This window comes from Stenella coeruleoalba, assembly GCF_951394435.1.
Source record: "Stenella coeruleoalba genome assembly, chromosome: 8".
Taxonomy (NCBI): Eukaryota; Metazoa; Chordata; class Mammalia; order Artiodactyla; family Delphinidae; genus Stenella; species Stenella coeruleoalba.
This window is the reverse complement of record NC_137154.1, coordinates 12615182-12847288: the sequence shown is the minus strand read 5'-3', so window position 1 is coordinate 12847288 and position 232107 is coordinate 12615182. Positions and strand designations below refer to the sequence as shown.

General features: G+C 42.2%; 9 protein-coding genes and 1 pseudogene across 28 annotated transcripts; 4 read left to right on the top strand and 6 right to left on the bottom strand.

The window, feature by feature from the left end:
* Positions 1-3085: 3085 nt before the first annotated feature.
* On the top strand, positions 3086-7312 carry PTPMT1 (protein tyrosine phosphatase mitochondrial 1; the record flags this gene model as incomplete). 2 transcript variants are annotated; one of them, XM_079929169.1, is made up of 4 exons in its annotated part: positions 3086-3537; positions 3639-3719; positions 5665-5856; positions 7154-7312. In XM_079929169.1, exons 1-4 carry the CDS (start codon positions 3364-3366, stop codon positions 7310-7312), a joined length of 606 nt encoding a protein of 201 aa, XP_079785295.1. In that variant the 5' UTR covers positions 3086-3363. The 2 variants fall into 2 exon arrangements, with proteins under 2 accessions (XP_079785295.1, XP_079785296.1); XM_079929170.1 differs by having other exon boundaries at positions 3087-3537; positions 5665-5803; positions 7154-7308.
* A 1268-nt stretch (positions 7313-8580) lies between these two features.
* KBTBD4 (kelch repeat and BTB domain containing 4) lies at positions 8581-12780 on the bottom strand. Of its 2 annotated transcripts, none has more exons than XM_079929166.1 (4): positions 12619-12780; positions 11077-11697; positions 9901-10007; positions 8581-9454 (listed from the first exon to the last, which is right to left on the bottom strand). In XM_079929166.1, exons 1-4 carry the CDS (start codon positions 12635-12637, stop codon positions 8594-8596), a joined length of 1608 nt encoding a protein of 535 aa, XP_079785292.1. In that variant the 5' UTR covers positions 12638-12780; the 3' UTR covers positions 8581-8593. The 2 variants fall into 2 exon arrangements, with proteins under 2 accessions (XP_079785292.1, XP_079785293.1); XM_079929167.1 differs by having other exon boundaries at positions 12515-12667.
* NDUFS3 (NADH:ubiquinone oxidoreductase core subunit S3) lies at positions 12745-17555 on the top strand. Its single transcript, XM_079929168.1, has 7 exons — positions 12745-12871; positions 12980-13045; positions 14186-14283; positions 14622-14771; positions 15668-15793; positions 15926-16045; positions 17310-17555. Exons 1-7 carry the CDS (start codon positions 12799-12801, stop codon positions 17475-17477), a joined length of 801 nt encoding a protein of 266 aa, XP_079785294.1. The 5' UTR covers positions 12745-12798; the 3' UTR covers positions 17478-17555.
* Positions 17556-19134: 1579 nt separating this feature from the next.
* FAM180B (family with sequence similarity 180 member B) lies at positions 19135-20778 on the top strand. Of its 2 annotated transcripts, XM_079929968.1 has the most exons (3): positions 19149-19248; positions 20080-20150; positions 20345-20778. In XM_079929968.1, the coding sequence occupies exons 1-3, from the start codon at positions 19164-19166 to the stop codon at positions 20738-20740; spliced, it is 552 nt and encodes a 183-aa protein (XP_079786094.1). In that variant the 5' UTR covers positions 19149-19163; the 3' UTR covers positions 20741-20778. The 2 variants fall into 2 exon arrangements, with proteins under 2 accessions (XP_079786093.1, XP_079786094.1); XM_079929967.1 differs by lacking the exon at positions 20080-20150 and having other exon boundaries at positions 19135-19248.
* A 1295-nt stretch (positions 20779-22073) lies between these two features.
* C1QTNF4 (C1q and TNF related 4) lies at positions 22074-26250 on the bottom strand (the record flags this gene model as incomplete). Its single annotated transcript, XM_079929832.1, has 2 exons — positions 26036-26250; positions 22074-23053 (listed from the first exon to the last, which is right to left on the bottom strand). The coding sequence occupies exon 2, from the start codon at positions 23046-23048 to the stop codon at positions 22074-22076; it is 975 nt and encodes a 324-aa protein (XP_079785958.1). The 5' UTR covers positions 23049-23053; positions 26036-26250.
* A 14555-nt stretch (positions 26251-40805) lies between these two features.
* On the bottom strand, positions 40806-63489 carry MTCH2 (mitochondrial carrier 2). The gene is made up of 13 exons (XM_079928413.1): positions 63202-63489; positions 60610-60694; positions 60359-60465; positions 53344-53370; positions 53083-53145; positions 51168-51225; positions 50856-50907; positions 50358-50417; positions 48870-48963; positions 47824-47871; positions 46830-46897; positions 44558-44633; positions 40806-42638 (listed from the first exon to the last, which is right to left on the bottom strand). Exons 1-13 carry the CDS (start codon positions 63286-63288, stop codon positions 42552-42554), a joined length of 912 nt encoding a protein of 303 aa, XP_079784539.1. The 5' UTR covers positions 63289-63489; the 3' UTR covers positions 40806-42551.
* Positions 63490-77298: 13809 nt separating this feature from the next.
* Positions 77299-120522, bottom strand: AGBL2 (AGBL carboxypeptidase 2). Of its 4 annotated transcripts, XM_079930902.1 has the most exons (17): positions 120417-120522; positions 120108-120243; positions 119755-119818; positions 115096-115188; positions 114175-114360; positions 101249-101356; positions 96048-96201; positions 93440-94222; positions 91513-91669; positions 89343-89469; positions 88701-88801; positions 87525-87655; positions 84170-84236; positions 82334-82459; positions 81719-81826; positions 79586-79669; positions 77299-78041 (listed from the first exon to the last, which is right to left on the bottom strand). In XM_079930902.1, the coding sequence occupies exons 2-17, from the start codon at positions 120141-120143 to the stop codon at positions 77868-77870; spliced, it is 2499 nt and encodes an 832-aa protein (XP_079787028.1). In that variant the 5' UTR covers positions 120144-120243; positions 120417-120522; the 3' UTR covers positions 77299-77867. The 4 variants fall into 4 exon arrangements, with proteins under 4 accessions (XP_079787028.1, XP_079787030.1, XP_079787029.1 ...); XM_079930904.1 differs by lacking the exon at positions 79586-79669; XM_079930903.1 differs by lacking the exon at positions 120108-120243 and having other exon boundaries at positions 120417-120517.
* Positions 120523-121560: 1038 nt separating this feature from the next.
* On the bottom strand, positions 121561-160702 carry FNBP4 (formin binding protein 4). 7 transcript variants are annotated; one of them, XM_079929738.1, is made up of 17 exons: positions 160414-160702; positions 159333-159422; positions 153395-153531; positions 152688-152871; positions 151928-152075; positions 151702-151822; positions 149902-150237; positions 148633-148843; positions 145003-145127; positions 144006-144110; positions 142966-143099; positions 141791-141978; positions 136599-136909; positions 135911-136055; positions 134841-135175; positions 126117-126274; positions 121561-123524 (listed from the first exon to the last, which is right to left on the bottom strand). In XM_079929738.1, the coding sequence occupies exons 1-17, from the start codon at positions 160643-160645 to the stop codon at positions 123434-123436; spliced, it is 3051 nt and encodes a 1016-aa protein (XP_079785864.1). In that variant the 5' UTR covers positions 160646-160702; the 3' UTR covers positions 121561-123433. The 7 variants fall into 7 exon arrangements, 3 of the variants coding, with proteins under 3 accessions (XP_079785864.1, XP_079785865.1, XP_079785866.1); XR_013829486.1 differs by lacking the exon at positions 121561-123524 and adding an exon at positions 128127-128379 and having other exon boundaries at positions 126138-126274; XM_079929739.1 differs by lacking the exons at positions 121561-123524; positions 126117-126274; positions 134841-135175; positions 135911-136055 and adding an exon at positions 137772-137871 and having other exon boundaries at positions 136750-136909; positions 160414-160701.
* A 6541-nt stretch (positions 160703-167243) lies between these two features.
* On the bottom strand, positions 167244-222289 carry NUP160 (nucleoporin 160). 7 transcript variants are annotated; one of them, XM_079928215.1, is made up of 36 exons: positions 222144-222275; positions 221763-221874; positions 218174-218384; positions 217313-217535; positions 215903-215981; positions 214901-215015; positions 213997-214155; positions 208414-208491; positions 208032-208129; positions 205761-205845; positions 203879-203947; positions 201787-201870; positions 201356-201526; positions 200491-200590; positions 200054-200219; positions 199233-199360; positions 198986-199146; positions 196707-196840; positions 195975-196045; positions 195132-195291; positions 193546-193615; positions 192863-192961; positions 191472-191591; positions 180388-180483; positions 180194-180288; positions 180003-180099; positions 179809-179914; positions 175773-175933; positions 174350-174410; positions 173450-173560; positions 173150-173273; positions 172075-172176; positions 171309-171450; positions 169528-169653; positions 168990-169094; positions 167244-168526 (listed from the first exon to the last, which is right to left on the bottom strand). In XM_079928215.1, exons 1-36 carry the CDS (start codon positions 222241-222243, stop codon positions 168437-168439), a joined length of 4209 nt encoding a protein of 1402 aa, XP_079784341.1. In that variant the 5' UTR covers positions 222244-222275; the 3' UTR covers positions 167244-168436. The 7 variants fall into 7 exon arrangements, 6 of the variants coding, with proteins under 6 accessions (XP_079784341.1, XP_079784340.1, XP_079784342.1 ...); XM_079928214.1 differs by lacking the exons at positions 218174-218384; positions 222144-222275 and having other exon boundaries at positions 221763-221855; XM_079928216.1 differs by lacking the exons at positions 208032-208129; positions 213997-214155; positions 214901-215015; ... (3 more) ...; positions 221763-221874; positions 222144-222275 and having other exon boundaries at positions 208414-208486.
* LOC307189778 (large ribosomal subunit protein eL30-like) lies at positions 205863-208011 on the top strand (annotated as a pseudogene). Its single transcript has one exon. The product of its transcript is annotated as a large ribosomal subunit protein eL30-like (transcript).
* Positions 222290-232107: the final 9818 nt, after the last annotated feature.

The following is a 232107-nucleotide window of genomic DNA, read 5'->3' as shown; positions in this document are numbered from 1 at the left end:
GGTCTTGACTTAAATGTCACCTTCTCAGTTGGGCCTTCCCTGACCACCCTATTTAAAGTTACACACACATACACCTGTGTTTCCAGTCCCTCTTTGCCACTTTGTTTCTATCCAAAGCACTTATCACCATCTAACATAGTATATTTTGTACTTCATATTTTACATATTTTATTTGTAGTCTTCTCACACCAGAAGGTAAACTCTATGGGGATAGGGATCTTGTCTGTTTTATATTCTCCGGGCCTAAAATAATACCATGTAGGTGCTCAATAAATACTGGGGTTTTTTTGAATTTGATTTCCATATATTGCGAAATGATTACCACAATAAGTTTAATTAACATCCATTATCTCATACAGATACTTTTTTCCCTTGTGATGAGAATCTCAAGATCTACTCTGTTAACAACTTTCAAATATATTGTAAAGCTATGTTAACTATTGTCATCATGTCGTACATTACATCCCTAGTATTTATTTATCTTATAACAATAAGTTTGTACCTTTTGACTACCTTCATCCAACTCCCCAATTCATCAATAAATATTGTTGAATTAATGAATAGACATATCTTGGTGCTGAGTATGAAAAAAGATAATGAATTGTTTAGCATCTAGAAACTTCCTGCAACCTACCATGAGCTAAATGAGAGTGGGGACCACACCTGTCTTCTTATCCTCTTGTCTCTCCAATGCTTTTCACAGTGTCCAGCTCAACAGATATTTCTCAAAGGGCGACCAGTAACCTTCCTGATTTTACCTGCCCCTTGACTTAGGGCCACTCCTTGCAGGGCGCTAGTGTCATTCTTGCATCTAGTTACCAAGGAAGGCCAGAGTCCATTACCCCAGAATCGGGTGGAAGAACAATTACATGAAGAACACAGATTCTTCTAACTTCAAAGGGCTTCCCAATATAGACAAAACACTAAACAGTCCAAATACAAAAAAGCCTGATGTGAGATATAAACGCGTATGAAAAGCTTCCTGCTTCATTTTTTGCCTTCCAAATTGATTAAGATTTGTTTTTAAAAATGTTAACAAGGGTTCAGAGAAGCAAGCCTTTTCCAAGTGCTGGTGGGAGTAAAATTCAGATAGTCTGTTTGGAGGAATTTGAAAGTTTACATATCTTTCTAGGAGCTTTTCTTAAGAAAATAATCAGGATAAGAGCAGGGATGTACTAGTACTTCCCTGGTGGTCCAGTGGTTAAGACTTGGACGCTCCCAATGCAGGGGCATGGGTTCCAAGCCTGATCAGGGAACTAAGATCCCACACACCACACCATGCAACAACAACAAAAAAAAAAGCAGAGATGTACTGATATATTATGGATCATAACATTGTTGGAATAGCATAAAATCTGATAAAAAAGTATATACTTGATATACTTTATCAAGTATATCAAACACTTGATAAAGTATATGATATAGCCATAGCCTAGAATATTATATATTTTTTCAAATAATGATACAGAAAAATATTTAATTGTGGGCAAATATTCATGACACATGCTTAGTGAATAAAGCAGGTAACAAATTAACAGGTACAGAACAATCCCATTTTTGTTAGAGAATGTGTTCGTTGAAAGAGACAAAACCCAGAAAGAATATTAAAATATTAATAGTGCATCCTCATCATCACTCGGTATTATCAGTCCTTTAATTTTAGTCATTCTGGTAGAAGTGGAGTGAAACTTTACTGTGGTTTAAATTTCTCTTTCCAGACTTCCCTGGTGGTGCAGTGGTTAAGAATCCGCCTGCCAATGCAGGGGACACGGGTTTGAGCCCAGATCCGGGAAAATCCCACATGCCACGCCGCAACTAAGCCCATGCGCCACAACTACTGAGCCTGCGCTCTAGAGCCCGCGAGCCACAACTACTGAAGTTCATGCACCTAGAGCTCCTGCTCCACAACAAGAGAAGCCACCGCAATGAGAAGCCTGTGCACCGCATTGAAGAGTAGCCCCCGCTCACTGCAACTACAGAAAGCCGGAGTGCAGCAACAAAGACCCAAAGCAGCCAAAAATAAATAAATAAATAAACTTATATAAAAAAATTGTAGGGGCTTCCCTGGTGGCGCAGTGGTTGAGAGTCCGCCTGCCGATGCAGGGGACGCGGGTTCGCGCCCCGGTCTGGGAAGATCTCACATGCTGCGGAGCGGCTGGGCCCGTGAGCCATGGCCGCTGAGCCTGCGCGTCCAGAGCCTGTGCTCCGCAACGGGAGAGGCCACAACAGTGAGAGGCCCGCGTACAGCAAAAAAAAAAAAAAAAAATTTAATGGAAAAGAAAACTGGAAGAAAAAACAAATGTATTTGTGGTGGTAGGATTATGCTACTTTCCTGTATTTTCCAGTTGTTATGAATATTACTTTTATAAGGAGATAAACCTTTTTAAAAAGCACAAGATGCACGTTTCAGAGTACTATTTAAATATAAATAATCAGCATTACAACTATTTCTCTCGCCTATTTGCACGTTGTGGGTTTTATATTTAAGTTTATCATAATATGTTTAATATTAATATATTTTCATAAATAGTGTAGATAACATTGATATATTTCACTCCACGCACACACACACACACACACACACACACACACACACATATACTGATTGCAGTTTGTGCAGGAGGAGGCAGCCATGAATTCAGGCAGATGGGGGATAGGTTGGGAAGGAAGGGCCAGATGAACCCAGGTCCCCTGTTTGTCCAGGATCAGGGCCTCTCCAACAAGCCTCTCTACTTAAAAGCTCAAAGTCCCTTCCAGTCTCTCCTTCAGGGCTCCCCCTACCAGAGAGTCTCCTTGTCATGTCTCCCCTTTGGTGGGCACACCCTCACCTGGGATAACAGTTCCCTCCCTCTGGCCGGTAGTTGGGGAAGGTGTCACAGACCCACTGGCCATTGGCCAGGGCCCCGCCTCCCTCGGTCGGGGTCATAGTTTCACACGCAGGGGTCAGAGACTCCCTCACCTGGAGTCACAGCCCCCTCCCTCGGGAGGGGGGGTCAATGGCACAGGCAGCGTTCACAGTTTCACACGCCGCAAACTCACAACCTTGGACCGAGGACGCGCCCTCCCTCGTCAGGGGTCCCAGTTTCCCGCCCGGGAAGCCCTGGTCCCTCCCCCGAGGCCGGCGGCCCCTCCTCCCGAGACATGGTGCCGGTCCCACGGGGCCCAGGCTCTCCCGAAGTGTCCCTGGGGGCCGGGCCCGAGGTCTCGGTGCTCAAGAGGCCCGCGCCGGCCGTGTCGCCTTCGCTGGAGGCCGCGGACGACTCGCAGTCCTCGGCCTCGTCGCTCTTCTGGCCCTCCTCGCGGCCGCCCCCCGCGAGCCCGGGAGTGGGCAGGTCGTCGCTGCGCCGGGCCGGGTAGGGCAGGATGGCGGCCGGCACGTTGCTGGAGGCCGGCCTGGCCCGGGTGCTCTTCTACCCGACGCTGCTGTACACACTGTTCCGCGGGAAGATGCCGGGCCCGGCGCACCGCGACTGGTACAACCGTATCGACAACACGGTGCTGCTGGGCGCGCTGCCGCTGCGGAACATGACTCGTCGGGTGAGCCGGGCCGGGAGGCCGGGCCGCGCCGGGGCTGGGAGCCAGGCGAGCGCCGCCCGGGCCTCGGCGGCCCTTTCTGAGCCCCCTCTTTGCCTCGGCAGCTGGTACAGGACGAGAACGTGCGAGGGCTGATCACCATGAACGAGGAGTATGAGACGAGGTTCCTGTGCAACTCCCCAAAGGTGAGGCGCCGGGGCCCGTGGGCAGAACTGGGGCCGAGGCGCCCCGCCGGCCTCGCCCACCACACAGGGCCTGGCGAGCCGGAGGAGGTTGGGGGAGGGGGTGCTGTAGGTGACCTTGCCGCAGAGACAGGCGTCCCAGGCTTTTTTGCCTCCTCAGGGAGGATCTGGCCCTCTAAGCTTAAATGGCTGCGGCTGGGGGTAGAAATTAATTGTGAAATAAAAACTGATGTGAAAGGCATTTAAAAGTAGAGTTGACAAACTTTGATTATTCCTTTGTGCACAAATGTATTCTTAATGTCGGTAACTCAAATCAGTAACCAGAACTGAAAGGCAACTTTTCTATGGCTTGCTTTCATTCATTTGACACTTACTCAGCACTAAGTATGGATCAGACACTGTTAGATATTCAAGATGAAGGTCCTATAAACTGTAAAAAGAAAAGCTATGGCCAGTCCCTGGTAAATTTATCATAAAACAACCCATTGCAAAAACTGCATAGGGTTCATTTGGTTTTGATTTGAGGGAATTTTATATATATGTTAGAGATGATAGTGGAACTCCAAAGCACTGTCATAAATAAAGTTCAGGCCTAAATCATAATTTTCATTAGATGTGAATGCTTATTTGTGGAACTGTTCATAATGGTTATTAGATGTTGCCCTATCTTTACAGTGTTTGCCTTCTATTAGCACTGCACAATTATTTTCTTGTTTACTGTACTGATAGAGCCTAATGAACATGCCGTTATTTCAACTGTAGATTTTTTTGAAATCTTAAAAAAATTGTGACTCACATTTAAAATATATTGATCAGTGATGGCATACATTTTTAAAGAATGGGTAACAAACAGTTCCTTGGATTTCCCACAGTATTTTGCCACAAGACCTCAGGAGTTATTAGCCAAAATGGTGAATGTTCCTTAACGTGGTCCATCCTGCGAAGCAAGTCACAGAAAGTGCTCGTCTCTGGGTGTGAGGCAATTGACATTTGTGAGCAGCTATCTTATCCCACTAGCCTAATCTCCAAGGCAGTGGTTCTCACATTTTAATATGCCTAAGAATTACCTGGCAGTCTTGTTAAACTAGCAGATTCCTAGGTACAACCCCCAGAGATTCTGACTCAGGAACTTTAGGGTGGGGTCCCAGGAATCTGAACATTTAGCAAGCTCCCTAGGTGTTTCTGACATAATTGATGTATAAGCCCCATGCTGCCAGATTTTGCTGTTTTTTGTTAATTTCATGAGCTGTATAAAATATTGACCCTCGTTCGGAGTCATAAGTTTCTGGTTTGCTAAAGTGATTAATATCAAGAGTAGCTGGAGCCTACCTGAAGTCTTAAGGCAAAATAAAAAATAAAGTTGCCCAGTTTGCCAGAGGCCTTATTTCTCCTGTTTATTCTTTTCTTCCTCCTAAGTGATAATATTGCACTAACAAAAGTAGGTGCATTATTTTAATTTTAAAATAACTCTGTTTCCTACCACATACCCTCTCAAAAAAAGTGGTAAAAAAGAGGAGGCTTATGGACAGAGAAACAGAAAGTTCTTGCAAAACGTAGTAGTCCAGCCTTGCAGCTGGATCATGCGAAAATAGTTACACAGCTTTTGTAGATGAATTTTATACAGCTCGTATTTTGTAGCTAAAGATTCAAATACTTTAGCTTTGGTACTAAAGCTCCTAATGGTACTTTAAGAACACTTTAAATCTTGGACATAATCCTAACTCAGCAGCATTGCTGTTGTGTGATGAAAGACCAGCCATGTAGGTCAGCCATTTTAAAGACATTTCTGAAAGAAGTTTCTTTTTAGGCAAACAGTAAACAGTATATTCACATTGTAGTAAACCGTGAAGCTTCCTTGTTGTTTTGCTGCCTCTTGGGAGCCCATCTTCCTACCATTCACATCAGGCTTTTTTCATTTTATTTTCTATGCTGGTGGACCTCGTTCCAGGAGTGGAAGAATGCAGGAGTCGAGCAGCTGCGGCTCAGCACGATAGACATGACCGGAGTCCCAACCTTGGCTAACCTCCAGAAAGGAGTCCAGTTTGCTCTCAAGTACCAGTCGCTAGGCCAGTCTGTCTACGTACATTGTAAGGCTGGGCGTTCCAGAAGTGCCACTATGGTGGCAGCATATCTGATTCAGGTAGAAAAGGTCTTTCTGGACCGGTCCCCTTTCCAGCAGATCTCCAGTCTACTGGCAGACCTTGCTAGGAGCCATGTTCCCAATTTCAGGCTGTTTGGGAGGTGGAAAGCACCTGAACTTTGCAGACAGGCTGACCTTTGGCTTTCTCACCGGCCAGCTGCGTGACCTTAGGCAAAAGTGGCTTCCCCTCTCCATTGCTCAATTTCCTCAATTTGTGAAGCTTGAATGAGAATGTATGTCAAGCACTGACCTAGAATGAGCACTCAGAAAATGGAGTTACAAAGGATGCTAATACCAGCAAAAGGCTAGAAACACTTGTTATAAACATGTCAGGAAGTCTAGTTCTGTAGATAATAGTGCTGATCACTTGCAGCTCTATAGGACTCACGTTTCTTTAAGTATTTCAGAGTAAAGTTCTGGACATTAATTTCTAGAAACAGTGGCTCCAACAGAATTTTGCCTATCAGTTTGTTATGATCGGCAGGTGGGATGCTTTTAAAAACATTTAGAAGCCAGTACTCTAGTCCATCCTTTCCTGTTACAAACCCCCGGCTCATTTTTGTTACCTGTGAGGCCCCTGCAGAGCATTTACTAAGTAATGTAGATAGTTTAAGGAAAAAGGAAATGTAAAGATAAACAGCCTGGCCTTGTGTTACTGTGGACTGGTGAATATATGATTTAACAATACTAAAGCTTTAGTCATTAGGACTCTGTTTTGCTGGAAACTGGGTGTCAGGAGATATTTTGGGCAAAGTGAGAACTGAACCAGCAGGCTAAAGATCTATACTTTCTTGGTTCTATTGATTTCTAAACCAGTAAGTATCCTGAGGACACAAAGATAGCCCTCCTAGTTAGATTTTAAAAGTACTCTTTTCTAGACATGGTGACAAGTTGCATAGAAACACCAACTGTGTAGTCTTTCCAGGAAACTCTTGTAACCAACAGCCTAGCTCAGAGAGGACATCTAGTAGGCCTATGCCCGCTTGAATTTAGGATCTCAGCTTCATGTGTTCAACCTTCTATTTCCAGGGTTTGGCAGAATAAAAATTAGATAGAAAGACTGATTTGGGTCCCCCCCTTTACCTCCCCCAGCCTATTGCATATAATTGTGGGACTTTGACTGAAGGGGTTAAAGTGCTCTCCCACTTATAATATGTGGGGCATAGCGTTTAACTCCCTGCAAAGTGGAATTTTTAAAAAAATGAAATTCTGAGAGCCCTTTAGCACTTGTTATTGGGTCAAGGACACCTTAACACCTGGTCCTTTCTTTGTCTGATTTCCCAACCCTGCACTTCAGGTGTACAACTGGACTCCAGAGGAGGCCGTAAGAGCCATCACCAAAATCCGGTCACACATCTACATCAGACCTGGCCAGCTGGAAGTTCTCAGAGAGTTCCACAGGGTGATCACTGCAGGAGCAGCAAAGAATGAGACTTGTCACACATCGCAGATATGAAGTACATGGATTAGAAAGAACTCAGGACAACCCTGGCTTGCTACAGAATGAGAATGTTTAACAGGACCAAAGGGCCTTAAGCCCAAACTTGACGTAATAGAAATGTGCTAAGTAATGGTTAATTTCACTCCCTGTGTCTTGTTTCGTTTTCTTGAAATAACACTGTTGTGTGACTAGGCAGATTTAGTGTGGCTTCTATTCATGGGGCCTGGGGATATGGGACAGGGATAAGGGTTTATTTCCAAAGGTCAAAGAAATCTGTCGTGCACCTGATGTTGTGCCTAATGATATTTACCCCCATAACTCAAAGACGTTTAACACTAGGAAAAGAGAAGAGAAATACTCAGCTATGGCTCTTTGCCACTGTCAGAATCCTAATTCACTGGCCCTATGGGGCTCTCCTCACTTGGAGCAGTCATCCTGTATGCAGACAAGGAAGTATGGGATTCAATCAGTATTGTGACTGACTTAGAAATGTGTGGGTATGTAATTAGTTTCCCTTAGGAAGTCACCCCTTCAGAATTCAAAACAGACACACATATCGCTTCAAAAACTTTTATTTGTATGAACAGTTCCTAGCTCTTGGCTTAGCTTAGAGCTTTTAAAAGAATAGAGACCTTATATATTTGAGTTTGAAAAAAGTTTCTGCGATTAATCAGAAATAATCCTTTCTACTTCTTTCTGGCTTACTCCTTGGAATAAGCCAAAAATAAAACCAAAGTATACATTTCTTGACAGACAGATGAAAAACAACAGACAAACGTCCTAAATTCTAGGGTAGACTCTTGCTGGTGAAGGACACCTTCAGCTTAGTCCATTCTCCCAACCAAAGCCTGAAGGAGAACTCTAACACCTAATTCTTCGTGGAAAAATGACCAATTAGCCACTTGACAGGCTATGGAAAAAAAGGAAGACTGGGCATCTTTCCTTCTGTCCCGGGATCAGGGGTGCTTCTATGTAACACTGATCAGGTAAAGAGGGGAGGCAGTGCCTAAGGGCGGAGAAGAGGCTTGCTCTACGTGCTCTGTAGGGAGGCACAGGATTACAAGGGGATGGCGAACAGGCTGGCCTACTCTCAGTTCAACCAGCCAGCTGAGAAGCAGCAGTCTAAAAAGCCCCAAACGGAACACCCTTATGAGTTCAAGGGTTGAGGCGCTGCCTTTCTAACATGTGCCAAAAAATAACATAGTACCTGAATGGGGGCCTCCGGGACTTTGAGTTTGGATGGGTAGGTGCTGGAGAAAGGGAGGGCAAAAGTCAGCCGCTCTTTCCCTCACAGCCTTAGGCCAACACAAACTGCAAATTGGTAAGCAGCACCTTAATGCCTCTAGTGACAGTTACAGCCGAAGTGGCAGGATCAAGCTTGTAGGTGTTGGCATCCCCCTTTTTATATCGGTCCCGAAAAACATAGATGCTCCCATTACAGCTGGCAATCTTCCAGAGGGATGGGGCAGAGCTCCAGGCCTCAGGAAGGCAAAGCCGGGTGAAGCTGTCTAGCAGGGGATTGTAGCACACCAGGGAGTCCCCTTCAGCCACGATGAACACCAGATCCTTATGCACAGCTGCGTGCATGCGGCCAGCGAAGGGCAGCACATAGGGTTTCACGTGACACTTGTCTGTCTCTGTGTCAAAGCACTGGATGAGTCGGGATGGTTTGGTAAAGAAGTCCAGGTCATTCTCCTCCCCCCCTAGTAAGTAGATGATCCCGTTGAGGTTGGCACCAGCGGCCCCTGACACAGCCACCTCTAACTGGGTTGTCTCAGTCCAGACGTTATCACCTACCCGATAATAGATAACTGCATTGGAGAGGGTATCCTGCAGCGTCTTGCCACCCAGTGAATATATGGCATCTTTCCCGGGCACAGACACCAGGGTGTGCTGGAGTCGGTCACGGGGCAAAGGCGCACACCATTCCCAGTCCACAGTGGCATTGTTGCACTTCCACATGCGCCGTGGGATGGACCCTCCCACCACATACAAGTCTCCGCCATGCTTGCAGGCTGCAGTGATCTGGTGGCACAAGCTGTTTTGGCCACTTACACTGATGGAGTCATCTTCTGCACAATGTAAGGACACAGCCAACGAGTGGGTACGAGATGACTCTTTCCCGATCAGGTAAATGTGTACATTCTCCCCAATTTCCTATTGGTGAAATTAAAGGTATAAATGGTATCTATCAGTTCTAGGCTAAGGCTCACTTGAGATACATATCCTTAAGGTCCTAGACCACACACTTGTACCTTGCTCTAACCTACTCTGCTCTAGTTACTGTGTGTCATCCTGACTCTCCTCTAATCACTTTCAGGCATCTTATGCTGAAAGAGAAAACCTGTTACACTCATTCCAGCCTTTTTTATAATTATCATGATCTGCTACTTCGGATTATTAATGTAATGATGAGAGTAGTTCTCTCAAGGAGCTTTGGAGCCCAGAGGCTGGTGGCTTCTGGTCTCACACACACATCCTCCTCCCCAGCTCTTATCAGTTTCAAGCCAGAGACTTATTTACCAGCATCAAAGAGGCCAGGCCAATAAATGGCTGGAATGCATGGATATCATGGTGCCCAACCCTAAAGATATCTGCCTTACCTTCAAGCTAGTCCTGAGTGACTCTGAAAAAGCCTCTCTTTCTTCTTTATTAAAATTGATCCAGGCTTCTATTGCCTCTGTTGGGTTCTGGGAACATGGAACTCCATCTGTAAAAACCAGAGGAAAGGTATGGTCAATGGCAATCTGACAATCCAAAAGGGAAATTTAGAACAAGTGGCTTTAAAAACGTGAACATCTTTGTCAGACTACCACCATGTATGTATATGTACGTGTATGAGAAATTAACATAAAATTGCCTTGTTTCTTTTTTTAAAATAAATTTATTTATTTATTTATTTTTGGCTGCATTGGGTCTTCGTTGCTGCGCGTGGGCTTTCTCTAGTTGCGGCGAGCAGGGGCTACTCTTTGTTGCAGTGTGCAGGCTTCTCATTGCAGTGGCTTCTCTTTTGCAGAGCACGGCCTCTAGGCACACAGGCTTCAGTAGTTGTGGCACGCGGGCTCTAGAGCGCAGGCTAAGTAGTTGTGGAGCACGGGCTTAGTTGCTCCACAGCATGTAGGATCTTCCCGGACCAGGGCTCGAACCTGTCTCCCCTGCACTGGCAGGCAGATTCTTAACCACTGCACCACTAGGGAAGTCCCTGCCTTGTTTCTTTTAATCAAAATGGATGATTTGATATTCTCCTACTTGCCATGGAAGCAATTTACTAGGCTACAAAACTCACACTTGAAGTATGGTTATACCTCACTTGTGGAGTCAGGATTGTTACCTAAAAATTGGCACATCACTTGAGAAGCTTCTTATTTAGGTATCTTGACTCACTGTCAATTTACTTATGTAACTAGTCCCACAAATACATGCAAAGTACAGAATGGATGAGACCACTTACGCACAAGAGAGATTAGAATATAAATGCAGATAGCTCCTCACTACCTTTTGTGGCTAAGTGCTGCTGTTTTTCTTTTCAATCCAAGATTTGTATATACTGTGAAATGTTGCTTTGTTTTCCTAGCCTCTCCGTCTGGAAGGGACTCTGTCTCTGATATCAGCTACTAAATCTCAACTTACTCTCTCTCAGAAGGTATCTAAATTCTTATCAAGAATAATAATGTAAACTAACACCAGGAAGCCTGAGGGTACCCTTCTCCTAAACTAGAACATTCACTGAACATCATACCGGTGTAGCTGGGTATGATGTTCCCCCTCTCTCAACTTACCAGAGATGATATCAGTGAGTAGACGGTGGGGCAAGTGGAGAAATTCCTCTGTGCTCTGCAGCTGGGCCAGGTGGGCCTTGGCACAGTGCTTGGCAGCAGTGTAGAGCTCAGGATCACTGTGTCGATCTGCCAGCCACATCACCTGAAGACAGTTGCCCACCTGCACTGTGCGGGCCAAAAACCGAGAACACTCCTCAAAGAGAGATGTCAGCTGATACATGTCTGACACCTCATATATTTCCTGCAGCTCCTCAGCTCGAAGTTTCACAGTCCCATGGTAGATATAATCAACCAGGAGCTGGAAAACAGACTCGCTCACATCCTGCAGCACAATTACCCGGTTGTGGGCCTCCTTCAGGTTGGAAGTGAACATGGACCGGAAGAAGCAACTCTGAGCTGAGAGGACCAATCGGTGGAGCTGAAACTCCCGGCCTTCCACTGAAATGGTGACATCAGCAAAGAGCTCTTCCTCCAAACACAGTTTCATGATGCCTTGAGCCACACGGCCTGAGTGTGACCTATCTTTGAAAGTGTAGTTCACAAAGTAGTTCTCATCCATGGCTGCTCCAGGCTCCTCTGGTGATTCCATGGTAGTAGCCAACTTCTCTCTCTGCCAGTTGTCTGCAAAACACCATCACCCTGAATAACTGAAGTAGTCCATAGCCACAGCCTATGAATCCAATTGTCCAATGCAGGGAGGGAGAAGGGAAAAGTGAGGGCACAGTCGGCCCAGATTAGCCTTAGTCCTGGCCCTGTTAATGACATCTCTGATGTTCTCCTTCAACCAAAGCTGGACTCACGCTCTTGCAATGACATCACATTCCTAATGAAATAAAAATTTCGTACTCTGGGTGTTTCCCTGAGAAAACACGGAATACTCCTTTCCTTTATGTAACAAAAGGCCTGGTATTTAGGTCAACACATGAAAGCGAGGGATTGGAGAAAGCCTATGATTTTAAAAGCCTGGGAAAAAGCCTTACTAACCAAATAATTATTAGCATAAAACTTGTGAGGCTCGGGGCAGCAGAACCTGACAAAAAGATCCCCATGTCCTTGTGGCCAAGCCCCTCTTTCCCCGCGCAGGGAATCCAGACCTTACAATCTGAGGTTTGTCCTAGGACATCTCTCAGATCCACGTTTGCTCTTTTCTGAGCCTCTCCCCGGCACTTCCCCGCTCGTCCTAATGACTCCCCAAGGCTTCCTCCCAGAACTCGAGACGGAGCCCAGCCGTCCCTAGCACGGGGCCCGAGGTAGCCCATCGCCACGTGCAGGATTCCCGCTCCACCTGGAGTCGCCTGGGAAACGGCCGCTAGGGAAACCGTTCTTCTCTCCCCCTCCCCCTAGCCTTGCCCAACGGCCCTCATCAAAAGCTTAGCTCAGGGAGCGGGGGAGGGGTGTGGAATGTGGAACCCAGACTTCTCGCCCCTTCTTCTCTCACCAGTCTGGTTCCTTAGGATCCTTGCCTTCTCTCCAGCCTCTGTCACACCAAGCTAGGGCACGTTCACGTCACGGTTTCCCCACCCGCTGGCTTCGCTTTCTCACCTGCCTTCCCTCCTTTCATTCCGAAGCCCGGAACCCGGAACCCGGAACCCGGAACCTCTGCTTCCGACCCCGCGTCCGCCCGGAAGAAGATCTGTTGCACACTTCCGTTTCCGGTCCGTGCCCTTGGGGCTCCGTGTCCTATGGATCTGCCCTCGGCTACCTGGAGTGTATCCGGGGAACATGGCGGCGGCGGCGGCAGCAGCGGCTCGGAGCTGTTGGCTGGGGCTCGTGGGGTCCGCTGCGCTGGCCAGAGGTGAGCAGTGGACAGCTGGCTGAGGCCCGGGGCAGGAACGGCTACACGCCCAGCGCAGGGAGTTCCTCAGGCCTCACCCTGCGCTTCGGTGTCTATCTTCCCATGCAGTGGCCTGGAGACCCTTGGTGCTGTTGCTGCCTGTGAGGAGGGAAAGCGCCGCGGCAGACACGCGCCGTGAGTATGTGCGGGTCCGGCCCTTCTCGGGACTACAGGCGGGGCCCCGTTCATTCCCTTTGTCAGATGTTTGCCCTTGTCCTGGGCTGCCCTCCCCTGCGTTTCCTCGCAAGTCTCTGTTTGTCCTTAGAGAGCTGACTCCAATGGTCCTCACCCTGCAGGCAGAATCGGGCCCTCCCTGTGCCCTTAGGCCTCTCTGTTATGGTCCTGTTGCCCCTTGTCCATTTCCATGATTCCCTTTTTCTCTGATTAAACTGGCATCTCTTTGAAAGCAGGAAACATAAACTTTGGGCTTCTGAGTCTTGTTATAATAGTAGCCCACGTTACTTGAATGCTTATTGTGTGCCAGGCACCTTGCTAAGCGATTCATGAACGATTATAGTTTCCACAACAATCTTATGAGATAGATAGTATTATGCTCTTCTACTGTAGAGCAGGAAATAGTCCAGAGAAGTAACTTGCCCGGGATCACAGCACTAGTAAGTGACAAAGTAGGCCTGCCTGCTGCCAAAGACAGAGAAAACAGTTACTCTGCGGCCTATGATGTGTGGTTGCTCAGTGATTTAGTGTTGTACGAATGAGTGTACGGAGATAAGTTACAGTCAATATAAGCCGAGTGGGAGTCAGGAAACCTGACATTTCCCCCTTTCTGGGCCTCAGTTTCCTCATTTATGTCACAAAAAAAAAAAGGTTTCAACTACATAATCTGTGATGGCTCTTCAGCCCTGAAGTTCTTAGCTGGAGAACCTGCTATGAGCCAGATGCTAAGGAGATAAAGAGAAGCAAAAGTTCTGATTCTCACACTTAAAGAGCTTCTAGTGTGGTAAGAGAGCTGAGACATATGCTGCTTTTAGCAGAAATGCAGGCATTGTGAAGGAAGAACCATGGAGTAGTTTTGAAAAGGGTCAAACACCCCAGCTGCAGTAATAAGGTGAGTCTTTGTGGACTGTGTAGATGGCATTTTCCTTATGTTTTCATCACTTTCTGTTCCATGGAAGAGGAAGCTTCCACTTCACCTTTCTCAAGGTTCTGCAGGGAGTCCTGACTGGGAAACGGCACCCCTTACAAGCTCAAGAGACTGAATGCAGGGCTGGCTGCTGCCTTCTACTTTCCTTACTTAAATATGCCTTCTCCTTCCAGCCACTGTCAGACCACAGAATGATGTGGCCCACAAGCAGCTCTCAGCTTTTGGAGAGTATGTGGCTGAAATCCTGCCCAAGTATGTCCAACAAGTTCAGGTAATATTCACTACTGTTGTTCGGGTTTGGGTCAAGAAAGAACCATGTTGAGACTTCCCTGTCAGTCCAGTGGTTGGGACTCCGCACTTTCGATCCCTGGTTGGGGAACTAAGATCCCACGTGCCACGTGGCACGGCCAAAAAAAAAAACCCCAAAAAACACTGAAAGAAAGAACTGTGTTCTTAGGGCATGTGGGAGTGGGCAGCCTGGAATCAAACCACAGACTCCTCCATCCCAACTTGGTCTTTTTTCTCTGCCTTTAATCGGGAGACTCCAGCTGAAGTTAGCTGCTCCCTCCGTAGCTTTGTTCCTTCTCCTCTCCTGTTCCATGTCTGCAGGTGTCCTGCTTCAATGAGTTAGAGATCTGTATCCATCCTGATGGAGTCATCCCAGTGCTGACTTTCCTCAGGGATCACACCAATGCACAATTCAAATCCTTGGCTGACTTGACAGCGGTGGATATCCCCACCCGGCAGAACCGTTTTGAGGTCAGTCAGGAGACTTGAGGTTTGGAGAGTAAAGGAGGGAAAGGGGACAAAACAGTTTTAGGGTGATAGCTACCTTTGGGAACCATAGCCTCCTTAGTTTCTGTTCAGGTCAAACAATACAACACAGCAGTTAAACCAGGGCCTCAGAATCAGGCAGACTGAGTTTGAATTGTAGCTTTGCCATTAGTAGGCTGTGTGGCTTCAAACATTTTGTTTGATTTTTCTGAATTTAGTTTTCTTATGTGCAAAGTAAGTACAAACAAAGCATAAAACCACCCTATCTGATAGGGTGGTTGTGAGGATTAAATGAGATAGTACAGGTAGACTGCTAGCACACAATAAGTTCTCAATACATATAGTTATTGTTATTGTTAGTATGGTCATCTACTTTCTGCCAGATCCTGGGATTGAGAGAGAAATAACACCCAGTACCTGCCCTCCAGGAGTCCCCCACACTCTAGTGAGGAAGAAGGACACATAAAACAGTTTACTGTAATAACATAATTCATGGGATATTATAAGAACACAGGAGAGGCACTTAGCCCTGTCTAGGAGGCTTTTATGAAGGGAGAGAGAAAGTTTGTGCTGAATCTTAATGGATAACTAGGAGACCAGGAATTAGCCCAGTGAGGGAGGGCAGGTCGGGAGGCATCCAGTAGCATGAGCAAAGACAAGCATGCTGACAGGCTGAGCTGTAGGGTGGCTTAGGCCTTTGGAAGTAGTTGCAAGGATAAGAGCATCTTGAGGTTTTGAAGTTCGGGACAGAAGGCAGGTTCACAGGGTGGAACTTTAACCCACCCTGTATCCTCATTATTATGCTCCCACTCAGGGACTTCTGTCCCAGACCCCTCAGCCTGTGGTCCTCTTGGTCCTCCAGCTCCCTCCATTCTCCCTAGATTGTTTACAACTTGCTCTCTCTGCGTTTCAACTCCCGGATCCGTGTGAAGACCTATACAGATGAGCTGACACCCATTGAGTCTTCTGTGTCTGTGTACAAGGCAGCCAACTGGTATGAGAGGGAGGTGAGTTACTGGACGTGGTGGACCCACCTCTGGGCCGGAGTTGCAGAACTGATTGAAATTACTGGATACAGTGCAGCCCCTCACCCTGTGTTGGCTGTGATGGCTGATTGCCTGAGTGCCTCTTTTTTCTAGATTTGGGACATGTTTGGAGTCTTCTTTGCTAACCACCCTGACCTAAGAAGGATCCTAACAGACTATGGTTTTGAGGGACATCCTTTCCGGAAAGATTTCCCCCTGTCTGGCTATGTTGAGGTAGGAGCCTTGGAACTGGGCAGCAGTCTGGGCAGGGAGGACCTGGTAGAGATCCTGGGCAGGAATTATGGCCATTGGATTGTGGTGGCTTAAGAGCATCAGTACTGGATTCCATCCTAGCTCCACTCTGACACAGTTTTGTCATCTGCAAAATAGGAACAATAATAGTACTTAACGATAGTAGATTTGCAGAAAACTAATTGATGTATGTTTAAAAGGGGAGTATTGTAAATGTTCAGTTGATGTTAGCCATTATTTTAATGGTCATTTTAATGACCAAGGCAGACTTAAGGACACAGCTTGTCACCAAGATCTAAAGTGGAGTATCTTTTTACCCTGCCCTGGATCTCTGAGAAGGCAAGACACTACATGTTCAGCCCTTGAGAATGGCCAGAGGCAAGACCAGTAACAATTGCCTGTAAGAGCCTTATAAGGCATTTCAGTGCTTTACTTTACGATTGCAACATGTTGCAGGTTATTAGCAGGAAGATGGCTTATTATATACACACACACATGATTTTGTAGCAAAGTAACTTTTTAGAAATGTTGGGATAGTGGCAATCCAGCCCATCACTTCATACCCAAATGCTCCTGTTTTCTTAGTGTTTAGTTTAGCATGGTCCCATTCCCAGCACCCAGTTGTCTTTACCTTATCCAACTGATCTTCCAATAACAAGAAAAGCCATGCCACATGTATTGCCTTGCATCTTGGCAGTGATAATGCCAAGGTCACAGGGCCTGAACTTGAGTGCTTGCCAGCTTAGGTTTGTTGTTTCCAGCCACTGACTTGCTCCCTCATCATGGGCAAACGCTTACCGTCAATTTATAAGAGTGTGTTGAGGGAATTCCCTGGCGGTCCAGTGGTTAGGACTCCACGCTTTCACTGCCATGGGCCCACGTTCATTCCCTGGTTGGGGAACTAAGATCCTGTAAGCCGCACAGTGCAGCAAAAAAGAAAAAAAAAGAGTATGTGGATGGGTGAGCAAAGTCAATTCTGGTGGAAAAGGAGCTCAGAGCTCCTGATGTGGGGATGGTGGGCAGGGGGGCCTGCCTGGGTGATGGCAGGGCATGAGATAGAGGCCATTTTAGACTGTTTGGGTTGTGGTCTGATGGGTAACACAGATGAGGATGGAGACTTACAGAGGCTGGGACAGGAGTCAAGGACAGAGAAGTAAAGGGGCTGAGGAAGGCTTTGGGAAAGTGGGCCTTTAGTGGCTGTAGCAAGGTCTTCCTTAGTGCTCAAGCCTGCCTTTTTCTTCTGCAGTTACGCTATGACGATGAGGTGAAGCGGGTGGTGGCCGAGCCGGTGGAGTTGGCCCAAGAGTTCCGCAGGTTTGATCTGAACAGCCCCTGGGAGACTTTCCCTGCTTATCGCCAGCCCCCTGAGAGTCTCAGGCTTGAAGCTGGAGACAAGAACCCCGAAACCAAGTAGTTTCAGGGAAGGCATGTGTATCCTAGAAAGCGCCATATCTATCATTGAGCGTCCCTGTAAATAAAATCCTACTTAGATTCACCACTTCTGTGTGCTTTTTGTGATACGCGGGCCGCTCACTGTTTTGGCCTCTCCCGTTGCGGAGCACAGGCTCTGGACGCGCAGGCTCAGCGGCCATGGCTCACGGGCCCAGCCGCTTTGCGGCATGTGGGATCTTCCCAGACCGGGGCACGAACCCGCGTCCCCTGCATCGGCAGGCGGACTCTCAACCACTGTGCCACCAGGGAAGCCCTGGATATACTTCTGAGAGAGATTCTGGAGCTGAAATTGAAAGTTCTCACAGTCCACAGGGCTCAGGATGGGTGTGGCAGGGCCTCTCCTGAGAATTGGAGGGGTCTCAACGACTGCTAGAGAAAGCCCCTTGTCACAGCATACTGTCTGGCGGCAGCTGATGGATCCAGGGGCCTGGGTGGAAATAGGGCACCCTCCACCCACCCTCATCCTCATCCTATGCAAACAATCACAGGGTTCCATGGGCCAACAGTCAGAGCCAAGAAGAGCTTCAGCTCATTTTGAACCCTGTGTCCTGCTCCCTGCAAGCTGACAGCCCATCATGCTTGGGCTAAGGGAATCTTCCTGCACTCTGGCCTGAGCTGAGAATGCTGTAAGCAAGCAAAGGGGGTCCCAGTCTGGGGCAAAAGACAATCAGGAGCTGCAGGTCTGTCTGCCAGGAAGCAGCACTCCGCACCTGGCCAGTGTGCAGTCTCTTCAGCCCCTGGCCGCGTGCCTGAGGTGGGAGTGTTTCTCTGCCTGTCGGTGGGCCGCTCAGCCAGCACACCAGGCAGTTGGAAGATCAGGCTTTGTAGCTGTTGCTCTTGGCTACTGAGGGGCTCCCTGGAGGCTGGGCTGGACTGGGTGTCAGGGGCTGGACTCAACTGCAGAATGTTTTGGGGGTGACGACAGATAGTAGTGTAACCGCCTGGGCTCTTGCCTACCTTTTTTTTTTTTTAAATTAAAAAAAAATTATTTATTTTTGGCTGTGTTGGGTCTTCGTTGCTGTGCGCGGGCCTTCTGTAGTTGCGACGCGCGGGCTTTCTCTAGTGGTGGCGAGCGGGGGCTACTCTTTGTTGCGGTGCGCAGGCTTATTGCAGTGGCTTCTCTTGTTGCGGAGCACGGGCTCTAGGTGTGCAGGCTTCGGTAGTTGTGGCACGTGGGCTCAGTAGTTGTGGTGCACGGGCTTAGTTGCTCCGTGGCATGTGGGATTTTCCCAGACCAGGGCCCAAACCTGTGTCCCCTGCATTGGCAGGCGGGTTCTTAACCACTGCACCACCAGGGAAGCCCCCCTCTTGCCTACCTTTTTGGAGGGCTAAGTCAGAGCTGTTTGCTACCAAACACCTTCTTCCTATTAACTAAGCATCCCGCCCATCTGGGCAGGAATAAGCTAAGGGCCTGACAAGCCAGGAGCCAGGCTCTTCCTGCCAACAACCACAGATTCCACATTTCTGTGGGATGGAAAGAGCCCCTAGGAAGCCAGAGCCAGCCCCTCCCTGTTAAGCACGGAAGAATGACACGCCAAGCAGGGAACGGCTGGAGCCTGCAGTGGAAGGTTGGAGCCCTGGTGTGTGGGAGGCGGACAGAGGTGCAGAGAGCAGCCGGGGAGAATAAGACTCAGAGGACGTGTGGGCCATGGCTGGGACGATGCAGTTCCTGGCTTGGTTAATGGTAGCCATTTGCCTCCTCCCTGGAGTGACTACAACCCAGCACCGTGCAGGTACCGGGGCCTTAGGGTGGGGTGGACAGGAGCCAAGGAAGGCTGCTGGCTGACAGCAGTTACACTTGGTCCTATCTGAGCCTAGCAGGGCTTAGGAACTGAGGGCATGACGGGTAGCAGGCTGACCTGCGCTGTGGGGTGGGGGAGGGAAAGGTGTGGGCCCCACCCAGAACCAGAAAGGTCGGGGTGAAGTGAGGGGAGATAGCCCTAGGTGCTCTCAATGGGCCTGGGGCTTATTCTGGCTGGTGTGCAAAGGAGGACCTCTTAACCTGCCCTGGGCTTAGGACAATCATTCCAAGGTTTAGGCAGCACCCCAGAAGAGGGGTGAAGGAAGCTGCAACAGACATCCTGCCTTGCCTGGCCTCCCTGCCTTGCACACGGTCACTTACCGAGAAGCAGGAAAGAAAGAGGTTCTTCTCAAAGGGGTCCTTGACCTTTGGGGAGGGTCACTGGCAGTTTCAGGTCACGCTGTCCCTAGATGATTATATAGGAAGGAGAAATGGGAAGTGAAGTGTCTTGTGACCCGTTGGCCTGGAGCTCCTGGCCAAGTGAACTGTAGAAGTTCCAGGAGGAGTCCTGGACGTTTGCCAAGACCGTATCTGGGTTTGGGATGATGCTTTTGGGATCACAAGACTATGCCTTGTGAATGAGAGAGTGAATGTCAATGTGCGTATGTGTGTGGGGGAGGTGGGCATGGGATGGCATTCCTGCTCCTTTGTAGATAGAAGAACCTCTAGGCACCCCTACCAGGCAGCTTGAAGGGACTCGTGGGAGGCTGGGGTGTTCAGGGTGGAGCTTGGCAGGGCCCTGACCTCCTCTCTGCTGCCCCAGGGCAGCCCATGGACAGCACCAACGTGGGAGGTGGCCTGCAGGAGCCAGAGGCCCCGGAAGTGATGTTTGAGGTCTTTCCTCCAGCCTGGGACATGGGGGTGGGAGTGTCCAGATGTCCCTAAGCTCAGGGTTGGGAAGGGGGATGCCTCAAGCTGGGGCTGCTGGGGGAGGGGAGCCAACCCAGCATGGGTCCTGCTGCCTGCTTATGCCCCCCCGGCCCCGCTCCCTAGGCCCCAGCCCACCCCTTACATGGCTCCCCTTGCAGCTGCTCTGGTCTGGGCTGGAGCTGGATATCATGGGGCAGCTGCACATCCAGGACGAGGAACTGGCATCCACACGTCCAGGCCGCCGGCTCAGTCTCCTCCTGCAGCACCATGTGCCCAGGGACTTGGAGGGTGCTGAGCAGCGGCTGCAGCAGTTCCAGGACCTGCGGAAGGGACCCCCTCTTAGCCCTTGGGACTTCGAACATCTGCTCCTCACAGGCCTGTCCTGTGTCTACCGGCTCCCTGTGGCTAGTGAGGCTCAGGAGAGAGGTCGCTGGGCCCAGGTCTTCGCCCTCCTGGCACAGGAAACACTCTGGGACCTGTGCAAGGGCTTCTGCCCCCAGGGCCAGCCCCCTTCTCTGGGGCCCTCGGCCTCTACCCTTGACCCCTTCCCCTAACCCTCCCCTTTTGCCTGTCATTCCCACCCCAGCCCCCTCCACCCCGCCCCCTACCTGAGCCAGACCCATCTTGGCCAGGGGCCTCCATCTGGCACCTGGTTTTTCCCACTGTGTTCGGGCCTCTGGGCTCGGCTTGTACCCCAGACCCCAGCTTACCCCTCCCCCATCTTCTTCCCTGGGCCCAGGCTCTGGGTCCCAGGCAGCAGGCACAGACCTAAGGGCAGGACTTGGAGGCAGTGTGTGTGGCGGGGTGGGGGTGGGGGGCAGGGGGTGTAGGGGTCAGGGTTGAGAAGTGTGTTTAAGGGATGCTGAAAGGGAAGCTCCCAAGTAAGGCCAGGTCAGACCCTCCAGCTCCTACCTAGGCAGTCCCATGACAGGCAGAATCTACAGGAAACTCGTAAGTGCTCAGTGCCCAGTCCTAATGTAGACACCTCTTTTAAACCCAACCAAGGCTCTGGGGGTCCCTAAGCCTCCAAGTACCCCATGTGGGCTAGGAGAATAGGCTGGACATTTTTAGGTCAGTCTGTTGGAGGAATGGAGGGAAGCAGGTTGAGGAACATTATCTTCTGGGGGGCAGGGAAGTGAGAAGTGTTTTTTGGTCCATATCGACAAGGCTCAGAGGAGGGAGTAAGGCTGGAAGGGGACTGAGGCTGGCTGGTGTAGTCCTGATCCTGTGTAGCTCATCCCATAAAATGTTCTGTTCTAGCCTCCTGCAGCCCTGTGTCCTTCTGTTGTCAGAGTAAGCTGTTTAACCAGTGCCTTGAGCAAACCACCCTCCTCATCCCGGGAGGGCAGGAATCAGGGCAACCAGATATCAACTGCTTGTCCCATGCGCACGCCCTACTGGGAAAAGGAATGTACCGTTTCCTTGAATCCCATAGCCCCAGTGAGGCAGCGGGGTGAAGTCCCTTGTCACAAAAAAGAACCAGATGGGCCCTAAAAGTAACGTCGTAGGTCAACGGGGAGGAATTACAGGGACTGACTGGAATGGGACATGAAGGGGAGGCCCAAATCGGGGTTAGGCAAGTAGGGTTCAATCAAATTCCCACCTCCTCGCCCTCCCAAGGCCTGACTGAATGCTGCCCTCTGCCCTCCGACCCCCACCCGGGGCCAGCTGTAGTCAGTCCCTCCCGCCCCGCCCGAGACAAAAGCGTCGCAGTCAAGACAAAGCGCAGGACCCCGGCAGACAGGCGCCGGCGCAGGCCCACTTTATTCGCAGAGTCCAGCCACGCTGGGCGGGCCGTCATGCTCGCGCCGGCGGGACATTTCGGGCCGCGGTCCCGTCTTGGCATGCACGCCCCAGGCTGCCCGGGGCTCCTCTCCGGGTCGTGGCTCAGAGCTCCGGAGGCCCGAGGCCGGGCGGGCCGGCGGGGATAAGGTCGGGGTACACCAGGAAGCCAGAGAAGGTGATGTACTTGCCATGGTTGCTGTAGGCGCCGTAGCCGTCGTGGTCGTGGCTGAGCAGCCAGACGGCGTCGCCGCGCCGTAGCGCCAGCATCACGCTCTGGCTCTGCATCTCGCGACGCCGCGATGTGCCGTCGTCGTAAATCATGGCCTGCACCTCGTCGCGGTTCTTCATCAGCTTCACCGACAGCGTCTTGCGCGGCAGCTTGCCCAGCGTGAAGGAGAAGAAGTAGGCGCCGGGCAGGCGGCAGCGGAACACGCCAGCCGCCGCGTCGAAGTCGCCGCCGATGTTGACGAGCTCAGTGTCGAAGGCTAGGGGCCGGTGCCGCGGCCCCGGGCCCGCGTCCGAGCCCACCAGGCTGCGCGTGCGCGCCGCCGAGAAGGCCGAGCGCGGCTCCGGGGGCGCGGGCGGCCCGCGCGCAGGCGCGTCGGCGTCGGCGTACACCAGGTAGCCGCTGAAGGTGGCGCCGGGTGCCCCGAGCGCGTACTGCTGGGCGCCGTGCAGCCGCAGCCACACCGTGTCGCCGTAGTCGAGCTGCAGCATGGCGCTCTGGCTGGCGGCGTGCCGCGTGGCGGGCCGCCGCTGCTCGTCGAAGGCCAGTGCCTGCACCTCGTCGCGGTTACGCACCAGCATCACCGACAGGCTCTTGTGCGGGGCCTTGCCAGCCGTGAAGGAGAAGAAGTAGGCACCGGGCACGCGGCAGCGGAACTGACCGGTGGCCGCGTCGAAGTCGCCCCCGATGTTCACGTACACCTTGTCGAAGGTCACCGCCATCTCCGACGTGCCCTCCAGGGGGGTGATGCGTGCTGCCGAGAAGGCTGAGCGCAGCTCTGTCGAGCCCAGAGCCGGGCCCAGGGCCCAGCAGGCGGCCGGGCCTAGCAGGCCCAGCAGGAGCGGCAGCATGGCGCCTGGGAGGGGAGGCACGAAGGAAAGGAGACAAGGGTTGGGCAGGGGCGGCCTGGAGACGGGTTCCCTTCACAGACCCGCCCTTGACCCACAACTAGGACTCCTAGTTTCCTATACACTTGGACTAGGTCAGTGGTTCTTAAAACGTCATGGGGCCTCAGTGTCACCTGGAGACCCTGTTAAAACACACATTGTTGGCTCCCACCCCCACCTTATCTAGTATGAGGCCCAAGAATTTGCATTTCTAACAGGTTCCCAGGTAATGCAGAGATGTTGCTAGTCTAGGGACCACACTTTGGGGACCATTGGATTAGGCCAGTTTTGGTTTTTTTTTTTTTTCTCTCTTCTTTTTTTGTAACCCCCGAACTCCTTTTTCAAGTGAAAGATCACAGACATATACCATAGATGCAAGCAGAAATGCTCTGGTCAGAGGGTCCTATAGCCCTGTCTGCTGGGCTTACACATCCCCTCCTCCTTGACACCCAGGGGCCCTGGAAATGCAGAAGGTGGTCAGGGGGTCTCTGAGTTTCCTTCAGCCTCCGATTTGCTGCATTTTCCTGTGTCTGTTCTATGGTCCTTACTTAGCCTGCCCCTCTCTCAGGCACTGGCTCTCTATACTGATATCCTCCATGATGGCTGCTGGTTAAGCCCCCATTTTGGCAGGAAAGGAAATAGCCACTCCCTGACCCATTTCCTGGCCTCTGACCCAGTCAAGGGTCAGCTCCCACGCTGGACCTCTGGACTCTCCAGGGGCCCTTCTTGCACTAAAGAGGCCAGAACAGATGGGCTTTGAGGTAGCTCCCTCCCCCTGTAAAATCAGAGTAAGAGAAAGAGACGCCTTCCTCTGGGCTTGGGGGCTGGTCACTGAGAGGAAAGAGAGAGCCAGGGGCTACTGGGGATAGAGTGGGAGAGCAACAATTCCAGCACGGCTTTGGCAAGTCTGTGAGGTCAGCAGCTTAGTTCCTCAGTAGTAGTGGTGGAGTGGAGAGGACTGACAGCTAAACCTGGGCCCAGGTCCTGGCTCTACCCGTTACAGGCTGTGCAACCTTAGGCAAGTTCCTTCATTTCTCTGGGCATGGCTGCCGCTGTGTAACTGGGGAGGAGACCTGCCTCACAAGCTTACTGTGAGTATGCTCTGAGAAGGCAGGTGTGAACACCTTCGTTGGATGGCACTGCAGTCAATTTTTTGAGAAAATCGATCTGATCAAGTTTTTTTTAATTAATTTTTTAATTTTATATTGGAGTATAGTTGATGATCAAGTTCTTGACATAAGGGGTTAGGGTTCAGTAACTCCTACCCTTGGAAACTTGGTAAAGGCACTGCTTAACTCAGAGGACTAACTCTCCAAGGGTAGAATTACGTAATGCTTCCTAGTAGGGCATAGGCTTTGGGGATTGAATACCCTGAGGGCCTGAAGTGGAGGCAAAGCAGAAAAGAAAATGAGCTGGTTAACAGTCTAGGCCGTGGGCCTCTATGGGAAATGCCCAGGGAGTGTGTGTATCTTTGTGTCTCTTAGAGACACCGGGGACCTGTCAAGAAGGGTAGCCAGGTGCAGCTGTGATGTGCTGCACACAAGGACGTTCGTCTGAGGTTAGGTGGGTGCTGGAGTCCAACCCACATTCTACTTGCCCAAGTGTGTGGAATTTCTGCCCCTGGGGGAAAGTGTGCGTTTTTCTAATTCTCATAGTAAGACCCCCAAGTCCCTAGCCCAGCTGAACACTCTCTCCTTACACAGGAAGTACCTTTTCTCATTCTTACAAAGGTGCCCCAGGGGCTAGCCAGTACCCTTGGTGAGGGCAGGGGCAGGGAGGGGGGGGCCTGTGCAGTAGTGAAGATTGCACCTCACAGTATTCAGTGCAGTCCCTTTCACAGAGCTCTTTGGACACGTCTGGTGTCACAGCCAACCTGCGAGACAGGTGGGCCCTCTCCTGTTTTATAGGGGAGAAAGCCAAGGCCCAAAAAGGGGAAGCGTTTCGGCCCAAGGCCACTCATGGAGCACTGAGGCAAGCCTTGAGGTCTGTTGATTCCAAATTCAGCGTGCTTTCCTCTCCACCACCTTTCCATTCTAAACACAGCTATTTCCAGCCAACCTGTCATCTGCCTCAGTTTCACTTTTCACAAAAATTGAAGTGGAATGAGTCTTGGGATCTAGGGTGAAAGGGAAAGAAAGCAAAACCAACCAAAAAAATATCCTTAACATTTTTGTCTTCTGGGAACATCTCAACTCTTCCTGACACTGCTGCTCTCCTAGCAGGTCTTGCCCCAGGAGCACCTACCCACTCGACCCTCAGTAATCTTCCTGCCAAGCCTTCCTGCCAGTGCCAGAGGGTCCTTCTGTGTGTCCAGTACCCAGCCTCCATTTCACCTACCACTGCCCATTTCTCAGATCTGTGGGTCCCCATCCTTCCCTAAACCCCCTTCCCAGAGCAGGTCAGAGGTAGCGGGTGTCAGGTGGGCATCACAGCTCCAGGGAAGGAAATGGCTGTTCCTAGCTCCATCCAGGTGAGGCTGAAAATAATCATCCTCAAAGAGAAAAAACTAGGACACAGTGCGCTGGACAGACCCAGAACCCTGGAACCGAGGGTGGAGGTACAGCCATGTCAGGCTAAGGGGATTCTAGAGACCCCTCCCTTCCAAACCTCAATTCCCAGTCACCCCCTCCCTCAAGCTCTGCCCAAACCTCCTTCCCCACCTACCTTGAAAACCCCTCAGGCTCCCAAGAAGATAAGTCCCCCTTTCACAGAGGAAGCCAATTAATCCTTTCTCATGAAAAAAAAAAAAAAAAACCCTCGGAAAACGGTACCCCAGACCCTCTCTCCCCCAGACCTTCCTTTATCCATCCCTTCAGAGTAAAAGCCCTTGAGCCTCTTTCATGAAAAAAAGCTCCCAGGTCCTCCTTTCAGGGAAAAAGGACCCAATTCCCCGGCCCCCGCTTCCAGTCAAGGAGAAAGCCTGGCTCCCCGCGCCCCAGAGTAGCCCTCACCTGGCTGGGGGCGGCGGTCGGTCGGCTTCCCTCCGAGCCCGCGATCCGGCTCCGGGCTCCGGGCTCTGGGCTCCGGGCGGGCGCCGGGCTGCGCACTGACCGCCCGCGCTGCGGCGGGGCCGGGCCTGGCGGGGCCGGCGGCGGCGGCGGCGGCGGCGGCGGGCGGGGCGCTGGGACCCCGGGGTGGTCTCGGGGTGGCGGGGCAGCGAGGGAAAAAGGGCTGCTGAAGAGCTACGCTCCGGGACAGCGCGAGGAGAGGCAGGGTAGGGGCGGGCAGGGGGAGAAGCGGGAGGGGAAGCGAGAGGGAGGGGCGCGCCGAGGCCGGGGAGCCGAGCCGCAGGGCCCAGGGGCACCGCAAGAAGAAGGCCCCCCGCGCAGGCAGCGCGAGCACCGGGCTCTTCTTCCGTGACCTCCCTAAAGCTTCCTCCTCTGGGTCTGGAGAGCAGGCATCATTAATCCAAGTTAGCAGATGGGGAAACTGAGGCAGAGGTCAACCTAGCGGTGGCTCAGGGCACTCTACAGACCAGCCTTCTCCCTGGTTTGAGGAGAGGGGACTGGAGCAGGGCGCAGAGACTGGACTAGCCTCTGGACTGCAAGGACAGTGGAAGGTGAGAGTTTGGCTGGGACAGATGTCCAAGCTGAGTGGCACCGGGGGAGGGGGTCTGAGGGAAGAGAAGGATAAATGAATCAATGCTGCCAGTAAAGGAAGGGCTTACAGTGACCTGACATTTCACCTCCAAATCGGAAAATGTCTGTGGTTGGTAACGAAGGAAGGAGGAAGAGAAAACCCGCAGACATCAGAGGGTCAGCCTGTGCCCCCTGGGTAGTGGTTGAGGAAGGAGGGGAGTCCTTGGGGCAGAATTGAGTGTTGGCAGAAAGGCTGCTTCCACAGCGTCCGCAAGGAGGGAGAGGGTTGAGAAGGGCGATGGGAGGGCTCCAAGGGCCTGTTTGCAGAGGGACACTGACACCCTGCCTAGCTGGGCCGGGGTGGCAGGACCCAGCAGGACACCAGGGCTGGAACAGCTGTCTTCGCACCACAGCACTCGCCGAGGCCCCTCCATGGCTTCCACTCTGGACTCTGGCACCCACCTCAGGGGGTCTGCGGTCCTGACAGCTGTGCAGGGGACGACCTGCCTGGCTCTCAGTAGATGCTGACCAAATGGATGGCTTTTGAAGAGCCCCACTCTTCAGCTGCCAGAGCAGGACCCCTCTGCCTACCCCCCCGATTGACTCAGGGGGCCTGAGCTCTAGTCCTGGCTCTGCCACAGACCCTCTGTGTGGATTCTGAGAAGCCTGGCGCCCCGTGAAATCCCCTGTCCTCTGGAGCTCTCCTTCTGGAACTATCAAAACTTACACAACCCCAGTTAATCCAACATGGGTTAGTCCTCCTGAAGGTGTTGACGGTGATGATGAACTCATTAAGTGTTCTCCAGGGTGCTGAGGGAACGATAAAATGAATCGATATGTGCCTCAATAGAAAGGGATGGATGGAGGCGTTTCGGCCTGGGCATGGGGGCATTTGGGGACAGAGGGTGAAGCACCTGTCTAGCCTTTCAGGACCATCTTTTGCCTCCTTCACCAGCCTGAAAAGGCCTAGGTGGGGTGTGGGGGGAGGTCTAGGAGGGCTGGGGAAGGCAGGAAGCCAATCTGCGGCAGCCACAAGCCTTCTTCTGGACAAGGAGGTCGGGGTTGCCATCTTGAAGGTGCATTTTGAAGGTGTGATTCCAACAGTGGGAGGAATGGGAAGAAGGCAGGACTCTCAGGGCAGAACAGTTAAACCACTGGGGGTCTGTCTCAGGCTGAAAGCCATCTGACACTTTCCCTGGGTCCACAAAAGCATTTCAGCAGAGAAATGAACTGTTCATTTCATTTCTCTGGAGACAGGTGGTGGAGGCAGATGACAGCAGGGTTTTTGCTTCAAGGGATGGGACAAGGTGGAGGCCACTGGCAAAGGGATACAGAGCAGCAGCACGCCATGTACTGGTGGGCATCTAGGCAGGCTGGGCAGGCTGGGGGTGCACCCGAATGAAGTTAGGAGGCAGCAGGGTTCAGAGAAGAGCCCTAGGGCTAGGCTCTAGCTCCTGTCTGCTCCTACCACAACACAGTGATCATTGTCATAGCAAGTTCCTTTCATTGGGTGTAGCACATGCTACCAGTGCCCCCAGTCAAGCCCCCAGGCCTACTTGGAGGTCACCTGTAGACAGTTTCTGAACTTGCTCCCTGTGTCTCTCCTGTGGCATTCCCAGCTTTGGACGTGAGTGTGGGGCAGGCTGGACGTGGGGAATTAACGCCCCCAGGGTAACCCTCCACCAAGGAGGGCCCAGAGTTAGTGGATAAATCCTCTAGCTTTCAGTCCCTCTGAAAGTGGGGCAATTTCCGATTCCCAGGCCTGTTCCAGTCTCAGAAAGACTCCAGCAGAATGGAACCTAAGCTGTCCATGGGGACAGCTTGCTTACCCGGGATGCTTTGCTTGCTTTCCTCTCTTGCTTGTCTCACTCCCCCACTCTCTCACCCTGCTTCTGGGATCACCTCCTAAATAAACTACTTGTATCCAAATCTGCCTCAGGGTCGGCTTTTGGGGGGAAACCGAACTGAGACAATGAACGATAACTGTGTTAAGTGCTTTTTCATTTCGCCCATTATCTTATTTAGTTTCTATTATTTGTTTATTTTTTAATTTATTTTTGGCTGTGCTGTGAGGCATGCGGGATCTTAGTTCCCAGGGATCGAACCTGTCCCCCTGCAATGGAAGCATGGAGTCTTAACCACTGGACTGCCAGGGAAGTCCCCTTATTTAATTTCTTAACATCCCCTGAAGTAGATGTCACTAACCCAATTTTACAAACGAGGAATAAAGAGGTTAATGCAGAGGTAGGATTCAAAGCCAGGTCTGTCTGGCTCCAAAACCCCGTCCTTAGCCACTGTGCTCTGTGGCCTCCTGAATTCTTTGATCCTCTATGGGCCTTAATTTTTTTTTTTTTTTTTTTTTTTTTTTCTGTACGCGGGCCTCTCACTGTTGTGGCCTCTCCCGTGCGGAGCACAGGCTCCGGACGCGCAGGCTCAGCGGCCACGGCTCACGAGCCCAGTCGCTCCGCGGCATGTGGGATCTTCTCAGACCGGGGCACGAACCCGTGTCCCCTGCATCGGCAGGTGGACTCTCAACCACTGCGCCATCAGGGAAGCCCCGGGGCCTTAATTTTTCATCTGTAAAATGAGGAATGGGCTCTTGAGTTTGAAGGGAGGCAATGTACCCATTGTCTCCGGCAGCTAGGCCTGGTCAATGAGATGTATGCAGAAGTTATTAGGAGGGACTTCCCTGGCGGTCCAGTGGTTAAGACTCTGCGCATCCATGCAGGGGGCATGGGTTCAATCCCTGGTTGGGGACCTAAGATCCCACATGCTGTGCAGCATGGCCAAAGAAAAAAAAAAACTAAAAAAAAAAAAAAAAAAGGATGGTGAGGATTTTACATAGTGCTGATAGAGGAGTAGGGGAATGGGATCCAGTCTAAGGTAAGAGTGTGAGCAAAGGTGTGGAGGTAGCATAGATCGGCCTGTATGTGGCTCAGTTGAAGAGGGAAGGGTTTGTGAAGGAGGCCTGGCAGGTGAGGTGTTGTAGGGCTTAAATGCTGAGCTAAGGAAATTGGTTTATCCTGCCACAGGGGGTTAGGGCTCAGAGCAGTATTTAAGATTACTCCTACCACAGAGTGAAAGGCAGCATTAAACCATGCACAGAGCCCTTCTAAGTGCGGGACAGAAGAGGTGAGGAGAGGCAGGGAGATCTCTAAGGAAGATAAAGGGAAGAGACAGGTGGAAGAGAAACTAAGAAGAGCTGCAGAGACTGACAGAGAGAGCGCGCGCGCACAAGCTCACAATTTAATTAGCTTCCTGGCTTGCCAGTGGCTTACAGGGGAATTAGCAGAGCTCAGAGTCTAGGGACCTTGCTGGGAGTTGAAGGGAAGCTAATAAGAAAGACAACAACAAGCCCCAGGGAGAAATGAAAGAGGAGGAATCGTCAGCCAAGCAGAGATGCTGGCAGGAGAAGCAGATGTCAGGGCGCTGAGTCCCTGCCTTCCTTAGAGGTTTCAGCTTTCCAGGGGAGTAGACATTTAGAGCTCCTGGGCTGGGCTCCTGGCCCCACTGCCCCTGGTTCCAATGCCTCTGAGCACCTGGTAAACAACGCAGAATGGAGGCAGTTGGGAGCGGCTGTGAGGGTCAAGTTCCCCTCTGTTGGCCTTTTTCCCAGAAGGGAACCCCCAGGTCCCTTCTGCAGACGGGGAGGTTGAGGCCAGAAATGCGGAGGTGGCCTGCTCCTGACCAGATGTGGCAAAGTGCATCTTCCAAAGACAGCGTGATAGCATCTCCCAGCCCACCCTGCTCTTCTTACACCATGCCACTCCCCTCTAAGAGGAAGACCTAGGTTGGGCGTGAAAGGTGATGCTGCTTCTGCCTGGCGCTCTCTCTTGAAACTCACACTTGGAATCCAGCCATCATGATGTGAGAAAGCCCAGGCCACATGGAAAGGCCATGTGCAGATGTTGTGGCCAACAGCCCCAGTCAGGACCAGTTATCTAATTTTCAAGGTTCAGTGCAAAATGAAAAGGTAGGGTCCCTTGTTCAAAAATTAAGAACTTAGAGGGTCACAACATCATTAAACCATGCATAGAGACCTTCTAAGTGTGGGACCTTGTGTAGCTGTACACGTTGCAGCCTGTGAAGCTGGCCCTGACCGCAGCTGAGGTTCCAGCATCCACTGTTTGCAGTATGAGCGAGGAAGCCTTCAAGTTGACTCTGGGCCCAGTCACTGTCCGACTGCAACTGTACGAAGGACTCCGAACGAGAACTACCTGGCTGAACCCAGTGTATATCCAGACCCACTAGGGACAGAATTGATTGTTATTGTTTTAAACCAGAAACTTTTGGGTTACTGCAGCAATAAATAGTTGGAATACTGGGGGAAACAGAACGTGTCAAAATTGGACTGAAGATACAGTACAGTTACTGAGTTTCTCCCCAAACCCAGGCTCATTACCTGAGCTACCGTTGCTGGTCCTCCTTGACCCATGTTGGCAGAGGAGGCAACAGGTAACTCCAGACCCTACCTATGGACCTCTCACTATGGAAGATGGTGGAGCCATTTTGAGTCCTCTGTTTCTTGCAGTTAAAAGCACTCCAACTTTTACAAGTTATTTCCCCTCTCTGGGTCCTGGTTTCTTTGGATGTGTATTGAGAGGACTTCATAATCTAGGGCCTGTGAGTCTCTGGAGGGAAAATACAGAGGACTTGGTGACTAGAATGAGAGGGGGGAGTGAAGGAATTTTAAGAGTCAGAAGGGGTTTATTCCACCTCTTGTACTGGGATCTGGGGGGGACGGGGAAGGGAGAATGTTCAGTCTGGGTCAGATGATGACTGGTTCCACTTTGGGCATTTAGATCACACTAGATTTGGGGGATGGAAAACTGGGGGGGGACTTACATAGTGTTATCAATTAGGTAGAGAATATAATTATGCAGGAAAAGATTGGATAAACACCAAAATGCAGGAAAAGACTGGATAAACAAAAATATTGTTATTTATGCTAGGTTCAGGGATGATATTTATTTTCTCTGTAAAATGTTTTCTATTTCCCAAACTTTCTACAATGAATATTTATTCCTTTCATTTGAAAAGTAATTTGAAATATCAATAAAAACTTTAATTTATTTCAAATGTATCTAAATACATATTGGAATTAGAATATTATAAAAGTGGGAGCTTAAATTAGAGGAGAAAAGATACGACTGAATAAACTGTATGGCAACAACTAGGTAGCCATCTAGAAAACTTTAAGTTGGATCCGTACATCACACCTGATACCAAAACAAATTCCAAATGGATCACATATATTTTTTTTTTTTTGCGGTACGCGGGCCTCTCACTGTTGTGGCCTCTCCCGTTGTAGAGCACAGGCTCCGGATGTGCAGGCTCAGCAGCCATGGCTCATGGGCCTAGCCGCTCCGCGGCATCTTCCCAGACCGGGGCACGAACCCGTGTCCCCTGCATCAGCAGGCAGACTCCCAACCACTGCGCCACCAGGGAAGACCCTAGCCCCTACCATTTCTTTTTTTAAAAAAAGTATGCATTTGCTTTTATGTGCATGGAATACCTCTGAGAGAATCTTCTAGAAACTGTTAACAGCAGTTGCCTCCTGGGAAGAGGAATGATTATGGGAGAAAGACATACTTTCCACTGTTTTACCCTTTTGCACCTAAAATTAAAAAAGGCAGGAAGGGACTTCCCCGGTGGTGCAGTGGTTAAGAATCTGCCTGCCAATGTAGGGGACACGGGTTCGAGCCCTGGTCCGGGAAGGTCCCACATGCCATGGAGCAACTACACTCATGTGCCATAACTACTAAGCCTGTGCTCTAGAGCCCGTGAGTCAAAACTACTGAAGCCCGCGTGCCCTAGAGCCTGTGCTCCGCAACAAGAGAAGCCATCGCAATGAGAAGCCTGCTCGCTGCAACTAGAGAAAGCCCGCATGCAGCAACAAAGACCCAACACAGCCAAAAATAAAATAAATAAATAAATTTATTTTAAAGAGGCAGGGAGAACCAGTATCTTTTTGAGCAGCTGCTTGGTTCCTGCTGGCTTCTATACAACCTGAGGTCGGCTGAAAGCCCTCAGCCTTTTTCACAAGCACCGTCAGGCCAAACTTCCTTCATCCTGTGCTGGTGCAGCTGATGTTTTAAAATACATATAAATGCAGGTCTTTCCACTTCTTTTAAATTCATCCTGTGGGTTTCAGCTCACTGTTTCAGGATATTTTAGAATCTTGATTCTGACATCCAAATATTAGCTTTTCCTTCCAATAGTGGTACCACCTGCACTGTGAGTGTGGCAGACACGATTAACTACTGAGCTGACCAAATGCAGAATCTAGAAGCATGAAATTTAAGACTTGTCCCCGGATTCACATCAACCGAATAACCAACTTGGGGGGAGGGGCACAGTGGTTAAATGGGCTAGAGATCCACCCGACTGGGCAATCTTGGAGGTCACTGTTTTCCTGGCTGTCTCCTCAGTTGGGAGGCACCTGATGTCTAACTGGAAACGGGGTACGCTATGTCCAAGGAAATTTTCCTAGTGGCCTTCCAAATAAATAATAACAAACTATATTATTGTTTACATTATTATTTACTCTATCTTGTTTTTAGTGAAGGTACCAATTCTTTTTCTAGGTGTTCTCAAACCCACAGTTTAATATGATATTCTAGAATAAATTTGGGAATTCACCGGAAGTATACCCACCTAGAGTTTCCAGAATCTACCTCTTCCTCTTTTCTAGCACCGGGACATTTGCAGCCATCGGGCACTGGAGCCCCTTTCCTTTTGTCCACAGCTTTATCAGCTACGTTGGCAAGGGTTCCAGAATCTTCTCTGCAAAGGTTTAACACCTCGGGATTTGCAACTCATTTAAATGGCTGGGTGCTTAGGTTTACTTCTCTTCTCTCCCTTTGGAGTTTCAACTTCCTCTATCTGAAGCTTTGCTTGACTCATTCCAGTTTAGAAATGCTTTTCTTCGATGGAGAGTGAGGAGAATCGGGGTTGAGTATTCTGCTTTCCGACAACTGCTAACCTGGCACCTTTTCCCCAAGTGGAACCCTATCCTGTCTTTATTCCTCTTGCTCTGAACATAACCAACAACGTCTTTTACTGTCCGCACTTTTTCCGAGTCTCATTTTATCAAGGACTTCAGCCTTCTTCTCTTATACCTGCCTTTTCATTTGTGAGCCTGTCAGGGAGCTCTCCATACAGCCACGCTGGTTTCTTCAGCTCTGCCCCTTTTCCTGTCCAAGGATTTTCTGCAAATGGGCTACCCTCATTTTCTATTTCAGAGCCTCCTGTCTCATGTGCCACATTCCCATCTAAGTCTCTAAACGTGAGATAGTAACTCTAATCTCTTCAAGTTATTGTTCTAGGACTATTTATTTATTTGCTCACCCACTCATTCCATGGCCAACATGCCCTTCCTTCTTGATTCGACTTTGCCCTGTGGTTCCTGTGCCACTGACAGCTCCAGGCAGTTCTTCCCCACGGTCAGAGCTAAGGTCGGGGGAGCTGCTCCCTGGCAGTCATGTCTGTCCACTGAGAGAGGAACCGGTCGCGGATGCATGTGAAGCTGTGTGGGACTGTGGCTGCCAGGGCAGGGTGGGGGCAGTCCCCCAGCCTGGGGCCGTCCCGCCCTCAGAGCTCGGCTGGGCAGGTGGAAGTGGATTCCCGCGGGGCCGTGGCTTCCAAGTGCTCACCCGGCTCACCTGTCAGTTTCACCCAAAGGCTTCCCCCCACCCCCCCCACCCCGTGCTGGCAATGCGCCAGGGCAGAGCAGAAAGCACACAGGATTCGGAGTCAAGCCTATCCAGGTCTGAATTCTAGCTCTGCCCCTTCCCGGCAAGTTGTTTAAATCTGTGCTTCCATTTTCCTCACTTGAAAAATGGGGATATTATGTGGTTGATGGGGTGATTGTGCATAGGTTTCAGTACCCATCAACCCCTGTGCTCATCTCAGGTTCACGATTCTCACAGGTTATGTCCTTGGCGGACTGTGCTGCTTTCTTTCCCTTTCTGGTCAAGCTGTTTCTTTTGGACATGCTGCAGTATATGTCTATGCCTGGTGAACCTTCCTTTGATGAGCCAGGCCCCTGCAGCCCCAAGTAGAGTAGACCCTTGAATCTGTTTGGTTGAATCTGCAGATACGGAGGGCCAACCGTATATGGTTCCAGTGGAGCTGACCCTGGATCCTGACACCTTCAGGCTGGACCTGACTTAGGTCTGGCCAGTAGAGTACTCCATCCCCCAGACACACCAAATGGAATGGTTTACAGATGGATGTGTGTCAAGCCAGAGTCCTCCAGGGGATTCTTCCTGGAACTTCCCTAAGAGACATTTACTCATTCTCTGAAATGACAAGCTCTAAAAAGCCATTGAGTGAAGATGCCATTTGTCATCTTGTTGCCAAGTGGAGTGAGCCTGTCTGAGAGGGCAACCGGGCAGAGGTGGGCCCAAGGGGTGGGGCGAGTGGGAGTCCTGATGCCTTTGTTTGAACCACCAGATTACCAACTGACCATTTCTGTTGCTTGAGCCAATAAATTCCTTTTCTTAATTAAGCCAGTCTGTTGGGTTTCTGAGTATGCAACCATGATATACAACTTGACCCTTTCCTTGTTATAAAATCAAATTCTCTCTCATCAAGTTGCATTTTTACCTCCTTGTTTAAATCTGTTCCCCTATTTTTATGTAGAAAAACAGAACTCAGTACGTGTGCATGACGTATTAGAAATTCCCCAGACTTGCACACCCAGCTCTGAATCCTGGCTCTGTCATTTATCAGTCTTGAGCAAATCGCTTAACCCTTCTGAACTTCACTTTTCTATCAAAAAAATGGGATTATATTTTGTTTATATGGCTATTTTATGGGTTGGAGCTAATGGATATATGGGCAGGTCATGTAGGAGGCCACTAATAAATATTCTATTATTAGGTGGTAAGTACATTTATGTTATCTCAATAGCTTTCATTCTGTACAGATGTCTATAGATGCACCACTTTCCAGGTGACATCTCTTTTTTTTTTTTTTTTTTTTTTGTGGTACGCAGGCCTCTCACTGTTGTGGCCTCTCCCGTTGCAGAGCACAGGCTCCAGACGCGCAGGCTCAGCGGCCATGGCTCACGGGCCCAGCCGCTCCGCGGCATGTGGGATCCTCCCGGACCGGGGCACGAACCCGCGTCCCCTGCATCGGCAGCCAGACCCTCAATCACTGCGCCACCAGGGAAGCCCAGGTGACATCTCTTAACCACCAGGGTTTCCAGGTTTATCATGGCCGGGACCAAGGAGAGGGTAAGGACTTTTGGTAAAAGATGGAAGATGAGGAGGTGGACAGGAATTTCAAAGCTCAAATGGAGGAGAGATGGAATTAGCCTTTTAAAAAACATTTGCAACTGCAGAACTTTACACCCACTTTCTATTTATAAATATCCTTGTCTCTCAGCTTGGCTCCTTCTGCACAAGGCTCCAGCAGAAGATAACAAACACAAAGAGCAGCTGCTAATGAGGTACAAATATGCAGAGCAGAGGAGGTTGTAGGAGGAGAATTGGGGCTGCATGACTTGGGCTTAAGGTGCATGGATTTAAGGATGCTAGAGCAAGAAGTCTTAAGAAACTTAGGTCAGAAAGTATTTTATCCCCTGTAGGAAGCTTGTATAGGCAGAGAAAAGTTGTAGCCATCCTCCATAACCAGATCATACCATACAGCTCCAGCTTTATCTACTGCCTGCTGTCTTGCGCTGGTGGCAGGAAGACAAGATAGAAGCCTGCTGCAACAGCTGAGCAGAGATGATGCACCAGGGCACTGGGGACGGAGGGAGGATGACAAATTCAAGAGGCATTTCTGAGAATCTAGCAGTGACTTCTTAGAATAGTGAAGGGTGGAGAGGTTTCAGTCATCTCCAGGGTTTTAGCTTGGGAAACAGGGTGATCATGAAGTGTTTAAACAAATTTGAGAATGCAAGCACCACTGCAGGCTTGGGGAGAAGGGTTGTGATGTAATTGAATTTGAGGATCCTGAACAAACATTTATTGAGAACTATGTGTTAGGTATTGTTCCAGGTGCTCATTATATGGCAGAAATACAGCTTTGAAGAAATGTTAGGGGGGCTTCCCTGGTGGCGCAGTGGTTGAGAGTCCGCCTGCCGATGCAGGAGACACGGGTTCGTGCCCCGGTCCGGGAAGATCCCACATGCCGCGGAGCGGCTAGGCTCGGAAGCCATGGCCGCTGAGCCTGCGCATCCGGAGCCTGTGCTCCACAACGGGAGAGGCCACAACAGTGAGAGGCCGGCGTACGGCAAAAAAAAAAAAAAAAAAAAGAAAAAAAGAAATGTTAGGACTGTCATTAGAGATGCAATTCCACTTTCCCTCAACTCTTGGCCTTTACTAGTTCCATGACTTTGCCCATATTATCTATATTTATAAAGTATTCCCTTACCTTCTAATTTTTTTTTTTCCAGTACGCAGGCCTCTCACTGTTGTGGCCTCTCCCGTTGCGGAGCACAGGCTCCGGACGAGCAGGCTCAGTGGCCATGGCTCACCGGCCCAGCCACTCCGTGCCACGTGGGATCTTCCCGGACCGCGGCACGAACTCGTGTCCCCCTGCATCGGCAGGCGGACTCTCAACCACTGCGCCACCAGGGAAGCCCCCTAATTCTTAAATAACCATAACGGCTACCACATTCCAAATATTTGCTGTGACACTGTACTCAATTTAATGCCCCAGTAAGAGAAGTATTATCCTCACTTTAGAGATGAGGAGCCTGAGGCTTAATACGATCAAATAACTAGTCCAAGGTCGCATGGCTGCTAAGTGACAGGGCTGGAAATTGTTCCCATTCCACCATCCTGCCTCCCAGTACCCTGTCCTTAGAAAACCGGGTCAAGTGCTACTCCTTCACGAAGTCTTCCCTGAGTTCCCCTAACTGGATGTCAGCTTTTCCTCTTGTGGATCCCAGGGAGCTTGGTTTCAACTTCTGGCACATCCTGCCTGTCCAACACCCATCACAGCAAGTGTTCGGGAGACTCGGTGAGAACCCTTTCAGTGTACCAGGCTTTGCTTTCTTACACATGGTTCCATTTAATCCTCCCAACATTCTTAGTTTTTATGTTCTCGCCAGACTGCGTCCCTTCCTCAGCTCCCAGTAATGCCATGGAGGAGGCAGAGATTTATTACATCCTCCACTGCCCACAACCCAGGGCTTTGCACTCAGTAACTGAGGGTTGTATTTATAAACTCTAAATGTGGGCCCCTCAGGGAAGGAAGGGCATGAAATGCTGAATTCCAGGAGGGGGTGAGCAGTCTGAAGTGAGGTACGGCTCTGTTGTTTCCCTTTTCACCCTCCTTTTTTGTTTCCAGCCAAAGGACACTCTCACCAGTCTCTGGGATGCCAGGAGGGCAGGGGTGCAGACGGGATAGAAAGCGACTAGGCGCACTTCTGTTTCCTGTCCTTATCTCACCTCTGGCTCCTCAGTTTGGAAATAAACTGCAAAGCCTGATAGATTTTTCCATGGAAATGTGGCATTACCAGGGAACAGTCCATTCTTCTGGCTGCCTTAGTGAGGCAAAAACTGGTGCTAGAAAAGGTTCTCTCACCAATGGTGTCATCTTGGGTTTGGGAGGGGGCAGGGTTTGTATCATTATTTGCTCTCCCTCTTGGGAAGTTGGCGAGTCTTCAAGAGCTCCTCCAGGGCACATTTTTGTTTCTCCCCCTTTTCCTTGACACGCTCCAAAGCACTGTTCTCCAGCCATATTTTGGTGTGGTGCTAATCTGAATCTATTTGAAAACACTCTTTTTCAGGGTGGCAGTAAATTGGTGCTGGAACAACTGTGGTTTTAATACAAATGCTGGCTAATTGGTCCCAGACAGATTTGGGGTCCCGACTGCAGAGGAATCCACTTACGAAAGTGAGGCAACTGGGCTTTTCAACATTTCATCTCACGGCCATGGAATTATGGCCGTGAGTGTGGAAGACCTGCCTCCCAGGACAGCAAACAGATGAGGCTGACTCATATGCACAAAACTGGTCGGAGGGGAAACACTTTTAGTTGCTTTAGAAAACTGATTGCTGTTACCCTCTAAGACAGTCTCCTGAAAAAAAGGTTTTTTTTTTTTTTTTTAGTTGGTGGCAAAAGAACCTTTCATTTGCAACTTTCCCTCTAGGACAAAAATCAGAGTTCAAGATTCTAATTCTCTCAAGTCTGAAGAGATAAGACGAGGGATCAATGGAGGTGGAAAACATAAAATGTGACATCCTTAAATAAGCCTAAAAAAAATCTCTCCATGGGAGATAAAACACACAACTTTGTATTTAAAACCAAAAAAAACTCCATGGGAATTCCCTGGCAGTCCAGTGGTTAGGACTTCACACTTCCACTGCAGGGGGCACGGGTTTGATCCCTAGTCAGAGAACTAAGATCCTGCAAGCCACATGGCATGGCCAAAAAAACCAACCCCCCCCCCCAAAAACAAAACAAAAAATCTCCAAAGATACAAATTACCATGGCACTTAGGGCAGCATCCTGAATGAACCCATCCAATATGCAAGGATGTTCTAGAAGAATCCACCGAGGGAATTTCCAGGTGGTCCAGTGGTTATGCTTTCAACTGCCGACAGTTCAGGTTCAACCCCTGATTGGGGAACTAAGGTCCCACAAGTCACAGGGCATGGCCATAAGAAAAGAATCCATTGAGGAGTTGACATGTAAATCACTTTCAAAAAATGTTAACCTTCAAACATAGTAGGAGTTCCAATACATTGGACTAATGGTATTTCTGGGAAAAAATCCTTCCTGTACAGTAACTTAGCTTTCCATCCGCATAAATCATGATAGTATAGAAAAGTAATGGTGATCATCTCTATTTTCAGTTGCTTCACCTACTTATTCCGCAGAGGCAAAAAGTGTATCTTTCCTGATTGAAGACCATTCTACTCTATTCTGTGGGAGGCTTGTTCTCTGGTTCACTGATCTGACTAAAAGGCAGGGCCTTTGTCCTCAGACGGATCACTTATCATTTGGTTCACTGGCTACTTTATTCTCAGCATTTCATTGCTTCTATGAAACAGTAAACATGCCTTGGAATTTGAAAGAGTCAGGTTTGAACTCTCCTCTAAAACTTACTAGCTGTATAATTTTGAATGAGTTACTTAATCTGAGTCTCATTTTCTTTATTTCTAAAGTGGACATACCTACTCTACCAAAGCTTATGAGAACTAAAGCTTATGGCTTGGCAGTCATTACTCCCTACTGTTCTCTCTTCTTGCTTCCCCTTACCTGCCACAGTACCTTCAACTGACCCGACTTCATGCACTGCTACTTCACCAGCTAGTTTTCCTATAAAGCCCAGTGAGGTTGTTTTGGTGCGCCTGTTTTAAAGGGCCAAATATAATTTTTTTTCACATATTTTCAGATCAGAGAGAAGTAATGCCACTGCTGTGTCAGCCTTGAACTTGGTGTTGGATGTAGTTTGTTTTGTCAGTTTAGTTTGCAGTATAATTACGAGACTTAGGGGAGAAGTTTGAAGGCAAAGATCTCATCTGGTTGGGAGGACTAAGAGAGACTTCACAAGGAGATGGCACTAGAGCTGAACTTTACCATATAAGAAAAATTTCAATGGGGAGGGGGAAAGGAAGACATTTCTTAAGTAGGAAATCATAGCAAAGCTAGGGTATGTTTAGCTGGGATATAGGACCATATTTAAAGTTTCTTTCATCCTAAGGTTGCTTGTATACCCTGGTACTTTTACAAGCACCCCAAAGTTCCAGGAAACCCCACATTCTTTTCTTCAGTCAAGCTTCAATGACCAGCAGGAGTCCCCAGAGGGAATATTTCCTGGCAACTTAGCTCAGTACTGCCAAAGCAAACCACTTGCCCAGTTTCACAAGTGCAGCTTACTAGATAATCCTTATCTAGGTTTACATGATTTACATATATAATGAGTCAGTTCGGTATTTTTTGCATGTGTATCTTTTTTTTTTTTTTTTTTGCGGTACGTGGGCCTCTCACTGTTGTGGCCTCTCCCGTTGCGGAGCACAGGCTCCGGACGTTCAGGCTCAGCGGCCATGGCTCACGGGCCCAGCCGCTCTGCGGCATGTGGGATCTTCCCGGACCGGGGCACGAACCCATGTCCCCTGCATCAGCAGGCGGACTCTCAACCACTGCGCCACCAGGGAAGCCCTTGCATGCGTATCTTAAGAGTACCTACCTACCTGCATTTACTAGCCCCTGAATAAATTTCAGACTCTGAGTATGTTAACAGCTTATAAAATTTTATGGAGGACCACGGGTATAGCACTCTTATGGGACTTATAGCTTGGACGCAGTTAGATTGATCAGCCAGTACTCTGAATAATGCCAGGCCTTGGTGAAATTTTTCCACAGCCCGACTTTCATAGGCAAAACCAAAGCCTTGGCGCCCACTGGTGGTGGACTGGTTCTCACAGTCAGACAAGCTTCTCAACTAGGCAGGCGTAGTAGCATGTATGAGAACAGAAGCCACAGGATAATAAACATGGCACATTTTCCTAGATCATCTTTACTTGAAGATTTTTTTGGGGAAAAAAAGTAGGTAATGCAAAACATTTTTATATTAAAACAAATGCAGATACTATTGAATAGAATATAAAATTTACATTCCTTTTTGAGACAAAGAGACATCAAAGACATTTCAAGGTAAGCTACTTGGGAGCTTCAGGCTACATTCCTAAACCCCGGGGGAGGGAGAAGACCCTGCACGCCCACTCTAATATTGTGGGTGCTGCAGCTTTGATAGGGAAGTAGCAAATTCTTCTGAGAAAGAGCAAATTCAATGCTTATTCATTTGGCAACAACCCAGTGGATTTAAGTAAGTGAAACCAAATGCTTTCTCATTTTAGAGCATTTTAACCCGCTTCTAAAAGGCCTGAGTAAATAAGATCTTTATGTTTCAGTGGAAATTTATGCCCTTCTAAAATGATTTTTTCCCCCCTCTTCTGAACGCTACCATGCCTAACTGAGGGTATGACATGCAAGGTGGTGGACTTACGTCTGCATTACCAGACGTGAAGTTACAAGTATACCTTCCAAGTGTGTCATTAGGAATGAAAAACAAACTACTCACCTTCTGCAACAACAAAAAGCAAACAAAATAACAAACAGAAGCACAAAAGATTATATACAATTAGAACTGTATAATGATGTAATTTAGGGATTGGCAAAGACTTAGCTCTTAGAGAAGGGGACCAATGCCGCAGTATTTGCTTTTCATATTTTATATAATAAGAATTTCTTTTGGGAAAAAAAAGCCATTATGCTTCCTTTCCAAATCTTGCTTATATTCTAATTGTCCTTTTTTGTTGTTGTTGGCAACACAATTTATTGCTTTGCAATAACAGACTGAAGGCATGGATGCCTCACGCAGAGATTTTTCTAGGGTAGATTAGCAGTGTTGTCCTTTCTTTGAAGTATGAGAGACAGGGTTAATTAAATGTGCTTAGAAGAATATACCGGGAGACAGACTGGTGGACGCTGCTGAGTTTTTAAGGTCTACTAAAAAAACGGCAACTTATAACCTCCCATATCATTTGCCTTATTCATTTTCTTACGTTTCAAACAATTACTTCTCTTTCTTCACAGGATTGTACTCTTCACTTTACAAAGCCTTAAATTAAGACTCAAATTGCATGACAACCTGCCTGTACCTTTAGGTAAATGCAACTTCTTTCTTTTAAGTAAAATAATCTGGAGTAAAAATGTTTCAGGATAACTAAAGGGGGAATATCAGTGGTAAATTATGTTGTGCTGGAAAAAGAACAAAAAAAGGCAGACACCAAACACCTCCATTTTCCCAAGATTAAATGATTATTAAAAAAGCGTGCCACACTGTATAGAAATCAACATTCTCTCCCATAATTCTGTGCATCTGGGACTATAGAAATGTCACTGTCCCTGCCCCACATCTTCAAATTAACATTCTCAGGTCACAACAATAAGTCTTCCCAAAGGGGACCTTCCGGAAAAACAAGCTATTTCCTCGGCTCATATTTCCCTGGAAAAAAAAAAAACACAAACAAATAAAGTCTAGTGTGAAAATGAGGTCAGCCAGTCCAAATCAGCAGAGACAACTGGACAGACTTCTGAGAAACATGACTAAAATGACCAGGATAAAACCGAGACCATCACTACAGAGTAGCAGTTTGTATTCTCTCACTTAAGCTGAGCTTCTGTGGAATTAACTACAATTCTGACACACCGATAAAGGCAAGTATTTCTTACTTATTTAGACAGAATTCCCAGCTTGGATTCTGGCTCTGCCACTTGCTAGCTAGCTGGATTATCAAGTCAATTCATATCAAGTGTTGAGAACAGTCCTATCACGCAGTCAAGTGCCAGCTTTTGTTTTTTTGTTTCTTTGACCGCGTGGCACATAGGATCTTAGTTCCCTGACCAGGGATTGAACCTGCGCCCCCTGCAGTGGAAGCGTGGAGTCTTAACCACTGGACCGCCAGGGAAGTCCCTGTGCCAGCTTTTATTTGTTTTGAATGGAATGGTAGATCTCTAGGGAGTACTTAGAAAATCTTATAACTAAAGTAGTAATGTTGTGAGTTTAAATGAGTAGACTCTGAAGTTAGACAGCCTGCATGTAGATCCTGCTCTCCCAAACACTGGCCGTGTGACCTTGGGTTACATAATTGGCATTATTTAACCGTTCAAAGTCCCCGTTCTTCATATGTGAGGTGGGATGATAAAGAACGGTACCTATCCTCACACGGCTGTTTTGACGGTTACGTGAGCTGATACATGAAAAACTCTTAGCATAATGCCTCATATACAGTAAGTGCTCAGTTAAGATTTGCTGTTGTCTTAAGCATTTAAAGGACTAACCGTTCCCTAGGTAAGGTGTCTGATACCCTACTAATTTTCTATTTGCTTCCTTCGTATAGCCGGGGGCTGGTTAGGAAGTGGGGAAAGAAGGGCCACCTTTCCTTGTAAACGGGGACCACAAAAGGACACTGTAACACCGAGAATGTAAAACTCAGAATGAAACCCAGATGTTCACGTGAGGTCTGCCTGGCAACCACCCAAGTGTCCTGGCCTGGGTTCACAGCAGGGCTTGTTGGGCTCGCTGAGCAAAAGCCCCCCCAGCAGCACCTAGGCCTTTGCGTTCAGAGTGCAGGCTGGGAACCCTGCGCCCTGTGAACAAAGGTCCTTCTCGTATGTGTCACCGGTGCTATCATATAATGCAACGAAGAGTCTCCTCATACAACTTCTTCTACAACCCTTTAAAGAGCGCTTCCCAGTCAAAAACAGCTTTCAACTGACGGCCATTCTAGTGAGTCCATGTTAAGTTTAGCCCAAGCCATTTATCATTTTGGTTCCTAATAAAGCTCTGCCTAGATTCGTCAAGAACTTTTGGTTGGAGATGACCTACACCTCACAACTGGAGTCTGGACAAAATCATCCACTAACATGACTCTAGAAGTAAGAGATCAGCCCTTTCAACAACATTGTGACAAATAATGTCATAGGTAAATAACTTTTTATTTCTCAGCTTCTCTAAATACTGTAGGAAAACACCTGAACATATTAGGAGATTCTGAAAAGTTACAAAAAGGTGAGGTTGGAAAAAATAATCTGAAATCAAGGGCGTCATTTTAACAACCAGGATAACTGTCTACCCAGACCTTATTTGTAATTTGAATGTGATCACTCAAATGGCTTCCAGATCACATCTAGGAATTCTTAATTCTCCACTACCTCTCCTGATTTCCAAGCAGTACATTTTATTACTATGCCAGAGTGACATATGGAACATTGAAAAGGGTACATTAATTGGTAACTAAAGGATAACCTACAAGAATTAACCTGGGATTCCAGAGACATTTAAGAAAAAAAACAAAAACAAAACAAAATAAAATACGAGGAGGGGAGAGGGAGGGAGGGAGACAGAGAATGAGAGAGAAGTACCTCTTTTTGTAGCATGCACCAGCAATCTATCCAAGAAGAATATACTGGGGAGTAGGGAGGACATCCACCAGCAAGCCTGAAACAGAATAACAGGTTAGCTACTGAAGTCAACATTTATAAAACATTCTCTCAAGAGCACAGTAAATCTTTGTCAAAATATTCTTCCTGGAAAGTTCCCTGAGAAGCAATTTTAGTTCTGAAGAAACAAATTCTATTGGAGCAGGGGAAACACTGAGCATCCAAAACGGATCGCCCTCCCTTACATTTAGGTTTTGAATCAACATAACAGAAACAGAAACTTGAACCAGTTATGTACTTTCTAAAACATCTAGGTTTAAATTTTGTGGACAAATGAAATCCTAGAACATAGTAATTATATGATTAAAAAGCAGGGAAAGGGAATTTTAAAACTAAGTAGTATTCAAAAGACTCCAAACTTGACAATGGACAGTGGTGTGAAATGGTGGTGGCTACATGCTCTTACTCAGGTATAACCCCTTATCACTTCCTCTCTCAAAAACTGCAAATAATAATAGTAACAACAACAAAGACAACAACAACACACTTAACTAATCCTTCAAGCCTGCTCTGGGCCGAAATGTGGCAGCCGCTCCACAAATCACAAAACAAACTCCACACAGCTATCAATTTGATATCTTGTTTGAAAACAATGACATGTATAATGGCATATTGTGGCAGGTACTCCAGAGGAACAGAGTTTTGAAATAAATCAAGAGGCAAAACTTCTGGGACTTCCCTGGCGGTCCAGTGGTTAAGAATCCGTGCTTCCGGGCTTCCCCAGTGGCGCGGTGGTTAAGAATCCACCTGCCAGTGCAGGGGTCATGGGTTTGAGCCCTGGTCCAGGAAGATTCCACATGCTGTGGAGCAACTAAGCCCGTGCATCACAACTACTGAGCCTGCACTCTAGAGCCCCACGAGCCACAACTACTGAGCCCGCGTGCTGCAACTACTGAAGCCCGTGCACCTACAGCCCGTGTTCTGCAACAAGAGAAGCCACCGCAATGAGAAGCCCACGCACTGCAATGAAGAGTAGCCACCGCTCACCACAACTAGAGAAAGCCCGCACACAGCAACAAAGACCCAACACACCCGAAAATAAAATAAATTAAAAAAAACCCAAAAACCACCGTTCACTTTATAGCAGTACACCATATATACTCAATAAATATTTGTTAATCAATAAATATTAAAAAAAAAAAAAAAGAATCCGTGCTTCCACTGCAGGGGTTTGATCCCTGGTTGGGGAATTGAGATCCTGCAAGCCGTGCAGCGTGGCTAAAAAAAAATTTTTTTAATTAAAAAAAAAGAGGCAAAACTTCTGTCCAACCTGGTAGAGTCAGATGGCACCTAGAAGCTGGAAATCAGTGGTGTCCAACACCACACCCACCCCTTCCCCAGCCAGTATATGAAAGGTCAAGAAACTTTCCATTTTCAACCAAATTTCCTACTTTTCTTACTTGAAAACTCACTTTCTCCGTGAAGCCCTGAGGAAAAACAGGTACAGGTTGTCATTCAATCCCTGACATACCTTTTGTAACTTCGAAAGAGAGGATAAGGACTTAAAATAAAGGAGGGGGCTTCCCTGGTGGCACAGTGGTTGAGAGTCCACCTGCCGATGCAGAGGATACAGGTTCTTCCCCAGTCCGGGAAGATCCCACATGCCGTGGAGTGGCTAGGCCCGTGAGCCATGGCCGCTGAGCCTGCGTGTCCAGAGCCTGTGCTCCGCAACGGGAGAGGCCACAACAGTGAGAGGCCACGTACCGCAAAAAAAATAAATAAATAAATAAAGGAGGGACTTCCCTGGCGGTCCGGTGGTTAAGACTCTGCGCTACCAATCCAGGAAGCATGGGTTCGATCCCTGGTCAGGGAGCTAAGATCCTGCATGCCGCACCTCGTGGCAAAAAACAAATAAAAAAGTTCTTTTTTTTTTTTAAATGTGAAAGTAGAGTAATTTGGTAATTTTCCCACCCTTTTCAGAAAAGAACCTAGACTACTGGCAAGTGCATATTATTTATAAATGCTTGAGAAATATTATTTGTGCCCTTCTCTGTTCCAAAAAAGGATATGAAGTGGCTGCTTATAATACAAATTGATGGGACTGCTGGTACATGGGGCAGACAGAGAAAAATTTGGGAAATCTATTAACAGCAACAACTGTACTATCCTCCCCAAATTTCTCCCAGGACTGCCCTACCTGTCAGGCATACAGGCAGCCAACTACTAAGATAAGAAACGCAAGGCACTTACTTACCCACAGTTGTTGACAGCCATAAGATTAGAGACAAGCACAAAGGGATACGTCAACATACTGGCAAAAAACTGTAAAAGAGTAAAAAGACAGCTAAGTTACTAAGTCATTCCTAGTCTCCTTTATTCTCCTCCCTTAGTCTTAGTGCCACTGTGGTCAAATACTCCAACATTGGTTTTGCTTTCTCAGTAACCCAGGAGAGACTAAATTACACGTTTTTGAGCCTGCAGATGTTTCCTCCTCTTACCATACCACTACATGCAACCTTTTAACCAAAGACCAGAAGGCTTCTCTTATTCTGTGATTGAGCCCACATTCAAATAAAACTGAACTTCATCATTTAAAAGTAAATACAACTAAATACAATAAGCATTTCAAAATAGCCCTGAAGAAAACAAGACAACATGAATATCCTTCCAAAGACAATGGAAACTACTTCAAAAGTCAACTACTGGAAGACTCCACATGATTGAAGAGCGTGAAGTTTCCAATACAGGTTCAGCACGATACAGTGAGAAGCAGGGGCAGATCTGTGATGAGAAGTGCCCACTTACCCCTCTGAAAGCTGAACAGCACCACACTATGTAGGCTTGTTATTACTGTTACTGTGATGCAGGGATTCTGGGTTATTCTTACCTCTGAAAAATATTAATAAATTTGAGAGACTTTCCTGTGAGACAGCTGGTTGCTTTAAAGCAGTGACGACAAAGAAATTGAAAAGAAAAGAAAAGAGAAGGGAAGAGAAGAAAAGAAAACTACTCCTAAAAAGGGACTTCCCTGGTGGTCCAGTGGCTAAGACTCCACGCTCCCAATACAAGGGGCCTGGATTTGATCCCTGGTTAGGGAACTAGATCCCACATGCCGCAACTAAAGATCCTGCATGCCGCAACGAAGATCCCACGTGCCACAAATAAGCCTCGGCACAGCCAAATAAATAAATATTAAACAAACAAACAAACCTACTCCTAAAAGGCTAAAAGGATTTTTAAAAACTTACTCCTGTGACAGCTTGGGAATAACTCTTCATTTCATTCATGGTGGAAACCTAGAACAGGAAGAAAGCCTTTATTAGAACGAGTAAGAAAATTAAGCTGATATAACACTTAATTATCCCCAACCATATCAATATATTCTATCTCTGCATTATTAGTTTCTTTGACAACTTGAAAATTAATTTAGAGGATGAAAACATAAAACATTATGAGCATAAAAAGGCAGTGATCAAAATGATCAACTTGGTTCAACATTAACAGACAAGTTCATATTAGGCTAGGATGGCTTGGAACAAATATAATAGCCTCAGGATTTCAAAAACAACAGAAATGAGATTGGTAACCGATTTCAAAAACAACAGAAATGAGATTGGTAACCTTTTCCGATGTCCTAGAAATATTGATACAATCCCTGGAAACAACACTGACGGTATACTGAGGGACAAGTCACTCCCTCCGTATACACCTAGCTGTGTACCAGATGCTGTGGGGAAGATCAGTCTCAGTACTCAAGAAACCAAGCACGTGGATTTTTAGTCCTACCCCTGGCCTGGGGGTGTCCTAGTTCCCACCATGCTTTGGGGCTAACTGTGTTCAAAGAGGTATACAACTGCTGAGACTGGAGAAACACTGCTTTTAGGGAAGGCTGATTCTCACCCCCCACCCCGCCCCCAGGCTAAGGTTTCTAGAAAGCCCAATACAGGAGTCCCCTTAACACTTCAGATTAGATGAAACACCTGCATATACTATAAAACTATCCTGCTTCATGGTGTCCTCTAACATTAGGCATCAATAAAGAAGTGATCTCCTTGCAGCATGGAGAAAGGTAGACTCTTAGGCTCACTCTGCCCCACCCTAGGGACTTTCTAGGTGCATCTCTCTATAGTAAACACTATAGGGCACTACATTAGCCTTTAAAATTTTGACTATTAATATATAGCTATATAATGATGAGTCTGGCACACCAACTGCCATCTTACTTTAAAGCTAACCTAGCTGCCAGGTGGATACAATGAAGTCCGCACCAGCACATCTCAAGGGCACAACCTACCCCACTGTCCAGTGCATAAGTATTGACGAGGTAGGCCAGTGAGTTACAGAGCCACAAAGAAATGATGTCACCTAGGAGGCGAGGAATAAGACCCCTACATGAAGAAAAAATAAAAGTAAGCACCAAGAAATGTGATCAGCAATAAGATAATTCACTCAATATAAACACTTCTCAAAGAATTAATTTCAAAACATTCTAGAGAACTGAAAAGACACTGAATACGAGAACTTAACCAATTCATTCTAGTTAATATAACTGTTCTTGAGGCTAATCTCTAATGACTTTTATTCTCATTTAAAAAATGCAGGTCAGCTGTACCCCTCTAAGATATGGCCAATGATTCAGCTTACTATTAATAACTATAAGCAAGGAGGCAAAAAATGTGCCTATTTCGGAGAAGAGACTTAAATATGATTATTGCTAAACTACTTGATATTCAAATTTGGCAGGGCAAAAGATGAGAAAAATTACAAAATGAGAATGGCCCAAACACAGATACAGGTGAAGGGCATCAAAAAACATGTTTCCAGGGCTTCCCTGGTGGCACAGTGGTTGAGAGTCTGCCTGCTGATGCAGGGGACACGGGTTCGTGCCCCGGTCTGAGAAGATCCCACATGCCGCGGAGTGGCTGGGCCCGTGAGCCATGGCCGCTGAGCCTGCGCGTCCAGAGCCTGTGCTCCGCAACGGGAGAGACCACAACAGTGAGAGGCCCACGTACCGCAAAAAGAAAAAAAAAAAAAAAAAAAAAAATGCACACACAAAAAAAACATGTTTCCAGGGCCTAGTTAACCAAGGTGAGGCAGTGTGGAAGAGTGGGACACACATTACCTCACAGACTGAAGACCAGCGTTTAAATGCCACTTCTACCACTTATCAGCTATGTGATGGGCAGCAAATGAACTTCCCAGAGCATCAGTTTTTTTTAAATCTCTAAAATGAGAATAATAATAGCTGTCTTGCCTATTTCCCAGAGTATTTATGATACTCAAACATAAAATCAAGTATGTGGAAACACTGAAAATTAAAAAGGACCATTTAGTTAATAATGCGGTTTTTGTTGTTAACAGAAGAACAAGGGTAGTAGCCTAAGTTCTTCCAAAGTAAATTCAAGGGAATGAATATAGTGCAAAAACGTATTCCCTCAGGATAAAGAAGATACATGTTAGATAATTTTCCATTTTTCAAAAACTAACTTTCCTCATTTTATCAACTATATAGTAATTGAGAACTCACTGTAGGGGTAGAAACTTCAATGAATTTATTTAAAAAAAAAACAAAACCCTCATTTCACACATTTTAGATGTGCAGAGCAAAAGTTTGGGATCTTTACAAGAGAATTTAAGTCAGATGGGCCTAAATGGAGTTTAACATGAATTAAACCCAGAGAGTACATTTTCTCTGAGGTTTAAACAAGGAGTTATGTCCTCGTTCTCATCAAAGCTTTCTACTCACACAAAAATCACATGCACAAATCAGTAATTTACTCACGCAAAAAATCCTAGGATGCCCTCTTCCCGATAGATAGTTGCTATGGAGTCACAAAGTCCACTAGGTTCAGAAGAAAGAAACATAAAATACATTAAGATTATTTTGGAGCTATTAAAAAAAATATTCAGTTACCACTTCTGACAAGGTGAAACTTATACCTCCACCCCTGCTCCCTTTTCTACCACCCTCACTCTGCAAAGACGGTTGCATTTAGAGATAGAAGTGGAGATATTAATACCTAAGGGTGTGGTCACAGGCAGTCAGGGTGAATTCTGGCTTCAGTGGTCCTGCAACTTACCCTGAGGTCCTGGGAGGCTCCTAAACCTGTCTGGGCCTTTTTCTTCGATTTTACTGTTTTTTTTGTGTGTAGATCAAATGATATAAGATACATGAATTTGTTTTATAAGCTCTAAGGCATCATAAAAGTGTAAAGTATTATTATTCTAATACTTTGGCTTCAACAGATCTCCCTGAATACTTGAAAACAGAAACACTTACCAGTACTTGGATTCTCTGCCGATGAATTGTACCATAGATCTCAGAGTGATCACTATAGAACACAGAGAAAAGATTTTTAGGCTACATCGAGATAAATTTTAATAGCCCTGGGGGAAAAAAAAAAAAGGTTTTCCCACCTAAAGACACTTTGCTATCTGGATAAATTGGATAAAAGCCAAAACAAGCAAACAGAAAACACACAGGCAAGGTACTTTAGTGAACTCCCATGTCAACCTATCTAAGTAGTCAGGAGAGACGGTGATATAAAAGAAAGATAAAAATTCAGATTTCAGTTATCAACTGCAAACATACCATGGAAGGGATGTGTGATGAGAGTAGCAGCAGAACGAGCCATCATCTCTCGAGTTGTCTAGAAAGAATCAACACACACTTGTGAAATCTAAATAAATGACCCTCAAATTCCTGAGAGAAGTCATGTGGGTGGACACTGTAGAATAAGAGAGTGAGTGACAGAGCACTCCTGCCCTTCCTGGAGTCAGGAAGAGTAGCCTGAATGGGATGCAATATAATACACTATCATTCTAGCACAGCTTTCACTCATGGATTTCAATACTGTTATAGTTACATCTCAAAATTTCTCTGCAAAGCACGTTTCTGTTATCTTCTCAAATTTACAGATGAGAAAAACAAAAGCAAAGAAACAGGGAAAAGGACTTCCCTGGAGGTCCAGTGGTTAAGACTCCGCGCTTCCAATGCATGGGGTGCAGGTTCGATCCCTGGTCGGGAACTAAGATCCCACATGCTGCATGGTGTGGCCAAAAAAAAGAAACAGGGAAAGTCACCAGCAAACAGTAACCTAGCTGGAATAAAACTAAGAGGCTTGGGGCTTCCCTGGTGGCGCAGTGGTTAAGAATCCACCTGCCAATGCAGGGGACACGGGTTCGAGCCCTGGTCTGGGAAGATCCCACATGCTGTGGAGCAACTAAACCCATGCACCACAACTACTGAGCCTGCGCTCTACAGCCTGCAAGCCACAACTACAGAGCCCACATGCCACAACTACTGAAGCCTGAGCGCCTAGAGCCCGTGCTCCACAACAAGAGAAGCCACTGCAATGAGAAGCCTGTGCACAACGAAGAGTAGCCCCTGCTCGCTGCAACTAGAGAAAGCCCACGCGCAGCAACGAAGACCCAACGCAGCCAAAAATAAATAAATAAAAATATAAATTCAAACAAACAAACAAACAAACAACTATGAGGCCGGTATTTAGACTATTAAGTTGCTCTCTCATTGTGAGTGATTTTAGAGACTCTGATACTCTGATATCTACACTTGACAAATGTCAGGCTCTATTTAATCTATACCAACGTCTCAAGAACACAACGACATTCATCTGTTTTTCGACCACAGCCCCGTAACTGTGCAGTATCTTAGAGCTCTATATTTACCCTAGCTTATCTTTCTTGTCTAGGACTCTGTAAAGAGGTTAGTAAAAAATTCAATCACAATACTTGGAGGTAGGCTGTAAATATAGCAGGTCCGTCGTTCGTTTTTGCATTTAAACATTACCTTCATTTAGTTAAGAGATCTCACCCCTACTCTAATGGTAGTTCTAAGAGCCTTACGATGAACTAAATAAAGTTAAGAAAATATAAAACACATAGTAATACATGCATCTCTACTTTTAAATAAAATCACTTCACGAAAATTTACAAAAAACAAAGTTGACTCATCTGACATCTTGGCCTATAGCGATGTTTGTTCAGTGATATATACTTTAGAAGGCAGTTTTCAATGAAAAATTGTGACGTCTCTATAGACAATTAGATAATGTAAAGACTAGAAATAAAAGAGTATTATTAAGTCAGGCATGCAACAAACTCCAATGGCAGAAGACAGGAGTGGGAAATGGACGATAAGGACATCTCAAAGTCAGAATAATGTTGTAAAAGCATTTCTGGATATATAATATCCAACACACAAAGGCCCTGGCCACTATTTTAATACTTTTGGGCCAGAGATTTCCAACTCTATTATAAGAGGTTTCAGTACCTCTTCAATTTTAAAGATGAGTGGGCAAATTGTTTCCTTGAAATTCCAAACAGCAAGCAATGCTTTTTTCTCTCTTTATGTTCTACATGCAGTAAGTCCATATTAAATTGAAAGTTTAATTTTGTTTGGAACAGACACTGAACATACAGGCCTGATGATCCTGATTCCACAACTGCCAGCTCGCTCTGATTTAGAGAAATCATGATCACCTTACCTCCTTGATAACTCGGTCAAAGGAAGATGAAACTTCTTTCAGTACATTTCCAGATCCTGACTCCTGGAAATCAAAATGAAAGTAGATAGATATGTTGATGGTTTTAAATAGAACTGTTCACACTGGTGGCCATCCTGTATACCAACACTCTCTATGATGAAAGGAAAGCTGACTGCTTGTCCCTTTTCCTAAAGAGGACCAGAGAGCAACAGTAGCTTGCAGGGAAAATGGACTCATGCATAGAAACTGGCTCCAACATACCTCAGCCTTGTCACACTCCTGGTAATGCTACAAAGGAAGAGAAAAGAAAAGAAAGGATGATTAGGGCTATCATAGTGTTATTGAGACAGAACATAAAATGAAAACTCTACTGATTGGCAGAAATTAAAATAGTTGATTTTTTTGGCTGTAAATCTCCAATTAATTTCTACTTCTAATTAACACTTGGAAATAAGTGTCTCTAAGATGATCTTGTTGCTAAATTTAACATACTGATTGGTCAGCTCATAAAAGTGCTTATCTAAAAGAAGAAAAAGGAAAACAAAGCAAAGCAAAAATCCAAGAACATTATTTTTATTTATTTATTTGAATTTCTGAATTTCATTTATTTATTTTTATACAGCAGGTTCTTTAGCTATCCATTTTATACATACTAGTATATATATATGTCAATCCCAATCTCCCAATTCATCACACCACCACACCCCCGGCCCCGCCTCATTTCCTCCTTGGTGTCCATAAGTTTGTTCTCTACATCTGTGTCTCAAATTCTGCCCTGCAAACCGGTTCATCTGTACCATTTTTCTAGGTTCCACATTTACGTGTTAATGTATGATATTTGTTTTCCTTTCTGGCTTCACTCTATATGACAGTTTCTAGATTCGTCCATGTCTCTAAAAATGACCCAATTTCGTTCCTTTTTATGGCTGAGTAATATTCCATTGTATATATGTACCACATCATCTTTATCCATTCGTCTATCGATGGGCATTTAGGTTTCTTCCATGACCTGGCTATTGTAAATAGTGCTGCAATGAACATTGGGGTGCATGTGTCTTTTTGAATTATGGTTTTCTCTGGGTATACGCCCAGTACTGGGATTGCTGGGTCATATGGTAATTCTATTTTTAGTTTTTTTTAAGGAAGCTCCATACTGTTCTCCCTAGTGGCTGTATCACTTTACATTCCCACCAACAGTGCAAGAGGGTTCCCTTTTCTCCACACCCTCTCCAGCATTTGTTCTTCGTAGATTTTTCTCATGATGCCCATTCTAACCGGTGTGAGGTGATACCTCATTGTAGTTTTGATTTGCATTTCTCTAATAATTAGTGATGTTGAGCAGTTTTTCCTGTGCTTCTTGGCCATCTGTATGTCTTCTTTGGAGAAATGCCTATTGAGGTCTTCTGCCAATTTTTGGATTGGGTTTTTTTTTTAATATTGAGCTGCATGAGCTGTTTATATATTTTGGAGGGTAATCCCTTGTACGTTGCTTCGTTTGCAAATATTTTCTCCCATTCTGAGGGTTGTCTTTTCGTTGTTTGTAGTTTCCTTTGCTTTGCAAAAGATTTTAAGTTTCATTAGGTCCCATCTGTTTATTTCTGTTTTTATTTCCATTACTCCAGGAGGTGGATCAAAAAAGATCTTGCTGTGATTTATGTCAAAGAGTGTTCTGCCTATGTTTTCCTCTAAGAGTTCTATAGTGTCCTGTCTTACATTTAGGTCTCGAATCCATTTTATTTATTTTTGTGTATGGTGTTAGGGAGTATTCTAATTTCATTATTTTACATGTATCTGTCCAGTTTTCCCAGCATCACTTATTGAAGAGACGGTCTTTTCTCCATTGTATATCCTTGTCTCCTTTGTCATAGATTAGTTGACCATAAGTGCGTGGGTTTATCTCTGGGCTTTCTATCTTGTTCCATTGATCTATTTCTGTTTTTGTGCCCATACCACATTGTCTTCATTACTGTAGCTTTGTAGTATAGTCTGAAGTCAGGGAGTCTGATTCCTACAGCTCCATTTTTTTCCCTCAAGACTGCTTTGGCTATTCGGGGTCTTTTGTGTCTCCATACAAATTTTAAGATTTTTTGTTCTAGTTCTGTAAAAAATGCCATTGGTAATTTGATAGGGATGGCACTGAAACTGTAGATTGCTTTGGGTAGCATAGTCATTTTCACAATATTGATTCTTCCAATCCAAGAACATGGTATATCTCTCCATCTGTTTGTATCATCTTTAATTTCCTTCATCAGTGTCTTATAGTTTTCTGCATACAGGACTTTTGTCTCCCTAGGTAGGTTTATTCCTAGGTATTTTATTCTTTTTGTTACAGTGGTAAATGGGAGTGTTTCCTTAATTTCTGTTTCAGATTTTTCAACATTAGTGTATAGGAATGCAAGAGATTTCTGTGCATTAATTTTGTATCCTGCAACTTTACCAAATTCGTTGATTAGCTCTAGTAGTTTTCTGGTGGCATCCTTAGGATTCTCTAAGTATAGTACCATGTCATCTGCAAACAGTGACAGTTTTACTTCTTCTTCTCCAATTTGTATTCCTTTTCTTTCTTTTTCTTCTCTGACGGCTGTGGCTAGGACTTCCAAATCTATATTGAACAGCAGTGGTGAGAGTGGATATCCTTGTCTTGTTCCTGATCTTAGAGGAAATGCTTTCAGTTTTTCACCATTGAGAATGATGTTTGCTATGGGTTTGTTGTATATGGCCTTTATTATGTTGAGGTAGGTTCCCTCTATGCCCGCTTTCTGGAGAGGTTTTATCATAAATGGGTGTTGAATTTTGTCAAAAGCTTTTTCTCCATCTATTGAGATGATCATATGGTTTTTATTCTTCAGTTTGTTAATATGGTGTATCACATTGCTTGATTTGCGTATATTGAAGAATCCTTGCATCCCTGGGATAAATCCCACTTGATTATGGTGTATGATCCTTTTAATGTGTTGTTGGATTCTGTTTGCTAGTTTTTGTTGAGGATTTTTGCATCTGTATTCATCAGTGATATTGGTCTGTAATTTTCTTTTTTTGTAGTTTCTTTGTCTGGTTTTGGTATCAGGGTGATGGTGGCCTCATAGAATGAGGAAACATGACAAATAACATACAAAGGAACTCCCATAAGGTTAACAGCTGATTTCTCGGCAGAAACTCTACAAGCCAGAAGGGAGTGGCATGACATATTTAAAGTGATGAAAGGGAAGAACCTACAACCAAGATTACTCTACCCAGCAAGGATCTCATTCAGATTCGATGGAGAAATCAAAAGCTTTACAGACAAGCAAAAGCTAAGAGGATTCAGCACCACCAAACCAGCTCTACAACAAATGCTAAAAAGGAACTTCTCTAACTGGGAAACACAAGAGAAGAAAAGGACCTATGAAAACAAACCCAAAACAATTAAGAAAATGGTAATAGGAACATATATATTGATAATTACCTTAAATGTAAATGGATTAAATGCTCCAACCAAAAGACACAGACTGGCTGAATGGATACAAAAACAAGACCTGTATATATGTGCTGTCTACAAGAGACCCACTTCAGATCTAGGGACACATACAGACTGAAAGTGAGGGGATGGAGAAAGATATTGCATACAAATGGAAATCAAAAGAAAGCTGGGGGGCTTCCCTGGTGGCACAGTGGTTGAAAGTCTGCCTGCCGATGCAGGGGACATGGGTTCATGCCCTGGTCTGGGAAGATCCCACATGCCGCGGAGCGGCTGGGCCTGTGAGCCATGGCCGCTGAGCCTGCGCATCCGGAGCCTGTGCTCCGCAACGGGAGAGGCCACAACAGTGAGAGGCTCGCGTACTGCGCAAAAAAAAAAAAAAAAAAAAAAAAAAAAGAAAGCTGGAGTAGCAATACCCATATCAGATAAAATAGACTTTAAAATAAAGAATGTTACAAGAGGCAAGGAAGGAAACCACATAATGATCAAGGGATCAATCCAAGAAAAAGATATAACAATTACAAATATATATGCACCCAACACAGGAGCAACTCAATAAATAAGGCAACTGCTAACACCTATAAAAGAGGAAACCGACAGTTAACACAATAATAGTGGGGGACTTCAACACCTCATTTACACCAATGGACAGATCATCCAAATAGAAAATTAATAAGGAAACAGAAGCTTTAAATGACACAATAGACCAGATAGATTTAATTGATATTTATAGGACATTCCATCCAAAAACAGCAGATTACACTTTCTTCTCAAGTGCGCGTGGAACATTCTCCAGGATAGATCACATCTTGGGTCACAAATTAAGCCTCAGTAAATTTAAGAAAGTTGAAATCATATCAAGCATCTTTTCTGACCACAATGCTATGAGGTTAGAAATCAATTACAGGGAAAAATATCGTAAAAAACACAAACACATGGAGGCTAAACAATACATTACTAAATAACCGAGAGATCACTGAAGAAATCAAAAAATACTTAGAGACAAATGACAATGAAAACACGATGATCCAAATCCAAGAACATTATTTACTAAACACACACATATAGCAGGGGACACACGTTCAAGCCCCAGTGCAGGAAGATCCCACACGCTGCAGAGCAACTAAGCCCATGCACCACAACTACTGAGCCCGTGCTCTACAGCCCCTGAGCCACAACTACTGAGCCCACGCGCCACAACTACTGAGCCTGCATATCACAACTACTGAAGCCTGCGCACCACAACTACTGAAGCCTGCGCACCTAGAGCTGGTGCTCTGCAACAAGAGAAGCCACCACGATGAGAAGCTTGCACATCGCAACGAAGAGTAGCCCCTGCTCGCTGCAACTAGAGAAAACCCGTGTGCAGCCAAAAGACCCAACGCAGACAAAAGTAAAATAAATAAATTAAAAAAAACCAAAAAACACAAAACATAGCTTAGGACTAAGGCTATGGAAAAAGCCTCAGGGCTTTTTCACGGAAAAAGCAGGTCTAATACCAAATTAGGGCAAGATGCTTTTCTTCACTGTACAAAGAACAGAGAATTGGTGCTAAGTCTGAATAGCTGAAACCACCTCACTTTTCCTTTTGTATCTGACTGTTTCTAAACCAAGCAAGAGAGAAGATGCTTTATTCTTCTGGAGAAGAGAACATGAAACTGCAAGAGCTCAGACTGCACTGGAAGAGGAAATATTACTTGTGGGATATTTCAGAAATAGAAGATGGGCTAGGTGAAATACAAGAACCAGACAACTGACCTCCTAGTCATAACCAGATTTAAAAAATAGAGAACACTGTCTTTTACGAAAAGAATTACATTTTAAAAATAAAATCAGAGGAAAGAGAACAAACAACATGATTAAGCGAAATGACGGTTTTTGGTCAAATTCCAGGTCTTTGGCCAGAATTAATTCTAACAGTTTCAGGAGTTTTTAAAAATCCTCACTCATTTCTAGACTTTGGTTTTCACTCCATTAATAAAATTTTCAACCTGTCTCTTCTACATTATTCTGAACACATTTCAATTTAATTCTTGTTCAGATATACAGAACTCTTTCTTGTTCAGAAAGACCTGAATTGGTCTTTCTTCTTGATTGTATTAGTTGCTTTTGATACTAACTATAGTACCAATACCCTGTTCTATTTCATCGGGCTACATGTGAAACAATTAATTCAGGTACTTGGTTACCTCAAGTTTGTCTTACTTTTCCTTAACTTGATCTCAAGCAGTAATTTCACTCTTGGTCTATACATAAACCTCTTTGAACTAGATGACAACTACTTTCCCACATGAAAATCTAAACCTCATTTAGGTAACAGGAACGCTTCCACTGAGCCAAAGTACAGTGTGGCTGGAAAAGAGTAGTAATCAATCCACCAAAAACATCGGCCCATTAAAACTCCATCACTCTGACCCACGGGCCACCCAAAACGCTGCTTCTAACATTCAGTCCACAGGCATGACGACAAGAGTAAGTACAATGAATAACAAAACTGCTTCCATGTGAGGAACTAACTGGAAAACCTCCCCAACTCAATTCAACAAAGTCTGAAGAGAATTTAAAACCTAAGCCAATCAGATCATGAAACTGATTAACACCACCACGACTTGCTCATCAAATGATAAAAAAGTAGAATTGGGCCAACATTAAATATACATGGAGGATTGTACCAATTATTATCGGCAGTGGTTTTTTTTTTTTTTTTGGCCAAGCCTTGCAGACTGTGGGATCTCAGTACCCTGACCAGGGATCGAACCCATGCCCTCTGCAGTGGAAGTGTGGAATCCTAACCACTGCACCGCCAGGGAATTCCCTGTACTGAGTACTACTGAAATAAACAGTCACAATTAAACACTATCCTACTTTAACGTTTATCTTGTTAAGTTTAAAAAAAAATAAATTTGTAACAGAAAACATTTACTAGGAGTAACACTAGGAATAAGAGGAAAATAACATGAGAAAGAAATGTATGTTTTAACCAGCTTCCTTCCTCCTCCAAAGAAATAATATGAGCTACACAGGAGCTCAAATGAGTGTACTTAATTTCTGCTCAGAACAACTGGTCCAGAGGAAGAAGCTTGTGTAGATCAAAATCAATTACTTCATTTTATACAAATTCTCCTTGCTTCCCAGGAAAGAATTAAGAATGGGTATTTCAAGTAAATGTTTTTCAAGAGGAAGAAAGGCCAAGGATGTAAAGACGTATATCTTTGAAACTGCTCTTGATCAAATTGTACGTAAAAGATTATCTACGGCTTCTCTGGTGGCGCAGTGGTTGAGAATCCGCCTGCCAACGCAGGGGACACGGGTTCAAGCCCTGGTCCGGGAAGGTCCCACGTGCCGTAGATCAACTAAGCCCATGCGCCACAACTACTGAGCCTGCACTCTAGAGCCTGCAAGCCACAACTACTGAAGCCCGTGCACCTAGAGCCCGTGCTCCACAACAAGAGAAGCCACGGCAATGAGAAGCCCACACACCACAATGAAGACTAGTCCCCACTCGCCGCAACTAGAGAAAAGCCCATGCACAGCAACTAAGACCCAATGCAGCCAAAAATAAATAAATAAATTAAAAAAAAAAAAAAGGTTATCTAGCTCAATGCTTTGTGACCACCTAGAGAGGTGGGATAGGGAGGATGGAAGGGAGACCCAAGAGGGAGGAGACATGGGAACATATGTATATGTATAGCCGATTCACTTTGTTATAAAGCAGAAACTAACACACCATTGTAAAGCAATTATACTCCAATAAAGATGTTAAAAAAAAAAGAAAAGGTTATCTAAATCTATGGGAAGATGGACTGATTTTCTTCTTACCTGTAAAACTTTACCATGGACCACAGTTCCAAGGACCCCTGAACACAGTCTTGGAGTTAAGCCTGTGAACAACCCACGCTTCCCATCGATGCTCGCAATGTGCTGAGCTAAGAACACAAGTAGGAGATTTACATTCTAGTTGAAAGTAATGGTTACATAGAAATTTCAAGGAAACATGCTTACTATATATTCTTTAACTCCTATCACACCCTTCAATGTCCTCCAATTCCAAATAAATCAAAGACACTTACCATAACAAAAGAGACCTGGAAGCTGACAAACTTGCCGCCCAAAAATATTTCGTCCTATTGTTGGAGGAAGAGGCTCATATCCCACCTTTAAAAACAAGAGACTAAATCAATACTAAGCAACATTCCCAGGAATGCCTGAGTTGCAAGGTCTTGAATAAAGAACAAATTTAGAGTTTCATATATATATATATATATATATATATATATATATATATATTTTAGAGTTATAATTTTTAACGCAAGTTAAAATGCAGTGTATATTTTCCAAGACAGTGATGAAGTATCATCCTTGTCAGTTCTGGTGTGTTTTTTTTGTTTTGTTTTTAATTTTGTCACTTGTTTAAGACTGGTTACAGGCTCCCCTGGTAGCGCAGTGGTTGAGTCCGCCTGCTGATGTGGTGGACACGGGTTCGTGCCCCGGTCCAGGAGGATCCCACATGCCGCGGAGCGGCTGGGCCTGTGAGCCATGGCCACTGAGCCTGCGCGTCCAGAGCCTGTGCTCCGCAACAGGAAAGGCCGCAACACTGAGAGGCCCACGTACCGCAAAAAAAAAAAAAAAAAAAAGAAAAAGAAAAAGAAAAAAAAAAGACTGGTTTCAATAAACTCCAAGTTTTCTTTTGGTTCAAATTCTACAAAGTAAACCATGTAGCTGAGATAGACTGGCATCAATCTAAAAATAGAATAAGGGAATTTTTGTGTTAACAAAGCTACAGTTTACTGAGGACGCTCAAAAATATTTTCTAAAGAAAATCAAGCACATTTTTAATATCCGGACAAAGTGAGAAGACTAAGCCAGCAACAGCTTCATATTTGGCTAGCAAAACAAACCACTCAAAAGGCAAATGCAGATACAGCTGGGGATAATTCATTTGGGAAATAATTACAAGCTAATAAGTCCATGTTAAAGGAGCAGACTGTCATGAACAATCTAACGAGTCATTTTAGAATTAATGTCATCATTTTATTTCTACAATATATTCAGACTCTTTAGTGCCAAAGGGATACTTGAGAGAATGAACGTTGTCGGCCATGGTTTTGACTCTCCTGCTGTGATTCTCAACCTGTTCAATTAAAGAACTCCTGAAAGTGTCACTGTGCAATTATTTTTAAAACTGAGTATTTGGGAATTTCACCAAAACCCCTGAGACACTTGGCAACACAAGCATGTTGTGCAATAAGGATTAAGGAGTTTTTGAGGCAAGAGCTCTGAATGTCATTAGAAAATCTTGTCTCCTGGATAAGGACTGAGTAATGGGCTTGTATCAGATTTACTGAAAAATGCTTTTACCTCAGATATTATCTAGCTGCAAATGTGCCAATTCTGTTTTAGATGTCACAATACATTTCAAAGATTTTGTTCTTTCTTTCTTTTATTTTTTGGCCGCCTCTAGTGGCTTGCGGGGATCTTAGTTCCCAGATGAGGGATTAAACCTGGGCCTTCAGCAGTGAAAGCGTGGAGTCCTACCTAACCACTGAACCTCCAGGGAATTCCCTTCGTTCTTACTTTAAACAACTTATTTTACAATAGTTTTTTACATATAGGTTCTGAATCCACAAGGGTCAACTCAGCAACACATAATATAGATTAGTATCATTAACTCAAAAATAAAAAATGAGGCCTTCCCTAGTGTCTTGCATATTTCTGACAGAAAGGCAGATGGTGAGGACAGGGGTTCTATCCTTGGTACTATGCATGATGTAATTACGTCAACTCTCAACAAAAGTTAAAAAAATGAATACCTGCCCGTTACAGGGAAATTCAGAAAGGCAACTGAACAATACTACCTAATGGTCTATAGTCAGCTAAAACCGGGCAAACTTGCCTGTGAATATAAAATACCATTTAAGAATTATTTCACAGTATATTAGAAACTAACATATATACTTAAACTCGATAAAACTTTCAACTGAACTATTTCACATCACTCTGACACGTGACTTTTCACTGTCATGAGCCACATGGGCTGCTGCTGAAGAGGGTTCAGTGGATCCTTCCGAAATGTGACTCATCAACCGCTTGATTATCACTTCTGAATGAACTCCTTGTGTTTCTCTGGGTATCTGGTGCTAAATCTCAGAACAGAAGAGCAGTAGTAACAGCAACAAAAGAAGAGAAAACAAAAGCTAATAAGGTGTTGGCTCCCCTCGAATTTCAAATTTGTCTTCAACAGATTTCACGTCTTGCGTTTGGGGCCGGGGCGGAGAGAAGGATGCTCATTTCAGAGCAGCGGAGAAAGAAAGGTTGGGAAGCCCTTGGCGGCGCCCAGCCAGGATCAACCTCAGGGAAGAGAAAACAAAGTTCAGGGGAGCCATCAGGCAGGGCAGGGCAGGGCAGGGCGGCAGCCGGATACCAGGAAAGGAGCGGGCCTCACGGCTTGGCTGGGAGGCGAGACCTCGGGAAGGCCCACGGGCAGTGGGAGCTCAGCGGGCGGTGGAAGTCGTCCCTGCCGGGAAGGAAGGGGCGGGCAGCAAAGAAGGAGCAGCATCTCAGGAGACTGAAGGCCCTGAAGGTTGGAGCCGGTTCTCAGGCGCCTTGGGCAGCGGCGACCGAACAGGGCGCCGGGCGAGGAAGGGAAAGGCGACGACTCATACCTGGATGAGCACCTTCACGTACATGAGCGGCTGGGACAGGATGGTGAGACCGGAGCCCAGGAGCACCTGACTGGCCGCGTCCGCCATGATGGCACCCGCGGACGGACAGACAGACGGAGCCACCAAGCTACCACGCCGATCCGGGGTCACGTGCCAGGGCCGCCAGCTTCACTGGCCCGCCCGCGGCCCGGGAGCACGCACGCACCGGCGCGCGTCTCCCCGCGCAGTCCCCGCCCCGAGAATTGGCAAGGGCTCGCGAGCGGGCGCAGAGGTCGGGGCGGGGCTTGCGAGCCCGGGGCGCATGCGTTTTGGGGTGGAATCCGCGCCCTCCACTAGGAACAGCAGTTTCTCCTGCGCTTGCGCAGGCTGGAAGCATCCGGGGGCAGAAGAATGGGCGTGGCGGTGGGGAGTGACCCTGACGGCAAAGGCAAGGTCACAGGAGTGAAATGAATTGGAAAGGATTCGTCCATGTTCTTTGCTTCTGCCCTTGCCCTTTTGGCATCAGCAACATAAGCTCCAAAGAGTATTCACCATCAGAATCATAAACAATCTAATGGCCAGCAAAACTAGATAAGTTTGAAAAATGAATCCATCGGGGGTTGCTATACATGTACTCATTCAGTTAATGTCAACTTCTCAGAAACGCCTTCTCTGACGTCTATTTAAACTTACCTCCCCTTTATTTCCTACTCCATAGTCTTGCAACACTTATCATTGTCTGAAATTTATCTTTTTGTTTCCTCCACCAGAATGTAAACCCCGTGAATCCAGGAGCCGGGACAGCCTTTGTTCCTTGTATGTTCAGTGCCTGGCACATACTAAGTGCTCAATAAATATTTATTGCATAAATGAAAAATTACTTAAGTGATTACCAGGCTACAGGTTATTAGAGGCAAAAAGAAAATGGCACTGTCTTCAACCCTTCAGTCCCAGCTCACACATTCTATATCAACGCTTAGGCAGAGCCTGGTGCAGAGAATAAACTGAGAGTGGAGACTTGCAGTTCAATCTTGGCTCTCTTTTGTATCAAAATGATTCAGAAGTCATTTTTTCTTCTTCAGTTTTCAATTTTTGTATCTAAATCTAAGGATTACACTACTACCTGCCTCTCAGGGTTATTATTGAGCGTTAAGTGAAATTGATAAATTGATAAGATTTTTAAAAACTGTATATTGAAATACAAATGTTAGTTTTAATTAATATTGTCCTGGACTCAGCATGGTGCTAGAGAGGCAGTTTACAGAGCAGGAGGGAGCCTGGACTTTGGAGTCTAATTGACCTGGTCCAAATTTCACCTCTACCAATTATTAACTACGACTTCTTTGAACCTTAAACAAATGAGTATAGTAATGTCTACTTCATACTGTTGTTGTGAGAATTGAATGAAATGATATGCCTACCCAGCTTGGCACATGGAAATATAATACCAAATTGTAGCTTTTAGAGTTAAAAGAAACTTAAAAGTTGATTCTAACTAAATCCAGAAATTTTGATATTTAACCATAGAGACCATTTAGCAAGGGGACATTTTTTTCTGATTTTTAAAAAATTAATTAATTTTTGGCGGCATTGGGTCTTGATTGCTGTGCACGGGCTTCCTCTAGTTGCGGAGAGTGGCAGCTACTCTTTGTTGTGGTGCATGTGCTTCTCATTGCGTTGGCTGCCCTTGTTGCGGAGCATGGGATCCAGGGTGCGTGGGCTTCAGTAGTTGTGGCTTGTGGGCTAGAGAGCGCAGGCTCAGTAGTTGTGGCACACAGGCTTAGTTGCTCTGAGGCATGTGGAATCTTCCCAGACCAGGTATCAAACCCGTGTCCCCTGCCTTGGCAGGCGGATTCTTAATCACTGTGCCACCAGGGAAGTCCCTGATTTTTTTTTTGAAGTGTAGTTTATGTACAATATGATATGTTACAAGTGTACGACATAGTGATTCACAATTTTTAAAGGTTATACTCTATAGTTATTATAAAATATTGGCTATATTCCCTGTGTTGTACAATATATCCTTGTAGCTTATTTATTTATCTATTTATTTATTTATTTTTTGCGGTATGCGGGCCTCTCACTGTTGTGGCCTCTCCCGTTGCGGAGCACAGGCTCCAGACGCGCTGGCTCAGCGGCCATGGCTCACGGGCCCAGCCGCTCTGCGGCATGTGGGATCTTCCCGGACCAGGGCACGAACCCGTGTCCCCTGCATCGGCAGGCAGACTCTCAAACACTGCGCCACCAGGGAAGCCCCTAACTTCTTTTTTTTAAATTAATTTTTATTGGAGTATAGTTGATTTACAATGTTGTTAGTTTCTGCTGTACAGCAAAGTGAATCAGTTATACATATACCTATATCTACTCTTCGTAGATTCTATCCCCATATAGGTCATTACAGAGTATTGAGTAGAGTTCCCTGTGCTATACAGTAGGTTCTTATCTATTTGAAATTTATTTTATTTATTTATTTATTTTTGGCAGCGTTGGGTCTTCATTGTTGCGTGTGGGCTTTCTCTAGTTGCGGCGAGTGGGGGCTACTCTGTTGCGGTGTGCGTGCTTCTTATTGTCGTGGCATCTCTTGTTGCAGAGCATGGGCTCTAGGCACGCGGACTTCAGTAGTTGTGGCATGAGGGCTCAATAGTCGTGGCTCTTGGGCTGTAGAGCGCGGGCTCAGTAGTTGTGGTGCATGGGTGTAGTTGCTCCGCGGCACATGTGATCTTCCTGGACCAGGGATTGAACCCGTGTCCCCTGCTTTGGCAGGAGGATTCTTAACCACTGCACCACCAGGGAATTCCCTAGGTTCTTATCTATTTTATATATAGTAGTGTGTATATGTCAATCCCAATCTCCCAATTTATCCTTCCTCGCCTTTCCCCCTTGGTAACCGTAAGTTTGTTTTCTACGTTTGTGACTCTATTTCTGTTTTGTAAATAGGTTCATTTGTACCATGTTTTTAGATTCCACATATAAGCGATATCATATGATATTTGTCTTTGTCTGACTTACTTCACTCATGTTCTAACTTCTTAAGTTAGATGCTGTGTTCGTTTTCTATTGCTGCCATAATAAATTGCCACAAATTTAGTGGCTTAAAAAGATACAAGTTTATTATCTGACAGTTCTGCAGGTCAGAAGTCCAGTAGGAGTGGCTGATATCCAGCTCTGAGTCCCACAAGGTTGAAATCAAGGCATTGGCCCCCTAGAAGCTTTGGGCGAGAAGTTACTTCCAGGCTCTTTCAGGTTGTTGGCAGAATTCAAGTTCAGTTCCACATAGTCATAGGACTGAGGTTGACATTTCCTTGTTGTCTGCTGGCCAGTTTTCTCAGCTTCTGGAGACTCTGCTAACAGTTCCCTGACTTCATCTTCATAAGCTGGCAGTGGTGGGTCCAGTCTTTCTCATGCTTCAAATTTCTCTGATCTCCTGCCTACTAATCTCTCCTGCCTCTTCTTCTACCCCATCTCTCTGATGAAGTCTTCTACTTCCCTCTTCTGCTTTTAAGATTGACCTACCTGGATAATCCAGAATAATCTCCCTATTTTAATGTCAGCTGATTAATAACCTTAATTCCATCTACAAAACCCTTTCATAGCAGTACCTAGATTAGTGTTTTGATTAAATAAGCAGCAGACAGGAATCTTGGGGGAGACCTTTAGAATTCCGCCTACTATAGAGGCTTACTTCTTTCATTGTTACCCTTTCGTATTCATTACCATAAGCATTGGACATCATCCTTTTTTTTTTGGCTGCCCTGGGCAACATGCAGGATCTTAGTTCCCCGACGAAGGGATCAAATCCGTGCTGCCTGCAAGAGTCCCCCCCGTCCCCACCAAGCATTTAAGTATGAATTTCCTTTTGAGCACTGCTTTAGCTCATAGCTTCTAATATGTTCTTCGATAGTTAGGAATTTTGGGTTTGATTTCTTCTTTGACCAAAGACTTGTTTGAGAGAACTTTTTGTTATCTTAGTGGCAGTTTTCGTTTTACCTCCCGGATAATATTCATTACTAGTTTTATTGTTTTGTGTTCAGAGAATGTTGACTTTTCTATTTATACTTTTTGAAATTTTATTTATAAATTGATTTATTTGCTTTGTGACTTAATATATGAGTGATTTTTGGGTGTTCCATGAGCATTAACAAAGGACATTTTTCTTTTCAGGTTTAAATGTTTTGTGTGTGTATGTGTGTGTGTATTTTAGTTTTTGTCCACTTGATCAAAGAAAAGTGAAATAAAATCTGCAATACTAATGTGTATCTGTCTAATTCTTCTTGCATTTCCAGTAGTCTTCTCTTTATAATTGTCGATACCATGTTATTTGGTATAGAGAATTGGTTAACTACTAGAGCTTCATTGTATATTGCACCCTTTCGGATAGCTTGTCTTGTTAAATGCTTTTGGCCTTGAATTCTACCTTATCTCATGCTTAGACTATGGTCCTTTATATCCTTCTGTGTGCATTTACTTAGTGCTTGTCTGCCCTTTCTATCTTTCTCTCTTTTTTTTTATTTGTCCACACCCACCGAGTCCTAACCACCGGACTTTCAGGGAATTCCCCCTTTCTTTCATTTTTAATCTTTCTTGGTTACTTCATTTTAGGTGTCTGTTTTATATGCCATATACTTGGTGGGTTTTGTTTTGTGATTCAACCTGAAAATCGAGTCATTCCACTGTGTCCATGGGGTCCGCATCCGTGGATTCAACCAACTGCTGATCAGATTCAGGGATTGAAATTTTCTTTTAATAGATGAATTCAGCCAATTTACATTTCTTGATATGACAAATACTTTTGGTCATAGTTTTGTTATTATGCTTTAAAATTTTTTTCCAACATTAAAAAAAGTGTTTACAACTTTAAAAATAGTTTTTTGTTGATAGCTTAAAAATAAGATTTTATGATATGAACTATTTCTTTTTGAGTGTGTGTAGGTATATTTGAAAGGTTTCTGTTGTATATATAGTGGCTATTTCGGTGACCACAACTTATATACCTTATTCTCTCTTTATTAGGCAGTATCTATTCAGTCCATACTCTGAGCACTGTTGAAATAAATTTTTATTCACTTCTTTCCCTTCCCTATCTCCATCATCTTCCTGCCTTCCAGGTTCCAGTTAATTGTATTCTTGTATTTCACAGTGTTCACACATGGTATGTCTAAGTGTTCATATTTATAACTTTAAATATACTTATTACTTGATTTATCAACTTTACATATCTTTTTATGAAATCAGCATCATCACACTCACACTACTTTTCACCTTTACTCCTCTTTCTCAACTATTATTATAAGTGTAATTAACATATTGCAGGTTTGGGAATTCCTTGGCAGTCCAGTGGTTAGGACTCTGCACTTTCACTGCGGAGGGTGTGGGTTCAGTCCCTGGTTGGGGAACTAAGATCCCACAAGCCACCTGGCCAAAAAACATATTGCTAGGTTGATATTTTCATTCCATTTTATAATAAAAGACATTCACTTTTTTTTTTTTTTTTTTTTGCGGTACGCGGGCCTCTCACTGCTGTGGCCCCTCCCGCTGCAGAGCACAGGCTCCGGACGCGCAGGCTCAGCGGCCATGGCTCACGGGCCCAGCCGCTCCGCGGCATGTGGGATTTTCCCGGACAGGGGTACGAACCCGCATCCTCCGCATTGGCAGGCGGACCCCCAACCCCTGCGTCACCAGGGAAGCCCAAGACATTCACATTTTTAAAAGTCCTAAGATTAGAATAAAATAAAATGGCTTTCATATTCTCTATGAGTCCTTTTGGTGAGGTTGTCTCCATTCATCCCTCGGTTGACTAAAGTTCATTTTCTAGTAGATTTTTAAAAAAAGGATCATAGGGTACTTCCCTGGTGGTGCAGTGGTTAAGAATCCGCCTGCCGGGCTTCCCTGGTGGCTCAGTGGTTAAGAATCTGCCTGCCAATGCAGGGGACATGGATTCGAGCCCTGGCCCGGGAAGATCCCACATGCCGCGGAGCAACTGAGACCGTGCACCACAACTGCTGAGGCCCGCGCGCCTAGAGCCCGTGCTCTGCAACAAAAGAAGCCATGACAATGGGAAGTCCGCGCACTGCAGCGAAGGGTGGCCCCCGCTCGCCACAACTAGAGGGGTCCCGCGCACAGCAACGAAGACCCAACACAGCCAAAAATAAAAACAAACAAATAAATAAATAAATAATTTTTTTTAAAAAAAGAAAAAAAAAACAATCTGCCTGCCAATGCAGGGGACACGGGTTCCTGGTCCGGGAAAATCCCACATGCCATGGAGCAACTAAGCCCAAGAGCCACAACTACTGAGCCTGTGCTCTAGAGCCTGTGAGCCACAACTACTGAAGCCCGTGCGCCTAGAGCCGGTGCTCCGCAACAAGAGAAGCCCCCGCAGTGAGAAGCCCACGCACCACAACAAAGAGTAGCCCCTGCTCACCGCAACTAGAGAAAGCCCGCGCACAGCAACAAAGACCCAACACAGCCAAAAATTAATAACTAAATAAATTTTTTTTAAAAAAAGGATCATGGAAAATACATTCCTTCACTATATGCATGTTAAAGATTTTAATCTTTTTGCCTGGATGCCTTAATTTCACCTTGAATTTCAATACCTTTATGAAGGCATGTCTTAGTGCAGTTTATTTTTGTTGTTATTGTTAATTTTTCTGAGAGAAGGTGTGATCTTTTAATATGCAGATTTTTAAATGCTGGTAGATTGAATTATGTCTTTGTTTTACAATTTAATACTATGTTTTGAATATTCTATTTATATAATTCAAAAATAAAAACTTATATGAAAGGTGAGGACTGTTAATAAAAGTAGGTTGTAGGGCTTCCCTGGTGGCGCAGTGGTTGAGAGTCCGCCTGCCGATGCAGGGGACACGGGTTCGTGCCCCGATCCGGGAAGATCCCACATGCCGTGGAGCAGATGGGCCCATGAGCCATGGCCACTGAGCCTGCACGTCCAGAGCCTGTGCTCTGCAACGGGAGAGGCCACAACAGTGAGAGGCCCGCGTACTGCAAAAAAAAAAAAAAAAAAAAGTAGGTTGTAAAGCAATGTATACAATATGACCTCATTTAACGAAAATTCATTTTTTAAAAAAGAAAAAGATCTGAAAAGATTAAAAGTAATTTGTTAACTATGATCATCTCTGGTGATAGCAATATTGTGTTTTTATTTCCTTATTTTTGCTTAGCTGATTCTCTAATTTTCTATAATAAACCTGTATTGTTTTACAATAGTAAAAGGCATGAGGGGAAATCCTTTCCAGGGCTTTTGGAAAGGCTTTCCTAGCCATCACCGGTGATGTCATGCAGACAAGGGCTCCTGATACAATACGATGAGAAGGGCATTTGGCCTCTGTGACATTCTTTCCAAAAACCCATAACACCAATCAAATCATAAGCCCAATTTGAGGACTATTCTACAAAATACCTAACCGGTGCTCTTCAAAACTGTCAAAATCATGAAAAATAAGGAAAGACTGGGAAATCATCACAGACCAGAGGATACCAAAGAGACATGACAGCGAAAAGCAATGTGATGTCTGGATTGGATCCTGTTATAGAAAAAGGACATTAAAGGGAAAACTGGTGAAATTCCAATGAAGTCTGGAGTTCAGTTCATAGCAATGTACCAATGTTTTGTTGGTTGTGATGTATGATAGCATTAGGGGAAACCGAAACTGAGTGAGGGGTATATGGGAACTCTGTCATATTAACTTTTCTGTAAATGAAAAATTATTCCAAAATAAAAAGGTTATTATTTTAAAAAAGGTTATTTTTAAAAAGAAGAAGAAGAATAAAAGACACATAGGAACAGATGTTCTTTCACTGGGTGTTGTTGGATCTGGTGGTTGCCTGGGTCTGCTACAGCCGTACAACTAACAGAGCAGAGTTCACTTTGAGGACAAAGTTGGCACCGAAGGTGACAGAGATGGAAGATGATAAGGCCTGAATCTTTGATGATGCCAGTGAGCTGCTAAATAAATTAAGCAGTCTTGGAGCTGCCCTACATCTGGACTTCTTATTTGTATGAAGCAGTAACTGTGTTTTGTTTGAATTTTGTTTTTCCTCCTGTGGACTGTGGTTGAAATCATTCTAGTTAGGAAAGGCAGTTGGGAGACTTCCCTGGTGGTCCAGTGGGTAAGACTCCGAGCTCCCAATGCAGGGGGCCTGGGTTCGATCCCTGGTCGGGGAACTAGATCCCACATGCATGCTGCAACTAAGAGTTCGCATGCCACAACTAAGAGACCGCAGGCAGCTGTGTAAACAAATTGGTGCACTGAAGTGTTTCAGGTGCTGAGGTCAAAGTCTCCAGGAGGCAAAGGAAGGACTGGTGAGCCCTGCCCAGGAAATGGCACCTAGAACAGTTTTGCAGAGTGGGCTACTATTTGGGCTGAGTCTTGAAAGGTGGCAGGTGTTTGCTAAGTAATGAGGTGGGGGGTGTGGGAGGGAGCTGGGAGGGGCAGTTAATGTTCCAGATTCACAGGGAGTCAGAGCTGGAGGCTGAGGCAGCAACAGGGCCCTATCAGAGATGGGCCCCTGCAAGGTGACGAACGTGATCAGATTGGCCTTGTAATGGGCTCATCTTGGCCGCTCTGCCAAAGAAAGGTCAGCTGGAAGACCAGATCTAACAGTTTAGGAGGACGATGACAACTTGAACTAAGTGGGTAGAGAGAAGTCTGTGGATTTACTTAGGAGGTAGAGTCACTGGCACCTGATGAGTGTGGAGGTACAGAGTTACATGGTAACAACAGTGGCGCTTCTATCGAGAGAGAGAAGACGAGGGAGGCTCCTGTTTAAGGAAAAGATAATTGAAAAATTCCATTTTGGACATGTTGCCTTTGAGGTGCAGAGGGAAACTAAGTGGAAATGGAGGGGAGACAGCTGGATCTAGGGGTCGGGGGTGTAGGAGGGGCTGATGCAGTGTCATCATGGCTTACAGGCATCAAGGATGGGTGGAGATCACCCATGTAGGGTATGTAGAGGAAGAAGCCCTGGGACACATTCAGGGAGCTAAGATAAGTGGTGTCTCAGGAGACAAGAGGCCATGTTGCGTTGTGAGATGAATATTCTAGAACCAGGCTGTCCAATAGAGATATAATGCTGGCCACAATACATAATTTCAATATTTTTAGTAGCTACATTAAAAAAGTGAAAAGAGGGAATTCCCTTGGTGGTCCAGTGGTCAGGACTCTTTGCTTTCAGCGCTTTCACTGCTGAGGGCTTGGGTTCAGTCCCTGGTCGGGGAACTAAGATCCTGCAAGCCGCGTAGCGCAGCCAATAAAAAAATTTTAAAAATAAAAAGAAACAGGTAAAATTAATTAATAATATATTTCACCCAAAATATTATTTCAACATGTAATCAATATAAAAATATTAATGAGATTTTTACAAGTCTTTTTTTGGTACTAAGTCCTTGAAATCTGATACGTATTCACATCTCAGTCTGGACCAGCCCCATTTCAAATGCTCCATGGCCACCTGTGGTTTGTGGCTGCCAACTGGACAATTCGAGACTGAGGCAGATCTAGGTTCAAATCCTTGGGGAGACCAACTTTTCTCATCTGTGAAACAGGGGCATAGTATATATCTCCCATGTAAAGGTAAAGCTCTTGACACATCGTGGGCCTACAAAAAATGGGAGGTGAGAACTTTTAGAAGGTGGGGAGTGGAGACAGCAAGGAATGGAAACTTTGCAGGACGTGACAGAGGTATTGTCTTTTCTTTAAAGATGGGAAGGGCTTGGCATGTTTTTGGGCTACAGGGAAGTTGCCGGTAGAGAGAGAGAAATACAGAAGAGGGAATAAAGCAAAGCAGAAAGTTTGAGAAAAGTTGGGGAGATGGAATTGAAACATAGGTGGAGAGGTTAGCCTTAAACCTGAAACTGGGCACTTTTTTCTCTAAAAACAAAGGAAAGGAAGGCAGGGTGGACAAGAGTAATGGCCGCTAACCATTCCTGAGAGCCTTTTGCGTGTAGGGTACTCTGATAAGTGCCTTATATGCATCCTCTCATCCAGCACCCCCAGCAACGCTGAAAGGTGGGTCCTGCTAGTGTTCCCATTTCACAGATGAGGAAGTTGAGTCTTTGAGAGAGTAACTTGCCTAAGGTCATAAACCCAGTAAAGCCAGCATTTGAACCCAGACATTCTGATGCCAGAGTCAAGATTTTTGTTTTGGGTAGAACGTTCCTTATTTTGCCTTTGTCTCATGTTTCATGATTAGATTCAGGGTATGTATTTCCAGCCAGAATACTACATATGTGATGTGTTCCCAGGCGTCGCATCAGAATTACATGTCAATCCACCCCTCAGTGGTCACTCAGTCAAGATGTTGTCCAATTTCTTCATCACATAGTTAACTACTTTTTCCTTTACAGCGAGTAAGCAATCTGAGTGGAGACACTTTGAACCCATGCAAATATCCCGCTCCTCCTATGTCCTTCTAAATTTAGCCTCCATTGGTGATTCTTGCCTGATCCACTTTACTATGGTGGTTGCAAAATGTTGATCCCAACTCCAGCACTCCCTCTGCATTCACCATTTGACACTCAGCATTCATTCTACTTTCTTTCTCTTCTCTCTCTCTCTCCCTTTCTCATTAATATGAACTCACTGATTCCTAATTTTTTCAATGGGTTATAGTTTATGAATGTCCTTAATCATTTTGGTACCTAATATCCCAGCTTTGGCTGGTGGCAGCTCCTTCAAGCTGGCTCCTTTGTCCTATGAAATGCCTACTACTAATTTTTTTTTTAAAGTACTTTCTTACTTTTTGACATAACAAAATGTTCCAGGCTGCTCATCGCATATTTGCAATCTACCAGCCCTGGAAGCAGCCATTTCTCTAATGAACCCTGATTCCTTTCAGAGGGGAACAGTATGACAGTACAAGATCTCAGTGCAAAATATGCTTATTGCTAACAGGGTGTGTTGGATTTTAGGCCCTCTTAGCAGACAGAGCTGAATATATATACATGTGAATATACATACCTATACGTACTTTAGAAATCATGAGTGCACACTGATATCTCCAATTCCAATCCACTTCCACGGGTATTTTCTTGTTTCCCTCCATTAAATATTTGTATGTTTCTTCTTCCAGAGTGAGAACCCCGGCTCTTAACAACATCAACACATTTACTCATTTGCCCAATCATGTAAGACACCTAAAATAGTTTCAGAATCATTTTGCCAATACAAGTACGTAAACAAACCTACTAAAAAGAGTTCAGAATTTGTTTGTAGTTTTCTCCCTACCCGACCCCACCAGAGCCTAGCTTCTTAACCACTTCGTCCTAACGAGGTTGTTTGCTGGAAGGGAAGCAGGGGACTTGAGCAAAGGGAGGAGGTGTAAAATAGCCACGGAGAAGGAAGGGTGAGAGAACTTCCATTTCAGGAGCAGAGGATACATTTCTGAGGCTGGAGGAGACACGTGAGCGGTGGCCCCGGTTTGCTCAAGGACAGGTTTTCCTGCAGCCATCTTGGCAGCCTGGGTGTAGGAGTGGAGAAGACAGATGGTCAGGATGGCTGGAAGGAGCCAAAGTTGGGGAACTACCAGGTGGATGTGGCAGAAGCACAGAGGGTGAGGAGTCCGGGGTGCTGGCAGGGAAGGGGTTGATGTAATGCACCCTGGAGTCTGGGCTGAATGGGGGAGGAAGTGAAGCCAAGAGAAAGAAAGGCGAGTGGCTGGAGTTTGAGCTCAGCTGAGAAGGGGTTTACTGAAGTGATTTCTGGTCACTGAATCCAACGGTTCAGGGGGCTGGGGGAAGAGATGGCTTGTGCCAAGCTTGGAGGGGCCGAGAGGGGAGGAGACTGTACTTAGAGCCACCAAAGTGGCTTTGTTTCCCCGAGGACCAGAGGCTGGGTGACAGGACCTAGCTGGTTCAGGCCCAAGAGGGAAGCTGTTCTAGGCATCTTACTGCAATCCATGATCAACAGCTGGGGGAAGTATTTAAACCAATGTGATTTTGTAAAAATGAAGGGGCCTTAGCGATCACTTCACCTGGACAGTCACTTCACTTTTCAGGTCAGAGAACGAAGGTCCAGAGCTGTTAAGCAACTGCACCCACCACCACCGAGTCTGGGTGGGATTCAAACCCAGGTATTTCACATTTCAGTTGGTGGCTCTCTTTAACCCATGACAACATTCTAAAGCTATAGCAGAGGGTCTTACTGACGGGCTTGCTTTGGTTCACTAGTCTGTTCCCACCTGGGCTTTAAGCACAGGAATGGAGTCTGACACATCACTGCATTCTCCTTAGTTCCTAAGTCACTGCTGAGTGCACTCTTTCTGACTGATGAATTTGGGGGAAGAGCCCATGTCTTAGGGTAGGAGTGCCAGCAGGAAGTTGGAATTTTCACATAGCATTATTTCTCTCTATAGTTGTGCACCACAACTACTGAGCCTGTGCTCTAGAGCCTGTGAGCCACAACTACTGAGCCCATGTGCCACAACTGCTGAAGCCCGTGCGCCTAGAGCCCGTGCTCCGCAACAAGAGAAGCCATCGCAATGAGAAGCCCGCGCACCACAACGAAGACCACTCGCCGCAACTAGATAAAGCCAGCGCACAGCAACGAAGACCCAGCGCAGCCAAAAATAAATAAGTAAATAAATTTATTTTAAAAAGATACGTTTAAAAAAAAAAGCACAATGAAAAAAAAAAAGCACAATGAGAAATGATAGGCATATTGGCTTAGATGCTGTAGCACGTAAATGCCCTGCGGGGCACTTTCTCTTAATCTAAGCAGGCAAACTTGCCCCTCTTTTCTAAAGAAAACAAATAGCTACTACTTTACAGGACTGACTGTGAGCTGCGCAGGGCCCAACACTGAACTGCCATGGCCTTTTGGCAATTACTGGATGTGGAGGCTGTGCCTGGATTGCATAGGATTCTCTCCTTTTTGCCCCTTTGATATCTTAGCAGCCAAACCGCAGCTCTCAGGAAGCTTTTCACTCTCAAAAAGCACTTAAAAAAATCTGATCATGTATTCTAGTTTTTTATTCCAAAAATATCATACTGGGGTGCTTTTAATAAACTTCTTCCAAAATTATTTGGAGCAAAAACCAAGTATTTCTAAACAACTTTCAAACAAGGCTTGCTCTCAGTGGTTTGTTTCGGGACTTGCCCTTTAAAGATATCCTTTTAGGAACAAAAAGTGGGGTTTTGGCTGGGTGATTTCTAGATACTTAAAATGTTGACTAATAGTTTTAGGGTGTAAGATGTGGAATAGAAGAAGGCCATTTGCAAACTCCTATGTAAAGAGCATGGGCAGATATTCCCTTTAAAAACACATACACAGAGCTTCCCTGGTGGCGCAGTGGTTAAGAATCCACTTGCCAATGCAGGGGACACGGGTTCAAGCCCTGGTCTGGGAGGCTCCCACATGCTGCGGAGCAACTAAGCCTGTGTGCCACAACTACTGAGCCTGTGCTCTAGAGCCCGTGAGCCACAACTACTAAGCCCACGTGCCACAACTACTGAAGCCCACGCGCCTAGAGCCCATGCTCTGCAACAAGAGAAGGCACCACAGTGAGAAGCCCGCTCACCGCAACGAAGAGGAGCCCCTGCTTGCCGCAACTAAAGAAAGCCCTCGTGCAGCAACGAAGACCCAACACAGCCAAAAATAAATAGATAAATAAATTAAAAACAAAAACAAAACCAAAAAAACCCCACACACACAATGTGTGTGGGGAGAGGTGGGCAGTATATGGGAACTCTCTGTACTATTTCCTCAATTTCTTTGTAAACCTAGAACTGTTCTCAAAATAAAGTCTATTAATTAAAAAAAAAAAGACACAGACACTGGGATTATAATAAAATGTGTTGCCATTTGGTTCTAATCTCTAGTCATCTAGGTAGTGGTGGTGGCTGAAAGAGTTTAAAAGTGATGACAAAAAACGTACTAGGAAACTTTCAATCCAATGTGAAAGGAAGCAGGTAAAGTCAAAACAGGAGGCCTGGCATGAACTGGAGTGACCCTTGTTTAACGTGACTCCTGTACGTTGACATGCAGGCTGTAGCCAGCAGATGGTGCTTGGTGCTTGCGAGGGATAGAAAATCTAAAGTATCTATTCACACAAGATTATACAGTTAACCAATCAAAGGGAACAATTTGTGGGAGAGAAAGAATTTTAATCAATGGGTTAAAAAACTCACATAACAATGCTGAACATAATATATGCAACATTGACTTCCAGGTAGTACATGAGTTGTTTTCTCTATGTGGGAACACCTCACCCTGAGCAAACCTGATATACCCCAGTCAGACTAATCATTGAACACTAGAAAGCTTTGACACAAGACTTTTAACATAGTAAACTCCCAGAATACGTTTAAAACAGAGTTTGCACTTTTAAAATTGATTTGCACATAATTTTAGAGAGAATATCTATTGGTTAAACTGAGGTATATCTGTGTTGTAGTTTCACGAGTACACACTTCAATTTCTGGTAAGGGAAGCTTTTGGATACATCACAATAAAATTTCATTTTATGAAAAAATAATTTAGTTTGTGAGGTATGCATCTTGAGAGCATGAACACAGTGTAAGCACCTGGGATGAGGACAGTGCATGATGAACACACAACACAGAATACCACAAATGAACGTAATTCCCTAGCATACAAATCCCTTCGTTACAAAATGTGTCTAACCCAAAACACAGCAAGGAAGCGCCTGTGTGACATGGCCCAGGCACCCTATGGGTAGGTGTATATGTGCAAGGATGGGTATACCACCGCAGTCGTACGGCCTCCCTTTGTGGCAGGATATCTGTTCCTGGACCAGTTTGGCTTCGTATCTGGAGCTGGCTCTTGGCTGGGGTTTGTGTTTCTCTTTGGAGAGCATGATACTGTAAATCCTGGCTTCTCTCTCTGTGCAAACAAGACATAAAAGGTGAACCACTTGATGCTGCAATTCCTGAAGTTATAGTTAGGGTTGGTGCTGGTTTCGCAGGAGTCAGTGAGAAGTATTTGCATTTCCCCTCAAATACCAAAGTAGCTGGCGTTGTTACAGGGCAGGCACCAATCAAGCATTTGTCCTAGTCCCTCTGATAGCCAAAGAAAGGTCCATGGGCAATATTTTAATTGCCCTGAGAAGTTTACGGACTGCATTTTATAAGCTGTCTAGAAACATAACGCAAAGGAAGAGAAGAGCTTACTTTACAAGCTGGGAGACTGTCCCATTTTTTAAACTCTGCTTATCTGACCTGCCACGGAATTTAAATGCCTACATCTCTGTTACAGAAACATTAAATTAGAAATTTAAAGAAAATGAAGTAAAAGTAAAGGTTTGGATGGCATTCGTCTACTACATTGTGTCCAACTGAATCCCTGGTTACATGTTACAGCCTAGCTTGCACGTTTCAGTGGTAGGATATGGTTTTAGCCACCCACAGACACCCTGCAGTGGATGCTGTATGAGGAAAGAGGACAGTCATCACTTATCAGTGTGTCAGGACAGAATCCTCTTTGATTTGACTTTATCTACATCTCTCTTTTCACTGCTCTGTTTCTGTTATATCATGGTGGTTGGACTATCTATCTTGTTACCCCTCCTAGAGGATCACGGCCTTAAGGGAGGGCTCATGTCATACAGTCTTCAAAGGGCCCCACACATAGTAGGTCTTCCGTAAAATACTGACGGGTAAATGAGAGCATCATTTTGAGACTTGCCAAGCAGCAGACTTGGGAAGACGGCAGGGACTTCACCTTGAGAGAATCATCTATTCTATACCTAGTGCACCTACAGTAATCCAGTGGTCCTCAATCTTTGCTCCACCCGGACACAGGTGAACAGCACTTTCCCGCAGACACAATCAGGGCTATTTGAAACCACAGCTCACCAGCTGTTTCTTTACTTCTTTTTCCTCCCTCTCAGGAAAGAATATGCAAGTGCAAAGGAGCAAGAGAGATGTTATTATAGGGATAAATAGGAATTCATTCTAACTTATTATTTTAAAAAAGCAAATCGTTCACAAACCTCGGTACTGAACCATCACTGTAACAGTGGATGTGAAACACCCCTCACAACTGATGGTGGCACCCTGGTTTGTTAACACCTCCTAGGGTTCAGAACCACTGCGTTCACCATCACTTTGTACCTGAAATGTTGCCATGGATTTACAAAATAACAGCTGCCTAACAAATGTTCATTGAAATGAAACTAAATTCTCCGCGGCAAGCTTTCAGCCCTGGGTGGGCTTCCTCCATCCTGCAGTACTTTGTGGGCAATGCCCCTGGCTGGTCAGGTGTTTTGTAGCCTGAGAGTGCAGACTATGTTAGATGTTCACCTCAGCAGAACAAATCCAAGGAGGTGATACTGTGTGGACTGCAGATCACCACCCCTCCAAATCACATAATACATTTGAAAAATAAATTAATTGCTGGCATATATATACATATATTAGGTGAAATACCTGCATTCTCTCTTTATTCTTAGTCAAAATCAAGGTGGTCATTTTTGATGGGCCCAGGGAGGTGCCTTTGTCTCTTCCATTTAACTAAAATAAATGAACACATTCTCACTAAATTTTCCACTTGGACAAGTGTGATTATAGAAAACACACAGAGTAATTTTTATTCATGCATGTTGATTCATTATGATACTCTAACATGAAAAGAGAGGCAGAACACAAACAAATAGTAATTTGAAGAAAAGAAGGAAACTAATACTTATTGAATGCCTACCATATGCCAGGCACGTCACACACGGTTTCACATTGAATATTCTCAACAACCTTATGTGTAGATATTATTACCCCAACATTTTAGATGCAGCAACTGAGCCCCTGAGTGGTTAAGTAACTCACGGAAAACTACATAGTGGGGATGGAATTTGAACTCAAGACAGACCCCATAGCTTGTGCTCTTGCCATTATTACACTAGACACCGAATGGCCCTCAATACTGAACAGAGATGGCTGTGCTTTGTGCGGGCTCCTCCGTGTAATGCGGTGGGACCTTATTCTATCATCCCTAACCACAGGGCAGCATTCCACACGAGGAGGGCCTCATGCACCCTATTTGGCTACTATTGTACCCAAACCTATTTTTATACATAAAAGAATCAAGGATTTTATAGCCACACTCCAAAGTACTAAAAGTTGGGTGAACTTGTCTCCTCTGTTTCCTCCTGCATCCTACTCTGTATGTGGCTTCCTGCTTACTTGTTAAAATACCCAGCAGACCCTAAGGTCCCTGAGGCAGGGATAGTGTTTTGTTCAATGTTGCACTCCCAGCATCCAGTAGACAGCCTGACGTGTAGTAGTTACACAATACAATTTGCTGAATGGATGGATGGATGGTTAAAGCAGCCAGCTCTTATGTTTTGGGTATAAAATCACAATTCACCAATATGGGATATCAGACTTCAGTGGTGTCTAATCCAAAGCAGTGTCAGTGTCCCCACCAATTTTAATGTTCCCCTGCTCCCAGTGGTACTGACAGTAAGAGTGACAGAGGGCTATTGCACTCTTCACCCTCTGAGAGAGACGTACTAATTGGAAAAATCAGAGACTCTGTGTGACAAAAAGTCAAGAATGGAACAGAATAGAGAGCCCAGAAATAAACTCATGCATATATAGTCAATTAATTTTCAACACAGGAGCCAAAAATAACCAGTGGGGGAAAAGACTGTATCCTTAATAAATGGTGCTAGGAAAACTAGATATCCACATGCGCAAAAGAATTCAACTGTACCCCGTCTTATACCATACACAAAAGTCAACCCAAAATGGATTAAAAATTTAAATGCAAGATCCCAAACTGTAAAACTTTTAGAAGAAAACATAGGGGGTAAAGTTCTTGACATTGGCAATGATTTTTTGGATTTGACATCAAAAGCAAAGACGATAAAAGCAAAAATAAACAAGTGAGACTAAAACTGAAAAGCTTCTGCACAACAAAGGAAACAATCAATAAAATGAAAAGATAACCTATCGAATGGGAGAAAATACTTGCAAACAATATAATCCAGCCTTAAAAAGGAAGGAAATCCTGCCATTTGCAACAAAACATATGCACATGGGTGGAGGGCATTATGCTAAGTGAAATGAGCCAGACAAAGACAAATGCTGCATGGTATCACTTATACGTGGAATCTAAAATAAAAATCCAAACTCATAGAAACAGAGAGTAGAACGGTGGCTGCCAGGTGCTTGGGATTGGGGAAAATAGGGAGAGGGTGGTAAAAGGATACAAACTTTCAGTTACAAAATGAATGAGGTGTGAAGGTTACCATGTATAGAATGGTGCCTATAGTTGACAGTACTGTGTTGTATAATTTAAATTTGCTAACAGAGTAGGACTTAAGAGTTCTCAGCAAAAAAAAAAAAAAAAAAAGTGAATATTTGTTTGAGGTGAAGGTTGTGTTAATTAACTAAACAGTGACAATCCTTTCTCAATGTGTGTGTATATATATATATATATATATATATATATATATCTCAAATCATCATGTTGTACACTTTAACCATACTACCAAAAAAAAGGTTTTTAATAAATTTTCCATGAGTGAGTAAAAAAACACAAAGGTCAAGCAAAAATACTACCTCATTCAACCTTGGTTTTTCATTTTTCATCATTGAAGAACTGGTATTCTCTGAATTTTTGAAAAAAGCAGGCTGCTTTTGCAGAGTAGAAGCAAACCCTGCCCCTTCCTAGAAGGATTGCAAAGAGAATATTTTTCAGTTGCTCTATTACAATTAATCAACTCATAATTGACCCAATTCACCCAAGAGTAAAACTCCCACCTCTGAAAGCGTTTTCATCTTTAGAAAGCAGGGGGTATGGTGTGGGCGTGGCAGGCAGGAAGGAGGTATCCAAGTGTCCTTAGCCTGGACCAGGCCTGAATTCTCAGCCACCTGGAATCTCTGGTCTAGTTCTAGCCACCACTTTTCCATTACCATCTCCTTCCTCTGGAAATCCAGACTTGGAAACCCAGACTTGCTATGCTAGAGTGTAGTGGAGGATTAGTGCGCTAAGCTGAAATCTGCTTAGGGATATCCAGAGGACCCATGGGAGAGTTCTGAAATCCAAATAGAAAACTTCCCCCTGCCCCATTTCCCATTCCCTTTCTGGTTTAGAGTAAACCTTAACTCTTTGTCCTGCTCCCTCTGTAGAAAACTCTAACTGGACAGTAGAAGTAGGCAACAGAGCTTTCTTACGGGGGCATCTTCTGTTAACTTTGTCTCCTGCATCAAATTACTTTTCTGATACTGTTTGTTTCGCTGTTTCCTAGACTGAAGTGGCTTCCTTTTTTTCTTCTTATACATCTTCTTCTTCTGATTCAACTATTCCAGAAAGTACAGAGAAATTAGCCATTGAGGATTCCAGTGGTACGCCCACCCACATGTAGCACTCTTTTCACACAACACTCAAGACGCAATGGCTAACCCAGTATGTGTGCCCTCACAGTGTTGAACTGTTGTTGGTTTGGAGAATCAAAAAACAGTTCAGTTACCTCATTACCAGAGACCCCTCCCCACTTAACACCGTCCAGATCCCCCTATTATAGATATACTGCCGAAGGGGCACCTATACCAATAAACAAAATCTGTGATATAAAATTTGAAAGCACATTACTTATGGCAATATTGGCAGGTACAGATAATACTGATTATTAGATGTGTGCTTAACAGATAAAGTTTGGCTGTGACCATAGGGTGGCTTCAATAATTAAGCAAATGAAGCTCAGGACTAATTTTCCAGGTACCTATGGTGTGGTGAAGCTTCTGAAGCTGCTGTAAATCCGGCTGAAGAAACTGTAGGGTCCAGTCTGATATGGCTGGTTCCTTCTGACACAGCCTTAAACTCACCCTATGATGAAATACTTCTTAATGCAACTAGGAAATCAGGTGCCCAGTGAACCACAACAAACCTTTTGCTGTTTCTAAAGCTCTTATACCATCTATGTGAAAAACAAGTCTGTCAATAGATGGGGCAGAAGAAAAATTACTTAATATATGGAAATATAAAAAAACTACCTAAGACCATGTAAACAAACATTTTTTAAAAAGTATGGCTCATTTGTGGGACTCCCCTGGTGGCGCAGTGGTTAACAATTTGCCTCCCAGTGCAGGGGACACAGGTTTGAGCCCTGGTCTGGGAAGATCCTACATGCCGTGGAACAACTCAGCCCGTGTGCCACGACTACTGTGCTCTAGAGCCCGTGAGCCACAACTACTGAGCCCGCATGCCACAACTACTGAAGCCCGTGTGCCTAGAGCCCGTGCTGTACAACGAGAAGCCACCGTAATGAGAAGCCCGCACACTGCAACGAAGAGGAGCCCCTGCTCGCCGCAACTAGAGAAAAGCCCCTGTGCAGCCAAAAATAAATAAATAAATTTATTTAAAAAAAAAAGTATGGGTCATTTTTTTTTAAATTTTGTTTATATTTTATTTATTTATTTTTGGTTGCGTTGGGTCTTTGTTGCTGCGTGTGCGCAGTCTTTCTCTAGTTGTGGCGAGCAGGGGCTACTCTTCGTTGCGGTGCGCGGGCTTCTCATTATGGTGGCTTCTCTTGTTGTACAGCACGGGCTCTAGGCAGCGGGCTTCAGTAGTTGTGGCACACGGGCTCAGTAGTTGTGGCACAGGGGCTTAGTTGCTCCCCAGCATATGGGATCTTCCCAGACCAGGGATCGAACCCGTGTCCCCTGCATTGGCAGGTAGATTCTTAACCACGGCGCCACCAGGGAAATTCTGGGTCATTTCTAACAACCTCTATCTCTTAACGTGGGTTTCACTTTTAGTTAAACTTTTTTTCCCCACTTTTAATTGATTTTGGAATAAATATGAAGTTCTCGCATGTTTCCCCCCTAGATTTAAAAAAGAAAGTTATAAAGGACAAAATGAAAGACTCCAGGGCAGGGTAACCAGTTAGGATGTTACTGCTGTATTTTCTGCAGATCTTGGGATAGTTGAAAATTCTTCCAAATTATCCAGTAGTGTCATGCTTTCTTTAGGCTGCTACTTTCTGGGTGCAAGAGTCTCTATAATCTTACCTCATCTGCTGTGTTCAGTAGGTGAACAGGGAGACCATCTGAGAAGGAGCTATCAGAACCACTGGTGCTGTTTCCAAAAGGAAAGGAAAAAGGGAAATACCTGTTATTAATGTCTAGGATGTAAAACGCCTAGCAGACCAGCAGCATGGGATTAGGACACCTAGTCTGCTATTTGCCCTCATTGTCTGTGTTTCAATTACTAAGAATTCTTGATAAGCATATCCATTCATTCATTCTGAACACCTACTGCATGCCAGGCAGTGCACAGGAAACAGAGATGAACCAAGTGGCAAAATAAACACTGGCCGGATGGGCAAAGCTGCCCTTGGCAGTGATTGTGAGAGACTGTAGGATTCTTAATGAGCGGCCCTGGAGAACAGCAGGGGACTGGGATTTGTCTGAAAGCAGGGGCTTTGTCTCCTTCATACCTGTCTAGGCACTACCAGTTCAGAGAGCAAGGATCTGACTGGGTACTCTTCAAAAATGTGTTGAATATGCAAATAGATATATTTAATAACAAAGAAGCTGTAGGTCAGAGATTAGGAGTATTACTTTTATCACCCCAATTCCCCCTTCAAAAGTTTTGGAGCACATCTAGATTGATCTAAAGTCCTCCCCACAAACTGTCCCCTCCCCTTTTCTTCAAAGGCTAGGAGGAATGAAGACACAGATAATCCACCCTTTCTTCCTTCATCATGTCCTTTGCTTCTGTGTCATTATATTTTCCCCTTTCCTGGGGTGTGGTTGGCTAGAACTGAAAGCTGCGCTCTATGACACGTCCTCCATATATAAAAAAACGTCTTGGCACAAAACTCAAATCTCCTGGGAAAAGACAGCACTTCAAACCACTCTTCTGCTCAGCACTTTCATTCTGCTCAGGCCCCCCCGCCCTCCCATCAGTGCACAATGAGGAGCCCCACAGCAAGGCAGCAGGAAGAAAGCCCTCTCTTCTCTGATCTAATTCCCAACTCCCTGTTCTCACAAGGCTTTTCCAGTCTGAGGAGGAGCCTTTGAGGCCACTAGATAATAGCCTCTGAAGTCCCTTTCGGAGGTAATAGAAAACTTTAACAAATGGGATAAAAAACATTAGATGCAGTATACCCCAGATGATGTCGAAAATCATGTACGTGCACACAGACAGAGCAAACTCACACTGGGCTTGCACACAAGTCTGCTTTTCTGTGTAACCGTGTGAATGGATAGGAGGAGCCCCATGGAGGCTGGTGCAGAGGTTGGCAGATTGGTTTCAATAACTCTTAACTAAATGCCTCAGAGTATCCCTGCTGAGCCTGTCAGAATGCAGTCAGGATGCTTCTGAGTTGGTCCCCCTGGGCCCTATATGTATGACTTGATATGCGGGGGGCATTTTGCTTTTGAGGCTGAAAGTGAAGAGGGTTTGATGCAGTGGTCCTGGAGAGTTAGGCAAAGGATTCTGGGAGAGTGGAAGAGGCGACGTGGTGAATGGGACACGCTACCTGGGCTGCTGGTCTGGTTTAAGGTTCCTAAAGAGACATTTGGGAGACTCAGCCAGCAGAACTACTTTAGGACCCAGAATCAATGTGCTACATAGAGTGGGTGGGCAAGCCATCCCCTTCCCACTTTCTACCACAGACTACAGTGCAGTCTCTAGCAGAAGGCCACCATGCCCTGACCAGAAACCTTCTGACTGGGGACAGCTGGGGCGGTAAGCTCCAGTAGCAGGTGTTCTGGCACACCTGTGAAATAACCACCCCCTACCTGGGGGCTTCCTAAAATAGCTGTGGAGACTATTAGAGTGGGCCCGAGATCCTACATACTAAATGAATTCAACAAATATTTATTGAGCTCTCCCTATGTGCCAGGTACTGTTCTAAGTAAATGAGATACAGAGATGAACAAAACAAAGATCTCTGACTTTGTGGAACGTACACCCTAGTAGGGGGAGACAGGCAATAAATAACAGACACAACAAAGACATAAGTGATATAGAATGACAAATGATACAGAAGGTGGTAAAACGCTATGGAAAAAAGCAGAGCATGTAAAGGGGTTGAGGAATGGCAGGAGGGTGAAGGCAGGGGAGCAAGCTGCAATATTAGAGTAATGAGGGTAGAGGCCACACTGAAAAAGCTGGCGCTTAAGCAAAGACTTGAAGGGGGTGAAGGAATTAGCATTGTGATTATCTGGGGGAGAGCAGTTGGAACTGCCAGTGCAAGGGCCCTGAGGTAGAGCGGGGAGGCCAGTGTAGCTGTAGCAGTGTGTGAGAGGGTGAGGGTGGAGGTCACAGAGGTAGCAGATGGCTAGATCCTATAGCCTTGTAGGCCACTGTAGGGTCCTTGACTTTGTATCTGAGTGAAGTGGTGAAGCCACTGAGGTGTTTTAAACAGAGGAATGACACGATCTGATTTACTTTAAAAGAATCACTCTCCTGGTTTTCTTTTGGCCGTGCTGGTCCCTTCCTAGTCTTATTCGCTGGCTCCTCATGGTCTCTTTAACCTCTTACAGCTATGGTACCCAGCTCAGACTCAGCCCTCTTCTCTACTCTACCTGCACTTACTCCCTTGGGATATCTGCCACACTTAAGGTTTAAATATCATCTATCCACGATGACTCTCTCCATCAGACCTCTCTACACTGAACTCCAGACTCATATATCCAACTGCTTATTCCACATCTCCATTTAGACATCTAGTAGACACCTCAAACTCAACATGCCCAACACTAGATTCCTGATCTTCATCACCCCCCTAACCTTCTCCACCCACTTCATCTTCCCCAGCTCAGTTAAAGGCAACTCCATCCAACCAATTATAGAGTCATTCTCTCTTTCTCTCATACCCGATATCCAATCCATAAGCAAATCTTAATGTGTGAAACTTCAAAATATATCTAGAATCCAACCAATTCCCACACCCCCAAACACTGCTACACCCCTAAGCACCATCACCCTTCTTCTGTATTATTGCAAGAGCCTCCTAATGAGTGTCCTGCTTAGCCCTTTCCTCTTTACAATCTCTTTTCCACATAGCAGCCCCAGTAAAACCTAAGTCAGGTCACGATACTTGTGTACTTAAAACCTTCCAAAGGCTTTCCATCTCCCTTGAAGTAAAAGACAAAGGCTTCACAATTGCCTACAAGGCCCTACACAAACCGCCTGCCCATCTCCCTAACGCCTTCTAGAGCCTAGAAGAGAGGCTGTCAAAGATCAGGCACTCAATACATAGTTGTTGAAGGAATGAAGTGCATTCAAGGGTGCCGTGATTTATTCAATATTTTGCACCTGAGGTTCAAAACCAACAAAACAACAGAGTAGGCAAGACAATTAAAAAAATATATATAGAACCCCTATGGTTTTCTTTGAAATGAAGTTTGTTACCTGGATTCAATGTCAGACAAAGAGATGTCACTCCAGCTTCCTTCTAAATCCATATCTTGTCCAAGTTCTTTGAATTTCTTATGGATCTCCTGTTGTAAGAGCTCTTTAAGCTCTGCTAGACACTGCATGAACTATGGAAGTGAAAAAAAGAACTATTTTTGATTATTCATCTAGTTATTCATCAGATATTTACTAAGTATACGCTGAAAGGCACTTTATTTATTGCTGGGGACATAAAGATGAGTAAGCTGTAACCTCTGCTACTAAGGACGTGTTAACAATAAGTTACATGAGCTGTAAGAACAGACAGCAGCATTTTTAGGGCAGAATATCAGTGAACACTGCTTTAGTCACTTTTCCCTGGCTAAAGCCAATAATACACTTCTTGAACAAGGCAAAGGTCAGATTTATTTTATTTTTTTGAGTAGGGAAAGTTAGAATGGGGTTGTTCAGAATTTGGCCTATGGCAAATCTGATTTAACAGGCCCTATGTTGAGGTCAAAGTGTCTTTTAAGTATTTTTTAATTGAACAGTTGCATCCAGAGTGGTGCATGTCATGTGTTCCCAGGGCCGACATTTCAGAGGAGGTATGAGAGACGAGTTAGAGACCATGAGTACACGCTCCCTTTTAAGAAGGCGAGTGGTGATGCAAAATAGAAATAATCTCCTGGAGCAACAAGGCTAAAGGAAGCCTTCGTTTGTATTTAGGATGGGGGCAGCCTGAGAACATCTGCAGTTGAGGGGAAGAAGAAAAGGAGAAAACTGAGGGCACAGAAAAGAGAGGAGGTAACTGAGGCAAGACCTCAGGGAGGCCACAGGGGAGGTTGGCAAGTGCTTGAAGGACAGGGATAGTTTTGGAGAAGAGAAAGGACACCTGATTTTCTGAAATAGGAGGAAGGGAAGTAAGAATTGGTGCTGCCACAGCTAAGCCTAGAAGCAGGGAGAGGTGTGCTGAAGGGAAGGTGGCACCATGGCCTCTGTTCTTGGGGAAGTATGAGGTCTTATTGTTTGCTGAGACTGCAGGCTGGGGGCTTTCTTATTTTCTTTGATTAGAAAAACTTCAGAAAAATATTAAGAGGAAAATAAAGATTGCCTGTAATCCCACTGGGCTGACTTCGGACCCACGTGAAAACGATCACAGTAACATCACCATATTTCTTGAAACCTCATTTTTACCTTGGTTCTGTCAGGATCACAGAAATCCAGAAGGGTGTCACAGACATGATAACCCAGGGATTTTAGATCCTCAAGGGTAAAGTGAGTGTCTCTTTTATTGCCTGCGGAAAAAATTCGTAACACTTCTTATTAAATCTTAATGAGCAAATGCAAATCTCATTTAGGAATATCTCGTTAGAAACACCACCTATGATTCTAGAATATTACGCTTCTGGACAGGGTCTCTCTCCTTCTAGTTTTAGTTTGATTCAGGAGAATCTCTGACAATGAACAAGTTTACAATCATGATGGCTACAGTTACTGAGGCTTTACTCTGTGGTAGGCACTATGTCGAGTGCTTTACATGCACTGCCTCGTTAAGTAGTGCCTGTAATGCAGGTACTATTATTATTGCCAGTAAACGGAAATTCAAACCCAGACCTGCCTGATTTCCAGGGCCTGAGCAACAACTATGCTATACTGCCCCATCAGGCATTACGTTTCACACTCATATTTTGGGTTCTCAAATTTAACATTAAGGCACAGACAAGAAAATCTTCTAGGTCAATTATTTCCCCAACATTCAAGGAGATTTCATCTCCCCAGTGCTTTGCTTGGCGTCCCCTTGCCATGCCGGCTTATGATATACAAAAGAGAGCTTACCCAGGGTGGACCCACCAAAGGTAGACTCCATGGTATAGCTGTTTAGGATCCCCATCCGCCACATCACGACTCGTCCTGTTCCTTCTTTGCACTTTTGGACTTTAAAATTACAACTATGGAAAGAGACCTAAAGAGAAATCCAAGCCCTCTGTTAATTATAAATTGGCAAACGTTAAGATGTCTAAATTCACTAATATGAATTAAAAAAATGGTTCCCTTGGGTTCTATATGTTACTTCCTAACGTATGTTCCATAACATACTAATTCTAAGAGATGTTACTAGATGTAACAGAGGAAAAAAATGAGTTCTGTTGGTCAGGGAGAAGGTTTAACAAGACCAAACAGGCCTCCTCTGTGGGACTTCTCAGAGCATTTAATATGTTGTTGTGAACGCTGACCCTCCAAACGGGAGAGAGTATATTCTGATTTTCATTGCTCATGAACGCTTCCTTTCCTTCGCCACCTTCCCCAGGGACATTTTGCAGGACTAGGGTTCCTTGAGGGCCTGTTTGGGAATGCTGGCTTACTTTAGCATTCAAGGCACTAGCCAGCCTTTCTAAGGTTTATTTTCTACCCCTCCCCAACTTGAACCCTTGGGTCTAGCTGCATTTGCCCTCTTTCTATGAGCTGTGTGTGCCCCGCCCCTACAGCCTCTGCCTAGAGCTCTTCTGCTGCTCATCACTAACGCTTCTGGCTTGGAGTTCAATATCCTCCACTGTCTTTCATGACCGCCCCAATTCTCTTTCCTCACTTGGAGTCTGTAAACATATACTTTGCAACTATCCCAACCTATCCTGTCCTGCTGAAAATGCTTTAGAGTTGGAAGGCGTCTCACTACCAGCGATTTCTGAATTGTGCTCTCTGAAATCCAGAGGTTCTACCGAGGAGCCCCAGGGCGCTCCTGCTGCAAGAACTGAGGAGGACACAGGACGGCAGGGTACTGAGCCCTCCCTCCGCCCACTTCAACTAGCGCAGCGCTGCTTTTCATTGTTTTAAACGCTAGGTTCCGGATGGGATTTCATGTGAAGAAAAGAGATCCCTGGAAAAAACAGGAAGATTGAAAAAAGAAAAGGAAAAAGAAAGGAAAGAAGGGAGGGAGGGATAAAGGGCAGAAGGAAAAAAGGCTTCCTTTTTCTTTCTTCTTTGTTTTTACAGATAAGAGTAGCAGAGACAAAATATTTGTCCTATATCTTTATGTGAGAAAATTTACACTGTCATTTAAATACTTTTCTGAATCCAGCCTAATTTCTTCTTTCCAATGACAGTTACATTTTGTGAATTTATTTATGATGTTGAAAACCAGCTTCTAAATCAATGCAGATACAACTGTCACAGAGCTGTTACTCAGCCAACTATTAAAGGCTTTTAAGTTGTTTTTATTAGCCCTTTAATATCTTGCAGTTATTTGTGATCTTGTATTACATAAACGTTTCTGTGGAGACTCATATAATATTAGCATTTTGCTGTTAGCAATATTAGCATTTGTCCTTCAGTCCCTTCTTCCACTGCCAAACACAGGATGAAAGATGATAGAGAATTCTACCACTAACAGTTTGAACCTGTGCCTAGAGCAATTAAAAAAATCATCTTTATTGAGATACAATTCACATACCATAAAATTCACACATTTAAAGCACACAATTCAGTGATTTAAAGACATTCACAGAGTTGTGTGACCATTACCACAACCTAAGTTTAGAACATTTTCATCACCCCGAAAAGAAACCCAGTACCCCTCATTAGCAGTCACTCCCCATGCTATCCTCCCCACATCAGCCCTAGGCAATCATTAACCCACTTTCTGTCTCTATAGATTTGCCTCTTCTGAACATTTCATAGAATGGAATCATATACGTGGCTTTTTGTGTCTAGCTTCTTTCACTTAGTGTAATGTTTTCAAGGTTCATCCGTGTCCTAGCATACCAGTACTTAATTCTTCTTGCTGCCAAGTAACATTCCATCGTGTGGATACACTACATTTTACTTATCTTTTCATCGGACACAGAGTAATTCTTAAAGCCACACGTTTCTAAATTCTTGAAGTCCAGGTAGCTGGGATTTACCCAAGATAATGGAGAGATAAAAGTGGCAAATCAAACACTGCATATAGGAAGCAATGAGTTATCCTTCTCCCTTAGTCAATGGACAGAAAATTACCTTACATGCTTACCTTATCCGGAGCATTTTTGCTTAACATTAAAGGAAAGACTCGCTCGTGAAGCCAGAACTTGTGATCATTGTTATTACAGCCGTACAGGAAGATATTACTCTTACGGCTGTGGCCGTGGATATCACAATACAAGAGAACCTCCCTTTCTTCAAGAAGTCTGTTGGGGGTGGGGGAGGCAAACAAAGAACTCAATGGATATACAGGGCATGAGCATGATCAAGGATCCTTTGGAGTCTCTTCCTTAAGGATGTCTGTTGATACTTTCCCCCCTAAGAAAATTTCAGCCCCTAATGACCTTCAAAGGACCCTATGCCCAACCTCAGCCCCTGCTGGAAACATGTCACCAGCACTCCTTGCCTCTGCCAGCCAGAGGAACTTGATGGAAAAGGGGATGTGGAAAGGGGAGATGGGTAGGCCTTGCATAAGCTGACAAGAAAGAGGAGAAAATCTACTAAAGGAAAGCCCACTCTGGTGCAGAACTGTGGAAAGAGAGAGAGAGGTAGAGAGGGGAAAGAACCAAAGAAAGCCTTGGTTTCTGACATTCCAGGGCTAGTTCCTTTAAGACTCAGCTCTTCTTTGTTTCCTGATTACCAGGACACCTCCAAACACCTTCTCCATGATGACGGTGGTGGTAACAATAATGCCCCACATTTACAATGTGCAGGGTACTGTGCTAAACAGATTACATGGATTATCTCATTGAATCCTCACAGTAACCACCCAGCACAGGTATTATCATCCCCATTCTACAGATAAGAAAGCTGAAGCACAGAGAGGTTAAATCACTTCCATGGTCACAGAACCAGCCAGTAGTAAAACCAGGTCTCAAACCCAGGCCTGCCTGACTCCAATATATGCTCTTAGCCATTTTGCCTACCAACCCAACACAACTCTCAGCCATTCACACAGATATGGTGAGAAGGTGCGTGCGTTCACATATTCGTATCTGCTGCAGTTGCATGCCCAGCGAAATGGAAGCTCCTTTAAGGCGGGTGCTATTCTATCATAGGCTTCAACTGCTTTTATATACGCTTGGAAAATGCAGATTGATTTATTATTCTTTTTTTTTAAAAAAATAAATTTATTTATTTATTTTTGGCTGCATTGGGTCTTTGTTGCTGCACGCGGGCTTTTCTAGGTGTGGTGAGTGGGGGCTGCTCTTTGTTGCGGTGATCAGGCTTCTCACTGCAGTGGCTTCTCTTGTTGTGGAGCATGGGCTCTAGGCGCATGCGCTTCAGTAGTTGTGGCTCACGGGCTCTAGAGCGCAGGCTCAGTAGTTGTACCCCACGGCATGTGGGATCTTCCCGGACCAGGGCTCGAACCCGTGTCCCCTGCACTGGCAGGCGGACTCCCAACCACTGAGCCACCAGGGAAGTCCCATTATTATTCATTCTTCATAAGAGGCAATATAAGATGGTAATAAGGCATTCAGACTCTGCAACCAGAGAACTAGCTCTATGACTTTGGGCAAGTTTCTTAAACTTTCTGGGCCTTAATTTCCTCATCATATACAAGATGGGGATATTGATTGTGCCTACCTCACAGGGTGAATGTGAAGATTAAATGGGTCATGTGTAATACTGCCTGTCGTACATAAGCACTCACTAATTGTTAGGTACTACTATTATTATTACTGTTACACAAGTCTCATCATGAAGACCTATGAACTCCTTGACTTTTGACCTTTTCCATTCAATCATTTCACTTATAAGTGAAATGCTTCTAGCTGAAATCTCGCATGTTCAGTTTCAACCCAAAGATAAGACATGATTTAAAGTTTGAAAATGAACAAACCCAAGTGGCTGCAAAGAGAACGTTGAAGACTGTCCATAAAGCTATACCCGATTCCTATGCCATGAGAAGAGATCTCATGCCATCAGATAGTGCTGACAGCGTTCAGAGTAAGACCAATAGATAAAGGCCTCACCTCTTGATCATGTTCCTGGTGTGCCAGATACAAGGAAAAGACTCCTCCAGAACAGTTTTATAATGCCTGTTCAAGTCCCTTCCAGCCAAGGAACAACGATAATTCCCCACGATCACTCCGTCTGGATTTAACATGGGAACCACTTTGAAGATAAAGATATCTCTGAGGAGCTGGGCATCTGGGGAGTTGCTAAGGATGAAGTCCAAAAAGCCTTTCATAATCCAAGAGCCATTACTTTCCCCAGGGTGCACTCTGGCAGTCAAGACCACAGCTTTCTTTGCAGCTGCCTCTTGAGGGGTCCGGGCTGGGTTGGTGATGGTGAGCAGGTAGACGATGTTTCCTGCAAGGCTCCTGCATAAAGTTCGGAGTTTGCAGAACTGAGATTGGACGGGGCTGTTTGCCACTGACAGGAGGAAGCACTGCAAGTCAGAGTACGTATATGGGTAGAAGTGTGCAAAGAAGCAAGTGTCCTGGTCATGTGGAAACTGAATGGTCCATGTGAGACAGTAAAAGCGCTGCTGCCCATCATCCGTGTTGCTCCTATAGTACCTGATTTCATTTCCTTCTCTCCTCCAGCCAATGCTGTGGGTGCTGGCATCCAATTGGGAATACATGAGTGGCTTCATCCCTATAGTATAAAGGCTCTTGGGTTTCAGGAGGTTGACGATGGTGAAGCGATAGGTGACATCTTTTCTGGTGTTCTGAACTCGAAAGTAAAACCACTGAGTGTGCTTATTCGTGTAGAGGTCAGTTCGCAAGGTGAGTTCATACTCATAGGTGTTTCTGTAATAGAGAACACAGAAGAATATCTCTATAACTCCACACGCCCCTCAAAAAACAAACATTGTTTCCCTCTGGTAAAAACAGATCTTATTACAACAGAAAAGCCTGCTACATCACACATTTATTTTCTTATTTCCCTAGTTTTCCAACTCACGTATTAGGCTAGAAGGAACTTGGGAAAAGAAAGTTTATTCGGAGTGGGACAGGAAGAATCTCAAACCTTACACTGCTGCACAGCACTTCTGGGAGCACTGTGAGCTTCTTGGTATCTTTTGAGAGTATCCAATAGCAGTTTCTAACCACTTCAACACATTTCTCCTTAATACACTGAACAGTAGTGAAGCCAGAGCCCCATGTTGGCTGTTAGCTACATCCTGGACATCATCACTGTAGAGGAGACCTGTAAGCCCTCTGTGCTATTTTTATATCTGATTCTCACTTATTTGAAGATGAGGGGGCATCTCTGGAATGCTTTCACCTTGTTGAACTTGCAGAAGACAAAATACAAATGCCAAAAAGCATGGAAAGATATTCACCCACATGCATAATTAATGAAGTACAAATTAAAATAGGATGCCCTTTCCCCCTCCATCTCATCAACATTCCAGTGCTGCGAACCAGGCACTCTCACACACAGTTGATGGGGACTGAAATCACATTGGGAGGGCAAATGGGCAAAAACTAGCGGTACTGAAGTGATCAAACGCTGAACCAACAATTTTATTTCTAGAGTTTATCTCATAAAACCACAAATACTTAAAAATATAAATGCAGAGAATTCCCTGGTGGTCCAGTGGTTAGGACTCTGTGCTTCCACTGCAGGGAGCATGGATTCGATCCCTAGTCGGGGAGCTAAGATCCCGCAAGCTGCACAGTGCGACCAAAAAAACAAAAAAATGCATAAGGGTATTAATTCATTAAGCAAAATATTGTAAACATCTTAATTTCCCATCAGTTGGGGACAAGGTAAATAAGGTATGGAGTATCCATACAATAGGACAATATGAATATCTGTGATATGGCCATAGAAAAATATTTAAATTTTATTAAGTGGAAAAAAGCAACAGGTAAAACAGTATGTATACCACTTTCCTATTTTTAAAAATATATAATTTGTGTATATTACGTATTAGAGAGAGAGAGAGAGAGAGAGAAAATTAATGCATATACACAAAACTATAAACAGTTGCTGCATCCAGGAGGTATGATTATAGAACTGCAACTTTTATGGTATTTTTATTGAGACTGTAAAAAATTAATAACCAGAAACCCAATTAAATAGAGTTGGGAGACCAGAAGAGGGAGCTCTCATGCCCTGCAATGATAGCAGAGCCCAACAGGAAGAAAAAAAGACTCCTTTTCCTTCCTGGCAAGGACTCAGCCAATGAAAAGCCACGGACCCTTTGTTTACTGGAGCCCTCCCAACTTCCTTCTCCTCTCAGTGAAAGTGTTCTCCCTCTCTTGTAGTGTGGGACTTGCATGTGGCATCCCCCGTGGTTGCAGACCCTGAATTGCAGTTCTCTGCCAATCCTGAATAAACGCATCTTTGCTGGAGAAATATCTGACAGTCTGTTTATTTCAGGTCAACAATGCAAATTTCAAACGCGCACTAATTTCTTTTAGAAGTAGAAAAAATAATTTAGATAAATTTTCATTCTGAAAAGTATGAGTCACAATGATTCCATTCTTCTTCATCGTCCTCACAATTACCTCTCATCACTTTTCTCTTTCACAAAAACACTCCTGATCGCTAACATGATTCCTGAAGACACTTCTCAGTCACTTCAGTCATCATCCCTTTGGGAAATTCCTCTTTGTTACTCACACTCTAGTAGCTTTCTGCAGGTTCCCACTCTCAAACCTTGATTCAAACAGTAAAGTATCATCTTCTGGTCCTTGCAACGTGACTGCCAGTTCCTTGATAATCCCTGGTTTGCCTCCCACTCTGGAACTGGTGAAATAGGAATCTTCGGTGGGCACTGCAGATGAGACAGACATACTCAGTCCAAGTTTCACTCAGAATCCATCTATCCAGCAAATATTAATTGAACCCCTTTGTGTTCAGCACTATTCTAGCTTAAGAACAATGAGTATTTAAATTTTCAATTGTCCTTGCTGAGACTTTTAAGTTTTAAAAATGTATATATTTGAAGACCTTTAAGTAGTTTAGAGGACTTCCTTTTGCTACCTGGTTACCCTTGGCAACTCAAATACTGCTTATACCCATTTAAACTCTAATTTAAAAGGATGCTGGCAAAAAATTACATTCTAAGTGGAGCACCGGAAAACATTTGCAGTCTTATTCTACAAGAACACACAAAAAGCCAAATAGCACCTATTTATTAATTTAAAAAGAAGATAAAGGGGGAAAAAAAAGAGAGAAAATAAAGTACACTCCATGTCATTGTTTGGTATATCATTCCAGATTTAAATATAACAAAAATAGAAGCGTGAGAAGAACTGGCACGAGTGCAATTTGTCTAAAAGGGGAAACAAAATATCATAGTCATTAGTGAAAAGAAAAGGTTATGATTGAAACTTTTTCTTTAACATTGAGCTAAAACAAAAAACATTACACAATTTATATTATTTTATTTAGGAAAATTTAGATTATAATCACAACCTCTTTCTAATCCTTGGAATAACAAAGAATCAATTGTTAATTTTTTTTTTTTTTTGGTGGACTTACAATTTTTCAGACAAATTCAGTGAGAATGCCATGTGACACCTTTGATTTTTTGCAGTTACTTTTGCAAAACTCTTTTAGGACCCACGGTTCTCCCAAGGACTCTCTTTGTACCACACTGTTCTTATCAGTTGTGTTCAGAAGAATCTATTTTGTCATCTTTTGTTGATGTTCTCTTTAACTGTTAACTGAAAAAAATTTCTAGATTCTCAGTTGTCAATGGCTTTGCAGTGGTGCAAGCAATTCTTTAACATTCATCAACTTCATACAATCCTGCATCTCTTGTAAGGATAATTTCACTATTAAAAACATTTATTTATTTATTTGGTTGCACTGGGTCTTAGTTGTGGCAGGCGGATTCCTTAGTTGCAGCTTGTGGGCTCCTTAGTTGTGGCTCACTGGTTCCATAGTTGAGGCATGCAGGCTCCTTAGTTGTGACATGCGAACTCTCAGTTGCGGCATGCACGTGGGATCTAGTTCCCTGACCAGGGATCGAACTCAGCCCCCCAGCATTGGGAGCACGGAGTCTTAACTACTATGCCACTGGGGAAGTCCCAGGATAATTTCAGTTTGCAATTAATTTTTTACTGTACTTGCATTATGTTGTCAGATGTTAACAATATCCACTATCAACAAGTGACTGATACCAGCAAAGATGCTGACCATCGGGCAGGATAGATACGAGAATTAAACAAATAGAAACATGTATGGGGTCTGATTTTATAAGTAGTCAGTTCATTAGTAAGTATATTCACATTATGGTGACTTTTGCTTCTATACGCAACCTTGCCACTGGAGATTTAGAGAATAAATATTTGGATTATAAATGAAAGCAAAGGAGAAAGCGAGCATAAAAAGGAGTGAAAGCACAGAGGAAGTAAAAACAGAAGCAGCAGCAGGAGTACAAGTAAATCCATTTAAGAGTTGGGGACCCATGTTATTCGATCTCTTCATGGAACCACAATCAAAGTACAGATCGGCAACCAGATGTCATTAATATAGGAATTTCAATATTTTCTTTAGTCTTTAAGGTAACTTAAAAACGATCCAGGGGCTTCCCTGATGGTGCAGTGGTTGGGAATCCACCTGCCAATGCAGGGGATAAGGGTTCGAGCCCTGGTCCGGGAGGATCCCGCATGCCGTGGAGCAACTAAGTCCATGCGCCACATCTACTGAGCCCGCGAGCCACAGCGACTGAAGCCTGCATGTCTAGGACTTGTGCTCCGCAACGGGAGAGGCCACCGCAATGAGAAGCCTGCGCACCGCAACAAAGAGTAGCCTCTGCTTGCTGCAACTAGAGAAAGCCCGCGCACAGCAACGAAGACCCAACACAGCCAAAAGTAAATAAAATAAAATAAATTTAAAAAAACAAAACAAAACAAATGATCCAACTCATAGCCCACAGTAACATTTTTCAATAACAAAACATCTTTCTTATTTTCCCCTCAATATCCTTACAGCAAGTGGTTGCTCTAGGTCTCCTAAGCTAACAAACTCCCAGATTCTCCCCAGAGCCCCATCTTCTCAGTTTTCTGTTTCTTCATTCCTCCAACAGTGTGGGCTCAACTCTCCTTGATGAATCCAAAGGACAAGAAGATCAAGACAGCTGCCACAAATGTGTAGTAACAGGACAATAAGGACAATTCACAAAAGCTGCCATATCAGGAGAATGATCTCTCAATCCCAGGGTTTCCTCCTTTGTAGAAATATGTCTGGATAGAAGAGATGAAGCGGTGGCGATTCATGGTCATCTGATTTATTGAAAATGACTACAGCAAAGTCAACGAGAGGTGAAACAGGCTTATAATATCCAAGAATTTCTTGAGGTTGCAGGAGCAGTATATCCCCTACTATTTATAACCCAAGTCTACTGACTTATGATCTGAGTTTAAAGTCTCCCAAGCTCCTCCTCAGACATTCCATAAGGTGGAGCTAGGTAGACTATGAGTTGCTTCACCTTTTCTACCTCACCAGCTTTTGCCAAAATAGTAACGAGAGCTCAAAATCAAGGCAACTGGGAGCGGAGCATGTGTAACCACATCTCAGATGGGTCCTCTCTGCTAAAACTGGCTCATTTTATTTTTCTAGCTGTAGGAATGTAAACACATTGCAGTCCCTCCTTCCTATTACAGTTTTTTTCTGTAAAAACCTCCCCTGATTTCACTGACTTAACACATCCCATTTCTACTAATTATACTTGGTACATGTTCCTCCTCCAATAAAATAGATTTCTTTTCTGATGATTACTATCTATTAGCTTACTTCTCTTTAACATGATATATCTTTTCTGCCTTAAAGGTTACTATTACCATCTGTTTCACATCCTCCCCAGCACTTGTTATTGTCTGTATTGCTGTTATAGCTGTTTTAGTGGGTTTGAAGTTGATTCATCCTTTCCATAAATACCCTTTACTAAACGGAGGAAATTCTCTCCTATTTCTAGTTTTCAGAATGTTCTTATCATGAAAGGCCTGATTTTGTCAAATGCTTTTTCTGCATTGATTGAGATGACTGTGTTTTTTTTCCCTTTGTTGTATTAATGTGGTGTGTCACATCAATCTTCTTATGTTGAACCACCCTTGGATTCCTGGAACAAATCTCCCTTGGTCATGGTATATAATCCTTTCCATATGCTGTTGAATTTGGTTTGCTGGTATTTGGTTGAGGATTTTTGCATTTATGTTCATGAGGAACACCAATCTATAGTTTTCTTGTGATGTCTTTGTCTGGCTTTGAATACTGGCTTCATAAGAAGAGCTGGGAAGTGTTTCCTCCTCCTCCTCTGTTTTCAAAGTTTTGAAGCATTAGTGCTATTTCATCTTTAAATGTTTGGTACAATTCAAACAAATCCTGTTAAGCCATCTGGCCCAGGGATTTCTTTGCAGGAAGATTTTAAATTACTAATTCAATTTCTTTGTCATAATCTGAATTTCTTCCTGAATCAGTTTTGATATGTTTTTCTAGCAATTTCTCCTGTTCATCTATGTTGTTTAATTTGCTGACATAAAGTCATTAATAGCATTACCTTGTAATTGTTTTGATTTCTGTAGAGTTGATGCTTGTGTCCCCTTGCATTCCTGATTTCTATAATTTGTGTCTCCTCTCCTTTTTTCTTGGTTGATCTGGCTAAAGTTCTGTCAATTTTGTTAATGTTTCCAAAGGACCAACTTTTGGTTTGATTTTCTGTATTACTTTTCTATTTCACTGATTTCTGTTTTTGTTTTATTTTGTTTTGTTTTTGCGGTACACGGGCCTCTCACTGCTGTGGCCTCTCCCGTTGCGGAGCACGGGCTCCAGACGCGCAGGCTCAGCAGCCATGGCCCACGGGCCCAGCCACTCCGCGGCATGTGGGATCCTCCCGGACCGGGGCACGAACCCGTGTCCCCTGCATCGGCAGGCGGACTCTCAACCACTGCACCACCAGGGAAGCCCTGATTTCTGTTTTTATCTTTATTATTTTCTTCCTTCTGCTCACTTTGGATGTAGTTTGCTCTTATTTTTCTAATTTATTAAGATGGAAGCTTATGTAATTGATTTGAGATCTTTCTTCCTTTTAAATACAGGCATTTAAAGCCAAAAATTTACCTTGCAGTGCTTTGGCTGCATCTCATAAATTTTGATATGTTGTTTTATTTTCACTCAGTTCAAAATATTTTTGAACTCTTATGATTTCTTTAACCCATGGGTTACTTAGAAATGTGTTGTTCAATTTGCAAATTTTGTAGATTTCCCAGATTTCATTCTGTTGTTGATTTCTAATTTAGTTTTGCTGTGATCAGACAATATATTTTGTACGACTTCAATCCTTTCAAATGTATTAAGACTCGCTTTACAACCTAGTATATGGTATATCCTGGGGAATTTACGATGTGCCCTTGAAAAGAATGTGTATTTTGTTGTTGGGTACAGTGTCCTGAACATTTTTATAAAAGACAGAAATTCTACCGCTAGGATGCCTGCAAATTAATGCAGGAAACCACAGAGTAAATGACAGTCATATGCACATACTACAAAATACTCACTATGGTTCAGGAGGTGGAGAAAAGAAGAGCAAATTACCCAAAGATCCAACATTTGATTTTCAGGAAGGGGAATAACAAGGAAGAAGCTATAAAAAGGACTCAGAACTATTAAGAAAACATAATAACATTTTAAAAAAACGATTGAAAATTTAAAACTGATTGGTCATGAATTTCAGGGCTCCCACTCAGGTTGGTCTGGAAAAGACAGTTTCTTCATCACTAAAATATGACTTTTTGAAAATCACTTTTATTATAGAAAATATATTTATTGTAATTTGGTCATGATCAATCACTCACTGTTCAGTGTGATGACAATACCTGAATCTAACTGATAGACAACTGTGCCTTTTTCTTCTCCTACAATTTTTGGTGCCTTTTCATTTCCTGTAGGTTGATAGAAATATTCTGGTTGAGGTGGAACCCATTCTGAAAGAAGACATTAAAAAGTACAAAATAAGAAATAATACAAAAAAAAAAAGAAATAATACAAAAGGCACTTTATGAGACTGACATGAAATCATAATAATGATTATTCAAATGGATAGTAGGGTGGAATCAAACCAAATTCCCACCCTAAGTTTCCAGTGTGTTTGTTAATTAATTATGTCTTGCTTCTTTCTATAAAGACTATGGAGAAATTTTTAACAAAAAGCATATACAACAGAAGTATCAACTTTATTTTTTTAGATTTTTTTGATGTGGACCATTTTAAAAGTCTTTATTGAATTTGTTACAATATTGCTTCTGTTTTATGGGTTTTTTTGCCACTAGGCATGTGGGATATTAGCTCTCCAACCAGGGATCGAATCCACACCCCCAGCATTGGAAGGTGAAGTCTTAACCACTGGACCACCAGGGAAGCCCCAGAAGTATAAACTTTAAATAGAAGACCTAAAAATAAGGCAGAAAGGTCAATATAGTCGTTTCATCAACTCTTCAAAATTTGTCCCTGAGCTCCCGGTCAGGAAAATATGCTCAGCTACATATTTTTTATTAATATAGAGGAATAAGTATATCAGTTTCTTCAGAAGAAACAAGGTTTTTTCATTAACACTCAATTCTGAAAGATTTCTCATATGACACTTGGGTGACTTCTCAATATCATTTTAAGTACAGTAGCCAGTGATGAAAGCCAAGGGCATATATAAAGACACAACTTAAATTCAACAGTACATCAAAAGAATCACACACCATGATCAGTGGGATTTACTCCAGGGATGCAAGGATGGTTCAACATTTGCAAATCAGTCAATGTGATATATCACATTAACAAAAGGAAGGATAAAAATCATATGATTATTTCCATACATGAAGAAAAAGCATCTGACAAAATTCAACATCCATTTATGACAAAAACTCTCAACAAAATGGGTATAGAGGGACTACCTCAACATAATAAAAGCCACATATGTCAAGCCCACAGCTAACACCATACTCAACGGTGAAAAGCTGAAAGCTTTTCCTCTAAGATCAGGAACATGACAAGGATGCCTACTCCCACCACTTTATTCAAAATAGTACTGGAAGTCCTAGCCAGAGCAATTAGGCAAGAAAAAGAAATAAAAGGTATTCAAATTGGAAAGGAAGAACTAAAACTGCCACTGACATATATTATATACAGAAAACCCTAAAGACTCTATCAAAAAACTGTTGGACCTAATAACAAATTCAGTAATGTTGCAAAATACAAAATCAATACACAAAAATCGGTGCATTTCTATACACTAATAATGAACTCTCAGAGAGAAATTAAGAAAACATTCCCATTTACCATTGCATCAAAAAGAGTAAAATACCTAGGAATAAATTTAAACAAGAACTATAAGACATTAATGAATGATATTGAAGAAGACACAAATAAATGGAAAGATACTCTGTGCTCAACGTTGGAAGAACCAATATTATTAAAATGTCCATACTACCTAAAGCAATTTACAGATTCAATGCAGTCTCTATCAAAATTCCAGTGGCATTTTTCACAAAAGTAAAGAAAACAATCCCAAATTTTATATGGAACCATTAAAGATCCCCAATAGCCAAAGCAACCTTGACAAAGAAGAACAAAGTTAGAGTCACCATGCTCCCTGATTTCAAACTCTATTACAAAGCTATAGTTATTAAAGCAATATGATATCTGCATAAAAAGATACATAGATCAAGGGAACAGAACAGAGAGCCCAGGGAATTCCCTGGTGGTCCAGTGGTTAGGATTCTGTGCTTCCACTGCAGGGGGAACTGGTTTGATCTCTGGTCAGGGAACTAAGATCCCGCATGCCATGTGGCACGGCAAAAATAAAATAAAATAAAATAAAGAATAGAGAACCCAGAAATAAACCCATGCATCTGTGGTCAATTAATTTATGACAAAGAAGGCAAGAACATACAATGGGGAAAGGACAGTCTCGCCAATAAATGGTGTTGGGAAAACTGGACAGCCATATGCAAAAGAATAAAACTGGGCCACTATCTTATACCACACACAAAAATTAATTCAAAATGAATTAATGACTTGAATGTAAGACCTGAAACCATAATACTTCTAGAAGAAAACACAGGCAGTAAGCTCCTTGACACAGGTCTTGGTGATGAGTTTTTGAATCTGACTACAAAAGCAAAAGCAACAAAAGTGTAAAAAAGTGGAACTAAATCAAACTAAAAAGCTTCTGCACAGCAAAATAAACCATCAGCAAAATGAAAAGGCAACCCTTTATTCTTTTAATTTGGCCATACCACATGGCATGCAGGATCCTAGTTCCCCAACTAGGCATCGAACCCAGGCCCTGGCAGTGAAAGTGCAGAGTCCTAACCACTGCACCACCAGGAAATTCCCAAAAGGCAACTTTCTGAATGAGAGAAAATATTTGCAAATCATATATCTGATAAGGGGCTAACATCCAAAATATATAAAGAACTCATACAACTTAACAGCAAAAAAACAATCCAACTGAAAAATGGGGGCTTCCCTGGTGGCGCAGTGGTTAAGAATCTGCCTGCCAATGCAGGGGACACAGGTATGAGCCCTGGTCCAGGAAGAGCCCACATGCTGTGGAGCAACTAAGCCTGTGTGTCACAACTACTGAGCCTGCACTCCAGAGCCTATAAGCCACAACTACTGAGCCCGCGTGCCTAGAGCCTGTGCTCCGCAACAAGAGAAGTCACTGCAATGAGAAGCCCGCACACCACAACAAAGAATAGACCCCCGCTCACCGCAACTAGAGAAAGCCCACACACAGCAATGAAGCCCCAATGCAGCAAAACAAACAAACAAAAAACCCAAAAAACCCCACTTCTACAGGGTAGGAACAGATGACCTTAAGACTTCTCAGCTATTGTGCCAACTCAAAATGTGCCCCCCAACAATTTCCAAACACCCTAAGGGCAGTTCTGTCCCCAGTTAAGACACTGAGCCAATCCTTGTATCTTCAGCTTCATCTCTTTTCTTTCATGTTGAAGGCTTCATGGTTACCCAAACATGTCTTGTTCTTTTTCTGTTTCCTCTAACTGGAATACTTTGCTTTGATCCTTTCAATTGGATCACTTCTAACTCATCCTTCAGATTTCAGCTTCTGTGTCAACTTCTCTTGGAAACCCTCACTGAACTTCCAGGTTGGGGTTAAGTGTTCCCAGAGGGACCAAGTGCTATGCAACTGCCTGGTTCTATCTTTAACTTCCTCACTAGTCTGTGAGCTCTGAGTGTCTCCATTTGCTCATCACTATATCTCTAACACCAAGCACTATACTTAGCATATGGTAGATGCTTAATGAATATACAATGAATGAATATTATAAGAGGAAAGTGAGAAAATAAGAAACATCCAGTTGTTTATCAGCAGTCTTAAGCAGAGACATGAGTGTTCCAGCAATCATAAAAGTCCCCACTTCTGAAAATCCTTCATAAAATGAAGGCTAAAGATTGTACTTGCATCAAAAACTCAAAGATCAACTCAATCAATCAACTCAATCAACTCAATCAACTCAAAATATGATTAAAAAATAGTAGGGCTGGGCTTCCCTGGTGGCGCAGTGGTTGGGAGTCCGCCTGCCGATGCAGGGGACACGGGTTCGTGCCCCGGTCCGGGAAGATCCCACATGCCGCGGAGTGGCTGGGCCCGTGAGCCATGGCCGCTGAGCCTGCGCGTCCGGAGCCTGTGCTCCACAACGGGAGAGGCCACAACAGTGAGAGGCCCGCGTACCGCAAAAAAAAAAAAAAAAAAAAGTAAACGTTTCTGAGAATCTGAAAAAGATTTTTTATATATATATATATATATATATATATATATACATATATATATATATATATATATATATATATATATAACTGAATCACTGGGCTATACATTTGAAACATGACCTTATAAGTCAATTAAACTTCAATAAAATTTTTTTAAAATTTTTTCTTCTTAGGACCTGCGCAGAAGGGGAGAGGCAGCACATCGAAAGGAGGGCCTCTGGAGTGTGGAGTTCCAGAGTTTCGAGGGAAAATAAATATTCAGCTCAGAGAGGTCTAGCACTTTCCCCAGTGACTCATGATCAGCAAGTGGCAGATGGAACCAGGTTTCCTGACTTTCACTGTAGTGGGTCACTGTGTATGAGAGTGATTAGAATAAATTAAGCAAGTGAACAAAGAAAATTACCTACTGGGTCAATGAAAACCAACTTCTTTCCTCAAAGGAGTGGTTTATGTTTTGAAAAGTACCTTAGGGGGGAGACCTTCAAGATGGCAGAGGAGTAAGACGTGGAGATCACCCTCCTCCCCACAAATACATAAGAAATATATCTACATGTGGAACAGCTCCTAGAGAACTCCTACTGAAGGCTGGCAGAAGACCTCAGACTTCCCAAAAGTCGTGTGACTGAGAGGGTCTTGGTGCTCTGGCCGGGTGTCAGGCCTGTGCCCCTGAGGTGGGAGAGCCAACTTCAGGACATTGGTCCACCAGAGACCTCCCAGCTCCATGTAATATGAAACGGCGAAAACTCTCCCAGAGATCTCCATCTCAATGCTAAGATCCAGCTCCACTCAATAACCAGCAAGCTACAGCGCTGGACACCCTATGCCAAACAACTAGCAAGACAGGAACACAACCCCACCCATTACCAAAGAGGCTGCCTAAAATCATAATAAGGTCACAGACACCTCAAAACACACCACCGGACGCAGTCCTGCCCACTAGAAAGACAAGACCCAGCCTCATCCATCAGAACACAGGCACCAGTCCCCTCTACCAGGAAGCCTACACAACCCACTGAACCAATCTTAGCCACTGGGGACAGACACCAAAAACAACGGGAACTACGAACCTGCAGTCTGCGAAAAGGAGACCCCAAACACAGTAAGTTAAGCAAAATGAGAAGGCAGAAAAACACACAGCAGATGAAGAAGCAAGGTAAAAACCCACCAGACCAAACAAATGAAGAGGAAATAGGCAGTCTACCTGAAAAGAATTCAGAGTAATGATAGTAAAGATGATCCAAAATCTTGGAAATACCATGGAGAAAATACAAGAAACGTTTAACAAGGACCTAGAAGAACTAAAGAGCAAACACACAAGGATGAACAACACAATAAATGAAATTAAAATTCTCTAGAAGGAATCAATAGCAAAATAACTGAGGCAGAAGAACGGATAAGTGACCTGGAAGATAAAATAGTGGAAATAACTACCGTAGAGCAGAATAAAGAAAAAAGAATGAAAAGAATTGAGGACACTCTTAGAGACCTCTGGGACAACATTAAATGCACCAACATTTGAATGATAGGGGTCCCAGAAGAAGAAGAGAAAAAGAAAGGAACTGAGAAAATATTTGAAGAGTTATAGTTGAAAACTTCCCTAATATGGGAAAGGAAATAGTCAATCAAGTCCAGGAAGCATAGAGAGTCCCATACAGGATAAATCCAAGGAGAAACACGCCAAGACACATTTTTTTTTTTTTTTTTTTTGCGGTACGAGGGCCTCTCACTGCTGTGGCCTCTCCCGCTGCAGAGCACAGGCTCTGGACACGCAGGCCCAGCGGCCATGGCTCACGGGCCCAGCCATTCCACGGCACATGGGATCCTCCCAGACCGGGGCACGAACCCGCGTCCCCTGCATCGGCAGGCGGACTCTCAACCACTGCGCCACCAGGGAAGCCCCAAGACACATATTAATCAAACTATCAAAAATTAAATACAAAGAAAAAATATTAAAAGCAGCAAGGGAAAAACAACAAATAACATACAAGGGAATCCCCATAAGGTTAACAGCTGATCTTTCAGCAGAAACTCTGCAAGCCAGAAGGGAGTGGCAGGACATATTTAAACTGATGAAAGGGAAAAACCAACAACCAAGATTACTCTACCCAGCAAGGATCTCATTCATATTTGACAGAGAAATTAAAACCGTTACAGTCAAGCAAAAGCTAAGAGAATTCAGCACCACCAAACCAGCTTTACAACAAATGCTAAAGGAACTTCTCTAGGCAGGAAACACAAGACAAGGAAAAGACCTACAGTAGCAAACCCAAAACAATTAAGAAAATAGTAATAGGAACATACATATTGATAATTACCTTAAATGTAAATGGATTAAATGCTCCCACCAAAAACACAGACTGGCTGAATGGATACAAAAACAAGACCCATACATATGCTGTCTACAAGAGACCCACTTCAGACCTAGGGACACATACAGACTGAAAGCGAGGGGATGGAAAAAGATATTCCATGCAAAAGGAAATCAAAAGAAAGCTGGAGTAAGTAGCAATTCTCATATCAGACAAAATAGACTTTAAAATAAAGACTATTCCAAGAGACAAAGAAAGACACTACATAACGATCAAAGGATCAATCCAAGAATAAGATACAACAATTGTAAATATTTATGCACCCAACATAGGAGCACCTCAATACATAAAGCAAATGCTAACAGCATAAAAGGGGAAATCGACAGTAACACAATAATAGTAGGGCACTTTAACACCCCACTTTCACCAATGGACAGATCATCCAAAATGAAAATAAATAAGGAAACACAAGCTTTAAATGATACATTAAACAAGATGGACTTAACTGACATTTATAGGACATTCCATCCAAAAATAACAGAATACACTTTCTTCTCAAGTGGTCACAGAACACTCTCCAAGCTACATCACATCTTGGGTCACAAATCAAGCCTACGTAAATTTAAGAAAACTGAAATCGTGGGCTTCCCTTGTGGCACAGTGGTTGAGAGTCCACCTGCTGATGCAGGGGACACGGGCTCGTGCCCCGCTCTGGGAAGATCCCACGTGCCGTGGAGCGGCTGGGCCCGTGAGCCATGGCCGCTGAGCCTGTGCGTCCGGAGCATGTGCTCCGTGATGGGAGAGGCCACAACTGTGAGAGGCCCGCGTACTGCAAAAAAAAAACAACAAAAAAACTGAAATCGTATCAAGTACCTTTTCCAACCACAATGCTATGAGACTCGATATCAATTACAGGAAAAAAATCTGTAAAACATATAAACACATGGAGGCTAAACAATACACTACTTAATAACCAAGAGATCACTGAAGAAATCAAACAGGAAATAAAAAAATACCTAGAAACAAATGACAATGAAAACACGACCACCCAATATCTATGGGATGCAGCAAAAGCAGTTCTAAGAGGGAAGTTTATAGCAATACAATCCTACCTCAAGAAACAAGAAACATCTCAAATAAACAACCTAACCTTACACCTAAAGAAATTAGAGAAAGAAGAACAAAAAACCCCCAAAGTTAGCAGAAGGAAAGAAATCATAAAGTTCAGATCAGAAATAAATGAAAAAGAAATGAAGGAAACGATAGCAAAGATCAATAAAACTAAAAGCTGGTTCTTTGAGAACATAAACAAAATTGATAAACCGTTAGCCAGACTCATCAAGAAAAAACGGGTGAAGGGTCAAATCAATAGAATTAGAAATGAAAAAGGAGAAGTAACAACTGACACAACAGAAATACAAAGGATCATGAGAGATTACTACAAGCAACTATATGCCAATAAAATGGACAACCTGGAAGAAATGGACAAATTCTTAGAAAAGCACAACCTTCTGAGACTGAACCAGGAAGAAATAGAAAATATAAACAGACCAATCACAAGCACTGAAATTGAGACTGTGATTAAAAATCTTCCAACAAACAAAAGCCCAGGACCAGATGGCTTCACAGGCAAATTCTATCAAACATTTAGAGAAGAGTTAACACCTATCCTTCCTAAACTCTTCCAAAATATAGCAGAGGGAGGAACACTCCCAAACTCATTCTACGAGGCCACCATCACCCTGATAGCAAAACCAGACAAAGACGTCATGAAGAAAGAAAACTACAGGCCAATATCACTGATGAACGTAGATGCAAAAATCCTCAATGAAGTACTAGCAAACAGAATCCAACAGCACATTAAAAGGATCATATATGATAATCAAGTGGGGAATATCCCAGGAATGCAAGGATTCTTCAATATACGCAAATCAATCAATGTGATAAACCATATTAACAAATTGAAGAAGAAAAACCATATGATCATCTCAATAGATGCAGAAGAAGCTTTTGACAAAATTCAACACACATTTATGATAAAAATCCTCCAGAAAGTAGGCATAAATGGAACTTATCTCAACATAATAAAGGCCATATATGACATACCCACAGCCAATATCATTCTCAATGGTGAAAAACTGAAACCATTTCCTTTAAGATCAGGAACAAGACAAGGTTGTCCACTCTCACTATTATTCAACATAGTTTTGGAAGTTTTAGCCACAGCAATCACAGAAGAAAAAGAAATAAAAGGAATCCAAATTGGAAAAGAAGTAAAGTTGACACTGTTTGCAGATGATATGATATTATACATACAGAATCCTAAAGATGCTACCAGAAAACTACTAGAGCTAATCAATGAATTTGGTAAAGTACTAGGATACAAAATTAATGCACAGAAATCTCTTGCATTCCTGTACACTAATGATGAAAAATCTGAAAGAGAAATTCAGGAAACACTCCCATTTACCACTGCAACGAGAAGAATAAAATACCTAGGAAGAATCCTACCTAAGGAGACAAAAGATCTGTATGAGGAAAATGATAAGGCACTGATGAAAGAACTTAAAGATGATACAAACAGATGGAAAGATATACCATGTTCTTGGAATGGAAGAATCCAAGATTGTGAAAATGACTCTACTACCCAAAACAATCCACAGATTCAATGCACTCCCTATCAAACTACCAATGGCATTTTTCACAGAACTAGAACAAAAAATTTCACAATCTGTATGGAAACACAAAAGACCCCGAAGAGCCAAAGCAATCTTGAGAACGAAAAACGGAGCTGGAGGAATCAGGCTCCCTGGCTTCAGACTATACTACAAAGCTACAGTAATCAAGACAGTATGGTACTGGCACAAAAACAGAAAGATAGATCAATGGAACAGGATAGAAAGCCCAGAGATAAACCCACGCACATATGGTCACCTTATCTTTGATAAAGGAGGCAGGAATGTACAGTGGAGAAAGGACAGCCTCTTCAGTAAGTGGTGCTGGGAAAATTGGACAGGTACATGTAAAAGTATGAGATTAGATCACTCCCTAACACCATACACAAAAATAAGCTCAAAATGGATTGAAGACCTAAATGTAGGGCCAGAAACTATCAAACTCTTAGAGGAAAACACAGGCAGAACACTCTATGACATAAATCACAGCAAGATCCTTTTTACCCACCTCCCAGAGAAATGGAAATAAAAACAAAAATAAACAAATGGAACCTAATGAAACTTCAAAGCTTTTGCACAGCAAAGGAAACCATAAACAAGACCAAAAGACAACCCTCAGAATGGGAGAAAATATTTGCAAATGAAGCAACTGACAAAGGATTAATTTCCAAAATTTACAAGCAGCTCATGCAGCTCAATAACAAAAAAACAAACAACCCCATCCAAAAATGGGCAGAAGACCTAAATAGACATTTCTCCAAAGAAGATATACAGACTGCCAACAAACACATGAAAGAATGCTCAACATCATTAATGATTAGAGAAATGCAAATCAAAACTACAGTGAGATATCATCTCACATCAGTCAGAATGGCCATCATCAAAAAATCTAGAAACAATAATTGCTGGAGAGGGTGTGGAGAAAAGGGAACACTCTTGCACTGCTGGTGCAAGCCACTATGGAGAACAGTATGGAGGAAGGAAGTATGGAGGAAGGGACAGTATAGTTTCCTTAAAAAACTATAAATAGGGCTTCCCTGGTGGCGCAGTTGTTGAGAGTCCACCTGCCGATGCAGGGGATACGGGTTCGTGCCCTGGTCCAGGAAGATCCCACATGCCGCGGAGCAGCTGGGCCCGTGAGCCATGGCCGCTGGGCCTGCGCGTCCGGAGCCTGTGCTCCGCAACGGGAGAGGCCACAACAGTGAGAGGCCCGCATAGTGCAAAAAAAAACAAAAACAAAAACAAAAACTACAAATAGAACTACCATATGACCCAGCAATCCCACTACTGGGCATATACCCTGATAAAACCATAATTCAAAAAGAGTCATGTACCAAAATGTTCATTGCAGCTCTATTTACAATAGCCCGGAGATGGAAACAACCTAAGTGCCCATCGTCGGATGAATGGATGTGGCACATATATACAATGGAATATTACTCAGCCATAAAAAGAAACGAAATTGAGCTATTTGTAATGAGGTGGATAGACCTAGAGTCTCATACAGAGTGAAGTAAGTCAGAAAGAGAAAGACAAATACCGTATGCTAACACATATATATGGAATTTAAGAAAAAAAAAAGGTCATGAAGAACCTAGGGGTAAGACAGGAATAAAGACACAGACCTACTAGAGAACGGACTTGAGGATATGGGGAGGGGGAAGGGTGAGTTGTGACAAAGAGAGAGGCAAGGACATATATACATTACCAAACGTAAGGTAGATAGCTAGTGGGAAGCAGCCGCATAGCACAGGGAGATCAGCTCGGTGCTTTGTGACTGCCTGGAGGGGTGGGATAGGGAGGGTGGGAGGGAGGGAGATGCAAGAGGGAAGAGATATGGGAACATATGTATATGTATAACTGATTCACTTTGTTATAAAGTAGAAACTAACGCACCATTGTAAAGCAATTATACCCCAATAAAGATGTTAAAAAAAAAAAAGACAGTATGGTACTGGCACAAAAACAGAAATAGTGATCAATGGAACAGGATAGAAAGCCCAGAGCTAAAGCCATGCACATATGGTCACCTTATCTTTGACAAAGGAGGCGAGAGCATACAATGGAGAAAAGACAGCCTCTTCAATAAGCGGTGCTGGGAAAACTGGACAGCTACATGTAAAAGAATGAAATTAGAACACTTCCTAACATCATATCAAAAATAAACTCAAAATGGATTAAAGACCTAAATGTAAGGCCAGACACTATAAAGCTCTTGCAGGAAAACATAGGCAGAACAGTCTGTGACATAAATCAGAGCAAGATCCTTTTTGACCCACCTCCTACAGAAATGGAAATAAAAACAAAAATAAACAAATGGGACCTAATGAAACTTAAAAGCTTTTGCACAGAAAGGAAACCATAAGATGAAAAGACAACCCTCAGAATGTGAGAAAATATTTGCAAATGAAGCAACTGACAAAGGATTAATCTCCAAAATTTATAAGCAGCTTATGCAGCTCAGTATCAAGAACACAAATAACCCTATCCAGAAATGGGCAGAAGACCTAAACAGACATTTTTCCAAAGAAGATATACAGATTGCCAACAAACACATGAAAGGATGCTCAACATCACTAATCATTAAAGAAATGCAAATCAAAACTACAGTGAGGTATCACCTCACACCAGTCAGAATGGCCATCATCAAAAAGTCTACAAACAATATAGAGAGGGTGTGGAGAACAGGGAACCCTCCTACATTGTTGCTGGGAATGTCAGTTGGTGCAGCCACTATGGAGAACAGTATGGAGGCTCCTTATAAATTAACAATAGAACTACCATATGACCCAGCAATCTCACTCCTGGGCATATATCTGGAGAAAACCTTAATTTGAAATGATACATGCACCCCAATGTTCACTGCAGCACTATTTACAATAGCCAGGACATGGAAGCAACCTAAAGTCCATCAACAGAGGAATGGATAAAGAAGATGTGGTATATATATACAATGGAATATTACTCAGCCATAAAAAAGAATATTACTCCGCCATAAAAATAATGCCATTTGCAGCAACATGGATGGACCACCATATTGAATGCAGTCAGACACAGAAAGACAAATATCATATGATACCGCTTATATGTGGAATAAAAAAAAAAGGGGTACAAATGAACTTATTTACAAAACAGAAGTAGAGTCACAGATGTAGAAAACAAACTTATGGTTACCAGAGGATAAGTGGGGGAAGGCACAAATTGGGAGATTTGGACTGACATATACACACATAATACACACATATTATACATAAAATAGGTAACTAATAAGGACCTGCTGTATAGCACGGGGAACTCTACTCAATACTCTGTAATGGCCTATATGGGAAAAGAATCTAAAAATAAAAGAGTGGATATATGTATATGTATAACTGATTCACTTTGCTGTACACCTGAAACTAACACAACATTGTAAATCAACCATATTCCAATAAAAATTTTTTAAAAATTTGGTTGATAGAGTTAGTTGGAAACTCTTCTGTCGCTATGAGGGTAAATCTTAAAAGTTCTCATCACAAGAAAAAAACGTAACCATGTGAGTTGATGGATGTTAACCAGACTTACTGTGAAAGTCATTTTGCAATATATATTGTACACCTTAAACTAATACGATGTTTTATGTCAATTATATCTCAATAAAACCGTGGGGAAAAAACCAGTAAAAACTACATTCTGGTATTATATACATGGTGTTCATCAATTTTACCAAAGCTGGTAAAAATACAACTTTTATAAAACTCAACCAAACATACTGAAATGGGAATAATCTAGAAAACAGATTTAAGTATTGATATATTTTGGCCTCTAGAAAGGTATCCTCCCATTCCAATAAACTCAGAAGCATTCTAGTTTATACATTAGTGTAACTTTTGACTTTGGTGAGTGTATACCAGTTTCCCAGAGCTTAAACATGTTAAGGGTGAGCTAACAGATGGTGAATCTGTCCCGTCTTGTACTGTGGTATGTAGAACTTAAAACTGTAATATAGTCTGTCAGAACGGCAAGACCATGACACGTAAGTCACATTACCAATATGATGAATGTTCTCCTTGATGACTTCACATTCTATTGGCCATCTTGGAGCCTGCAGTGGCCCACTGCTGGAGAAAAAAGCAAAGAGATCTCGGGGTTCTCGAAGACGTGAGTTTACTTCACCAAGGTCATCATGAAGAAGCTGTCTGCTCTTAAGAAGTGGTGAACTCAGCATAAGGGAATCTGCCAAAGGGAAAGGGAATGAGTGAACAGTTTCCTCTTCTTCCTTGGGAACTTTACTGCTCAACTGTAACAAATATGTAAGTTTAAGCACTGTATTAATATATTAGCACAGATACGCAATCCTATGACATGTTTCTCCTTCAAAGAGATTTAGTACGGGATGACAGCATCAAAACTATAAAACGTTAAGTTAAAGTTCTGCCTTAGTCTGTTAAACATTTAAATGTAAAGCTTTAGAGTAAGTTAGAAGAAACTTTTTTCTTTTTTTTAAATCAATGTTAATGGGTCAAAGACATTTCAACAGTGGGTTACAAATAAAAGTTACTTAACGTGTGTTATTATTTTTGTCTAGAGAGAGGCAAAAAAGAAAACTTTCAATTCAACCACTAGCGTTTTAGAAAAAAAGGACATAAAACTTTATTAACTACAGTGAAACAATCTACAAATTACATTTCAAGTTCATAATATAACCATTCAAAGGACAGAGAGACTTACAAAACAGGGAGGTGGATAGGGGCAGAGGAGTGAGCAGGGGCAGAAGAGAGAGAAGAGTTCTTGGGAAATAAAGAATGGAAAAAAAGGGAGGAAAACAAGCGCGTTCAAGGACAAAGGGGGAAAAAAGGAAATGAGAGGAAGAATGAAAAGAAAGGGAAAGAGGAAAGAAAGGCTGAAGGCCCCTAGGGTGGTAACTCCCAGCTCTGGTGGGGAGAGCAGGAGGGAGAGACATTTCCTTACAGGAGTTTCCGTTTTCTGGTCTGGAAGGACATGAAACACCTCTGCTCACAGCTTCTATCTGTCTGTGCACAGTTGAAGATAGACTGGTAGGCCCTAGAAAGGGGAAGGAAGAGGTATGGTTGGTCCGACGGATCTTTCTTTTTCCTGCCCGTGTCCCCTATACCTTTCCATCCCCCGCCCCCACTTTGGGCCCCTGCATTTCTGTGTCTAAAATATTTCCCCCACTGTTTAATGCAGGGGGAAAAGGCAACAAACATTTGAAAAGATGGCAAAGCTGCTCAATCTCACTCATAAAGAAATGTAAATCAAAATGACAAGGAGATAACAGTTTTTTACCTAACAGACAGGAAAAACATTTATGTGTTTTCACACTCACCCTGGCAAAGGTGTAAGTAAACAAGTACTCTCATAACTTGCTGACAAAAAGGCAAATTGGTGCAAACTTTCTGGAAAGCAATTTGGCAATGTCTAGTAAGATCTAAAACACCCAAACCCTTGATTCGGCAATCCCATTGCTAGAAATTACTTTATAGATTTTCTTAACAAAAGCTCGTCAAGATACATATACGAAGATGCTCACTGCAGTAACGTTCAAATAATAAAAATGTGCAAACAACCAAAGCATCCAACAAAAGGGAGGTTAAAATAATTATGACATGTTAATGAGATGGAATACTGTAGGTGCTCTAAAAAGAATGAGGTAGATGCTTCTTGTGCTCATATGAAAAGGCTCTATTTTTAAACAAAAAAAATCAAAGATTATGTATAGGATCCCTATGAGCAATTAAGAAGAAAAGATATATAGGCACTTGAGGATATATCTTCTTTTTCCTGAAAAGAATGATTACAATAGTGGCTATATTAAGGGTGGGGCAGGGAGAGCTCTTAATTTCCTTTTGTGTTTTTCTCCTACCATTTGAATTTTCTAAGCTTATACATATATTTCCTTTTCTTTCTTTTTTGGTTTCTTTCCTCCGTTCGTTTGTTCCTTCCTTTCCTTCTCTTCTCTTTTTTTTTTTTTTTTTTGAAACAAGCACATTATAACTCATTCCTTTTTTACCTCCTTTGTACTTTTCTGGTTTAAAAAAACAACAATAACAACATAATAAATGCTTTGCTACAAAGATAAAGAAAAATATCTTCCTCACTCCAATGATCAAAACGGGGGGAAAAAAGTGTCAGGTTATCAGTTATACTCTAACTAAAATTCATCTACATTGTTGTGTCACCTCTAGCAGCTGTCTTTGCATTTTACATTTTTTTATTATATTAAGACTGGCAATTGTTTCTTATCGATGTTATTTCAAGTGTCAGCAAATGGGGCAGGAGGAAGCTGAAGGGGGGTGGTCGGCTGGCTCCTGAGCCATTCCATCTTAACAGTCTCCTTTGCTCAACCCTTGCCTTTCTATTCCCTGCCAGGAGCTCTGGGACACAGAATGGAAAAGGCTTCTGGGCACTGGGATGAGCAAAAATATAAGATACATATTTGAAAATGAAAATGGAATTGCTACATCAAAAGTTAAGTACCATTTTACATTTTCCACCTATTGCCAAACTGCCTTTCTAAAAAATCTTATCTATTCACATTCCTAACAGCAGTGTGGGAGTGTTCTCCCACCTCCTGACCGAAAAAAAAATATTTTTTGCCCAAATCTCATAATTTAAAAATGGTACCTTGACATATTGATTTGTATCTTTAATTAGAGGTGAAATTGAGCATCTTTTCATAAAGCTTGTTGACTGTGTTTTCTTTTCTATGAACTCCTTGCTCATGTCCTTTGTCCATTATTCTATTTGGTCATCTTTTACATATTGATTTGTAAGTGTTGTTATGTTAAGGAAATTAACCCTTTGACATATTTGTCACAAAATTTTTTTCCAATTATTTTCCTTTACTAATGGTATTTTTTCTATACAGAAATTTAAATTTTTGCTGTAAAAATAATCAGTGTTATATTTTATGGCTTTTGGGTCTTATGTCATTCATAGATTTTTAACTAGAAAAGGGACACAATCAGATTTGCACATAAAAAAGAACACTGCTGTGTGGAAAATGGATTGGAAGGGGGCATCATGGAACAAGAGAAGCCAAGAGACCAATTATGAGGCTGTTTCAATAGTGAGATGATGGTAGCTGGGGGAGGGTTGGGGTGGGGGAAGGATGTGCAGTAAAGAGAAGTGAACTGATGTTTGGTTGGATATGTACTGAGGGAGAAATTCAACTGCATTCCTACCCTTGGATTCCAGAAGAAACTTGTGGAATCCCTGTAAAAAATTATTTTTGCTTAAGCTGGCTGGAATTGGTTTCCACCACTCTTACGCAAAGAGCCTTAACAAATATATCCACCAAAACTGCATGAAAAAAAATCAATGTGTTACTCTTGACCAAGGCGTTCTAACAAATTTTCTAATAATTTGGAGGAAGATCATCCAGAATGCACAGTATTTTTTTTTTTTTTTTTTTTGCGGTACGCGGGCCTCTCACTGTTGTGGCCTCTCCCGTTGCGGAGCACAGGCTCCGGATGCGCAGGCTCAGCGGCCATGGCTCACGGGCCCAGCCGCTCCACAGCATGTGGGATCTTCCCGGACCGGGGCACGAACCCGTGTCTTCTGCATCGGCAGGTGGACTCTCAACCACTGCGCCACCAGGGAAGCCCCCAGAATGCACAGTATTTTAATTTAAACCTACAAAATCCAAAGCAGATCTAGAGAGAATATTTTTTTGTTTTGTTATTTTTCTTTTCATTTAAAAATTTCTTTCTTTGTTTTTTAAGAGAGAACATTTTTTAAAAATTTTATTTATTTATTTTGGCTGTGTTGGGTCTTTGCTGCTGCACATGGGCTTTCTTTAGTTGTGGCGAGCGGGGGCTACTCTTCATTGCAGTGCACGGGCTTCTCACTGCGGTGGCTTCTCTTGTTGCAGGGCATGGGCTCTAGGCGTGCGGGCTCAGTAGTTGTGGCTCGCGGGCTCTAGAGTGCGGGCTTCAGTAGTTGTGGCACATGGGCTCAGTTGCTCCGCGGCATGTGGGATCTTCCCGGACCAGGCCTCGAACCCGTGTCCCTTGCATTGGCAGGCGGATTCTTAACCACTGCGCCACCAGGGAAGCCTCAAGAGAGAACATTTTTCAGTAATGTCAGAAACGGTGGCCAAGGCTGCTCCCTTGGCTTCTCCCACGTTAGGCCATGTTCTCCTGAACACCAGGAGCTGTTGCTCAAGGACGTGAGGGTTCTGGGGGTCATACAACACCGATTATTACTCACACAGACGCTTCTCCTTTTGCAAGGGGTCTGGTATCAAATCCTCTGTTTCCCCAAAAGAGCCACTCAACAGGTATCGAGGATTATTCTTCCCAACGTGCTGGTGCGTAGCAGTTTGTTAAACTGCCCCTCTCAGCTAAGAACAGGCAGTTTACTGAAACGTGCTGGAAGGCTAGTTCATCACCTCCAACATGTAGGTCAACACCCAAACCACTACTACTAGCAAACCTCCTTCTAGTCACCACCTGCCACCACAGGCGTTTACAATGAATACAACCCATTTTCCAAAGAGCTTTCACATTCCAATTTATGTGAATTAAACATCATTTTCTCCATTTCATGCTGAGGAGAAGACTTGAGAAGCAGTATGGTAGAGTGGAAAATTGGGAGGCAGCTATACAACCAAGTGAAGGCAAGTACTCAGAGTGAAAGTGCAGCACTCAGAGTGGGAGCTGCTTTGTCCTGAGGGCTCTGCTGAATATGGTGAGCTGGAAATTCAGTTTTCAACAAATTACAAATGAAATAGTTAATAAGAAAGTCTAACAAGGTTGATAGAAATAAAATCAATATAAAAACCTACATTTTAGGGGCTTCCCTGGTGGTGCAGTGGTTGAGAGTCCGCCTGCTGATGCAGGGGACGTGGGTTTGTGCCCTGGTCCGGGAGGATCCCACATGCCGCGGAGCGGCTGGGCCCGTGAGCCATGGCCGCTGAGCCTGCGCGTCCGGGGCCTGCGCTCCGCAATGGGAGAGGCCACAACAGTGAGAGGCCCACATACCACAAAAAAACAAACAAACAAAAAAAGCCCTACATTTTATTTCTAAATACCAGGAGCAAAGTTAGAAGATCAAAATTTAAAAAGATATCACTTATAATAGCATACAAATATGCAGTTCTATGAAAAAAATTATAAATCTTATTGGGAGACATTAAGGAGGACCTAAGTAAATTAGAGAATTAGACTATATTAATAGATGGGAGAACCTGGTATTGGAAAATTCTCATTTCTTGTCAAATCTGATCTATAGATTCAATGTAATCCCATATATTTTTTAAGCATCACAAGCCAATTCTAAAATTATATAAAAAGGTAAGAATAGCCAAGACACTTTTGAAGAACGACAATATGGGAGGACATGTCTTTCCAGAGATCAAGACTGTTTTAATGCCATGTGGTGTCATTAAGAAAGGGTGGTATTGGTGCAAGGACAGACAAACAAACCCTTGTATAAATGGACACGCAACAGGGGTAACACAGCATATCAGTAGGGAAAGGAAGTTCTTTCACTAATGGTGGTGCTGGAAAAATTCATCAGTTTATCCAAGCACAACTCTCTCAGTTGATCAAACAATTTACTTCATGAACCCAGGAAAGGTGATGCTAGATAAGAATGAGATATTACCTTTAAAGTAGCCATAGTACTGGAGGTGATGGTACATAAAGTCTTCATAGGCCTCAGGAAGAGTCTGTGAAACGACAGGCCATCTCAATCAAGAAAGTGCTTTCATAATTGTAGAGAATTATTATAACAGCCTGTTATAAGAATAATACTGACTCTTAACGAAAATACACAAGCACTGTTGCAGAGGACACTATACCTGAGAACTTCTGTAAACAAACGATGTGAAAGACATTTGTGCAAATTATTCTATCTTTGGGATCAAGATCTCCAGCCAGAAAAAGATGCCACCAGAATATACCTTCGGATCTAGTATTGGATTTCTGTGGAGTGCCTGGAGAGGAGTGTGTACCGACCTGCTGCTTTAGCTCTGTTTCCAAAGCTGGGAACATGTTACTTCTGCATGGTATGCTGAAGACCTGTCAGTGACACCGGCATCCAGCAACAATCCCTGACCAATTTCCAAAAGGGCAGTTGATTACATAGGAGAAGCTAAAAAACCAGATTAGAACAACTGAAAAACTGTAGAAATTCACCCACGTCCCCTCCCTCCGCTTCGCAGCTCCCACGCTACTTTAGGAAACCCTGCGGTACCGCTCCGTCTTCCCTGCCAACCCAACCTCTCCTCAGATAAACAGGGACCCGCCACGAGGCCCGATGCGCACCTGAAGAATCTGGGAGAGCGCCTTGTCTTCCAGCCTCCTCCTCCGGTGGCGCCAGGACCCCTGCTGGCCCCATGCTTCTTTCCCCACCAGTGAGGGAGATGCCCCCCACCAGGTCGCCTCAGGAAAGTGAAAGAAAAGGGGATGAGGGGTCCGGCGCAGTCGTCTCGGGGTGGGTGGAAAAGAAAGGTCAAGAGCCCGGAGAGTGGGCTCTGAAAACGGAATTCAGGGATTCAGGGCTTCCTGGGCAGGGAGAAAGTGGCGAAGGGCAGTTTCCCGGAGAGTCGCGGGACGGGGCGTAGAGATCTCTTACGACTGCAGAGGGAAGGTTGCTACCGCCTCTGCACCCCGGCCCGTCCGGGGCAGCAGGGGTGCGTACGGAGCCTGTGGCGACAGAGGAGCGTGAGCGAGGCGAGGGACACGGTCCGCAGGTAGAGAACCAGTCGCGCACCGACCACAAGACACTCCCGTCACGCTCACGCGACACTGCTTTCCTCTAGGGCCCCAGTTGCCTAGCAACCACGAGGCGGAAGCGGGAGGGCGAGGCGGCTGGGCGCTTCCGGAGAGCGAGGCTCCGCCTCCGAGGAAGGGGTGGGGAACAGGAGAAAAGTCGAAGACTGGCGTTCAGGTACCGAGGATTCACATTCCTCCTTTCCTACAGTATTGCAGCCTGGCTTCTGGGGATTAGAAATTGCATTGATGGGGACTTCCCTGGTGGTCCAGTGTTTGAGACTCCGTGCTTACACTGCAGGGGATACGGATTCGATTGCTGGTTGGGGAACTAAGATCCCGCATGCCCCGTGGCCGGGCCCCAAACAAAAAAGCAGCTGTTCCTCAGCTTTAGGAAACTGTTGAGTATTGCTCAAACGGAGCCGCTTCCCCTCTTTCACCTTCTCTCCATCCCATAGCTAGAACTGATAAATTACCTCCTACATTGAAAACATACAAGTTAGTAAATTAAAACCACACATTTTGACTATCAAATTGTCAGATTCTAAAAAACGCTCCTTTCTGGCAGGAGAGGGACAAAGGCACTTCGTCCCTGTACCAATTCCCAGAAGTCTGGAAAACTGGCACTTAAAGCAAAAGCTTTAATGGCTAGTTGACAGCCTCTATTTCCAGAAATATGCTCTACGCAAATTACAAGAAAAACAATTTTATTTTTTAAAATTTTACGGTACATTTTTAAGAATTTGATTTTTTAAAATTTATTTTTCTCTTTCCTGCATTGGGTCTTCGCTGCAGCGTGCGGTCTTTTTCTAGCTGCAGCGAGCGGGGGCCACTCCCCGTTGCAGTTGCGTGGGCTTCCCATTGCAGTGGCCTCCACCCTGGGAGCATGGGCTCCAGGCACGAGGGCTCAGTAGTTGTGGCTCGCAGGCTCTAAGAGCACAGGCTCAGCAGCTGTGGTGCACGGGCTTAGCTGCTCCGCAGCATGTGGGATCCTCCCAGACCAGGGATCAAACCCGTGTCCCCTGCATTGGGCAGGTGGATTCTTAACCAATGCACCACCAGGGAAGCCCAGAAAAACAATTTATATACAAAATGGTCACCGAAATACATAACGGTAAAAAACCAACACACAAGCATACATGACACTGATTAGACAATTATATGCATATAAATATACTAGAATAAAATTCTAACTATTGTTGTCTTTGGTTAACTTTACATGACTCTAAGTATACATAACTTTTGTAATTAGTGGAAAAAATATAAAGCACCTTTATTTTTTTCACAATATTAACCACATTACATCATTCCCAGGATTTAAGTAGGCCAAACACTAGCTAATATTACAGACTACAAGCTCCAAAATTTAAGTCACACCTTCTGGTACTAGAGGCCTGTTTTTCTAACCCCGTCCTCGCACCCCGCAACGGGCTCAAGATCCTGATGCTTTTTTTTCCTGGAGCTGTTCTTCAATGTTTGCACATACCTTACACTATAGTTGATTAGAAAAAACAATTGACTTAAAGTAAGTCTTGGTTACATAATCGTGGAGTTAACAGGCAAAACAGGAGCAAAAGAATAATCAATCAGAAGTATAAAAAAAGCTTTATTAGTGCATATATACAAATTTACAAGGTCAGAAACTGGAGAAATACAAACAGCTTTAAAACACAATTTGCTTTTTCTTCAGTTTAAAGTGACTTTTACCTGATTGCGATACAATAGAAAGTACAGAACAGTAAACTGCTTTTTAAATACTGGAATTTTATGGAGAATACATTCACACATAAATGGAAGGTGAACTTTGGACCAAGGTAAGACAATGGAGACACATCAGTACATACAGTGGCTTTTGTTACATTTACTGCCACATACGTGAGGAGGAAATTCTCAAAATCAAAGACGCAAACACCTGCTGCTGCTGCCACCTCTACTGTAATTTAAATATGCCACCTAGTATGTGAAATGACTGAGCTATCTTTATCAGTTCTAGAATTTGTGAGAAAGAATACTCTGAAGAGTGTGGCCATCTGTTAGAACAAGGTGAACGACTTGATGTATCTCAGCACTTCAGGGGTGGCAGACTAGAGGAAGAGGTCAGAAAGAGATTCCTATAATCCCAGTTAAGCAAGGCAAAATATAGAGCTGCTTTCTTAATTGCACTTGTTCTGAAGAAGTTAATGAGAGAGAGCGTGCCACACTAGGAACTACAAGAGCCTCTATGAGGCAGGAAAATCCTTCACTTTTCTTCAGTGAGTCCTCTACAGAGGTGTCATACGCATGAACCACATGTTCCAGACTGATGAGGTTAATGTACCTAACATGCTGAGTTTGCCAGTGTGAGAATAAAGGCAGCCAGGTCAGAGCATTCAGTCACCTCACCTTTCAGCAAAACAGAAAAATTACATTTCACAAACGTGGCAATTTTGTACGTGTATACTCTTGCCCAGGAAATTCATCATATGCTCTCCCTCATGACATTTATAGTTTATTGACAACAGTAAGACTGGTTAAGACTCGGAAATGATTAAAAAAACAAACAAAAAAAACAGTAATAAAAATTTAAAAAACTATGTGTTTGGAGCCATTTTTCTTCTCTTCAGTCTTGCTCGCCAATCTTCAGGAAGGGCTTCAAAATTAGCATTTCTCTCTGCCATGCCACTGTGAAAACAACGTAGATTAAATTAGTTCACTGGAAAGAAAAAGAACGAAAAAGTGTTTATTTCCTAGCAAATAAAAGCTAACTGAAACCGAAAATGTGATATATTTTATCTATGTTCATGAAAATGTTTCAAGTTTCTCAGCTAAGTACCAGCGTTATTCTTCATCAAATTTCTTAATTGATAGGTCAACCAAACACACACAAAGCACTCTTCTCTATAGTTTTATTTATATGTGAGTGCATATTTGTTTTTATATCTCCCCAGCAACCACTGAAGCCATACAGAAGGAAAATAACACATTCTTGTAAAAGTATTTCTTGGTCCCTAGGAGTTATGATTCTTTATCTTAGATATATTTAACACATAGGAAGATATATTTAACTCTTAACATACCATCAGGGACCGTTGGACCTAACATTTTTGAGACTCTCTTTTGATCAGTTCTAATTAGGATTGATCTCTCATGGCTTATTCAATCATTTATAAAACCGATTAAGACTCAGATTCTAGGGAATGCCCTGGTGGTACAGTAGTTAGGACTACATGCTTTCACTGACGAGGGCCTGGCTTCAATCCCACAAGCTTCGCAGCACGGCAAAAACAAACAAAAACTCAGGTTGTAACTTACAATTATCAGAATGGGTGCCTTAGACCCTTTTATAAATACAAAATGAGCTAAGATTAATTACAGAATCTTTGTGACTTCCGATCATCTTGAAATAGTTTGTTATTTCATCACTGTAGGAATTAATCATTAGTCAATTCCCAGCAATATTAAAAAAAGATTAAAATAGTAAGAAAGCTGAAGAATAATGGAATCATCTACAACGATGATACAAAAGTTAAATAAATCATCACTAATACCACCCCTCAGCTTTCTTATTGTGTTGCCCAAAACAGTGCATCTCCTTTCCAGGAAGTAAAAAAGAAGTCTGGAGACAACATCTTCATAGTCTCCCCTACCGCTCTCCAATATTATACAATCAGATAAATGCCAAGAGACAGAGGCACTGTAGATTCTAACTGTGATGGTAAAATTGACTGGATAAGTAAAATCTCAGACTATGAGTGATAAGAGGACCATAATCTAGATGAATCTTCTCAAATTCAAGACTGATGAGTGAACATACTGAAGGAAAACAACACATTCTTGTAAAAGTAAGGAAATGTAAGGTCAAAAAGGAAATACAATAGTCTCACTGAAAAGAACAACCTGGGACTTCCCTGGTGGTCCACTGGTAAAGAATCCGCCTTACAATGCAGGGGATACGGGTTCGATTCCTGGTCAGGGAACTAAGATCCCACATGCTGTGTGGCAACTAAGCCCGAGCACCACAATTACTGAGCTCGTACACCTCAACTAGAGCCTGTACGCCGCAAACTACAGAGCCCACGTGCTCTGGAACCCACGTACCACAACTAGAGAAGAGAAAACGAGTATGCCCCAACTAGAGAGAAGCCCTCGCGCCACAACGAAAGATCCCACATGCCTCAACAAAGATCCTGTGTGCTGCAACTAAGACCCAACACAGCCAAAAATAAATAAAATAAATAAATAATAAATAAATCTGAACAACCTCCTTCACCCAATATTTTGTAACAAGAACTGGGACCATCGATCGCATTTTCCTTAGAAACCTTTCAGGTTTTATACTGCTACATGCTAAAATTTATTTGATAAGGTTCATAAGTGGGACAAATGCTGAAAGCAGGTGTGTAGTGGCTGGAGAGAAACAGATATTTTAGGAACAAAAAAATTCACTGGAATGACTATTCCAATTAGTGTTTATGGATCTAAGAATGAAAATGTTTTGAATTATGAAGCAAAGATGGCTATCCTCTCCCAATTTTTTTGTTTTTTTGGCCATGCCGTGCAGGATCTTTCCCTGACCAGGGACTGAACCCGGGCCCCTCAGCAGTAAAAGCGCAGAGTCCAAACCACTGGACCGCCAGGGAACTCCCCCCAATATTTTCATAAGTACTGCATTTATGGAGGTTGCAAGTGCAAGAACCAGAAGTAATGATAAGCTAGAACCTATCAGAGATGAACCTGAAATCTGGCACCATTTATGAGAGGAGTATGTTCCAAGTTACGCATGACAACTGAGCAATTAGTTGCATTCAAAGAATGTTGCTCATTTCAGTATGTGTACCTTCAAAAACCATGAAAATAAATAAAAATTTGAGTTAGCTATGTTTAGATTCTTACTAAAATTTCTAATTAAGTTTTCTCCTCTTTATTTTTTATGTCTGTAAATTATTTGAAATATTTAAAAATATACATATAGAAGAGTCTCTTGGAGCTACATGGTAAATGGGGATGACTATTTTTCCCCATATGCTCAGGGTTAAGATAGCTCTTTGCCTAAGAGGAACAATCAGTGGGAAGTATTACAGATTTGATGTTTCTGATTTTGAAAAAGGCTAGATTATAATTTTTATAGGGAAATAAACATTTCTATGAACTAAAAACTACTTAGGTAAGTCTGTAAAGGAATCAAATTAAGGGCTATGATTTTAAGAACATGATGGCTCTAAAACCACAGCTACAACCACCACTATCCGCGCCATCTATGGTTCTTTCTTTTACCTGACCAGCTGCTGCTGTTTCCACTCTTCAATTCGCTTCTGTGCAGTTGATTCTCGGTCCTCTTCACTGGAACTAGAATTCTCCTCTTCATCTAGCTCACGCTGGATACTCTGCCACTTCTTTACCAGAGATGGCATTTTGGTTTTACTCTTCTTTGCCTGTAACAAAGGAATATAATACATAAAACAAGTGCATGAGTCCTTCACATGAGATCAGGATCTTTTCCTTAGTTCGAAGGAATAAGTGAACTTCAAAATTAAAGGAACAGAAACACCAAAAATAAATACCATTCTAAGTTCTTGCCAGAAATTTCTACCAACTATAAACTTAAAGCTTGGTTAAAAATCTAAAAATTGGGGGACTTCCCTGGCGGCGCAGTGGCTGAGAGTCCGCCTGCCAATGCAGGGGACACGGGTTCGTGCCCCGGTCTGGGAAGATCCCACATGCCATGGAGTGGCTGGGCCCGTGAGCCATGGCCGCTGAGCCTGCGCTCCGCAACGGGAGAGGCCGCAACAGTGAGAGGCCCGTGTACCGCAAAAAAAAAAAAAAAACTAAAAAAGTGTAAATGTGGTGTTTTATGAAATCATGTCAGAAACATCTTCTTTAGCCTTATTCTATGAAATTCAAAACTCTTGCCCTTGTCTCATTTTCTCAGAATTACAGTGTACCCGGGATTTCCCTGGTGGTCCAGTGGGTAAGACCCCATGCTCCCAATGCAGGGGGCCTGGGTTTGATCCCTGGTCAGGGATCTAAATCCTGCATGCACGCTGAAACTAAGAGTCTGCATGCCGCAACTAAATATCCTGTGAGCTGCAACTAAGACACAGCACAGGCAAAATAAATAAATTTTTTTTAAGAAAAAGGAAAAAAGAACCACAGTGTACCTTTTTACAATTTTAAATGGATGCAGTGTTCACATCAAGTGAGACACAGTGCTGAGAAACAAATGACCAGCTTTTCTGGAAAGAGCCAACAGAGTCAAAGGCAACTATTAAATATGAAAAAAGCAAAGAGGTATATCAAAACATTAATGATGAGATTAGTTCTAAGAGGAGATACAATAATAAATTTTTCTATCAGCTTAACTTCATTTTCTAAATTGCCTATAATAAACATAATCTCACAGTAAAAAAAGCTTGTGATATTTATTACATATCCAACATGGCTTGCTCTATCACTACCTTCAGAGTTCTGATCAATGGCACTCTTTAGCAAAGATGCTTTCCCTGACCACCCTATCTACATGAAACAGTACCACCTCCCAAAGGTCACTTTCTGTCCTCTTACACTTTTTTTCATTGCATTTTTAAACACTGAACATATATCTGCTTATCTGTTTCTGCAACCCAGTCCCCCCATACCCTCTCCAAGCCCACCAGAAAAGCTCTACAAAAGCAAAAGCAGAGATTTTGTTGGTTAGCTACTGAACACAGAGCTCCTAGAGAGAATGCCTGACACAGTATGTATTCAAAATATACCTGCTGATATTTGTGATTAGGTCTTTGAATTTAGAGAAACACTGTATTAGACATTGATAAGAACCACTTTTTATCCCTGCGGTTTTGAAGACTTGGCCAGGTTACACTCTAAACGTGACAAGCAGGCACTCAAGCGATAGGTGTGACTGAGTGCTGTGCTCCTGTGAGGATCGGGTATAAGGACCCAAGCTTTTTTTCCGGCCTGCACTTAAGAGAAAACACATTTCTTGATTAAGTCCCCAAAAGAGTTGAGAAAATCAGCTTAATATTTTCAGTCTTTTAAAATTACTTGGCTCCTTGCTCGATACCCTATTTTGACTGTCACTGACAGTTTTTAACCTTCTGGGGAAATGCCCATCTATAGTGCTTAAACCTTCTGCTCCACACACCTTCCCACATTCCATTCTGTCATTTCACCTGTGGTACAACCTGACCCACTGCATATACACCCTTCCAGCAAGCTCCAACATAGCTCATCTGGGTTAGCATGGAACCAACTGAGTAAAAAGTAACATGAATTAATAACGGTCACCTGTGCATAGAGGGCTCACTGGGGTTACAAGCTCTCGCCGAACGTCTCCAAGTATGATTAAAAAACATAGATCTAGGTAGAGTTGTGCTTTCATTCTGATTTCCATAGGATTTTGAAAATTTGTAGTGCATTTCATTTCTATTTGTCATGGGAAAGTACTTTATGTTTCAGAAGTTATGTACTGCCGATCACATTCAAAACCATGGATCCCGAGTTGCACTGGCTGTTTGAACACGTTTTTAATATGGGAACACTGCAGCCAGAGGAATAAAGATTAAATGGCTAGAATGCCTTTTTTTCTAGTTTATTTTCTAGTAAACCACACACAAAACTCTTCAGCAAAAATATCGAAAATATACACTGGTCTTAAATATTCTTGAACATCAGAGGTACTGAGTATATATCTTATATTCTTTTTTTTTAAATTGGGGTATAGTTTTTTACAATGTTTGTGTTAGTTTTCATTGTACAGGGAAGTGGAGTTCCCTGTGCTATACAGCAGGTTCTTATTAGTTACCTATTTTATACATATCAGTGTATATATGTCGGTCCCAATCTCCCAATTCATCCCACTGCCCACCCCCCCCCACACTCTCTTACATCCTTTAAAAATGGCCGGTAACACTAAAGAGATGGATCATTGTTTTCAGATAACAGGTACATAAAAATGACATATTAATGTAGAATACTGGATTTTCAAAACTATTATTTATATGACTATAAAAGCATGATTGGCTAAAAAATTACTTGTTGAATGAATGGAGGTGGAAGTAATTATCTCTCTTCGAAGACTGGAGGCAGGGCGCCAAGGAAGGCTTCGTAAGAGAAATGATTCCTGGGCACTGATCATTCTAACAATTTAATTATAAAAGAATGAATAGTAGTGGGACTGGTAAACAAAGTAAAGACACGTAGGTGGTCAACAGTATGTTGGCTCAGGAGACCTGTATGCGGTAGAGTAAGTTGTCTGACAAGAATCTAATTCAAGACATTATCCTGTCACTGTTGATTTTTTATAACACTTCACTGGGAGGGGAAAAGTTGATGAGAAAGTTTCTTTAGGTAATTTAGGGCATTCAAAGTGTTCATGAGGATGATGTCAGAAAGATGGCGGACTATGAAGCTCCAAGCCCTTGTTTCCCCATGGAAATATTATATAAACAAATAGAGACTGACTAAAATGGCTTTGTGGGAACTCTGGAAACCAGTCAAAGATCTTGAGCAACCAAGAGAACACCCAATCAAGAAAAACCCACACTAAAAACAGGAAATTTTGTGGCATGTTTGCTTGCCCTTATTCCACACACCCTCCCCAATGTGGTTGGGATGAAATGGCCCAATTCTTAGTTCTCCCCCTCCAGGTGGAAGGAAATAACTGGAATGTCTGATATGTTCTAGACTGTCTGTGGTTGCCTTAGGGACTGGTTTCAATACTGTCTTAACTTGGAGGTCAGCCAGGAATGGTGGCATATTTTGGGTCTCAGGTTGGAAACCGTGAAAGGCAGTAGCAGGAGCTGCGGCATGTGAAAACCACAGTGGGACAGAAGTCATGTGGACAGATGGGGGCAAAAGATCATGGGCAGAGGAATACAACAGAACATATAAGGCTCACAGAAGAAGCAGGTGTGACTCTCTTAGGGAAATTAAAAGTAAATACACAAGGGGAAAGGAAAACAAAAAACAGCACATGTCCAGGTAACACATATGCCCAGGAAAGGCCTGAAAAAATGTTGCACTTTCATGTTGGACTCATTAATGAAGGTTTTCCTCCATACACAGTCAGTGTGCAAAGACTGGGAGAGTTTGTTGTTTTTTCTAATGTGCAGTTTTCAACCAAAGATCACAAAGCATACAAACACATACTGGAACTTCCCTGGTGGTCCAGTAGGTAAGACTCCACACTCCCAATGCAGGGGGCCCAGGTTGGATCCCTGGATGGGGAACCAGATTCCACATGCATGCCGCAGCTAAGAGTTTGCAGGCCGCAACTAAAAGATCCCATGTGCCACGACTAAGACCCAGCGCAGAAGAAAGAAAGGTTTCAGATTTACTAGACAAAGACTTTAAAACAACTGTCCTAAATGTGCCCAAAGAACTAAAGAAAAACACAAAGAATGAAAGGAAATCAGGAAAATGACGTGAACAAAATGAGACTGTCAACAAAGAGACAGATATTATTATTAAAAAGAACCAAAGAAATATTCTGGAGCTGAAAAATACATCAACTGAATTGAAAATTCACTATTTCAACAACAGACTCCAATAGGCATAAAAAAAGATCAGCAAAATTGATGATAAGTCATTTGAAGTTATTGAGTCTGAAGAGCAAAAAGGAAAAGAATGAAGCAAAGTGAACAGAGTCCAAGTGACTTATACGACATCATCAAATGGACCAATATATGCATTATGGGAATCTCAGAAGGAGAAAAGGGCAAAGATGTTATATAAGAAATAATGGGGTTTCCCTGGCGGCGCAGTGATTAAGAATCTGCTTGCCAATGCAGGCGACACGGGTTTGAGCCCTGGACCGGGAAGATCCTATGTGCTGCGGAGCAACTAAGCCCGTATGCCACAACTACTGAGCCTGCGCTCTAGAGCCCGCAAGCCACAATTACTGAGCCTGTGAGCCATAACTACTGAAGCCCGCGTGCCTAGAGCCCACACACCACAACAAAGAGTAACGCCCACTCGCTGCAACTAGAGAAAGCCCGCGTACAACAACGAAGACCCAATGCAGCCCAAAATATAAATAAATAAATAAATAAATGTAAAAAAACTGAGGGAGAAAAACTAAGATATTCGTAGATAAACAAAAGCTGAGAAAATTCATTACCACTAGATGTGCCCTACGAGAAGTGCTAAAGCATGTCTTTCAAGCTGAAATGAAAAGATGCTAGATAGTAACTTGTCATACAAAAATATAAAGTTCTCTGGTAAAGGTAAATACAAGAACAAACATAAAAACCAGTATTATTGTGATACTGGTTCATAATTTTTATTCTTCTACAGATTTTAAAAGACAAAAGCATAAAAAATAATTACAAGTCTACATTAATGGGTACACAGTATATAAAGATATAATCTGTAACACCAATAACATAACAGAGTGGAGGTGCGTCTGTATAGGAGTTTTTGTCTGCAATTGACTGTACCAGTTTAAAATAGATATTACATGTAATTCCTACCATAAGCACAAAGAAAATAAATATAGAATATACACAAAAGGAAATGAAAAAGAAACCAAAATGTGTCACTGAAAAATATCAACTAAACATAAAGGAAGGCAGTAAGAGAGGAAATGAGAGATAAAAAAGCTATCAAGACATACAGAAAACAACCAAAAGGAATACCAAATCCTTATCAGTAATTACTATAGTAAATTATTAATTTACTAATGTAAACGGATTAAATGCTACAATCAAAAAACACATACTGCAATGGAGCAGGACCCTATGGTCCCTTCCTGTCATGTCCTTGGCCTACATTTTGTCTGTGAAAAAACTTCAGCCAAAGAATAAGTTTAATTAGGGACATCCCTAGTGGTCCAGTGGTTAAGACTCCATGCTTCCACTGCAGGGGGTGCAGGTTCAATCCCTTGTTGGGGAACTAAGATTCCAAATGCCGAGCAGCGCAGCCAAAAAAAAAAAAAAAAAAAAAAAAGTTTCATTGGAGAAATGAGAAAATGCAGAAACAAAGGAAAACAGTCAAATGAGACCAAGTAATAAATGTTTAGTCATTAAGCATAGTTAAGGACCTTTAGTTCCTTCTCAAGAGCTATAGATAATATTCTGAGCCACATCCTGTGAGCCGTCTTATACTGAAACCCCCACCAGGTGGAAGATGTTAACTACATGATGACCAGACTGTAGCCATGACATAAGCTGCCACAATTCCAAGAAGTGGTCTCAAGGAAATGGGAACAAACTGACCGTGGAACTGAAGATTAATTGTACGTAAAACAATCACGATGCTGATCAGGCCACCGCATGACCAATTTCAAGATGGACTGTTAGAGCTGACAGTGCTGTTTCTGCCTGTAGCCCGCTCCCTTCACCTATGAAAGTTCTTGTCCACTGACTGTAAGTGGGGGGAGTCGGCCTCTGGACAGGAGTTCCTCCCTACCCCGGGTTGCCAGCATCAAAAATAAAGCAAACTTCCCCTTCCGCCAACCTTGCCTCTTTACTGGCTTCTGAGTGGTGAGCAGCTGGAACCCCCACTTTCTTTGGTTACAATACTGGCAGAATGGATTAAAAAACAAAATGCAATTGAAACTGATCATGTCTATAAGAAATTCATTTTACATCTAAGGACATACACAAGTTTAAAGTGAAAGGACAGAAAAACACATTCCATGAAAATTGTAACCAAGAGAAAGAAGGGGTAAGTGGATTACTACAAGACAAAACAAAAATTAAGTAAAAAACTGTTAAAAGAGATAAAGAAGAACATTACATAATGATAAAAGGGTAAAATCATACCACTTAAAATAGCACGCAAAAGAATAAAATACCTGAGAATAAATTTAGCCAAGGAGATGAAAGAGTTGTACACTGAAAATTATAAAACAATGCTGAAAGAAATTAAAGACCTAAATAAATGGAAAGGAATCCTGTGCTCACAGACTGAAAGATTCAATATTGTTAAATAGGTAATAAGACCCAAGCAATCTACAGGTAAATGCAATCCCTATCAAAATTCCACTGGCCTTTTATGTAGAAATGGAAAAGCTGACCTTTAAATTCATATGAAATTACAAGGGGGCCTGAAGAGCCAATATTGAAAAAGAAGCACCAAGTCAGAGAACTCACACGTCTCAAATTCAAAACATACCACAAAATTATAGTAATCAAAACAACGTGGTGCTGGCATATAGACCAATGGAATAAGCCCATATGTTTATGGTGAACTGATTTTAGATAAGGTCTACCATTCAATGGGGGAAAGAATGGTCTCTTCAACAAATGGTCCTGGGACAACAGGGTATCACACTCAAGAGAGTGAAATTGGATCTCTACTTGACACCATACAAAAATTAACTGAAAATACTGTCACTGTTTGCAGATGACATGATACTATACCTAGAGAAACCTAAAGATGTTACCAGAAAACTACTAGAGTTAATCAATGAATCTGGTAGAGTAGCAGGATATAAAATTAATACACAGATATCTCTTGCATTCCTATACACTAATGATGAAAAGTCTGAAAATGAAATTAAGAAAACACTCCCCTTTACCACTGCAACGAAAAGAATAAGATACCTAGGAATAAACCTACCTAAGGAGACAAAAGACCTGTATGCAGAAAACTATGAGACACGGATGAAAGAACTTAAAGATGATACAAACAGATGGAGAGCTATACCATGTTCTTGGATTGGAAGAATCAACATTGTGAAAATGAGTATACTACCCAAAGCAATCTACAGATTCAATGCAATCCCTATCAAACTACCAATGGCATTTTTCACAGAACTAGAACAAAAAATTTCACAATTTGTATGGAAACACAAAAGACCCCGAAGAGTCAAAGCAATCTTGAGAAAGAAAAACAGAGCTGGAGGAATCAGGCTCTCTGACCTCAGACTATACTACAAAGCTACAGTAATCAAGGCAGTATGGTACTGGCACAAAAACAGAAACAGTGATCAATGGAACAGGATAGAAAGCCCAGAGATAAAGTCATGCACATATGGTCACCTTATCTTTGACAAAGGAGGCAAGAATATACAGTGGAGAAAAGACAGCCTCTTCAGTAAGTGGTGCTGGGAAAACTGGACAGCTATGTGTAAAAGAATGAAATTCTAATACCATACACAAAAATAAACTCAAAATGGATTAAAGACCTAAATGTAAGGCCAGACTGTAAAACTCTTGGAGGAAAACACAGGTAGAACACTCTATGACATAAATCACAGCAAGATCCTTTCTGACCCACCTCTTAGAGAAATGGAAACAAAAATAAACAAATGGAACCTAATGAAACTTGAAAGCTTTTGCACAGCAAAGGAAACCATAAGACAAAAAGACATCCCTCAGAATGGGAGAAATTATTTGTAAATGAAGCAACCGACAGAGGATTAATCTCCGAAATATAAAAGCAGCTCATGCAGCTCAATATCAAAAAAACAAACAACCCAATCCAAAAATGGGCAGAAGACCTAAAGAGACATTTCTCCAAAGAAGATATACAGATTGCCAACAAAGACATGAAAAGATGCTCAACATCACTAATCATTAGAGAAATGCAAAAAACTACAATGAGGTATCACCTCACACTGGTCAGAATGGCCGTCATTAAAAAATCTACAAACAATAAATGCTGGAGAGGGTGTGGAGAAAAGGGAACCCTCCTCCACTGTTACTGGGAATGTAAACTGATACAGCCACTATGGAGAACAGTATGGAGGTTCCTTAAAAAACTACAAATAGAACTACCATATGACCCAGCAATCCCACTACTGGGCATATACCCAGAGAAAACCATAATTCAAAAAGACATATGCACCCAAATGTTCACTGCAGGTGTAATGAGGTGTGACTGCTTAATGGGTATAGGGTTCTCCTCTGGAGTTATGAAAATGTTATGTAACCAGAGAGAGGTGGTGGTTACACGACAGTGTGAATATACAAAGTGCTACTGAATTTATACTTTAACTATCACCTCAATAAAACAAAAATTTTAAACTAAAATGTAAAGAGAGGTTTACTCTACCTTATCTTTCTTTCCTTTTTTTGTCTTCTCAGGTGCTGGCATTTTGGGAGCTGGTGGTGGTGGTGGTGGTGGGGGAGGAGGAGGAGGAGGAGGTGGCGGCGGCGGCGGCTCTATAATGGCAGTGGCGGGCACAGCGCCGCGGGCCTGGACTGGCTGCAATGTGGGAGCAGTCACTGCCACTGGGACGGAACACTCAGCATAGCTCATAATTGCAGGAGCTGATGCCAGTCCTAAGTAATTGGACTGTAGGCTCATTCCTCTGGCCTGATGACCCATTCCTGTTGCTGGATGGCTAACTGATAGTGCCTGGTGTCCAATCCCTGTTGCCTGGTGACCTAGAACAGAAAACATAAAACTATAAAAAGGACATCGTGGGGCTTCCCTGGTGGCGCAGTGGTTGAGAATCTGCCTGCTAATGCAGGGGACACGGGTTCGAGCCCTGGTCTGGGAGGATCCCACATGCTGTGGAGCAACTAGGCCCGTGCGCCACAACTACTGAGCCTGCGCTCCGCAACAAGAGAGGCTGTGACAGTAAGAGGCCCACGCACCGCGATGAAGAGTGGCCCCCGCTTGCCACAACTAGAGAAAGCCCTTGCAAGGAAACGAAGACCCAACACAGCAAAAATAAATTAATTAATTAATAAACTCCTACCCCCAACATCTTAAAAAAAAAGAAAAAAAAAGGACATTGTGACACAGCCAAAAACAAGAAGGAGGAGGAAAAGGAAATTGGGAGTTAGATCACCTACAAAGTGATTCTAATATACCCCCCCGTCAAGAAACACACAAACCACCCCCCCAAAAACAAACAAAAAACCCAGTCACATTTTCTGGTGTTCTGAATATTTTAGCATTAATGTACTTAAACATCAAGATCAATGATGTTGTGTAAATGCTCAGAAAACAATCTGGAAGGATATATGCCAATGTTAACAGTGGTTTTTAGTAACTGAAATAAATGCACATAAACTGTCTTTGCAATGAAAAGCCTTTAACATTAATTTATGATATCTAATTCTGGAAACAAAGATAATACACTGATGAAAATACATTTTAATCACAATGCTTACCTGTAGCTACAGCTGATTGGCTGTAGAGGACCGGAGAACTACCAATGGTAGCTGATCTCTGAACTGCTGCAGTACTAATTTCTGTAGCTTTTCTCTTTATTGCTTTAGTGGAAGGAGAACTAGAGATGGTACAGTCAGCTGAAGTCTGAAACAGAGATTCTAGTCAGTGGCTGTAGCCCCTGGTTAAGTACCCTCTTCTAAAATAAAACATGTAGGGACTTCCTTGGTGGTGCAGTGGTTAAGAATCAGCCTGCCAATGCAGGGGACAACGGGTTCAATCCCCGGTCCGGGAAGATCCCACATGCTGCGGAGCAAGTAAGCCTGTGCCCCACAACTACTGAGCCTGCGCTCTAAAGCCCGCAAGCCACAGCTACTGGGCCTGTAAGCCACAACTACTGAAGCCTGCTCGCTGCAACTACTGAAGCCCATATGCTCTAGGGCCCACATGCCACAACTACTGAGCCCACGCACCTAGAGCCTGTGATCTGCAACGAGAAGCCACTGCAATGAGAAGCACGTGCACCACAATGAAGAGTAGCCCCCGTTTGCCACAACTAGAGAAAGCCCGTACACAGCAACAAAGACCCAACACAGCCCAAAATAAATAAATTAATTAAAAAAAAATAAAACGTGTCAATCATGCCCCGGTCATCCAAAACTTTTCAGAATGCCAGATGGCATTTCTCACCTGGCTAGTTACAACTGTGGTTTGTGCTGAAGGTTTCAATGGAGTATCCTCCTCCGTTCCTGGAGCAGGAGGCTCCTCACTTCCTTCATCCTCCATCTCGACCTCCTGGATCTCACCATCTTCTGCAGGAGGAGGAGGAGGGGGAGGGGGAGGCGGGGATTCTGGAGGTGGAGGCGGAGGCGGTGGCATTTCCAAAGGTAATGGAGGTTGAAGCACAGGCACATTTGACTGAAGAAGGGTCCAGAACGGAGTAAGTGGCATGAGTGATGAAGAAGAAACTTGGCCAGAAAAGGACTCTTTACAAAGAGAACCTATGAAAACAAATAGGAGTCAGGGAAAAAGCAAGACTAAAACTCCATGAACACAGAAATGTTCAACTGATTATATAGACAAAACCTGTCCCACAGACATCTATTCTACACTGATGTCACTGAAATATTAAACTCAGTTCAAAAATGACTTCCATGAAAAGATAAATTTATAAAATTTACTGTTAGCACTCGCCCCAGCTGTGTTATACTAGTCTTGTTTTCTGGGTACAGATTTATGGCTGAGTAAATGAAGCAACATCACATCAACTTAATGAGAAATTCAGTCATCTGAACCTGAAGTTTATTTCAAAGATACACAACTAGAAGGCAACATTCTGGGGTCTTCTTTATTTCAAAAGTGAGTGAATGATGTGCATTTGCAATACTGATTCCATGTACTTTATCTTTTAGTGAGCTAGATAAGTAATTAAGGATGACCCAGAGAAGTACACATTCAAATCACACAAACTCTCCCCATTTCAATTAATTTGGGTTACTAAGTTTCAAAAATCCATTTGCAAGGTGGTATTGTCAATCCTATCATTCCTTCACACCTTTGTGTGAATTATTCATTTACTAAATCACAGCAACAAATGAGAGAGGGTAATTTTTTATTCCTGTGATGAGAAAAGGGAAATCAGGGAGCATGAATCTTCAAGGTAAATGATAATGATAAATATAACACAGAGAAGAGGTGTTTGAAGATATGGAGGATTTGAAATGGCTGCTGAAGTTAAGAAATTATAGCTGAGGAGCTGCAGGGTTAGCTTTCCTCAAAATTTGCAAAAGTCATAGTAAATTACTACCCTTTCTCTGCTGGGAAAAGATTTAAAGATTAGAGAAAATAGGAAGATATACTTACTTGCAGCCTTCCCCATCCCTCTTTATCGTCAATAGGGAAGTTTCACAATATTTGGGACTATTAGATATATATCCCAGGAATGCTGAAGGGGATTTTCTCCCTAAAATCATAGAATTTAGGAGTAGAAGAGACATGAGAAATCGTCTAGTTTACCCCTCTCATTTTAAAGGTAATGAAACCCAGGAGGGAAATGACTTGCCCAAGATCATATAGCTCTTAGTGGTCAAGTCTGACCCCTAGTCTAGTGATATATATATATTTTTTGGCCGAGCCGTGCGTTTTGCTTGCAGGATCTCAGTTCCTCCACCAGGAATTGAACCCGGGTCACAGTAGTGAAAGCTCAGAATCCTAACCACTAGGCCATGAGGGAACTCCCCTAGTGCTATTTTAACAAGATGTCCTGGTGAAATATCAGGAGTCTAAGAGCGTTAGAAATCTCAAATTTCACTTCTCACGGAGTAGAGATCCAGATGCCGTCACCTGTCAAATTCCATGGTCAAAGCAGTAGATTAAATAACGACTCTATTATCAAAGGCTCTAGAACAAGGATAAGGCCTTTTACCTTACTTTGCTCAAAATACAGCACACTGGCACTCAACAGTGTAAAACCAAAGCAGCCATGAACCATTTGGCTTTCAGAATAGCTTCACTTTTTTACGGAACAGGTAGATGATACATTATGTAAGAGACTTGAAGAACATAATTCACACGGTTACTCTAATTATTTTGAGAAACTGCTTACTACCAAGGAAAAGGGAACTGAAAAAAATTCACCAGAAAACAAGAATGTAGTTTTCCAGCTAAAAGACTTCAAGTGTCTCATTAAGCTTTATGAATCTCTACACTAACTGGTAGACAGTTTGGGTATGGGCAGGCAGTCTACTACATTACATAATAGTACATCAAGACTACATCAGAACTGAGGAAGTAAACACTGAGGATTAATAACTTATTAAACTTCCTTTTACTAAACCAACCATAATATATGGTAGGTAAACAAATTTGTCAGATTTATATGTTGGCAGGTTTCTCATCTAGAAGCATAATGCAATACTGGTATGTTTATGATGGTGAGAAGCTGCTATGCAGAGGAAATCAAGAAAACACAGCAGGTTCAAGATTAATAATGTGGTTTACAACCTTCAACAAAGTTAATCAGAAATAATTGAGCTTTCTGTAAATAGGAAACAAACTAGACTTGATAAATTTAGATCATACAAGGAGCACTTTTAGAGTTAATATTTGAATCCTGAACTAAGTTTACTCAAAACATAAAAGCTGCATCGTAACACTGAAAATTATCTCTTTTAGCTTAAATACAAAGAATTTTGAGAAATCCTAGTTTGAATATCCATGGATGTCATATTACATACTGCTTCTCTTCATTTCTAAATTTAACCCAGTTGAGGTATTTTGCCATTTAAGAGAACATTAAGTCTGAAGTCCAAGGAGAGATTAAAATAGTATATACATAGCTTTTATTATGTGCTAATAAATTTTTTAAACTACCAAGCTTAAAAACAGAATACCGTGAGGATACAAATGTTGAATTTTCCAAGAACATATTTTTTCTATGAATCTTTACTTCTATATAAATAGAAAATCAGGCTTTCTTTCTTATATAGGTAGGCTTCCTTTATTGTTTTCCTATACTCCCCCAAAAGTATTATTGCTTAGTATTTTGAGGCAAAAGGCCAGTTTATCAGTTTAAATCAAGAAATTATTATAGAAATAAGACTTTTTGGAAAAGCAGCTTAACTTAACCTGACAAAAGCCCAGCAAAACAGACATGTTGAGTATCTTGAAGTATCACTCATCTTAAGAGATATAATGTCAAATTCAAACATGCAACAATGAACAAGGATTAAAAATGAACAGAACTTTGAAACTTTCTTGCTCCTCAGTGTATATGTTTTCTTCTTTAAAAGATGATTTTAACCACTGTTGGGCTGACAAAAAGCAAGCATTATACACTTTCTTTACAGGCTTAAAATAGCGATTGGTATTGCTCTTCAATTCCAAAGACCTTAGTACAAGATTTGGATTTTATTTAGATCAAGTTTATCATGTGGTTTTAGTAGCTCTCAATCAAGAGGCTCAAAAATATAAGCTGGTTTACCAGTGGCTTTTTCCTTTATCAGACAGTACCAACTGCGTGTCATTAACAAAGGGAGAAAGTAACTTAATGTTTAACTCTAAGGTATTCACACAACACTTAGCATTAGCAATTCAGCTTTAGAACATATAAGAAGGGACATTAGACACTGGTCAAGAAGGGAATCACCAAACCAGAACCACCATCAAGCCTCTTCAGGTCACTAACTATTAAAAAGTAAATACAACCAAGTTACTAGATGTATCTACTATTCACTACCCAAAGAATGAGAAAGTAATCTAAAGAAAATCTCTTCATGAAAATGGTACACCCTGTAACTTAAGAATTTTTTTTTCTGAAATATGAAGTAGAAAACCACTTTTTTGCTACGTTCTAAAATTATCTGCAGTCATAGGTGCCTATTTTGAGTGACCTGATAATGATTCTTAGGCTATTTAAGAAGTTAACAAAATCATTGGTACATGACCATTTTTATTTCGTACACAATCAGAACTTTTCTACTGGGATTAGGGAGCCAGTAGAATACAAAATATTATTTTTGATTAGCAGAGGACGTAAGAATTCAGCTCTTCACTCCCATCTTACAAAAAACTATCTTTTTATCCTCAAAGGTTTGTGACTTTGTTTTTTAATTAAAAAAAATTGTAGTTTGATTTACAATGTTTCAGGCATACAGCAAAGTGATTCAGTTATACATATATATATTTTTCAGATATTTTCCATTATAGGTTATTACAAAATATTGAATATAGTTCACAAAGGTTTATGACTTTAGAAATCATTCCACAACACTCTTACCTTCACATGCTATCATTTAAACAAACATCTACCAGTTTTTCAGATTGAAAGGCTGTTTGTTCATCACAGTCTTGACTATGCTTCATTAGCCACTTATTTTTGTCATTCCAAGAAAGATGGGACTTCGAGGAAAAAAAACAATGTATCTTCTTCCATAATAAGGAAATCAAGCAATGGTTCTTCAGATTCTCAGAGTAAATGAAAAACTGTGAAATGTGAAAGCCTTTTTTTTCTTTTTTAAATTTATATAACCAGGGCTTCCCTGGTGGCACAGTGGTTGAGGGTCCGCCTGCCGATGCAGGGGACGCGGGTTCGTAACCCAGTCCGGGGGGATCCCATATGCCGCGGAGCGGCTGGGCCGTGAGCCATGGCCGCTGAGCCTGAGCGTCTGGAGCCTGTGCTCCGCAACGGGAGAGGCCGCAACAGTGAGAGGCCCGCACACCGCAAAAAAAAAAATTACATAACCAAACTGAAGTTCCCTAAGAGTACTTTAACTGGATTGAGCCATCTTAATTGTTTTATACGAGAATATTGATGATTTGCAATGATCAATTATTTTGCTTCTCTGAAACAAGTATGGTCCTAGTTTCACAGCATTTATTCAGATCATTTTGGTTTGTAACAACCATACTTCCTACGAGATTAGTGAAGTGTAAAAATGAGGTTGCAAAATCAGCAGACTAAGTGCTCTACAGAAAGGCAGAACAAATCTCTTATTACTCCACATAAATATCGACAATTTAAATAACTGGTTCCTTAGCATTAATTAGAATTCCTGTTATTGGAAATCCACAGCTTCGTCTGTGGCATGACAGAACAGTTATAGGACAATCTTTTAAAATCAAAATACACCGGCTCATAATTTTACTTTTTAGCAGAGTCTGGCTGGTATCAATACTATGCTTATTTCCAACTAGTCACTACCTTAATTTTCTTCAATATAAGCCCTGCATTCTTTTTTTTCTTTTCCTTAGGGCAAGCCATTATTTTTTAGTTAGAAATTTATGTGATTATGATTTAAATTGTTTTCTTTTACATGTTAATACAAGTCTTTTTTTCCTCTAAAATAATTTCTCTCCAATTAATATAGGGTAAATTGTCCCACCTGTGGAATTCTCGGAAGAGTCTGTAGAATTTGAGTCAGTGCCAGTTTTGTCTTTCAAGGTCTGTTTAGGAAGAGTCTCGTCTCTACTTTCTTGTGCTTGGCTTTCTTCCTCTTCCTCCTCACCATCTGGGAACTCCCACTGAGACTCGCCCGACTGTTCGTTTACATAGAAATATCGTCTATGATCCCTAAATTACAAGAAAGAAAACACATGTTTTAAGACCCATTCTCCTACAAAGACACTTCCATTTGGTCCTGTCCCAGGACAGCAGTCTGCTCTCACAGGGACGAACCTCTTCTTAATGGACTGCTATTCACAAAGGCAACAAAGAGCTTTGACAATTGAGGATGGAGAACCAAGGATAATTCAAAGCTATTTGCACTGCCAGCAGCTCTGTGAATACAGCCCTGAGCCCTCTCACTCCAACAGATGACTTAGAAAAACACCTCTCACATCTTTTTTTTTTTTTTTTTTTGCCAATGCTTAACAGGGTTTCAAGTTTCATTAGCAAAGGGACTCAATCTCCTAGAACACTAATTTCCCTTCCAAAGAAGAGAACGAAGTTTGCGAAAGGTGACTCTTCCCCTCTTGAACCGTGGAATTCACATTTCATACTCTTGATACCAAACACAGTGAAAGCTAAAGAGAGGGAGAGGATCTGGGAGCTGAAAAATAAAAGAGCAAAGATTTCAAATAACGAAAAAAAAATCAAGAAAAGCCAAATATAAAAAGAAATGTTTTCATCTGACCTGCTGGCAGAAGATAGTAATCTTGTTCTTCATTCACATCTTCAGCCACGAAGCTTTCCTTAACTTCACCGAGGTTAATCAGGAGTAGTTGCTTCCAGAGGTCCTGTAAAGCGCACAGAGCTCTCGCATGCGCTTAACCCCCAAGCCCGCCCTACTCCGTGCAACAACACTCTGGAGTAAAAACCAGCTTTGTCCAATCTTGGGAAAAAATCCGTTACATGGAACACTTTAGACATTGCTTTTTGTTTCTCCAACGTGTGGCTGGCCCAAACTCTGCAAGTGCTCGGGGTGCTCTGCCTGCCCAGCACCGCTAACGCAGCTGCTCTCAGTCTCCAGACAGGCTGTCAGGTCGTCAGGTGGTGGTGATCACAAATCAAGTCTGAGATGTCAAAGGTGAAAGGTGAAAAGGGGAGAAGAGTGCGTACCTGTCCCAGTGGCAGGACCAGCCTTTAGGAGTGGCGTTTATTTCATACTGTTTTAGTTGTTCTGCTGCATCCTGAAGTTTTCGTTTAAGGTAGTTTCCATTAAGAGCCCCTTCCCGCCAGTCTGCAATCCGTGTCTAAAATAAAAAAGCAGTAAGTTAAAGACTTATTATTATGTCAGGAGGCAGAGGTAAAAGGAACTTAAGTCTTCTGGTCCGTGATGTATACTCTGGCAGCAGACTAGACCAAACGGGAAAAGAAATCCCAGCCTAAAAATCTTGTTTGCTCTTCAGAGTTCTCAAAAATGAGACTGGACCCCAGTACTGTCAAATCTCCAACATCTGTGAAAATGAGTAGCAGTAGTTTTGTTTTTCTCTTTGGACTATATTAAGATGGTTCCCCAGTAACTTTATTTTTTGGGTGGATAGTTCATTCAATTAAGTAATGTTATTAATCAAAATTAAAGGTTTAGTTCTCAAGGAAATCAGTGAGCTTCCTACAGGAATTCCTTACCTAATCCTATTTATTGTAAAGTACACAGGTTACAAATAGGATCCAGAACTTCTCTTTTTAAGTAGACCTGTAGGGAATTCCCTGGCGACCCAGTGGTTAGGACTCCTCGCTTTCACTGCCGTGGGCCCGGGTGTGATCCCTGGTGGGGGAACTAAGATCCCAAAAGCTGAGTGCCACCCCTGCCCGTGCCCCGCCAAAAAAGTCTATAATGCTTTAACACTTATAAAGTTCTTTCAACATTATGTGGTCTCATCATCACTATGAACAGAATTTTAATTTCTTAGAAAAACAGAATATATGCCAATTCAAGGGGGTTAAGTATCATCATCATACACAAACTCTCAGTATTTATTTCCATAATTATGTTTTGCTTTGGCTAATACATAGTTTTATTTCCTGGGTTGGTGGTTCAAATATACATCAAGATTAAAAATTTAAATTTAGGATTGAAACATAAATAAGACAGATTCCTCACACACACAGCATTTCATTCAAACGTTGACTGTTTATACTAAAAATGGCTAAATTACCTCAGTCTGTAAAAGCAGCACATGAAAGTTGGAGATGGACTGCCTATTAATGCCTAAGAATTCAAATTTACTTGTCAGGGTATTTGCCAGTTCTCCAATCTGAAACTGTAATGCAGGGAAGAAAAAAAAGGAAAAATAAAAACAGAGTCAGCAAAATTTTATTATGTAAAATCTTTCATTTATTGTTGAAGATACTAGAAAAATGGGTCTGCCTATAAACAGCCTTTCTCACATACCGCAACTAGTTATGTACAAGATAAAACCCTAATTTACAGTAAAATAATTCACATAACAAAGTGTTAAATAATGAGACAAGGTCAAGAGAAATTAGACGCACTATCTACTCTAATACGATATGGAAGTTGAAAATAGGTCCTAAATGACATAACCCCCAATATTGTGCAGGCCATCATTTATCCATTACTAATTGCTTACACTAGCCCCACACTGAACAAAATTAATTCTCCCAGTCCCATCTACACGGCTGTACACTAGCTGGTGAGTGGACAAACTCTTTCAAGTCAAAAGAATATGCTAAGTGGTTTTTCCAACAGATCATACTTTAAGAGCCACACACTTACTTGGTCCAATTCTTCTCATGACATTAGCAACAGAAATGAAATTGGAAACAAATATGCCTTTGTGTAAGGACAAGTAGTTCATGCAGGAATTAAATTTGTAACTTGAGTCTCTTTAGTACTTCCAAACTAGAGAAGCCTATATTTGATAAGCTACTGCTTTCCAATGGAGACTTACTTATAAGTAATTAAGCATTTAGAATTTATTTTTAGATAATTTCTCGACATCAAGTCAGTCTCATAGCTCCTTATTTCAGCCTTAAATATAACCTTTTCACCTAACCAAATAAATGATTTATATTTGGAGATAGTAAAGATTACTTTTTACTACTTGCTAAAAGAAAGTAGTTGGCCTATTTAAAATGGTTCGCCAATTTAAAAATACTTATTTGTCAAATTGCATTAAGTAATATACATACTTTCAAGTCCTGTTCTTCTTCTACTTTAGGTGCTGTTTGTACTTTAATCTTTTCTGGAGATTCTTCTACTTCCATCTCTTTGTCCGAATTTTCATCTACTTTTTCTGAATTTTCAGCACCAATTGCTAAAAAAGAAAATATGTGAAATTAAATCAAAAGGACTGTAAACAACGAGGTCCTACTCTATAGCACAGGGAACTATATTCAATATCCTCTGATAAACCATAATGAAAAAATATAAAAAAAAGAATGTCTATATGTGTATAACTGAGTCACTTAGCTGTACAGGACAGATTGGCACATTGTAAATCAACTATACTTCAATAAAAAAAATAAAATTAAAAAAAAAAGGACCAACACTAATAGAGCCCCAAATACATTTTCTTACCCCGTAGCAAATATCTGAAAGTTACTAGTACTCTCCTTTGCCTGTTTTCTCCTTACATGTTAAGGAAGCCCTAGTGACTTATCAACCTACTGTCTCTAAAGAACCAAAAAATTTAATCCTTTATAATCACCTTTCTTTTTTTTAAAATAAGTTTATTTTATTTATTTATTTTTGGCTGCATTGGGTCTTCATTGCTGCACACGGGCTTTCTCTAATTGTGGTGAGCGGGCGCCATTCTTCATTGTGGTGTGCAGGCTTCTCATTGCGGTGGCCTCTCTTGTTGTGGAGCACGAGCTCTAGGACTGCGGGCTTCTGTAGTGGCAGCACGCAGGCTCAGCAGTTGGGGCGCACGGGCTTAGTTGTTCCACGGCATGTGGGATCTTCCCGGAGCAGGGCTCGAACCTGCGTCCCCTGCATTGGCAGGCAGATTCTTAACCACTGCACCATCAGGGAAGCCCCTATAATCACCTTTCTTAAAATGTGTCTATATACACGATTTACTTTGTTTTACCACATTACCAAGAAGTTTCTGCTTTCCCTTCCTCCTTCATCTATTAATCTTTTCTAATCTTCTCTTCCAGAAAATCATGGCTTCAATTATTTACAAAAGCTAGAATATCTAACGGTTCTTTATCAAATGGGTTTTGATAAAAAGGCTTTCAGGGCTTCCCTGGTGGTGCAGTGGTTAAGAATCCGCCTGCCAACGCAGGGGACACGGGTTCAAGCCCTGGTCCGTGAAGATCCCACATGCTGCGGAACAACTAAGCCTGCGCGCCGCAACTACTGAGCCTGCCCTCTAGAGTCCGCGAGCCACAACTACTGAGCCCACGTGCCACAACTACTGCAGCCCATGTGCCTATAGCCCGTGCTCTGCAACAAGAGAAGCCACTGCAATGAGAAGCCCGTGCACCGCAATGAAAGAAAGCCCACGCGCAGCAATGAAGACCCAACGCAGCCGAAAAATAAAAACAAATAAATTTATTTTTTAAAAAAAGGCTTTCAAGACCAGAGCAGCATATTAAACTACCAAATAACTCCCTTCCTGAACTGGTTAACACCTGTAGACAGCCTTTATTGGACCTACCTACTCTTCTGGTTGGTGCTGTCTGCTGGTAGTGGGAATCTCCAAAAAAGAACAGGTAGGTTTACCACAAACTTAAATGGACTAAAAGATATGAACTCTTTGTTATGTTTGCTTAACACCTGCTTACCAAACATATACAATGTAAATCCATCTCTCTGGAGGATCACAGACTAAAAACAAACAAAAAAACAAATTTGAGTACCTTTTCTTAACGCTGGTTAATATTTGATCTAGAGAAGAAATGTGACTTTAGTATCACTCTCAACAGCTTTCATTAGCCTAAAATTTTGTATTAAGTACTTAACCTTTTCATACAATGGCCTTGTTCTTTTTATTTGATCATTAATATTCCTTCTGCATTTTCATGTTGTCTAAAACCAAATCTTTCTACTCTCTCACTTACTAGTTTATAGTTCATTGGTATATTAGACATCTTACAGTTGATGGCAGGTTTAAGAATTTAACAATTTTAAGCACTGCTAGAGCTCTAAGACTTGATTATTTTGGAGGGCAGTTAGGCAGGATCTATCAAATGAAAATGCACATACCCCTTGACCCAGCAATATACCACTGGGAATCTATACTATAATGGTACTAAAATCTGCATAAAGATAGATGTACCAAGATGTTTACTACAGCATTATTTTAATTGCATAGTATCATTAACTAATGAGTATATTTAAAAAACAACATGAGCACTCAAGTAACTACAACCCAGCTTAACAGAAGACTATTAATAACACCTCGAAGCTCCCTGTGCCTCTCCCCCAACATGTTCACACCAGACACACCCTGATGGTGTTGGTAAATGCCTCTACTTTCATCATGGATAGATCTTTAAGCACAATATTTCTGCTTATTTTTCAACTTATATACATGGAGCACTAACATATGCATTCTTCCGTGGCTTTTTAAATTCAACATTATTGTTCCTGACATTAATCCATGTTACTGCATATAGCAATGGATCATTCATTTTTTACTGCTGCTTAGTATTCAATTGGAAGAATACATCACAATTTATCCACTACTCTTTTCATGGATATTTGAATGGCTAATATTTATACTTTTTTGGGATAAAATGAATGTAATATTACTTCTAAGAGTGAAACAAGGACACAGATGTCCATCAATGGGCAAAGAGTTAAATGAAGACATCTATACTACTCAGTAGTTAAAAACAATTTTCAAGACCTTGTTAAACAAAAAAGTATGTCTGACAATCCATATGGTTAATCTCACCTATGGTAAAATTTACATATGCACATTACACACACACACACACACAAATTTACATATGCACATTACACACACACACACACAAAACCACCAACGTATACTAAAAAAAGAGGAAAAGGTCTAGAAGAATATATGTAGATAAAAAATAAAGAAAACGGACCTCAGGGTAGGGCACGAAAACAGTGAAAAGACGAAGGGGGGAGGGGCACTTTTAGAATTCTACTTCATATTCTTCTATATGGTTGATTAGAAAGAAAAATTCAAGGATGTTTGCATTTATTTATTACCTGTGTTTTTGTTTACTTGTTATTTTTAAACTGTAACCTATAAGGTACCTTCTGCTTGGTACATTCAACTAAGGTTTGGTGATTAAAATTAGTTAGTTCTGGTAACAGACTGCAAAAATGCAGCAGGTTCTCCTCTATATTACCCTGATGATGACTTGGGTCCTCATGACAGTACCAGACTATCTACACACCCAACCAAAGGCTGGACAACTTGTACACAGAGAGGGAAAATGAGGCTGGGTTTGCCAGAGGTGGGCCTTGCCTGCCGTGTTTACCAACTGGTAATAGAGAGGTAAAGAGAATCCACGGTCTTTATGCAGATTATCACGACAATTACCGTAGTGAGTGATAAAAAGAAAAGGGAGGGAGAGACCCAATCTCATTTTTTTGTTTTTGAGGGAGAAGTTATCCTGAATCAGTAATGAATACACAGCCCGATGGATTCTAGCCTCTCAATTTCTTACCGCTCCACCAGAGGTGGAGCAGGAAAAGGCAGAAGTTTCCTTCCCCGCATTTCCTAAAAGGGTAAAAGTGCTATATCCTTCTATTTGCTGAAGAGAAAACAGAAAAGGGTAAGAGGGATTTCTCCTCTACATCTTTCAACTCTCAAGTTTAATTAAAGCACAAATTACCAATTTCTCCATTTTCTGGAGTCTCTCGTCCAGTTTTGCTAGAACTCCGGCTGGTAGATTCTGGACTGGTAGCTCGAACAAACATCTTCCATTTTCCTCTTTTAGACATAAGTCTACGCATTCCATCTTGAGATGCTGGCTGGCTGATATCAGAACACGGACTAGACCCTGACACACTACCATCTCCTTCCTCCAAGGCTCGCAGCTCTGCCTACGACGAACAGGAATTAACTGTTTACCAACATTTATCTGTGTGAGTACCAAGAATGACAGCCATGTGCTTTTGGAATTTAAATCCTTTGAGGACAATAAGTATTTTTTAATACATTTTTCCATCAGGATTGATCATTATGCTCCAAATTCTACTGTTACTCAATAAATGTTTACTCATGATTACAGTTAACAAATACTGATTTAAAGGGTATAGGTTCTAAAGATCCATGAACAAATTTTCTAATACATATATACACAAAGGATAAAGCTCAACTTTCGCTGGTCCCTCTCCATAGCTTCAAATTTTTCAAAAGCGGGAAGCTTCAAAGTGATTTACTGCTATAACACCTGTTAAGACTTTGCTTCGTATATACTCAAGGCAGCAGTAGATAAAACTGTTCCAAGAAAAATCAGGGCAGAAAATAAGTAAAAATCAACTTCTCAATCAGAAAGTTTCCTGTGGACCATTTATCTTAGAAGGAAAGCACATGAAATAATGGGTTCCTCTTAAACTCTCCTGTTATCTTCCCACAAGGCCCACTTTTCTTTTTCCTTTTTTTTTTTTGGCCGCATAGAAGTCTGTGGAATTTCAGTTCCCTGACCAGGGATGGAACCCAGGCCCAGGCAGTGAAAGCGCCAAGTCCTAACCACTGGACTGCTAGGGAATTCCCATAAGGTCCACTTAACTATACACACAATACCACAGGTGATCACTGGAAGTCAACTTGTACTTTAACTGTTGGGTTAAAAACCAAATTATCACAAGAATTCGCAATGTTTGTTTGTTAAGAAGCTAAACCAAAGATATACATTACTTACTGTATCTATCCTTAAATCATAACAACGTTAGTCTTTATTGGTTGTCAACTACCAAAAGCATCATCAGGGACCAAAAGAACTACAACTCCATAGTTCAAGTTTTTATTACATAAGCATATCTAGGTGAAAGGATAGAAAAACAAAATCCCAACGATGGCTGTAAATTGAGTACAGCAATCCCAGAGTATGACAGTTCCGAAGGAAGAAAATACATCTAACAGAACTTCAAACACTTACTTTTTTCCTTTCCAAAACCAGCTCCAGCTCCAGGGTATCTTGTTCTTCTTCCTCTTCACTTTCTCCAGACTGAACAACACTGCAAATATCCTCCTGAGTAGGGTCTTCCACACCGTCCAATAGACTTTCTTGTGGCTTTACTATTGTTGCTTCTTCTGTTGTACTTGTTTCTTTCTCTTCTGAAACTGGCTCTACTTCTTTACAAATTACTTTTCTTCTCCATCTCTCTTCTTCCTCTTTTATTCCCTCAGGCAACAAAGGAGCAAGCAGTGATGCTGCCACCCCTTTCTTCTCCTCCTCATTATTTGAGAGAGCTTGAATTCCTTCATTCACTTCCTGTAAAGAATAAAATAATTTTGCTTAACTTTCAAAGAAATCTCACCTAAATATACAGTACATTTAATTGTTCGTGTTAAAAACGACCATAGGGCTTCCCTGGTGGTGCAGTGGTTGAGAGTCCGCCTGCCGATGCAGGGAACACGGGTTCGTGCCCCGGTCCGGGAAGATCCCACATGCCGCGGAGCGGCTGGGCCCGTGAGCCATGGCCGCTGAGCCTGCACGTCCGGAGCCTGTGCTCCGCAACGCGAGAGGCCACAACAGTGAGAGGCCCGCGCAACACAAAAATAAATAAATAAATAAATAAAAATAAAAATAATTTTCAGTCACTGGATATTCTTAAAAACCACTGACTCCCATCAGATTAGTGTATATGTTTGTACCATTTTCTTTACACATGTATAATGGAAACACTGCTACTTTAGGAAGGCAGTATTACAGTTCTGGGTGGGACTCAAACATATCTTTGCTTCTATTCTCTGTACATCAAAAGGCAGACTAGTAAGAAACAGAGGCAGATTTAAATAAGATCAGAATCTTGCCAGTTTAACACATGACTGGATAAATCTTCACCTTCCTCTTCTGTATGATGAGATAACTTCACAAATATGCTGTGAAGGTGATTCAGAGGAAAGTGAAATATTTCTAAAATGAAATGTGTGATTTCATTTAAAGTGTCTACCTCCTCCACTGGGATATTTATTCTACCTCCCTCTTACAGGTGTAAAGGTGAACTTATTCTGTAAAAGCATTTTTTTTTTTTTGCGGTACGCGGGCCTCTCACTGTTGTGGCCTCTCCCATTGCAGGGCACAGGCTCCGGACGCGCAGGCTCAGCAGCCATGGCTCACGGGCCCAGCCGCTCCACGGCATGTGGGATCTTACCGGACCGGGGCGCGAACCCGTCCGTGTCCCCTGCATCGGCAGGCGGACTCTCAACCACTGCGCCACCAGGGAAGCCCTGTAAAAGCATTTTTTGATACAACTCCGTCATCATTCAAAAATTCAAGATAAATTAAAATTCAACACATTCTCTCTGTAGAGTACAACTTACTTTTCTTACTGATGAGATTATAAAAATGGTCAAGTTTTATTAGTAGCAGTTTTTAAGGTAGCCAATCTTTATATTAAAAAAAAAAAAAAGGTGGAATCCCAAAATACAACTATTCTGAAGCAGAGAAGGGGACCCGAAGCGTTGCCTGCTTGGCTGCTCCCATGTCCTTCACAATGACTCAAGGAGCCTCTATTGCACCCTAAAGCTCCAAAAGCACCACTGAACTGGGTAACTGCTCTAAATGCCATATAATAAACAGACACAGATTATGTAAAACTTTAAGACACAAAATTTATACTGTTTCACATCTATGCTGTAAAATACTAACAGAAGGCTTATATACCTGTGACAGAGTAACATTCAAGTTCTTTAGATGTGAAAATAAGCAGATGAGGTAAGTTGTAACACTGACCTTTTTAACTTCTCGCTTGGTTATGACTGGTGCACTTTTACTACTGGAAACTGAAATATTTTTCTCCTTAGTATACATGTCTGTATTTACCACAAAACTAGCTTCAGCACCTGTTACGGAACTAAAAAAAATATACTTAGCAAGAGAAACAGAAGGCAAATATTATCAGCAAAAGATAATACTCTGATTTCCTTCTAGTAACTTTTTTTTCCAAGTCTATTCTTACCTGGGCTGGTAATGTTGTAATCCCTGCACCTGGGTGGCAAGATACTGGGGTAATTCCCAAGTCACTTCATTTGTTTGTGTGTTCCAATAATAATAGCATCCTGTGTTCTCATCCCAGACCTCCTGCCAATCTCCCATCTCAATTCCAACTAGAAGAAAATGAAACAAATTTTAAGAAGCACATATTCCCACACAATTCTGACCTTCTATCTCAAGTCAACTCTAAAGCTATAACAACCTAACACAGCACTGTTAACAACTGGGCAGGGCACTTCTCTGTTGTGGAGGCAGTCCGATGTAGTGTTCACCAGCATCCTTGCCTCTCCCCAGTCGATGCAGTAAACCCTCCTCTCACCACCCACTACCACCCTCTGCTGTGACTGACAGCCAGAAATCCAAACACTGTCAAATGTTCCCTGGGGGGGCCACTCCCCCCTCCTCAGTCATCTTTGCAAACATGGTTTAAAAAAGCAGTTTGATAGTTGAAAAATGTATTCTGAACCCCAAAATACTTTTTAAAATAATGGCTTTTACTATTTACCGAGCATAATCTGCTACTGGTTAAAAGGCAAACAATTATCTTTCAGTAGACAAAAATATACCCTAGCCGTTCTCATTTTCTAAATACTGTATTTAAGAAACCAGAATTCTAAAGTCTGGGGCTAAAGCACACAGGCTTTCACCTTTGGGAACCTCAATGCCTAGAACACCTTTAAGAACTACACTTTAGATTTCTTTAAAACTCAAAGGATCAAGTTTACCTCCTGCCAGTGAACACTGAGTATCATACTGCCACCCTGCAGTCTGGGTTGAGTCTGTCCCATTTGGGGTAGTGGAAGAAAGGGCAGATGTTGATTCCTTTGGCTCTGGCCGAGGTGGAGTTGGAGGTGGAGCAGAAGCTCCTACAGGAGCTACAGGCTGAGGAGCTGTTATAGCATCAATCTCCTTTAGAATGAAAATAGTGACAAACTCATTAATCACATTAAACCAGAAAAATGGCCATCACTTAAAAAAAAAAAAAAAAATCCCACACACACAGGGTTTTGACTTGAGAAGCTTAAGTCTCAGCTTCCCAAGTCAAAACCCTCCTCTTGGGCTTCCCTGGTGGCGCAGTGGTTGAGAGTCCGCCTGGCGATGCAGGGGACACGGGTTCGCGCCCCGGTCCGGGAAGGTCCCACATGCTGCGGAGTGGCTGGGCCCGTGAGCCATGGCCGCTGAGCCTGCGTGTCCGGAGCAATGGGAGAGGCCACAACAGTGAGAGGCCCGCATACTGAAAAAACAAAACAAAACAAAACAAAAAAAACCCTCCTCTTCCCCATTTTTCTCATTACAACTGTCACAAAAAGAGGAGATGGGGAGAGACTAAAAAAAAAGGAGAGACAGACATAGATTGACAAGTAGGCTAACCACTTGAATTCCGATCCCAAAGTGTTCAATAACTAAAAACCCAAACAAAAACACCACTAACCGCTAGGAAGTTGGCCAATGTACTATCAATATCAGCTGACTGGTTTCCATTTGCTTCCTTAGACTGTGCTGGTTTTTCTGAAACATCACTCTCTTCATCATCACTGTCAGCATATGCACCAAGTAAGCACAGACCTCCTGGAAACAAAAAGGTAAGCAACGTTTATAACAATGTCAAAAAGTCCTAGGAAGTATCCAAGAGAAAATATGATTCTTTAGCCATTTAGTTTACTTGTAGAACCTCAAAAAAGTCTTCAATGAACTACCAAAAAGAGGTACAAACTGACTATGCACTTAGAGCTAATAAAATCAATCTGCATAGCAACTTGACATCCTTTTCAAAATATATGCTCAATTATTCAACCTCATACTCCCTCTGTCAAAATAACACATAGTATATCCTGATTTTAGAATTTGTTGTTTTACGTGTCCATCTCAAACAAGTAAACCAATTAGGGTTTAGTAAATGAAACAAGGAGATTTTCAAAGTGAAAAACAAAGCTCTTTTTCAATGATTTTTTTTCCTCAAAAAAGAAGTGACAAATTAAAACAGAACCTAACATGCTAGGTTAGCAACAAATACCCAGCTAAACAAAAACCCAGCTAAAACCAAAATTCCCACTCAAATGGTATTAGGTATGGCCTCTGTGATGCTGCAATGCAATTTCCTTCTTAAAAAAAAACTGAAATTATACACTTTTTTACTAGTTGATCAATGCTTATGCCATTTCCTTTTGTATCACCTATGGCTACTCTAATGTTACAATTAAGTGAGCATATATACCCTCTTCATATATCATTTTATTATAATAGGTATATGAAATATTTAAGTCTAGCTAGACTGTGCAGCTATTAATAAGACTAAATTTTCCAGTGCCTTGGTAACTGAACAGATTTATCAGGAGGTAAAACCTAGTTTTCTCTGTCATAATTCTGTAAACAAATTCATGGATTCACCTAAACATGAACACAAATTGCTTCATTTATCATACAAAAGTTCACATTCATTGTTTTAGCCACATAAATTTCACCTTCATTATTTTTTTAGTATATAGCTAAGTCGTTACACTATCAATTTCCAAAATATTATTTTAAACTGATTAGGAAGATTCTTAAATGGATATTTCACAGTATCTCCATTTTCCAGTTACCAAATATATTATATCTCATTTTGGGGGTGGGGTCATACCAGTCAAGTTTCCACATTTTCTGAACAAGAGATAAAGATAGAACTACATAAGACATTTCTGTACAGAAAAAATCTGCATTTTAGTATTTAGCACTGATGAGTTTTTCAGGGAAGGCGGAGGATGGGAAATTTATATTTTTATATAAACACACTTCTTAGTTGAGAGACAATAATCACTGGCCTTAGTTCTTTAATTCTGTATCTTTTGGTAAAAGGTTCCAACCAGGTGAGCCGTGTGGAATTTTGACTACAAAATTCCCAAGCAGGGGTAATTCCCCAGGCTCCGAGTGGGTCTCTAGGGCAATAGGTTTAGCCAAGGGCTTCCCTGGTGGCGCAGTGGTTAAGAATCCGCCTGCCAATGCAGGGGACCCGGGTTCAAACCCTGGTCCGGGAAGATCCCACACGCCGCAGAGCAACTAAGCCTGTGTGCCACAACTACTGGGCCTGTGCGCCTAGAGCCCGTGCTCTGCAACAAGAGAAGCCACCGCAGTCAGAAGCCAGCGCACCGCAACAAAGCGTAGCCCCCCGCTCCCCGCAACTAGAGAAAGACAGCGGGCAGCAACGAAGACCCAATGCAGCCAAAAATAAATAAATAAAATAAATAAATTTATTTTTTAAAAAAAGGTTTAGCCAAGGCTCCACCTAGTCTTTTTCTCTTCAACTCAGAGCTTTTCATATTACACACTTAAAACCTCTTCCAAACTCCTGATAACATAATGACAATTAAATAGCAAAGTAAATGAAAACGATTAAACGCAGCATTTGGGGGAAAGACACATACTTAATACTGTTAGCGACACCATAAACTGATACAATATTTAAGAACAATCTGGTAACATATACCAAGAACTACAAAACTCTCAAAGTTTCTTATAGCTAGATAATCTCATCTCTGAGAATATAACCCTAAGAAATAATTACAAAAATTGTTTTGCACAAAGCTTTTAAGAGCCTCATTTAAATAACCAAAAACTGTAAACAACTCAAATGCTCTCAAACAGGGGACGGGAAAAGCGAATTCCAGCATAGTGCCAGACGCAATATCACTTTATGATTAATCAGACCATTATGGGATTACATAAAATGATGTTAAGGGGACAAAAGGTAACTCTAAAGGAATAAAAGATAAAATCAAGTCATGAAACAAGTTCTAATTACATCTCTGAAAATTTATTCTATACATTAATAAAAACAGGCATGCATTTAGAATAACACTAAAAAAAAACCTCACAATACTATACAAAATTGCATAATCTTAGAAAGCCAAAAGCTTCACAGGACCAGGCTTCTAGACTACTACTGAGAAGCTGTTGCTAAATGAAGCCAGAGGAAACAAGGCCAATCTTCAGAGCCAGTCCTTAGCAGTCTTTTTTGAGGAGTACTGACTCCTCAAACCTCAATATGCTTACCTCTAATGGATGGTGCCACACAATTTGCAAATTAACTAATGATATCAGGCAGTAAATTATTTATTTCTTAGATATATACTTTACTTTCCTGATAAGCTTCAAACAGTAACTGTGCCTTATGTCCCTTAGAAACTATTTCCTCATAACACTGAACAGTGATTTTTAACTCTTTTGGTCACAGAAAGCTATTAACAATCAAAATGATAAAAGCTGTGGACCTTCTCTCAGGAAGACACACTTGAGTGTGCAATTTCAGGGGATTCACAGATGTCTGACACTCATCTATGGAACCACATTAAATACCCTTTTCTAGAAGATGCTTAAATACTGTTGACTATCATGGTAGTCTGTTGGCCTAATTTAACAGAACTTATTCTAAATTTTCCCTTAGATAATTTCACATGCATTTACCATAATATCTGTTAGCATAAAAATACTACATATGCTTCTCTACTATATTATAAAAGCATATTTTAATAACTTAAAATTTCATTTTTGTGCAAAGAAATTCAGCATGTTTATAGTGATAAAAGTAAATTCTTTAACTAAAATCATCTTTAAAAAAATATATCAAGGGATTCCCTGGTGGCGCAGTGGTTAAGAATCCATCTGCCAATGCAGGGAACACGGGTTCAACCCCTGGTCCGGGAAGATCCCACGTGCCGTGGAGCAACTAAGCCCGTACGCCACAACTACTGAGCCTGCGCTCTAGAGCCCATGCATCAGAAGAGAAGCCACTGCAATGAGAAGCCCGTGTACTGCAACAAAGAGTAGCCCCCGCTCGCCACAACTACAGAAAGCCCGGGTACAGCAACGAAGACCCAACGCAGCCAAAAATAAATAAAATAAATTAATTTTAAAAATATATACATATATATATCAATTCTTGAGTATCTACAGTTTCACAAAGCCATGCAAATAATAATGGAAAATTGCTTCCCTTTTGTTTTCGTTAAACTTTTTCCTATGCGCATACCAACTAGTAAGTAAGAAATGAATAAAGCTGATATATTCTTTTTTTTCTTTTTTTTTGCTTAGAGGAGAATTTATTGCCTTAAGTCAAAAAAGAAAAAAGGTATCTCAACCCAACAACTGAAGCGTTCACCATAGGAAACTAGAAAAAAATGAGCAAACAATTATAAAGCAAATAGAAGGAAAGAAATGATAAATATTAAAAGCAGAAATCAATGACACAAAAAAATTAATAGAGATAATCAACGAAACCAAATTTGATGCTAGGAAAAGGCCAACAAAATTGACAAAACTTAGCTATATTAACCAAAAAAAATAAGAGACAAGACACAAATTACCAAAGCCAGAAATTAAAGAATGGACTTCATAACTGACCTTACAGATTATGAGAGAATATTCTGAACTAATTATAGCGACAAATAGACAACTTTGTTAAAATAGACAAATTTCTAGAAAGATGCAAATAACCAAAACTGAGTCAAGAAGAAACAGAATATCTGAAAAACCTAAATGTCCACTGACAGAAGAATGGATAAAGAAAATGTGGCACATATATACAATGCAATACCACTCAGCTATTTAAAAAAAAAAAAAAAAAAAAAAGGGGCTTCCCTGGTGGCGCAGTGGTAGAGGGTCCGCCCGCCGATGAAGGGGACGCAGGTTCCCGCCCCGGTCCAGGAGGATGCCGCATGCCACAGAGCGGCTGGGCCCATGAGCCATGGCCGCCGGGCCCGTGCACCCGGAGCCTGTGCTCCGCGACGGGAAAAGCCGCAGCGGTGAGGGGCCCGCGCACCGCAATAAAAAAAAAAAAAAAAAAAAAAAGAAATAATGCCATTTGCAGCAACATGGACGGAACTAGAGACCATCATACTAAGTGAAGCAAGTCAGAAAGAGACAAACACTACATGATATCACCTATATGTGGAATCCAAAATATGACACAAATGAACCTACCTATGAAACAGAAACAGACTCACTGACATAGAGAACAGACCTGTGGTTGCCAACGGCAGTGGGGAGGGATGGAGTGTAAAGCTGATATATTCTTACGCCGCAGGATGAAGCTGAACAGAATGAAAACAGTTCTGTTCACAAGGCACATAAAGGTCTGAAGTGCTGACTGACACTGCAACCAAGGAAATTTCTCGTAGAACATTTAAATTCTATCCATTGCACATAATCCTTAGAAGACCCAAATGAAATAATATATGTAGTTTACAAATACAAAATGCTATTTCCTAGTTCTGGAATTTCTCTCACAATGTGGTTTTACCTTTTCCAACCCATACTTTTTTTTTAAGTGGCAAATACGGGGTAGGGGGGAACAAGCATCTATTATTTCAGGTGTCACATAGTACAAAAAGTCCTGCAAATTCAGAAGAATAAAATTACTACCAATTATAGAATATTTAGTATCAAAACATACTTTAATCTTTCAAGATACATAAAGAGTAGAGAAAACTAACATTCTTGGCACTTGCTGTGTTAGAAACTTATATATATTGTTCAATTTAATCATCAAAATAACTTAGGGCTGTAAGATCTATTTTACAGATAAATGATGTCCTGAGGTTTTAGTATGAATGCTAGAGTGGTGATTTGAACCCAGGTTTGTCTACAAAACCATCACTGCAAATATTCCTTCATGCTTAAAAAATAATCAATAAGAGCAATTTTCAGCTGCACAAACATTTGCTAGGTACCAATCAAAGCTGTGTGTTAGAGAAATAACACAATGAAAAGACACTGTTGGTGTCCCTAAAGAATGCCAAGATAATGGGGAGCTAGAAAACTAGTTACAAAATAGCATCAGTAGAAAAAGTAGTACAAAGTAATTTGGGTACAGAGAAAAGGGAACAGCAAATTTTACATTGGTTAAGGGACTTCCCTGGTGTCGCAGCGGTTAAGAATCCGCCTGCCAATGCAGGGGACATGGGTTTCAGTCCCGGTCTGGGAAGATCCCACATGCCGCAGAGCAACTAAGCCCGTGTGCCACAACTACTGAGCCTGCGCTCTAGAGCCCACGCACCACAACTACCGAAGCCCGCGTGCCTAGAGCCCGTGCTCCGCAACAAGAGAAGGCACCGCAGTGAGAGGCCTGTGCACCACAACGAAGAGGAGCCCCCGCTCCCTGCAGCTAGAGAAAGCCCGTGCGCAGCAATGAAGACCCAACGCAGCCATAAATAAATAAATAAATAAAATTTCTTTTACATTGGTTAAAGTATATATACCAACAAGCCCTCACAAAGATTTAAAATTTCCATTTTATGGGAGGAATATAAATTAGCAACACTGAAACATTCATCAAAACACTATATACAAACACGGTTTGATCCTAATGTAGAAAAGATGAAAAAAAAAAACTATACCTGTTGCTTTAACGGCAGTGGGCCTGGTGGTCATGACTGGTTTGGGAGGATTCTGAACTCTAGGAACCTCCACCACCACCTCCTGTTCATCTGAATTTAAAAAAGCAAACAAAAGAAAACTACAGTCAGACGACGGAACACAGAAAAAACTATACAGGTGACAAAACAATCTGTGACTTCTCAAGTCTAGATTTCATCAATTTAAAAACAGGGTAGCTGTAACTCATCACTAACCCAAATAAAGAAAACCAGTATAACTAGAATCTTCCATCCGCCTAGTGGCTTTAACATTAAGAATTTAAACACCGTATATAAAAATTACATCTGAAATAATCCAAAGTTAAAACACACACACAGAATAAATCTTCTCCAGGCTACCAGAAGGCTTTTACGAAAAGCACAACTAGAGCATTTTTTTCGCAAGAGCCACCCAACGTGATTTTTTTTTGTTTTTTAAACCTGAAATGGTCGGGGCTTTTCCGGCGTCTGGCCCCTGCAGTATAGCCCAGTCCGGTTATTCTTAACCCAAGTACCATTCTAGGGATAAACACAAGTACTTGGGAACCCACAAACACCACCTCTCCAGGGATTTTTGGGAAACCTGCCAACTAGGAATTACTTACATTTTAGCTGGCGTAATAAAAATGGTATGCTCACTTCTAAAGGGTCTCTCTCAATTTCAACAAAAACGAAAAGGAAAAGCCGATGCCGTGTAGGAAACGGCAGGTTCCACGGTCACCAAACCTAGGACGCGGAAACGCACACTCTCACATTTACCCCGTAAGTTATTCAAAGCCAAGAATAGACGTTGAGCAGACTGGGCGCCTGGGCCAATCCCTGCACCAATGATGGCGCCTCTGGGTCGGCTCCGGCCGGGCGCACACGGCTCCGCCGCCCCTTCCGCAGCTTTGGGCTCACAGCCGTCCTCACCGGAGGCCGCACGCAACAGGCCTCGGCTGCGGACGCCGCCCGCCCGGGTTTCTCTTCCTCCTAGGACTCGCCCGAGAGGCCTAGGCCGCGAGCCCCGAGCTCGAGTTTCGGACGCCCCACCTAGGCGCCGCGGCCCCTCGCGCACGCTTACCTTCTGAAGGTGAGTCGTCCGGCGCCGCGGCGGCAGTGACCGCGGTCGTTGTCGTCGGCGTCGCCGGGGCTGGCTGGCTGGGCGCCGCCGCCGCCGCCGCCGCCGCCGCCGAGTCCGGCTCGGTGTCGGGTTCCGGATCTGGGTCCCGTCCCGGCGTGCTGCTCCGCGGACCTGGCGGAGAGAGCTGCAGGATAGGCCTACGGCCGGGTACCGCCCGGGACTTCTTCCCCATCGCGAGCCCGAACGCGAGCTGCGAGCGTCGGGCAACCTAGAGGGGCGGGCGTTCGGCGCGACGCTACGTAATCAATATTCATACACTGCGACACCGCCTCCTAGAAGGATCCGCTTTTAACCGGCGGAGCGTGCGCCCGCGCAAGCGCCTTGGGCCCCGTACACTCTTCTGGCTCCTCCCCCGGGGGGGGGAAGGAGGACTTTACCCACGGGGCTAGACGATTGGCTGTTTTGACACATTGAAGAACCCGGTAGCCAATGGACAAGGAAAAAGGGTCAGAGTCAAGCGAATAGTACGGAAGGATGTGAGTTTAGACTTGCTTCCAATTACGTCAGGCTCCACCCATGCGGTTTTTGCGGAGTCTATTCTCTACCGTGTTGTCCTCCATTTTGTACCCGTTCTTGCCTATGTGTTTCTTGTCGTTTGTCGTCCAGGAAGCTGTGCTGCTTTCCAGGCCCTTTCCCAAGTTTCGCCCTGATTATTGTGGCTTACTTTGAATATAACATTGAACATTAGGTAAAATAGTAGGTCTTTTATGGTTTTGTGAAGTTTTTCTTGGGGCACAAAGATGACGTCTCATCGTGTGGCTTATCAAGTGGAAAAATATCACGACATAGTGCATACGAGGGTAGAGCCTAAATTGTGATGGGATACAGGAGCCTTCCCAACGTGGCCGCTTTCATAGATTTATCTTCCTTTAGCACTCTCCTCTCCCCTGTCCCATTCTGGAGCCAGCCACTCGGAGCGGTTCTCTCACCTTCATTCCGTCACACTAGTTGGAAAAACTACAGCATCGTGTGGCAAAATTATTTTACTTCCTCAAGACCCGTTGCAGGCATAACATCTCTGAACCTTTTATCTCAATGCTGAGCCCCTCCCTAGCAACTTGACTTACCGTTGATACTCGTCTCCCACTTCTAAATTGAGTTTAAGAAATCCAGTGGTATATTTTTGGCCGCACCTCCCACCAGGGATTGAACCCACGCCCCCTACATTGGAAGCTCAGAGACTTAACCACTGGACAGCCAGGGAGGTCCCCAGTGGTATATATTTTTATATTCCCAGCGCTCACTCAGTTCTTGCTAGAGCATGCTAATAATATGTAACATTTATTGACCACTTACTATGTGTCAGGTACCGTCTAAGGACTTTATATGTAGAATTGCATTTGATTCTCACAACTTTATAGGGTAGATATCATTATTCCTAATTTATAGATCATATTCCTCATTTATAGATGAACCCTTAAATTGGTTGCTGAGTGCAAAAGCCATGAAAGCAGTGACTTGTCTGTTTTGTTCCCAGTATTGAAATGCACTTTCTGGAACACAAGCACTCAGTTTTTGAATGAATATAGTGCTTGAATATATACAAACTAGAAATAAGTAGCAAGAGTTCTTTCCTTTTCTTACCTATGGGAGGAATATCTGGATTAGAGTGGTTTGAGATTAGACCCCCAAGACTTCTGAAAAATTAACAGCTAGAAGCAGGGGAGAATATGCTGTTTTGAAGCTGTCACCAATGATTTCTTTCTCTCTTCCTTTCTTTTTTTGATTTATTTATTAAAAGAAGTAGTTGATACACAGTAGTTGTACATAGAAGTTTTGAAGCCAAACATCTGGATTCAAAACTCAACCCCAGCACCTTCCAGATGTGATTGCTATGACAAGTTTCTTTTTTTAAAACAAATTTATTTCATTTATTTTTGGCTGTGTTGGGTCTTCGTTGCTGCACACGGGCTTTCTCTAGTTGTGGTGTGCAGGCTTCTCATTGCGGTGGCTTCACTTGTTGCAGAGCATGGGCTCTAGGCGTGCGGGCTCAGTAGTTGTGGCTCTTGGGTTCTAGAGCACAGGCTCAGTAGTTGGGGTGCACGGCTTAGCTGCTCCGCGGCATGTGGAATCTTCCCGGACTAGGGCTCGAACCCATGCCTCCTGCATTGGCAGGCAGATTCTTAACCACTGTGCCACCAGGGAAGCCCTCTCACAAGTTTCTTAACATCCCTAAACTTGTTTCTGCAACTGTAAAATGTTAGTGATAGTATCCATAGAGTTGTTGTGAAGTTTAAATTACATCATAGTTTTAAGCTCTTTGTAATGCAGCCAGGAACAAAATAAGCAATTATTCTATAGTAGCTATTATTACTACTAATGAGCATTTTGTTTACATGAAAGTCCAGATCCTATTATAAAACTGGCTGTAAACAAGTGAGATTATGAGCTAAACCACAATGCATAGAAATGTGAAAGGCTGTTTTCCTTGGGGGAAATTTATATTTTTGGAGGTAGCTCTTAATGTTTGTAGCCAGGGTTCTCGACCCCAGCTGTTTAGAGAACCATCTGGAGGGTATTAAAGCAATATAAGAATCTGAATCAGGGCTGAGAGTGCAGGGCTCATATCAATTTTATTTTAAAAAGCTCTTTATTTTAATGCTTAGCCAGGGTTGAGAACCACTGGCTTTAGAGACATGTTTTACTGTTTTTGGCCTCAGAGAAGGTATTAGGATCTGAACCAAGAATGGACAAATCATGGCTAAATTACGCCTGCTTTTTATTTATTTATTAAAAAAATTTTTTTTTTGGCTGTGCAGCATGGCATGTGGGATCTTACTTCCCCCAACCAGGGATTGAACACACGCCCCTGTAGTGGAAGCATGGTGTCTTAACCACTGTACCACTGGGGAAATCCCAGGGCTACCTTTTAAAGGGTTGAACAAACAAAACAAAAGAATGTCTGACAGAGGACTGCCCTGGTGGTGCCGTGGTTAAGAATCCACCTGCCAATGCAGGGGACATGGGTCCAAGCCCTGGTTCGGGAAGATCCCACATGCCGTGGAGCAGCTAAGCCCATGTTGCCACGGCTACTGAGCCCACATGCTGCAACTACTGAAGCCCGTGTGCTCTGGGGACAGCGTGCTGCAACAACTGAGCCCGTGTGCTTCAACTACTGAAGCCCTTGCACCTAGAGCCTGTGCTCCATAACAAGAGAAGCCACTGCAATGGGAAGGCTGTGCACTGCAACGAAGATCCAACACAGCCAAAAAAAAAAAAAAAAATCCTGTGATAAACCATGATGGTAAAGAGTAAAAAAAAGATTGTGTATATGTATGTTTATATATATGTATGTATGTATAACTGAATCACTTTGCTGTGTAGCGGTAATTAACACAACATTGTAAATCTATTATACTTCAATAAGTAATCAATTTAAAAAAAGAATATGTGACAGAGAACTGTGTAGACTATAAAACCTAAACTACTTATCTGGCTTTTTTTTTTTTTTACGTCTCCACACAGGGTGAGTAAACATGGTCAGTCACTCCCTTTAAAGAAAAATTAGGCCTGCTCTTTGATTGCCGGGGACCTAAACAGCTCTGGAATTAGTAAAATCAAATTATCAGAGCTTACATTTGACAAGTGAAACCTGGGAAGAACAATCATTTAAATAAACATGCATTTTCAAATATATTTAGTTATAATCACGACTGGTGGGCGATGTCTTTACTCTGTATTTGATGTTAATTTCAAAAGCCAACCTTCCTAATCCATATTAAAGCTCTGGCTTTTGGAACTTCAACATGAGATATGCTGCAGAGGAAGACTGTCCACAGAAATCCCAGCTTCAGCAGTGTAGAATGAAGTTTTAGGGTTGTGTGTGTTAATTCATCTAAATTTTACCATGTAAGAAATTAATAAACTGAAACCTCAGACTTCCCTGGTGGCGCAGTGGTGAAGAATCCGCCTGCCAATGCAGGGGACACAGGTTCGAGCCCTGGTCCGGGAAGATCCCACATGCCGCGGAGCAACTAAGCCCATGCGCCACAACTACTGAGCCTGCACTCTAGAGCCCGCGAGCCACAACTACTGAGTCTGCATGCCACAACTACTGAAGTCCGTGTGCCTAGAGCCCGTGCTCTGCAACAAGAGAAGCCACCGCAATAAGAATTGGCTCACCGCAATGAAGAGTAGCCCCCGCTCGCCACAACTAGAGAAAACCCAACGCAGCCAAAAATAAATAAATGTAAAAAAAAAAAAAAAAAAAGGAAAACTCAATTAAATAGTCTTGGGAGACTAGGACTGGGAGCTCTCATGCCCTGGGATGATAGCAGAGCTCAATAGGAAGAAAACTCTTCTTTCCTAGCAAGGACTCAGCCAATGAAAAGCCAAGTGCTTTGTTTACTATAGCTCTCCCAACTCCCCCCCCCCCCCCCCCCCCCCCCCCCCCCGCCCGCTTCCTCGCTCCTTCCCTTGCCCTGGGGGGACTTGCACATGGCATGCCTTGGTTGCAAGACCCTGGATTGCAATTGTCTGATGATTCCGAATAAATCTATCTTTGCTGGAGAAATAACTGGCAGTATATATTTTTTAGGTCAACAGTCATTATTGTCTCACTCCCAACTGGGTGTACTTTGATCAATTCAATTCTGGGGATAAGCCCCAGGAGGTAACAATCAGGTTTAAGGGCTCAGTCCCACACAAGACTGCCCTTACTACAGAAGCCAGCTCCACATGAGGTCCCCATGCCACTCACACTTCTTTCTGGCTATAATATCAGGGGTTCCCACGACCTCCTCACATTTTTGAATTCTCTAGAAGCATTCACAGAACTCAGGAAAGCACTATACTTATGATTCCAGTTTTATTATAAAGGACACAAGGTGAGGGACTTCCCTGGTGGTCCAGTGGTTGGGACTCTGCGTTCCCAATGCAGGGGGCCCAGGTTCAATCCTGATCAGGGAGCTGGATCCCACATGCTGCAACTAAAAGATCCTGAACGCGGCAATGAGGATTCCACATACCACAACTAAGACCCAGCGCAGCCAAATATTTATTTAAAAAAAAAGATACAAGGTGAGGTGTGGGAGGGAGCACAGAGCTCCCATGCTGTCTCTCTGTGGAGTCCTCATGTCACCCTCCCAACACATTAATGTGTTCTCCAACCAGGAAGCTCTATTCAGCCTTGGTGTCCAGTTTTTACTGGGACTTGATTACATAGGCATGGTTGATTGACTCACTGGCCACTGTGACTGTGAGTGAACTCAATCTCAAGCCCCCTGCCCTGTCCTTCTGGCCCAAAGTTCTAACCCTATATTCACCATCACAGGGTGGGTCTTCCTGGGGACTAGCCCTATCCTGAAGCTATCTAAGGGCCCCCCTGCCAAGAGTCACCTTATTAGCATAACAAAGACTTCTTCACTCAGGAAACTACAAGGGTTCTATAATCTCTATGCCAGGAATAGGGGAAAAAGATCAGATATACTCTTTATTATACCACATTATTTGACCTTGTGTGTTTCATGGAAGTTCATTTAAACCATGAAGCCTCATTTACTGGAAGAAATACCTACTTTTAGTCTCTAGAAACTGGCATAAGTCATTTGAACAATAAATGTCTTTTGATGTTGGAGTTCTGTGCAGACACAGGAAGGTATATTCTTGTGGCTTAGGGTTAATGATGAGCCGATTATATTAAAAAATAATGCAGGACTATCTTTGTTTTTAGGTACAAAATTGGAAAGAGCTGTGAAGATTAAAAGAAATGTAAGTGCCGTGGAGCAACTAGGCCCGTGAGCCACAACTACTGAGCCTGCGTGTCTGGAGCCTGTGCTCCGCAACAAGAGAGGCCTGCGCACCGCGATGAAGAGTGGCCCCTGCTCGCCGCAACTAAAGCCCTTGCACAGAAACGAAAACCCACCACAGCCAAAAATAGATAAATAAATAAATAAAATTAAAAAAAACAAATGTTAGAATTTTCTATAATATATACTGTGTTCTAGTAGAAAATAAAAGTATTATTAGGTTGAGGTAAATTAGGTTAATTCTGTTACCTAGAATGTGTTCACTGATGAGTGGCTCTGTAGAACAAATGAGCTTTCTTAGATCACAAAAATCATAGCAATAAACTTGGTAAGAATGGTCAATATGAAACTCCGTGTGCCATAAACTCTATTATTAACAGAAATGGTACCTACTTTTATTGTCACAGGCTGGAAAGGTGTAACCTTACTAGTTACATTATGCTAAATTATTTAAGAACTATGAAGTTTTCCTCCAAGAGTCACACCTTTATTTAATGGTAGTTAAGCACTAAAAAAGAAGGGACCCCTTTTAATAGCAATTTGTAATCAGGAAATTGCCAGAGTTGGAAAACACAAGGAAAGACGATGCTATTAATACATCACATGGTCCAGAAAACGAAACTGCGGACTCAAAGTGATGAGAAAAGTGAAGTGAAAGAATGTGGACACCTTTTTTCTGTTCTGGTTGGATTTCAAAGTGAGGAAGGTGGAAGAAAATTGACAGAAGAGCTGGGCTGGCTCCAGCATGAGTTCTAGGTCTTGAACTAAAATAGTGAGGACAGGAAAAGCTGGTCAGTGTCTTATGAACTGCCACCATGGAAACCACTGCTTTGCTCAACAATGCAAATGAACAGCTTTCTGCAACAGGGCCAGTCTTGAGCTACTTCTTATCTTTCAGAAATGGCTACAAGAGGGTTTGACATTTTTCAGGCTGTAGGTTATCATCCATTAGTCACTCATGAAAATATATCAAGTGAGGATACATATTTTGTGAAAGCTTTCTCTTGGTTATATATGTATATACAGGTCAAAATATATTTCTCGCTACAGTTGTAAGCCACAAGTTTATGGAGCTGGAAAGGCAAGACATCTTGTGGCCCCTAATTGCATCAAACACTTCGCATTAATCGTGGCAGAGATAATGTGAAGAAAGAGTCACATACCGCAGTATCTACCAATAACAGTACCACAGGGAAACTCACATTGTTATTTAAAATATATAATGTAAATATGGTATTGACATAAAAATTAAATGCTTATGAACAACTCAAGAAAGATCAAAGGGCATATAAGCAAGTACTATACAGATGGTTTCCTTAAAAGATAAATTTTAATATACAGAATAAAATTCAAGAGTTTATTTTTTCACGTCCCCCCGAATTTGTGGCCACGAATGCCTCTGAATCTGAAGAGGAAAGTTTATATTTTGGTCCAATACGTTATTAGACTGCCTGTATGATCAAGTCCGGCTTGATTATCATAAATCATAGAGGTTAATGGAATTTACTTTGAAAATGTATTACTTTTACAGATGATAAATTTTCAATTTTTTCTTAGCTAAGAGTTTATTCCACTTTAGCCTCAGAACCAGATTCAAGATATCTTCCTTAAAAAAAAAAAAAGATATCTTCCTTAACAGCTGGTCATCACGTTAGGCTTAATCTAGGCAAATTACTTAATACCTTATTGGAGATCATAAAAAAACTCCACAATAAATAATGAAAAGGGTATGCAAAATCATTAGCCTCTGTTTGCAATACAGAAAATACATGTCAGTTCTGGACCAAAATAATTCCATTGAAATACAAAAAGTGATAGGGAAGAATGAAAGGATTTGCAGTGACTGCTTTTGGTGGTCAGCTACAACGAACCAACAACCATCAGCTGTTTTGGAAAGTGTAGGTGGGTTTTAATTTTCAGATAAAGAATGTCTTCGGTAGTTTAAAAAAATATAAACTCTAAAAAAGCTTGTGAATCATATACAAAAGCAGCTGTCTGAGACCAAGGCTGAAAACCAGAGACTGTGTGTTAGCACCACCAGCAAGCACAGGTCCTGTGACTCATCTGCCCTTCTTTCTTGTGCAGAATGCAGACTTGACTGTTGTACACATCATTTACAGGTATAAAAACCGGCCTGGAGTACAGGTTTCCTGCTGGGTAAAGTCTTAAGCCCTAAGAGGCACCAAGCAGTTCCAAAGGCTGGGCAACCATCCAGATCACAAGTTCCGACGATATAATAAATCCCGTGTTGCCTTATCAACTTTTTGCTGGTAGTCCTCCAATTTGTCAAGTATTTTCTGGGACAGCTGTAGGAGAAAAGAAGGGAATCATTGGAGAATAGGTCAAGGACTGAAAAAGACTAAAGTTATCAATCACTTTGACTTCAGCAACCAGATTTCCCCTAATAAAGTTGTGAGCCATTGTGCTTCATTTAACCACCATTCAGTATAGGAGTCTGCTCTGTGACTCCACTGATATAACTGGACTTTTCTGCTATATACAATACTCCAACCCTGTTTCCCTAACGAATTTCTAAATATGCAAATCATACCAGTATTTTTAATAAAAGCTTTATTAGCTCTCTTCCCAGAACCAGAGAGGTTATATCTGACTTAACTAATCATCTTATAAAGGGATTGGGCAGCATGTGAAGGGCAATAAATGGCTTCTGCCCTCTCCTTAATCCTTGAGAACCAGAAAAGCAAGCTTTAAGGTGTAACTGCTAACGCAAGGGCTTATATAAAATGCCCCAGGAGAGGGTTTACTCACTGCAATGTTGTGACTGTTGGCACTGTTCTCTCCCAGAGCCTGCAGAAGCTGATCAATGGAAGAGTATGGGAGCCACACCATTGGAGCTGTTGCAGACAGTGGAAACTGGAAAGAAAAATACCTATTATTTGAAGAAAATCTGAAAAGTGGACCATTTCTTCTGGGTAGCTACTTCCACAGGATTCGATAACATGAAATGCTTTACTTGTTTTCACAACAAGAAATTGTGTGTGTGCATGCATGTGCGCACACACACGTGTGCACACGGTACATGACTGGAACCCCGCATCTCTTTTCAACTGGGGAACTGGTCCTTTTCTTAGTTAAATCAAATGTATTTTTAAATTCATATCATCTTTTATCTTAAAGTAGGGCTAAGGCTGATTAGGGATAAACACACTCAACAAAACTCTTCTCTAAATTGTCAATGAATGATACTATTTCCAGTCTGAAATTTAGATGTAAATTATCTGAAAAAACTTTGGAAAAGGAAAGTGTGATAATACAGAATTAAAAGGAAATGTGGATACAAGCCTACCTCAATTCCAAAGTACTGATGTCCTTTTCCCAATACAGCATCCACATATTCTGAAACCAAATCCACAGCTTCTTCTAAAAGGTCATAGTTTAAGTAGAGACGGAGCAACTCAGCAGCATCAACCTTCTGTAAAAAGTTAGTGATTAAGAACACTTACCAATTTCCATCTTACCTGGGCATGGACCAAAGGATGTTGAGTGTCTGATTCCCTGGCATTTATACTTTTCATTATAAATAAACAAACACCTTGGTTTACTTATCTTGGGATGAGGGTCGGATTCCCAAGAGCCCAGTTACCTCTGCGCACCTTGTGAGGCCCTTTCTGTTAAGTGGCCTTCCTCACCTGTTCTGTGATCTAAGACACATTTTAATTCTTTCCTAATTTGTTTCCACAGTAGTAAGTCAACAAACCTTCCCAGAAATGCTGAATACCAGAGATAACATAGTCACATTAATTCTCAGAAACATACGAATGACAAATGAGAAAGAAGTTAAAAGAATCACCAACTTTAAATGCTTGAATTACATTTGTATTTAACTCAGGGTGAGAGAAAAGTGATACAGCCTCAGTTTGGAAGGCCTCTCCTAATTATGTCAATTATGCTTTCTATATTCTGATTTGATCACAGTCTTAACTTTTACCATCTTAGCTGCTTTCTCTACTTTTTAACTTAAAAAAATAGGTTAACTTTCTTAAGCTTTATATTCTCTTTTCCTATTGTGCCCAATGTATTTCAGGTACAGTAGTTCTCAAACTTAGCATGCATCAAATCAAATCATGACCTTGTTAAAATATAGATCCTGGATCCCAACTCCAAGGTAATTTGATTCTGTAAGTCTGGGATGGAGCTCAGGAATCTATATTTTGAAGAAGCCCACCATCAAAATAATTTAATGCAGGTGGCCCAAGGACCCAATTTTGACAGAAACTGAAAGAAACACTGTTGTAGAATGTAGTGGAATAACTGAGGACATGGAAAGGAGATGTGACCCATAAGCCCCCCGCCCGGCAAACCGGGGGCCTGCGAAGAAGCATTGGGTGCTTTGGGCACTGATCCATGAGATGTCCTCAGTATAATCAGAGTGGTGGGAATGCAAGGAAATGTCCTTGTGCTACTTCAGTATAATCAAAATAATGGTGGGAACCTTGTGCTGCTTTTGCGCTCAAGGACGAAGCACGGCATGTTTTCAAGAAAGCCCATTATTGCTTGTATAATCAATAGAAACATATGTTGCTGCTTTGGCATTTCTGGAATGTTAAGAAAATAAGTCTTAAAATGTAAACCTAGATAATGCTTTAATAAAAGCTACCACAGCAGGACAGACGGCGCTGTTTTGCCTGAGCGAGCAGCAGCCCTCTACTGCTGTGCTTCGGCACAATTCATCTCGTGTGACGAGCTTGCTTTCGGCCCTGTCATAAGATAAACTACAACAGTAGACTTTGAAAAGAATTCCACTCACTCCTGTGAATTTTTTGAGTAATGAATAGTGAATGCTGTGTTCCATATACACTCATTGTTCTAAATACACACTCATTGTTCAGTGAGCACACAAGCATGCATTAACTTAATCACCAACACGGAGAACTTTAAATCTGAACACCCAGTACGTCACAGGACTGAAGTAAACTGTTTTTAGCTGAGACTGAGAAGCTGTAAGTATATAAGTCGGTATATTTCCATAAATTGTCACTCTATCTTTTCCTTTTTAATCATCTCATGAAGTTATTCAGGACGATAAAGACCAGGTTCTTACTCTCTATAAGTTAAGATACCACTTACCTTATAACTGTTTATAAGCCAGTTAGGCAGAGGCACTCCATGAGACAAGAGCTTGTTGATTACACAGTGGTGATATAAGTTATTCTGGACTTTGTACTTTTCCAGGTAAGTTGATAATAGCCTCCATGCTTCATCTGTAGCACTTGATAAAAGGAGAAAGGACTTTGAGTTCCAGATTCTTAATAGATAATTATAGTACCATTCAAAACATGTATTTACATGGAAAAAATCTTTATAGACACTCACAACAGAATTGATAATACAGCTAAATGACAACTAACATTATTAGGGCCAATGTGACTTAGGGGTGGTACTAGAAACTAGATGACTTGGATTCTTGTATTTCCCAATAACCACATATTAACTCAACTAAACAATTCACTTTACTTGTTTGTTCCAGATTTCTAAAACAAGGAAATTGGCTCAGACCACTATTTCCAAACCTGATCAAGCATTAGAATCATGCAGTAGTTCTGATTTAGAAGATTAGGGTGATATCTTGTAATCTGTACTTTGATAGTAATTCTGGTGTTAATTTAGGGTTTGAAAAATAATGTCAGAAGACTTCAAGACTGTAAAATGCTATAATTCTAAAGTGCTAAGCTGCATAATACAAATTATAAATGCAATTCAGGAAAGGGAAGTTTACTGAGGGTTAGGGTTGTTAGAGAAGGATTCTGAAGACACTAAAGTACATTCAGGTAGACACTGGGGAAGGATATGGAGGGTAAGCCCTTGCAGGGTTGGATGAAGACTAGGGCTATACCTAGACTCCTTAGTAGTGATGACTGATGAGAGCTGATTGGCTGCTAGCCAGGCCCAGGCTTCTGCTTGGGCTGCCTCTCCTCCAAACTGCAATTTGATGCATCTGCAATGAAAATGGTTCCACACAGAGTAAACTAATTTGCTGAAAAGCACCACATTATTTTGCTACTGAAACTGGAGACGAGATGACAACTTTAGCTCTAGTCTATTACTAAATTCACCCTGGGTACTGGCTCTTCCCTCTCCTCACAGCCACACAACTGGATGACCCACAAGGCCATTAATAAGTGTTGAGATTATTTACTTACAAGAGAAAATTGATGATGAAAAATTCTGATGGTGGGCTTCCCTGGTGGCGCAGTGGTTAAGAATCTGCCTGCCAATGCAGGGGACATGGGTTCGAGCCCTGGTCCGGGAAGATCCCACATGCCGCGGAGCAACTAAGCCCGTGCGCCACAACTACTGAGCCTGCGCTCTAGAGCCTGGAAGCCACAACTACTGAGCCCACGTGCCACAACTACTGAAGCCCGTGCGGCTAGAGCCCATGCTCTGCAACAAGAGAAGCTACCACAATGAGAAGCCTGCTCACCGCAACGAAGAGTAGCCCCTGCTCGCTGCAACTAGAGAGAGAAAGCCCGCATGCAGGAAGGAAAATCCAACGCAGCCAAAAAAAAAAAAATCTGATGGTTTATTTCTAACTCACAAACAACTTGACTAATATTTAGGTATAATGTAACTTTAATAAGAAGTACTTTTTAACAATGTTTGCAGGGGCCACTAGATGTCCTAAAGGATTGAAGAGAACATATGCCTTATCTAAATGGACACCACTATTTAACCCAGGTTATCTACTGTCATGTGGCCATGTGGGCTCAGGAATGCCAGATCTGATTTCTCAAAAGAAGCTATAAATCAAGATTAAAAAAAAAAAAATCATTGTGTGTATTACACAAAAACTGTTCTTTAAAGCAGCCTTGTAGGATACCGGCTCGTGTGACTACTGCTTCACACTAAGCAACAGCAGAGTATTTTTGCATTAGAAAATTAAGATTACTGAAAGACAATTGCATACATACTTGAAAGCAAGTCCCTCAAAGACTGGCATTAAGGGAAGCTTAAAAGTCTGGCAGAGTGCTATGGCAGTGTCAAAGAGGCCAGCCTGAACCAAGAGAGTTACCATCTCCTCTGCTGACGAACTTCCTGCGGAAATGGAAAAGAGCTATTTAGTGCACCCAACGGCATATGGAAATGAACTGAACCCAAAGACTGCTTCCTTGATGAATACCTCATAATAACAATGACATGCTTTAATACCCATCTAGTATACTATGTCCACTGCCCGGCCCTAAAATGTGCTGTTGGTGCTGAATGCCTACCTGCAACCGCGACTGCTGAGGGATCGTGCTGAGCTAGAGTGAGGCGAATGCGAGCCAAGGAACACTCTTTCTCCAGATCTTCTAGTTCCAGGATTTCAATTTGTCTATTTGCTATAAGCCAAAGAAAAACATTTTCAATTCCCAAAGTACAAAGGAAGTGCCTATTAGACTAACTCAACCTGTCAATTCCCACTAAAAATTAAGTAACATTCAGTTTTAATTTCATGAAGGTGGGGAGAAAACAAGGGGTTCAATAAAAGCTAACTTGAAAAATAAAGTAACATCCCGGTCTCACACTACAGCTGAGTCAAATCAAAGGACTCTAATGACAACAGCTGCAAATGAGGAGGCACTTGCAAGGCCTTTCACAAATAATTTCAATTAACTCTTACAACTGTGAAACACTGCTATCTCTATCAGTAAGAAAGGAGCATGCTCAAAGTGAGAGGCAGAATTAAAACCAACTGTGCCTGACTCTAGAACCCAGGCTCTTTAAGGAAGGAAATCATGCCTCCATGGTGATACCAAAGGAGCCTGATAAAAAAACGTTTGGTACTAAGCTGATTTAAAAACAACAAACAACAAATGCACACGCGCGCGCGCGCACACACACACACACACACACACACACACACACACATTTTTAAGCATTTTCATTTCCCATACAGGCATACAAAGTTTCAAAGAGCTACCAGACAACCTTTAACAGAATATTGAAAACAAACTACCAAGAAGGAACTTTACAATATTTTAATAATATAACTACCATACATATACAATATACTACAATATAATTATACACAGTATTACAACTACTATCCAAAAAATAAATATAAAGAATACTACTATAACAATATAATTGCTCTTCAGCAAAGAATCAGCATGAGATCCCTGACTCACTTGGGGCAGCTGTGCATTCTCCATCATGATTCCTCTTAGGGGATGCTCCAGGGCGATCATACTGAAAAGACAAAACAATAGATATAACTGTGAGAAACTAGGGTTTTTTTAAAAAATTAATTTTATTTTTTGGCTGCATCGTGTGGCATGTGGGATCTTAGTTCCCTGACCAGGGATTGAACTCATGCCCCTGTGGTGGAAGCGTGGAGTCTTAACCACTGGACCGCTGGGGAAGTCCCTGAAAAATGAGCATTTTATTTTCATATCATTTTTTTTGTGTGTGGGAACTTTTATTCTTTTTTCTATTTTATTCATTAAAAAAAATTTATTTATTTATTTTTGGCTGTGTTGGGTTTTTGTTTCTGTGCGAGGGCTTTTTCCAGTTGCGGTAAGCGGGGGCCACTCTTCATCGCGGTGCGTGGCCTCTCTTGTTGTGGAGCACAGGCTCCAGATGCGCAGGCTCAGTAGTTGTGGCTCATGGGCCCAGTTGCTCCACGGTATGTGGGATCTTTCCAGACCAGGGCTTGAACCCGTGTCCCCTGCATTGGCAGGCAGATTCTTAACCACTGTGCCACCAGGGAAGCCCCTCATTTTTAATATATACCCTTTTTTTTTTTCATTAACGATGATCCAGAGCTTTCAGGCTTAAATTCTCTCAACGTAAATTATGTTCATTTCAACTAGCACAGCTCTTCTCACAAAAGTACTGTAACTACTAGACAAAGAAATGGAGTTGTTTGCCAACTTGGCTCACTTAGCTAAAATATGTTACTGAGTCCAAGGACACAGATTTGATCTCCATATAAACCACTTGACTTTCCTTGGTTTCAGAGTTACATTCTCTACCCATAACCCTGGGAAGAAGCATAGTACATTCAGGAACTATACAATACAAGTAGCTGGGAGTATATGACCCCATCAGCATGACAAAAAAAAAACACCTCACAGTTCGCCTCCCCTAAAATAGTAGCAATAGATTAAATTAACAAAAATGAATGAAATAAAAGCAGCTACCACTTACTGAGCACTTTCTGCAGGCCAGGCACTGTCACTGCTCTAAGCACTCTACATGAATTATCTCATTTAATACCCAAACAATCCTATAAGGTAGACATTATTATTGTCATCATCCCTATTTTATCCAAGAGGCTAACTGGACAGTAAAAGATTAAGTAATTTGCCTGAAGTTAGGTTGTCTAACTCCAAAACCACTCTGTAATACTTATTCCTACAATAATTCTGACCTTGGAAACTAAAGGGGTAGTAACATGTAACAAATGAATTGCTACAAAAATATATTAAGTCCACAAATATCCCAGTGGAAATTTTAAATGAAATGAAGCAAAATGAGGTAATAGTTTTCAAAGGACCAAACCAAATAAATTAAATGATCCCCCAATTCCAGGATGGAAAGTTTTCATACCACTGCACCAGATGCTGGCTGAACAATCCATGCGTATTCTGGGCGAATAAGGCGTAAACAATTAATAGCAGCCAGATAACAGTTGCCTTGCTTCTCAAGTCCCCGGAGAGTTCGAACCTCTCTGCCAAGACGCATTCCGTACTCAAACATCACTGTGCCAGCTATAAGGCAATAATAGACATTACAATTTCAAAAATGTATCTCTTTAGAGATACACAGAGAGTTTGTCACACTTATCAAACATTAAAATTTAAAACAAAAATTGAGTTTAACTTAAAACCACAAAAAATCATGTGCTGGTGAGAATGTGGAAAAATTGGAACCCTTGTGTACTGCTGTAGGGAATGTAAACTGGTATAGCCACTACGGAAAACAGTACGGCAGTTCTTCAAAAATTTAAAAATAGAATTACCTTATAATTCATCAATTCCACTTTTGGGTATATACCACCCCCCCAAAAACAAACAAACGAACTGAAAGCAGAGTCTTGCAGAATTATTTGTACATCCTTGTTCCTAGCAGTATTATTCACAACAGGCAAAAGATGGAAACATCCAAGTTTCCAGAAAAATGTGATATATCCATACAATGGAATATTATAAATGCTGACACTTGCTACAACATGGATGAACCTTAAAGAGTTTATGCCAAGTGAAATAAGTCTGTCACAAAAGTCAAATACTATATGATTCTGGTAACCAAATTTATAGACACAGAATAGAATGGTGGTTGCCAGGGGCTGGGGGAGGAGGGAATGGGAAGTTGTTGTTTAAGGAGTATAGTTTCCATTTTGCAAGATGAAAATAATTCTGGAGACTGATTACGCAGTAATGTGAAGGTACTTAGCACTACTAAATACTTAAGAATGGTTAAGATAGTAAAGTTTATGTATATGTACTTCACCACCACCACCAAAAAAAAAAAAAAATCCCCCAAACATCTAAAATGTTACTTTTGATGTTTAGATACTATGTTCCCAGAGAGTACAGAGAGCTAGTCTCAGCCATATTGTCACCTATTCCCCACCCAGGATTTGGGTGCTCTGTCCAAATCATACGCATTTTTTTTTTTTTTGGCTATGCCATGTGGCATGTGGAATCTTAGTTCTCCGACCGGGGACTGAACCTGCACCCACTGTATTGGAAGTGTGGAGTCTTAACCACTGGACCACCAGGGAAGTCCCCCAAGGTCACAGACTCTTATTTTATTTTATTTTTTTAATAAATTTATTTATTTTTATTTTTGTCTGCGTTTGGTCTTTGTTGCTGCGCGCAGGCTTTCTCTAGTTGCGGCAAGCGGAGGCTACTCTTTGTTGCAGTACGTGGGCTTCTCATTGCAGTGGTTTCTCTTGTTGCGGAGCACAGGCTCTAGGCGTGCCGGCTTCAGTAGTTGTGGCACATGGGCTCTAGAGCGCAGGCTCAGTAGTTGTGGTGCACGGACTTAGCCACTCTGTGGCATGCGGGATCTTCCCAGACCAGGGCTCGAAACTGTGCCCCCTGCATTGGTGGGTGGATTCTTAACCACTGCTCCACCAGGGAAGTCCCAGACTCTTATTTTTATAATGCTTTAGTTACATAGGTTGAATGAAATATTGAAAAAACATTGTTCTGAGACAGCATGGGACTCCAGAAACTAAACAGATTTTAAAATTCCCTTTCAGTTTCCAAATCAAATCAAACTATTTTTCATCCCAACAAATATTTTGAGTGCCTGCAATATGTAAGACATTTTGTCAGAAAAACAGCCTTGCTCCAGAAAGACCTGAGCGTTAATCTAGCTAAGCTGGTCTTAATCAGGTTGATGTAATGGATGTTGTCATTGTGAAAGTAGTAATATATCTTGAATCATCTATTTTTCCTTTCTTGCATTACTCAAAGAATATGCAGGACTTCCCTGGTGGCGCAGTGGTTAAGAATCTGCCTGCCAATGCAGGGGACACGTGTTTGAGCCCTGGTCTGGGAAGATCCACATGCCACAGAGCAACTTATTCCATGAGCCACAACTACTGAGCCTGCGTGACACAACTACTGAAGCCCATGCGCCTAGAGCCCGTGCTCCGCAATAAGAGAAGCCACTGCAATGAGAAGCCCATGCACTGCAATGAAGAGTAGCCCCTGCTCGCCGCAACTAGAGAAAGCCTGCGCAGCAATGAAGACCCAACGCAGCCAAAAATAAATAAATAAATTTATTAAAAAAAAAAAGAAAAAGAATATGTAAACATATTTTACCATTAGGAATATTAAGAACATGCCTATGAATTACTTCCATCCATTCTTCCCAATGAAAATGAGTAAGAAACCTAATAAAAGACTCTGAGTGAAAATGGTATAAAAATGTTAGAGGTTCCAAAGGGTAACCACAATGGTCATCTTGTAAAATATGATCTTAAAACAGATATGTAATCCCTTTATTTTAGCTGACCTGATAATGACTTCATTGTCATCATACAAATCCAAATTTAGAAACGTTCTACAAAAATGACTGGCCTTTCTTCTTCAAATATATCAACGTCATCAAAGGCAAAGTAAGGCTAAAAGAATGCTCCAGATTAAAGGAGACTAAAGAGGACAATTAAATGCAAGATGTGATCCTAGATCAGGGGGTGAGGACAGTATGGGAGAAATGTACTATTAAAAAAAATCATTGGTCTTCCCTGGTGGTGCAGTGGTTAAGAATCTGCTGCCAATGCAGGGGATACGGGGTTGGGCCCTGCCCCAGGAAGGTCCCATATGCCGTGGAGCAAGTAACCCCATGCACCACAACTACTGAGCCTGCACTCTGAAGCCTGCAAGCCACAACAACTGAGCCCCGCACACCTAGAGTCCGTGCTCTGCAGCAAGAGAAGCCACGACAACAAGAGGCCCGCACTCAGCAACAAAGAGTAGCCCCTGCTCGTCACAACTAAAGAAAGTCCGTGCACAGCAATGAGGACCCAACACAGCCAAAAATAAATAAATTAAAAAAAAAAACCCATTATGTTTGGCCATATTTAAATGTGAATAGCACATAAGATAAGAGCACCACATTTACATTAAATTCACAAAATTAGTTACATGTTCTCAGTTTGATAATTGTATTGAGGTTATATAAGGAAATGTCCTTGAGATGCAAGTATTTATGTACTGAGACATGATGTCCACAACTTACTCTCAAAAGGATCAGCAAAAATAAGAGAAAAGAAAGGCCAAAAGCAAAATGGTACAGGAACTTAAAACCAGCCACAAGAATTCAAGGTGCCTTTAGTGAAATAACATTTCTTTTAAAATTAGATGGAATGGACTTCCCTGGTGGCCCAGTGGTTAAGAATCCACCTGCCAATGCAGGGGACACGGGTTCAAGCCCTGGTCCGGGAAGATCCCATATGCCGCGGAGCAACTAAGCCAGTGCACCACAACTACTGAGCCTGTACTCTAGAGCCTTCAAGCCACAACTACTGAGCCAGTGCGCCACAACTAATGAAGCCTACACACCTAGAGCCCATGCTCTGCAACAAGAGAAGCCACCGCAGTGAGAAGCCTGAACACCACAATGAAGAGTAGCCCCTGCTCACCGCAACTAGAGAAAGCCCGTGGGCAGCAATGAAGACCCAATGCAGCCAAAAAAATAAAAAATAATAGTAAAGAATAAAATTAGATGGAAGATACACACAGAATGCCATCTAACTAGAAATGCCTCAAGAATGTTCTAGAATGGGAGAAGTGCCTTTTTTTTTGGCCGCGCTGAGTGGCTTGTGGGGATCTTAGTTCCCTGACCAGGGATTGAAACTGTGCCCTCGGCAGTGAAAGCGGGGAGTCCTAACCAGTGGACCACCAGGGAATTCACAAGAAGTGCCTATCTTTAGGGCGTACAGGTAATCCACAAAAAGGTGAAGCTAACCTCGAACTTAAACATAAGTTCCCCAAATGCCTGTAGAGAACACTTGTCCAATGGTAAAAATAAGGTAAAAATTACTAAGTCAAACAGATAATAGTTTTTGTAAGACACAATACAACTGATAAGGTTGCCTCCACAAAGACTGTACGCTTCAACTGCTCACCCTTCCGGTAATTGTGACGATAGATGTGGAAGGCATACAGAAGCTCATAGTAATTGTAAGTCATAAGGTCCACAGCTCTCGCACGTGATTCAATTATTCCCACAACCTAAAGGAGGCAATCAGATATCAAAGTTAGTAGCCAGCATGACAACCACCACAGCTATGTCCAGTCATCAGTGGATAAATAAAATTACCTCATTATGCAGATTCACATAGGGAAACTCTACAAGATCCTGTAGCTGTGAGCGTTCACAAAGAACTACCACCAGCTGCCGTAAACAATCTAACTGTCTAGAAGGAAAAGTGATATGAGGGTAAATTTTCTTAGTGGATTACACAGGGCTGGTAAATTGTCTCCTCTAAATAAGACTGTGAGATTGATTACCTGCTGGAATCAGGAATTTGGGTTAAGGCTTCATATGCGTGGCTATTGTGACCTAAATCCAAATGATGTTTGAAAATGCATGTCCTTAAAGTAGCCTAAGTATCAAACATAGGGAAAAAAAGAACAATAGAAATTAAAACACCACATCCATGATAAACCTCAAGGGCAATAACTAGATTACAGTTAGTCCTTACCTGACTTTTCCAGTCATCACCTGCTTCAGTTATTGCTGATGTAGCCAACTGAATAACCAGTTCAGGCAACCCAACGACATCGAGCAGACGCAAAACCTAAGGGGAAACAGAAGAAGAAATTTCCATTAATATTAACATGGTATAGTGCACTTCAAATTAGACTACGATTTAAAATCAATTAGAAAGATAAGCAGGTAAGATAAAGATTAAATCAAAGGTGCCGACAACAAGATGGACAAGATTATTTGGTTAACATTTAAGATATTCCTTTAGATTCTACTGTTAAATAAGACACCTGTTGTAAAACCCTTTATTGGTCTTTTCTGTGCACAGCTCTATCCTCAGTGTTTAGTACATAATAGGTTCTCAGTAAACGTTTGTTGAATGAGCAAATATAATTTCACTACTAACTTTTCCTACTAACTGTTTAGGTCACAGATGAATTTAAAGCCTAGTAAATTAGCATCATAGCCTTATAGAAACACTAAAGAGAATACATTAATGTCTGACATAACCCATTTCTAATACAACATAGGATAGTGCTCTTTAAACTTTTTTGATTGTCCACCCTATTGAGAATGTCTGAGTACACTCCCCAGACATTTACTTATACTATATACACACATTTCTAAAAAATATGTATAATAACACTTTCAAAATAGAAATTTCTTAAAGATGAAGATAAAGGTAGTTTAAAAATTATTATTTGTAGTTATTAGTACTTACTGATTATTTGCTTTTTTCTGCCTTATTAGCAGTATAAAAACATCTTTTTCTTCTGGATGCTTACAGTTTTTTTTTTTTTTAAGGTTATACTTCTTAATGAAGTATAACATAGTTAGAAACGTACACAAATCCTAAGTACATAGCTGGTTGAACGTTCACAAAGTAAACATACCCATGTTCCCAGCAGCCAAGTTAAGAATTGTAACATACCAATACTCCAAAGCCCCCACATGACTCCTTCCAGCCACTACTGAATTTTATTAGTTTTGTTTTTAATTTCATGGAAACAGGATCTATAGTATTCTTTTGTGTGTGTGTGCCTACTTTTTTTTCTTTTTTAACAAAAAATAAATTTATTTATTTATTTACTTTTGGCTGCGTTGGGTCTTCGTTGCTGCACGCGGGCTCTCTCTAGTTGCCGCGAGTGGGGGCTACTCTTCATTGTGGTGTGCAGGCTTCTCACTGTGGTGGCTTCCCTTGTTGCAGAGCAGGGGCTCTAGGGTGCGCGGGCTTCTGTAGTTGTGGTGCACGGGCTTAGCTGCTCCACGGCATGTGGGATCTTCCCAGACCAGGGCTTGAACCCGTGTCTCCTGCATTGGCAGGTGGATTCTTAACCACTGCGCCACCAGGGAAGCCCTGTCTGCCTGCTTTTGCTTAACATGTTTGTAAGACTGATCTATGTTATTTCATTCAGCAATTCATTTCATTGCTGTGTTGTAGTCCATTGAAAGAATATACCATAATCCATTGATCCATTCTGTTAATGGATAGTTGGATTGTTTCTAGTACATGAATTTTATGACATGCTGCTTGGAACATACATACATATCTCTTTTAGTAAACATGTATATCTTTCCATATATATTTAGAATTGGAATTACTGGGTCAGAAGGCATGTCAAAGATTGGAGCCAGTAGGTAAAAAGTTTTCCAGAGTGGCTGTAACCAATTTATACTCCACCATAGGTGATCAGGATGCCTTGATTATTTGCATGGCTTCCTACTATCTTGAATTGACATTTTAATTCAAGGTACACTTAGTTAGATTTTAAAGTGGCATTCTTGAAAAGTTCAGTTGTTTCTGGCTGATTCTCAGACCTGATTACAGACCGTCACTCTTTTTACCTTGCAATGTGGTTGATGAAGAGCCTATATCAAAAGTAGAAGTGCCAGCCCTATCTTATCCTAATTTGTTCGTATGCACTTTGTTAATATATTCAGTCTGGCTGCTTCACAGGAATTTTTTTTTTTTTTTTGGCCACACAATGCATGGGATGTGGGATCTTAGTTCCCCAACCAGGGATCGAACCCATGCCCCCTGCATCGGCAGCGTGGAGTCTTAACCACTGGACCACCAGGGAAGTCCCTTCACATGAGTTTTTAAAAGCCAAGTCCATATAGTGAAGGTGATTTTCATTATTTTAAAATTTTATTTATTTAATTGAAGTATAGTTGATTTACAATGTGTTAATTACTGCCGTACAGCAAAGTGATTCAGTTATACATATATACACATTCTTTTTTTTTTTTGGTGATTTTCATTACAAGTAAGCAATATAATGTGTAAATCAGCTTAACCAGGCAAACATACTGAAATCAAGTGGATGAGTGAGAGTGCCACTCTGCAACCCTGCCCTTCGCTGTGACTCACTCTTCCCTCAGATGCCTACCTCGAGACTAAGTGACAAATGACCACCTGGTGAAAGGACCAAATAAGGGCACCAGAGTCAATCCTGATATTAAACATTAGCACATCTTAATTTATTTGTTCTGTGAGTGAGTCCACTGGAGCAGTGATTTTTTATGTTTTTTTTTTTTCCAGTGATGAAAACTATGGAGTGTCTCCACAGAAAAAAATACAAAATGCTTTGCACGTATTTTCAGGGGATGTACTGATACCTCAAACCTATCTGGCCTCAGATTAAAAATCTTTACTTAAAATTCAAAATAATTTTCTTATTAGTAGAATGGCAGACAGTTATTAAGAGTTACAAATCTACTTCCGTATAAATTTATTTATCTCTTTAACAAGCAATGAACAAACTGTGAAGCCTGCTCCTGTCGCATTTACTTTTTGGTAGGAAATCCAGATAAACAGATAACGTAGAATCTAGGGGTGGAGTCAAGATGGTGGACGAGGAGGACGCGGAATTCGTGTCTCCTCACAACTAGGGCACCTACAGGAACCTGTCGGGGGGACCATGGGGATGGCAGGAACCCCCAGCGACCAAGTAGGATGTGTGAAGTGGGGGGGAGTGAGGGGGGAGAAGTGGAGGCGGGACAGGACTGGTGCCCCTGAGGGGCGGCTGGGGGAGGGGGAAGGATCCCACACCCGAAGGGGGAAATTGGGGGACCACTGGGAGGGCAGAGGATCAAAAGGGAGAGTGGCCAGGTTTCCCTGCCCACTTGGGCCCCCGGGAGCCTGCTGAGATCTGGGCCTGATCCTCTGCCCACCGAGGCCCCCTCCAGCCATGGGGTCCTGACGGAGTGGGAGGGAGGGAAGGGGGAGCAAAAATAAAGGCTGGAACTACGGGACCGCACCCCTGAGGGGCGGCTGGGGGAGGGGAGGAGTTCCTACACCCAGCAGAACCCACCCATGGTTAGGGGTCCAGAGGAGATGGGGGAGACCCTGGGGGAGACTGTGGGGGGAGAGGGGGGCACAGAGGAATGGAAGGGAATGCAGCCAGCACTTTCCCTGTCCACTTAGGCACTGGAGAGCCTGTTGGGTTCTGGGGCCAAACACTCTGCCCAGGGAGCCTCCCTCCTGCAGCGCAGAGCCCAAGCCCCACCCCTACACCCCCACCCAGGGTCACACCTCTACACTTGGAGACCTCCTCTGAGACCCCCTCCAACACGCCAGGCCTAAACCCCACCCACACACCCACACCCAAGGCCTTACTCCAAACTCCTGAACCCCACATTCCAGAGGCCCTCCTTGGGAGGTGCTGCCACTCCCCTTCCACGCAAGTCCTAAGCAGAGGCCCCACCCTACAATTAAATGTCACCCTAGCTAGGCCTCACCCCCAAGGCCTTTTCCAGCTGCGTGGGTCCTAAGCCCATGCCCTGCCCCATGCTCAGATGTCACCCCCCACCCGCCTAGGTCCTGCCCCAGCCTAAACCCTGCCGCTGCCTAAGTTCCGCCCCCACCTAAACTCTGCCCCCATAGCCAAGGCTTTTTTTTTCTTTTCTTCTTTTTTGCTCTTTTAGATTGGGGTTCTGTTTTACCTTGTTGATTCATTTACATTTTTTTCTAATAAATCTTTTATTTTTCTACTTTCATTCTTTATACTTTGTTATTGTTCTGCTCCTTTTGGCTTGTTCCCCCCCTCCTCCACCACCCTTTTTTCTTTTTTCTGTTGTGGTTTTATTTTACCTTGTTGCAGTTGTTTCAATTATATTTTTATTTTTCCTAATATATTTTTTATCTTTTTAATTTTATTTTGTTTTTTATTCTTTGTTATTGTATTGCTCCCTTTTTTTTTTTTTTTGCCACACCACCTGGCTTGCGGGATCTTGGTTCCTAGGCCGGAGGTCGGGCCCAAGCTCCTATAGTGGGAGCTCTGAGTCCAAACCGCTGGACTAACAGAGAACCTCAGACCCCAGGGAATATTAATCAGAGTGAGGCCTCCTGGAGGTCTCATCTCGGCACCAAGACTTGGCTTCTCCCAACTGTCTGCAAAGTCCAGTGCTGGATGCCTCAGGCCAAACAACCAGTAAGACAGGAATACAGCCTCACCCATCAAAAAAAGAAAAAAAAAAAGAAGTGGGGAAAAAAAAAGTTACAGACAAAGGAGCAAGGTAAAAACCTACAAGACCAAATAAATGAAGATGAAATAGGCAACCTACCTGAAAAAGAATTCAGAGTGATGATAGTAAAGATGATCCAAAATCTCAGAAACAGAATGGAGAAAATACAAGAAACATTCAACAAGGATCTAGAAGAACTAAAGAGCAAACAAACAGTGATGAACAACACAATAACTGAAATTAAAAATACTCTAGAAGGAATCACCAGCAGAATAACTGAGGCAGAAGAACAGATAAGTGACCTGGAAGATAAAAAGGTGGAAATAACTGCCAGGGAGCAGAAGAAAAAAGAATGAAAAGAACTGAGGACGGTCTTGGAGACCTCTGGGACAACATTAAATGCACCAACATTCGAATTATAGGGGTCCCAGAAGAAGAAGAGGAAAAGAAAGGGTCTGAGAAAATATTTGAAGAGATTATAGTTGAAAACTTCCCTAACATGGGAAAGGAAATAGTCAATCAAGTCCAGGAAGCAGAGAGTCCCATACAGGATAAACCCAAAGAGAAACACTCCAAGACACATATTAATCAAACTATCAAAAATTAAATACAAAGAAAAATGTTAAAAGCAGCAAGGGAAAAGCAACAAATAACATACAAGGGAATCCTCATAATGTTAACAGCTGATCTTTCAGCAGAAATTCTGCAAGCCAGAAGGGAGTGGCAGGACATATTTAAACTGACGAAAGGGAAAAACCTACAAGATTACTCTACCCAGCAAGGATCTCATTCAGATTCCATGGAGAAATCAAAAGCTTTACAGACAAGCAAAAGCTAACAGGATTCAGCACCACCAAACTAGCTCTACAACAAATGCTAACGGACCTTTTCTAAGCAGGAAACACAAGAGAAGAAAAAGACGCACAGAAACAAACCCAAATCAATTAAGAAAATGGTAATAGGAACATACATATCGATAATCACCTTGAATGTAAATGGATTAAATGGTCCAACCAAAAGACACAGACTGGCTGAATGGATATAATAACAAGATGCTTATATATGCTGTCTACAAGAGACCCACTTCAGACCTAGGGACACGTACAGACTGAAAGTGAAGGGATGGAAAAAGATATTCCATGCAAATGGAAATCAAAAGAAAGCTGGAGTAGCAATACTCACATCAGAGAAAATAGACTTTAAAATAAAGACTGTTATAAGAGATAAGGAGGGACACTACATAATTATCAAGGGATTCATCCAAGAAGAAAACACAACAATTATAAATATTTATGCACCCAACATAGGAGCACCTCAGTACATAAGGCCATAAAAGGAGAAATCGATAGTAACACAATAATAGTGGTGGACTTTAACTCCCCACTTACACCAATAGAAAGATCATCCAAACAGAAAATAAATAAGGAAACACAAGCTTTAAATGACACAACAGACAAGATAGACTTAATTGATATTTTTAGGACATTCCACCCGAAAGCAGAAGAATACACTTTCTTATCAAGTGCACATGGAACGTTCTCCAGAATAGATCACATTTTGGGTCACAAATCAAACCTTGGAAAATTTAAGAAAAATGAAATTGTATCAAGCATCTTTTCTGACCACAACGCTATGAGATTAGAAATCAATTACAGGAAAAAACAGTAAAAAACACAAACACATGGAGGCTAAACAGTGCGCTGCTAAATAACCAAGAGATCACTGAAGAAATAAAATAAGAAATCAAAAAATATCTAGAAACAAATGAAAATGAAAACACAACAATCCAAAACGTATGGGACGCAGCAAAAGCAGTTCTAAGAGGGAAGTTCATAGCAATTCAAGGTCACCTCAGGAAACAAGAAAAATCTCAAATAAACATCTAAACTTACACCTAAAGCAACCAGAAAAAGAACAAAGGAAGCCCAAAATTAGTAGAAGGAAAGAAATCATAAAGATCAGAGCAGAAATAAAAACAAAGAAAACAATAGCAGAGATCAATAAAACTAAAAGCTGGTTCTTTGAGAAGATAAACAAAACTGATAAACCTTTAGCCAGACCATCAAGAAAAAACAGGAGAGGACGTAGATCAATAAAATTAGAAATGAAAAAGGAGAGGTTACAACTGATACCACAGAAATACAAAAGATGATAAGCGACTACCACAACCAACTATAAGCCAATAAAATGGATAATCTGAAAGAAATGGACAAATTCTTGGAAGAGTAAAACCTTCCAAGATAGAACCAGGAAGAATTAGAAAATATAAACAGACCAATCACAGGTAGTGAAATTGAAACTGTAATTAAAAATCTTCCAACAAAGAGAAGTCCAGGACAGATGGCTTCATAGGTGAATTCTATCAAACATTTAGAGAAGAATTAACACCTATCCTTCTCAAACTCTTCCAAAAAATTGCGGAGGGAGGAACACTCCCAAACTTGTTCTACGAGGGCATCATCACCCTGATACCAAAACCGGACAAAGATATCACAAAAAAAGAAAATTATAGACCAATATCACTGATGAACACAGATGCAAAAATCCTCAACAAAATACTAGCAAACAGAATCCAGCAACACATTAAAAGGATCATACACCATGATCAAGTGGGATTTTTCCCAGAGATGCAAGGATTCTTCAATATATGTAAAACAATCAATGTGATACACCATATTAACAAATTGAAGAACAAAAACCATATGATCATCTTAATAGATGCAGAAAAAGCTTTTGACAAAATCTAACACCTATTTATGATGAAAACTCTCCAGAAAGTGGGTGCAGAGGAACCTATCTCAACAGAATAAAAGCCACATATGACAAACCCACAGCAAACATCATTCTCAATGGTGAAAAACTGAAGGCATTTCCTCTAAGATCAGGAACAAGACAAGGACATCCACTCTCGCCACTATTATTCAACATAGTATTAGACATCCTAGCCATAGCAATCAGAGAAGAAAAAGAAATAAAAGGAATACAAATTGGAAAAGAAGAAGTAAAACTGTCAACGTTTGCAGATGACATGATACTATACATAGAACAGCCTAAAGATGCCACCAGAAAACTACTAGAACTAATCAATGAATTTGGTAAGGTTGCAGGAAACAAAATTAATGCACAGAAATCTCTTGTATTCCTGTACACTAACAACAAAAGATCAGAAAGAGAAATTAAGGAAACAATACCATTTTACCATCACAACAAAAAGAATAAAATACCTAGGAATAAACATACCTAAGGAGGCAAAAGACCTGTACTCAGAAAACTATAAAACACTGATGAAAGAAATCAAAGATAACATAAACAGATGGAGAGATATACCATGCTCCTGGATTGGAAGAATCAATATTGTGAAAATGACTACACTACTCAAAGCAATCTACAGGTTCAATGCAATCCCTATCAAATTACCAATGGCATTTTTCACAGAACTAGAACAAGAAATCTTACAATCTGTAAGGAAACACAAAAGATCCTAAATAGCCAAAGCAATCTTCGAGAAAGAAAAACAGAGCTGGAGAAATCAGGCTCCCTGACTTCAGACTATACTACAAAGCTACAGTAATCAAGACAGTATGGTACTGACACAAATACAGAAATATAGATCAATGCAACAAGATAGAAAGCCCACACACATATGGTCACCTTATCTTTGATAAAGGAGGCAAGAATAGAAAATGGAGAAAAGACAGCCTCTTCAATAAGTGGTGCTGGGAAAAATGGACAGCTAATGTAAAAGAATGAAATTAGAACACTCCCGGACTTCCCTGGTGGCGCAGTGGTTAAGAATCTGCCTGCCAGTGCAGGGGACATGGGTTCAATCCCTGGTCTGGGAAGATCCCACAGGCCATGGAGCAACTAAGCCCGTGCGCCACAACTACTGGGCCTGTGCTCTAGAGCCCATGAGCCACAACTACTGAGCCTGTGTGCCACAGCTACTGAAGCCCGCGTGCCTAGAGCCCGTGGTCTGCAACAGGAGAAGCCACCATAATGAGAAGCCCTCAAACCACACGAAGAGTAGCCTCCGCTCACCACAACTAGAGAAAGCCCGTGTGACCCAATGCAGCCAAAAACAACAACAACAACAACAAAAAAAGAACACTCCCTAACACCATACACAAAAATAAACTCAAAATGGATTAAAGACCTAAATGTAAGGTCAGATACTATAAAACTCTTAGAGGAAAACATAGGCAGAACACTCCATGATGTAAATCACAGCAAGATCCTTTTTGACCCACCTCCTACAGTAATGGAAATAAAAACAAAAATAAACAAACGGGACCTAATGAAACTTAAAATCTTCTGCACAGCAAAGGAAACCATAAACAAGAAAAAAGACAACCCTCAGAATGGAAGAAATTATTTGCAAACGAAGCAACTGACAAAGGATTAATCTCCAAGATATACAAGCAGCTCATGCAGGTCAATGTCAAAAAAACAAACAACCCAGTCCAATAATGGGCAGAAGACCTAAATAGACATTTCTCCAAAGAAGACATACAGATGGCCAACAAACGCATGAAGAGATGCTCAACATCACTAATCATTAGAGAAATGCAAATCAAAACTACAGTGAGGTATCACCTCACACCAGTCAGAATGGCCATCATCAAAAAATCTACAAACAATAAATGCTAGAGAGGGTGTGGAGAAAAGGGAACCCTCCTACTGTTGGTGGGAATGAAACTGATACAACCACTATAGAGAACAGTATGGAGGTTCCTTAAAAAACTAAAAATAGAACTACCATATGACCCAGCAATCCCACTACTGGGCATATACCCTGAGAAAACCATAATTCAAAAAGAGACACATACCACAGTGTTCATTGCAGCACTGTTTACAATAGCCAGGATATGGAAACAACCTAAATGTCCATCAACAGATGACTGCATAAAGAAGATTGTGGCACATATATATTATGGAATATTACTCAGCCATAAAAAGGAACGAAATTGAGTTATTTGTAGTGAGGTGAATGGACGAAAAATCTGTCATACAGAGTGAAGTAACTCAGAAAGAGAAAAACAAATACTGTATGCTAATGCATATATATGGAATTTTAAAAAGTGGTACTGATGAACCTAGTGGCAGGGCAGAAATAAAGACGCAGACGTAGAGAACAGACTTGAGGTCACTGGTGGTGGGGGCGGGGAAGCTGGGATGAAGTCAGAGGGCAGCACTGACGTATATACACTACCAAATGTAAAATGGATGGCTAGTGGGAAGCTGCATAGCACAGGGAGATCAGCTCAGTGCTTTGTGAAGGCCTAGAGGGATGGGATAGGGAGGGTGGGAGGGAGGCTCAAGAGGGAGGGGATATGGGGATATATGTATACATACAGTTGATTCACTTTGTACAGCAGAAACTAACACAACATTGTAAAGCACTTATATTCCAATAAAGATGTGAAAAAAAAATAACATAGAGTCTAAAATATAACATCAAGCATGGCTAAATGTCATAAAGAAAAATAAAGCGGGGCAAGGAGACTGCCCACAGTGCCTCACTCTGCACTAAGGGAGAGAAGGAGCAGGTGTGCAGGAGAGCACGTGCATGACAGTTACTCTGCTTCTTTGTAGGCAAGGCAGGGAGGAACTCTCAGGAGGTGACACAGGAGCAGAGACCTGTATGAAATGAGGGCATTAGAAACTTGACTACCTGGAGGAAGACCATTCCAGGATGAGGAACAGCAGGGAGAAAGGTCCTGAAGGGAACAGAGTATGTGCTTGGCTTTTATGAGACAGTAAGAAGGCCACTACTGTTATAGCTGAGTGAGTGACCACAGGAAAGAGTAGAAGGAAAAAAAGGTCAGGAGGGGTACCCAGGGCTAAATCACAAACTAAGGCTAAATACAGCATTACAAGTTAATTCTTTGAGATATCAGCAAGATGAATACTAAGTAACAAAGTTCTAATGATGACAGAGCTAACAAAATTATATCATGATGGGAATTTCATTTAAGTTAAAAACATTTATCAGGGACTTCCTCGGTGGCGCAGTGGTTAAGACTCCGTGCTCCCAATGCAGGGGACCAGGGTTTGATCCCTGGTCAGGGAACTAGATCCCACATGCATGCCGCAACTAAGGAGCCCTCCTGCTGCAACTAAGACCCAGTGCAACCAAATAAAAAAAAATGAAAAAACAAAAAAACCATATATCAAATTTTAAAATATGTTTCTTCAATTTCTCTAGGCAAATTCATTTTTCTCTTCATTTGGAGATTCAGGGAGTGATTAAATTTTTATGTTATTTTTCTCCCCAAATACTAAACTAATATATTTCAGATACTTTTTTTAAACTGAAGTATAGTTAATTTACAATGTTGTGTCAGTTTCAAATGTACAGCAAAGTGATTCAGTTATACATATTTATCTATATGTATATATTCATATTCTTTCTCAGATTCTTTTCCATTATAGGTTATTACAAGATATTGAGTACAGTTCCTTGTGCTATACAGTAGGTCCTTGTTGTTTACCTATTTTATATATAGTAGTGTGTATATGTTAATCCCAAACTCCTAATTTATCTGCCCCCCCTGCCCTGTTACATTTTTACACAGAGTGGTATAAGAAGGACCAAACCATGACAGAATATACCTTATCATAATACTGCAGCCTGGGGGTGGACACAATCTCCCCATCCTCTGAACGGATCAAGCGATCTAAGAATTCCTCTTTGCCCACTTCAGATGCTGCCTGGCAGAAACATTCCAGAGCCTGGAGAAATAGAAGAATACAAAATGACTTATGATAGACTGTTCCACTTCTAGGTGCTATAAGTCAAGGTTTCTTGTACCAACGAGAACCAAAAAAGAAATAAAATTATTTAAGACCATTGACTGCATTTGCAGTTTCTGTCATATCTAAATTCTCTCTGATGCAATATTTAATATTTTCTTTAATTTATCTAACTTTTTCTTTTTTTCGGTATGCGGGCCTCTCACTGTTGTGGACTCTCCCGTTGAGGAGCACAGGCTCCGGACGCATAGGCTCAGCGGCCATGGCTCATGGGGCCAGGCGCTCCGCGGCATGTGGGATCTTCCCGGACTAGGGCACGAACCTGTGTCCCCTGCACCGGCAGGCGGACTCTCAACCACTGCGCCACCAGGGAAGCCCTAATTTATCTAACTTTTTAGCTTAAATGCTGTTAATTAAAAAGTAAACTTTAATAAGAAAATTGATGGATAAATGTGATACACCAACTGTAGCAACATGTTAACAACTGTAGAATTTGAGCGGGGGGTATATGATTGTTTAATATGAAAGTCTTTGAACTTTTCTTTATGTTTGAAAAGCTCCATAACAGGATATGAAGAAAAAATTAGAAATGTAAACTACCATAATGGGAAGAAAACCAGCATAAAAAAAAGATATAGGACTTCCCAGGTGGTGCAGTGGTTAAGAATCCACCTGCCAATGCAGGGGATACGGGTTCGAGCCCTGGTCCGGGAAGATCCCACATGCCGCAGAGCAACTAAGCCCGTGCGCCACGACTACTGAGCCTGCGCTCTAGAGCCTGCGAGCCACAACTACTGAGCCTATGCGCTCAGAGCCCTTGCTCTGCAACAGGAGAAGCCACTGCAATGAGAAGCCTGTGCACTGCAACGAAGAGTAGCCCCCGCTTGCCACAACTAGAGGAAGCCCATGCACAGCAACGAAGACCCAATGCAGCCAAAAAAAAAAAAAAAGATATAATAAAAACAGTGTAATTGAGAAATAAATTTTATTTGCAAAAATGTATCCCTAAAAATACCTGCACAGGGGCAGGAGGGTTTTAATGTTTTCTTCTTCATATTTTCCTGTGTCCTAAGTAATCTGCAAAGTATGTGAAGCTAAACCGTCCCCACAGGTATATTATGCCCCTTGTTGGCACTATTAGTTTTCTGTATCTTTATCTGGAGGATTCTGTGCCTCCCATTCCCTCACTTAGATGGAAACTAAGTGTTCTCCTTGCACTAAGGTTTGCTCATCTTTCAAATGCAGTTTACCTTCTGTCCCTCTCCTGTAACCAGGTAACACCGTCCCAGCATAAATCGACAGGAACCAACATTGACTTGACACCAGGGATGTAGCAGTTGAATATAATCCTTAAAGGCATAAAAGATGCTTTCTGATTAGAGAATAAATATTCCTTAAGGAGATACTCATTTCCAAGTTCTTCACAGAGGGAGAGAAGATAGTGGTCAATCAACACAAAAGTTGTATCTCCAGAAATCATCTGGAGATTAAAACCGAATCCCATTAATCCATTCTTATACTAGGTTATTAGACACTTTAAGAAAGCAAACAGGACTGCAATAACACTAACACATGTAAACAAACATGCACTTTCCATCCTAGCAATTTTCCAACTTTTGGTATTTACTGGTTCAACTGACTGGATTCCAGTGAAGGATTTACATTAAGACAATGGTATGTTTTCTTACTATAAAGAGAACCCAACAAAGAGAACTAACAAAAAAATGCTCTATAAAAAATTGTTAGGAATGATACTGCCAAGAGGGAAGTAAAGAAAATCTCTCTGGGGTATGTTTCAGTGTAAATGAGTGTACATTATTGTGGTTCTTACTATCAGCCCAATTAAAATGCAGGAAACATTTACAAAGAAAAAAGTCCCAGGTATTCCATTCTTTACAAGAATGATTGTCCTGAAATGTTCAACAGTACTCACCTGCAATTGTACATACTGACAATTTCCCATCAAACATTCTAGAAAGAGGCAACCAGGATTGCTAGGCCATCTAGTCATTGGTTAAGGAGATTATTTACTGTTTTGGCAAAACTTAAATATATCAATACATGTTAGGCATCAAACTCCATGAAATGGCTTAATTTTTAAAAAGAAGGTAAAGAGGGGCTTCCCTGGTGGCGCAGTGGTTAAGAATCCGCCTGCCAGTGCAGGGGACACGGGTTCGAGCCCTGTTCTGGGAAGATCCCACATATCACGGAGCAACTAAGCCCCTGCGCAACAACTACTGAGCCTGCGCTCTAGAGCCCGTGAGCCACAACTACTGAAGCCTGCACACCTAGAGCCCGTGCTCTGCAACAAGAGAAGCCACCGCAACGAGAAGCCCGCGCACCGCAAGGAAGAGTAGCCCCCGCTCGCTGCAACTACAGAAAGCCCGCGCACAGCAACGAAGACCCACCGCAACCAGAAATAAAAAAATTTTTTAAATTAATTTTAAAAAAAGGTAAAGGGAAGGTGGCATGGCACACGTCCTTTCTACGTAATTATGTAACTTTAATATTAGACAAGCACAGTGGAAAGGTTAGATACTAGGAGCCTAGTCACCTAGATTAGAGCTCAATTAACAATGGACTAAAGCATGTATTTCATCACTGGGTGGTCACTTCTAATTCTAGCTAGTATATTGCACAAGCATACTATGCCAGTGGATACCCAGTACCTAACACAGCGCCTGGCATACAGAGCCATTCAATAAATATTTGATGAATGTATGTTTTAAAAGAGATCTAGGGCTTCCCTGGTGGCGCAGTGGTTAAGAATCTGCCTGCCAATGCAGGCAACATGGGTTCAAGCCCTGGTCCCCGAAGATCCCACATGCCACGGAGCAACTAAACCCGTGTGCCATAACTACCGAGCCTGCGCTCTGGAGCCCATGAGCCACAACTACTATGAAGCCTGCACACCCTAGAGCCCGTGCTCCACAACAGGAGAAGCCACTGCGATGAGAAGCCCACACACCGCAATGAGAGAAAGCCCGTGTTCCGCAACAAAGACCCATCGCAGCCAAAAATTAAAAAATAAAATAATAAATAAATTATATATATATATAAAAAAGAGATCTAGGTATCAAATGTGTGTGCACCAATAAAATCTGGCTCAACTCCTGAGCAAAAAAACAAATTAAAAGAAAATAAAAATTGGGATATCTGAAAATAAATATCATCTCTTGTTGGGGGGATAAGTACCCAACCTCATTAAAAATCTTCATTACAGGGCTTCCCTGGTGGTGCAGTGGTTGGGAGTCCGACTGCCGATGCAGGGGACAGGGGTTCGTGCCCCGGTCTGGGAGGATCCTGCGTGCCGCGGAGCGGCTGGGCCCGTGGGCCGTGGCCGCTGGGCCTGCGCGTCCGGAGCCTGTGCTCCGCGACGGGAGAGGCCGCAGCAGTGAGAGGCCCACGTACCGCAAAAAAAAAAAAAAAAAAATCTTCATTACACAGGCAGAATATTACTGAATCTTAGACTATTTGGATAAGAGAAACCATTCAACTGGCTTTTAAATGAAAGGATACAAAAGCTGCAATAAATAACTGGTAATTGCAGTAATCATCTCAGGCCAGTTCAACTCAGTCTGGCTTAGAGGTGCCTTTGGTTGAGAGAACAAATGAGATATAATGTGTTTTCTTGCAACTTCTTGGAAGAATAACTCCACAATTGTCTGAGGGCTAGATACTTAAAAATAAAAAGTTTTAACAGTCACCAACTTGTGATAGTAGCATCAATTTTCAATTAAGACAGTCTACTGGTTCATTTTACGCCTGTAACAAAGAACATTTTTTATTTCAAAATATAAAATGCATCACTGGTGTAATCAATGCCAATATAAATAAAAGCAATCTGTAAACTATGAAGTACTATATAAATGCGATAAAAAAACCACTTAACATTGTAGTCATTCCTTTTCTCTAGAAAGTGCTTCCAGTAAGTACAGTCCTAAGATTCTAAGTTTTATACCTAAACAATAGAAAATAAATTCTCCAGAATGGTTCTCAAGCGTGAGAGAGGGCTCCTTTTGAATATCTGCTGATGAAAACAAGATTACAAAAGCTATATGAACTTCGCAAATTAAAAAAAAGATTTTGTTGAATTAATCACTGGAGTGTCAATATACAATGGAAAAGCAGCAGTGCATATAAACACACGCAATACCCTTCATTTATGTCTGATCTAGGGTTACACCTGCACAAACCTCTTGTCACAACCAGAGGTCTCAGGACACAGCTTGCTTGTACCCTCTCAAGGTGAAAGCACAGCCTAACCGACCTTTCCAAAGCAAAGGTGGCAAAAGACCACTTTAATGAATATGCAATAAATGCCAAACTTGAAATCAAATGCATACACAGTCCAGTCCTTACCGAACTTATTTGCCATTAAAGCACCAGAGTCAGTTAGTTCCAGTACTGATAAATGTTGAAGATTAGACTCCCTGTGAGGAAAAGGAAAACAGAAAAACAACAGCTCAATAAATTCTCCTATGCTAAACATTACTTCAACAAGTTAGCCTATCAAGAACACTGTCAATTTTATTAACAAATTACACATGAAAGCTCCGTTGAAAGCACAAGAAAATCTGGAAAATGAGCCATGGTTCAGATTGTTGCCCATCGTATCATTCAGTGATCCTTCAATGAGAAGCCAGAGCAGAAATTTCTTAAGACCTCCATGCCATGAAAATCTTTCCCTTGCCAGCAAAAACAAAATGGCTTATCTAATTGAAATGTGAGTCTTGTAGGTACATATTGAATTTTCTTTCTTCTTTTGGCTATAAAGAATCTCAGCCTACCCTTAATAACCAGCACATTTTTATGTGTGGTCTAACTTTCCCCATGACCTCATCTTATTATTTTGCCTTCAACAGGATTTGTCTTTGCATTATACATACACATATATAATAATAAATATATATTTATTATTTTCATTCTTAGAAGTTGCCTTTAACCTTTATAAAAGGGAGTACCTGAAAGCTCTGAATTTTAAAGGTATATCAGTGCTATAGCATAATATTAAATTTTTTTTTCTTTCAGACAATGGAAAAAATAATTAAGCTCACAATTTACTTTTAAAATAATCAGAACAATGAAACTCACAGTGTGTCAACTGGAACATCAGTAGCCAAGCACTGACTTCCCCATTTAATGAGGTAATAAGATAAGAGGAGGGGAGCTGTTCGATGTAGTAGTTCTTGCTGAGCCTGAAAGAGCTGACCAGCTCCCAAAATCACCTATACGTGGTGGGTGGGTGGGTGAGACAGTAAACAGCAGTTAGTAATGATAACTCTTAGGTTCAGGTGGAGGTAAAATAAAATAATACAGTTACAAAGGGCATACATAAAAGCAACACATACACATACATAAAAGCAACACACCTATTACATTTTGGGGTAGCAGGCGGCAAAAATATCTACCCATTTAACAGTACAAAATAATAAAAAACAGCTCACCATGTCATGGGAGCTGATGGTGTAAAAGAAAACAACAACAAACAGCTTAACTTTCATTAAATCTGTAGGTTCAGGACTCAAGAAGAGTAACAGGGAAATCTAAGTCCTTTCTTAAGCTTCTGGTCTTGGGTAAAAATAGGTATGACCATTAGAGGAAAATTTTACAAGAATACCAAAAGTTTTAAAAATGTGCATAACTTTGGGACTTCTCTGGTGGTCCAGTGGTTAAGACTCCGCGCTTCCACTGTGGGGTGCACAGGTTCATCGTTCCCTGGTCAGGGAGCTAAGATCCGTATGCCACGCGGCGTGGCCGAAAAGAAAAAAACATGTGTGTTAACTTATGACCAATCAATTCTAGTTCTTAGAATTCATCCTGGAGATACAGTCAAAGGGGTGCAGAAAGTTCTATCTATAAGGGGAAAACTGGCAACAACCTGGATGGCCACAGGATTGGTTGAATAAATTAAAATTATAGTAGGTAACTATTAAAAGTAATGTTGTATAAAAATACTTAGTAACATGTGAATATGCTGGTGAGATTTGTAAAGTGGAAGAATAAAAACAACCAGATTCTGAAAAATAGTATATAACATATACTAATTTTCTAATAAAATTTTAAAACTATTTGCAGAGAAAAAAAATGGGTGTATAACAAAATGTAAATAGCGGGACTTCCCTGGTCCAGTGGGTAAGACTCCACGCTTCCAATGCAGGGAGCCTGGTTTTGATCCCTGGTTGGGGAACTAGATCCCGCAGGCATGCTGCAACTAAGAGTCCGCATGCTGCAACGAAAAGATCTCGCATGCCTCAACTATGACCCGGCGCAGCAAAATAAATAAATATTAAAAAAAAATGTAATAGTGGTTATCACTGGGTAGAAGATTACAGATGAATTCCCTGGTGGTCCAGTGGTTAGAACTCAGGCTTTCACTGTCAGAGTCTGGGTTCAATCCCTGGTTGGGGAACTAAGATCCTGCAAGCCATGCGGCAAACAAACAAACAAAAAAACAAACAAAAACACCCCCCAAAACCTGAAGAAATGGAAGAATCTACAAAGATTAAAAACAACTCGGTTAGTAAGGGCTGCCCTAAGTGACAGACTCTCAGGAAAGGTTCCTGTTTCTCCTTGGTGTCCTAAACAAATCATCTTCCTAAATGTTATTTCCTTATTTTTACCTGAAATTCTGCCATTAGCAACGTATATGAGTTAATAAATTCTGATTTAAAAAGTATAAATATCCCTGGGAGCCCCAAAGGCCTTTCAGCTATTTATACATTAACATGAATTAGATGGCTTCCTTGTCAGGTTCAGATGAGTGAGATAAATGGGACTTCTGATGGTGGGCAGAAAGGTAATTTTTGAACATAAAACATTCAGAAGGTGGGGAGAAGAGGGCAGTTGTATGGTAACAAGGGTCTGGTGGCCTAAGGAGAATAAAATGGAAAAGGATGCAGAGAATGGAGTTAGGAGGACCCCCAAAACAAACTCTATAATCTTAAAACTGCTTAGGGTAAATCCTGTACTGCAGAAATAGAGAAGTTCTTTTTCTTCTTCTTCCTCTCTTCTCCACACTAAATGGTGCCCTGCTATCACATCCAAAGTTGTACTAATAATACTACATTTTGGGAGAGCCACCCTAGGAAATTATCCCACCGTTATATACACAAATTATCCCACCATCATATACACAAAGAGTAAAACAACCTGCTTCATATACGTTCTTAATCTGTAATTTTAGGTTATCATGTTTACTCATTCTTAATTCAACCTGTATTTATAGAGTACCTACTAAGGGCCAAGCATGGGGGATAGAGCAGTGAACAAAGACAGAAGTCTCCGTGCTCTCAGAGCTGACATTCTGCTATGTGCCTGTAGGTCAAGAAGAGGTTTCAGATGTTACAAGCTTTCCCTCAGGTAGTACTTACTGCATCTCCTAGCCTCATTAGTAGCTGCTGTAAGATCAAGAGGTCTCGGCAGATGAGGAAGCGAGTACTGGCAATTTTACACACGCTTCTGCACACAATACGCCCTGCTGTGCTACTACCATAGACCTGGGAAAGATTCATTCGAATATTCAAAGGCTGAGCTGTAATTAAAAAACAAAACAAAACAGTTAAATGTATCACTGTTTTCTCTAAATCAGAGAGGTACATTTGTTGTTCTGTCATTTACCTGGATCGAATCCCTTTTCCATTTCCACTTCTGTTTCATAATCCATTTCCCGTATAAGAAGTCCAATGGCATGGATTGGGTTCCTAATCTCTTGCAGTTTACTACAAATATCCTCCATCACACTGTCTCTATAAGGAAATTAGAAAATTCCTATTACTACCGAGAATATATGAGACAGACTCTATATGCCGTATAAGCTAAATGCTCTATGAAACAGGAAAACCAGCCATATAATAAAGGAGTAGAGATAATCACTCTGGTGTACAAGATACTTTTCTCCATGCAGAAATTTTTCCCTATTTTTTTTTTGGAAATGACAGACAAAATGAATGTGAGAAAAATACTTTTACATTTTAGAATTTATAGCTCAGTTAATAGCCAGACCATAATTCATGAGTCTGTTTCCAAACCTGAATTCATGTATTAGATTTTCTGTTTAAAAGCTGAAATATCTACTGAGAATCATGGCAACTCACTTTAACTTTAAGCCTCTACTTTGTACACACTTGAGTGTACATTAAAAACCTGATTTGGGGGGCTTCCCTAGTGGCGCAGTGGTTCAGAGTCCGCCTGCCAATGCAGGGGACACGGTTCGTGCCCCGGTCCGGGAAGATCCCACATGCCGCGGAGTGGCTAGGTCCGTGAGCCATGGCCACTGAGCCTGCGCGTCTGGAGCCTGTGCTCCGCAACGGGAGAGGCCACAACAGTGAGAGGCCCGCGTACCGCAAAACAAAAAACAAACCAAAAAAAACACCTGATTTTGGCACTGAGAATTGCTAAATTTCCATTAGGAAATGGACTTTACCCTAAATTCTCCTTACACATCAATAGCGATCAAATCTTCTAGAATCTGTTCTGCAGCCTTTTCTGGAGACTGTAGGTTGTAACAACTCATTTCCATCATTACTGACATATCCGTAGTTACTGACTCTCCAATCAGCCGAAGGCATTTTATGAGACATACGACATCCCGAGCAACATCCACATCTATAAGTAAGAGAAAGTTGACATTCATGTCTCAAGCCAATGAAGAGCTGCTAGCTAATATTAAATTAAAATATTAATAATTAAATGCCAGGTATCTATCTGAGGTCTTAAAGATGTTTAGCCCTCTTCAGTTTCCCCTAAAATATCTACAGTGTGGTAAACTGGCCAGGAAAGACCACAGTGGAAATCAATGTTTTCTGCATTCATTTGAAAGAAAGCATAGGGTTCATGGCGGAAAGGGCTTAAATATGGACATAACAATTACTATTACCATCAGATATGATTGTCTCATCCTCTGTCAAAAGATTCTCATCAGGTAGGAGATATAAATGATCCACAAAGGAGGAAGGCACAAGGAAAGACAGGTACCCCTGGAAATACAAATCTTCCAGTTACACTTTTTTTTCAGTGAATGTTTAAAGATAAAAAATATTTGAGACCTGAATCTTATCATGAGCTAACCCCAGACAAATCCAAATAAAGGGACACTCTACCAAACAACAGGCGTAGTCTTCAAAAAAATGTCATTGTCATGAAAGACAAAGAAAGGCTGACAACAGCTGGAGATTAAGCTAAAGAAACCTGACAACTAAATAAATGCAAGATCTTGGATTGGATCCCAGATCAAGAATAAAAATTGTAAGCACAACTGGTAAAATTTGAATATAAACTGTATAATATTATATCAATATCAAGCTGCCTGATCTTTAAATTGTGCTGTGGTAATATAAGAATACCCTTGTGCTTAAGATACATGCTAAAATGTGTAAGGATTAAGGGGAATGATGTTTATAACTAACTCTCAAGTGGCTCAGGAAGAAAAAAACATATCTATAGAAAGAAAAAAGCAATGGAAGTTAAGGAACAGTGAATCTGGTTGAAGAGTATACAGAAGTTCTCTGTATTACTCTTGTAACTTTCAAATTAGAAATCACTTCAATACAAAACAAGATGCAAGAAAGTATAAATAATGCAGAAGAATATTTAAACAAAAATGAACTATAATTTTAGGACCCCCGCCCAACAAAAAACCCACCAAAATCCTAAAAGCTAACTACAATATACAATAGACACTACATTCTGAAAGACCCACTGAACAGTCTAAAGGAGTTCTTCTGTTATGTTTCTGCTCTTACTTTTTTCAGCAGGCACACCATGTTTGTGTGTGGATTCACATGTAGGGCAAGAGGATGAGAAAGGGCTTCTTGATACTGAAGACAGCAGGCATAGAACTTGCACCAAAATTCCTGTTGTAAATTTCGGAACTCTTCCTGGGAAAATTCATACTCTGTTACACTTCCTTGGAGCTGGCAATGGAAAAAAAAAATACTCTTGATACCATTTGGGATCTTTCTCCCCCCAAAACATAATTGTTTAATATCATTTTACTAAGCTATAGGCAAATGAATATCCCTTATGCATTACATGCCATAGACTAATTAAAAGGTTTAGACATTTATAGTTCTTAGTAACAAGGTCCAAGGAACAATCTGAACAATTTCTCAGTACCAATCTGCTCCATAGGGAGATGAAAGAAATTATCATTCTTTCTTTACCCAAACCTCACCTCACTTTCAACAGCTAAAGTAACTTCTTTCTTTAGTTCATTCCAGGAGAGATCTAAATTCCTGTCAGTTCCTCGACAGAAAATCTAAAAATAAAACAGATACAAAGAGACACTTTAGAGTATCACATACTACTAAAAACTGAATGAAAAATACTCCAGGTCAGAAGATACTGAGGTAATATACTATACAATAGAGACTGGACATGCCTGAAACACACATTTACTCTTAACATTGCGCAAATAACTTCTTTTTATAAATTGATTGATTGATTGGCTGCGTTGGGTCCTTGTTGTTGCCCGTGGGCTTTCTCTGGTTGTGGTGAGTGGGGCTACTCTTTTTTGGGGTGCTTGGGCTTCTCATTGTGGTAGCTTCTCCTGTTGTGGAGCACGGGCTCTAGGCACATGGGCTTCAGTAGTGTGGTTTGCGGGCTCTAGAGCGCAGGCTCAGTAGTTGTGGCGCACGGGCTTAGTTGCTCCATGGCATGTGGGATCTTCCCGGACCAGGGCTTGAACCCGTGTCCCCTGCATTGGCAGGCGGATTCTTACCCACTGCGCCACCAGGGAAGTCGTATGCAAATAACTTCTAATTGTGAAATCATAGCAACTTTGAAATAGTTTCTATAGTCCAGAATAAACTATAGAAGCTCATGAATCTGTAAGAATTATAATTGGGTACATCTGGATCATTACAAAAAGCAAAAGGAAACATAATGGCTATTGCTTAGCTGGAGGAAGATATAAGATGATGCCAAACATATACATCCTGACTGGCACAAAGGTGAGCTAGAGTAGTGGTGGGGTAGGTCACTCTAATGGGAATAATTCTCCTAAGGCAAAGCTTGTGAGCAACGCCTTACTGATTATTCAATATCTCCGTGTGCAAGAGATACCATGAGAAATCATACATGTGATTACTGTTAATAAGAAGGGCTGATGAGATGAAAGAAATAATACCTTAGAAGAAAGTGACCGTGTCATCTTGGAGTTTTATTAGAGAGAAAACAGAAAACATAGAATAGCCAGATATTTAAGAATGTATCTAGAAGAAAAGTCAAGGATCTGGAAACCACATCACCTGAGAGAAAGTTAAGGAACTGGGTATATTTTTACCCTGCAGAAAGATAACATGGAAGGATTCTTAAAATATTTGAAGGGTTGCTTTATAGAAGAGACATGTTCTATGAAGTTCCCAAAGAAAGATGCTACCTAAATGGTGGGGGGGTTAAATTTGATCCAATACTGGGATGAACTTTTTTTTTGGCCGTACTGCACGGCTTGTGGGATCTTAGTTCCCCGACCAGGGATTGAACTTGGGCCCGGACAGTGAAAGCACCGAGTCCTAACCACAGGACTGCCAGGGAATTCCCAGGGTTGAACTTTTAAGTGGCACAGTTTTGAACAGTAAGTCACAAAAGAGCTGGTGAGAGACTTGTCACTGGAGGCAGACACAACTAGAAGCTGAATAGTTGTCTGTCAGAGAAGCCTCAGAAGGTATTTCTGCTTTGTGTGGGAGGTCAGACCAGGAGATTCTAAGTAACTTTTCAATTCTATAAGTGATTATTCTATTTTAAATTCATGAAGCTAAGTAGCAATTTAAGGAAGCCTAAGTGACTTTAAAGTAAAGAATTGTTTTGGAAAAGGTTAAACATCTCTTAAACCATGTAACTTTGAAGCTTAGATTATTTTCTTGAACCTGAACCAAGTTAGACCTTCACTGTACTAACAAAAGGGTAAAAACAGTACCATCAAACCTACCCAAGAAAACTTCTTTCAAGCATAGAGATTATATGCAGTGTAGTATGGTATATCTTTTTACAATAGTGTAGGTACAAGTTTCTCTTTTTACTACTGGCATGCTTCACTAGTCATTGGGAAAGTGCCCTTAATCCTATCTCCCCGCCTGGACTCTTGCCATTTTTATGGAAAGAACATTTAAAAAAATTACAGTAGCATTTACAAACACATGTATATACAATTGCAAAACTATGGTATTAGTATATGCAAAACAACAAAATTAACAGTAATCATTAATTATATAATTAGTAATAAAATGAGAGAGTCTTAAATGAACACTAAATATTTTCTCACTGACCTGTAAAGCTTTACATAAAGCTGCATTAATGAATCGCCCTGGTGTAAAAAGACTCTGCAAATACATCTCCTGTTAGAACATTGAAACACGAATTAGTATCATTCTAAAAAAGATAAAATTTGGAAAAATCTGAATGAACAATTCAACATGTTAAAACCAAAGGCTGCATTCCTATTACATGAATGTGGAAATTCTGCCCTTCAGCATTTGAGCAGTAACAAGTGGCAGAGCAGTCATATATTTTCACACTGTGAAGCCTGCAGTGCCTTTGAGTCAACTAGATGTACTACACTGAGAATGCTGTGTTCCTCATGGTGCACTTCAATGGGTTCCACTGGAAAACACAGCTTGTCAAATGCCAATCTTAAATGCAAGAGTTGTATCTAGTTTATTAGTGACAAACGCTGGTTAAGAGAATAATTAAACTAAGGTGGTTTCTACACCATCCACAAAAGAACTCATTTTTATGGTTTACATATAAAAGAAAAGGAATTGATAATGATAGGTATTATATGTAAAAAACAAACAAAAAAAACTGCAGTAAGTTCTCACAAGTGGGGAAATGAAGTAGAGGGAACAAAACGGAAGGTCTCATACTGCCTATGGTCTCATTTTGACCAAATTTTATGAACCAGATTTGGCAATAAGTAGCAAACCTGGCTGACCTTCATTCAAGTTTCCTTCCTTCTACTGAGATTCTAGGAGATATTTATAAAATGACCAAAATGGAGAAAAACAAGAATTTTAATAATTAGCATGTGATTTTGGCTTTTAGACAAAAGTTAAGTGCCAATAAACTCTTGGGATTAAAAATTTTGCAATATTCAATTTCAGATATTCAAAATGGGTTTTCCAATCCTACAAAGGGTCATTGTTTCAGACCCAGAGCCCATGATCTTTATCTCATTTTAATATTAATGCATCAACTGAAAGTTTGTCTTCCATTTATCTTGAGGATGTCCTTGAAAAACAGGGAAATTGGCCTGTTTTGCTACTGCATTACCTTTTTTTTTGTTTGTTTGTTTGTTTTTTTGTGGTATGCGGGGCTCTCACTGTTGTGGCCTCTCCCGTTGCGGAGCACAGGCTCCGGACGCGCAGGCTCAGCGGCCATGGCTCACGGGCCCAGCCGCTCCGCGGCATGTGGGATCTTCCCGGACCGGGGCACAAACCCGTGTCGCCTGCATCGGCAGGCGGACTCTCAACCACTGCGCCACCAGGGAAGCCCTGCATTACCTTTTAAAGTTATGTTCGTCATAGCTTCTACCTCTTATGTCTAGTTTTTAGGCATATATTCACATGGTTAGTATAGTGGACACCTACTGTCTGTGCCTGCCTAGAATCCATTTCCCCTTCTTTTACTAACGAAGCCCTTGCCTTTCTCTGAAGAACCATTCCTCCCGTGCCCATACCCAACTGATTTCACCCTCCACAATAGCGAGGCCCATGCTGGACATGTTTCTCATGCCAAGCCAGGATATTCTATTCCTTCTGATCAGAGTGACTATGCCAGGAATTAGCACACGACTAAAGCCAGGCCAGTGTCAACTCCAGGGCCTGGAACAGAAGTGCTCTTTCCCCTGGGGTTGCTAAGTTCACAAAAGGCAAGCTTGCTCAGAAAGCCTGCCGGACAATAAACCCAACAAGGAGGAAAGCAGAATTGAGACAAAGGAGAGATCAAGCCCTGAAGGCATTGTTTCAGCCATGGCTGAAACCAGGTAACTCTGAACCTGCCAGCACCACAAGCCAATACATTCAGCTTAAGTCAGTTTGAGGTGGGCTTCTTTCATCTGCAGCTGAAAGAGTTCTGCTAATACAACTGGTTCTTCTCAAACTAATGATCAGGGTAAATCATCTCCTTACATAAGACTTTAGCATTGCTTACTCTGGGGTCTTGATCATCTCTGATAATGATTTCTTCCTCTGGCAGAGGCTGCATAAAAACTGGATTCCACTGACCTGTAACATTACTACAGAGAGAAAAAGTCCATCAGTCTACATAAAGATGATGAATAAAAATGAAGCTTATGTTGTTGGCAGTATTTGGGCAGGGAGGGTCCCATCACTGAACCTCTGCAACTACTGCTTGATCAATTCTATTAAAAAAGTTTCCAAAAAAAGAAACATCTTCATAGCAGAGTCTGGACTATAGAAGTGCTCTTACTTGTTCTAATAGGCACCTTCCTGAAATTAAAACTCTAAACACAAATCTACAAATAATAGCTAACTTTCATTCTGCATTTACCGTATGCTGCACATTATACTAGGTGCAATTCTAGATACTATTCATGCATACCTTATGATAACTCTTTGAAGGATACACTGCCCTCATTTTTAAGATGTCAAAAGTGAGGTTTAGGGTATCTCACAGCTAGTAAGTTGTACAACCAGGATTCAAACTCTCACCTGACCGCAGATTCTTTGCTTGAATGCCATCTATAAGGAGTACTCTCTATCTTCTGAGGTGTGGTTCAGGGTCAATCTGGGGGCAACCACTCCTAGAATCCTATTCTAGAATATAGGGTCATGAGAGACCCACCTGAGCTCAATTAGTTTACAGCTGACTCTTGAACGACATGGGGGGGTTACAGGTGTCGACCCTCTGTGCCGTCAAAAATCCATGTATAACTTATTCAAGCAACTGCAGATCAAACAGTACTGCAGTGTTTACTACTGAAAACAATCCGTGTATTAAGCGGACCCCCCACAGTTCAAATCCAGGTTGTTTGAGGGTCAACTGCAGTTCCAGAGATGTCAAACAAAGTTCTAGGGAATCCTCCACAGGTGTTTCAGGGACTACACAAGTGTTTGATTCAAAATTTGTTTTTAAATGTATTTTGTAACTATTGAAAATGTTAAAATGAATATCATGTACATTAAAAATATCAGATATTCCAAATATATCTAATATTAGTTATCAACATGTTAAATTGTGTTATAATTTTATATTCATAAAATACTGATTTTGTTATATAATGGAGTTATCTTTTTTTTTTTTTTGCGGTGTGCGGGCCTCTAACTGTTGTGGCCTCTCCCGTTGCGGAGCACAGGCTCCGTACGCGCAGGCTCAGCGGCCATGGTTCACGGGCCCAGCCGCTCCGCTGCATGTGGGATCTTCCCGGACTGGGGCACAAACCCGTGTCCCCTGCATCGGCAGGCGGACTCTCAACCACTGAGCCACCAGGGAAGCCCTGGAGTTCATTATCTTTTGGAAAAAAAAGGGATTCCTGCTTTAAAAAAAAGTTTGAGAGGCACTGTATTTGTCCAATCTACTTCTCATCTCATGAGGAAACTGAGACCCCAAAGGGGCTGCAGTGTCTTTTGGAAGTTGTGGGTATCAGAAATAGTCTTTGCACAGAAACAGAAAATGCACAGATTAGAAGCATTTGGGGCCTTTCTCGCTTCCTGGCCATCCTGGCAGCTGCTCTTGGTTGGGGGTGTCCTGCACTTCAGGCAGGAAGATGGTGCCCGCAAGGAAGACAAAAAAGTCGCTGGAGTCGATCAACTCTAGGCTCCAACTTGTTATGAAAAGTGGATCAACTCTAGGCTCCAACTTGTTATGAAAAGTGGAAAGTATGTGCTCGGGTACAAGAAGACTTAGAAAATGATCAGACAAGGCAAAGTGAAACTGGTCATCCTTGCCAACAACTGCCCAGCCTTGGGGAAATCTGAAATAGAGTATTATGCCATGTATCCATCACTACAGTGGCAATAATACTGAACTGGGCACAATGTGTGGAAAATACTACAGAGTATGCACACTGGCTATCACTGATCCAGGTGGTTCTGATATCATTAGAAGCATGCCAGAACAGACTGGTGAAAAGGAAACCATGCACAACTTTTCTTTAATAAAACCAGCCAGAGCTTGTTTTAAATAAAAGAAGAAGTATTCTGGTTATGTGCTATCTCTTCCCAAAAAGATGGTATTTTCTTCACCTCATTCCAACTCTAAGAATACTTATTTTGTCCTAAAATCATAAGGTAGGAAATAACAAAAAATAAAAAAGAAGGTATGTCAGAAAATAGGCAAACCCGGGTCTGAATCCTTTAAATGCGAACATTTGACTTTTGTTCTACACAAAAAGCTCTCCTTCTTTTCTAAGTATGAATTTGCTTGGGGTAAGGTAGGATGACAGAGGTGAGGGACCCGTACTGTTCAAAGTTGATATATTTCACAACTGTTTGGTTCTCAGCATCATGCCACAAGACCCAGATATCCGTAGAGGTTAAGGCAAAGTCAATCAGTGTCTCCTAGAAGGAAATGTAGGGGGGAAACAAATAAACAAAAACTCTTGTTAAAACAAGAAAGAAAAGGTACTAAGTTATGGTGACTTAAACTTGTATTAGTAGGAGAGGTAAAAGCATGAAAACAAAAGACAGTACCAAGTGAACTTGGTAAAATCCAAATGAAATTTTTTTGCGTGAAGTTTCATTAAATATTCCATTTTAAGATTTCAATCCCATTACAACATAGTTAAGTTAGCCAATGTTTCTTTCCTGTACTTCTATGATATGCAAAGGATGACTCAACCTACCTGAGAAGTGAATAGTGAGGAAATGTGATCTATGCTGTAGCGGTTATTCTCAACGCTTACCAACTGGAAAATGCAGAACTGTTAAAACACAAGTTGATAATTCAGTACTTGAAACAACCAACATGTTACGCTTCTATGCAAGACTTACCAGCATTCGGAAGCTAATTTTTTTAAAAAAGTATGGTAAAATACATGTAGAATTTACCATCTTAACTATTTTTAAGTGTACAGATTAGTAGTATTAAGTATATTCACATTGTTGTGCAACTGAACTCCAAAACTTTTTTTCATTTTTTCAGAACAGAAACCCTGTACTCATTAAATAACTCCCCATTCCCCCTCCCCACAGCCCCTGGCAACCAGCATTCTACTATGACCTTGACTGCTACATAATGGAATCTTAACAGCATTTGTCTTTTTGGGACTGTATTTTTACTTAGCATAACATCCTCAAGTCTCATCCATGTTGCAGCACGTGTCAAATTTCCTTCCTGTGGGAGGGAGGGAGACGCAAGAGGGAAGAGATATGGGAACATATGTATAACTGATTCACTTTGTTATAAAGCAGAAACTAACACACTATTGTAAAGCAATTATACCCCAATAAAGATGTTAAAAAAAAAAAAATTTCCTTCCTTCCTTTCTTTTTTCAGCCGCATGGCATGTGGGATGTAGGATCTTAGTTCCCCGACCAGGGATTGAACCTGCACCTCCTGCATTGGAAGTGCAGTGTCTTAACCACTGGACCACCAGGGAAGTCCCAGAATTTCCCTCCTTTTTAAAGTTGAATAATATTCCATTTTATGTATATACCACATCTTTTTTTTTTTTTTTTTTGCGGTATGCGGGCCTCTCACTGTTGTGGCCTCTCCCGTTGAGGAGCACAGGCTCCAGATGCACAGGCTCAGCTGCCATGGCTCACGGGCCCAGCCGCTCTGCGGCATGTGGGATCTTCCCGGACCGGGGCACGAACCCGCGTCCCCTGCATTGGCAGGCGGACTCTCAACCACTGCGCCACCAGGGAAGCCCACCACATCTTATTTATCCATTCTTTCATCGATGAAGACTTAGGTTGCTTCCACTTTTTTGGCTATTGGGAATATTGTTGCTATGAACATGGGTGTACAAATATCTCCTAAATACCCTACTTTAATTCTTTTGGGTATACACCCAGAAGTGGAATTGCTTCACCCTATGGAAATTCTATGACTAATTTTTTTGGGAACTGCCATGTTGTTTCCCATAGTGGCTGCAGCATTTTATATTCCCACCAGTAATGCACAAGGGTTCCAATGTCTCCACATCCTCTCCAACACTTGGTATTTCTGTTTTTTTCCCCGAAAGTAGCTATCCTTTTGGGTATGAGGTGGTATCTCACTATGGTGAGAAATCTATTTTTAAGTTTATATTTTTACCAAAGTACCAAAAATAATTTAAAACATACACACAATACAAATCAACTCTAGTCAATCTTCACTAAAAATAAAACCCTATAAAATAATTCATGTTTAGTATTTAACTCTGTTGCTGAAACAAAAAATGTCAAACTCAAAAATAATATTTGATGGACAATATTTTAAATAATTTTTTTTTGATAAAGAAAGTGTATTATAAACTGATAAGAGTGATGAAGATTCTATCCTTATAACACAAGCAACTGTTCACAAGGAAGTACTAAAAGAAAAATATACAGTGAGAGTCCTTTTGAGAGAAAAATAGGAGTGTATGAAATATGAGAAATATATGTAATGCTCATATTCATTCTAGCCTAGAGCTGTATTTACAAGCTGCATATTTCAACCCATTAGTGGGACATGAATCAAATTTAGGAGGTCTCAACCAGCATTAAAAAAAAAAAAAGAAAAAAGAAAAAGAAACAAAGTATCAGAGTTTATCAGTTCATCACTCATGGTAAAGGTAAACATGTTTCATGAAAACTATTTTCTGTTACATGCCCATCATCATCACATATGTATATACTATGTAGCAATGCAAAATATTGTAGATTCTAGCCAAAAAGTTGGAAAAATGCTGGTCTAGTGCAGTGCTTCTCAAACTACATGTGGAAAGGAAGTGTTTTTTTTTTAATTTCTAATCTGTTCCAGACTGATACTTTTATGAAATACAGAAACCTTGAATGTCTGTGGCAATGTCACTATAAAAGCTTCTAATGCATTCTCTCACTTTCTGATTTTATCTATCTTACTGCAATCCAGTAACAAATAATTTGTGGCCTAGGACCATTCCACAGACCACACCAAAGGTCTACAGGACTTCTGTTTGAGATTTTTATTAGTGTCCTAGATGGAAATACAGACGGCATATTTATAACACTGAGAACATGATGCTGGAAATGATTAAATTAATGCACTTATTAACATAATTAGAACCCAAAGAACGAAAAGAAAACCAAGAAGAAACAAATGAAATTAACAGGAATGGGTGTAGGGCTTGCCTGGTGGCGCAGTGGTTAAAAATCCGCCTGCTGATGCAAGGGACATGGGTTCAAGTCCTGGTCCCAGAAGATCCCACATACCACGGAGCAACTAAGCCCATGCACCACAGCTACTGAGCCTGCGTTCTAGAGCCCGTGAACCACAACTACTGAAGCCCGCGAACCTAGAGCCCGTGCTCCACAACAAGAGAAGTCACCACAATGAGAAGCCCACGTACCACAACGAAGAGTAGCCCCGCTCACCACAACTAGAGAAAGCCTGCGCACAGCAATGAAGGCCCAACACAGCCAAAAATAAATAAATAAATAAATTTAATAAAAAAAACTGGAATGGGTGTAAAATATTACAGAGATTAAAAATAAAACCTTCAAATGTGTAGATTAGGGAGAAAAAAACATGCTGAAGAGCAGTTTTTGTTCAAAAAAAGAAGGAAAAAAAAAAGACCTCAACTTCATTATACTCTGAATAGGCACAACAGTGTTACATGGCTGCTAAAAGTGTATCTGATTTTAGGCTTCATTAACAGAACCATAATGCTCAAACCAAAGGAGGTAATAGCTCAGCTCAGTTTGATACCACTCCTAAAATAGCATATTCAATCTCAGACTAATGTTTAGAGCAGTGGTTCTCAAAATATGGTCCACAGATTCCTAGAGGTCCGATTCCTAGAGGTCCCTAAGACTGTTTCAGGGGATTAGTGAGGTCAAAACACTTTTCATAATAACACTACATCATTTGCCCTTTTCACTGTGTTAATATTTGCACTGATAATGCAAAAGCAACGGTAGGTAAAATTATTGGTGTCAATGTGAATCAAGGCCGTGGTACCAAACTGAATACTCTTTCATTAATAAAACACTCAACAAGCTAGGAATAGAAAGTAACTTCCTCAACACGATAAGGGGCATTATGAGAAACTCAGATAACATCACACTCAATGGTGAAAGACTAAAAACTTTCTCTCTTAAATCAGGAATAAGACAACTCTTGTCACTTCTATTCAACATTGTACTGGAGGATCTATCCAAGGCAAGTTAAGGGAAAAAAAAAAATAAAGGCACCCAGATCGGAAAGGAAGCAGTAAAACTATCTTTATTTGCAGATGATATTGTCCTGTAAATAGAAAGTCCCAAAAATTCCACTATAACACTACTAAAACTAATAAGAGTTCAGTAGGGTTACAGGATACAAGATTGATATAAAAAAATGAATTGTATTTCTATAAACCTGCAATGAGCAATCTGAAATGAAATTAAGAAGATAATTTCATTTACAATGGTTATCAAAAGGATACCATTAAACTGATTAAAGAAACCCTGCAAAACTTAATACTATGAAAATTATAAAACACTGCTAAAAAAGTTAAATACAATCTAAATAAATGGAAAAGCATCCCATGTTCATGAACCAAAAGCCTTAATATTGCCAAGATGGCAATTCTTTCCAATATGATCTACAGAGTCAACAAACCTCTATCAGAATTGGTGAAGTAATAATAAATATACATATTGGTCTCTGGTTCTGCCTCCTGACACTGAGCTCCTAAAACTCCTGCAATCTCCTGACTGATAGAGGTGCTAGGAGCATCTTTTGTTCTAATATTTTATCTCTGACCCTGGTTCCCGACACAGAGCTCCTAAATTCCTTGGAATATCCTGGGTTATGGGAACACTTTTTGTTCTAATGAGGTGACTCCTGGATAGCTTCAGGATGGGAGCTAGTCACCAGAAAGACCAAGTCTAATTAAAAGCTTGAAACTTTCAGCCCTAACTCCCATCCTCTGGAAAGTGAAGAAAGGCTAGAAATTGAATTAGTAACCCATCATGCCTATGTGATGAAGCCTCCTTAAAAATTCTTAAGGTATGGGATTTGGAGAGCTTCCAGGTTGGTGAACACATCCATGTGTTGGGAGGGTGGTGCACCTCAATACCATGAGACCCTTCTGGACCTTGCCCTACATACCTCTTCATCATTTATCACCCAATAAACTAGTAAATGTAAGTGAGTGTTTCCCTGAGTTATGTGGGTCATTCTAACAAATTATGAGCCCAAGGAGGGGATTGCAGAATGAATCAAGAACCCAAGAATGTAGAAGAGTTTTCATATTTGGGAGTAGCCTGGCTTAGGGTGAGGCGTATGAGTAGGGTGAGAGGGTGTCCACATATATGGAAGGTCTGGGGCAGGGTGAAAACTCAAGCAGGGTGAGGAGTGTCCACAGAGAGTGGCAGCCTGCACTGGGGACTAGAGCCCAAGTAGGTGAGAAGGGTGTCCACTGCATGGGCAGGGGGGGACTAGTACAGAGTGTCCGGGCCCAAGTAGGGTGAGGAGGGCACCCATGTGGAAGGGCAACCTGGAGTGGGATATCAGAGCCCAACAGGAGTGAGGAGGGCACCAAGCAGAGCAGCACCCAGCGTGGGGAATCAGGGCTCCGGCAGAGTGAGGACAAACCCTACCTCCCTGGAGTGTTATTAGGATTAAATGGATGATATGTGTAGTGTGTGAGTAATAAGCACAGTCAAGCGTTTGCTATTAATGTACATAAAGGGCCTGGCAACATGCCAAACACACAATACCCAACAAGCGGCTGTTTATTTATTTATCTGGCCACGCAGCTTGCGGGATCTTAGTTCCCCTTTGAACCCAGGCCCCTGGCATTGGACGCTCAGAGGCCTAACCACTGGAATGCCAGGAAATTCCCGTGGCTGTTTATTATATGATTATACTATTGTATTGTATCCTAAATACCTCACTGACATACAATAGCTAGCGATTAGATGATGAGCAAAATTATTTCTAAAAATTAACTTCCCCTGTACCTCTTAATAACACCTACATCCCTTTCACAACTCCATTTTTTCACCCATACTTTCAAATTGGCTCTTTCTTGCTTAGTTTTGGTTAACTTTTCCTTCCATATTCCTTTAAACTCTCTACTCCCTTTCATCCTGACTTTTCCTTCAAGATCTTTTAATTCACATATTAGCACAAAACCTACCATCTCCGTGGAAACAACACAAGATACATCTAGGTTGGTGTGAAAAGCTTAAATAGACTCAATGAGTCTATAGCTACTTCCCCATATCAGTATATACAGAATAACTTGATACGTGTCTTATTTGTTTCATACCTGTCCTCGCTTTGGTGCATGCATGTATATCCCTAGGCAGACTCCCAGGGTAGAGGAATAGGCAAATCGTAATTTGTGTCCAGTCCCAGCAGTGAGCCGAAGATCTTTATTCACAGGGACATACTCTAGCATGTCAGCTACCATCAGGCACATTTGCTCCTGCCCAAGAAAACATTTAGTAAGTAGTATTAAAGAATATTCAGGAAGAAAAACAAACTCCTTCCCTTTTTAAAGAATGCACATTCATTACATCTAGCACTGTATCTAATTTATCTGAAGGGCCCTAAGGGTTTTTTTTAAAGGGCTGAGATGAAAATATCTCTTTAGTCTGATAAATAAAATCATCAGCTGTTTTGTTTGCGAATGTTGAAAACTATTTTACCAACTTGCATTTTAAAAATACATTTGTTGGGCTTCCCTGGTGGCGCAGTGGTTGAAAGTCCGCCTGCTGATGCAGGGGAAACGGGTTCGTGCCCCAGTCCGGGAAAATCCCACACGCCGTGGAGCAGCTGGGCCCGTGAGTCATGGCCACTGAGCCTGTGCGTCCGGAGCCTGTGCTCCGCAATGGGAGAGGCCACAACAGTGAGAGGCCCGCGTACCGCAAAAAAAATAAATAAATAAATAAAATAAATAAAGATAAAAATACATTTGTTTCGAAGTGAAGAGTATATGCTGTACCACTTCAATGTTTCTGTAGGACTCATAATTTTCAAAATAAAAATACAAAAAGTTAGGGGAGAAATGTATGAAAAATAAAGCTAAATGAAACTGTCTGAACCTGGAAATGCCCCATAATTTCCAAACTAAGAGATCTGATCATATTATGAGAAGCAAGATTTATTTCAATTCCCCTTCAATTTGCAATCCTATTTTAACTTGCAGTAACTATAAATGTAGCATTTACCTTATAAGACCACATTCGTAGTTTATGATCCTGACATAGGGCAAAGATGAAGGCATCGTTCTTGACACAATGAACAGCAAGACTCAGGGGACGATCTGAAGGCCCCTGATCACCTCTGAAAACATAAGGTCAAGTTTTAGAGTTTTATTGTTGCAAATTACCTGATCATTAGAATTTGCAATTTAAGAGATAAAATAAAATTATAAATGCACACTCTTAACAAAAGGAAAAGAGTTTATAGGCTGGTATTAGATGACTACATTTTCTGGGCTTCCTTGGTGGCGCAGTGGTTCAGAATCCGCCTGCCAATGCAGGGGACATGGGTTTGAGCCCTGGTCGGGAAGATCCCACATGCCACAGAGCAACTAAGCCTGTGTGCCACAACTACTGAGCCTGTGCTCTAGAGCCTGCGTGACACAACTACTGAGCCCACGCGCCACAACTACTGAAGCCCACGTGCCTAGAAGTGTGCTCTGCAACAAGAGAAGCCACTGCAATGAGAAGCCCGTGCACTGCAACGAAGAGTAGCCCCCGCTCGCCGCAGCTAGTGAAAGCCCACATGTGGCGACGAAGACCCAACACAGCCAAAAATAAACAAATTAATTTAAAAAAAAAGATAACTACATTTTCTATGTGATTTATATCCATTATTCTGATAAATTTTAAAAAGCTCTAGATATCAATGGAATACTGTTCTAACCATCAAACTTTCTACTTCTAACATTACACAAAATTGGATTTGGTAAGTCAGGGCAGAGCACTGAACTGGATATTGTGAGAAGTATAGTAAGCCAGTTTCTGTTGTCAAAGTGTCAAGCCCCAAATGAAGTGGGCTCTGGAGTGCAGCTCTTCTCAGATGGAATGTAACGTTGTGTAGACCCTTCTCCTTTCCAGTATAATGTTTATTTGCCTTGGAGTCAGACTAGAAGTACTAACAGGTGTTGACCAGGGCAAAAGATTAAGTTCTTGGGCCCTATGATTTACCGACCAGAGACCACTCACCTGATAACTGTTGGCATCCAGCCTATAAGCAATCGTTGCATTACTGAACTCTGTTTCAGCTCCACAACTGACACCATCCCTACAAGATTGAAAATAGACCAATGATATCCAAGGCACCTCTTGATCATACTTAGTGAAGCCCAAAGGCAAGAAGGATGCAACCATGAACAGGAATTTATTAACAGGTGACAGGCTTCTACATTTCTATACTAAGAAGTCTTAGGCTGTACCTTTCCACATACACCATACCTAAAATATTTTGAATCATTATGGGAACAATAACAACAGCATTTTTATATTCCTAGGGGAAATTTTTGCCATTTACAAACAGTAACCCATATTGCTGCTCAGAAGCAGCACTTCATTCTTTCTAAAAGAAACACCGAGTACCTTTCATGTGCTAGGCACAGTTCTAGATGCTAGAGATACAGCAGTAAATAGAACAAATTAAAACACTCCCGTCCTCATGGAACTTACATTCCATTGGCAGGAAGGGAGAAGCAGAGACAGTTAACAAATTAAGTAGAATGTAAAGAGTGGAGAAAAATAAAACATAGAAAGGGTATAGTGAACGGGGATGGGGTGCATGTGTACAATTGTGTTACTGTTAAAATTGTGTTACAATTTTAAAAAGGTGGTCAGGTCACTCACTGAGGTGACACTGAGTAAGAACCTAAAGGAGTTGAGGGAATGAGCCACACTGGTAGCTGGGGAGACTAGCCCCGCCAAAGCCCTGAGCTAGGTGTACCTGGTATGTTCAAGGAATTGCAAGAAGGCATGTGGCTGGTTCAGAGGAGGGGGGAAAGAATGAGACGATGAGATTAGAGAGGCAGTGGGGTGTCACAGTAAGGACTTTGGGTTTATTCAGAGAGATGAAGAACAGCCCCGATCCAAGGGCTCTGAGTAGTGGAATGACATGACTCACCCTGGGTTTTAAAATGTATCGGTCTTCCTGAGAAGTTTCTGCTGAGGGGTAAGGACAGATCTGGGGAGCTATTTAGGAAGCAAATGCAATAATCCAGGAAGAGGAGTGGTGACTTGTAGCAGGGTATCAGCACTGAGCTTCCTTGTTTCAGGTAACTTATTTTAGTTACAGTACCACAAAGTGAAGGTAGAAAACCAGTCAACTCATGTCTACTAAAGGCCTTAGAATAGGTCACCTTACAGTTATCTGTTTTCCCATACTCCAGTAAGCTGGACAGTTCCTCGTTCACTATATAAAATCCCGCCCTCTTAGGAAAAAAACAGTAAAGCATTAGGGAGTCATAATGCAAGCAATAATGAATGATCATTTTAGGGTAGTATAGAAGCAATTCCTGCATTGGATGATGGCCTTGGACTTCTAACATCTGTTTTAATGCCAGTATTCCTTTGTTTAAAATTAAATTCATGCTCAGTTCCTGTTCTTACCAGGTACGTCATGAGGAGGTAGTTTAAGAACAAAGATTCCCCCAGAGGCAGATGGTACAGCAAACAGAGCCTCCCCGTCATTGCTAAGCCAGGCTGCCGAGGTGGTAGAATGAGGGGAGAGTCCAGGTACTGTTGGAATTAACTGATAGTTGCAAGGATCCCTGAAGTCAACTTTTCCAATGTCAGTGAATATTGACTGCATCTGACTTTCAATTACCAACTCCTGTGGAGTAATTAAAAAGAAAAATCTGTTAAACCAAAATAAACTGGATTTTGCTCAGTTCCTTCCAATCGCTATCAGTTTTTAAAGTAAAAAATTGTTGAGCTTAAAAAGAAAGCTATTTTTTCTTTTTTTTACATCATGGCTCTCCACTTTATTTATTTTTTTTAATTTTTATTTTTGGCTGGGCCGCAGGGCTTGTGGGATCTTAGTTCCCCAACCAGGGATCGAACCTGCACCCTCGGCAATGGAAGTGTGGAGTCCTAACCACTGGACCACCAGGGAATTCCCAGAAAGCTATTTTTTTTTTTTTTTTTTTTTTTTTTTTTGGCTGCACCACATGGCATGCAGGATCTTAGTTCCCAGACCAGGGATGGAACCCGTGCCCCCTGAAGTGGAAGCATGGAATCTTAACCACTGGACTGCCAGGGAAGTCCCCAAAGCTATTCTTTTTAATGAAACTATTTTTGCAGCTTAAAATGTGTGTGATCATTTTAAATAGTAACTATGATAGTATGCTTGGTTAGGGCCAGCAAAGAATCCAAATATTCTTCAATTCCAAAGGACATTGCTCTATTACTAAATTTGTGACAGTCAGAGTAACTTTGGGAATTAAAGGATATTATACTTAACCAACTTACACTCCTATACATCCGGGAAGGGTGTGGTAAAAGTAACCTGTGCACTGTTTGATTGGTTAATATCAAGATTATCACATGATTCGGAGTCTCAGAGACATGAACCCCTCCGGGTAAGAGGATGCAATTTTGGAATTTGAGGCGAACTGCATTATTTAACAGATTTATGTCCAGTGACTCTTCCACCAGCTCCAATGTATCTCCAGAGGTCTTCCTATTAAAGTGAAGAGACATTTGTTAAAAAAAAAAGTTTATGCTTTTCTTTCTGATTGTTGCATTGAAATGTATGGCAATAATTTCCAGGTGAACAATTTGAAAATTTTGGATAAACAAACTCAGACCAATTTTGACATTCCAAACCACCACATTATATAGTCTACAAAACACAGTACTGTATAAAATTCAAATCTTATTATATGATTCTCTGTTAAATGGAGGCATTTCCAAACTTCATAGTCCATTTTTTAAAAACAACATTCAAAGCAATTAAACTCCACTATAATGAAAATTCACACCACACACCCTCATTACTTACAGTGCAATGTGGCCTCTACGTATGTTACTACAGGGTCAAACTACAGTGACCTTATAAATGTGGGTATTTCCCCTTCTATAGCTTCCTCCTACTAGGATGCAGGGAAGACTCTTCTTGAGGCACAACTCTGCCATGTGGTAGCTTTGGAACCATAGAAAGCACTATTCTGGGAATGCCCTAACTTGCCATCACCTCATCTACCACACTACCCGAATCCATTCTCTAGATGATCTCCTTTGATATAACAGCTTTAAATGCCATTGAATGCCTACAATTCCTAAATCTGTATCTCATTCAGCCCAAACTCTCCACTGACCTCCTGACTACTGCCTCAACACTTCTACTTGTATATCTAACAGGGATCTCAAACTAAACCTGTCCAAAACAGAATTCCAGGACACAGCAAACCTGAAAGACAAAGAAACAAAAACACCTGCTTCACCTGCACTTTTCCAACTCATTAATGACATCTCTATAACTTCTAGTTGTTCAAGCCAAAAATCTGGGGGTCACCCTTGAATCTCCTCTTTCTATATACCCTACATCTGATCTAATAGTAAATTCTAATAAAATCACTTTTAAAACATATCCACAGGGACCTCCCTGGTGGCACAGTGGTTAAGAATCTGCCTGCCAATGCAGGGGACGTGGGTTCGAGCCCTGGTCTGGGAAGATCCCACATGCCGCGGAGCAACTAAGCCCGCACACCTAGAGCCCGTGCTCTGCAACAAGAGAAACCACTGCAACGAGAAGCCCGCACGCTGCAACGAAGAGTAGCCCCTGCTTGCTACAACTAGAGAAAGCTCGCGCACAGCAACGAAGACCCAACACAGCACCCCCCCCCCCGCAAAAAAAAAAACCATATCCACAATCAGAACATTTCTCACTGCCTCTAACAATACCAACCCCAGTCTAAGCCACCACCATTTTTTGTCTGGATTGTGGCACCAACATCTAACTGGTCTCCCTGCTCCCACCCTTTCCTATTACACTCAGTTCTCAACACAGCAGCCAAGCAACATTTTAAAAACACGACTTAGACCATGCCATTTCTTCACTTAAAAACCTCTGATCTCACTCAGAGTAAGAGTCAAAGCCTTAAAATAACCGACAAAGCCTTAATCTGGCTCTTGGCTACCTTATTCCTCTATCCTTTGTTCACTCAGCTGCAGACTCCTAGCCCTTTGTCATTCTTTGAAAACAACACACAAGCTCCTGGCTCAGGGTTTTTGCATTTTTTGTTCCTTTTTCTTGGAAGGCTCTACCTGAAATCTCATCCCTCAGATATCCTTACTTCCTCTGCTCAAGTGCCAACTTATCACTGGGTCTTGCTGGACTACCTTGTGTGAAATATTAAAAACAATAATTCCCCTTCCCTCTTCCCTGTTCTCTTCTAATTATTACCTGGTGAATTATATTTACTTGGTATTTTTAGTTATTGTTGTTGATCTGCTCCCTCCACAAGAGCAGGGACTGCCTGCTTTGCTCCCTGCTATGTCCTCAGTCCCTAAACATTGACTGGAACATATTAGGCACTCAAAAATATTTTTTTTTTTTTTTTTGGCCACGCTGAGCAGCTTGTGGCATCTTAGTTCCCTGACCAGGGATTGAACCTGGGCCCACAGCAGTGAAAGTGCCGAGTCCTAGCCACTGGACCGCCAGGGAATTCCGTCATAAATATTTCTTATATAAATGAGATATGCATCTTTAACACAGGTCTTCCTTCTGAGCCTATAAATTTCAATGCCTACTTGACATTGCCAAAGAGCTACTACACAGAGACTTCAATAGTACCTCTAAAAGAATTATTTACATCTCTCCAAAACCCATCTTCTGTATCTCATTAGATGGCAAACCCTCTACCCAATATTTGGTTAGTCACACTAGAAAACAGGAGCTTGTCCTTGCTCCCTCCTTTTCCCTTACTACCCCTCACTCACCCCATATTTAATCTATCTCCAGGTCCAAATGAAGTTAACTTCTAAGTGTATCTTGAATCCATGTATTTCTCTTTTCCTAGCCACTCCCACAATTGAGTCACTAACATCTTACCTGGTCCATCATATAAGCAAGTTGTTCTTTTGTATTGTACCCATCCAACCCAAATCTACTTTCCACAAAGTAGACTGATTATTTTAAAATGTGATTTTGATCATTTTAGTAATCCTTTAAAACCCATCAATGATTGCTCAATGTACTAAGGATAAAATCCAAAATCCTTAAAAAGGACCTTAGGGTCCTTCCTGATCTGAGTCCTGCCTACCTCCTTAGTCTTAGCATCTGTCGCATCATTTTCCATTTTGCCCATTTGCACCTAAGCCACACAGACCTTCAGTCAGTTCCTCAAACCTGTCACGTTCTTTCCACCTCATGGATTTTCTGCACGGTGATCCCACTTGCTGAACTGCTCTCTCCCTCAACCCCTTGCCTGGCTAACGTTTCATCCTTCAGATCTCAGTTTAAATGTGACTTGCTTTAGGCCTTCCCAGCACCACCAATAATATTTGGTACTCCCATTAGCCCCTCAAAGCCCCTACACTTTTCCTCTTAGGCAAGTATGAAAAATTTGTATTTATAAATGTGGTCATTAGCTATATAATGTCTTCCCCCTTCTCAAAACTGCCCCATGAAAGGTGGGTCCACGTCTATTCTTACACTGTTACATCTTGCATGATGAAAATGGTGATTGTTTTTGTTCCTCACTTCACCCCCAGCACACCTAGCAGCGCCTGACTATAAAGGCTCAAACATATTTGTAGAACGAAGGAAGCTGTAAAGCACTATAAAAACATAATGGGTTCATGTTTAAAACTGGTCTTTTGGACTTTAACCCCTAAGCTACATTTCTTCTGCTTTTAGTGCTGCCTGGGAGGGTACCTCTTCTAGAACTCTGGGTCTCCTTAATTTTCCACTGATTCACATATGAATAGAAAACAGTCTTTCTCTTTTCCTGTCGATAACCACTTCGGAGAATGAATGACACCTTAAGAACAGCCGCGAAAATTCAGCCGCCGAACAACCCGACCTTCCAGGGGGTTTGACAAACACAGCACTTACCAATGAATGAACCTGTTTCTGGTGACGGAGAACAACTTGCCACTTTCCACATAACAGAAGCCTCCCGCGCTCTCACCGTATTTCACGGCTCCGGCCACGACATTTGCAGTTCCTGCAAAATGAAAGTGGTCAGCCTGCACAGGTGGTTCTCTGGGAATGACACGCACTGAGGGTGCTGAGAAAGCAGAGGGTGACGGACTGACAATCCATACAAAAAGAAGGGGAAGCAAAGACGCAGAAGTAGGACACTAAAGAAGCTCTGATTCCGGGGCTATAGGCATGTGGGCTCAGAAGGATGAACGGGAGGTCAGAGATTTAGGGATCCAGGGGAGAAGCCAGAAGCGAAGGATCGGATCGCGCCCTACTGGGATTCTGCCGTACCAATGCAGCAAACTGTGAACTCCCGAAAGTGCCTCGGCCTTTCGCGCTCAGCTCCGCTGAGCTCCACGAAGCTCCGTTCCATGGCTCCCGCCGTCGCCATCTTTCCGCGCCACCGCGAGGCCCGACGGGACACCAGCAGGACCCGGCGGATGTCGTCACTTCCGGGGGCGGAGCGGGTGGAGATGCGGGCACGTGAAGAAGCCGGCAGAGGTCAAGCGCGTGTCCGACACTGCGTTGTGAGGCGGAGACAGAGTGGGCAGGGAGGAAGCCAGATGAGAAGCAGGTAGGGGAAGCCTGCAGATTCTACCTGCGGGAACCTTTGCGTGGCCTGCTAGGAAACCCCAAGGCGCGGCGCCATTTTCCCGGCGTTCTCAGGGCAGGGGGCGGGGCCGGGCTTGTTTCCATTTTAAAAACGCCCGCCTGGGCAGCGGGGCCCAGTCTCCCGCGAGGGTCGAGGTCCGGGGAGGCCCAGCAGATGGGCGCCCTCTGCTGGATTCCTAGCTTGCGGTCACCTCTCCCTGCGTCGCTGTGTCAGTCAGTGAATCTCCACCCTGTCTCCTTTTCTTTGCTGTTAAGCGACCGTAGGGACAGTGAGGAGAGGGAGTGAAGGGCAGAGGGGCATTTTGTGTTGAAAGTTTTTCAAGAGACTGTATTCGTGTTTTTTTTTAATAGATCTTTATTGGAGTATAATTGCTTCACGATACTGTGTTTCTGTTGTACACCAAAGTGAATCAGCCATATGCATACATGTGTCCCCATATCCCCTGCCTCTTGCGTATCCTTTCCCTCTCACCCTCCCTATCCCACCCCTCTAGGTGGTCACATAAGCGCCGAGCTGATCTCCCTGTGCTATGCGGCTGCTTCCCACTAGGCATCTGTTTTACATGTGGTAGTGTATATATGTTGATGCTACTCTCACTTTGCCCCAGCTTCCCCCTCACACCTGGTGTCCTCAAGTCCATTCTCTATGTCTACATCTTTAATCCTGCCTTGCAACTAGGTTCACTTTTTTTTTTAGATTCCATATATGTGCGTTAGCATACAGTATTTGTTTTTCTCTTTCTGACTTACTTCACTCTGTATGACAGACTCTAGGTCCATCCACCTCACTACAAATAACTCAATTTCGTTTCTTTTTATGGCTGAGTAGTATTCCATTGTATATATGTGCCACACATTCTTTATCCATTCATCTGTTGATGGACACTTAGGTTGCTTCTATGACCTGGCTATTGTAAATAGTGCTGCAATGAACATTGTGGTACATGACTTTTTTTGAATTATGGTTTTCTCAGGGTATATGCCCAGTAATGGGATTGCTGGGTCATATGGTAGTTCTATTTTTAGTTTTTTAAGGAAACTCCATACTGATTTTTTTTTTAATTTATTTTTGGCTGTGTTGGGTCTTTGTTGCTCTGCGCGGGCTTTCTCTAGTAGCGGCGAGCAGGGTCTCCTCTTTGCTGCGGTGCGTGGACTTCTCATTGTGGTGGCTTCTCTTGTTGCAGGGCATGGGCTCTAGGTGTGCGGGCTTCAGTAGTTGCGGCACGCAGGCTCTAGAGCGCAGGCTCAGTAGTTGTGGCGCATGGGCTTAGTTGCCCTGCGGCATGTGGGATCTTCCCGGAGCAGGGCTCGAACCCGTGTCTTCTGCATTGGCAGGCAGATTCTTAGACACCGTGCCACCAGGGAAGCCCTTTGTTCACATTTTTAGTGTAACTGTGCTTTTATTCATGGGTTGGGGAAATTTGGGTTTTACCATATTGAACTATTTCACTTGCGATGTCATCTTCTTATTAGAGTTCTGTGTGCTTTATCGTATGGGTTTTCTATTGCTACTAGAACAAATTACCGTAGATTTAGTGGCTTAAACAATACTGTTAGCTCACAGTTCCGTAGAAGTCCAATACAGGTCTTATGGGGCTAATATCATGGTGTCTGTATGGCTGTATTCTTTCTGTAGACTGTAAAGGAGAATCTCTTTCCGTTTCTTTTCCACCTTCTAGAGGCCAACACATTCCTTGGTTCGTGGCCCCCTTCTTTCATCTTCAAAGCCAGCAGTGTCATATCTCTCTCTGATCTCAGGGAAGGGTTCTCTGCGTTTAAGGACTCATGTAATTAGGTTGAGCTCACCCAGATAATCCAGAGTAATCTCCCCGTCTCTAGATACTTAAACTTAATCACATCTGCAAGGTACCTTTTGCCATGTAAGGTAACATATCCACAGGTTCCAGGGGTTAGGATGTGGACATCTTTCTTGGGGGGGGGGCATTTTTTTTTACCCACCATATTTATGATTTACTAATCATGTCACATTCTGATTTCATTCTCATAGCATCCTTGTAAAGCAGCATTATCCTTGTAAGGTAGATAACTTTTCTGAAGCACTTGTTAAAAATATATTTTCCATCAGTTGTCATCACCTTAACCCAGAGTTCAATCTTAGCATTACTCACTAATAAAGACAACCAGATATAAGGTGCCTCCTGGTGTGCTATAAAATGAAGGATGCAACATCACCTGTAAGGCTTTTTTTTGGTTTTTTTGGCCACACTGTGTGGCTTGCAAGATCTTAGTTCCCCAACCAGGGATTGAACCTGGGTCCTCGTCAGTGAAAGTGAGGAGTCCCAACCACTGGACCACCAGGGAGTTCCCTGTAAGGCAGTTTTAACCAACTTTCTTCAGATAGTATTCACATACCATAAAATCCCCCCCTCTAAACTGTGCAATTCAGTGATTTTTGTATATTCACATAGTTGTGTAACCATCACCACAATCTCATTTGGGAACATTTTTATCACCCAGAAGTCACTGACCATCCCCCCTCCTCAGCCCTTGGAAACTACTAACCTACTTATGTTTCTATAGATTTGCCTATACTATATATATATATATATATATATATATATATATATATATATATACGCATACACACACATATATACATCAGTTGCTGGACATTTGGGTTATTTCCACTTTTTGGCTATTATGAATAATGCTGATATGAACATATAAATTATTCTTGCAAAAAATATATAATCCAGATTGTGGTAGGCAGAATTATGCCCCCCCCCCCGCAAGATGTCTACTTCCTAATCCCTGGAACCTGTGACCTTACATGACAAAAGGGACTTTGTACTACATGTGAGTAAGGTAAGGATCTACAGATGGAAAGATGAGCCTGGATCATGCAGGTGGGCCCTGTCTAATCACATAGTCCTCAAAAGGAGAGAACACTTCCCTGTTGAGGTCAGAAAGAGAGAGATGTGAGGACGGAAGAAAGGTTAGAGTTATACGAAATGGCTGGCATGTAAAGATGGAGAAACGGGGCCATGAGCAAGGAATATGATCAGCCTCTAGAAGCTGGAAAAAGCACAGACACAGATTCTCCCCTAAAGTCTCCAGAAAGGAGTGGAACCCTGCCAACACCCTGATGTTAGCTCACTGTTTTTTTTTTGCTTTTAGCTGCCTTGCGTATGGTTATGCCCCCTGTATCCAGTGAGTGGTCAGTGTGGAAAATCTGAAGGTCCTGCCCTCTTGCCTGGATCTAGAACAACTGTGAAGGACCATTCAGCTCCAGAGCACTGAGTGGGATCATCTGAGGCTTCAACTTCTCTTCTGCCCAGTCCTGCCTCGCTTAGTCCCTGCGAAGTGCTCGTCCTGAGTGCGCCCTCCAACAAACCTCCTGTGTGCAAATCTCTGCCTCAGAGTGTTGCTTCGGGGAATCCTGTAGGAGACGGTCACACATCACCTCTTGTCTAAGGATGGGCAGCCAGCTGGGAACCAGCAGGGAAAAAGAAGTTGGAAAGAGTTTAGGCGAGGATCTTTCCTAAATTCCAAAATTGATGATGCAGTGTTGGAAAGAACATCAGCCGGGCATCAGAAGACTGGGATTCAAGGTCTAGCTGTGTCTCAGCTAACCTCTTTTCACTTGGGAAGTCCCCCAAGATCTCTGTGCATCAGTTTCTTACAAGAGGATGATGTACTTATTGACTTTCAAGCTCCTTCCTGACACTAAAGCTCTAGGGTCTGTGGCCTAAAAGTCGGAGACAGGCTGGGTCTTCACCTTCATCTCTCCTTAATTTCAAGGCTCAGAATGCTCCCTGAGACTGAGGACTGGCATGTCCTCCCTGAGTCAAAATTGACTTCAGAGTCACCCAACCTGTGACCTTTGTGCCACTTAGTTCAGACTGTGATAATTTCTTAGGTACTTGTCTATCACAGTGCTTTCCATACATCACATTTTCTCACTTCTGTGATGTATACTTAAAATTTTTTTATGTATTATAAAAAGAGTAAAAAAGATTTAAAATTTTGATGCATAATAAATGGCTTAACTGTGAAAATTTAATAAAATGTTTAAGATAAAAAAGTAAGAATGTGTCATGCAATCAATATGCCTAATGTAGTCATGTTTCTTCCTTTCTTTCTTTCATTTTTTTTTTTTTTAAAAAAGGTTGGTAAATTGATGGAGCATCTTCTTTCTTTCTTTTATTTTTTTTTCCAAAAAAAGTGGTTGGTAAATTGATGGGGCATCTTCGTTTCCCAGGAGTCCAGGAATTACAGTTTTTGACAGCTGTCTCATTCCTCTTCTTATTTTCAGCAGCCATCAGAGCTCTCAGAACTTAAAATTTCCTAGGAAGTGTTTGAAAGAGTGACTAAAGATGAATAAACGCGCATATACATTCTTAGAACACTCAATTACCCTTTGAACTATTAATATACTGGCATGGTATGGTTGTAACATAAGTGGAATTATATTGCCATCTAGTGGTTAGGGGGTGACTTCATTTAGAAACATAATGTAGAATGTTACCAAGATTATTGTTTGTGCAGCAAGTTTTATTTACAGATACTTTCATAGGAAAAATATTTTTATTGCTTAACACTATTGTCTTGGTTTGCCTTGAGAGTGTCTTGGTTTGCTAGATCACCACTAAGTATAAGTGAAGGGTATTGTAAATTGAACTTTAAATCAGATTTTCCTAAACTAACTGAATAGCTATTCCTTAAAAGAAGAAATCAGTGGTTGAAATAAGCATGGGAAATGATGATAAATGAAATTCAACATATTTCTTTCCTGCAGAACTTTTCAGAGACATTAATATGATAGTGTGCTTTGTAAACCTCCATTTGGGCCTTATGTGTGATGTGTTTCCCAGACTCTATGCTCTTTTCAAGGAACAACTCATTGGACCATTGTTCTATGGGAAAAAATTGGGGAAGCACTGCTTTATTGTCATTTTCCCCATATGTTAAAAATACCCAGATTTTTCATTTTGTTTTGGTGAGTATGGGGATTTTGTGTGTGTACAGAAGCATGTTTGGGTTTACTAAGGTATGGGAAAATTCACTGAGATTAATTTACTACATTTTATTAGTAAAAGATTCTAAAATTGAAAAAAACGATTACTGCTTAGTGTTTTCCTGACTACAAAGCCTTCTTTGACCTTCATGTCCATGTTCTAGACATGGTGAATTCAAGGAGTATTGTAAGAAGTCATAGTCATGCCTTACATTTATAAGGATCTTAGTTAATATTTTAGGTAATCATTTCTTTAATTGAAATTAGCATTATTTCACATTGAATATGTTTTACGAAATCTTCTTGGGTTCTAGGAATGTGGTTTCCTGCTGTTTGGACAGTTACTTTCAATAATAGCTGTTAGTGATAGCAGAAATGACTTGGGATATAACCACAATGCAAATGACTTGAGATTTTCTATTTCTGTTCTTTTTTTTAATTGCCATTCACCTTTGTTGCTGTGTTAATCATAGCGACTAAATTTCAAATTCCTGGCAGGAGCTTCATTTATTCTTGCAGTCTTGATTGCACGCCTACCATGTGCTAGTCACTGGGGTTAGAAAGATCCCTCAGGATATAGACTCTGTGCAGTCAGGGATCTTATCTGCCTCGTTTTCTGTTGTATCACTGGTGCCTAGCATTGTGACCAGCACTTCCTCTTTGTTCATGAAGTAGTATTTGTGGACAGAATAAAACTTTCACACTCTCTGCTTTTGGGACTCTGCCAGTTTAACAGAGAGACAAAGGAGAAATACAGATAACAGTAAAATATGTTAATTAATATAAAAGAGATATGTACCAAAAGGAGAAAGAGCATTCCAGGCAAAAAGTCTTAGAAGCATGGAGAGAATTGGGGTGAGGAGTGGTTTTTAGAAGGCTGGGGACCTTTTGCAAGAGCTTTTCCTTTATTACTGAAGAGTTTAGATTTACTTAAATGTCTTTCCTTACAACTCAGTGCTTAAAGTACTCTATTAGACATTCTTGTTGTAGATTTGCTATAAGAATTTTATTGGATCTCAAACCAAACTTTGTAAATAGTTCAAAAAATTTTTTTGAAAGGTTGATCCGGCCCCAGTATAGAGAACCTTAATACGCATGGGCCTTGTTGAAACAAAGACATCACTGTAGGGTTGGTAACTCATGGGGAAACCAGGATGACATTGTAGGTTCTTAATAATTGCCCCAACATTCTGTCTAGAATTTTGAAATTCTCCGCAGGAAGCCCCCAGAGCAGAGCCCATCAGGAGAAGTTTCTTTAAAAAGCAAAATTGTGGAATAAGCAAAGTGTGTTGGTGACATTTCACTTCCCTTTACATGATTCTTTCTACCGGCTTAGAAAACCACCATGACTTCAGAAAGCAGGGTCCTCTGATGGCCCCTGAAAGCCCAGGGTTCCCACCCAGACCTGATTTTCCTGTGCTTTGGACTCATCCGTGGGGACCATATGCCTTGGATTTTTTTCACCTTTCCTATAATATTTCCCATAAATTTCAATATGTTGTGGTTCATTACATGCTTACTTAAATGTTGTTTTTATATCTTTGTAAGAGCTTGCATGTACTTAATTCACAAAACCGGAAAAGAAAGGCCTTGCTTGAACCATATATCCTGAATTTTGCTTCTATGTGTGCTATACCTATTGAAACCAGCATTGGAAATGATCTGAGATGAATTCGTGCTGAGATGCCAGTGATAGAAAAGCTTAATAAATTGCCCTTCCCAGAGGTATGGGTACTGCAACACACATTCCCTTAACCCACAGACCACTGTCACTCTTTCCTCTCTTGCTCATTTTGCTAATCAGTTGTGGGAGTCCTTTCCTACCTCAATATCCTTTCAACACAGTGATTCAGACAGCTGCTATCAGTTGACTGGAATTAACATGTGATAAGTAATCAATTTACCATCTAATTCAAAGAAGTGGAACTCTAATGGTGGAATTGGAGGCATCAACAAGGAACCAGATGTGTAGGCAGGCTTAACAGGGACAGTTAAGCCATCTCAATAAAATATAATTAATATTGAGCTTAAAGACCAAGATCAAAGCTGATCCAGTAAACAGTTTTACTTGCATGTACACAAAACCCAAAGCTGCTTTTTCATGTGAAAGTACACAATACAATTAATCTAGCGATTCAGGTTTTTAAGTATAGATTCTCATTTGAATCTAGATTCTTGCGACGTTACACCCACTTCAAATGCTCCATTCTCATTCTGTCCTTTCTTAAAACCTCAGGGCTGTCACTTCTTTCGTCATGGGTAATGTCTTTGCATCTTCCTCAGCGAAACAACGATGGCAGTTAATAACAATTGGGAGATTTTGCCATCTGTTTCATTCTTTTCTCCTTTCATCACCTCCTGTGAGTTCTCTCACTCTCTCTTCTGTTCTAGTCCTTCAAAGAGTAAAAAGCTTCAAACCATAAAAATAGAGTTTTAAGAAGTATTACCCCTTCCTCATTTTGTCTGCCAAGTTTCAATTTGGTGCAGGTGCTGACAGATGTTTATAGGCAAATAGGTCATTTCCATATCGCAAAGCAAGGATGCTCACTGACCTGAGCAAGTGTTAGGACTTTGATTAGAGGCTCCAGTTTGAGGTCAGAGGCCAATGCTTTTCTAAATCCCAGACTTTAGTTTTGTTTTAGCTTGCTTTTGTCATCGCCCAAATCCTGCAAAATGTCTGGAAATTAAATAAGAATGTACGACTATAATCTTGGGCCTGGCAAAGCTTCTATAGGCAACCACAGGTCCGCACCCAGTGATTGTTTATACTCCTCTTGCATCCTCTAGGATCCTGCTTACGCATCAGTTTCTGTTGAGTAACGGTGTGCAGAGCCAAGTCAGGAACAGTAATGTTCCTTGTCTGCCTTCTTGGGCTGGTCCTGACGCTGGCCCCTGACAATGCCAGGCTCGGGAACTATTTGTTTCTGAACTCCAGCCAAGAAGTCTAACAATTCTCTCCCTTCCTTTACATCGCCCTCTTCTTCCTTACCAATGCCAAGTCTGGGATTTTTCCTTGTCTAGAGACTGTACAGGCAAGGAAATGAACTTTCTTGGGATATGACAGACCACTTAACAGAAAATGTGCCCTTTGTTCTCATTCAACTGCCTTTTCCTTAAATGACATTTCTAAGGCTTCTGCAGATATATCCGCGTTTAGCTACTTAGTTTCTACAAGGTCCCTGTCAGAGGCTAAGAAGTACGTGTTGGAATCCTAATTTTTCTGATAGGGAAGAAATAGCTCAGAAAGGAAAACTGATATACCCAAGAATTTAGTCAAGCAGTTCTATTAGTTGTGCCTGAATCCATTCTTTAAATTTACTTAAAAATCCTTCTAGCTGCTAGCAACCACGTCCAAGACAAAGGAAGCAGACGCTTACATTTACTTACAGAAAATAGACACAGGTCTGAGTGTTGATTGCTAATTCCACCATGAGTCAGAAAATTTTATTTCATTTAGACACACCCAGGGACAGCCTAGCACAGATTAGAGTCCACAGGGATATGGGTTCTACTTCCCACTGTTGTTTTTTTTTTCTCTCATTTTTTGGCTGCACCGTGCAGCATGTGGGATCTTAGTTCTCCAACCAGGAATCGAATCCACACCCCCTGCATTGGAAGGGCAGAGTCTTAACCACTGGACCACCAGGGAAGTCCCTCTACTTCCCACTGTTAACTAGCCACTTGACCTTGGGCAAGTCACTTCAGTTCTCTGGGCTTCAGTGTACTCATCTGTAAAACAGGGAAGTTGGGTTTCATGATCCCTTTGGTTTTCTTCCAGTTTCAGAAGTCTGCACATAGGAAAAAGCTGAAATAAAGACATAAGGCTAAAACATGTTCAAGAAGTCAGCAAAACATCTACATATAAAAAGTAACTTTAGGGGCTTCCCTGGTGGCGCAGTGGTTGAGAGTCCGCCTGCCGATGCAGGGGACACGGGTTCGTGCCCCGGTCCGGGAGGATCCCACATGCCGCGGAGCGGCTGGGCCCGTGAGCCATGGCCACTGAGGCTGCGCGTCCGGAGCCTGTGCTCCGCAACGGGAGAGGCCACAGCAGTGAGAGGCCCGCGTACCGCAAAAAAAAAAAAAAAAAGAATAATTTTAAAAGAATAATCTCTGGTCAATAAAAATATCTATACATTTTCACTTGGCAATTTCATTCTGGGGGCTTTATCCTAAGGAAGCAATCAGAGATGTGCTTCAAGATACAAGAATGACTGTCACAAAGTTCTTTTTTTTTTTTTAATAAACTTTTAATTTTAGGATAGTTTCAGACTTACAAAGAAGTTCCAAAGATAGTGCAAAGAGTTCCCATATACTCCATCTACCCTCCCTCCCCATTTCCTTTACTGTTAACAACTTATATTAGTAGGATACGTTTATCATAACTAATGAACTAGTACTGATACATTATTATTAACTAAAATCCATACTTTAATCATATTTCCCTACTTTTACCTAATGTCTTTTTTCTGTTCCAGGATTCTATCCAGAACACCACATTACATTTAGTTGTCATGTCTCCCTAGGTTCTTTTTTTTTTTTTTTTTTTTTTTGCGGTACGTGGGCCTCTCACTGTTGTGGCCTCTCCCGTTGTGGAGCACAGGCTCCGGACGCGCAGGCTCACGGGCCCAGCCACTCCGCAGCATGTGGGATCTTCCCGGACTGGGG

What these genes read in the sequence shown, in the direction of transcription:
- KBTBD4 (XM_079929166.1), bottom strand. An exon ending in ACTCACTGATATCATCTCTG is followed by an intron (nt 10,008 to 11,076) that starts GTAAGTTGAGAG and finishes TGGTTTTTACAG; the next exon opens with ATGGAGTTCCATGTTCCCAG. An exon ending in CACTCAGGACTAGCTTGAAG is followed by an intron (nt 9,455 to 9,900) that starts GTAAGGCAGATA and finishes TTTCACCAATAG; the next exon opens with GAAATTGGGGAGAATGTACA.
- NDUFS3 (XM_079929168.1), top strand. Translation starts at nt 12,799, where the DNA reads ATGGCGGCGGCGGCGGCAGCAGCGGCTCGGAGCTGTTGGCTGGGGCTC. An exon ending in CGCCGCGGCAGACACGCGCC is followed by an intron (nt 13,046 to 14,185) that starts GTGAGTATGTGC and finishes TTCTCCTTCCAG; the next exon opens with CCACTGTCAGACCACAGAAT. An exon ending in CCAACTGGTATGAGAGGGAG is followed by an intron (nt 15,794 to 15,925) that starts GTGAGTTACTGG and finishes TCTTTTTTCTAG; the next exon opens with ATTTGGGACATGTTTGGAGT.
- FAM180B (XM_079929968.1), top strand. Translation starts at nt 19,164, where the DNA reads ATGGCTGGGACGATGCAGTTCCTGGCTTGGTTAATGGTAGCCATTTGC. An exon ending in TACAACCCAGCACCGTGCAG is followed by an intron (nt 19,249 to 20,079) that starts GTACCGGGGCCT and finishes CTGCTGCCCCAG; the next exon opens with GGCAGCCCATGGACAGCACC. An exon ending in CCCCGGAAGTGATGTTTGAG is followed by an intron (nt 20,151 to 20,344) that starts GTCTTTCCTCCA and finishes CTCCCCTTGCAG; the next exon opens with CTGCTCTGGTCTGGGCTGGA.
- MTCH2 (XM_079928413.1), bottom strand. Translation starts at nt 63,288, where the DNA reads ATGGCGGACGCGGCCAGTCAGGTGCTCCTGGGCTCCGGTCTCACCATC. An exon ending in TCCAGGTCTCTTTTGTTATG is followed by an intron (nt 60,466 to 60,609) that starts GTAAGTGTCTTT and finishes TTGTGTTCTTAG; the next exon opens with CTCAGCACATTGCGAGCATC. An exon ending in ATTCCCAAGCTGTCACAGGA is followed by an intron (nt 46,898 to 47,823) that starts GTAAGTTTTTAA and finishes ACTCTTTTACAG; the next exon opens with TTTTTTGCCAGTATGTTGAC.
- AGBL2 (XM_079930902.1), bottom strand. Translation starts at nt 120,143, where the DNA reads ATGTTCCCAGCTTTGGAAACAGAGCTAAAGCAGCAG. An exon ending in CTTTGGTGGGTCCACCCTGG is followed by an intron (nt 88,802 to 89,342) that starts GTAAGCTCTCTT and finishes TTTTTTCCGCAG; the next exon opens with GCAATAAAAGAGACACTCAC. An exon ending in AGTTAACAGAAGATGCCCCC is followed by an intron (nt 81,827 to 82,333) that starts GTAAGAAAGCTC and finishes CAATCCTTCTAG; the next exon opens with GAAGGGGCAGGGTTTGCTTC.
- FNBP4 (XM_079929738.1), bottom strand. Translation starts at nt 160,645, where the DNA reads ATGGGGAAGAAGTCCCGGGCGGTACCCGGCCGTAGGCCTATCCTGCAG. An exon ending in TCAGTGTTCACTGGCAGGAG is followed by an intron (nt 152,076 to 152,687) that starts GTAAACTTGATC and finishes ATTTTCTTCTAG; the next exon opens with TTGGAATTGAGATGGGAGAT. An exon ending in TGGTCCTGCCACTGGGACAG is followed by an intron (nt 141,979 to 142,965) that starts GTACGCACTCTT and finishes CTTGTAATTTAG; the next exon opens with GGATCATAGACGATATTTCT.
- NUP160 (XM_079928215.1), bottom strand. Translation starts at nt 222,243, where the DNA reads ATGGCGACGGCGGGAGCCATGGAACGGAGCTTCGTGGAGCTCAGCGGA. An exon ending in CCTCACTATTCACTTCTCAG is followed by an intron (nt 208,130 to 208,413) that starts GTAGGTTGAGTC and finishes ATTTCCTTCTAG; the next exon opens with GAGACACTGATTGACTTTGC. An exon ending in AGTTATTTATTGCAGCTTTT is followed by an intron (nt 193,616 to 195,131) that starts GTATCCTTTCAT and finishes ACCAATGACTAG; the next exon opens with ATGGCCTAGCAATCCTGGTT.